Raw genomic sequence first — 253,705 nt, forward strand, 5'->3', positions numbered from 1 at the left:
TATATATATATATATATATATATATATATATATATATATATATATATATATATATATATATAAAAGACAATTGTGTCTGACAAGGGCATGTTTATAGGATTTTATAAGTATAACAATATCACAATTTATTTTTAAGCTTAGTATCACAATTCTTTATGCCAGTGCTAAGACAGAAGTAACAGTGAGATACTTTCTTTTTTTGTATCAAATATCATTAACAAAATACTTTCAGCTAGATATTTACTTTAGCCTACAGATGTATGTGTGATATGCTGTACTGTGAGAGAGTGCTTACACTGAACATGAACCAAGGTTTTTTTCTTGTATGGACCACAAAATTGATCAGAAATAGCACCAAGTCATAATGTGGTCAATGGTATAGCTAAGTGAGTAGGCGCCACACTTATGTTTTTAGAAAGGGTTACCGTGAGTGTAAGAGTATACAATAAAAGCAGTTTGTAACATCTGCTGTGTTGCTAGTAACCTCAGTTTTGCTACTGTTGCAGCAGAAACAAAACATAAACGAAAGTCAAACAAAACTATACATCTTCATAAATAAGACATCCAAATTAGAACACATTTTCTTGACTTTTACCTTAATAAAAAGTAAAATTTCCTTTTCCTTTAATATTTAGCTATAAATATCTGTTATTTATACATACAATACACTGTCAAATATCTCTACTTGTACAGTCTGCTTACTAGAAGAATACATATTACACATATCTTGCACTGTGCTGCTATACATATTGCATGTGCCCCAACTCACACATCCCAAAAATCAAATGCCATTAAAGCCAAAGAGATAAGACACCAGTAATCTTGTGTAGACTTAAACAGCATTACAGGTCAATATATTGTGGCCAATGTTTGTGATAAAGAAAACAAGCCTGCAGTACATAAAGTACATAACCTATATAGTATCTATAGACTAAACTATAATGGTATAGTATAGTGTGTGTGTGTGTGTGTGTGTGTGTGTGTGTGTGCGCGCACACACACACACACACAGCAGGATAAACATTTAAAAGCCTGATATGTCTTGGTGGTGTATTGGTCTTAAAATAATATCCAGCTCATATCAGTGACCTCAGAAACAGCCCCATCCTTCATCTTTACACACGTAAAACCAATGTCTGTTGACAACATTGTCAGTTGCAAGCACAAAGTTACACTTTCAGACATTATATTTGTATTTGTGCACAATCATAATGGCATCATGGCAACTGATATTTTTACTGTGAACATAGTGCATCAATATTTTTAATATGTTATATTGCTAGAAGCAGAACTGCTACACACTAGAGGCAAACAATTTTTCCTCCAATAGTAGATAACACCATCCACTTTGGCTTAATTCATATATATATATTCTAAATATTTCATAATGTTGGCTGGCTACATGGTTCACCATACAGACCATAAAATTACTCGTTTAATTCATCAATCAGTATCCACAGTGCAACAATTTCTCATATACAAAATATATGTATTGCAATATATGTTTTCTTTATTTACACCTTTTGACAAAAGTTCTCTTGGTATGTGTATGCATGAGTGCCTGCTCAGGGCTGAGGTCCTGATAATTTGTTTACCTTTTCTGCAAGCAAACAGGGTGCCAGATAAGAACAGGCCATCCCATACTTCCCGATTCTCTATATTGTGCTGATACTGTGCCCCTACCCCCACCATCTGACAATGTACATAAAATATAAACCTAAACATAAAAAAACAGGATGACACTCCCTTAAATCCCTGATGTTCTGATGTTGTGAGAAGTCAGCTGTTATGCAGGCCATTTGCAAATATTTTTTAAACATAAATGGCTAGCATTTTACAGATAAAAGTACAGACAGATTGATCTAATATGATACTAAAATTTTGAGAATTTTGGATTTTTTTATGACATGTTAGCATAGCTAACATGTTAGCATAGCTCATGAACTTAAACATTGTTTTTCTACTCACTCACAAAACAATAACAAAAAATAAACAATAACAACAAAATGCATAAAAGCCATGAAATAGAATGGATTTGGACAAAATTATTTTGTCTCATCTTTGCTTTTGATTATAAAAGTCAGATTTAAGTCACCATTTAATAACATAAAATAAACCAAAACTTGAATCAAAATGTCTTATGGCCATATGTTTTCATTCTAAAGCTATTAGTATATGTTCCTAAAAACACGTGCTAACAACATTTGTTTAAAATTAAGATGTCTTGATCTGATATTATTTAATATATTTCAATAAATTTGTTTTTTATGTTAAATTTATGGTGGCAGACAAACACTATGTTGGCAGGCTTTTTTTCCTCATCACATTATCTCTAGCATCACTACAAGTGGAATGAATTAATAAATAAATACATTAACAAAATATTTCTGCTTTGTTCACACAAATAGCACACCAATAGCAGACAATCCCCTGCACCCATGCTAAAACACACCTATAATAGATAATAACATTTGACAAAATTGCAAAACCATGCAAATTTGTCTGTTCCTTATTATGATACAAGTGTTGTTCTGTGAAAACAATGACACATGTTAACTAAGCTTCAATCAATATAATGATAATTAGAAAAACATCACTGCTAAACATTTCAGGGCCCTGCTCAGAAATCAATGGTACATTTAATGTATGTGTGTACTTTAGATGTCATTGACATATATTGAAGATAATATAACTTAGCTGGTAGAAGCATTCATTATTGTTAGTGTGTCATTCATAAGCATATGCAAGCCTTAGAAAGTCATTGTCTTAAAGGAAGGATTCCCATTTGTGGGCCATAATGAATCACAACACTGATCCATGTTAATATACATATAGCACCAATGACAATACAAATCTGATTCTGAAGCATCCTCTGAGATGAAACAGTCAAATAAGCAGAAGATTTGTCTAGATGTTCTCTGGGCAGAGTGATATTCATGATATATATATATATATATATCAATCAATACAAAGACTCAATCTTTACTAAGATGGTTGTTTTATTCAAAGTTATGTAAACTCAATGGCTAGAAATGGAAAATAGTTTCTTAAAATAAATGATGAAAAAGCAATATGCTTGTCCTTTATATAGATAGAAATGCCATATAAAATAAATACAGTACATTCAAAAAAGGTCTATTTAACTGCCACTGCCACTGTATGACAGTTTCAGTGCTACTGAATGAGCCTAAAAATCATATTCTTAAAAATCCTTTTATTGCAGGTTTTATTCTACTGTTAATAAGCCAATATTTAGTCAGCATTAAATCTGTCCCTCAAGAATCTCCAAACAGTACCTTTTATTACTCTTCCCTTATAGCCTAAATGTGTACCAGATGGACAAACTACTAGATGATGCTACAGAGGGATTTTTCATAGGTTTTCATGGATCATGATGGATTATAATGGATTTAATAGTTTTTATGGATTAAATAATTAAATGCCTATTCCCCACTTACATGAATGCTTAAACTCAATTAGATGGCTAAAGACAAATGATCTCAAACATGAAACTGAGCATTTTTTTAAGAGACAGGGTCAACTGAAATGTTTTTCTTTTGTGTGTTTTCTGAATCTTCTGAATGTTTTCAGGCATCCCTCATGAAAAAGTAATATACAAGCACATTGTTAGAAACTGAATCCAAAATATGGGAATATGTTTTATGAATATATTTAGTTGCATGCATATATTGTCCAATTTATTCAAAATTACTAAAATTTTTATCATACATTGTGCAATATATGCTATTATATACAGTCATCTGACATATTACAGTACATTCCTAGCATTTGGAATAATCCTCTTGATATTACTCTTTTGAAAAAGAAACATAAAAGAACAATATTTAGGTAATTAAATAATTCTATATCTTTTACAAAGCACCATAGTAGACAAAAGTTTTGCCCATTTAAATGTATATAAATACTTGATGAGCACATCTTCAAATTGTACTACTCGACCTATTAGTAACATCTATCTAAAGGTGTGGTGCCACTTGCCACATAGTAAAGTAGCATACCTAGCTTCATGAATAATTGTTATCTAATCAGACAGGTTTTTTGAATTATAAGTGAAACAGCAATTACAGACATTTAAAAATAAATCCTTTGCAGACTTCCAACTATTCACACAACATAAGAAATGGTATGAGCCATACCAATCTCATACTTTTGTGCCAACAAAAATGGTCAGCCTCAGCACAGTATGTGTTAAAATGGTGCATGTTTTGCCCATGACCAAGGCAAAATAAAAATTCCAGAAGATTTTCCTTTAGGACCACAATGCCTACACAGGGACACTTGTAATGCGCTGGCTATTTTTTTATAAGCAGAGAATACATCAAAGGACTTCCTGTTTTAAACAAAGTGCAGTCACAACAAAATTAAACCACATCCTCATTCCATCCCAGCAGGCAGTTTATTTTTCTTACTTAAACTCTGCCACCCAGCTTCTTAGCATCTGAGCTGTTCTCACTGTTGTTAAAAACATAAATGCAAATTGGTGATAATTCTCAGCACCCACATGTAAGTCAAGTATGAATGAGGAACTCCTTAGGTCTAAAAATGCATTCTGATGGACATTAAGTATTGATCCTCAAGATGTCCACAGCAGACAATGGAAGGTTAATCCATAATAGCTGGATGATGCAGGATGATGTTGAAATCCTAAACATCAAATACTATGGTGTTAAAGTGACAGGCAGCAGCCATATCTGCTGGAAGATCAACGTAGTCAAATTAAGCAACATCAAGTGATTACAGTCTGAAGACCCCAAGGTCGATAGCACCTGAAGTAGGCTGTTGAAAATGCCTGTATTGTACTGGCCATTGGGAGGGGCATGACCACAAACCAGCAAAATCAATTTGCAAACCCAGTAAATCTTCATTCTAGCTTAATTTTGGAGTTCCATTAAGATGGTCGAAGTAGCAGTAAACCATTAAGCCAAGCTATGTCCTGGTGAGCTTTTTAGTAGGGTAATTTGAAAAACCCATGTGAGGTACACCACTCATGACCACCACTACCACCAACATTCCCCTTCTTACACTGGCCACCAAAGTAAATGCACATAAGCCCAGATATATCCATCCTGATAGTGAGAATACATATTAACCAGTAGAAAAGAAGCACCCTTGGATGATAGATACACAATAAAAAAAAACTTTGGCCACATGGGAAAGCCTTGTCACCTAACAGGCATTTTCCCTAAGGTCTGTCAAGAGGAAAAAGACAGGCGCTCAGGAGCTGCTTCTGCTTGAAGCCTGGTTCAACCACTAAACGAAAGGCTACACAAATGGCCCACAAAGGCAGTTGGTTTAGTTTGTTTAATAAACTAAACAAAAAGAGAGATAAACAAAATCTAGGCAAGCATTCATGAGCCCTACTAAAGGCCTAAGTATGCTTTTTTTTTTGGGATGTACGGGGAATATTTCATATCGGTGAAAAAATACTACATTATAATATGGCACGAAATCCTATCCTCCTCACAGTACAGTACGCGTTGTAGTTTTATTGATTAAAGAAGCTATGTTATTTTGGCATAAATGTAGTACTTTTTGAATAGGAGCTCACAAAATCAAGAGAAATGAAGTCAAAGCATCACATCACAGTGATTACCAAGATTTTGCTCCAGTGCAGAAACTTATTGACAGACAACAGAACCCAGAATAATGTACACAGTGGGTCAGAGCAGCTTCTCGTTATAGTGGAAATAATTTGTGTGCATCTGGATGACTTTTTCCATTTTCAGTGTTCTTATTTCAATGACAGCAATAAAGTTTATTCTGCCAGATGTATACAAAGAAAACGCATAAATTGTTGTGCTTTAAAAGTGAGATCCTTGTACAAAATGGAAATACTGATTATTCCCGGAGGAGCAAATGATCTACACTGTAAGTAAATGGAAAAGACTAACAGCACTGCACACAAACAGTGCTTATTATGTATTTTTAATACATAATACCATCATGGGCATAACAGCACAAGTGCCTTAAAAGACAAGGAACATTTCCGTTCCCTTACTGTAACTATTCAACCTAATCCATTTAAACTATGAATGACATTTCTCAGTATGTTAGGAGGTTATTGAATGGTTGTCTGTACAGCAGTGGTGAGCGGATGAGTCTGGCGACTCTGAGGTATATTTGGTCTACGTGTGAGAACCCTGTGTTCTATTGAGACAGAGTGAAAACAGTGGCAGGATAGAGGAGATACAGGAATGTGAGGAGTCATGAGAGTTGTAAACTACATGCATGAGCCTAAAAGTGGACATAGCCTCTGCTATAAAAGAAATTAGAAAGAAAAACGTCAAAAGAAAAAAAGTTCTTTATTTGAGGTGTTTTTGCACTGGAGCAAAACCATGGAACACTACCAACCATCATTATCTTGTGACAGAGAAACTAAAAAAAAATTAAAAATGGAGGGCGATATGAGGTGCAGATACAAAGCGTGGCTGGCTGAGCCACGGTGGCGGGAAACTCAGTGCAGGATCAGTGGGCTTTGGGAAGAGTGCAGCCTGGTCTCAGGGCCCTCACAGGAGAGTAGCATGGTCTGGGTCCACTGTGTCCATACTGGCCAAAATGGCTTTCTGGTCCTCTCGCGGCGGGCGGCGGTAGAGCAGAGCAGAGAAGCGGGCGTACGGGTCCTGTCTGGTCAACTTCCTCTTCTTCTTCCGGAGGTAGAGCGCTTCTTCTGGAGGGAGGACCTGAGAGGTGAGGGGCAGCGGGGCCTGAGAGGCGGTAACACCTGTGTCCAGAGAAGGGTTATGAGTTTACAGATGTACCATGTGGACTAAGAAATGTCTGCACCCATGCACAGAGTATAACATAGAAAGCAAAAACACAATCTAACAGGAATAAAACAGAAAAGTGTTTTAATAACCATATTTTTCATGTAGCCTTGTTCACTCAAGTAGAAACTTCAGAGTCCACTAGGGGTTAATCTGAATCATCTGGCAGTAGTAATCTATTAACAAATTATTGTTTGAGCATTACTACGCCTACTTCTCCACAAGCCTTTGCAATTAAGTATATTTAATATGACAAATGGTGTTTGAGTACAACTGACATACCACATATTTCCCCCATCTTAAAGAACCTTTCATACAGCATGCAAATTAGAATCCCTGAATGTGCAGTAAAATGAGTGAGGGTGCTTTATTACATGTCTGAAGGTCATGTCTGAACTGAAATGATGCAGACCATAATTAGGATTATTATCAGTAGTTCTGTTCCAATGGTGGAGAGTTTTTAGGATGCAGAGTAGGAACTGCAATGATAGGATGGTTATAGCAGGGCTACCATTCAGCAACTCAACACTGCTACTCACACCTTAGTTCTGTATTACTGTTGCTTGGGTGTAGTCATATGCTGAATATAGACTATGTGACCAAGGCCTGCAAAACAGTAAGTGCCTTGTGAAATATACTGAGCAATACAATTCTAAAAAAAGGTCCCTGGAAAGAGCACCTCCCAAAGCAGATCGTGCGGCTGTTCAGGTTTTTCCAGCATTTAGAGAACAATGCACCAGATAAAGTGCTGAAACGTATGGTGTACAAGTTAAACCTCACCCATTTTCCTTCTGCTCTTAGAGTTGTTATTGTTGACAGCAACCTTCTTTGCTTTCTTCACACGTTGGTATCTCAGTGCTTCTATCCTCTCAGACCCTGCAGGGCCACTCGGCATACCTCGACGTTTTCTGTGCAGAGGACAAACAGAGGCAGAACTATCACATGAAGGCAGAGCGGTCCTGTGGCCTAAGACTGGTAAGACACTGGACACATATGGCTTGGCCCAATCCTTCTCAAGTGCTGCTGTTAGTGCCAAGCTATAGGCGCACCAGACTACCTATAGATCAGTCCAAGACTTCCACATTGTCGGAATCGGGCAGTTTGTTCAGCATGACAGTTATGGAGCAAAGTTATTTGAGTGGAAAGAGAGGTATACTCAGAGCTATAGAGGCATACAGATACTTTCTCACAGTCTACAATATCTTTACAATGTCTTTCTACATCTTCACAACAGTGAAGTAAATCAGTAAATCAAAATTGTTGAAAATTTTGAAAACTCAGCTCCATATCAATATGGATAAATAAATGTACAGTTTATTAACTTTAAACAGGCATACCTTGTTACTGCAACATAATATATAAGAGACTTATAATAATAATAATAATAATAATAATAATAATAAATTATTCAATGAAAATCTAATGTTACTAAAAAATAGGAATAGTGATATTAAATAATACTAAAGTAGTACCATAGTTATAAGACTGATGCACTTTTAATGGAAAAAAAAAGGATTTTCAAACATTTTGGTTGTATTCACAGTCTTCCCATCCAAATACAGTATGGAGGCACTTAAAATGGCAGCCCACATACTCTGCCACTTACACACACACACACGCGCGCGGCTCTGACTAGGCACGGTAAAACAAGGAAAAGAGCATTTTAAAAGGGCTGTCCTTCTGCTGGGGCTGCCAAGAGAAATTAAAAGCCATTAGTAGAGGGGGGAAATCACAGCTCAGCGACAAAGCATCATCAAAAATGTGTTCATAGACATGAAAACTGTCTACAATGGGCTTCACCATGCTGACAGGGGGAGAGATGGCGGGAGGGGAAAATGGCTACTTGGGAACAGTCACATAATGAAAAATAAAACAAAGCACTCACAACAAATGTAACAAGAATTTAATCAGATATTTGTTTGTTTTTCAACTGAGGAGCAATATTTAGCAATGGCATGCATGGAATTTTGCACATGGAACAACTTTAAAGGGGAATACTCTGAAAAACACTTCACTGGGCAAAAACCACAAATAAAAAATTTATGTTATTTGCTGCCCAGAGCCAGTAGTATTTTCCCCATTACTTTAAGTGCATAAGTTGTTTTGGAAGCATACTTTCTTCATATCACTGGAAGAATGTTCTGCAGTCCAAACTTATAAGTGCAGTTTAATACAAACTTGTGCATTTAGAATTATAATAAGTATCACTGAGAGTTCTTAACAAAAGCCAGTATTTTAGTTCATCTTTATTATATTAATCATTTAGTCTTTTCTGGACATGAAAGCACTTACCCAAATTGAATTACAATTTGCAACTCAGTCTCATGCTTGAAAAGTCCAGAAAGTAAAACTTCTGTTCTCCTATTGTGACAGTGTGACAATCGCTATATGTTGAATGGTTCTTATAGTGTAATCAGCAACAGAGCTAGATTACAGGGCACATTTTTCATTGTAAACACAGATACTCCACATGGAACATGATATTGTTTTGTTCAAAAAGGATCAATCAGTTTAATAGACTTAATTCAAAATGTCATTAGTATCCTTTAGTAGATCTTCGCACTTACCCCCCCCCCCCCCCCAAAAAAAAGACAAAAACGCAGGCTTTAAAGCATGAGGTTGTGTTGACCGTATGATAGATATGCTGGATTTCAAAAACTAATTAGTATCTAGAAAATTCACATATGCATACCAAAGTGAGAATGCATATAGGATTCAAGACTGCAGAACTTAAATGCATGGCTACCTATAAACATAAAAAATTGTAAAAAATTGCAGGTTGGTGTAACAAACAAAAGAAATCAAGACCCACAGACTCGTATTCCCCTTTAAAGAACGAGGTGAATAAAAGCCCCACCTGCTGCCCCCCCCCTTTCAGACATGGATCCAACCCTTACCTATTGCGGTGTAGAGGACCTGGTCACAACAACGCTGCCCAGATAGCTGAGATCAATCAAAAACAAAGCAGGTAAGACTCCAGGAGTCATCAAAAATGACCAATTGCCCCTAATTGAGATGATGACGACATTACAACACATGAAAGCGGATAGTCCCTGCAACACGATTCGCCCAACAAGCCTCCCCCTGGCAGTCAGAGCTGGGGTGACCTGGGTGATGAGGTGGGAGAAAGGGGGGTATGGGAAAGGCAATCATGCGGTCAGATTACTAAGGAACAGGAGAGAAGCCCTGTGCCTGCTGAGCTGGACACGTCTAAGTCAACCTCCACTTCAAACATACTGTAAGTCATCCTAAAAAGCCTGGAGTTAGTCAAAACAGGGCTTCATTTTTACTGAGAATGGTCAATTGGGATGCACTTGTGGGGTTCCTCCTGTTGGGTGAAAGGCAGGGTAAAGCATGACATAGAATGGAAAGGCTGGAGTCCAGTGGTGGTGTTCCTCTGATTCCAAGCTTTTAAGGGGCTTTGTTACTGCATTTAAATGGACTTAAGATGGCACTTCTCCAGAGACTTAGCCCCAAAAGGTCTGTCACCATATCTGTGAAGCAAATAAACCATCTTGCCTTGGGTTGGTCTATTTGATTTTAATATTAAAACAGACCTTTGTTAGACTAAGACAAGGTGTTTTTAAGTGCTTCACAGACCTTATGAATGAAATTTGATGTCTGACATGAAAAGCAGCATTAGTGAGACTGAGAGCTGCAGTGTTGTAAAAAATAGCTCATCTATGTAGAAAATGATTTTGAATGGTTTGAAAAATGTAAGGAATATAGGGCAGTTTAGCAAAGAAGACATGAGGTTCAATGCATATATCTTCTTTTAAATTAGCATCAAACAATGCAAAATCTATTTTACCTCCAGGGAAATTACACTTTTTCTTGCACGTGTGAGCAAATTATCCCTTTTAATTTGCTCATTGAGTTTAGCCAAGTTTTGTATGTCAAAATATGTATGCGTATGTATATACTACTGCACTGAGGCCTCAAGAAATTCTTATGCATTAGACTCTGATTTATTTCCTGTAAGTCCATAGCACCTACCCTGAAGCTGATAACTGGGGCGGAGAAGGTTCTGATGGAAGGATCTCCTCCTCAGTCCTCCTCTGGGTTGGCATCTGCCCAAAGACGTTGCTTTCCATGGGGGGTGATGGGGACTGAGATGGATAGCTTGTTGCTGAGGTGGCAAACGCCATGTGGGAGCGGTAGCTAGGACTTGCCCTTCGGCTGCTCTGGCCTTGAGCAGGAGAAGAAGAGGGTGAGGACCTCCTGGAGAAGCTGGCTGAAGAGGGGGGCTGCAAGGTGATTTCAGACATCTCAGGAGGAATGGGTGGCTGGACAATGCTCGGACGGGGCCTGGGTCGCACTACAATTTCTGGTGAACCATCATGGGAGCTAATGGGACTTTGGGTGAGAGGTGAGAGGCGAGACGGCTGGAGAACCACCATGCTGGGTTCCATCCTGCGAGGCTGCCTGGGGCTAAGCCTGGGAGTTAGCTCATACCAGCGGGTATCCAGGCTTCCAAAGGAGCTAGGGCCAACCATGTGAGACGCTGGGTCAGGGTAAGGCAATACCGGCACACCCATACCGTGGCTTGTGTGTCTTAGCTGCCCTAGACTCTGTGCCTCTTGCATAGGTAAACGCTTGGCTGGAAGGCCCTGAGGCCTGACTTTGCTGGGAGACTTGCCTGGCTGACTCTTTGGGGCCTCCAGCTGCAGGATACCAGGATAGGAGGGTATGTGAATGGAAGAGGTTGGGAGAGCACTAGGAGGGAGGACAAGAGGAGGAGGAAGAAGAGGTTCCCGATGAAACTGCAAAGGGTGGTGTGGTGGGAATATAAAATGAGGACCTTCAAGCGTGGCAAAGGAGAATTCAGGCCGTTGCCAGATGTCTGGGGAACGGGAGGAGGTGTGTGTCAAGGGAAGAGAGCAGCTTGAGACTGCATAGTGTTGAATATCTCCTTCACCAATCTCCTCCGGTATAGTGGGATGACCAAAAGGCCCCTCAAGTTGGTAAGGGGGTGAAGACATGACCGAGCTTAGTGGGCTGGTATCTGGCATGTAGAAAGGAGGTGGAGGCTCAGGTTCTCCAGGACTGCCCAAATAGCTGTAGAACTGGCCATGGGAAAAGGCCCGGAAATGAGGAGCACCACGGATCTGCCCTGTGGCCTGAAGCCGACTGCTTTCCATGATGGTCATACCTTCTATGGGCCTCTGGAAGCGAGGGCTGTAGGCTGGTGGCTGTAAGTAAGACTCCTGGCTGGAAGAGATAGGAGAGATCTGATGGGGTCTGAGAGTGGCCATCATAGGAGGCATGGGGCCTGGATCATCATTCTCCTCATCAGACTGTCGAAATTCGGGATAGAGGTCCGATTCTTCCACAAAGGGGAAGCCCTCAATACGCCTGGGTTTGACAGGTGTTTCAGTGTCAGTAGGTTCCATGACAAAGCGACCATCTGGCCCACGGCTGATCAACTCAATAGGTGTAGTAGCCTCAGCCTCATGCTTAGACACACTGTATTTCTTGCTAATTATTGCTCTTTTGGTCTTCTTGTATAAGGACATCTCCTTCTCCTTGGCAGGACTTTGAGGGAACTTTTTAGGTCCTAAGCCATCCTCAGAGGACTCAGATGGGACTCCCACCGAGCGGACACTTTCTGGACTCATCTTTCCAGAAGATGACCTAAAGAAAAAAAGACATGGAAACCGTTTGTCAAAATTACTTAAAGGTTAACATCAGCATCGCCCAAAGTCTGTCAGTTTCTTAATGTGTGACTGTAGCAAATCATTCTCTGCTTTTATCAGATCTTTAAAAAGAAAATAAAAATGGGAGCCAGCTGATTGTCAAGATAGTTTGTTCCTGCTGTGTGAAATATCAAATGGTCTCATGAAGTCATAATGTAACCTCCAAGCATATATCCCATATAACACTACAACTAAGGCAACTTAAGCATTTACCTAGGATCTTTCAGACAGATCATAAAGAGATAAAGGATTATGAAATCACCTTGCGTATTGATCAAGGTAGAAAATTGAAGGAACACAGTAAGTTCGTATTAAACACTCTGGCTTTGAATTAATTTATTAGCTATTATTGTTATAAATGTCTGAGTGAACAGTAGCTTACATCCAATACGTGTTGTACACTAACACTTTTTCCATTTTATACACTTTCAGTATTTTTAACCTAATGTTACCTTCAGTACCTTCACCTGTACCATTAACACTGCATAAAAGTGACAGTAGGATTTATTTTGCACGTTCATTTTGGTCCTGTCATGTGCCTGGTGATTCTAACATGGGTTATTCTATCATGTTTGTTTTGTTTAGAACCGAAGTAAAGATGTATTAACTTGAAGGAATTCAATAAAGTTTTCTCCCCTTTCTGGAAATGTCTTATCATACCTTCCCTGCCAAGCTCACAAGGACTGTTTGACCTTCTATAGTGCCTTGTCCTTCATTAGTCCAGAATGCAAAAATCTAAATTTGAACTTGAGACTATGCTCAAAATTGTATCTGCCACTGATGCACCTAGGTGAAGAACTAACTGTCTTATTCCTTATTGACTAATAATCAGTGGTCACCATTTTAAGTAGAATTTTTAAGAAGAAACAAATCAGATTCTGGACTAAGAGAGTATTTATTTGACCAAATAAGACATAACAAGCATAATCCAGAAAACATGAGATAAAATGTGGAGCTTTTCAGAGCCATCAGTTCTTTATTAGTAGTAAAAAAATTACACATGGTGGCTGAAGCTCTATTTCTGCTGAATCACTACAGCTTGTACTTGCACTTGTAATGGCTGCAGTGATAGAGCTGTGTTTCCACGGCAACTGCCAATCGGTGACCAACATTGGAGGCAATGAGGTCATCACCACGTGTAGAGACAATATAATGCACCGAAGAGTAGAATTTCCCACTCATCAACAGTCTGAGATATATTCAGACATAAAATTGGGCCAATGTAAACATCTAATTTATTACAACAGGTCAATACCTATCAATAATTTACAACTTGTATACCTAGACTTAATTTCAATAAGCAGCTTTTGCTTTCATGTTGCTTGAAAATACATTTTGAGGTAAAACACAGATGCATTGTTTTACATCTAACTGCTCTTATCAATCTGAAAATGTATGCAGTTCACTTGACTATCACAAGCTTATCACCTGCTAGACAGATGTATGCACAGAAGCCAGCAACTACAGATGTAATTTGCATACATGAGAAAATACAATACAAGCACCCCTATCACTTTCTATACATCTGAGACGATGATGTATATGAAGATATACCCCAAAGGATATGAATGAATCAAAGCTATTTTTAATTTGAGAATGACAATGAACAGATTTTAATACTATAAAGTGAATCCCTCATGATACGTAAACTCACTTATCTATGGAAAGAAAAGAACCATAGAAGAATAATAACAGAAATGCAAATTTCTTTGCATTCAGATGTAACTCATAAATGTGACCCAGCCTCCAGACCCAACTTTCTGCTACCATTGTATGGTCGGAAAGGCCTGACAAGGTCAATTTGGCTTGTTCATTTAAGTATAGGCAAACTCACTTGATACTAAAACTCTGAATAATCTTAAAGCTACTACCATGTCACACAGAAGCAGTTTCAAAGGATGATGTACAAATGTACAGAGCCGGCACATTTGTGTTGTCCACCATAATGCGCACTGTAAGCTAAAGAGACATGTAAAATGGTACACTTTACATCACCAAAACCTAAGAGAGGAAGCATGACTGGGTTTGATGCAGGAAGATTTGCTGCTGCGTGGTTACACTCGGGTGTGCCAGGCGCGGCTGCTCACAAACAGGCAAGGCTCAGAGGATGCTTAGCAGACAAACCTGAACATCTGAAATGAACATCATGGAGTGGTCATTAAAACACTGCACATAGAAAATCCAACAATCTGACATTAACACCATCGACTCCTGAATTAAACTCCCACTTGCATTATGTCCACCTATTCTACACATAAAATGCTACAAAAATCTATTAAATCAAAGAATCGAGAATTCAGGATTATATCGCAGGCTTTACATGCAAACATACTATTGATTAGCTTTTAGAAAAAGAAGTAAAGTTCACACCGATTTTTAGCATTTGGGATACCCTATCATATGTACTTAATACCTTTTATTAACTTCTGAAGGTCATCTATATTATTTTAACACATGCACAAGCACACATCTTTAGGTAAGTGTAGTGTCATTTTTGTGTTCATGAGCAAAGTTAACTTAGTTACCTAAGCTGTGTGTCCCCTGAAATGTGGATTTACTTTTGCTGAAACTAATCTGATGTCATATACAACTTGAACATTTCTGCTTAGCTTGCTCAGAGACATCCACTCTGTGGTGGTGTAAGCTTGCAGAGATAAAGTTCCTAAGGTGCAGGAGGATGCAGAGAAGCAGCGGGTTGGCCAGGGAGAGCCAGAGAGGAGAACAAACTTTTGGGTCAACAGGGTAAGTGCAGAATGAGCCCTTCAGAAGCTCAGTCAGGCCGAGCCAGACCTGCTTCACATGAGAGGAAAAAAATTCACCTCCACACCCTCAAGCTCAAGACTAACTGAGCCATCTCTCAAGGTTCAATGTCAATTCGAGCTGAATTGACAACATAACCTGCAAAAAGTTAATGTTTATGTGCTGTCAATGTATTGTATGTTTGCCAGCCACAATACAACTACAATGTATAATGCGTACAGTTGTTGCATAAAATGTGAAGTACTCTAGCCAGTGCCCTGTTTTCATTACATAACAGCATCAGTCAAAGGCGTTCCCTCTCTTTAGATCAAGCCAGAGTGGGGATTCCATAAACCTCTGTAATCTGCATTGCCCTCTGCTGGACACATAGGACTCAACAGCTGCAGCTGTGAAGGATGGTAGGCTGCTTAGAGCTGGGTAGGCACAAATTTGTGAAACAGGCAGGGATGGAAAGAGGTTGAGGCATTTTGGGTTCTCCTGTGAGCACAGTGGGGGTGGGGGGGAAGGGGTGTCCAGCAAAAGAACCACCATGCCCCTGCCCAGTAGTGCACATGGGAGCATGAGGCCAGGCCAGCACACACTGGTGCACAAGGTGCAGGCACTCACGGAGGACTTGCAGTTGGGGGCGGATGGCTGCTCCCATCTGTCCCCTCCCAGAAGGGCTCTATGCCAGGCAAGGGGGTTAGAGGAGTCCTGCGGTGGGAAACAACAGGAGGAGGGGCCTGGGATTGGTGAGGAACAGTTTCCACAAAACCAACAGAGCAAGAGGTAAGTGTGGACAAGGGGAGGGGGGGAAGCGGAGACAGAAAATAAGCTAAAAGGAACAGGAAATTACATGAATTAAGGCATTTCAGGTAGTTCTGCATTTATTATGCAACACCAGGAATTATACACCACACATCAGTAGGCCTGGGCTGGTTTTGCTTGTCACAGTACATGCAGGTTAGATTGAGGTATACTGTTTTGTGGTATACTAACACACTTAACACTGACCATCTTGTTAAACATCCTCACACTTTAGGAGGATTATGGAAAGATAATCAAGTAGTGTAAGTGCTAAACACATTAAATAATGGATTGCTATTTATCTCCCAAAGGTATTCTATTCTTACATGCCATTTAATAATTTAGGTTCTTAGGAAAGACTGAGGTAAGAGAATGCTTCAGGAAATCTCTCTGTGAATCCAAGGGAAGTTATATTAGCTCCTAATAGCCTTGTCATTGCAATGTAATATTATTCTACATCCTCAAAATGTAAAAAACAATGGAGGAAGGTACTTGATACATACATGCTGAGCAAAAGCACATATGTAATAGGCAGATGATTCCAGCAGAATCCTATGTTGCAGTTAGTATTAACAGGGGAAGAAAACAGAGTTCAGAAAACTGGCTGTAGAGAGAAGGAATGAATGCTGTCATCCATTTTATGTTGTGCTTCAGTAGCAACTATTTGATCTGTATAAAGTCTGAAAACATTGTTTAGTGGTATGTTAGCATATGGTATAAGAAGCTAAAATATAAGCTATTAGAGGCTGTCAGGTGTGAACAGTTACAGCCATGCTTAAAACCAAAACAGAACAGAGCAGTCACATGGCAAACATTCAGCAAATGTTATTGTTATTCTGACAGTTTTGTTGTTGTAATCAGGATCATGGCAGTTTTTTTCCCTTCAAGCTCAGGTCCTCTACCAGAGGCCTAGGACCTTGAGGGTCCTGTGTAGAATCTTAGCTGTTCCCAGTAGTGCACTCTTTTGAATGCAGATCTTGGATGTTGTTCCAGGGATCTGCTCTCCCAGTTTGGGGGTCATAGCCTCTAGTGCTCCGTTTATCACAAGAACCACTGTTGCCTGTATCTTCTACATCTTTTCCAGCTCTTCTCTCAGCCCTTGGTATCCTGATGTTGCAGTCACTTGGGATTGCTATATCTATCACTATGTATCTCTTCTGCTCTTTGTCCATCTCTACAAGATCTGGTTGGGTATCCATTACCATTTTTCCAGTCTGCATATGGAAGTCCCATAGGTCCTTAGCTTGGTCATTCTCCACCATCTTCAAGGGTGTTTCCCACTTTGACCTCTGAAATTCCAGCCCATACTCAGCACAGATGTTTCTGTATACTATGCCCGTCACTTGGTTTTGGCATTCCATGTACGCTCTACCTGCTAGCATCTTGCATCTCGCTGTTATGTGCTGGAATGTCTCAGGGAGATCTTTGCGTAGCCTGCACCTGGGGTCATGCCTGGTGTGGTAGATCCCAGCCTCTACTGATCTTGTGTTTAGAGCTTTTGCTGTCTTTCAATCCAGCCTTTTCCAGCCATTGGTAAAACCTCAGCCACTTCCACTATTTGCCGGTGGTACATATCATGCAGGTGTTTATCTTTCTATGATGTATCCCATGATATATAACACCTACAGTAGCTTTTATGATATCCCGTTCTAAATCCATAGGCATTAATATGGCGTTGGTCATCACTTTATAGTTATAACAGCTTCCACTCTTCTGGGAAGGCTTTCTACAAGATTTCGGAGTGTGTCTGTGGGAATTTTTGACTATTAATCCAGAAGAGCATTTGTGAGGTCAGACGGTGATGTTGGATGAGAGGATTTGGCTCTAATCTCCTAATCTCCATTTTAGTTCATCTCATAGATATTCGGTGGGGTTGAGGTCAGGGCTCTGTGTGAGCCAGTCAAGGTCTTCCAAGGCATCACCCAACTATGCTTTTATGAACCTTGCTTTGTGAACAGGGGAGCAGTCATGCTGGAACAGATAAGGGCTTTTCACAAACTGTTCCCACAAAGATGGAAACATACAATTGTCTAATGTGTCTTGGTATGCTGAAGCATTAAGGAGTCACTGGAATTGAGGGGCATAAGCGAACCCCTGAAAAACAACCCCAAAGTATTATCTCTTCCCCACCATACTTGTACAATGCAGTCAGGCAGGTAACATTCTCCTGTCATTCACCAAAACCAGACTCTTCCATCAGACTGCCAGATAGAGAAGTGTGATTTGTCACTCCACAGAACACATTTCCACTGCTCCAGAGTCCAGTGGCAACATGCTTTACACTACTCCATCTGATTATTTGCTTTGTGCTTGGTGATATAAGGGTTACATGCCTCTGCTTAGCTATGAAAGCCCATGCCATAAAGCTCCCAGCACACAGTCTTTGAGATGATGTTAATGCCAGAGGAGGTTTGGTTTAACTCTGCATTTACTGCATCAGTAGAGCGTTGGTGACTTTTATGCATTATGCACCTCAGCACTCAGCAACGCCACTCTGGATCTTAATGTGGTGTGCCACTTCATGGCTGAGTTACTGTGGTTCCTAAACACTTCCACTTTTGAATAACTCCACTCACAGTTGACTGTGGAATATCTAGCAGGGAAGGAAGTTTTACAAGCTGACTTGTTGCAAAGGTGGCATCCTATTACATTACCACACTTGAATGATTCATAAATATTTGTAAAAGTAGATTGCATGGTTAGGTGTTTGATTTTATATACCTGAGGCAATGGGACTGTGTACTGCAGTTAAAGATGTAGAGGCATTCAAAATTGCAGTGAAGCTACATATATACATACATATATATACATACATATATATATATATACATACATACATATATACATACATACATATACATACATACATACATACATACATATATATATATATATATATATATATATATATATATATATATATATATATATACACACATACATACATACATACATACATACATACATACATATGTATATATATATATACATATATATATATATATATATATATATATATAGAGAGAGAGAGAGAGAGAGAGAGAGAGAGAGAGAGAGAGAGCGCAAGAGAGAGAGAGAGAGAGAGAGAGAGCAAGAGAGAGAGAGAGAGAGAGAGAGAGAGAGAGAGATTCTAAATTGTAGTGAAGTACACACAGAATTTTCAGAGAAACAGGACATTTCAGACAGAGGTCTTTCATCAGCTATGCAATTCTATTTGAAGTACTCTGTGTTCACTACAGTATTGAATATCTCTACATCTCTTACTTACGTACACTACAGTTACTCACCTCAGATTTTCACATCCATTTTCTTTTGGTGCACATGAATACATACAGTAGCACATAATCCTAGGATAGCCTGTGCATCAGGATCAGTGCATCAAGAAAATAGCACATCTGTCTCTTACATCATTTTGCACAGCACTAAAAATGCCACAGCCCTGATTTCCCCCCCCCCCCCCCTTTAACCCCTGCCTATGTACATTAGATGGAACAAGATATAAAAGGATTTTGAGATATATCATAAGGATGCATATTCTAGAGCTTTTAGAAATTATAACCATCCACTGCCATAAAGTATCATAACTATGATTATCAAGGACTTTACTCCATGACACTGCTGAATTGTCTGGCATGCATTTTGTTCATGTCTGCTGAACAAATACAGTTACTTAATAATCTAAAAATACCAACATCTCACCTTGCACTACTCCGTTTATATGGAACTGCAGTGCACTGTGCTAACCCTCACAGCCCTTGCAGTTTAAACAGAGTAGGGCACCTAATTCCACATGTTCCATGGTCAAGTTTCCAGATGCCAATAAGGTGCAGTGCTGCCTGTAACAATCTTTACACACAGAGCAGGTAGGGCCAAATATCTTCTTTCAGATGACTTCGTCATTATGAGAACTGTAATCATGTGTGAACTATAATCAGACAGAAGGCCTCTTTGGAAGTGTCTTGATCAAGTGGCAGGTGTGCCATCCACAGCAGACCTTTATATACAAAGACTTTTACAGGAGTCTTTAGAGGAGTTTTTTTTCACCCACTGAGTCTGGTGTAACAATACTTGATCCAATAACGAAATGGTCCAATAACTGGAATGATTCACTCTTTAAAAAAGGACATGAGTTGATTCGCATTTTTAAAAAACAACAGGAACATAAAAAAGCAGAAGTTTACTTTTTTCTTGTTAGATTAATTACATTTACTTGCAGAGCATTTAATTAAAATTAAAACAAATGCTTCACAATATTCTGGACATAGCGCATCAGGAAAAATGTTTTTAGACCTTTCGTGTAAATCATACAGCAGTAATAAAAGAAAATGCAGCACTGTGGATTGCATTTACTTGAACGACAGCATTATGCCACTAAAGCCCTGTGCAGTGCAAGATTTATGCTATTTCTCTGCCTTTCATTCTGCTGTGCAACTGCAAATACTGCACCTGGACTTTAAACTCTTCTAAAAGAGCACTCCTGAATGAGTACCATGTTCACTCCACAAAGCCCATTTAACAATAAACGACCTTGGCTCTGTATTACATATGAGCAATAAAAGGTCCACCGAATATTTTAATGAACAAAATTCCAGTTCCAATTCCAGTGTGAGAGGAATATTTCTTATAAGTTACTCTGTTCGAAAGCAGTTCTGCAATTAGAAAAAAAATCATACAAATAGTGCATTGAAGATTACCCACTAGCTTGAGATCAACATTTCCTTCTTGAACCTTAAGTAAGATGTTAAACATAAGACATTACCTGAGCACATACAGCATTAGGCTGAGTTTCTCACATTTGGTTCGGGTAGGTCAATAACTCAAAATATGTTAGTGTACAGATTTCCTGATGCCTTAATATTCTTACTCCCTGAGCAATTGTTATTACTCCTCATACAATTACAGCTACTTAGGGTATGTGACTAGTGTAGATTAACACAGTAACTAAGGCAAACATATGCAATAAATATTAAGCACACCAGCAAATAATGAGAAAATGTGGAACCTGATAATGGGCTTTGATGAAGTGAACTTGTGCTGTCTGCTCTGATACTATTTTATGTCCATGAATTACTGGCCTATATTTGATAAGTAATAAAAGAAGGTGGCCAACATAGGCTTGAAATGAGTAGGTATGTGTGTGTGTGTGTGTGTGTGTGTGTGTGTGTGTGTGTGTGTGTGTGTGTGTGTGTGTGTGTGTGTGCGCGTGTGTGTGTGTGAAGTTTGTGGAGCATCATCGAACCACTCATTGCATCAACAGGAAAATAGGAGCTGGGTATGCACTTGTTATAGAGGTTACTCACGGAGTCTCCACGCTTTTTCTGCAGTGTGTTATCGAAAGCGGCGGATCTATGGGAAAAGGCAGGAGTAAATACAAAAAATAAAACAAAAACAAAACAACAACAACAACGACAGATTTAAGAGATAAGAATGCAAATCTGGAATTCAATTTCAGATAAAAAGTTCCTCGATATGTGGTTCCTGCTCTACATCTTTGTAAAGTTATCCATACACGAAACCAAGTCTGGCTCAGCTGCATGCTCATGTCCATATCATAAGGGAAACTAATGTTCTACATGGTTGTTAGTGGGAAATCAATTACTAAACACAGCTAGAAATGTTACAGCACTTAACTATTTGCATATATTTGCATCCATATGTTTCACTAAGCGTTCTACATCATAGCCCAGATCGTTTCTGAACAGCGGGCATGTGGTGGTGGTGGAGGGCTGCTAGCAGCGTGACAGTGAGCAGCAGTGGGCTACCGCACACAATCCCAGCTGGGGGACGAGACTGGAGCAGACGTGCGGGCGGCCGGTCATCACTGACCTCGTCTCCTCTTCAGTTTGCGTCGCCTCTGCTTGTTGACGAAGCAGGCCGCCAGCGTACTGAAGAGGATGGCTGCTGCCAGGAAGCAGATGGTGGCCACGATGCCCGCCACCACCGGCCGCGCCAGCCCCTCGTCTGCCATGTCCGGCGGCGGGAAGAAGTCTGACAGACACAAAGTGTCGACTTAGGGCAAGCACAGTGGCATGGCGCCCAGAAAAGCACTTTAGCACAAACACGTGCCCTGTTGCTAATGTATTCATAAGAAACAGTGAGGTTATCAACATGAAACTCCAGGAGCATAAAGTCACACAAATGCTGTAAGTGGACATTCAGAGAATATATAAGATAAAAGAAAACTGTATGATATAGGCCTTTTAATTGCCTTTTAAGGTTTTTACCTTAGAAAAATTACTTTTAAGGTTAGGGTTAGAATGTATTAGATTATATAACAGAGTCTAATAATTAGAATATAAATCACTAATTTTCACAAATTGTATAAATCAATCAATCATTTTAAACATTTGTATACTTTTGTAAAATACCGCTAGAATGAAAGGGAAGAGAATCATCATAATTATAGTTCATGTGTTTATCCTGAATTGCATTGAGAATCACTATAATTATAGTTCATGTGTTTATCCTGAATTGCATTGAGAATCACTATAATTATAGTTCATGTGTTTATTCTGAATTGCACTGAAAATCACTATAATTATAGTTCATGTGTTTATTCTGAATTGCACTGAAAATCACTATAATTATAGTTCATGTAAGATGACTGGAACCTTGGTGATGAACTCATTTTAAAGCTTAGTAAGCAGCACGCAGAATGTGACCCAGGCTCTAAAGGTACTTATTTTGGTATTAAATGTTCAGTTAATCCTGACTCTACAAGATGTCATGAATGAATTTATATTACTCTTCTGTGTCTGTGGAATTGAGGGGAAATTAATCTGGAATTCGCAACCTTTACTGGAAATTTGGAAGGACTAACTGCAGTGAACCTGGACATACATCAATGGTTATTTGATTGGCTTTAGGAAAATAAATGACTGACCTACTATATGAAATGCCTTCCTGAAAATAAAGTGCTGTTTCCAGTTTAGCGGTGCAACTGTCTCATCCACAAACTCAAATTAAAAGTTAATTTGGTATACAAACTTTAATATTAAGAATTTCAGAACAATTAATTGTCAACTGTTTGCAATAACAGAAAGAATGGATATAAATTCTTAAAAATATTTTATATCTCATATCTTTGTAACTAATAAAGCAGATAAAATCAAGAAAATTAGAATTTTTAAAAGATGAGATTTATTTCAACACTCTCCAGCAGATGGCAGCAAATGCCACCAAATATGCCATGCGCTCATTAAATTACTTATTTTGTGACCTCCAAGATGCCATTATTTTTCTATGGTATATAGTAGGTAATACAAGCAAAAGAATGAAGAAAATGTACTGTATGGAGAAGCATTTCTGTAGTCACATTTTTGTATCCACCACTGACCTGTACTAGAGACCCCAACAACATTGCTGGGCTCACTGATGAGATCCTCCATGACTGCCATAACCCTGAACTCATACCAGGCCTCCTGGAGAACAGTATATGCACACACACAAAGGCTCTGATCACAGATTAATTCATGCAAGTATACATGCCATGCATGTCTTGGCAAAGACAGTAATTAAAGGTCATTGATTAAGGCTTCCCAGTATGTATGAGTCCTTTATAAGAGGAGGTCTTTACCCAATCCTCAGGGGTCTATAGTCAGTCTACATTTGTGTTGTTTCAGCTCCTAATGATGAATGTATCTGAGCTAGGGAGTTCATCAGAGCTGCACAGTGTGCTGGCAGCAGGAACACAACACAAACACACTTTGGTCAAACTCTGTCCAGTTCTGGCACTGCTCTCCGGGCGCCTCCTTGCCGCTTCACGTTTATGAGGCAAATAGCGAAGGCACTCTGTCATCAGCTGCTTTGAGTAAATGTTTCCAGAAAGATCCATAAAGCCATATTTAACTTTTAATCCCTAAGGGCTATCACCTATGGTTAAATGCAAGTTCTGGAAATGGGTTACTGTCTGGGAGACTAATGGACAAAAGCAACAAGCACAGAATAAAGCTTAGGGCCTTTGAAGAATGACCACCTCTCCTCATCCTCACAGTGAAGAATATATAACAAGTAAGCATTATGTAAATATGCACAGTGATAGAGCACTGGGCTGCTTAAAGATAGCAGAGCCTCCAAAAACAGATGAATCGGCGCATTCTTCATTCATAGCTGTAGAATGGCAGGGATGCATCACTAACTCCAGACCCATTGGACGGGGTCACACATCCTTAAGGGTTGCTAGGACACTGGTCACAGGTTTACCTGGATTAGATCTCTGGCCAGCAGCTCTGTCTCTCCTGCAGGGATTGCATCATCCAGGACATCCCACCTCTCACCGAGGCGGAACTCCATGACATAGTGATCGATTGGCGACGTGTGATTGGCTGGGGGGATCCACATTAGTAGGACTCCCTGTTGTGTCCGGTTGGCTGTGAGGCACCGTGGTGGGGTAAGCAGCACCAGTGGTTCAGGGGTACTTATAGGAAATACTGCAGGAGGGAAACAGAAAGTGCATGCTGATCAGTCGCTCAGTGCCCACGAGGCAATTCCTAGTAGGCACGTAGGTGACCTAGGATGAAAGCTTGGACTCACCTAGAGTGTTCACAGTGACGACCTCGCTGAATGGGCCTGTCCCCAGTTTGTTCTGGGCCAGGACGCTGAACTGGTAGGCCGTCTCAGGCTCCAGGCCCTGCACCAGCAGCCAGTGCTGCCCGCCAGGCACGGCTGTGGAGAGCCAGTCATGAGGGCCCAGCTGCTCCCTCTTCACCCTGCAGGGGGAGCCACATGCACAGAAAGAGAGCTCAGCTCTGAATTCCACTATACAGACACACACCTACACCCATACACGCATACACACCCCACCTTCAGATAATAATCGCCATGTCACTCACACTATTGATGAAAGTGCTGCCTGCAGCTAGACACATTCTCCAAAGAAGACGAGGCCTATTTAGATTGTGGGAAGTGCTTGGTGATATCCAATCACACAGAAGAATCTGCCAGCTTCCCAAAGGAACAAGAACAACATGCAACTGCCAGTTGACTTTACTACAGACCAAACAACAAAAACAGGTCTTCATACTGTACATGCCACTCCTACAACCTGCCCTCTCTGTCTATGGAATGGATCTGGGCATAGTATTTAAAACTTCTGCCCTGTGTGGCTCATGGCAATAATAATAATAATAATAATAATAATAATAATAATAATAATAATAATACTGTGATGCAGAATAAATTCAACAGCATAAATTAGGATATGAATCAGAAGACCTTGAGAAGTGCATGTGAACAAAAACATATTTCCAAATGGTGGGCATATGTGGATGACAGTGATTGTGTGTAGGATGGGGCAGAGGCCTGAGAGGGACATAAATCAAATTGGCAGCAACCTGCCAAGTGTCGGTGTGAATGGGCCTGACGTGGGCTGCTGTGGAGATGTGTGCAGGAGCATCTTTAAAGGTTAGAGAGGAATGCTGATTCAGTATGAGTCTTCTGCTGACATCTTTACTCCACTCTTGGCAATAGGCTGTGCTCAGGAGAGCACCTGCTGCATTCAAATCAGGTGTGAGCATGTAGGGCAGGTGATCTGTGCACGTGTGTAAGGGTAAGTTCCCTGGCTTCCCCGAGGGGGCTCCTCTGGCCTAGAGATGGGGTTCTGAGGGCATGGCCGCCTGGGAGTACGCCTTCGTGTACTGCCTGGACAGCGGTGTTTGTGAATGCGTGTATGTATGTTTGTGCATGTGTGTGTATCTTAAGAATTATCTGAAGGATGTGGAGATTAGTACTGATCTTAATCTGGGGGGGGGGGGAATCAATGACATGAATACTGTTGCTCTCTTCCATCAGCACCTGCACATGATGCTCAGAGTCACAACGAAACAAACCTGCTACCTCTCTCGCACACACACCCAGTCACCTCCACCTGTCAAGCACAAAGCCTTCTATGCCTGTCCTCACCTCCATGCTACCTCTGTCTCCTCCCTTCTGCACTCTACAGTTTCAAAATATCCAAAGCTATGGCTACTCCCACTCCCCGTTCAGAGCTAAGTAAAGTCCATAATCACTCCAACAGCCCAAGTGTGACTTCTGTCTGCTTTTCTAATGTTGGGATTTAAAACACGATAAAACATTTCCAGCATGTAGCCACAGTAGCCACAATAAAATACATCTTCGTGGCATTATGTGTTCACATTCATTCTAGCCTTAGTGATGGCTTTGCATCGATTAACGACCTGCTCATACCTGCTCACAAAGACAAAAGCAAAGGCATGAAGCATGAGTCCATTCTATAGGAGAAACATTGCAAGGAGCTATAGAATGCTGATATTCATGCAGAATATCACCAGGGACTGTGCTTGTGCGGTAGCAGGGCTGGGGTAAACACAGGCAGCAGAGAGAGAGAGCGCGAGAGAGAGAGATGTAAGCTAGAACAGAAACAAATCACACATGAAATGTGCTGCTAGTGAAATAAGCTGAGGCAAGAGCTTGGCGTGATGGGCCTGGTAATTCCTGTGACGAGAACACACCCCAAGCTCCCACTTACCCTTTTTCGACATTCGATATACTTTTTGACCACAACTAGCATAAGAGAGAGGTACGGCGTTGACTTTCTTACCAACATGTTCAGCATGAAAGGTCATTCTTTGGTGCATTCTTTGGTGTTATACTTACAATATTGACAATTATGGACTTTGTATACGATTCACCTACTGTAGCACAACTTGTGTGCTTCACTGCACTGTGAGAGGACATAACACAGAATCTACACATTAAAATGGCACAGCAGATCTATAAACACCTAGCATATCTACCCTCTGTACAGTGCTTTGTCAAAGTACTGCAAAGGGATGGGTCACCTTCGCCTGGGTCGTTCAACCATGATCAGACTGAATCTCTCAAGTAACCACAGGTATCAGAGCACATTACTGTTCTAGAGCTGATCTACTGTAGCAGAATAAGCACATGGTCTATAAGGCCCTGTAGGATTTTAAATTTGTAACATCACCTCTGGGCCAGCAAATAGATTTTACACAAGCATGTGTTTTCATTGAACGTTCCAACTGGCTGGCTACATGGCACAGGAGTGTTCCACTGCTTTAAAATCAGATAAATTTACTTTTCACTGGACTATAGTGTTTATAAAGGGCAGACTAATTGCACACTATGCTGTAATTGTCTTTTTGTCCTAATAAAATGTTTTGTAGGCAGCACGTTTGAGAATCAAGTGGCTGTTTCATGCTGATTGTGCCAACACAGATTTACTATTATGTGTTGTCATTACAGGTGAGCCAGTTGGCTAAATGGGAACAGATCATTGCTAGCAAATGACTGAAATTACCCAGTAGGTCATTGTTGTCCCAGGTCAAAAATTCTGTTTGAGGAAAAAAATGCAATCAGACTAGTAACAACTACATAGATGAGCGAGTACAACTGTTAAAATGGCTAATGAATTGGGAAAATCCTTTTGCAATTATTTAGCTGAGCTAAAAATCATAGCTTATCTTACCTACAGAGGACCCGTAGTCTTCAAACCACCCCTGCCCCCTTATCCACCCACCAACCCCCTACTTGGACACAGTAGCTTTCAGCAGCAGCCCAGCTCATAGCCCATATGTGTCAAACATCAAGGCAAGATCACTCATCCAGCATGAGCTCTGACCTGGTCAGTTAAAAATTACTGCAGGATCAGCCATCCCACCTACCGATGTGAGATACATATGCAACCCAAGGAAGAGTTAGGAGAGGAAGCAGGAAGCAAAGCATGCTGGGATGACTCACACATGGCCATACCATACTGAGAATGTCTGCTCGAAACCACCGTCGTAGCCAGGCACCCACGAGACGTTGGCCGAGGTCGTCGAGACCGAAATGCGGACGTTGTTTGGGGCGTGAGGGCTTGTACCTGCAGGACATGGACAACTTCTGTCAAAACAAACTCTCCAAAACAGACTCGTGTGCCAGCACTGATAATAGTTTATGTATTTTACTCTCAGCTTGTCCTGATGCGCTGTCTGCAGACAAAGATGCCTTAGACAGACTGACTAGCTCAGTTACTCATCCATATACACCCACAAGCACACACGTGCACACAGAGAAGCCCAGAAAAATACAAAGACAAAGACCGAGAGCAAATCAATTAGGTTATATCTTAACCAGCGCCAGCAGGCCTGTTAACATCAAGTGGGTTTTAAGTCACTTACGACATACAATGTGGCTTTAAAACCAATTAAACGTGCTCTTTTGTAGACAGGGATTCTTGCACCAGAGGGATTCTAAGGAGACCTCACCAGATAAGAGGCAAAGACTCAGGCAAGCTGGTCTGGCTGCTAATCAGAAGGACCCCAACGATTTCATTTCACAGAGTCCTCTCTGTGAGCGCATGCATAGAGTCAGACACGGAGAGCAAGACCACTAACTTGCAGTATGAAGACTAACCTGGCTTAGTCCCCCTGCAGCTGTGCTGCTAAAGCACACGCCTCCAGAAACAAATGAAACAACCACAACCACTTCATCTGAGCTCATTCCAACCAGCAAAACCTAGCCTTAATACATTTAGACCGCACGAGTCCCCATAGCTAGCCAAAGTATACCTTTGCTTGTCTGGCATATTTAAACAGCAGCTGGTCCACTCTCTACCACACGGGCCAATGGAGACTAGCTCCTAGCATGTCTCATACAGTGCACCAGTTAGGGCTTTGAGAGGCATGGGATGCAATAACCCATTTGCCTCTAGGAGAAAAAGAAGCTTCAGTCAACTCTGCCTTCAATGCATCAAATGCAAATATGTGGACTCTAGTCTGAGCTCTACAGTCTAATCACAACAGACCCCCAGGAAGAAAGGTACTATGAGTTGGCATCAGTGCGTCACGCACGTGTGTCACTGCTGCTGCCTACCGATTACTAGGAGGTGCGTGCTGGCAGTGATGCTCGTGGCGACGTTGGTGGCGACACACTCCCACTCCCCGTGGTCCTCCTTGCTGAGAGATTTGAACTGTAAGCTGCCTCTCGGTAGGACGTTGTGCTTGCCCCTGCTGGGCTTCCCTACCTTCGCCAGAGAGAGAGAGGGAGAGAACGAGAGAGGGGAAATATAGATGAAAAAAGAGGGACAGCAGTTACAAGACTGAACAACAATGCAAAGTGTCCATACTGAACGATAAACATGAAGTCACGGAAGCACTTTGGCAACACTGTAGAACACTGTTTTCTACTGGTGATGTCTATAGACTTCGACCTGATGAGATGATTTTGTTCCTAATGTTACCTTTCTCCAGGTAATGTTGGGGAATGGGTCTCCTTCTGCCTCACAGGGGATGACTAGCTCTCTTCCTGCTTCCTGCCTGTACTCTCCTCCTGGAACCACCAGGAACTTAGGGGGATCCTACACAGTACAGAACACATCACTGAAAAGTCTTGTAAATGTAATGGAATCATGGCAGTCATGATGCTAACAAAAATAACTAAATGACTGAAATACCCACATCAATGGCACAACATATGGTGAATTAGCACCTGAATCACATTTCTCTAAAAAAGATTTTTTTATTTGCCAATCATAAACATGGCAAAGGCAGCCTAAACCAAAATGATTCCATCAGTAAGGGATATGATAGAAGGCTAAACAATAAACCTGAGCAAGTTTGGTAGGGCTTTGCTGAAGTGATACAAAATCTGCAGGACCAAACGTTTTACGGGCATTTACCCCACATACTCTGGCTTTGACTTTCCTTCCACAAAAGAAAAAAAGGCATTGCCAGGTCTAAGGGTGGAGTCACGGGAGGACGAGTGTGTGTGCGCGCTTTATGCATGAATGGTCACAGGTGAGTATGTGAACACCTTTAGCACCAGAGGGGCAGGGGGGGACTGTCCCATGGTTCCCAGGGCATTGTAAGGCACGCAGGTGTAGGTGCCGAGAAAGTCCTCTGTCATCTCAGCCACTCGAATGCTCCCATCCTCCATTTGGCTCCAGCCAGGGTACTGCAACAGAGAGAGCAGCACCATCACTCCAGACACACAAATACACAATGCCCTTACTCTACCCAGCTCCACCATTCAGCATATATGGAACACTCTCAGACAAGTCTTCTCTGCAAAGAACTCCTGAGAAAAAATCTAAGCACTCATTTCAAAGACATTCTTGTTCTCTGCATCAGTGGTGAGTCACTTATCCTTCTGAGATCAAGATCAGAGATCAGTTCAAAACTTGGAATCAGTCCAACCTCACACAATTTTTATTTTTTTCTGAATTAGGCTGTCACCACTTTCCATTCACTGTCTGAATCTCTGCTTTTGTAGCAGCTAAGTGGTGGGAGAGAGTGCTGACTGCCCAGTTTTGTGTCAGCGTGGGCAGGCAGATGGCCAGCAGTGGCCAGTACTTCTGGAGATGAACAGGAGAGGGAAACTAGACCATACGTGTCAGCCAGAAGGTAGGGCCAGTGGCACACTCTGAGACTCCTGGCCATAAATGACTACTGTGGCGTGATTCAGACATGATTCAGTCCCAGAGATGCCATGCAACCCTCGTAGCCCATTATGTCACATCTCATCCTTCACATATTCTTAACAAAAAAATCCTAGCTCCAAGCTGAGAGAACATAAGCAGAAAATGCCCCCTTATTGACTCCTGCCCAATCCTGCAGTGTTAGTCATCCACTGAGAGCAGGAAGCAGCTTGACTGACCTTCTCTATCCGGAGAGGCAGGCCATCTTTTCTCCACTTCACTGAAGTGACAGGTGGATTGGCATCCACCGGGCAGCGGATGAAGCCCGGCAGTCCAAGTGCCCCATAAATGAAGGGTGGCATGTTCACCACGCGGGCAGGGTCTACACGGCAGAGAGAGAGAAGGAGAGAGAGGGAGAGGGAGAAGGAGAGTAGCAATCAGGCATGCAACCTCTGGTGTGCTTTCAACCATTAGCTTACAGCGAGGTGGGCAGAGACAGGCCCCAGACTCCAGCAACAAGTGCACATCTGTCTGAAGGACTGGGCTGGAATGCCATGGTATAGATCCTATAATGATGGTGGAGTCCCATAACATGTGCGCAGATGGGTGAGATAGACTTTGTTGGACATGCAAATTGTAGAAATGTACTGACGTTGCCAGGTTTAATTTAGATTTTATAGCTTAAAACATGAACTAGGCCTTTAATGAAGCACTCTAAAGACGAAGAAAGTGTGAAAGTTTTTTTTTAACATAACACTTTTTTTAACATAATTTTTTTTAACATCACGGGTTTGGAATCAGTCATGCATAAGTAAGGTGGTACATCTCTGTCGCTCATTAGGGTTCACACCTCCTGAGCGCAGTCTACTGTAACCAGCAGGAATATGCACAGCTCTCAGAAACGAGCAGTTTGAAGAAATCCACTGCTCCATCTTTACACTTGGCAGAGTGCCAAGCTCTATTTTTAGTAAGGAGATGGGGGGGGTTGGGGATAGACGAGAACGGAGAAAGGTGAGATGAGAGAACTGCAGACCCAAGAAAAATGGAGAGGAGAGAAGAGGAGAGGAGCAGAGAGCAGAGAAGTGAGGAAAGGGCAGGAGCAGTAGGAAAGGAGCGCAGACTTGTAGAGAGAGGGACAGAGGTGTAGAGAAGCGGACTTGGCTATGTGTAGAAACAGAACTGCAGTGCTGCCAGTCATCAAGTGGGGGCACCAGTGCCCACGCCACCATCCCGCCAAGTGTCTGCAGATGATGTCACTGCAGAGGAGAGGGTTTCCACACAAGATGATGTCACCTTCTTACATCTACCCCTCCTCTTTCACCTTCTCTCTGTCTGTCTATCTCTACTTCCTTCCCCCTCTCTCTCCCTCTTCCCACACGTGCAGGACTAAGTGCTGGTGGATGTGACCAGTTTGGGGCCATTGCCCTAGGCTGGCACCGAGCAGGGGGTTGGGGAGGGAGAACCGGAGGAGCTGGAGACAGAGAGTAGCCCGGGCTGTTTGCCACCAACGCAGCGCACTGCAGCACAGATCCCCCTCTCATCCAAACCACAGGGGCTTCTCCCGAAAGCCTCCACAAAAAAAGCAGCTGCCGCCACCAGCTGTCTAACCTTTCAGCAAGACGGCCGGGGGGAGAGATTGCATAACGCCGCCAAACAAATCGATGCCACGGTTTTGAATTGGAGAGCTGATTGGGTTTTCAGGCATGCATGTGTCAGGGAACATGAGTCCCCTACACCCTATATCCTCTCTCTAAACCTCAGCTCCGCTAAATTATGATGTAATGCCTCTCTCTTCACTCTCTCTCCACCGCACACTTCCAGGCCAATCTCGTGCCTGAGACTGAGGGAATTCAAAATGTCTGTTGCCTTGGATACCGCAATCACCACCAATGGCACGTCTCCTCTGGACATTTATAGCACCAGTCCGCCCCAACATTCCGTGCACACACGTCCAGTTTGGTTCTCTCCCCAAAGCTCCAGGCAAAAGTCTCAGAGTGAATCTCTTGTACATGTGTCCATCAATGCAGAAGCCGTGCGCCCTCACTGACTGCTCTTCCAAGTTACAAACTCAAGGTCACTGTTTCCATTCAAGTCCTCACTCTAGGGACAAAGACCCATTCCAATTGCCAGGCTGCAAACAGAAAGTGCACCAACAAGCCAACATGGCCTGAGGGCAGTAGAATTGGCTTGGAGACTGGAGTACCCTCTGAACAATTACAACCCAGAACCCTAACAGAAACAAAATCGCAGCTCAGTGCTATTGTTCTGCGTACAGACTACATGAATAGAGTGGAAACTGAATATGTTCCAACCTATCACAAGGATCAAATAGCAGTGGGAATTAAGGATTTCAATTAAAGTCCTTAAAATTATTCCATGCATTAAAAATATGCATTACATAAAGGTGCATTCAAAAGAAGGCTCAATGAAGCACTACTAAAGACTAAATGCATGTAAGAGCGGAGGAGTGTGAGCAGGAGGTGTGGCCATACTCACATTGCACTGACAGGTATGCTGATGCAGTGGGGGGCCGGCCAAGGCTGTTGCTAGGACTGCAGGTGTACTTCCCAGCATCCTCAGGTTTCACCTGGGCAATGATGAGGGAGCCATCGATCAGAATTCTCACTCTGCGCTTCAGATCACTAGAGAGAGAGAGAGAGAGTGAGAAAGACACATTCAGTGAAAATGACCCTTACTGTATTGATATTTGTGTAGTTAACAGAATTTTTTTAAGTGCTATATGTCAGGAACTCAAAATTCTAACCAGCCAGTTATACCCAAACCTCAACCCTGAAAGCTCTCACAAATCAAAAAGCTCTCCAAAGGCACCCATGAGCTCTTTGGAGCAGTTCCAGCCGACAGCATTTCCTAGTCAGCACTATTCATGCCTGAGCCTACCATTGTAAAATAAAAAAAACCAAACAAACAAAAAAACCAAAAGAAGAACATAACAAACAAAACAAAACAAAACAAAAAACAAAACATAAGAACGTCTTTTCTGTAGTGTTTACAGGCCACGCATGCTGGGGTCAAGGTTAGCTCCCAGCTACGTTACTCATAATCTGTGCTAGGGGAGAGCACAATTGCATGAGCACCATGCCACTTGCTGTCAGGGTAGTGGGAAGAGCACATAGCATTAGACCCTGAGTGCACTAAGCTCCCACTCAGATGTGGATTAGTATATAGCTACCTAAGAATTCAGACACGGCACCTGAGTGGGCTCAGACTGACATCAGCTCTGGATCTTATCACTGATCTATATGCGTGTTTTAATGAAAGCAGGATCATGGATTAAAAAATCACAAACATCTGTTGTTGTTTTTTTCCTGAAGTACTGGGTCAACTTGTATACAGTAGGTATGTATGATGATGATAATTATTATTTGCTTAGAAAAATTTCAGGTGATGTATCTTTTCTATCCCATAACTCAAGGCTGTTGTGCAACACTGAGAAATATATTTTTAATAACACTAACAACCTGCTGCAAAATGGGCAATACTGAAATGTTATTTCACCAAGATGTCAAATAAAAAAAATGACACAGCTGCAGACACATGGAGGTAAGTGTGTGAGGAAGCTTAAAGTGGCATATGAACTTGAAGCGACAAGCACGATGACACACTGATGTGAGGGAGCTCCAGGAATATGATGGAAGTGGTAAGAAATCAATGATGATTGACCAAATAAAACACCATTCACCTTGCATAATCCGTGATACAGTATTTAGAGTATAATACTACTCCTTACAAGAGTCTAAACAGAATTCATTAAAAACATAGTACAGACAGATTGTACCTTTTACTGTGAGGACTATGCATATTTAAAACAAAGTAAATCTGAAACAAAACATCTTCATGTAGGCAGTAATCCCAAAGCTTGTGTGCTGTCTAAATGGTAATGACCATATTGTATGGACAGCAAGCTATCCCCCAGTGCTGTAGCACAGGACACTCTGACAGTGAGGTATGGTACAGTAATGAACCCGATCATAACTTTACTTCTTGAAGAAGACATTATCTTCATCCCAGAACCAGGTATATGTCAGGTTGCCAGGATACGCCTCGGCCTGGCAGGTGAAGAATGCATCTTGGGATATGTTTACGGTGATGTTCTCTGGAGGGGAAACGATAAATGGAGGTCCTACAAGCCAAAATGAAACAGACAATAAACCAAAAGCTCTTGTCTTATCACAAATATTTAGCCCTGAGGTTAAAGCATAAAGACAGTAATGGCTTATTATACTACTTCATCACATTGGCAAGATATGAGCTCCATAATAGTTCAACAGTAAATTGTCCATTTCTCAATACAGCTGTTATATAGCATGAATTGTTCAAACAGTAAAATCTGTTGAGGTTCAACACACGAGTCTGATACCACACGTGAGTCAGTAACACACACACACACACGAGTCTGTATCACACATGAGTCTGATACCACGCATTAGTCAATATCACACATGAGTCTGTACCATGCATGAGTCTGTTAACAAGCATGAGTCTGTACAGTGTTCCCATGCTGGAGGACCACTATGTACCATTGGAGATGGTGAAGCACCATGGGTAATAAACCTCATTGGCCATGTATTGGAACCAGATGCTGGATCTGAATTTCAATAATTGATGTGATTATTAAAATCATGTCCATAAGTGTGTGTGAGGAGTGTTGGGGGGTTTCTGAATGTATGTTTGTCAGTGTGTGTGTGAGAGAGTGCTCACTCGCACGTGCGTGTGTGCGTGCATGCGTATGTAGGCATGCGTCTGTGCTGGCATCCCCACAGGTTTCTTTCTGCCACTTGTGGTGCTCCCTTCAACTGGTATTGGCAGTACAGAGCGCAGGGTTAGCAGGTCCAGAGGATGCCACCCATGCAGAGACATCACTGCAGACTCAGGCAAAGATGCTCCATGTCCCCCTCCACAACACTCCCACACACAAATTAACATGCTAGAACTGTGGCCAAAATGGTTTCAAACACCCACACCATCTTGCGTGGGCACAAACATATGCACCCGTGCCACAGGCATTCACAGAGCGTGTGCATTTTAGCCACAATTCCATTTACTCAATGGCAATGCAAGCAGTCTCTTCCCCTCTAAGAGAGATGGAGTCAACTTGAGTCAAATGTCCCTGTGTCTTTTCATTGCCCCCAATGGCACACATGGCTGTGCGTCTGGAGATTGCGCTTTGAGCCCACCTCCTGAATGTGGGTTAATATGCAGGATTGGACAGAGCATGTTACGGTAGTCACAGGTGACAGCCCAACTCAGCTCTTCCTCAGTCCAGGAGTCTAATGTGCTCAGCCATCAAGCCCACAGAAAAGCTGACAGCTACAATTAACATTTTGTCATAACTAGTGGTGGTACCTCCTTATGACATCTCACAGCCAGTATTCTGGAAGCACCGTCTTAGTGATGGGGACTTCCCTTGTGTTTTAAACAGGTATACCTAAATCAAGCATTAAACCTCCTTGATCAAGTGGACTGTATATGAGGCTACCTTTGTAACTTGGAAGAGCATATGATGGAGGTCTGGTTTGTGTAAGGCTGTGTGTTAGCATGATCCTGGCCTCTTGCACTGCTAGGCCCTCAGGTGCAGCAGAGAAGGTGAGCAGGCCATTAGAGGAAATTTGACTAATGAGCGTAGAGGTGGCAGGGGCTGCATGGGGAGACCTCCCATCAGCTGCATTCACCCACTAAGACGAGCTCCAGAGGAAGCCCTCTGCACTCAGCCACAATGCAATCCAGCAACATCTCCTAGTATAGATTTAATAAGCTCTGCTCATGCCCACCAACATCTGCTTGTCTAGCAACTGCATATAGTCCTATTACATCCATATCCAGTGAGCATCTCTGATCTGTAATAGATACACTGTGCATTACTGTCATAGAATGAGCGAGTAGAGAGCATGACGCCAGTGAGAGAGATGACCAGGGCTGTGGACTGATCCTGGGTCAGCCAATCCCTCCTTGACCTTGCTTCACATAAACATAAAAAAGGCTCGATTAGCTATCGCTCTACACTTTATAGAGTGTAGCCGCTCTACACACATCATAATGACAGAGAATATACACAAAAACAGGTAAAACAAACACACACACACACACACACACACACACACACACACACACACACACACACACAAAGAGCAGTTGAGGGCGAGGTGGGGGGAAGGGGGGCTACCTTGGACGAGAAGGCGTGTGGTATGGATGGCCTCTCCCTGCACACTGTATGCCCTGCACGTGTATGCTCCTCTGTCTTCTCGGCTGATGGACAACACCGTCAGACTTCCATCGCTTACCTGTGAACAAACAACATGTTCTCATCATCAGTATGGACATGGTCACTTGTTAGTGTACACACAACCCCCCACACCAAATATGTTCCTCAATGCTACATCCTGTGCAATGGGCTAATGTTCTGTATCCACGTATTCTCTGGGTGCCTATAAATCTCAACATCTAAGATGGTTTTTGATGCTTTATATGTAGCTATCCCCAAAGGGTAAGAGAATGGCTTAAAATTCATAATAAATGTCAAAAGGATCTCTGTTATACTGCAAATTTCAAGTACTTTCTGGGTGTGTGGACATCTTTATCAAGACACAAAATTATTACATACTTCATATGCAAAAAAAAAAGGCACATTAGTCAAAATCATAGGTCTATTATTATATTACAGCCAAATAAAAAAGGACAGACTGCCAGTAGAAATGGAGATGGTATGGAAGAGACCATAAAAACCAGGCCATGCCATCAGAGACTTAAAGATCAATGTGCTCCTGTTCTCTCTTTTCACACTCACACACACACTCACACACACACACACACACACACACAGACACAGACCAGTTCCATTTTTTAACTGCTACAGCGCAGCTCTGAGACTGGGGAAAGACCACTCCTCACACCCCCTCGCCCCAAGAATCAAACCTGCTCCAGTGTCCCATGCTGTGGCAGATGGCTTTGGCCCCCTCCGAGTAGAGGTCCCAGTACATTTCTCTCAGTGCTTATTTCTGTGATCTTTCAACTCATAAATGAAATTAGAGTTGCATGTCAATTAAGACATATGGGATTAATACATAACTGTTTCTGGGGACTCATGTTAACCTTTTATCACAAAAAGACACAATCATTAGTTTTCATTAAATGTTTCACATGTGCTCTTTTAAGTAGCATTCATAGCCAACAAATTTCTAGGTCGTCTATCTGTAAGATTGCAAGGATGATTTTATGCAAATAAAACCTCTAAAGATTCAGAAATGGAAGGATAGTGTGTATTTCTTAGAGTGGTTTACATTTTCAGGGCTATAGCCTCCTGAGACAAGATAAAGCCTGTTTTGGAGGGGCTTGCCATGTGGAAGCAGGAAGAAGAGATAGACTGCTTAGACTCCATGTTTATAAAACTCTGTGTTGAAGACATGAGAAGATCTCTCATAAATCATTCACCTCTCTGCCAGACAAGATGGGAAGAGCAAGAAACCCTCATGTAGTGTGGCACATGAAGACCAAGCCCGGAATATGGACAGTGCCGGTCTAGGACTAGCTCCGTGTTCATATTGCTTAGAGATATCAACAACAGAAACGTACCCTATATCACTGTTCTCAGTTTGAAACATATAAGCAAGTATGAGAGATGATATATGTGTGTATGTGGTAGAAATTCCTCCACAAGCGATAAATATACTCTCCACAGCTCTGGGGGAATATGGTCTTGTTTTTAACAGTTCAGCTTCATTGCTGAATGTAGAAGCTGACTAAGATAGACAGACAAGCACTCCAAAGGGTGGTGCGTTCAGCAGAGCGCATCACTCGCATGGAACTTCCTGACCTGCAGACCATCTACTACAAGCGGTGCCAGACCAAGGCCAGGAGGATTGTGAAGGTCCCCACCCATCCCAACAATAGGCTCTTCTCTCTGTTGAGGTCAGGGAAGCGCTTTCGCTCCCTAAAGACCAAGACAGAGAGACTGAAGAGGAGCTTCTTCCCACAGGCCATTCGGGCCCTGAATCAGGGAAACTGATAAACTGTGGGGACCACCACCACCATGTAACATAACTGTAAATATGTTCAATTACCACCATGTAATATATAACTGTAAATATGTCAATTACAAGATGGGACTGTACATTCTGTACATTGTGTACATACATATATACATATCATATATACATTGTACATTGTGTATATAAACATAATATACATATATTGTACATACATTGTTAATATATTTTTGTATATATATAGAATATATATTTCTCTATGCACCCCTGTTTTTCTTTTTCCTCAGTTTGGACAGAGCACTCAACCATTTCACTGCGAGTTATACTGTGTATGACTATGTATGTGACAAATAAACCAAACTTGAAACTTGAAAAGATGTGATGTTAGGTAATGCTAAGATCACTGCAATTCATGATGGCAATGGCCAGTTCAAGAGAGTGAGGCCCTGCACAACAGCTACTGCCATACAGAGCTTTACAGTGGACAATGGTTCCCTGAAAGTATATTCTCAAACACACACACACCCACACCCACACACACACACCCACACCCACACACACCAAAATACACAGAAATACACTCAAAGGCTCTGAAAGGCAAGAATGCAGATAAGTGTAGTCCATTTACTCCACAAACAGCAGCAGTCTGAATCACAGTAATTACTCTAATTACACAGATGGAGACACATGGTCAGACTACATCAGACCCAACAATGCACAACCACACATGTGCATAAGGGCGCATGAGCGTACTACAGCAGAGTGAATCACAACACATGCTTACAAACAACTAATCAGGCTAGTCACAATAGCCACAATGCTCATCAAACACATCAAGTCCGAAGTTATTTCACTGAACTTTAATCAAAACCTAGAGAATACACATCTACAGTCAGAACTACTACTCTGAAATGGTGTTCATAAACACATTCCTAGTATATGCCAGGGAGCCTGGTCTAGATCAGTCATTTCCACCAACCCCAGACAAGTGCAGTTTATAATTAACGAATCTTCTTCAAAGGAGATCACTTCTGTAAGTGCATCCATGCATTGTTATTCATGCCAGGCAGAGGTGAGGGGGTAAAAGGGGGTTTAAGAATAGATCTCTTATGTAATTGATCGCAATGTTCCCTGTGGTGCAGTGAGAGAGAGGGAGTGTATGGAAGGTAAATGTGTAATTGAGCTGTCATTTGCCAACCTCGACATCCATCTTAGGAATAACCATACTATGTGTAACCTCCACCCTGCAGTGACTCTCTCCGAACTGAACTCATCTCACAAATACACACAGCCACCTGACAGCTACCTTGCACATGTTTCTGCGTGGTACATAAAATCGACCAGTTTTGGGCTGAGGCTGATTCTATCTTTATCTGAATGTATTTCTAGAAATCCTTCCATTAGAACCAGCTCATTTGCTGAAACCCCTAAGCCATAAGGTAGCAGTGAGTGGCCGGGTTTGGAAGCCTCTGTCCACTCCTCATCAGGGATGGGTTTAGGAATGGCAGGGATGCACTAGACACACGCAGCATACACACACACCAGGCAAGCTACAGAGTTGTCTTTGGTTAAGGTTTTTCAAAGTCTAGCTAGTTCAGCTTAGTAGCCCACTTAATAAACTTCTGCGTGGTATTCTAAGACAGCACATCTTACGCTATGAATACAGCTTTCTGTGAAATTTTAAGACAGTACTTTCCAATCCAAGTCACAGAGCACCCCAGCAGCCTGTGTACATCTAAGACTTTTTCCATGAAAATCCATCAGGTTTAGCTAAAACTGGGCTTGGTAATAGTTGATGATGTTGGAAACACTAATCTGGAAGAACAGTTTTCTATATATAAAACGTCAGTATAACAGAAATGGTCACATTACAGGGAAATGTGTCAACTCTCAGCTGTCATAAGTAAAACCATATTGCTTCTCTCAAGCTAAGGTCTAATTAGATTCTGGCAGATCATCTATGTACATAAAGTACAGCAGTCACATGCCAGTAGACTTCTTTTAAGTTTAATTAAGATGCATCTTTTAAAACATATACACACAAATATCCCACATAATTTCATAAGCAGGAAATGCTCCCTCAGCATGCTGACTTCTTCAGAGACTACAAGTTTGAAGCATTTTCATTTTTGAATCTTTGCTAAGCACTAGAATTTGATCATTATGCTTTAACTTAGAAAACCCTCCAACATTATATCTTTCTCTGTATGAAGCAATTGCCACCGAGGTATGTAATATCTCATATTACGGAAAACACATGGCAAAGCAGTACATGATCCAACCAAAGCCTGTTGTGTGTGGCCAGTGGGAACCGCGTGGCTGAGGCAACTATAATTGAAATGATAAGGCACCCCTCGGCCTACCCTCTCTATAAATACCATCCAGGGCCCCACTCCTCAGCCTCTGCGATGTCCCACAATGTTCATTGTGGCTTAAAATTAACAAGCTGTGCATGCCAAAGCATCTTCTAACAATAGCACTTGTGCACCTCAATCGTACCGACGCAGCTTGTCACCACCAAGCTGCCATTTTTCATCTCTTACTCAGCATTGTGTATGGAAATGGCACCAATCTATGTCCTGCTGCAAGCCAAAGTCCCTGTCATAAGAGTGACTGAAAATGCATTGAGTCCAGGCTGCTCTCTGTCGTGTTTTTAACAACACATGCTTCATATCACCAAAGGTCTGGTGCTTCCACTGTGTTGTATCTGAGGTCACGAGGCTCAGAGGTCCACCAATGCCAACCCCTCTGCAGAAACCAAGCAGCCAATTTTCACAGAATGAATTCCTTCCAAAAATCTGCTGCATCCCTCAACGCTCCTCTTGACCAAAATAAAGAGCTTATCACTCTGCTCCAGATATCCTGAACTAGAATCTGTGATTATTGTTTTGGTCCAGGGATTTTGCATAATCAGCTCGGAACAGCACCGCAACAGCTGGCAGAGGATGGATTTCTGACCTGCAACTGAATCTAGCACAGCAATTAGCTAAGGGGGCAGTGGCCAGAGGAAGTGGAGGAGAATGGATCAGGGTTTCATGTATGAGGAGCACAGGGAGGAGCCACTGTAGCTGTGGGATTAGTAGCTGCGGGATTAGCCCCTCTGGATGCTCCATGCTTTGTAGCCTGCTCTACCAGCTCACGCTGGAGACAGGACCGAGAAAGAGGGCTGGTCACATGTGTGAGTTGTACAGAGAGATAGAGGGAAAGGGATTGAAAAGAGAGTGAGACAGAGGGAATAAAGACAGAAAGAGAGTGTAATGAACACATTGCTCAAAATCTAAGAGTGGTGCTCGGCACTATACACCTGTCAATCACATGGCCACACCCCTTAATGCCCCAGCATGACCAGACTGGAGTGGCTGTGCGATGAACACTACAGCCTCCGCTTGCACACACAAGCTCAGCTCAAAGGGCTGATCTGATCAATATGGCGGCAACCTCTGAAGGAGAGATGACACAGAGCAGAGAGGGAGCACGAGAGATTAGTAACGGCTCACAGGCTCTACGGTCCCTCAGGTGCCAGAGCAGCAGGCAAGAGCGCTCAAGTCATCAGTGGAGCCACACACACGCGCACACACACACAGACACGCACACACACACACGCGCACACACACACAGACACGCGCACACACACACAGACACGCGCACACGCGCACACACAGACACGCGCACACACACACAGACACGCGCACATACACACAGACACACACACACTAGTTTTCCCTGTCTCTCTCTCTTACTCTCGTCATGGGAGCAGGCAAAGCGGATAAGGTCTGGTGAAAACACATGTGTGCACTGTGTTCTCTCCTCCTAGAATCAATGCTGCAATCACGAAGTGTTTCCCATCTGACAGGTGAGTGGAGCGTAAAGATGTAGATTGTGATGGATACTGAGTACGTGTCCATGTGTGAGAGGCGTAAAGAAAGACCAGGGTTTGCCTTTCATTCCTAACCCTGCTACCCATTCCATACCCACTCCTCCATGCTAGAGCAGGCGCCACTCAATCAGCCAGCATGTCAGTGCAGCATGGCTTGGGATTCTGAGGATCTCATTAGCTCAGGGTGATCGTTTCTCTGGGAGCCAGGAACAATTTCCATGTCAAATTAAATTGGGACCATAAAAAATTGCTTAAAATATGGGATGAAAGCTAGCAGGCTTTATACAGGACCCTCCCATACTGCTCTAATGAGAGCCTGTGGATGTTACCACAGAGATTAGCACCTTTATTAAGCAAAACAATCCCGGTAGAATGAGGCCGCACCACATCCTTTCATTTTATTTGGCTAATACAATACCTGTGTCAACCAATGAATGAAACTATATCGTGACTTTCATTTCTGGACTAACAAACTGAGACTTTATTGTACTATCCATTTAAAACCACTTAAATCGCATGCATGAGAAATCACAGAGGTGTAGGAAGTGCAATCCCGATCTGCCCTAGGCTAGCGATCATTTGGGTGCTCACCTTGTATTTGGCGCTGTCCTGCAGGGGCTCGCCCTCCCGTAGCCAGCTGACAGAGGGCTTGGGGTTGCCGAACGCCGTGCAGCTCAGGGTGATGCTGCCGCCCTCCTTGGCCTCCACGTACTGCGCCGGCGTTTCTGTGAAGGTGGGCGGAGCTGTGACACACAGGGAAAAAGGCTTTCAGACACTTCGGCTTGCCCTGCGCTGACCGAACTCCTGCCTCAGATGGAGCCATTCAGTGGGGACATGGCAGGTACATGAAGAGTGCACACTGCAGCACTGGTTGTCAATAAAAGCGTGAGTTATCCCGCCATGGCAATTGGCACCACAGGGAGTTTGCGAGGCCATCTGTACTGTTAGCTCACACCGGCATGGCGCGCAGCCTCATGGCAATGAATCCTCTCCACGCACATATGCAGGCATTTATGAGCACTTAGTATATATGAGCTGCCACTGCTCTCTGCCTCAGTCTGGCCCTGCGTGTGTTCCCCCTAACTCTCTCTCTCTCTCTCTCTCTCTCTCTCTCTCTCTCTCTCTCTCTCTCTCTCTCTCTCTCTCTCTTTGTTTGAACAATTTCAGAGTGCTCCTCTCTTGTCCTTCTTGCCAGCTCCTGATTTAGTAGCTACAGTTTGACCGAGCTGCTTCCCCCCCCCTCCATAACTCAAGGAGACAAGAGGGCAAGAACAAAGATGGCCACTAAGGCACAGGAGTCAATCTGGACCCTCGCTGTGACAAGCTCAGTTACGGAGCTGACCCAAGCACATCGCTGAACAAAGAGCAGGTACGCAGGGCTGACATCTGTTATGTGCGCTGTCACCTCACGTAACAGTCATGCACACAAGCCTCATTATGAGAGACAGTAGAGATCAGAAGGGCAGGCTGCTGGAAAGAGTTTAGGACATAGCCATCTACAGAGAGGGAATGACGTAAGAGGATCTTAGTGTGCAGCGGCCTTGGTTGTAACTCACATGACGTTTCTGGGTTTTAAGCTTGAGGACTCTCAGTGGCCAAGCGTGTTCTGCTTTCTAATAAACAAAAATTGTAACTTCCTCAAAGATGTACCATTGCTATCCGTTGCTACACTACAAGCCTTTTTGACCATAAAAAAAACAAACAAAAAAAAAACACCAGCTGCAATAAACCAAGGTAGAGTAAGAGAAGGTGCACAAGGACAGAGCATTGTGGGGAAATCCATCAGGATCAAGAGTGTGCAAAAATATTTACAGCCTGGTGGTACCATGCCACTTTGGAGACCCTTGAGTGTAGAAGGGCCGGTGTCTTCACTATGCAGCCATAACATTTAAAAGACTCAGAGCTCAGGGATCTGCAGGGTGAGTGAGGAGACAGATGAAAAAGCAGCAGAGTGGGGAATGCCCCTCGAACCTGGACGCTGATCCAATTATACACACAAGCTATCTCTGACTAGGCACCATTGCTCCTCTTGGAGCCATGCAGGGTCATGCAGGAGCCACTGACCTCAGTAAGGCAGCACGGTCACAGACAGCTTCCGAGCCTTCTCCTGACCTGACTCCTCCGCATTTACTGCCATCTCCTTGATGGAACTCTGTCCTCAAGCCTTCTCATGGGCTTTTCTACTTTTGAAACATAACACATGAATGACTCATGAAGTCCCTCTGGAGGCTGACCATTACGCAACCCAGAGACTGTCTGTTTGAATGACGGCTCGGGCCAGAGTGGTGTGCTGTGAGGAATCTTTAAAGATGCCTTTTCCACTGAACAAGACATTTGAGTGGCTAACTTAGAAACAGGCACATCCTTGGGTACCAAGGAAGAGAAATGCAGAGACACCTGTCCATGTGGGGAGCTCCATCTGCTCAGCACTCACCAGTACACACACTCCTGCAGCAGCAACTCACGATGTTGGCTAAATACCTACTCTGCACACACAGATTACACTGCACACATAGACACACACTCATTTACGCTCTCAACCTCCCTCTTACAAACATCCACACACTCTCCCTCTCTCTCTCTCTCTTTCTCTCTTTCTCTCTGAAGCATCTGAAAGAAGGTCTCACGAGGCCGAAGGGCACGAGAATGCATTAGGTAAAACATTTGCCCTCGGATGCTGTTGCAGCCGCAGATTCATATCGATCTTATGGTCGGCCTCAACCTCCTGGATTAAAGCTCACCAGCCTCTTATCGAACCCACTTGACACCAGCCCCAAATTTTTGTTGATTCAGACAAGCATGGTTTTACACTTGCAATGGGTAGAAATCGAAGAGCCAGTGCAAAGGCATTCACGCAAAGTCAGACTGGGACTTTCCATAATCCTGTTTTCTTTGATTGCAGGAATGATGCTAGGCTCTGGCCAGCTGGAGTGGTCAGACAGCACCTGCAGTGAGGCTACAGAGAGCTTTCTGCTAGAGCTATACAGAGCAAGTGCCCATTACTGCATTTTCTCTATGGCTCTAACCATGTGCTTCACACATTCAAAATGACTGCAAGGGAGACCAGGAGACCTCCTATGAATAGAGCTGTTACATTCAGTTTGTCCTGATCATCTGTGCATTCCATACAGACGCGCACACACATGCGCACACACACACACACGCACACACACACACACGCACACACACACGCACGCACGCACGCACGCACACACGCACACACGCACACACGCACACACGCACACACGCACACACGCACACACGCACTTAACAAAACGAATGAGAGAGCATGCACACACATTCTCTTGTCACCACTATATGACAAGTCTGTCGAATATTTTAGCTTTCCCTGGGAAAAATGACATCATTCCCACTGCAGAAAGTGTGCAAGTGTATGTGTGTGTGTGTGCGTATGTGTGTGCCACCAGTCACAGATAAAATCAGAAGCTTGTATCACAGGCACAGATTGTGAGAGGAGGGAGGCTATAATAAGGCTTTGTGGTGACACACAAGCAGATGTTCCCACAAGCAAACAAACAAAGATATGCACACACACAGACACACGCTGTCCCTGGACTCCAGTTCATCAGATCACACAGCCCATTTATGCACTCTGAGCAGGCTAAACACAGGCTAGCAGAGTGGCCTTAGCAGAGGCTGCCCTCTGAGATTAACACCACTCTCTCAGCCTCATCAGATCATTCCACCTGCCCCATCCTGAGGAAAAGCTGATGCATTTATTAGAATGCTCATGTCTATCATGTCTTTCACTTTCCTGTGAAAATGGAATAAAACTGCCACTATTGCTGCTTAGGAAGAGTAAGACATGGTCCACAGTCCATCTCTTAAACCTTTTTGATTCCCCTGGCATTTATGTCTGATTTCTTTCTTAAAGCAAGGCTTGAGATGTTGTTTTGCTGTGACGCCTCCTTTAGGCTGAGGAGTAAGAGCTCCCAGGACACAGACAGAATGTAGCCCATATTCTCCAGAGCCTTTATTTCTCAAAGACCCAGCTCTCAAACTCGGCTCATGCAATCACAGAACGGATTTGATCTCTCCAACAGTGCTGATCTGGGACCCGATTTCACAATGACTGTAATTATATAATTAGAGGGCACTGAGCGGAGCCTGGCACTCTTGAAATGTCTGCTGCAGAACTTATGCACAGAGGCCTGAGGGAACTAGTGGTGTTCAGCCTTAGGAACATTCGCTGTGGGCTTTCAATCTGCTCCTTTCTCATGACTTTCAAAAATTTCCAGCCATAAAGAAGTCAATTTAACCAGTTTATATCATTCTTAATCATGCATGGGTAGATGTTTAAAAATGCACATTTGTGAACAAGACTGACCATGGCATGACCTTCGGATCCCTCTTCCAGGAGAAGTGCCACAAGAGGACATTATTGGAACACTTTGCAGATACACAAAGGTCATGATTTTGCTACATCATCAGAATAGAGTCTCCCAGAACACAGAGCATGGACATGGCTCTCCTCAAGATCATATTCACTGTGGTGCTGCAGTCACAATTATATGATACAGCCTTGTGCTGGGGAATCAGTGAAGACCCTGGATACACTATTTCAATATATTTTCACCTATAATGATGGCACTGGAGTGCAGCACCTCCAATGCATTCTGAATGAGGAATGCTTATAATATCATATTTAGCTTATGTCCTGTTTGATACTGAGAAGGTTTACTTAAGTCTAGTCAACTCTGAGGAGCCTATCAACCACCTAGAACCACTCCCTTATCAGCAAGCACCTTTTGGGTGTGTGCAGACTGAATGTGAGCCTGGGTATGCTGACAAGCAGGCAGTGCCACTTCAGAGCCATGCACTTCATTTTCCCTTCATAGGGAAGCAGTGTGGCTGCTTGGAATACTAAGAGAAAGGAACAGGTGAGGAGAACAACTCTGCCCCTTTAACTCGATAAAAATCAGCACCTACCAGTCTTGCTGCTGCCACAACTACTGATGCAATTATCCCAGTCAGAGATATCTTTCTATGTCTCACTGGCTTCCATCCCCCTCTCTCTGTCTGTCTCTTTCTCTCTCTCCCTATCGGTGCAAATGCAAATAAAGTGGATGATAATGAGGTGACTTTGAAAACAAGAATCTTATTGAAACACAAGTGATAAACAATCTGAACACACAAGTGATAATCTAAAATCTATAGTGGTAAAGGGAAAGGCTTTAACACTTTAAAAATCTGCTTTGTTAATGGTCAGTATAGAGACATGAGATGGACCGATACCTGGAGCTTAGTACAGACAAACCCAAATACCATAACTATCATTTTAGAGACAATTTTCTCATAATGAGAAAATCCTCTTTGGACTAATCAAGATCATCCATACAGACTAGTTCATTCTGCCTATGAGGCCAAATTCCTGTTGCACACACACCCACCCACACCAACACACATAAATACATGCTCACATATATTTTATAAATTAAATACATAAATACATGCATAAATATATGCCATATATAATGACATAATCAGCAACCCTGCTGGCATATTTACATATTTACATAGCTCATTTTAAACACACAGACATGTGTACATTTGAAGGCAACAATTTCAGTATAACTTCATCACATAACTGAAACTGAAAACATTTAAATTTAGTTGGTGGTACAGAGCAATAGCTTCACTATACGAAAAAGGCAACAAACACAAAAAGAATATGACATATTCGATGACAAAATATGACATTATTGCACATACAACCACCTATAGAGGCACTGAAGCATATGGCTTGCTTTTCTCTGATGAATGCACCTACAGAAATTTGCAACGCCATCAGCACCATGGACAGCATCCAGAATGAACAGCATCAGGACCATGGACAGGTGCTGATTCAGTGTATTTGCCTGTTGCTGCACAATGACCAGTTGATCACAGATCTGCATAGTGCAGTTCATCCAGAATAGCAATTTGGAAACTGCTATTCCATCAGAGTGATAGGTCTTATTAAGATTGATAGTCAAGATAGGATTGGTCATGGCTGTGGAAAAGCATTATAGATCAAATGCTGAGCTAAACTTGTGAACTTGCTCATTACTGTCCATCATGCTCAGTGCCATAAGCCCAAGCTCATCAGATACACTGACTGCTATTTAAACACACATCTGTCTAGTGGCTATTTAGTATCCTGGTATCCTGATGTGACAATGAATTAATAATTCAAAATGGCTTATAGATATGAAAAAAGCAAAAGAAGGCAAAAATCACAGCACTGATTATACTGCGTGGTTACTCAATGAACCTTCAGGAACTTTAACAATATCTAGACATCCAACCGAGACATTTAGCTACAAGGCCTGAAGGTCTCGCCTCATTCTCTGAACTCTATTTGATCATATCATGGATGTTTTTCTTCCACTATGTCCATCAAGTCTCTCTGTTATGTTCCTAACTGCCTTCGACCTCTCTGGGGTATAATATTTTTGTGGAAATTCTTCTGCCCAAACTTCACCATATGCTTGCACAACAGTAATCTGCAGAAAGCAAACTTGATGGCACGGCATGAGGAGAACATGGCTTTGCCATCCAAGCCTATCTAGAGAAGGATATGGTAGAGCTGCAGTGTGAGAATCAGCAGCTCTAACCCTATGGGAGCACTTCACTCAATCCTGCAGGATTAGCCCTGTCTCACTGCCATGCACCAGTGCATTTAACCGCTTTGCTCTCCTCTCTGACCCTGCTACTAGCAATTGAGTTTTTAGACCAATATCCCTGTTCCTATGACAACAGCATCCCTCACCTTCGCTACAAGACATGGCATGGTGGTTATTCGCCACCATATTGACTGTCACCGCAAGGTCATTTATCTAAATGTTGATCTATATGTGGGCACCTTTTATTTGCAGTTCAATTGTGAGCGATTACTCTGTTGAGCAGTCGCCAAAGGCCTGGGAGGTAATGTGCATGGACAATACACAGAGGCTGTCCTGGAAGCAGCCTGACACTTAAACAGGTAGCTGGAGCCTGCGCTAATGACATACAGGCTAGATGCATATAAGTGAGAGAAACAGAGGGGAAAGAAGTTGCTCATCACACCAACCAGCCTTAACATATCAACTTGCCTCAACACACCAGCCAGCCTCAGCATATCAACCTGCCTCAACACACCAGCCAGCCTAAGCATATCAACCTGCCTCAACACACCAGCCAGCCTCAGCATATCAACCTGCCTCAACACACCAGCCAGCCTCAGCATATCAACCTGCCTCAACACACCAGCCAGCCTGAGCATATCAACCTGCCTCAACACACCAGCCAGCCTGAGCATATCAACTTACCTCAACACACCAGCCAGCCTCAGCATATCAACCTGCCTCAACACACCAACCAGCCTTAACATATCAACTTGCCTCAACACACCAACCAGCCTTAACATTTTTTCTTAACATATCAACCTGCCTCAACACAGTAACCAGAATTCAAAGTGGGATTACAAGCCAGTTGAACTGCAAATTAAAAAGCTAGCCCTGTCAGACAGACAGGTATTTATTCAAATGAATTTGTATACAACATATAAGATGTGCCTGTGGTAAATTATATGTGCAACTAAAGAGTTTAAAATATATGTACACTTTATATACTTTAAATACTGAAAGGATTTTCCAGAAAAGCAGCTGGATAGACTGACGTTCTCCAAATACTCATGTCCAGCAAATATCAAAATGACCCATTACAACTGAAGCTTGAATAATGTCAGAATAATATGGACACACAGTGATGGCAGTGATGGCAAACAAACCATCAAGCTGTTTACATTCATAAATTAGAAACACAGAAAGCAAGGGAGAGAGAGAGAGATATTAATCATGCATGATATGTTTAGCTGAACTGCCTCAATGACTGAGACTTATTACAATAAACACTATATGTGCAAGTAGGAACAGATATGCAGTGAATGTCCTACATGAGCAGCCAATGCCTTTCCCTTCTGTTCTCGCGTCCTCTCTTCTTGTCTCTGTGAGATAGCACCAAGCAGTAACCTTGACAGGTTTGTCTGCAGGTCAAATAGACTAGAGGATAAAAGATTCTCTACTCATGCTACATAAATGGATATGAAAAAATATGCTGTCTCTCCGATATACTGGTATGCATGGTAAGTCTTTTGTTTTTTTTAGCCCTTTGGTATTGACCATCTTAAGTCTCTCTACTATACATGCTTTACAAAATGTTTTTGGCTTAAGTAGGCTGAACTCTTGTGCATAGATAATTCAGTAATGCCAATAAATCTTTTTATTTCTAAAAGCAGCCATTAGGAGGCAAATTTTCCTTCTAACCTAGACAGCCAAACTTCATCTTGAGTACACTGAGAGGCAGCTCTGTTTCACCAGACTGAGGGGCAGTTCTGTTCCACCACACTGAGAGGCAGTTGTTCCACCAGACTGAGAGGCAGTTCTGTTCCACTAGACTGAGAGGCAGTTCTGTTCCACCAGACAGAGGCGCAGTTCTGTTTCATCAGACTGAGAGGTAGCTCTATTTCACCAAACTGAGGAGCAAACTGGTGCACAGCGGGGCAGATGAGATCCAGCAGCCTGAGGGACACAGATGTTTCAAAAGACTGAGAAGCACATCAGAGCACTTCAGTTTCAGCACTCCAGTGGTAGCAGTTTAGGAGAGTGAGAGTGACCCAGTGAGCACAGAATAAGATAATCTAACATGAGCATACTTTGAAAATGCTCATACAACCATAGGCCTGCATCCATACATGCAGCCCTAGACATATATGGACACACCTTCACACACACCTAACTTCTGCTGCAGCACTGGTGGCATATTCCATCACTCTCTTCCCTTTCCCTGGTTTTGTGTGACATGCGCCGCATGGCCGAGCTGCTCCAGAGCGTGTGTGAGGGTGAGAAAATCACAGGAAAGGCGCTGCTAATGCAGGAGGTGACTGAAACCAAACCCTCAGCATGACATGTTCACTCAGCATCACTCTGCCGAGTGCCAACTTCTCCTCGATTAGCCCGCCACACACAGGAGCAGCACCACGGCGTGGTGCACCAGCAGCCCACCACTCAGTGCTAGGAGTGCTCTTCACTGCTGAGGGGATTCACCAACAGTCCACATGCATACATATATTCATGGAGGTCTGTAAAAGCGTCGTGCTATGGAGACACGGCAGAGCGCAAGAATTCACACGGAGGGAAAAAGAACTCTGCATGTCCTGGCAAGCACATTCGAATGACAGTAATAAATGGCATCTTCTAATGTCTGGACGACGCAACTATCTGGGATTTTCCACGCAGCAGATTAAATATGAATGAGGAGGATTTGAGGGTTCTGTGGTATGAATGAGAGTGCCCCGTGTAGCTCAGCCTTTGCTAGCTCCGTATAGGCCTGGTGGGGCAGCAGTGTGAAAGTGGATGTTGATCGATGAGAAACATGCTCTCAAACACAAACTGTAGTATTATTAGTGGCACACGCTGCTGCAGGGGTCTTATTATCTTGTACTCCTCTGCTGCATGTGGCAATCCAACATGGCAAATCAGTATTTCAGTATTTTCCAGTCTGGCCTCATGCAGACAGCGAGCGCTGCTCTAGCCTGCCAACCTCCCAGTGTCCTGCTATTGTACACAGCGGAAGAGACAGTGAGATGGGCCATCCCAATTTAGAAATGTGATCCAGCAACGTCAATACTTGGCTACAATAAGTCAAACGCGCCTGCTTCCCTGGAAAACTACAGAATGTAAACGGCCATTTGATTTTCCAGCAGATGTTGCGGTAAGGGAGGGGAAAGTAGTTAACCGCATTGAATATTCATGATAGCAGTGAGGCAGCTGGCATGCAGCTGTAGGAGAAGGCAGCCCTCCAGGAAACAGCACGTGCTGCAACACAGGTGCAATGGGATGGAGGCTTCTACCTCTGGGTAGAGCCATGCTGTCACGCTGACCGGGGACTGGCTGCGTGACTCTAATCCGAGCCAGATCAGCATGAGAGATGAACCAAAACTTCTCTCAGTTCAGAATGAGGAGAAGTGGGTGGAGGCTCACCGTTCACCGTGAGGTGCACCCAGCTGCCATTGTGGAAGGTGTCGTACTGCTGCTCCAGCATCAGGACCTTGCACTCATACCAGCCCTGGTCATCCGAGCGCACTCGCTCAATCCGTAGGGACGACTTTCCATGCAGGGTAGCTCGACCTGCGGAGGGAACACACATGCATGTCATCAGCCCTGTCACACCTAGCAGGTATGGAAACAAAATAAACTTGACATGAGTAAAACAGGTCACTCTAATAAAAAAAAAATTTAAAAACTGCCCAAAATGTTTAACAAGATGCCTGTGGGTGGCAATGAAACATTTGTGCACATATGTGCGTAATTGTTACTGCAACAGAAACAGCATGCAACACATGTAGACACTTAGACAAAGTGACAGTTCTTGACAGTAACTGCACTATGCCATGCAAAATTAACGTTGTAGTATTTATTATTTATTTAATTCCTATTCATCAAGTTACTATGGCAATAATTAGTGCTCCAGTGTCAACTTACCACTGTAGTACATTCACCTGTAGCCAGGGTGACAGTCAGTCAAAACTGACATGCGCATGAGACCATACATATTAAAGACCTATGCCAAGAGACAGATGACTGACTAACTTCCATCATGAGGCTAGTGGTTCGCTGGAAATTGCCAGTTACTTAAAAATGTAATGCACTTGTAAATTTCGCCAAGATGGCACCAATTTTAATGACTTCTAGTGGCAGAGCAGCACAACTGTATCTCTCTTTAGTTTATATCTATATGTGTAGTTTCTTCCTCTGTAAGAGGTAAATTTGCATTTCTGAGATCCTTTGCCATCATGTTCACTCCAAACAGACCAAAATCATGTCTTTTAAAAAAACTGTCAATCAGCTAAATGAGTGTGTGTGCAGAATGTTGTTGATGACTTGCATGTGTGACCAAACATTGTCATAGAAAACATCACACCAGTGTCCGACCAGGACATTTACCATCGGGCAGGTTCAGATGGTATTTTTTGCATAGCAGTGTTATTTTATGAATTACTAACATCATATGTAAATGAGCACACAATGTGGTAGCACCATATATAATGTGAACAGTATGATGCACTAGCAATCCACATTTATGATGAAAGTTGTTATTGCAGCATTATTTGCTGTGGTGAAGGGCACAGGTGATGGGAGAATAGTTGTGGTGAAGGGCACAGGTGATTGGAGAATAGTTGTGGTGAAGGGCACAGGTGATGAGAGAATAGTTGTGGGGGAGGGCACAGGGGATGAGAGAACAGCTGTGGCTCTTGGTCATTTCTTACACTTTCCTCTGAGCTCCATGGAGGAAAAATGCAACTGTAACCACAGCAGACACAGGCAGTATTCATGGATCAAGCAGTGGAGGGGATTTATGCCTTTCATTGAATTCTGGCAACTGTTCAGAGCAGATGGTAGGCAACAATATCAAGCTTAGGCAAAGAAAGTTTACACAACAGAAGACAGGGATATTATATGGCCTTCTGTGTCCACTTTATCCTTTGGAATAACTTTCTTAATTCTAAAAGTAGCAGAATTCTGCAGGCTGCCTGTCAAGTCCCATAACTAAAAATAGGAAACACTGCTTTAATGTTTGCACGAATTTATGAACAGTGTATGCACATATATGGGGCTAATATATGCTTGCCTATACAGCAAAGGTATGTGCCCACAGGGTGCATGTCTGTGTTTCTGCTGGCTTTGGGTTCCCATCCATACTGTAATGTCATGGGTCAGCAGCAGCACTCAGCTCCTGAGTCTCTGGAGGATTAACAATGGCTATGCTCCAGATGTGCCCCCCTGCTCCTCTTGCTTTGTGCTGATGCAGAACTCTCATGCGGTCATCACCGCTTGCCTGCTAAGCACCATTCCTCACTATGGAGTCTGGGAGCAAATCCCCACAGCTGAGAACCCTACACAGCAAAGATGTTTTCATTTCTCAGAAAGGATGAATATGTTTCAAACAACATCTCAGGACTGTTGCTGTGAGGTCAGATGATGCCCATTCATTGTTCCATTAAGGGAAGGTCTCCTTCAAATCCTGAACTGACCTTAGATTTGCATAGAAGCGTGCGCCTGCTACCAGTTCAGTACGCTCAGTCCCAGATGAGAATGTGAGCCATCACTTTTTCCGAGTTCTGCTAGACACCAATACAGCTTCACTGAAAATGGTCTAGAGCAGCAAGGCAGCGAAAGGAGAGCACTGGGAAGTCTTGTGATGCGTTTAGAGCAGTGATAAAGCAGTGACAACACTGAGACATGCTGCTGGTAAAAATAAAGCACTCAGATGGAGACATTCTGGAGATGCTATAGAGGTTAATACAGCAAACCCGCATCAAGCATCTCTGTCACTTTCCCAATATCTCTCTTTCTCTCCACTATCTCTTTCTCTCCTTTTTGTGTCTTGTTCCATCTTCGTCTCTCTCTCTCTCTCTCTCTCTCTCTCTCTCTGTCTGATGTGCTTATATAACTTTAATGCTCCCTTTAAAAAAGGAGGACTAGAGAAAGTGACGTTTCTTTTTTGTATGTATAGAAAGTGAACCAATCACTTGCAGATTTCTTTATATGGCTGTTCTTACTATATTTGTTGAGCACAAATGTTCAGACAGACACCATCCCCCCCTTCCCATTAATGAGCTCCACTCAGCTCATAGTTACATGCTATCTTTCCCCATTCCAGTCATAACCGTAAGCCCCATCACGAGTCCATTTAGCTCAAACAGAGGCATGTCAAGCAGCTTTCTGTAGATTCATTCAGCGAACTGCTGAAGACAAAAGGGCCCATTGTGGGACATGAAAGAGTAAGCCTGTCTGGGCCACAGTGGTCAGCCTGTTTAGAGATGACTCTCTTCACTGCACTATGAACTGTGCCCGCTGATGACTCCGCCATAACACGAGCCTCTCGGGCCTCAACAAAGCAGCACAGTGGCGTGATAAAGTGGAGACATTAGTGCAGCGCGGCCAGCGCCTGCTTCACATCACAGGAAATATGGCATCATACAGTCAAGCTCCTATGTCCACAGGGTGAGGGATCACCAAAGCTAAACCCTACTTTATTCGGCCTCTGTTCCGAATCATGCTACGAGCCTTGCTTTGTGGAGCAGTAACAAGAGTGGAAAGTTTTGAAAATGCTTTGTAAATAGAATAGAAGCACAAACAGCAGTGTAGCCATGTGCCTGACTGTAACGAGCGCCGAAGAAGTTGCGCTGCTCACTCAGGTAACGGAGTGGCAGGGAGCACTGTAGAGTGGCTGGCTGCGGGAGCAGCCGGCTGTGCCAGCACATTTATGGAATGCACATTTGCCTGAGATGCACTGCATCTGAAGCTAGGAATGCTGCACACCACCAAACTGCTCGAGGTTGTGAAGATTCTTTCACCTGCTTTTCGAAATTCCTGCCCAGCACCAAGAAATATGTTAAACCTGCTGTCAGAAATTCAGCAGCAATTTCAGAACTAAGAGCGGGGGGTGGGGGGGGTTCCTCTCCATCTCATTACCATTCTGCAGGAGCACAAGCCATTAAAATTGCATATTATGCCCCTAGTGACATCTGATATACTAGCAGAGTTTCTTTGCTTTCATAAATCTCTTACATTATGCCCTTTGTGTCTCTAAATATCAATAGGTGTAATTCCGAATCTCGGTTTTAGAGGAAAACATTGATTTGATCTGCCTCGCCCTCTCTAATCATCTGGTTCTCTAAAGCTCTGGCTTGGTTCATGCGACCTGCACCTCAACTACCTGACTGGAGGACTGCACTGGAATATACAGTATTTATTACTACAGATTAAAGGGTTCTTTAAATGGATGGATATAAAATATATTGGAACAGGCTCCCCCAGCATTTAGGTAAACCTTTGTAATGTTTATAACAGCCTATAAAGCAGGAAGAGAAATTTTATTTCAACAAGTTACACTTAGAGGAAAGTAGTCAACAGTTTATGCAATAAGGAGCAAACTAGGACACAAATATTTTTTATGCAGAGCAATAAAAAAGCCCATGTGTTCTGTGATTTCTGCACACTGTAGAATAAACTGTGTAATGCTGAGTAAATTATGTGAAAGCAGAGTGATTTTCTGATGCTATAAAGGGCCTTCATGCACTGTGAAGAAGGCTTCTGAATAGGTTCCTCATAAGGGAATGTCAGTTAATGAACCAAAACAGTCCCTTTATTGTTCAGATGTTTGAATGGAAACCCTGTTTTATCTGATGTAGACTGAAACTAATATACTACAAATGTTGAATCCCAACACAGATAACCCTTTATTCATTTACATGAAGTACTAGAGTAACAGTGAAAACATTCTATCTGGAATGAAGATGTACCTGGTAAATCCGGCAAACTGTGTTTCAATACACTTTAATATGAACATATGAAGGACATCTCTAGAAAAAAAAAAGGCTACAATTCACTCTTTACATGCAGGCTGTACCAATGTGAAAGACCATATTAACATGCACTGTAAAATATCACATATATAGCACTCTTTCAAATGGAGAGCACTAAATCATTAAACACTAGAAATGTTAAAAGTGGAGGAAATGAAATACACCAAGGTTTTGGTAAAGTGAAGTACACGGTAAGATTATAATAAATTGAAGTACACTCCAAGATTTTGGTACAGGGAAGTATACACTATGATGCAGTGATGTACACTCTAAGATTTTGGTAAGGTGAAATTTTATTTTACTTTATCAAAATCTTATTTTTTGATATTGGTAGCATTGAGTTTTTGATACAATGAAGTACACTCTAAAATTATGACACAATGAAGTACTTTCTAAGATTATGGTACAGTGAAATACAGTCTAAGTGGCACTGCTGTGATCATAGCACATACTTTCCAGTAACAGGCTTCTAACAGCTCCAGGTCATTCATGTGAAGCCTTGCATGTTCCACCCACATATGCTACGTGTGTGCATGTGTGTGCGTGCGTGCGTGCGCGCATGTGTGTGGTGTGTATACGCCCAACACTGGAGCGATGCTGAGGGCTCACCGGCGTACTCTGGGTCCACATGTGGCGGGTAGAAGCGGAAGTTGATGAAGAAGGGGATGGGTACGCCGAACTTGAACCACTCCACCACGTAGGGCTGGCCGTCGAGCGGGTGGGCCACGTCACACCCCAGAACCACGGTCTCCCCGGCACGGGCTGTCACAAACTGAGGCTCCTCTCTGACTCCGTGGGCACCTGCAGTAAAACATATAATCAGTGAGCAATCTAAACACACATACACACCCACACACACCCACTACAATGACTTTACTATAGCAACCACTCTGGGAGACACAGTCACATGGTGAAAGTGGAGGCCTTGGCTTCAATATCTCTAATGCTGAGACTCAGAGACACAAAGAGTAGAGTCTGATGAAGAATGTGGCCTGCTTGTTTTTGTATTACATCATTAACAAGCCTCCAGGCTATGCGCTCTACCATGGCATTGATTTTCAGGTAATTCTTGCATGAGTAAACGTTACAACAGGATACAATGTAGCTATTTTACAAATCAATGTGCACACTCATTCACGTCACTGATAAACACCGGGACAGCTCAAGTATTTATGATGTGTTTTGTGCTTTGCAATTAACATGAAGCTGAACAAGACAGGGACAATGCCGTTACACAATGACAAAGAAAAAAAAAATTAAAAGGAAATAAATCACACAATTCTCCTCCAGTCAAGTCAAATGCAGTTTCATTTGTGTGCTTTACAATCAGAGATATCAATCACTGAAACACACACAAATACACAGAGTGTGTCCTAGGCTCACTCCTTTTCCTCACTCCTCACAGAAGCAGTCACCTTGGCTGGAGGTCACCACCAAATAAAAGACATATCCTGTATGTCCTGTATCAACAGGACATGGGATTATGATCATGTAGATGGTCAAGCAGTAGAAACATGACAATATATGGCACAGGAATATTGTGGTTTAATGCTGTTTCATTATTTAATCTCACATATAAAAGCTGTGGATCATGCTTGCAATTAGATATTCTCAGTTTCTTTTGCTTTTTCTGTGTGCCTCGCAGTCTCTCTCCCTCTCTCCGTCTCGCAGTGAATCTGTCTCTCTCTCCCTCTCTATGTGTCTTTCTCTCTCCTCCATCCAGCGCTCGTAATGATGTGCTGATGAGAGACGCTGTGTTGCTAGCACGTCCCCATGCATATACCCCAGACTCCCCCTGCATCCACTGCCTACTGCAGCACCTCCTGCTGATTGGCTACTGATGACATCACCAGTGAGCAAAACAAGACATGGAATATATGACTTCACTGTATGCACGGATGAGAGCAACAAGCGGTTAACAAGCTCCTCTCCGCTGTCCTCCAGGATTACTGCCGTTTACAATGAAAGACACAAGGGAGCAGGGCAGTCCAACCACTTGATCTCTGAGAGAGAGGAAGAGAAGAAAGAGGAGGAGAGGCAGATAGAGAGAGCGAGAGAGAGAGAGAGAGAGAGAGAGAGAGAGAGAGAGAGAGAGAGCGCAAGAACGCACTGTTCTTATATGCACACAGACATCCTACAGAGGGGGCTCAAACTCCCAGTCTGGCTAAAGACTACATGCATTCATTTTATAAATGAACACTGTGAAAAAGGTACTGCAAAAAGATTTAGTATATATACAGTTTAATTGGTCAGATGCCATTGTGTCTTTTAAACAAAACATTAAAGCAGAGCAAGCAAGTTCTCTCAGCTGCTGTCATGATAATGGATTCAAACCTGCTCAAACCAACCTGTGGCTGTTAAGTATGTCTGACATAATGCAAAGGATGGCAGAATATTTTTGGCAGAATCAACTATGATCACAGAATGATAGTTTCAGCAAATGGACAAAAATGTATGATTCATTAAAAAACAATTCTTTCTACAAGCATGATTTCATCCATTTAAAGGTTTTTAATCATTATTTTGGCAAGGATTCATTACATTGACAGTCATACATGCAAAAGCATGGTTACAGCCTGGATAACCATCCAGTTCATCTTAAATACACATCCATCTCCATTACCAAACAGACAGACAATAGACAATGGAGTGCTCCTCACTACTGGCTTGTCACCAATGTGATAGGACCTAATACAAGAGATCATGCTTGTGTCTGATGTGTCTGTGGTTAAAACTGTCCATACCAGCATGTAAAAGTGGAAGTTAATGAGGCAATAACTGCAAAAAAAGGGGGAGTTTCATAGGGCAAATAAATTGATATGGTTTCCCCTCCATGACCATAACTGCTCTGCTCATATGCTTTTGCCTGCTATAAAATGGCCGACGGTGATTAAACCACCTTGGTGTCAGGTACGAATCAAGCTCTGGTGAGGAGGCAAAGCTTGACCTACTTCAGCAGATCCTCCTGCCACAGGTCACATGCCACATTCACAGCAAACCCTTAGACAGGAACAGCTTCACCCTGAAATTTAACCCCTGCTTTCCAAGAGTCAGAGATGACCTCTGCCCTCCCCTGACTCCACCCTTGGCCCCCATGTCCACCCCAACCCTCTTTCACAGCAATAGTCAGATTTGAAAAAGTGTATGATTAAAACCAGTGCTACCAATAGAAATGATGACTGAGTGGAAACCTGTTACTGTTAAAAAATACATTTATTCAAAAAGCTTATTTCTACTTGTTGAATGAAGGCTCACTGAAGTTCACCCTGCTCTTTCAAACTGATCCTTTCTGACACTCAGCTCGATCCACCAAATATCGTTTGGTGGTCTGAATGAAACATGGCCACACCTGGCAGAGAGAATGGCAGATACCAATATGACCCACAAACATGGAACATCCATTTTGAAAATGCCTGCCCCGCCAATGGATTTCCCATTTGTACTGCAGGCCTGTAGAATCATTCTATTGAGGTTATTGATGAACATCCCTGCTCTAATGACTATACCCAACACATGCACATACACATACACACAGACGCACACTTCTGAAAGGTTGGCTTGGAAGCATTACCTCCCCTTTGCTTCTATAAATAACCATAAATTAGTCTTCAGTAATAACTACAAAACAAAATGTTAAGGGTTGACGGGCCTCTAATTGCAAAGGAGGAGCATCTTATAATTCATCCACAAGGCACCTATCAGCAGCCAGTAGCACCTGAACAGGTTCACAGCCATGGAACCTGCACACACCTCCAACACAGAGCTACAGAGGAAAGTTTAGTTCTGGCATTGTGCACAGGTGTATTATTGGAGCCTTTTTGTTTCAAAAGCTCAACTTATACAGTCTATGCAATTGTTTATCACTGGGCATCATAATGATAATACCACCAACCAGATTCTGTTGTACATAAAGGTTCTCATTTGCATAATGTAAAATAACTGTAATAAAAGATATTTGCACCTATAGTGTATAGCATTATGGTTTGTATTTGAATCTATTAGATTTAGCCAACATTTCAAAGGAATTCCTATGAAGAAGACCATTAAGAAGTCACTCCAAAACCTGCATAACGTTCTATTCAAAGCAATGTGCATTACGGTAATGTGGTAGACTACCATATAATGTCAGCAAGCACCAATAAAATCTTTTACTAATTCAAAACAAACACCCTTTTAAAGGACATAACTTGGAACTTCTGTGATTTAAATACTAGAGCTGCCTTCCTCTGTTCTATAAAGAAAGTGGGAGAAGGGAATTTATGCAGCCCTTCTTACGGCCTGGTACATGGTGCTAAGAAGAATAGATGGGCCATTATTCCTCTGGTCTACTAAGAGCAGTATGTGCAAGCCCCCACATACTCCACTGCTACCTTGCACTGGTCTTGACTCAGAGATCATCCATGAGTGTTCTAGGCTGTACCAAGTAATCAAGACTATAACCCTCTAATATAATTACAGTCTCATCACATTATCTCGGTACCTAAAGACAAAGTTATGGGCCTGACCTTTAAAAAGCTATGCTTTCATAGACTGTAGATATATTAAAGTTTCATTACACTAACATGGGCTTAGCTTCCACATTACATTTATACTGGTTAATTATGGTTATTCAAATCCTAAGCATCTGTGAAAATACTTCTGGAGACATACATAACCTAAAGATGTACATTTTTAAAACAGGCTTTAAAAACATCTCTGTGTGAACGCAGTACTAATTATCATGATACTGCAGAATTTTTTTGCTGGTTTGTTATCTGTTTCAGTGTCTTATTATTTTTTTCAATTCTTTAAGATGTTTCCTTTCAGAGGATCTATGCATGCTCTGGGTATTTCTACAGCCAGTCTTGCATGAAAGGTCAAGCGCACCTAGGAAACCTGTGGTCTAATTGTTCCGGGATTATTTTTTTCTCCTTGACCCGTAGAACATGAGTGCCATTTTTGTTCTCAGAAACTAGAGAGGATTTAGAATTTATTGCTATACAATGGCACCTCTGATGATGTGTGTTAGTGTAAAATGATCTCCATTAATGTAAAGTGATTTCGTCTTTCAGTCAGAGAATAGGGAAATGCCTGTTTTGTCTTCCTATTCCCAGCTAACAACAAATGATGACGACCCAACAGGCAGAAAATAATGAGAGAAAATCATTTTATTGTGCCCTTCATTCAGGTCCCTGCGACAGGGCAATGGCAAAGATGGTGGGTTTAATTAATCCTGTGTGTTTACAGTATGTCATGCAGGGGAGGAGAGCTAAGTCCTCTAAGCAGGCCCAGAGGCCTGTTCTTTATGACCCTAAGTAAAGAGAACACCCAGCGGGGACACACAGCACTAGGTTTGGTGGTCATGTGGGCAACAATGAGACAGAGACACACACACACATGCACAACAAGGGCAATAGAAGAACTAGACCTCACTTATTTGCTTTAATGTAATGGTTATTAGGTCTTGACTTTGACCTCCACAGCCACATTTCATGGTTTGAGGTCATTTAGGGGGGTGGGGGGTGGTGAGCTGCTACCAATAAGGCTGTGTAAGCTGACCCTATTACACTCAGTGCATCCTACTGAGACCACTTTAATTTCAGCTCTCTCATCTGAAACCACCCTCAGCATATAGCAAGACTGGCCTCCAGACACCCTGCATACTGATAATGTGCCCTACAGTATTGTTCCGCAAAATAAACACTGCCTGAAGTCCCATAATTCCCTAGCAATTCTCTCCTCAACATCAGCAGCTGTGTACCAGTATTGTCATGGCTAGTGAAGTTCATCCATCCTCCAGATGGGAGACGTATGATTAAGATTCAGTCCCTGAAGTCTATGGAGGACATTGTCTGATTTGCTCCCCAATGTTTCATGGGGAGCTACTGGTGTGATTCCTCATGGTAATGATGTTAGGGGCTGACTCAGTCAGGCAAAGAAAGAAACAAAATACTGGATTTCACTAACGGGGTTTTAAAGCCTCTGTGACAATTACTTTTTTAATTGCTGGCAAGTAATGAAAGGACTGACAGAGAGAGAGAAATATGCTCCCTCACCACTGAGCCTTTCACCACAGATGGCTTACAGTAGACGTTTCCCTGAATGTTAATGACGCGAACCTAGGGTCATACAAACAAATCATTTCTCTGATACTATGGGGAAATAAAGGCAAAATCTTGAACAAAATAGGTTGGAAAAATTCCATTCTGTATTTATATGCAAACACCTTTGGTTAATGATGTACTAAACCTGTTGGAAACGTGCAACCATTAAGCTACCTATTTTGGCTGTATGTTGTATCTAGGTAGAAATTCAGGTATTTCTAACAAACCTCTCCCTACAGCTCCATGCCATAATATAGATGTAATGTGAGGTGGCCCGAGTGCTGCAGGGTGAGGGGCAGGACTCCAACCTCTGGGACGTACATTTATTCAAACACAAAGACAACCACACTCACATGTGTTACAAACAAAGGACACGAACATGAAACGATTAACATTAAACGAACACGATAAATACATCTAACAATGACGAGTATGACATTTAACATTATCACTAACAACAACACACCACATTAACACGTTACGTCAACAATGACCAAAGACGCTGCACACGCTGATGTGGGTTTAAATACACATGGACAAATGAGGCACAGGTGTTTGCAAGCGTGGCCACAAACGAAGGTCCTCCCACTACACATAGCTGGCCAAACCACGTGCCTCGTGGGAGGCGAGCGTTCCGTGACAATGGATACAATGGAACGGATTAATCAGATTTCTAATGAATAAAATTATTCTACACAGAGCTTACATATAATAAATATTTATATTATTTAATGCAAAATTTATTTTTTAACCAATTACATCAGTAGACAAACACTGGTCAGCACTGAAAAGTGTACAATGATTACGGGATTCTTCATTACAACATTACATAAGGGGTGGTGGAACTCTGATTTGCCTATTGGGCACTGATTCCATTGGCCATGCCAAAGGGTACAATACAATCAATACAACTTACTGCCTGCCCAACATCTAGTAGCAGTAAAGAAAATACAAATCAGTGGGTTTTCAAAGAATGACCATTTTAACATCATTCTCAAAACTGTGGGTATTGTTTGCGAACAGCATCTATTTATGTCATGTCCTGTTAAAATGCCCCTTGGGGATGTACAGTGATCAATGACCCCTCTGCCTGTCCCATGCACCACGCCACCAGTCAGTGCAACAGCAGACGTTCGGGATATGCCAACATGAGCTAGGCCAGTAACAGAGCTGCAGAAACCACTCTGCACCAAGGGCCACGGCTGAGACGGCCAAACCCTCCTCACATAATTCCACTGCCCTGGGTGAAATTTGCTGTGGCAGAGTTAGTATTTTAGCCAGCCTATTTTAGCCACTAGGCTCATCTCCAATAAAGTAGAGAGTGCTTCATCAGCAGTGTCCAGCAACGACAATGGAGAATCTACTCTGATAAATGAGACAGTGATGGAAGGGGTCTATGCCAAAAATCCTATACTGTTGAATTGGAAATGTTGAAACTGTATCCAAACATTGACTGTATCCAGTCCTCTTATTCTACAACTTTTCCTGAGTGAGTGCATCTCTCCCTCTATATCCCTGTCTCTCCTGTAGCAGTAACTTCCCCCATCTTCAAACAGGCAGAGAGGGGATCTGACTGGAGTATAGCACAGCTCCTGAGACCCCCCCCCCCCCACACACACACACACCAATGCATAGCTGACAGGTCAAAAGTCTGAAATCTCAAAACAGGATGCTCACCCTCTAGGGAATGAACAACCCAACCATACAATGATGATCCCTCAGTGGTCTGACGCTGTGCTAGTGACGTTACGATGATCTTTGTTTGTTTTTTGCATATTGTCTGGTAGGAGTTTCATGTAATTATGTGGCACACTGAGAATATTCAGACCTACAACATGATCAATGCAATGTGAAATGTAATCAATGCAATGTGAAAGATCATCTTTGATAATCCAGCATACTGGTGCAGTATATTAGTGTATTACTAAAGTGGAATCTCATGCAAAGGAGGAAGACATAATAAACTTGAGTGATCTCCAGTACACACCACAACATTTGATTACCAAAGCAAGACTATTATGGAACACACTGCTATATCTTTTGGCCTATGCAACAAAGCACAGGGAAACAAAGCAGCCCAGCGTATGTCACCTCCACACTCTCTCCATCAGCTCACTTTTGCTGGTAATACATCTCTCTGTTTATATCTGATACTCATTCCTTGCCTATCTCCTTTTCACGGTGTGCAAGTCGTGTTCATGTTCTACATGTCATTGTTGCGTGTTCTCTGAAAGGGGTGAACTCAGTGCACAAGCTAGCCAGTTATACAGCCTGATCTTCAGGCATGAATGGCTGAATGTAGATTAGCATGAAGGGTTTTTCCTGAAATCTTTTTATTATTTTATTAAGACCAGTGGCTACTGCTGGGAGCTGGAGAATGTCCAGCAGCACTTAATGGAGTATGGTTTGGCCTAGCCAAAAAACACTATAGTCCTCTAGTGTGCTTTTTCACACAATGTAACTGATCTAAATGCTTCTTCAGTTGCACTGAAAAAAAAACAATGGCATTCTTTTCTGCGGCTTTGAATTTAGATTTTTGTCAGGGAGGAATTCCATCAGTGCTGTGCTACACAGGATGATTACTGATGTTACACTTATCAAGTTTACTTGTTGCTAGTAAAATCAATATTTGCTACTTCTAAGCCAGTTCAATCACTCCCAACTGATGCACAAACAAACAGAAGTGAGGGGTGTGCACACTTTCCTGCATCCCATTGTAACACTGTGATTGATGTGGACAGACAACCCCCCCCCCCCACACACACACACACAAAGCATGACCTATTCTTCTCCTCTAAATGTATACTTAAACATGACTGGGTTTCTAAAGAGACATCATTATGAAATCACTTCGTGTTGCTGCACTGTACACTTCAACAAAGCAAAGGTGAATCTAGCCTTAGCCTTAGCTCACAATCTGATGTACTGATGGACATAAATGTGTCAACCTTATGGGTGTCTCCTTCATATCCTTCCACTTTCTGCTATGCTCCTGCTATAATGAAAGCAGATAATTACAGGACCAGGCAGGCTTTAATGGCACAAGTTAAATGGTGGCCTTAATTACACTTCTATAAGCAAGTGATGGCAGGCCTGAGAATGATTTTACAGTGTGAAGGGTAGCCACCATCTGCTAAATGTGCTCTCAGGCATGAGGCCCAGACGAGGCCCAGACGAGGCTGATTCAACAGTCGTGCCCAACCATGCCTGTCCCAGCTCAGAGGAGGTTAGCAGCAGGATGGGGATTACTGAGCTGGGTAGAGGACAGAGGTGTGCTATTAAAGGACATTTCAACTGGGTCCAGAGGGCAAGGAGGGAACTCTTGCAGGAGGATACAGCTGAGCATGGCACCAAGCCTGTGCCAGGTGGGAGCCAGTGTGAGATCGTACCAGAGAGACAGGGCGAGCCAGTGTGAGATCACCTAGGAGAGACAAGGCGAGCTAGTGTGAGATCTCCCAGGAGAAACAGGGCGAGCTAGTGTGAGATTGCCCAGGAGAGACAGGGCGAGCCAGTGTGAGATTGCCCTAGAGAGACAGGGCGAGCCAGTGTGAGAACACCCAGGAGAGACAGGGCGAGCCAGTGTGAGAACACCCAGGAGAGACAGGGTGAGCTAGTGTGAGAACACCCAGGAGAGACAGGGCGAGCCAGTGTGAGATTGCCCCCGAGAGACAGGGCGAGCTAGTGTGAGAACACCCAGGAGAGACAGGGCGAGCCAGTGTGAGATCACCCTTTGAGCATGCACTCAAAGTGATCACTATATGAAGTCTAGTAAGGACATCAAGACCAGGGGACTCAGCAAGTGCAGCGAGGGACAGAGGGAGCATTTCCTGGACAGGGGCCTGAAGTACAGTGTGGGAACGTCTTATGGTCATGGAATGAATGTTTAATGGGCGCAGGAGAGTCGAGCAAGAGGAAGCAGAGAACAACGCATCAATAGCCACCTGAAAGATGAGCCAGCGAGGAAGCAGGCAAGCCTAGGAGAGAGGCAGTCAGCACACTGCCTGACGCCCTGCTGAGACCCAGCACCACAGTGAGGTCACAAACTCTCACGCACACTCACTCATGTCTCTCCATCACACACCCTGTACAAAGTAGGGCTCTGTGCTGTTCCAGTGCCCCTGTGCTACCATGCACTCATGAATCTTTGACTCCCTTTATGCACCATTTAGTTAGTAAATGAACCATTCCTATAATTTAGGAATATTTCCCTAATAGGTAATAAATAAATGACAACCATCTACTGAATTTATTAATTTAAAGATCTCACTAGTAACATGGAGCAAGACCTTTATCCTGTTCTCTAGGCCCTGTTTTGGATGATATACTCAGGAGCATATCTGCTTAATAATCTCAACATGAACAGCTCCCATTTACCTGGATCCCACTTACCTACCCATATATCCAAACCTTTACCCCAACAAGGTCTTTAAAAAGTTACCTCACTCCTTCCTGCTCTCCATAAAAAATATCCAATTACATATATAATGCATATTTTCCATTGCTTTAATGCTACATGTTTGTCTGATTGTACTCTCGCACTGGGCACTAAAGTGATGCTTGCTGTGCATTCAACACATGCCCTCAGATACATTAGCATCAGCTGATGCTTTCTGATTGTGCAGTGTGGGAGACAGCGCTGCCTGAAAGACCTTACTAACAGTCTGCTGATAAGTGAGCTCACATGACCCAACTTCACTCATTCACAAATACAGACCGACTGAAAGAGCTTTCGCACAGTATAGGCCCAGAGTGAGTTCCAACAGACAACCTGAACACAGCAGCATGAACTGAGAGGGACAGATCATGAGTTAATTTAGCAGCATGAACTTCCATAAAAGAGCCCATTTTCAAGGAGACAATTCTAACAAAAGTAAGCTCAACACTACAAGTAAATCTAAAAAGCCCTCTATTCAATATCTTGTTAATAATAAACAATAGATATAACAACTATAATTAAAAAGATTTTTAAACTGCGTATATTAGTTTTTATATTACATACACTTTAACTACTGGACTTTACCAAAACTTTCACTTATTATGTTCAATCTTATCTATGTAAAATGATAAAAATATATAAGGCAAACTTGACTGTCCCCACCAGATTTGTGTAACTATACAACAGGCATCCAAGTTTTATGTAATTTGCAGCAGGTCAATGCAATAATGCAACATTATAACACTATTCTGACATCTCCTTAAAAGACTTGCATATAGCATGCTTGGTAATATCTTCCAGTACATTTTTAATGGCCTCTTCTCATATGACATGTTACATTTCCTTTTCTCATTGAAAATGATTTGGCTTTCAGCAACTGTTAAAATAAATGATAAATGAACTTCTTAACCAAAGGTAAAGGTAGAGCTTGAAATTCAGTGAATGGTACCTGTTACTTACTAAAGAATAACTGGATTAATTACTCATACTGACGAATAATTAATGAGAGACTATGTAATATACACAGCTTAAACACATACCAATTTTTTTTAACAGTGGTCAGCCATTACACACACAAATTGATTCTCATACAAATATGACTGCTACATATTGCAGCTTCCCCTTTAGGCTCATCTTCAAAAACAGCTGGGGAAAACAGTCACATGGGCCAAAAAAAGGCAATTAATTTTATGAAATGTTCAGCCTTGTACTACAAACTTGAGAAATTGTCTCCATGTCCATGGGTCATGGGAAGTTGGCAAAGAGAACAGAGCTTCAAAATACAAATGCTTGAGTAAAGCTAAGTTTTCAAAGCAATAAAGGTAATCACAAAGCAAACATCTTGAATTAGAACTACCTGAAGTTTCCCTCTATGAGTCATAATGAGCACCTCTACAGACATACACATACACATGCACACACATGCACACACAGACCCACGTGGTCCACTCTACCAGCAGCTTCCTAACCACACTCACCTCCAACATAACTGTTCAAATACCTTTACTTTGTTACTTTGGATAAAAGGATCCATCAAATGAATACATGTAAATGGGGACATTAGCATTTTTCTTTTTGCTCACTCTATTTTATCCCACATTTAACAGTAAAGTCTAATTTACAGACTTTTTATATAAATTAAATATATTAGATTTTTTTTCTATGAATATAGTAAATCTACTACAAATTTTGAAGAAGTCATTCAAAAAAAAAAAGGGAAAAATTATATTATTTTTAAAATATGAGCTAATCCATGTAATTTTGGTCTCCGTCATTTGAAACCTTACAAATGTCCCTTTGCATACAGATGTCAGCTCTAACACTGTATTATTCCTGCCATGTACATGTAGAGGAAATTGAAGGAAAACTTCATCTGAAAGAACCCTTAAATTTTGCACCTGACAGTAAGCTATTTCTAATGGCTCTGGCTAGTTCTATTTAGAGAATGTTTTCGTTAACGTGCTAAATATGTCATTTGTGTGCAGGAGGGTTTCAACGCCAGTGTTAGCAATGATCAGCATGTGCTTTGGACAACAGTTCTGTGACCTCATAGCTCGGATGAGCCAAGACCTCACTGCGACACAGAGAGGATGGCAATCAGGCAGCAAGCACCATCAAAGGGGCTATCCACAAATTGAACAGGCTTTCATAGTAAAATGCACGCAACTAAACTGACCTAATGAGCACTGTATTTGGGAGATCCTTGCCTATCAGTAGAGAGAGAAATTAGCATTGCCTACATGCTGTTTGTACTTAATCAAAAACTAATTACATAATGATGGCATGCTCTTTCCTTAAGCATGAAACACTCCTCTATTATATAATACAACTGACTGTCTGTTTAGCATGCTGCAGACATCAGGATACGTCAATCGTAAGAGTACTGATTAATAACAAGCTCTTAATTCATTACATATAACAATGTTAAATTAGAGGTAAAGATGCTTATTCCACATAGACAATGAGAACAAGACTTTTACTTTACAGTACCTAAACTCTTAGCACATTAGAAAATTCTATCCCCACTACTTGCTGCTTAACAGATATACAGGTATAAGCCATAGAAGGAGATGGGTTACAAGGAGATGGGTTCTTTTCTCTAGAAAGACTAATGATTAGTGGGACAGAAACATGTCACACCTACAATCTACAAATGCATATTATATATATATATATATATATATAAAAAGAATGAAGGTGTTTCTTTTTGTTGATGAGACAAAAATAGTAACAGACTGACCTACACCAACTACTACACCAGCACAAAGTCATGAATAATTAACCAAGTTCCAAAGAGCCCTTTTGAATGTGTCTATATATAGAACTTATTCCTCTAGAGGTGTCTTACTCATGCTGGCTCCTCCTGTCACTATCAGCCAGAATAAGAAAGCAGGTGCTGCAGTAGGAGGAGAAGAACCCTGACTCAGTGTTGGCCCACATAACAGCTCACTGACACTGGTGGCTTTTGTAGAAGTACCTGTTAGATTTGAGGCAGAAGAGGCCTACTGCCATCCCTCAGTATCAGTCAGAAAGGATCCTAGTTGCTCCAAATACAGTTTAGTAATAATGGCTTGGTAAACTAAAATGTGAGCTAAGAGCTAAAGAAGGCTACCAGCCAAAACTGCATTTGTGCCTGTATAAGCAGTCTAAAACCATGGCAAAGATGACAGGCCCACCAAAGGTCTTGTTGGGCCTGATTTAATCCATGGTCTGAACCCATTCATTGAAAATGAAACTTTTGAAACAGCACGTTTGCAAAGGTTCTAGTGACCCAAGCCATGAGCCAACTTTTGTGTTATTGTCAACTGTGGTGTTATTGAAAAATGTGCTATTGCCAACTTTATAAGAACTATTTTAATCATTTTCAGAAACATTAAAATATCTACTTTAAGTCTCAAGTGATCAGATGTACATGAGAGTAGATAAACTATCCAATTATTCATGAAATCCTCTGGTTAAATTATTTAACTTGGACAAACAATAGCAGGAAACCTTGGTAAATTCAGCAAATATCAAATAAATGAAACAAACTTTCTTTAACAAAGAAAAACACAGTCAAACTCAACTGAGGACTCAGGAAGTGACCTACCCCATCTGATTTCAGAGACATGGGAACAACCCTAGAACAAAGACTGAGACGGCAGGTAGAGCTGTAGGGGTTTAAATGTTCAAATTTGAAATAATTTAGACCTTTCATAGTCCCTCTGGGAGACTCTTTGGCACACATGCCTCTCTCCTGGGCTGTGGCAGCAGACTACAGGCAGACTGCTCAGGGGAAAGTGTATCAGAGACAGGAAATGGCCTTTGAAGTGCTGAGGGAGGGGAAATGGAATCCAGGCACAGAGACAGATAAGATACTTACTCCACCTTCTACAGAGCTCAGGGCCTAAAGCCTCTACACAACTATTTGCCATTCATATTAAACAAGACTATCAAAAGCAGTTAATGTTTACAACAGAACAAAGCATTAATAAGAAGTCATAAATTATTCCAAAAGACAGAATATATTTTAAATGTGAAATCTCCTTACCCTCAACCTAAAATCTAATCCAGGAATCAGCTCTTGATGTCTGCATGATGGCAGAATTTAGCATATTTCAGCAGATACTTATGCATATGAATCAGTTGGGTTATACCAGGGAAGGGCTGTGCAGTGCTGTGGTCCTCAATGGTTTAAACCTAAGAACCCTGGGCTAGACTGTGCTTGCTAACTTCAAGTTACAGGATTAATACATTTTAACATTATTTCTCCTTCCCAATAGGTGCCCTGAACTTCCCCCTACTGTTGAATCACTATAGCCATCAAAATACATTTAGAAACTGGCTGCAAGAGCTATCCCCAATATGGTTAATGTTAGGCAGCCCTCCATGTGATCAACTGCACGCCACTGCCTGACTGGAACACTCCCTGTGAGTGATTTAACCAGACTAAAGCTAACATTATAAATTGTAATTACTAGACATTAAAACTATTGTTAAATCAAGCCAACAAGGCAGATTACACCAAGTTCAAGTAATTATAGCTCTGACCTTTCCACCTTGAACAGAAATAGCTACAGGATTACAACCATAATACTTGTAGTGAATTAATATTGGACACTTGACCATGCTTGAAGAAAAGTCTTTAAATGCCTTTAATTACTTTTACGGGGGTGGAGGGACCTACACCAAAAATGTGCCAGAGAGAAACTTCCGAAAGCAAGCAGATTACATTAAGTTAAAATATGTAAAAATGTTACCAGCATAGTCCAACAGCAGCTTAGCGAACATTGTGCTAGATCTCTCCTTCATTTAATCGAATCACTGCACGAGGCCCTAGTCCTGAATCTCCTCTCAGGGTTTTACCACAAGCTGATGACAATGAGAAGGTTTCTCAGCAAGAAGAAACCAGTGGTCTCTAGTCTGTACTTACTTTCCACTGTCATAGTACTCTCTGCCTACTTCCATCCATATGCAGGCTAGAGCCTGGGTCCTGGAGCTCCACCAGAATCTGCATTCACTCAGGCACTGCAGATTAGTGATAAACTGTGCAATGGAAACAGACGTTACTAGGCATATGCTCATATCATGGTTAAAGTTGCTCTGTTTCCCTCAGGGAGCCTGCGAGAAGCTCCAACAAGTGCAAGCACAGTCTGCTGCCATCCATCCAGCCGGCGGGCCCCAGTTAGCAGACTTGACCCTGACTAGTTCATCAGCTCATGGCATTCTGAAGAGAGAGGCTCGCTTCATTGTGTTTCTGTTGAAGCAGAAAGAAGCAAGGCAGAGAGCCGAGCCTGGCACCTGGCCAGGAAAATAAAAGTAGATGCCTGTGCCAGATGACAGCTTGAGACAGTAGCATCCGAGCAGCAGCGGGGAGCTTCAGTAGTGCTGACTGAGAGTCACATGTGAGGGAGATGTGGAGCATATGTAACACAGGTGAGACACATCTCTTAGGCACTTAGACAGATGAGGTAGCTGTAAACGCCACCTCTGCCTAGACAATTAACTTATTTATGAGTAGACAACTAGTATATACCCTTTGAAATATCTGCACATAATGTTGTTTCCTTGCACATGGCTGATTTATTGATGCAAGAAAACCTACAAATATGAACATGTTTACCTCTATATTCAGATGTGAATGTTACTGACCTGGTTGCAAATTGCAAAATGAAATATGAGAACATTTTTCACAGATTATCTGAATCATTTGAACAGCTATTACTTGCCTGCAACATTTAGCCCCCTAGTGGATCATTTGAAACTGCAGGGCTATATGAGTCCACTGACAATAAAATAAACCGCACCATTTTTCCAGTGCTTTCATCAACAAAACAGCATGTACTTATATATCTCTTGGTCAAACAATCTTACTGGGCAAATACATTTTAAATTATATTAACTTTTTAAATTCATGTTTTAACTAACCAAGCTAAGGGAGAAGGTACAAAAGAACAGCACAAAGAGGGTCTTTAGCACCTAGTAATAAGAAGCAGGTGAGAAAATGCTCGATTGGCATTTTTTATGTTTAATCGCATCTGCCTTAGAATCTGTTCTCAGTCACTAAGTTGAAGCAAACTTAAATCCTCTTTAGATACAATACAGTCAAAGTCATACTTACACAAACCTCAAGTTACATCATGATGTTAAAACAGGTGCACCATGCTCAGGTGCATACTGCAGAAATAGTTTACAGTGCAGAACACAACAGAACTACATACCACAGCCTGACATATTCTTTTCAGTTTCCCCTTCTGAATTTATATAAATAAAAATGCACAAATGTCACCTGTCCAAATGTCATCTAATGTATCTGTAGTCTGCAGAAAAGACATGCATGCATAAATAAAACCAATATTCACACAGAACTTCAGTAAACATAGTCTTACCTGGTACGACGCATTTAAAAGAAAGCTTTAAAAAGGTCAAACTGATTGTGTCTGTTAAACACTGTAATGACACTAAACCAAAGTTACGGTGCGGCAAGGGAAAAAAAATACAACTTGAGTATCGAACGGTATCAAACATCGTACTTCAACTCACCCTGAGCAGCCGTTCCTCGGGTGCTGAATACACTTGCTATCAAAGTGGCCACATACCAAATCATAGTACTATTGCCAGCCAGCAAGAAACCTCATCATATCTCAAAGTGCCCCTTTCAAGAAACCATTCATAGCCGAGCCCCAAGCACGTTAGACACACTATCGGCTGCTGAAATCCTTTTATTCATGCCCTGCACACTTTCTCCCGCTTCCCTTCATTCTTTCCCTCCCCTTCTCTCCTTTCGCATCCTCTCTCGAAGAGATAGAGCACCTGCACCAGCGCAAGGAAGGCAGACGCGGCTTGATAGCAATGCCAACGTGAAACCAAGCGTGAGAATTTAGTTATTGGAACCGCCCCCGCTTGAATTTCATTGGTAAGTGTGGGAGGACTTGCTGCGTGGATTGGTCACTTCTGCGTCGCTCTTGAGGTAAAAGCCGCTGGTCCATATTTCAAGGTGAGTTGGAGCGTGAAGTGGTACCGGAGCCGCAGTATCATGCGCAATAGCAAAAAAAAAAATAAAAAAAAAAAAAAATTAAACGAGCTTGTGTTGGCGTCTCGCCGCCAGGGCTTCATCGCCGTCATGTTGTTAGACAACACATTAGTCCTGCCTTCTCGAGAAGCATGATGGAGAGGCGTAGAAAGGCTGCCGGGGTTGGAAGAGTCCTCTGACTGCGTGCTCAACCTGCATGCGTCATTCACAGATCACGCAGTTACACATTTTACCTAGAGGAGCAGCCTCTGCATCGCTGATAAGAAAACACAGTGTATTTACGCTGAGACGTTACATGAGACCGTGGAGTCATATCACATGTATATAGCCGTTTGATGATCATCACCGCAAGCGCTTTGACTGCAGTATCAAAGCCCAACAATTTTGAACGGCCCGCATATGAGACGTGATTAGGTGAACATCCTGGCGTTTGCCAAATATGACTGCCTCATAACAGAACACAGAATCATAAACTAATAGAATTCATTTCACAAACCGCTGGAAAAAACATTAGAGTTGGTCATTTTTCCTCACTGAACTAATGATGGTGCAGTCTTGTGCTTGAATACATAATTAGCATTCCTTAATTAAAATTAGTGAACGCTCACGACACAACTATGGATCATCTGAATGAACATGTGGCAATTTATTTCCATTTTAGATGGTGAAATTTGCGCTACAGTCCATTTGAGGCAATAAATGTAATGGAATCCCTGGTGTTCCGCCAGCGCTTACTTACTCTAAAATGCCATCGTCTTAGCAGTTTATGTCAAGGGGATCTCAAGCTGACATGTAGCTATTGGGCCCATCCTGCAACTGTATTTTTGTATTCTCCACTCACAAATTTCTATAACAATCACGTCAATTTTTCTATTATCATTCGATGCATAACATATAAAATATTGTATTGTGTTCTGTTGTCCTTTAAATACCCACACAGAAAACCTTGTAGGTAAACATTGTCTTTTTTTCTCTCCATCTTTGTCATGGTAAAGCGACCTTGAGTCTGTGAAAGGCGCTTTATAAATAAAATGTATTATTATTATCTACGATTTAACTAGAATAGCCCCACTGTCCCCAAGTAACTCAACTTCAAACATTTAGTACAGTTCAGCATAAGCCAACATGGATGTAATAATCAAAACTAGGCCCAGACATCAGCTAAAATCAGTTGTGTGGGATAAGGACACATTAGTTTCTGTTCACATTAAAATAAATCATGTATAGTGTTCAGAGAATAATGCAATGATGTTTATAAACTATCCCAAGTATCCCATAACTAAGTTTGTATTTACTTATGAGCACGTTACCATTGTACTCAATCTAGTTTACCTAATGTGATAGGTAAACTAGTGAATGTGTTATTTGAAAGTTAATTAATTTCTCAATGCATGCATTTGAATGGGGTTTCACATTTTATGTCATACATTACGGTAGTCATCTAATATACTATTATAAAATGTATAAAGATAATTTATAGTACATTGTTCACAAATCTGTGCTGTGATCTTGTCTACAAACGTCAGCTCAGTATGATGTCACTGTGGGATGAGTCTAAACTTTGGTTCCCCACACTACTCACATAGTCTTCAGCAGTGTTCCAAGAGAAATGTTCACGTAGAAGAACCCACTCAAATGCTGTCCTTTTCGACCCACACTCAATGACACACACTTTGCTCAGAGGCCTTGAAATAAAAACACCTCCATCAAGGATGTTCAGTGAAACCACATGAGCACAGAAGGCTTACCCACCCCATTATTTGTCTTGTACCTTTGTCATCCACACAGAACATGGGACAGCACTTACATCAGTGATGCTTTTTTTTTAAACATAAATTTTAGTATGCCTACATGCTGAAAATGTATGACTGATAAACAACCGGTGGGAATAATGAATCACATGTTCTTTGCTGTAAGCACTATAATATTTCAAAGACTGATGCTCAAATACAGCACATTATTCTTTGCTGACTCTACAAGCAGCTTTAGAGTCCTTTGCTATTTGCTGCAGTGAAAATAACAGACAAACATCAGAAAAAACTTTTCTCCGTCTACTCAGAGCAAACAAATTGATCAAAGTATTCTTCTGAGTCCCTCAAACAATTTGTCAGCTGCTCTGAGCAATTGTTTTAGAAAGGGCTGCTAGACGAGTTCCTTAGAGAAATATCACTCACATCTCTTCATAATCTAAAATTTGGTTTTGCAAGAGAAAAGCAAGGATTAAGTATTGGGATGAATGGAACCGTTATACTGGTACTGGACATACATCATTAAAAATTTATAACTAGATATGAGCTGTGTCCAGTGAGATAGCCCAAATGTTAAGTTAAAGAGTGAAACTTTTTATTTGGGACATTTGGTACATGAGTGCAATTATTCTGGACATACCACAGAGCACTCCCCTGAATCCCCTGAATACATTATTAAATACATAACTACTGTAATATCCAGTTCCAAATGAATGTTGATGTGACTTATATTCTCATGCTATATTGGAAAAGGGATTATATGGTGCCTCTGAAATCTTATCTATAAACCATAAACATAAACTAACATGTATTACATAAACAAACTTAAAAATGTATGTCTCTCAGTGGACCACTAAGGCAGTCATATGAAAAACTATGATAATAATGAGATGTTTTACATATTAATTGGTTTATGGTACTTTTGAACTTGGCTAACACATATATGTCAGCATCTTGTGTAGCATAATTTGTGTAAAACCTAAAGATGTTTGTTCACTTTTTCATTTAACTGTGCATGTGTGACAAGTTGTCACAATAATGACATAACCTGATAGAGCGTGGGCCTTCAAAATATATGTGTGTGTGTGTGTGTGTGTGTGTGTGTGTGTGTGTGTGTGTGTGTGTGTGTGTGTGTGTGTGTGTGTGAGGGACGAAAAAAGAGAGAGCATGATTAAAATGTAGAGTGTGCAAGTGTCATGCATCTGAGAACTGTTAGCTGATCTGATCAGAGGTTTATGATCTGCTAGCTAAACCTTATCATACTCACTCTCACTCACTCAATCTCTCTCTCTCTCTCTCTCTCTCTCTCTCTCTCTCTCTCTCTCTCCTCTCCTCTCCTTCTCTTGCTCTGTTGTACAGTTAGAGATAGGTGGGTTAGGAAGGTAAGCTAAATTAAAGTCTTCTTCATGTACTCCAGAACACCATGAGTACCACTGGCACAGTGGGCTTGTCTTTGGTTTTCCCAAAGATTTTGGGTCATCCAAAAGACCAACAAACAGTTAAAACTAAATAACAAAGCTAAACTAAAAAGATATATTCAATATATATTCAATGTAGTTGAAAGACTGGGCAGGTCCATATAAGGAACACCAATTATATGTTCATGCATCACAAATTAGATTGCATACAATTTACCAAAGACAAGAGGCAATATTAGCTATGGACTGGGGAAATTGTTCTCATGTGACCACTGTAAACAATAAATAGGACTTCTGTGTTTTTCCAATCGGTTTCCAAACAGTGAATGCTTCTTGTGGTCATTTATCCTTGTACCGGGTACATCTTGCATAGCCTGAGTTTCATGAAATGTTGAAAATGTAAAAAAATGCAAAGCAATGCAACTATGTACAGGTTCTCGGGCATTTAAGTAACATAGAGACAAAAGACAGATTGGCAGCACATTGGTTAATACCTGGAGCAGTCCTCAGGGTGGCAGAGAGAAGCTGCTCAACATACAGATAGCTAATAGTACTGCTCACAGCTGCTAAAGCTGCTAAAGCTCAGTTATGCTATTGGCTCATACATCACCTAATAAAGTCCTCAGCATGCTGGGTGTTCTTCATTCCAGTTCTTCCAACTCGCATTTACCTTCTGTTTCTAATTATTTTTTAGGGCCCAGCTGTATTCAGTAAAATAAATTGTAATTGATCAACCTCTACACATTTAGTCAATGGCATTGATTCCTTAATCAAAAAGACAAATTGTGTTTCCCCATATGGCATTTTTGCTAAACTGCTGTGTGTTGCACTGGTACTCCCTGCAGTAAAAGATCTAACTCTGACTTTTTTTTATACAAGAGACATTATTTAGACACAGTGGCAATGTTTTGTTGATTTGCTTAGGTACTTCAGGACATTACATCTGAAATGAAACAATGACCCTAACATGCAGGACAGCCGATTTAATATGAGAGTATTTCACTGATACTGGGTGAGAAATATAGAGAAATAACACCAAGCTCAGGGGACCATAAAAACCATGGGCAAATGAATATAATCTTAAATAAGATTGTTATGTCTGGTATTAGGTTGCAAATCCTTTGTCACAGCCAGAAATCTGTGACCCACAGACACCATGGCTTCCATTTTGTCATACATGACAGACATGGACATTAAATGCACATTAAATGCACTCACTGACCTCTTTAGTAGGTACACCTGTTCAACAGCTTGCTAACACAAATATGTATTCATCACTTGGCATGAAGTCAATGCATTTAGCCATGTAGACATGGTCAAGACGTCCTGCTGAAGCTCATCGGAATGGGGAAGAAAGGTGATTTATATAACTTTCAATGTAGCATGGTTGTTGGTGCTGGATGGGCTGGTCTGAGTATTTCAGAAACTGCTGAGCTACTGGGATTTTCATGCACAACCATCTCTAGGGTTTACAGTTCTCTGGGTGAAAATGCTTTGTTGATGCCAGAGATCAGAGGAGAATTGCCAGACTGGCTCACGCTGATAGAAAGGCAACAGTAACTCAAATAACCAATTGTTACAATCAAGGTATGCAGAAGAACATCCAAGAAACACACAACACATCAAACCTTGAAACAGATAGGCCACAACAGCAATAAACCATACTGGATGTCACTACTGTCATCTACGAACAGGCATCTGAAGGTATAATTCACACAGGTTCACCAATAGATTGGAAAAATGTTGCCTGATGAGTCTCAATTTCTGCTGTGACATTCAGATGGTATCTAGTCAGAATTTGGTGTAAACAACATGAAAGCATAGGTCCATCCTGACTTGTATCAACGGTATAGGCTGGTGGTGGTGATGTAATGGTGTGGGCTATATTTTCTCCAATTGAGCATCGTTTAAATGCCACAGCCTACCAGAGTATTGTTGCTGACCATGTCCATCCCTTTATGACAATCTTCTGGTGGCAACGTCCAGCAGAACAACGCGCCATGTCACAAAGTGTAAATGACCTCAAACTGGTTTCTAGAACATGACAATGAGTTCACTGTACTCAAATGGCCTCCACAGTCACCAGACCTCAATATAATAGAGTACCTTTGGAAGATAGTGGAACAGGAAATTCACATCATGGATGTGCAGCTGACAAATCAGCAGCAACTGTGTGATTCTATAATGTCAATGTGAACCAAGATCTCTTAGAATCACTTTGTAGAATCTAAATGCTAAATGCCATAAAATGTAAATGTAATGTAAATATAGAATCTATGCCATGAAGAATTAAGGCAAAATGGGTCTAACCTAGTACTAGCAAGGTGTACCTAATAAGTGGCCAGAGAGTGTATGTTTGCTCGATAATCAACATGTAATCAGCAGCACCAACAACAAGAATATAAAAGATATTAAAAAGCACTAAGCTGCATCCCCTCTTGACAGCTTATATTGTCCTGCATTACTCCATTCCCCAGGTCCTAATAAAAAGGCAGACTCCTGAATATGTCTGTTGCCTGTGGCATAACTAGCTGTGGTCGCTTGTAGTCTCAGCACATTTGGCTGGCTGCATTGGTCTGTTTTTCTGGGTGTATGGACACACTGCGTACCACACGGAATAGCTGCGGGAGGCTGATGCATGTGCCTCCAGCAGCTTGAGTTATGAGCTGGAAAAGAGCTCTCTGGACATCATAGCCTTTTGAGTGGGCAGCCTGCCTACATTCACTAGCCACTAGGTGCCACATTAGATGCACCCACCATTTTATTAGGTACACCTACATTATAGATTTCTTTTCCTTTGCTGTACAATTACAGCTTGTGACCCACTTACTGTCATGTACAATATGTCAGTCCTGCCTCTACTCCGTTCATTACCCGTGATCACAAGACCATTGCTGATTGACATTATTCAGATGGTGAACAATTCTCTACACAGCAGTGACGCAAAAATAGCAGGGGTAACGTAGTGAGTGTTGTGCAGATAGTGTGCTAGAGTTTTTAAATGTGAGTGTCACTGCTGCATTGAGAGAGGGCTGACACTCAAAAATGTTTTGAAACCTTAAAAAATAGTTGGAGGATGGAGAACACAAACTCTTCAAGACTACATGGTGTAGAATCTAATTGTACACCAACAAGATGTTTCTAATGAAGTGGATGGTAAGTGTATGGTTCAGAGTGTATTATTTAAAGCTGAACTACACACACTCGTGCACTATTCTTGACCACATTCACTCTGACAGTTTTACTTTTAGAGGTGCCCACGCTTTCATCTCATCCTTATATTCATCATGTTGCACTATATTTCTGTTCACTTTAACATTTTACCATAACATGCCTTCACAGACACTGTCTTTCTAATGCACTGTATATTAATTTTTCTGCACTATGATCTGCTGTTTTGTTTTTTTTCAATGTCATTCTTAGAGTAAAGGGCACCTTACAGCAGATTTTTTTTCAAATGAGCCAGTCAAGCCAATGTAATCCCTCTTCATTCTCTCCGTGGCTAAACAAATAATTGCATAGCTGTTGGCTGGCAATGCTCCACCCAGTCACCCAGGGGGAGCCTGGAATGGGAGGTTGGCTCTAGTGCTTTGGGTTTGAGAGAATGGGGAGGGGCAGAAAGTAGGTCATATGTAGAGTGGACCCACCACTCTCACTCTCCGGGCCCTGCCTGTTGCTATCTGCCTGTAGCTGTTGTCTGTACTACAACACCACCAAGCCCAGCACCAACACCAGCTCCCACCCCCTCCCCTCCGAATTACAAAGCAACTCTGTTTGATAGAGCACTGTGGAGTGGAAACTTTGCGCTCTATGGAAATTCCAGTGAAAAAGGCTCAGATGCCAGTCATTGGGCAGCAGCGTGATTCCACGGTTTCCCAGCCACTTGCTATCTCCATTAATGTGATGTCACTCCAGCATAAGACTGTTTTTTCAAACAAGTGTACCATTCAAAAATACGAAAATTATGTGGTTCCTCCACTTTACATTTAGATGTTACTTTGCCAATGGAAACATGTCTTCAAACACCAGGGCACCACCGTGTAATCTCTGTCTAGCCATGAGTGATTTTTAAAGGCCATCGTGAATATGGAGTTGAGCAGAATTTCCCAAATATTCACAGTCAGATGTCTTGCTGTTTCAAATATAAAATGCAAGCTATAATACAATCATACACAGCCTGACTCTAATAGAGAGTGGAGTGGATTCAATGTTATACACACCTATTGGATTTTCATCTACCTGCTAAAATTCACTGCACACTAATTAGTTATAGTATTAAGAACTAAATTGTTATAATAATATGTTATAATAATATATAGAATTGCTATATATTCACAAATGATGATGAGAAAATAATTATTATTGTTGAATAGTATGCTTATGGATATATTTTTTTTAGATTGTCATGGTGTAAAATCATCATGTCAGATTCTGGGATTTAGCCCTTGGTGACAACAAAGAAAGGAAATAAATACATTTTTACTTGGCCCGTCTACCCTTCTAAAACCTCGGAGTTGAAGAGATATATATCTTCCCGTGACCTGAAGCAGTCTAGGCTCTCCAGGTAGAGAGCCAATAATTGTGCTCTGTTCACCATGCACTGTGTAGCATCCTGCATGTGCTTTAATGCATGTGAGTGTGCCCCCTAGGGGATGGGGCACATGTGCATATGTGCTGCTATTCCCACTGGAGCCATCAGCTGCCATGTCGTGTTTGCCTTATATTCAGATCTGTGTGGCTGTGCAGGATGGATACAATGCAGGATGGGGACAATGCAGGATGGAGTGTGCGGGGAAGGCTGAGAGTGTCACTTATTGTGAATGTGAAGCACTCTGAAAGGAAGTGCAGTTACGTTCAAAATCTTGAGTGTGATCTGATCTTTCTGAGCATCTGGCCATAGACAATATGTCCTTATAAGTTAATATAGAGTATCATACTGAGAGTAAATCAAGTTGACATTTTTGCACTTAGAGAAAAAGGCTTGTTCCAGGACTGTGTTCAAATTGTCTAATAAAATAGGGAAGATTCTTTAATGTGGCACCTGGTAAATTTTGGGTGCCTACCACTGCAAGTGCTGTTCTTTCCTGCCTTCTTCAGCTAAGAGTTAATAGGCTTACCTTTGTTCACATGTTCACCTTTGTTGAAGGTCATTCATTGCTCTTTTAATATCTATAAATGTAATATTCAAATCTATGTTCAATCAAATTCATATAGGGTAGCCAAACTGAAAAGCCAGAGAGGTCATACACCACAATAACCTTTTTGGTTAATGAAACTAAGTATAGACATGCAAGAATCATCATTTTAAATGAATGAACATCTGAAAAGGTGACATGATAAAAATGAATTTGCTAAAAATTTAACTTGCTTTAAATCTTTGACTGATATCGCTGCTGTGCAACATATGTTTATATTCCTATCAACAATATGTTAAACTTTTTTCATAGAAAAATGTATGCTTTATCATTAGACTTCTGAAAGCTCTTGCACTAAACTACACTAGTAAAAGGCTACTCCGACCCCCCAGCAGACAAATCCTCCCTTTGTTTCATGATGCTTGAATACAGGCAGGCAAAAAGTATCTAGGGATTTCCCCAACTCTGCATCCCTGTACTTAATGACACTCTCTCTAAGTGCCTGCTTTGGCAGCCCACTTCACTTTCCTTTACCCCTGTTACATGCAGAGAGAACTGTCAACCCTTTTAAGATGAATGGGGCTTCCCGCTTCTGTGGTTCATATTTATTGTACGGGCCAGTACTAATTATTTGATCGGGGGGGACACTCTTTGAAAAGAGAAAGTGCTGAGGCACAGAAAGGTGAGACACGGGAGTAAGAGAGTGGAGGGGCAAACGTGAGTGAGATTACCTAAAGAAAACAGAGAATCTGAGGCAAATGAAACAGCATGTCCCCACTGACTACAGAACATGATGTGTTAAAACATTCAGAACTTTTCAAACTCAAGTGAAAGCCTCATTAGCAATCAAGTTTACTTGATGAAGTGTTATAGTGCAGTTTCTGTTGTGAAAATTCAGTGCAGCTCTGTACCTCCCACATGAAATCGTTAGTCTGAATCAGCCATTTTACATTCACACATGATTGAAGGAAATTCACAGCGGGCCAATCGGCTGAGCTGCTCTAAATGGAGGTTAGCTAATAGCTGTTCATGATTGATATAAAGATGCTGAAATAAGATGAAGATGGGCATGTTATAAGACTAGGGCAAAATATATCACTTGGTATTGTGCAGTGCATTATAATAGCTGATGAGACATTATATTCCTATCTCTCAGAGTGAAATCCACTTGATTTAGGAACTCCCTGCCAAATTAGTCAATATGCTAATCAAGATAATGTGGATTTGCAAAGGATAAATTGGTTTAAATCAGTGAGGTGTCATATTGCAATTTGCATGCATCTGAGATGTTATTTTCATATACTGATCATAACTTCAGTCACACAGCTTTTGGCAGTGCATTCACTATCTGCTGCTGGATCTTTCACATTTTGTGAAATGATCAGGTACCTTCTGAGACCCTGTTCATATGGCATGCCTGTCTTAGGTGATGAGGCACCTCTATCCCAGAAGCAAGTATTTCCACTATAACTTCTCACTGAGGCATCACTGAATACTTTGTCAATTCATAAGGAAATACCCTCAGACCTCACCTCTGCATCGTTCACCTACTTACCATCTCCTCATGACTGAGGTACCTCCACAGCAACATAAATTTCTCTCTGCTCATCTCTAATAATGCTGACACAAGAGCCATGCTTTATGGATCCATCCACTGTGTTATGGCCTCAGGCCAGTATTTTGGGCTTATTATTCTCATCAACAAGCTACAAGTAGGAGTGTGAATCATTCTGCTTGAGGGCAAAGATGGGAAAAGCAACACTTTCAGATAGCCTTTGCTTAAGTGCCCTGATCCTGGAGCATCATGAAGAAAACATAGCTGCTGCTATATTATATGTCAAGATAACTCCACAGAACACTGCATAATGTTGCCATACATGAAAAGCAAAGCCCAATGGTCATACAAAGAATTCGGCTCTCCAAGCTGCAAATTCCACATACGCAAAAAAATAAAATAAAATAAATAAATAAATCCAAGGCACAAATCATATTAACAAATCCAAGGCACAAAACAAAACACAGTGAAAAAACAGTTCAGGATCAAAAAGCAGAAGACAAGTGAAGAAGGCAGACAAATCCAAACAGAGCTGGCTAGCACAAGAGAAGGGTAAACAAACCAGGTCAGTAACTAGCAGTAATACAAACAACAGGGAACCACTCAGTATGCTTAATAGAATAGATGCAATACTTCACAGTGAATGCACATAACAGTGAAGAATATATAGGTATGCAGGTAATGAGAAACAGCTGACTGTAATAGTCCGGTGATGAGGATCTGGTGAGGTTGTGCTGGGGAATCTGGGAGCTGTAGTTAGTTGTGCTGTGAACAGAGAGTGACTGCATGATGCTTCAATTTACAGTTCCTCAAATAGATGTTTTTAATTAGTGTGTTAAAAGTGATATTCTGTTCTGTGACTCAAACAGACACTGAGCTCTAAGAACTGAATGGAGAGTGAATTTACTTGTTGGTGCTTCTAAAGAACAGCAAACAGTTATACAGACCTACACTTCATCATAAGATAATCTAAAGTTATTCATATTCTATGTTTATAGTATTGATGCAGAATACTTCCCACACGCTGATGATTCACTGGAAAAAAAATACAGTGAATCTACACGCATCAGACTTGAAAATCATATGCATGGATCGGATCTGTTTAAAAGGAATCATTTCCTGCATATCTTCATTTCAACCCACAGCTAGCTATGCAAGAAGTTGGTTTGTTTAATAATACATATTTGCAAATCTGTGCTGTGCACTGCATACAAGTACTCTCTTTTCTGACTGGATTACACAACCACAAGGAAAGCAAGACCCTTGTTGGGGTGAGAAAGGAAAGTAGCACAGGTATGCCTACAAAATTACTCTGCTTTAGAATTCAGGTCACTCCCACAGTGAACATTCATTTCAGAATGAGGTTTGAGAATCCTCAAATATTCATAAGTCAGAGGGCTTGCTCTAGCTTATCCAAATGCATTATTAAGTAAATGAAAAATGCATAGAGATTTAGTCATTTTCCCTTCAAAAATTGCAATTAAATAGGTCCAGGCTGTAACTACAACCAGCATGTTTGGAAAATTTAAATGAACAATGAATTCATGAATCAGTCAAGATGTAATGTATGACCTAGCATTGTTTTAACAAACTGTGGGTACAGTGTGAGCTGTGAGGTTTGATGTTGTTCCTCTAAGGTCTGAGGTGCCTGAAAGGATAGCAGGGTGTTGAGCAGCATGTGTGTTGGATGTGATGAATTTATTGCTTACATGCTGTTGTGAATGTCACACTCACAGAAACCTGATGCTCCCTGGTGCTCCCTGCCAAAGAGGGTGGTGACCTCTGAAGAAAGCCTATGTTGGCTCAGTTCTGTTATATACTGATATGTGCCAAAGTTCATGCACTTCACAGTTACAGATGATGCCATTCTGTAACATGCTTAGGTAAGATAGTGTTAGTTGATAGATGGTTACTCTGTGGTTCAAACACCAGTTTCATTGTCAGTATTTTGGTAAATTAATTAACATTCATATGTAGAAAGTCACTGAATCTTTGAACATGTTTAGTCAGAATGTAAATATATTTTATGTTTATTTTTATGTACATTTTACTTAATTTTCTTATTATATTTATTTCTCTGAGTAGTATCTCAAAATGGCATTGGATGAGACTAACATACCTCTGTCAGACACTCACAGAGAGATATCTACTCACACATACCTGGGTCAGACACTCACAGAGAGATATCTACTCACACATACCTGGGTCAGACACTCACAGAGAGAGATATCTACTCACACATACCTGGGTCAGACACTCACAGAGAGAGATATCTACTCACACATACCTGGGTCAGACACTCATAGAGAGAGATATCTACTCACACATACCTGGGTCAGACATTCATAGAGAGAGATATCTACTCACACATACCTGGGTCAGACACTCATAGAGAGAGATATCTACTCACACATACCTGGTCAGGCACTCATATCTACTCACGCAGGCCTGGGTCAGGAATCCTTTTGAGCGGAGCGTGAGCACTGTGAACTGACAACAGTGTGACAGCCAGGTGAGGCATAACCAACCTGGCACTCAGCTCTAAAAGAGACATCAAGAGTAAAGCTCTGATGGGCAGAAAAGTACATTTCTCTTGACTACATCTCCCTTTGACATGGCATGGCCCCTGATCTCCAGGAAGAACTCTGCCAATTGTTGTCACTCATGTAGTAATTACATACACAAGAGAGATCAACTGAAGATGTCTAGAAATCTCACTTGAAGCCACTGAGCAATAAGCTATGTGCACGGAAAACTAAGATATTTGTTCTTACATAAACAACATACTTCAGGTCAGTCACAGAAAATCATTCATTTATTTGTTCTGGCCCAATGAACTGTGCAACTGAAATGACTTATACACTCCACAGGCTTTGACACAATTTTTAAAACAGGCGAAGAACGTGCAGAAAGGAAAGAAGCAAATGCAAGTCTCCAACTGAAGAGTTTAATGAAACTAATGAAATGAAACTGAACATAAATGTGCACTAACAAGAACTGAAGAAAGCCAACGTAACTTCAATGACCGACAATCACTCATGCAAACAATGTAACAACATAACAACACACAGGTGACAGGGCAAATGAGGCTCAACACACACCACCTGTGTGAGGCATGGCATACAACCAAAACAAATAGCTAATACAACAGAAGCAACAGGAAAAGCACAACATAAACAAAAGGTCATGTGGATGCCACCGTCACCAGATGCAGGCTGCTGGCAGGGAGGCTCCATCACAAAAACATTATACAAAAACTGAAAATGCTCATGAAACAGATCAAATATGTCTCATTACCTATGTGATTTGTCATCATCTGCTTTAAAACATATGCCTTCCTCCTGCATTGCTCTACAACAAATCCATTTAAATGACAAAAATACAATTTATTTTTCTATTTGTAAAAGGGGTAACAGTAATTTAAATAAACATGTTTTGTTCAGTTAAACGCATGGTCTCACATTTCAGCTTTGCACCAAAAGATTTCAAAAAGAATGAATGTGGACAAAAGCATTTTTATACATTTCACTTCATGTTTTCCATGAATGTACACTAAATGTTAATTGTACATTAATTATAGTAACTATCCTAAATGACTACAAAAATATTCTGATGCACCAATTCTAGGAACACTTTGTCCCTTTGTAATATGTCCCTTTGTAATGTGTATATTAAAACAGTATATAACTTTGTAAGGCTTTTGTTTTTTTGTTTTGTTTGTTTTTTTTAAACGCATCCGAAGCCCAGATGTCCTATTCAGTATTAGTCATCTGACAGCTGAGCCTGCATTAGTCACACTGAGACTTCTGTCACATTACTCTTATATGGTAGCCTGAAGCTTTCTCTCTTTCTTTCTTTCTTTCTTTCTTTCTTTCTTTCTTTCTTTCTTTCTTTCTCTCTCTCTCTCTCTCTCTCTCTCTCACACACACACACAGAGAGAGAGAGAGAGAGAGAGAGAGTACTTATCTTTTTCATCCTGCTAAAAGTTTTTCTTGAGGCAAGCCCCACTGCAAAAAAAAAAAAAAAAAAAAGTAAAAAGATCTAAGCTTGAGAAGTAGGTTTCACCTTATGTGCTTTATTTCACTGAAACATCTAGCCTTTCAGAGCCATTGTGACACTGGTGGTGTTATCAGCGTCACTGACAGGCACTGATAAGATGTTCATTAACGAAAGTGCCTGAAAATAACGCCGCCCTGCTTATTTTGCCCATTACTCATCCTAGTAAACAATGAGCATGGAATGCGAATTGCATCAAATGCCCACCTCCACAGCAGCTGTTTCTATATTCACGTTTCCTAAGTAAGTTAAGGCCCTATTCCTCTACAGTCACATCACTAGTGAACATAGCCAAGGCAATGGTGACAGCAGTATACTGTGTGCACTAGAATGTTAAGGCAGCTTTTCTGTGGGGATCTTTATGTGTTTATAATTGCTGCACCACAGACTGGGGTAAATCCATGGTCTGGTGCATCCTCTAAATGACTGCGCTGCATACTGATCTGTGCTCGAGTCGTGAATACTGACTCTGCGAGCAGCACAGCTACGCTGCAGGCCAAGAGCATGGAAGCAAGTAGCAAGTCTGCAGACTGAGAATGGCTGGAGTTTACCACACAACAGCATCACAATTCAGAACATACTATAAATGTATGTCAGAAGTCATTAGACAGGAACAGTGAGGTATACAATGGAAAATCAAACATCTACAAAGAAAATATACATTAGTTCATCACATTTCCTATATTTACCATCTAATAGCAAACATCACACTTAATGTATTTTTTTGAGAAAGAGAAGTGTGACTGGACGTTTCACAGCATGTCCACTGTCATCTGTTATTTGAGTCAACCGTAAAAGTAACTGGATGGTGAGTGGCCTGTAATTCAGTTAATGTTCCATTAAAATCTTGCCTTCAAAGTTGATTAAATAGAAACCAACATATTAATGTCACAATGAGATATGCTTCACTTTTCTTTTTTTCTTTTTTTTAATGAAGATGACAATATTTAAAGTCATAGACAAGAATGTCCCATCTTTCTTCACTCTGTGAACATTCAGTAAAGAGGAAATGAGTGCAGTGCACTTTTATTTAAAGTGAATCGGAAAATGATGCTTATACATTGCATTCAAGTGTAAGCGTTATAGTGGTCAGTCTAAAATCAGTTTGAGCACTGCAAATATGTTTATCAAAAAGATGAATATTTTCAATGTCTAGTTTCTAGGGTTTACAAACTCACAAATCAACCTCATTTAAGACAAATATTTTTAAAAAGCCGTCTCTGGCTCTGATGTGCTTTCTGCAGTGTCGTACAGTTTAATCTGCATCAGCATTTTGGGTGTGACATTGCTTATACTGCTTACAAATACGTATCATGTCCACAGACAGAACATTTGCAAAAATATACATCAGTGCAAGGAGATTGATTGTGAATAAAATATTTCTGCAAGGCATCTTTCATTGAGTTTCACTGAACTGTCTAAAAATATAGAGACTAAGTACAATTTTTCTTCTCATAAATCATGGATTAAAAGATAAAGATGCCAAAAAACAGCTACTAAAGTAAAGCATGGATTATCTAAAAAGCTTTCTGACTACAAAAATAAAGCAAATGGACTACGCTGCATCCCACCACTACACAGAAGCCTCAATGCCATGTGCACTGCAGCTCTTCATATGAGCACTAGTGGCTGGGGATTACCATTTGTTTCTTACAGCATCAGCCATCTAGCTGTCATGCACATGAGGATGAATGAGATTAGCCTTCAGCATGGCTGGAGAGGATCCACAAGGAGCATGGCACTCACAGCAACATCCACCATAGGTCCATTCTCATTTTCTCAATGGACACTGACTGATAAATTAGAGTGCATCATGCTTGGCCGCCACTGCCGATGCCTTACAATGGTGGACAAGCTTAATTACCATGGTGGGCAGAGCCGTTTGCCGATTTGCTTGCTGAAGGTCTCTGCTGCAGATAATCAACTGGTGAGTGCATTTAAAGGTTTGAAGTTACAACCTTCAAATAATCTGTGTCCAGTTTATTCTGAATCATGCAAAAAGGAGAAATTTTCTTCCCATTCTATAAACTGTGTATAGTATACTGAGGATATTACAGAGGGCAGCTACACACAAAGCATGGAACACTGAATTGTTTTATAAAAATGCTTCAGATTTTGTAACAGATGGTTTTAACTGTTAATTTTTTAGATCCCTCATGCTGTAGTAAAAAAATAAGGGATGAAGAGAGAGGGAAGACCTATTTAGATTATTTAAAACCTCTCAGATATATCAAACAGCTCTAAGAGGCAAACTGTTCTCATATAAACACATTGAAATTCTATAAAGTCCTGCCCAAATCAAATTGCTATAAGGTAAAATCCTAGTTCTCAAAACTACCTTTAGTATTGTAAAACTAGGTGTGTGCTTAGTGCTTCCTGTAATGCACTCCAGTTTCACATGTGAAACCCCTTTTATTGTCCATATATATATATATATATATATATATATATATATATATATATATATATATATATATATATATATATATATATATATGTATATATATATATATATATATATATATATATATATATATATATATATATATGTCTTTAAAAATCAAATTACAGAGTAACCTTGTATATATTCTTCTTTATGTGGGCGTTATGGCATTATATATGAGGGCCATGGGAGTCAGATATCCGTATGCTGAATTCAAGAGCCAAGCTCTGGAGCCCCTTCCTGCAGAGTGGCTGTGAGAGGCTTTACAATGGCATGAAAGACTGAGAACAGGGCATACCTGCTTGTGGATGCCCCTGAATGCAAGAGTGAGGCAGACTGGCAGAGTCACAGATGCCAAGATGCACAGCAGCACAGAGGCAGGGAGGCAGCTCCTTGAGAGAGGACCGAAAGGCCCATGGTGAGTCAGAACTCCTGTACCATCTCTGCTTAATTACACAGAACACAAACAGTGCTTAAAGGATTATCCTAAGACACAGCAGGCTTCCGTGAAGATGTCGGCCTGCCCACCGGCCTCTTCCTTATGTTCAGTTGCAGCCGTTGGCGCCTGTCCAGTGAAAACAAGTCATTACTACTACATTTCCCATACAAGCCAGACACTTTTAAAAATGCACAGTCATCAGTCTGAGAATTTGACTAACGCACAGCAGTTGTATCATGCAGGCTGGACACAATCCTTTCTGATTGTACATAAGGGCAATACTGGCGACATGGCATTCTTAGAATGCATTGAACTGGTATGTGTGTAACACACAATTCACTACATACATACAATTCACTACTTCCAGCACAAGTGGCAACCCTCCTTGTTCATTCAGAGGCTTGTTTAAGCTGCTCAGTTGATAAGCAGTGAATGGAGCAGTCATGAAGTCCTTCACATACACTCAGAAGGAAGATGACTGCCAACGGTGGAGAACGGAGAGAAGCAAGGTCTGCTGGTAGTGCTGAGTGTTCCAGCTGGGCTCAAACACACATCCCACATAAACATGACAAACACGCAGCCACACACAGTCCCATGCACTCCTAAGTACATGCAGAAACAAACACCAGTCTGTAAACCAATTACTCCAATGGCCACAATTTCCACACAGAGGAAAAATGATAAGACTAGTTGGGGTGTGTTGCCGCTGAACTGCTCTTGAAGGGAAGACAGGGGAGTATCTTTGTGTACGTTCATGAATGTTTGTGATAGAAAAACAGAGGAGAGACAAAAATCGAAGCAAACAACTTTGTTACCTTCTCTAGCGCCCCCTAACCACATTACTCAGAATGCAGCTCATGCTGCTGCCGCATAAACAATTTTCAGGCAGGCAACACCTGAAACCACCCCAGTATCGCTCACAGTGTCTGCAGCTGCACACATCACTAGGGAATGTTCCCAGCAAAAGACTCTGCATGTCCTGGAGAACGCAGATCCAGTCTGTGGGTCCCATTTTGGGGCATTCCCCAACTCACTGTCTGCTCAGCTCCCAAGTGTTAGCAGCATGTAGTAACATACTGAACCACATCTAAACTCAGTCAACAGATGGGCCCAAACAGAATGGCTACGCTACTTTCTCAGCTAGTGTGGGGAAGGGGCTATTAGAGAGAGACCGCACTTGTCCTTTTGCTCAGAATGATGGTTGGCCTTGTGTTACTTGTCTTGTTTGTCTCCTGTCATCACGTGCAATATAAATTCTATCCAGCAAGCATTCTGTTCAACACTGCCAGGTCCCACTTCCCGAATGGCCATTGCCAACAGCAATGCATGCATTACGTTGACCATGCTGTGGGATGATTAAAAAGGCCTGATCCTAAATCCATCTAGTAGTTTGTAGTTGATATGGAATCTATGGATTTTGTTTGACCTTCTCTAGGCATAGATTCATATATATGGCTTCACACCAGTCAATACAAGGAGGGCAAGGAAATGCAATGGTCCATGTGTAAGTCATTTAACACACTTCACATTTCTCTTGTAGCCTGATTGGGGACACTGGTTGAATACATCTGTCCTTTTCTTGTTCATTAAATAAAACATCTGAATCATTGCCTTACAAATGGTCATAGGGTGTGCTCAAGACACAATCAGAACTTAAAATCATCATAAATTTATTCAGCATGAACTGAGGGAAAATAATATTTTCTTGCACATCTGAACCATGGGATAATAACTGTTTTGGAAGCTCTGCCCCAACCCTCTTCACAAACAGCCTTTGCTCCATTTTGATAATGCACCATAATTGCCCTCATATGCATGCCTAATTGCCTGTGTTTGTTCAGGCATGAGCTCTGCATGTTTCTTAATGGCCCTTTTTATGCATGATAATTACACATGATTGCTCAAGCAATGGACTGATGGAGTTAAGAAGCCTTTAAGAGGAGCCTAATGAAAAGGAATCACTTATATTGGCAACTTCATCATTCCTATGAGATTGCTGTTCTATACACAGTCAATGTCTATTTAAGGAAGGGGTAAGTATAATGACCACTCCACACTGAACAATATACAGAGGATAAGGGGGAACACTACCCACAGCTGGCTTCAGCAACCTTATTTGTGTCGCTTGCTGACTTATTTTTCAAAGACAAAGCGCTCTGTGCTATGCAGTACTTTAAAAAACACAGGTCAAATAACCTGATTTAAACCAAATTTAAATTGTTCTGTCATAGGCCATGTAAACAACATCATCATCTCAGTGTGATCTCTCTGCCTTTTTATTTATTTATTTATTGCCAGGCTGTTATTTGTTGGGATTTTTTGTGGCAAATATGTAGTGACATTGGTCTTGTTTACATAGATTTCATATGTCTGAAGTATATTAGTATTATATAAGGATATGAGTTAATCACGTATTTACACTAGGAGGTAAAATGCATCTCCAGTTTTCAAAGACAACAGGCAGACTGGACACAATTGTAAACAGTTCTTTAAATGAAAAGGGGGCAGACATATGCAGACAGGGTAGAGTAATGAGTTGGGTGATTGGCAAACACGGATACAAGGGAGAATCCAGAAGAGAGGTCAAAAAACAGTCATACATCAAAATGACTACATCGTTTGATGCAATGTATCAGGACAAATATCAATTGAAGAAATGAACATATTTACACTTGGCTATTTACAACTGGCTAAAAGACATTTCAAAAACACCTTCCGAAGTGATGTGGCGTGGTCTTTAATGTGCTTTGGATGCATTTGAATCAGCATTCATTGATTCATTTATTGGATAATCCATATAATCCTGATAATCCTGAAATGGGGCCTTTGATCTGAACATAGACCTTGGAGAGGTGATACTCTCCTATGTCTTGAGGGGCTGAGACATCATGTTTGAAAAGCACATCCAAGTCATTCATGTGATACCTTGAAAGTTCTACAAGATCTTACATTTCACAGGACATTGGACTGTTTCTTGTCCCTTGTGATTACTCATAAAATTGATTCAGATTTGTCACCCATGAATGAGCTCTGGTGTCTAGCATCAAAACATCTATGCACACATTGACATAAATGTCACAGATTACTGACTCCTTTCGGCAAATTAATGTGGATGAGATGAAAGTCTGCTTTTCAGGAGAAATAAAAGGGGAGCATGCATAGTAAAGGGAAGCAGTCATCTTCATTTCCCCTTAAATGATGGTGTGTTTTTTCCTACTGCGTGTGATGTCTCTGACCTCCCTGACACTCTTATCTCTGTACTAGCCAGTTTGGTGCAGGCTTGTTCAAACTCAGCAGCCTTCTGATAATCTGATTCTGATCACAGGTAGTTAGTTAGCAGCTGTCTATATACAAACATAGGTAAATGGGTACCTAGCTAGATAGATTATTTTATTAATTCCAGAGGGAAAAGGTTTTGTTATAGCAGCACAAAAGGCACATCATGTACATAGTTGGCACAGAATGGGCGCCATGGGAACCATGACGGGTAGACAGGAGATGATTCCATCATTCTCACCAACATGTTGTTGACAGGAATATAACCACCAGGAATATAACACCGGGTCTGAAGGGGGATAAGACCAGCCGCTCCAGAGTCTTTGTTAGATGGTAGTGCCACTGATATATAGTCATGAAGGGCTGTTGGGCACCCTTTCTTGGGTAATGGCACCAGGCAGGATGTCTACCAGAGTGCGAGAACCTTACTTTTCCTCAACCTGAGGTTGAACAGTAGTACTCCACAGAGCTGGTTAACACAGGCCTTAAGGACCCTCAAGGTAATGCAGTCCAGTTGAGCACCCTTGCTCTGGCAGAGTCTTAACAACTCTTTCTTCACCTGCAAAAGTCATGATGCGTTCATCATGCATTTTGGGGTTTTTTTGTGAAGCCTTGCCTTTGCCAGTCTTAGCCACACTTGTATTTTGTATGGCATTTCCAGATTACAATGTAGGTTGTTTTTCTGACTGTGACTCTGTCTCACCTGTACATACCTGTATGCAGTGTCTCAACCCCTGCCTGTCTAAGTCCGCCCATGTCTGCCCCTTAACCGGAAAGAATAATTTCCTGCACTTATGAACAACCTTCTCACATGGTCATTACACCATGGCCTTCTACATTTCCCATGATCTTCCCACAGATCCCAACAGCATCTCTGAATATTAACCAGGCCTGATGCCTCCCCAGGGGCTCTACCCGCTTCGGGAGGCGAGGTACAGATATTAGTCTGTCACGCCTGCAAATGGAGCCATTGAGTTCTTGGGTCACATTTACTTAAGGATCAGAGAATGGATTATGTGCCCTGAGTGCAAAGTTAGTCCACAGCAGGAAATAGAATATGTGCTAGGCCTCTGGTTAGTGCTAAAAATGTAATCATAAATGTGCCCACATGCATTATGGTCTCAGGGAGCAAGCAAATGTGAAAAAGCATGTAAAGAGGAGAAACTGTTACTTTCTGGGAAAGTAGATATAAAACTGAGACTGAATTTGTTACACAGCCTACAGATGACATTACTGTCCAAACATTAAAACTTCCAACTATGTATGCAACTATCATTATTCTGATCTTTTGCCCCTTTAATACTTGTGTCTACATTAATAATAAACAATCTGCCTTGGTTGATCTGCTATGCCAGCCTATACAGGTTGAGCCTTTTGCCACTCTGATTCAGTTTTATTTAAGATTGGTATTTGTGATGGTGGTGAAATGGGCTAGGTTGTATACAAGGGAAGTTTTTGGGGTGATATGGATGCTGAAGGGGGTCTTGGTGACTCACTGAATGATGGTATTGGTTATGTACATATGTGCCCTCTGTTATGACCCCACACAGTGATCACCATGGGGGGAGGCACACACATACACTGGTGCCTGCAGGGCCATTTACATTTATGGCATTTAGCTGACGCTTTTATCCAAAGCGATTTACAATTATGATTGAGTACAACTTGAGCAATTGAGGGTTAAGGGCCTTGCTCAGGGGCCCAACAGAGACAGTGGTGGGGCTTGAACCAGAAACCTTCCAATTACAAGTCAAATACCTTAACCAATGGGTCAGTCCCTGCATTGTAAAATACATTATATATTTATATACACAGAACAATTGTCAATGTTTATGTGAGTTATAGGCCAATAACTGTTTTAATTGTGTTAAATGATAAGTCACAATGCCCTCTAATGTTATGACATATATGCAACATATATACACCACCTTGACCATTTTTGCTTCCCTACTGGAAATGAAGAATGGTTAGACAAACTCTTTGAAGGTGGTAAAATAATTATTAAAGATGTTTTGAGTTTTTCAATATTGTAGAAATAAAAGATTTGAATGTAAATATTTGGGGAAATTTTTAACCTACAGGAAGTCAGGAGATGTGAAGGCAGACTACTATATAAGAATACAGCAATGCAGTGCAGGGTGATCAGGTTGACATCACCTATGACCTTTAAAGCTAATAAATCCTAATAAGACAAACACTGGACTCTTCACAGCTGTCAGAACATGACACACTCCTCTCAGCTCGTGCTCAGGGCCCAGTCCACACCTGATCCACATGCTGAACAAGCCTGCTGCTCCACTGTGTCAAACTGAACATGCAGCCTAGGGAACAGTACATACTGTGCCCCATGTAGTGGTTCTCTGAGTCACCAACTGTCACTCTTAGAGGGGTTCTTTTGTGATGTGGAGGGCGTGCGATGGAGTTGAGAAGGCTGCACTCTCATATCCTGGTCTCCTGGTCGGCGTGAGTCACTGAGCACCACCCCTACCCACCACGGACCTCGTTCGTGTCACGAGGAGGCGCTGAAAATGAAGCATTTGCTGGACCTGCGCATATGAATCACAGCACTGAATCAATCCGCCAACCTTCTTCCACCACAGCACTGGTCAGCGTCACCGTCACTCTGCACGCACAGTAGAAGAATGGCAGCCCGCTTGCTCCCTGTTGTTGCCATGGTTCTCAGTTCATTCATCACAGGCGGCGTGTAAGACTCCCAGCAAGCTAAAGAGCATGAGAGAGGGAAATCACAACTTCAGACCACCAGCCCTTGGTGGACCCTAATGGTCCTACTTATAAACATCATAGTCTTCATTTACCTAGTAACTAATATCATAAAGTGTTTATATGGAAGAAGAAAAAAAAGAATTGTATTTGATGAAAAGATGAAAATAGCATGCTTTAATGACCTCTAACCAAGATAGCCTTTTCATTGCTACCCTCTGATTCCCCATTTTCCCTAGTTACATTATTGAAGGTCATAACACCACTTACATGTCAAGGAAAAAATCTAGCAATAATGTTCATGTATTCTTTTTTTTTTTTTTTTTTAATCTACCTGTCTTGTTTAATGCATTTACAGTATTGAAAAAAAGTCTCCTCAAAACATTCAAACAAAGACAAATCCAGGATATAATCATATTTGGATGAGCCTAGATTAGAGAATAAACTTAAATCAGTATTACAAAAGATACAAAGCAGAAATACACAGAAAAAAAAACTTCTTCAAAGGGTCATTTAAAAGGCAAATACTTAGCCAAAGGACTTTTTGCTGAAGGTGGCATTAGTTATTTATTTGCATAGTATGGAAATAAAAACAGGCAGATGATTTTCTTTTAACTAGCACTTAAACTTCATAACTTTGCTTAAGGCATTATAACATAAGTATTACAGCCGACCTGAGGAGGCTGATGACAAAAGCATAAGTTAATCAAAAGTTATTAACAGCTAATGATCAGGAGGCTTAGTGGCTCCACAGCAGAATTTCTGACCACTAAATTTAAGATGTCAGTACATTATTGAACATACTCAGCAGGAAAGTTGTGACCACATAATGCTGAAGAGCAAATGCATATACAGGCATGTGTTTGCATGTGTAACAAAAATCATCATGGCAAAAAATTTTTTAATTTTATATATATATATATATATATATATATATATATATATATATATATATATATACACACACACACACACACACACACACACACACACACACACACACAGGATAGTGAAGATGGTGCATGTGCTTTCTCTAAGATGTGAAGCCATTTAATCTTTCTGAACTGCTGCTCACAGCGTGTCATGTGGCACTGTAAACATTTGGGAGGGCCCTGAATGCACAAGATTGGCCAGCACTACTATAGATTGATAGGACAGAGGACTTAAGCCCTCCCTCCCAGCCAGAGAGCATAGCCAGCTAGACTTTCATGCACTCCTGGCCATAGATGGCTATGGCTTTGTCAGAGACATCTTCTAGCTGTCTATTTTTGAAAGTTGTAATTACAGCATGTTAACAAAAATATTTTCCTCCCTCACTAGAGATGTTAGTCCCTGCATTAATTAAAGTTTTCTATAACACCTTTGAGACCACTGCATCACTGTGCAAACAGCAGATGACCTGAACACAATATCACAAATCACAATTTTAGAAAAAGGTTTCCAAAGATTCCATTGTACATTAATAGTATTAGACACTGCATATATGAATTTGAAGGTGGCAGGACACAATGGGCCATGTGCCTCTGTTACAGTGGAGAGCCAATCCTCTGTAAAGCATCACTGGGGGAGGGGGGACACATTCTTAACCTGTCACTAGTAACCCTGGGCATATTCTAGCCTGTAAGATCTCCTTAGGGAGATCCTTCCATGTTCATCCGGATAATAGCAGCTCCTGGGGGGAGTCGATCACCTAGCAACATATGATAGTTATGGTAACCCTTAGTTTTGGACTGGCACTATGGTATCTGCTGGACCAATCTATTCCAGCAGATCACTGGATCATTAAAAAAAAATAAAAATAAAATAAAAAGACCTTTAGCCATTCTGCTGGAGTCAGATGCCCAACATAAATTTTCACTGCTGAAAGGTTAAACATCCTGGAATTCAAATGTTAAAAGGTTACTACGAATTGTGATGTATTAGACAGATATTTACAGTCAGTCAATGTTGCCATGTTTAAAACTGGGAATTTTATAACAGTGCAGACAGTGAAGGAAAACTATCATATAGCCAAATATGACGTGCGATTCAACATTCTAAAAAAAAAAAACAGGTTCGAATCATTAGAATATTTATTTTTTTGCATTTTATCCTAGGCGGGCGAACCAATAGCATATAGCAAGAGATATAACAACTTATATAGGAAACATTTCATTATACACATAGCTTTTAACTTTTCCTGGACATGAAACCGAAAAAGAAAACAAACAAACCAGGGACTTGCAATGCATGAAGCTTCTGTCTTTACAATTCAATATCTAGCTATTTAGTCAATACAGTAGCTAGCCACATTTGTAATTTTGCCTAAATTATTATTTTTTTTATAATTGTTTGCATTTAAATGAATTGTTTTTAATTTCGACAAAAGTGTCAAAGTCGCTTTAACATAAGGAGCAATTTACAATAAAGTGATATTTAAAAAGTTGGCTATTTACATTCTTGACGCTAGAACACCCAGTTAGAAAGCATTACACGCTGGTGGACATCAGGCCATAGTCACCTGGGTGCATATTTTCCAAATGTGCCCATGTACTGCTAGTGCGGGAATGTTAGTGTAACTGTCGCTTACATAGCTTGCATGCAATTTTAGCACAATGTTCCAGTTTTGCCGTGTACTGACCAAAATTGCACGGAGCGCAACTCACGCTCACTGCGGACGAGTTGTAAACTCTGTCAATGTTGCTGAGATATTCGTTGTTTCCGCTTGACTAACAATTCATTTTCAATAAACTGAAAGTGACGTTATGTGATTCCTGTCCGTCATGCAGTGTGTTCAGTGAGGGGCCAACGCGAGAACTCGTACAATATAGAATTGTAGCGAGGCAGCAATAGCTATTGTGAGAATGAGCACTGGAGCTCGATGCACGTGTTTTCAAAGACAGGAAAGTTACTTGTTCTTTTTTTGTTTTTTTCTTTTAAATATATCTTATTACACCTCTCGTAACACCATGGGAAAACGTGATATGCTTACACTCATATCAATCTGCAGTATTCCCACACGTCAAACCTATTCTAAGCAGCTGCCCACTGAAATTCGATGCGCCTGCACCGGCTTCCTTAACGCTGATTATGTTCAAACGCTCCTATAGTCGCAGAGTATGGTGATGTAATTTCGTCTATAGGCTGAGTGCTGCCACATCCCAAATTTAAAGACTTTCCCCCCCCTTTGTTTCTGCTGCTTTCACACTCTTATCACAAATCAGTTCTCCAGACTCTCAAACATACTTGTGTTTCTCACCTCTGTCTAAAACGATCATTTTTAACACAGGGCTAAAAGGAGTTAAATACAATCTCTCTAATTGGCCTTGGGATTCTGGTCATTTATCTGAATATGACTTAAAGACTTCTTTTCCCTCTGGGACAGAGTCTTTTAAAAATTTGCTCTCACTAAAGGTGCTTGCTTTTAAGAATTTTCTTTTAGTGTTTTGCATTGTACTGTTGAACATAGTCTGATAAATACCACGTGAAACCCGTGGGAAAGAATTAATGCACCCTGCGTTGTGTATTTCTGAACATCAAACAGTAAAACAGTGCCACACAGAGTACTCTAGCAGTAATTGCACTCCCCCTTTTCCCCCTTTAAAGATAGCACTTTATCTCCAAAATCTCGAGCTACCCTGAAGACAGACATATGTCATGGCATTAAAACTGTAGTGGATGGTGTTTTTGCGAAATGCATAAATGGACAGCTGAACTGGAATTGTTTGCAATTCTCTGCAGCTTCTTACATCAGTTCAGGGAAACGTATACCATTCTACCCCTAGATGGCAGTAATTAGCCAGGTTAGAGTGGTCCTCCATGCAGCAGTTAAAATCTCTCATGTATCCAAGTCTCATCTACCCTGTGGAGTTCCGCATTTTGATTTTCGTTCACAAATCATAATACGTGTGTTTCTATCTGAATAAACTCTTTCCCGGTAATTAATTTCCTTATGCAGTGAGGTCATTAAATTGTCTTTGAGGCAGTTCACTATTAAACACTGAAAATTACACACATAAAAGACTCACGTAGACTCACATGGGGTGCCCAAGGCAAGAGGTTGATGGAAAGCGCAATTTGGTGTTTTCCCATATTCCACTACTGTCAGAGCAATTTGTTCTGAGTTTGCCTGCTGGCACGACAGAGGCAGCCCTGTGGTTGTGGAGTGACTTTAAATGACTTTGCTCTGGGCAGGTGTTCCTGCTAACAGGTAAGTCTTGACTTTCCCCAGACTTGACAGGGTGGTTAAAGGCACTCATAGTGGTGTTCTGCCAAAGGTAGGCCTGTTGCTTAAGTGTTTGGTGCGGATGGCCTGGCAGACATCTAGCCTAGTTTCAATACGGGAACACAACATTCCAAAGAGGCGCTCCATAGGATGCCAGGTACAAACCAGGCCACGACTCCGCTGCGGCTCAGTTTAGTTCAACTTGCTATGTTGCTGGTTGTTTAAAGCCTTTTTATGACTGGTTTTCTGCTCATAAGCAAGAAACGGTGTGATTTTGTATGCACTCTCAAATACACCACCACCGCACACACTTAAGATATACACCAACCATATGGTTAAGATCACAAGCACCCTTTCAATAACTGTGCTAATTAGCGGTATGGCAATCAGTTTAATCAAACTGACTGAGCCTGACACCTTTTAAGAGGATTTTTGTTTATATGGCATTTAACACACCCCCACACATCACTTCCCATGTGGCTTTATAAAGTTCACTTTGCTGTTTTTAAAGTGCCATAATTGATTTCGTCCTCCCATTCTAGTTTAAGTCTAAGCAAGGCTTTTTAAACTGGCCTGCTTATCGGTCCCTCTCCAATGTGAACACCAGCTGATGCTAACTCTAGCTGATGTCAACAGCACACACTGATGGCATTCCTTACATTTGAAAGATTTGGCACTCCATGAAATGCCAACAACTGACAGGCTGGGGTCTTTCTGTTTCAAGGCTTTCACAAAGTTTCAAGGTTGATTTTACTAGGTATCCATTTTAAATGTGCAGGAATATTAATTTTCTTACTTGTTTGTTTATTTATGCATATTAGCCTGCTGACAGTGTAGTGGCTGCTTTTCAGGGTGCTGATCACTTTATTGTACTCATTAACATCTTGTGTAGTTGAGCTGCTGGGTATCAATCCCATGTCACTTTTGCATGTAACTTGCTCTAATGTGCGCTTCCCTGTTATGTGATAGGAAATGCGTAATATGACTTGTCCTATCTGTAGGCAACCTGTAAAAGCAATGAAAAAATGCTATTAGTAAAAATGTAGCTTTGCAAGGTCACATTACTTACTGTGCTTGTTAAAACGTAGAAGTTCAAGACTGAGGGTTATTTACAGTAGATGTTCCTAATGCCTTCCTGTGTATGGAGTGTGAACACTAGCAGTGAGAGATTAGTATGAGTATTAGTATTATAGAGATTAGAGGGTCCTTTGTGGTAAACTGACTGAAGTTGAATTTTGAGTCAATCTGAGAACACACAGTTGAGTTAATGACTTTGCATACATAGTTTGAAATTGAGATTGAAATTGGGCATTTATTCTAAATTTAGAACATTCTAAACTGTAAATATTTGTTTACTGTTGTAAATATTTTGTTTCGTAACTGAGGATGTTTTGTCACAATAACACCACAAGAGAAATAAAACAACAAAACTTTAAAAACCTTGTACTTTTTTGTGCACCCCTGCGCACACACACAGCTTCTCTACCAGCCATAAATTAAACTAAAATCCTTATTATCCCATTTATACTGGCTCCAGAGACTGCCAGTTGATTGCATGCTCTCTAGCATGGTTTGTTTTTCTGTTCAAACACATTGCTCTGTCTGTCACACTCCCACATTTAAATTGAGCTAGATTTTACAGGGAGAAAAACCAAAACTGTTGGAAGGGCACATTGTACTGCATGAACTAACATGTTTCATGACCAAGGAGACGAAATTCAGTATGATTAAAAAATTTAGGAATACAAACTCTATCTCTTGGAAGATCAGAAGAGGTGCACTGCATTGACCGCCATACAAATAATATTTAAATATTATTCTTGCTAAGCCGTCAATTTATTTTTGGAATTTTGTGTGCATGACTGCGACACACAGGCTACTTTTCATAAACTTCCCATAAGTCTCAGAGTATGCTTATACATTCCAGTAATAGATGATGATCAGTAATTCAAAGCTTAGTTCATGAAACATTCACTTTTACATTGGTGTCCCATCTTTACACTTAAGCACATTATGAGAACAACATTCCTCACAACACAAAATGCAGTATTGCATGATCTCTCTTCACCAGCAAGAGCCCTCTTATTTAAATGTAAATGAGCTTTGCCTCTTGAACTCAGAGCTAAAAAATAATTGAAAAGATATTAAAATGGTAGAGGATCATTAATAATAGTAGCGGATATATGTAGATATTATAAATGCATAGCACATGGACCAAAGGTGTACCAATTTCCCAAAGATTCTTGGTTTTCCTAAAGTGTACTTGCTGGTTTAATATGGCAATAGTTGGTAATAAGTATGATTAAATGATTTTTAACATGGCTGCTATGCTAGCATTCATTCAGAATAGAACCTTTTTATAGCTGAGTTTAATTGTCCAAGTTTGAAACCATGTGGAGAGTTTTTTTCCAACCGTATGAGTACTCCCTTATACATGCACATAAATGTGATTTGAAGGTTAGTCATTTGGGCTTTGTCTAAAATACAGATATTAAATCCTCTACCATCTGGAGACAAGGTCTGAATGGCTATTCTGGGAATTTCATTTTGCTGAAGGAACGTGGTCTGGATGCTAGCTGGGGTTGCTGGCAGGAACTTAAAGGCCAAAATGCCTGGACAACCTATCTGGAATGTTACCAGAAGCTCGGGAACAGGCATGAAGCATTTGACCCGATTCATCTCAAACATAGATGTAAATTGCTGTGACCGGGCAGTGTGCTAGATGTCATAATGCATATCCTTTCCATTTCTGCTGGTGCACGTTATTCACAAGAGTATCCACTGGATGAAAACAAAACCCTAAATAAACAAAGCACATTTTAAGACTGTCAGTTGGATGTTATCAACACAGTACTTTAAGATGAGTCTTTAATGTATAGTAAGCAAGCAAAGCTATCTACAGAAAAGCCTTCTTTATATGCTAGCCAACAGGCATTCTTGCTTAGAGTGGTTGCCATGCAACATAGTTGTATAAATTCTCCCTATAATGTAAATGAGCTCAGAAAAACAATGAGCAATAAATATGATCTAGGATGATTAGCATTACTTCAGGAGGGTTACATCAATGTAAGAATGTAAGCATGCACGTGGCTTAGCTGTGGTTAAAACGTGAGTTTAGCCATGCAAAAGGCCCAGGTTCTAGCACATGGTGCATCTGAATGTTTAGCTGGCGTCCAGATGCCCCACCATTAACCTGCCTGTTCCCTACAGATGTTGGCCTGTGTGCTTTAGGAACAGGAGCTTGGTTCGGGCTGTGTGCCAGAGATGCCACAGCAGACCCTGTTTCCCCTTTTCCACCAGCCCTGCCCTGCTCTGTTCCAAATGAGCCGGCAAATGCATGGCATGCCAGGGGCCTTGGGCAGCTGCGGCTGCGTGGGCGCAGTCCCTGCCTGGATCTTGGCAGGCTGAGGAGAACAGGTGAGTGAGGCTTGGCTGAGCAGAGCAGCCAGCAAGGGGTGGTGTGGGGTAGCCCAGACCACATGGCCGAGGGCACACCTTTATATCACATGCCAGAAATTCCAGGCATTTGTACCCCAGTTACTTGATCCATCTGTGACTAATACCTGAAAGCAAGTAAACAAAGAGCCTGGGAAAAGCCATTTATTCATCATGCTAAGGAAGCTGTCCTTTTGACCTTACACTGCATGAGACTGTATACACATGTCCATATGTGCACCTCCATATTCACTGTGATCATAATGTCAAAACAAAGACTGGGGGATTCAAAGCAATGAGCCAGAGGATCTTCAACAATGCAGATGGATAACGGCACTTTCTTTCTCTGATCTGTTTTACTAAGACAAAGAAAAGGTTTGCATGGATTATGTCTTTTTTTCATTCGTTTTATTTTCAGAGGACTTCTCATTATGATCATTATGAAGAAAAGTATAACAGCTTTGGGGATTTAATACCCCCTGGAAAGCAGAGGTAGTGCTACCTAAGAGCTTTTGTGGATCTGTTAGAATATAAAGTTTTTTTTTATAGTGATTCATTCAGCCACTTTATCCCCCTTAATATATATATATATCTCACACACACACACACACACACACACACCATCTAGAACTGGTAATTGACTCCCTTTCATGTGTGTATGCTTTACTCATATGGTGTGCTGCCCCTTGACTGGCCCATGAATGTTGGATGGAAGTCCCCACTGAAAACTCCCACTCTCCCCTTATTCACTTTTGGATTCTGTCAGGGCCTGCCTGTGTCCTCTGTCCTGATCAGGCCACAGAGGCATGGGATGCAGTGTTAGAGCTGCTGCCTTGCTTGCTCCACTCACATTGGGGCTCTGAGCATTGACCCTGTCAGCTCCCATTACAGTATTGGAATTGAGACTGGCCTGGACTGGTAACTGGCCTGCATTTCTGCCCACGTGGCACTCCAATCCAAGGCCTCAGCTAGCTGCCCAAGCACAACGTGGTTTCTGCAGGAGCTTGGTGAGCTGTGTGTGATGACAGTGAGATAATGTCAGGCAACCTTAACCTTGATTTTCAAGCAGTGTTAGTCAGCAATATTCTTTGTGTAGACACCAAGCAAATTTACACATATCTCTTAAAATCCAACTTCCACAGCACTTCAAGAATAAAAAGGCATGGATGAAACATCCAGTTGACAATGTACCTTAGTCCATCTGTCGTTGAGAGGGAGTTAAATCATTGTCACCCTGGCATCTCACAGGGGGGCAGGGGTTGTGTAGTTTGTGCTGTCATTTTGTGTACTGATGATAGACTTGTTAGGAGACTTACAATGCAAGGTCTGAAAATGCCATATGCCTCTTCAGGGAGAAAAAAGCAAGCAAGGATGACACTGACGTTACCAAACCTTTGAGCTCTCGGCATAAGCACAGTGAAGGAGCTCAAGATGCAGAGTCTTGAAATCTTTTTTATTACTATTATTTCTATTTTGAGATTTTCTACCATGTGTAATAACTTCTTTTATTACAATTTTAAATTGCATCTCATATCTTATTAGCTGACAGCACAGAGCAGGCCAGGGCAACAGTCTGATTGCGTTTTTAAATATCTGATTCTGATTTTGGTGTGCACTCTCCATGTCTGTGTGCTGAATTTTCCTTCATATTTTCAGCACACAGGGTACACAAGCTAAAAGATAGATATTTTGTCTCAACGACTTTCATATCTACAATGTAGAGATACATGTAGCATTCCAGCAGCAAAATCACTGGTTTAAATTTAGCCTTTTTAGCATTGTTCATGGACAAGTTAAATGAGTAATTTTATTTGGTTTTTATATTCCTCAAAATTGATGTATAGCTCATTATTCTGAGAAATTCAGTGTTGTTGAAACGGCTGTTTGAGAACTGCAACTCTATGCAGTTTTGAGGTATTGATACAGTGTAATTGTAATGTGATATTTCATGTTTTAAATAAATTACAAACACCAATATCAAATCACTTAATTATCCAGACATTGAACAAATGCTTTAAGGACAGTCAGCCTGTTTCCTTTTAAGCCCATCATGACAACGCCTAATCTGTGCTGGTGCCCTATTTATCTCAGTCTTAATTTAACTAGTATTATGTTTCTACATCTGAATGATCTCTAACACTTATGAACACATCTTTCCTAAACATGGGGGGGGGGGGGTATAAGTTACTTTCCATTTACAGGGAATGACCTCTATACATTTTGGTCATTAGGGGAAGTGGTTGTGCTTCCTCGAGAGACTTGGTACCTTCTATGAATGGCAGGATCAGTGTAAAACAGAGGGAGCACATAGATTTCTGCCTGACAGGATAAAGAAGGGCCTTAAGAGGCCAGTAGTCAGAAAATGAAATGAATTACAGAGCTGATTACATTCAAGCAAGCAACTTGCGGAAATAAATAATTATATTTGTATTTACAAGACATCTGCTGCAGCAATGCAACTGATCTATTTATTAAACAATTAAGAGATAATTATACAGAAGAACAGAGCATGCAAACATTTCTGTAAAGAATGTCAGTACCTCTACATATTAGTGCTGGTACCCAGGGGGCTAAAAACCCTCTCAGATGCTTATCTCATGATAGCAGAACAACTATATTTAGCTTTAATTCTGACTGATAGTGGGTGTGTCATTTGGCGCCCAGAGATATTTTCCTCTTGAATACAAATAATAAATGGCCTCAAATACATCAAAGTGAATTAGGTTTATGTGCATTCACTTTATGTAAAGTTGCATTAGGTCATAGGACAACCTAGCCTAGTCCAATCTTGGCTTTTAAAATAGTATAAAAAAGAGTTTATTGCTGGAGTTGGTCCTGGATGTAATTATCTAGAGTTGACAAATATTATTGTTTTCTCTATGGTTTCTTGGGCTTCTTAATATCTGATAGACCATGTCTTGCAATATCTTAAAATGAATGTGTTCTGATTTATTTTAAAGACCAGTTGTTCAAGACAAACTGAGTCGTCATAAAAAGACATCACTGGTTCAAAATGTGTAATCTTTACTGTAGCTACTAACCTTTTTATCTGTGGCATGCCAGTGCCCCTGCTTTAATTTCTGAGGATGCTAAACAACGTTTTGCTGCATTATATTCAACAATACCTGCTGTTATCTCATGGAACCATGGTTGTGTTAAACCTTAAATAGCTGTAAGATGAAGTACATATACAAAGCTAAACCTCTGAATTTTAGCATGCACTAATGGGTGAAATAGTTTCCTTGCACTTAGAGCATCTTCTCAACTAGAACTAAAGCATCATTTTGACTTGTTCACTTATGATAACCACATCCGGGAAAGGCCTATGGCAGATTTGAGAAGCAGCAGAATGGATTACTGTTGCCTTAAAGGGAAAAATCTGTTCAATCTCTTTTTCACTCCTTTTACTTAGGGTCACATTAATTGAGAGATTAATATAATTTCATGAAAGTGACAAAAAACAAACAAACAAACAAAAACTTAAAAGTGTTTGATTCTGGCCAGTGTCCTTTTTTTGTCTTAAGGTTGTGTATAAGATGAGATGAGAATGACACTCTTAATATAAAAGATGAAATATTGGAGATATAAATACACAGACTTGATCCTTCATTTCACCTCTTTGCCAATCAACTCTCTCATTGCGCATCTGTTTCCACCACATCAACTCTGCTCAGAGGGGAAGGAGCTCTGCTTCGCGCTAGGCCGATACGGCCTCATGCTACGTCGTATTTGTTGGAAGAACCTGTCTAAGTGGTGTGTCCTTGCTGCTGATAATGCCCAGAAATATGTTCATAAGCAAGACATAGCATGAGATACGCTGAGATAGTCTCTAACATTCTCTGATATTTTGATACTGGCTACATTCACATTGCCAAATAATAATCATAATAATAATAATAATAATAATAATAATAATAATAATAATCTTTCGCTGTTTTCGCAACTACTTTTACCACTGCAATTTCACTCATGTATTTTTGTTGAGGACCACAGCGTTCAGCGCATGCGTATAAACAGAAAGCCGCATGAACTCGGATCTGACCGTTCTCACTCAAGTCGCATGTATACGAATTTGATGTAGAATCACACACGAAAGTAACTCAAATCTAATACGAAAAGATTTGTGTGGGAGCGCAGTGCACGCGCGTTGCCTGGACGTGAAGTCAAGACAACCCAGCGCAAAAGCATAGTAATTCACAGACAACTTCCATGTTTAGCCACACACTGATCAGAGAACAAAATATGAACGCGACACAGTAAGAATTCGCTACGTAGTATGAAATAAAGGCAGGATCATATATTAAATTATCACAGTTCACTCGGAATGTTTTGCACATTATTTTACACACACACACACACACACACACACACACACACACACACACACACACACACACACACACACTATCTATCTATCTATCTATCTATCTATCTATCTATCTATCTATCTATCTATCTATCTATCTATATATATAATATATATATTATATCTATCTATCTATCTATCTATCTATCTATCTATCTATCTATCTATCTATCTATCTATCTATCTATCTATATATATATATATATATATATATATATATATATATATATATATATATATATATATATATATATAATGTGTGTGTGTGTGTGTGTGTGTGAGAGAGAGAGAGAGAGAGAGAGAGAGAGAGAGAGAGAGAGAGAGAGAGAGAGAGAGAGAGAGAGAGAGATTAGAATTGTGAAGGTTTCCAGAGAAACGGGATGTTTTGGACGTTTTCAACTGGTGCGTGCAACCAAAGCTTTTGAATTTGTAAGAGCAGGGACCAAATTTCGGCTGCATGACCTATGTATAGCACATTGTAGTTAGCAGACAGTATGATTTTACATATAAATAAATAAAGAGACGCTGGCTAAGACATCCCTGGCAGGATCATCTAAATATTCAGGTAGGTGATGCTTACTGTAGCCATGGGAACTCTAGCTACACAATAGCTGTGTTCGCCTCTCACACTCGCCTCAGTGCGCCCTCTCCAACCTCCCAAAGCTCTTTATTTTGCGCATGTACGGCTAAAGTGAACATTACATCGACTCCAAGATGGCGTTAACAAGGCTGACTTGCGTGCTGGTTCTCCTCAACATATATTGTAAGTAAATAATCTCTGTGGGGGAAAAAAAAAAAACATGCTTTACAAGCTGAAAATACTGGAAGTATTTTTAGTCTCTCAACCATGCTTTTTATACATGTTATAGATATAATCCGTCACATAAAATATACCAAAATGCTTAAAGGAAGTGGCTACCCATTTAAGACAACTAAACTATTAACCTAGCCAGCTAGCTCGCTGTTGATGTGCGCTTTTAAATTGGAGTGTTTAAAAGTACAATAACTGTCACTGATCCTAAATTGTACTCAGTGTTTTGTGCGCGCTGCTTTCTGTATTTCACCGTTTATTCGCGCTGAATGTTTCACAGCGTTGATCGAACTCACATCCCATGTCTAAGTACCTTGATAGAAATAATCCTACGAGCCTCTTTTGTCCAGGGATCTAGCTATTTACAGGTTTTTGGGACGATGTGTGGCTTTACAACTCTGGTTATCAGAAATATAGAGTAGTTTTAGTTAAGCACGTTGTTTGGTGTAGACTACACGTCCTTCTGAGAATTTTTCATCGTTCGAGATTTCGTCAGTCTCATCTATTGTCTGTACATTAAAACTTTCTTTAAAATAGCCAAACCTGGCATACAAATTTCGTGTTGTGGTCTTCATAAAGACCACGTTGTTTAAATACACTACATTCATGTCCAAAATATTGACAGAATGTTGAAAAGTTCTTAGTCGGTTTGCAGTTGCGAAATAACGGATTTCACCCGATGGTGTGGTGTCTGAGGACAGTCAGCGGGAGGAGCCGAATAAGGCCAGGCAGAGCCCATTAAGAGTGAAGCTCAGACTTAAGAGTTTTATCATTATCTAGCTTTGAAAATCAGTTTACCTTCAGCTGAGGGAGTTGTTGTTGTTTTTGTTTTTGTTACCTTATCTTTGGTAATTTGCACCGTTGCCGATTTTACCATATAAGGAGATTAAGAGCGCTACGGATTTCTTTCCTAATTAAATTCATACAATCAAATCTGTCCGATTCGATCCACTTTATCAGAACAAAGTTGGCAACATATTCTCCGTTCTGGTTTGAATATCTACTTACAACGTTCTGTGGCGTTTCTGAAATAAGTAGCAAGATTCGTTAAACTTGTAACCTATCCCTGTTTGATTGGAACAGAACACTGTCATGTGTTCATGTTTTTAACGTCATGTAGGCCTGCTCAATATGAATTATGTAATATATCGTGAGCTGTTTCTTTATTTCATTTACCGTGTATTGTATAGGTAGTAAATCTGTTACGAGGGGAAAGAAGCATTGCACTGAGATCAGTCGAGTGTAGGGACCGATTTAAACCACTCGATTGCAAGATAATTTCTTTAAAAATCTGCATCTGGTTATACCTGATTTAATATAAGGTCCCTTTCATTTCCATCTGTTTGCTATTTATTAGTATTAATAAATAATAATCTAGTATATATTAATAAAGAATAATATATTATTATTATTATTATAATTCTGGGGAAAAAACGTCTGTTTTACAGAACAAGATGGCAATTCATGTTTTGTGTCAAAAAGGTAACTACGGGACGTTATAATAACGGTGCTAAATTGTACTGGTTGGTAAGCCGTCAGAAAAATGCTAACAAAGCATTTCACAAATAGCAAAGTTCTGTGACAACTCCTATCGGATTTGGCGCACCATTGCTATGGCTTAGCTGTTTAAAAGCCATGCCTCTAGGAAGAACAGAGCTGGAAAATGCCGGAGCTGAACACCGCTCACCATTGAACAGTTTCAGCATAATGTAAACAGTGAAATTACTTTCTAGACATTTAGAAAAAAACACTTGTTCAAGTGAAAACCTTATATTTTAAAGCTGCTACAATATATGACTTTTGCCAGCAATATTTCGCCAATATGGCCTTGTGTTTTGTTACCTCAGTTATGGTGAGATCGGTAGGCTGGAAAAACGACATTATGGAAGAAAAAATCAGTGGCATGTAAGAAGACATTCAACAAGGTGCAGCTTTTAGCAAAGTGGGCGTTGGTTTCAAAAAGGATAAATTAATGACAGCATTTCCTCAAGAGGTATAAGGTGTTAGCTGCTTTCCCTCCCACTCGTAGATCCAGGGCAAATGTTCCTGTGGGTTTTGTAAAAAGCATTCTGGTCCTTCTGGAATACTCCATCGACTAGATACTCACATTTCAGTGAGTGCCAAAGATAAATGAGTGGCATGCATGAGAACACCATCCTCACATTTATTAAGGCAATGTTATGATAAGACCGTAGAGAAACACCTCTTCAGGTACTCAGGTATCCACAGAGTATTTTGTTTGTGTTTGTTTGTGTTGTTTGTGCTATGCTACAGCCATAGCACTCTCACTAGGTTGACCTCAGGTACACAGATTCTACAAAAGACAGGTATGAGTAAACTCTTGTGCCACCAGCTCTTTAGTCTAGAATCGTACCCCAGACACGGGGCACCACAGTAATCCCACGGGCACCACAGCAGTCAGTGTGATGAAACGCACCGAGTCTTCAAGAATAGCACGTCTGGTGGCCCATACAAAGAGTAATGTCCAGAAACAGCTGAACGTCTGTGGGCAGAAGTGGCTGGAGGAGGCCACTCACTCGGGGGTTGGAGAAATATCCGAGGCAGATCACCACGCCGCCGACGCTCGGCATAGGGAACAAATGTGGCATGCTCTGCCATAGTAGATCACAGTCTTCAAATATGCACTGGATCAGGAACTTTGGATTATATGTATTATCCCTTCTTTAACCAGTTAGGATAAGTACCAGGTGTACATTAAACTAAGAAAATGTGTCCGGAAAATGTCCAGCACGGTAGATATTTCTAAAGTAGAAAGTCATGTTAACTCATTACTAAATGAGCCATAAAAGGTGCTTTTTATCTCTTCTGTTTTGACTCCCCTTTTCCACTCGTGGTGAGCGGTGACACATGCTGGAGGGAAATGTTAGAACTTACACATTCATGGCCAGGAATGTCAAACATGCACATTCCCTGCATGTCAACAAAATTTCCATGTGTAAAGTTGGGCATTGATCAAAATAGTGCCTGACTGCTGCAGTGAGAATATGAATGCCTTGTCAATGCAAGATCAGCTCAAGCCTAACAAAAACAGACTTTTCTTTAATTTTCTCTCTCTCTGTCTTTCTCAGTGTATCTCCCCCATAACTTATCCTTTTCTCTCTCTCTTTGTCTCTCTCTCTCTCTCTCTCTCTCTCTCTCTCTCTTTCCCATATGCTTGCTTTTTCCCATTTGAAATGCTGGTTATTATAATAATTTTTAACATTACATTGTATATCTTTTAGCATAGCACAATCAAACTGCACCCACAACATTTGCTGCTTGTCAGTGATACTGCCTTATCAACAACTGGGTTTGTTAAGTTGTTTATTTAGATAACATATGATTGTTACACATTTACTCTAAATTCTAGATGATAGGTTTTTAAAGTCCCACTTAAGGAGAGTGTTTGAGTAACTTCCTGCTGGTGATCTTTATCTGGTCACATTCTCCCACTGGGAGAAAGTGCCAGTCCAGCATTCTCCCCGGTGTCTGCATGGTTTGACCAGCTGCTGGTGACCCCGCTCAGCGCATCAGGACCCCTATGGCCAAACCGTGGGATACTGCCACTCCCATGCAGTATTCTTTTAATTAAAGTTCAGCCTATGATACAGTGGATCAGTCTTAGGTTCATGCCATGTATTTTTAATTAGAGATAGGAGTTATGCTGTTTTCCTTTGTACTTGTTATATGCACCACATCACTGTCAGATAATTGCACTGGATTGAATCCCTATTTACAATGTAGTCACAAAGGCAATTATTGTTTCTAAAAATAGAATTGTGTGTCAGATCATGTAACTGCCCCTGCAATCAGACTGTTGCCCTGGCCTGCTCTGTGCTGTCAGCTAATAAGATATGAGATGCAATTTAAAATTGTAATAAAAGAAGTTATTACACATGGTAGAAAATCTCAAAATAGAAATAATAGTAATAAAAAAGATTTCAAGACTCTGCATCTTGAGCTCCTTCACTGTGCTTATGCCGAGAGCTCAAAGGTTTGGTAACGTCAGTGTCATCCTTGCTTGCTTTTTTCTCCCTGAAGAGGCATATGGCATTTTCAGACCTTGCATTGTAAGTCTCCTAACAAGTCTATCATCAGTACACAAAATGACAGCACAAACTACACAACCCCTGCCCCCCTGTGAGATGCCAGGGTGACAATGATTTAACTCCCTCTCAACGACAGATAACAAGTTCTAAAGTGACTTCTCAGAGGGGCAGATGACACCAGGCTAATGATAAAAAAAGATCAACGTAATTTTGTTGACTATCGCAGCAGTTTGAAAACATTGGGCAATGACAGCATGATTCACCTCTGACCCTCAAGAGGCAGACTAAAAACTGGTTCTATTTGCCAGAGGTATTTGCATACATTGAGGTAGAATGGTGGAGATTTATAAATTGTTGAGCAATCAGCTTTGTGACTAAAAGTAATTATGTGAGGAGCTGTCAAAAATGTTCAAACAGAAATTTCATCAGAACAATGAAATCAGTCCCCTGCATCACTTCTTACCCTGAAACATTCCATCAAATTATGTTTCATTCTTTTTATGACACTTGAGAGTTTCAAAAAGTCAAACATACCAGCGTTCATGTGCTGTGTTTACTTTCTGTGTGTGATATTGAGGTCGGATTAGCATCACATTCTACTGAATTCTATGAACCCTGTAGTTTCCTGAGGCCTGTGATTTATTATCAGTGCTTAGTTTAAAGTGCCTTGCTTAAGAATAATGCCTTCCTGTTCTCTGGTCTAAGCAATTTGGAACAGACCTCATTGCCTATGACATTCATAGTTGATATGTCAACAGAAACAGGACAAACAGAGAAACCTTGCTTTCCTCCTTATTGCAATCAGTAAATTCTCCTGGTATTCAGATCCTTCATTAGCACCAGATTTGCTTTGAGTATTCAGTTGACTGGTTGGATTGCACTGACAGATTAAAACCTGACCATTCAGCAAGTCTGGATAAAAGCTGACACTTAATGGCTTTGATGCTTACTTGAGGGAAATTAAGAAGAAACTGGCAAAAAAGCATACCTGAATTCTGCATGTTACAGTCAGTCAGAATTCAACAGCTTTTTGAAAAAGTCACATTTCAGACATTATTACTGATTTTGGGGTGATATAAGAGATCTTCTGAAACTTCTTATCAAATGATTTGGTTGCAAAAAAAGGTTGGGTTTTTTATGTAACTTGTTAAAGAATGCACCCAGAGTTCACTCAGTGAATGTTTCAAACACGACTCATCTTAGGACCTGCGTGTGGTGAGTACTGCTGTAGATCATGTGAGTGCATGACTTTATAAGTTAACAGCTACAGGTATTTTTTTCTGAGTTCACTTACCAGGCACTGGAGAAAAGCTGGATACTCAGAGGTCTACTTGCTACCTAATGGCAAAGAGGCTCCTACACTTAAGAAATTCCAGTAATGTGCATTGATTTCATATATGTGCCAAGCTTGTAACATGCCCATATAGCTATTGCAACCTTTACTAAACAGTTTAAACAGATAATGCAGGAGATAAATTGGGAGAGGCATATATGATGAACCAAGACTTACTCCAGGAAATAATGCTAAAACAGCGAGCAAACATAATAGCACAAAGGTTTAATAGAAAACAGCTTTGATTACCCTGGACTCAATGAAACATCAAGAATGCATGAGGAAATTAGGATTACAGGTATAGAGACAGATGTGTTTCTTTCTCATTTACTTGCATTTTTGTTTATGTATTTCCCTTGGAGAAGTTTAATGTTGCTTTGGCTAATCAAGATTCCTAAACATAGTAATGTAGTTGGTATATTAGCAAATATGTATGTATATTTATATATAACCAGGGTTTATGATTTACTATAAGTCTTGCAAATGTTTGCTTGTAGCTCATCTGGTAGTGAAGGTAACACAAGGTACTTGCAACATCTAAGTCTTGGGTTTGATTCCCAGGAAGTGCATACAGACACTGTCATCCTGGTAAATATATACAAGTTGCTCTGAATAAGAGTTGCAAAATGTAAATCATAGTGACATTTGTTTGAAAGCATCTACTCATTAAGTTTACTTTATGAATATGCTGCCAAATTAGTGTACTATACACTGCATACTTTAGCCCATATTAGTTAAGTCTGTTTATTTCTGTATCACTGAGTACATTCTGCTACAAGATGTTTTAATGCCTTTTTAAATATAGGAAGAAGAATCAGTTTAGATATACAAGTGAAGTATCTGTGAACCTGACCAACAAACTTTAAAATATTCTGGAAGTGTCAGGTCATGTGGCACAAATGGAGAGTTCATGTTCGTGACATTAAGAGTCCCAGCACTGTATGGCTTTGCCCTCTGCACAGGGCTTAACTGCGCAAGGCCTTGGACACCATGCATATGAGATTTACAGTCTCTGGGTTTGTTGCTCTGTGGATGTTTCAATGACAAGAACATAGATGTGTGTTTCTTGCAATATTAACAGCATAAAACATCTGAGAGAATAGAACAGACAAATAATTTATGGAGAAAATAAAGAGGTACATGACGCTTCATGCAAACAATGAGAGGATTGAGATCACTCAGGCATTGATGTGTCCATGTGACACGGGGGGGGGGGGGGGGGTTGCCTACAGTGGACTTTTCTGAGCTCTGGTTTGCTCTTGTGCTTTTCACATATTCATAACATCTTCACTCAGAATTTATGTTTTAGGGTAGATGTGCCCTTCCAAACCACCCTGGACAGTCTGCAATGCAGGGTCATTGGTGCAGAAAGGGCCAAGCATGTGGCTTCATTTCAGAACACCAACACCCAGGATCATCCCCATATGTGTGTGGGCAATAGCTTGTGGTTGGAAGTGAAAGATTTTTGCTAGTCAGAGGCTCTTGGTACACTGGGACTTGCAAGCCTGCCATTCCTAGATTGTGTCAACCCAGGCACCAGATGTGTGGAGAAGAGTGTGCCACTCTGTCTAAATCAGTTAAATCAGTGGCTCTCATCTAATTGAACTCTGCTTACTGGATGCTTGAGCTGGATACATTTTGGGAGTTCATGTAAACCAAAAGACACTTATCATGGGTGGAATTAATTGGCCTGTGCAGCTGCAAAGATTCTATCCAAAATTGGACTGACATTGCGGTAATGGGCTTGCCAATGACAAATATTCTTAGTAGTCAAGGGGATACAATTCCCCTATGAAGAACCTACTTACTCTTTAGTTTACATTATGTTTTCTAGGGCAGGAAAGACTTAGAGTTGACTAGATATGCTATCATAAAATGTTATAAAATCCTGCAAGGTTTTGAACATTGCATAACATAGCTCCACAATTTTATGATGCACAGAGGTCAGATGGGAAAAGTCATTGCACTGCCTCTATTATGGTTAAATATTCAGGATTATAGCATTAAGCCTCAGTCAAGCAAATAAAATGGTTTAAAGTGGTTCATTAATGTTTCTTTTGTTTAAGCTACAGATGTGAATATGACTTTTTTCTATGATCAAATCTGTACATGTAAATATAAAATGTGTCTATAATCTGCAGCATATATCAGAGCACAGTCCTGGGCTTCAGGCACATAAATAGATGTGCATAGAACCATGAAATGTAACAGTACATCACTTAGAAATTTCTAATCTTTTTCAGTGCATTTGATGTCACTTTTATTGTCCGTGTCATGTTTCATGGTGGCACAATTCGAAAGGTCATGGTGGATATTTCAGGAGTGGGAAAATAGTTAAAGCCACATTTGATGATCCCTGAACAACAGTATGCTTTCATAAGTGCCCCATGATTTGAAAACACACTCAAACTAAGCCAGATATAAAGAGGAAGATATAAAGAGGAAGTTGTAATGATGAATAGTTGCAGAATAACATTTGTACTCATGAAGTCTGTCTGTCAGGCACCATAGAGATCATAGAGCTTCCTTCTGACGGTGCGTCATAGTTCCAGTTTTCTCCGTCCCCCGGTCCAGTGGAATGTTCACATTTGTTTTAGATGCCCGTAGAATGGATGGCATGAAGCTCCTGGTGTTTTAGCTGAGCGTGGGAGTGCAAAGCATTTCCCATATGCTGGGGGTATCCTTCCGAGCAGGTGATGGATCCGTTCCTGTGGGTAGGTCAGTTGCAAGCATGGGGCTTAGATGGTTCCTCCTCCCCTCACCATCCACGTCCCTCCCACCTGTTTCACAGCAACATTCCCTCGTAGGCCTTTCAGACAGCTTATGCTAACTGTTTAAGTCTGGACAGTCTGGAGTCTGCCTCTGATCACACACCCCCTTACTCACACCTTTCATGCCTGGAGTTCTTCAAGTAAAGTAAGCAAATTTAGTGAAGCAAACTTTCATAATTTTAATATGTGAAGCTTGAGGCAAATATCTCAAATGAATATGTTAGGACATGCCTTGTTTTTTTAATTCCATTTATTTGGTAATGGCAAAGGAAATTTATCCCAGTTGCTCACACCAAAAACCAGTAAACAGAAAAGTTGCAATAGTTCTCATAATTAATAGCTCGCCCTGGTAAAGCTAGCCACTGTGTTTGGGTAATGACCTTTCAACACTGCAGCACAGAGGACAATGCATGCTCAAGGATTTGTGCTGTGGCTGCTGTTTTAGGGCTGATACTATCTCAGTGAGCAAAGCGAATGCTAGCCCTTAGCGCTTTGTACAGAGGCTCCTTCTGCTGCCTCAGATATTGGTCTGGGAAGATCACTATGCTGGTCTAGAGTTTCTTTTCATAGGTTGTTTTCAGTGCTTTTCCATGAAAGTAAAAATTATGTGACCCGGTCAAAGAAATAGCCTTTCTTGGCACCAAACATGAAAAATTACTATTACAGATCTTTGACAAGCAGTGTTCCTGATGTTTTCTAAAAGCATTCCAGTGGTAATATCACTGATGATGGGCTATCCTCACAGAGCTTTTAAGCAGGAAGTGGAGGAGATTATGAGTACACACCCACTAGATTAACTAGTCTGCACCAACATGTGCTGCTATTATCCACCTGTCAGATGAGCCTGCTACATATAACATACTATTATATATAGATACTTTCTGTTAGTGCTGGAATTTCTGTCAGTGAACATTAGTGTTCTATCACTGAACACTAAAATTGTCTACCCCTTGCACTTGCAGATTCATTATTTTCCCTGATATGACATACTATATACATCTTATTGAGAATTTTAACAGATATCTTGTGCTGGATCAGTGGTATTAAATCAGGCAAAATAGAAAATTGTTCAGTACAGTACGGTACAGAAGGCTCATGGTAGCTTTTTAAACTTCAGCTTATTCCCTTAACCATACTTAAGGGTTTGACCTGAGCAACATTTGTCCCAGAACTATGCAGTGATGGTGTCGGTGTGTTAACCCCTCGTATGAATTTCTATACAGTTTAATCCATCATTAGAATGAGGTCATCACAAAATGTCTTTAACTATTGAATGATGCAATCAGTAAACAAATAAAAGCTGGGCTATTTAATTCGAAAAGCACAGACACTCCTTTTTCACAGCACTTGGTAAAGGATCTGGTGCAAATTGCATTCCTAATTAGGATTAAGGAAGAGGTCAGTCTGCTTGGATGAGAATGTAAGGCATTTGCAGGAGCAGGGCTCATTCCATCTGTGCTGAGAGGAAGGAGCAGCTAATTCTGGCAGCGGCAGCACGGCGATTTGCAGATTTCTGTGGCGGCAGCTTCATGGTAAATACGGGATTCAATGAGCTGAATTAGGCCTATTGTCACTAATAAATAAGACCAAGTTTATTTCCAAAGATTAAACATCGCAGTGCCTTAAAACAAACAGTTTCGTCAGTTGTTTTTTTTTTTTTTTTTTACTATAAGTGGCTCTGTTGGTGTCTTCCCCAAGCCAGGAGGGTGAAAAACAAGTCTTGACTTGATCCTTGATTTCGTCCATGCTCACATCTGATTGCAAATAGCATGGTAGATATCTGGTGCTTTTACCTACCTGCAAATGTAACCAATTAGTAGGCTGTGCAATCTCTTCCTGGCATTGACAGCTGCTATAAATAGCAGAAGCTTCCCAAATGCTAACCTGTCCTCACCGCTACTAAAGAGTAACTCAGAGGCCTTCTGTTTCCAATTGTCCATGAGCATTGCTAACCCACTTTGACATGAAATATAATTATCATATTGTCTCCAAAAGTGCTTTAACATCCTCATAGTTAGTCTTTTTTTTAATTAGAATGTTTTCTCATTGCATTTACAGCATTAATATCTTTCCAACTGAAATGTGTTATGGTTAGTCTTTACAGTCATAGACAGTGAACAAAGAATGACTATGATTAGACCTATCTGTAGTAAATCTGTACTGAAAAACTACTTTGCCAGTGTAGATAAATTCAGTTTTTCCTTTTTCTTTACACTCTTTCTTTTCTAGTAAAATGGGCATACCACTGCAGTTCTGGAATGGTTTCATTCATTCACAATTGTCATCAAACACTTGATTAATTTACTATTCATATGCTCCTATTATCTAAAACTGTGTCACAATACAAAGGTTCTGTATTCATGAGGAGAAATGTGACAACAATGGGACAACAAACAAAAGGCCTATTTTTTTACAGGAAAACAGAGCAGTCTTATCTACCCAGAGTCATTTCAATTGCCTCGGAAATAGCCTCCTCTCTTCCCTGCGCTTCAAACTACTTCATTTCCTGTTTTATAGTTTTGTGTGTCAGTCAAGCGAAGCTATTCTTAAATATCCTGCAAGAGTTTATCTTAAATTTTGTATGTAAAATCACAGATGACTGGCCAGTGGTTGACCTGAACTGCAAGCCCGTTGCTGTGTCAGCTAAGGTGTAAGGGAATGTGAGATACATTTTGAGACTCACTCATTATCTTTGCCATCCTAAGAGCTCAAGTTAACTGGGGGACAAGATGAGCAGGACCTGGCGCAAATGCTTACGCTGACACAAAATGAAACGTTCCCAGGCATTTTGTGACACCATAGCCACCCTCATCCCTTTTCTTTGGCTCAGGCTGAGCCCAGGCTTTGACCTGGGTAGCTCAAAGATGCTCGGCCTCCAGCTGAAGGCCCCAGTCCTAGGGCTCACATTAGAGAGCCCATTGCAAGCATTTGCAAAATGCAGACAACATGAATGTAGCAGGAGAGCCTCCAGCTAATGGCGAACTACATGACAAAACAACCGATTTAGACGCAGTGCAAATGAGTCTTGCAGTACGTGATCCACTTCACCAAGAGATTAACAATAGTCTAATTCAGCCAGTGAGGTCAAGCTTATGTGCACGTTGATGTTCATCGTAATACTCTCATTGCTGTGCTTCTTAAAGGGGGGTGTTTTTTAGGAAAGCATGCCACCTTGTTCCCCACTACCCACTTTGAAGTGAAGCTTAGTGCCATTTGCTCAGCAGCTGAAGGAATATCTGAGCTATTGCCTTATCTTTATGGAGAGCTGCTATTTATAGTCCATCTGGAATGAGAAAGGGGTACAAAAGCCACCACATCCACTTCCAAACTCGGTTTTGTGGTTTCTGTCCATATGGATGAAATGAGTATTCCCTTCTATTCCTTTTGTTTCATTACTGTAATTATTAGTAGTGTAGTGGGAATATTTTTGTCCACTGGAGGTGCAATTTTTCTCATCAAGCTAATAAAAACCAGTCATCATATAAAAGGATTACCACCAATGCTACTAGAATGCTTCGATCACAGAGGTGTCTTATTCTGAACCAGGATTCCATTATCACATGCCTTCTCCAGAGATCCATCTAGGCCATTGCACCAAGTGTGGGGCTGAGCAGATGGTATGAATTTGAGGTGTAAATAGCAGGTCATTACTGTCATCGAATGAAATGGGGGCTACCCAGTTTATTTTATTTGAATATTTTACCTCTTATAGTGCTGGATATGTGCAATAAGCATATTGGTGAGTCAGGGCCACACTCTGGGCCCAGAATAAGTGACAGTATGTATGTTCACAGCTGTGAAAAGATCACTCATGCATAAAGCCAGTGAGTGAAAGCTAAAACAAGACTTTCTTATTGTCAGCAATTTTTACAAGGGGACTTGGGAGTTGCTCAGCTTCTCTTCCCCATTCACACACAACAGGTGGCTCCACTGGGCTGTAGATTATTTGTTTAGGGGCTAGCTAGAATTCCTGTGCTACTGTGTCAATTACTGGAGAAGCTAGCTCTAAAGTGAGTCATGTAAAAAAAAAATGTGCAAGAGAAATTCCATCTGTACATGGAATTCCTCTTTTCTCCCATTACTTCATGCTTATTTGGGCTTTGACAGTAAACTATGTATAGGTAGAGCATGATAAAGCAAGTACACACTAAGATAAAGCAAGTTGTTTACAGTTCCAGATATGGAAAATGGTAGTAACAATTCTCTATTGAAAATGTTTCATATGCAATCATATGGCTTAATCTGTCTGGAGAACCTGCTCCTCCAATTGATAAATCATTAGAATTCCCTAAGTCTTTGGTGTGATATGGCTGATATTTAGACACTTATTTGCAATGTGCACATGTTGTAGTTCTTGCTGTAGTATAAAATTAAAACCAATGGCCCAGATATTTCCTAATCTTGGAGAGATTCAACACTTTAGTTTCTTCTGAGGGAATACATGCCTCTCTGAATGTTGTAACATACTGTGAAAGCTGAGTGCAATAAACCAGTATCCCAGCAGAGGCACAGTGGGAGTTCCAAAAGTGACAACCGCGGAGGATTTGTGACCTCTTCCAGATCATGAACTGTTGGAAGCAGCAGCCGCACGGCTCTCTGTAGCGTGTTTGGGGTAGGCTAGAGTTAGAGAGCAGCTCCCCTGTGAAATGGGGCCTGGACACACTCCAGGGTTATATGGACAGCCTCCAAGCTCATACTGCCCAGTGTGAGTGACACTGACGCAGACACTGACTTGGGTATGTAATGAATGGCTCGAGGAGCACTTTGTCTTCAGCCCTGCCCTGAAGCACTGAATCAGTGCAGCATGTTTTTAAGAATAACCCTGAAACATCCACTTCATGGGTTGGGCTTCATGAACTAGATGTCTGTATGATTCCTGACAAACTGTACAGAGGCAGCCAAGGTTCTTCACTTGCCTGGTCGCTCTCTCATACATACATACATACATACATACATACATATATACATACATATATATATATATATATATATATATATATATCCATATATCCACCCCCCCCCCCCCGCGCTCTCTACTGATTACAGCTAGCACGTTGCCGTTTGGGTGTGGTACTTTTTAATCCCAGGACTGTGCAGGCTGCCAAACAACGTCATGAGCGTAGATTTAAGTTGTTGTTCTGCAGAGTTATCAGGCCATTTGCTATGGTTCATCATTATGAGCAAAGAGTTTTGCTGCTATGATATGAGGTCTGGATTGTATGGAGCATTACACTGATTTGTCTTGGCATTTTTTGTTGCCCTATTGTCCTATAAGTCACACAATGTTTTTTTGTGTTTGTCTTGTTTTAATGTGTTTTTTAACATGTATGTGAAAAAATGCAGAGATCTAAGTCAGGAGAAGCTTTATGTTCTGTGCATTATTTGTCAATTTCTCTCTTGCCTGTTGCAGTATTCCATGCCTGGGTTTTGTGAGCATTGCACTAAAATTACTAAAGAGCATCACTCATTCGTACAAAGGAAGGTTAAACTGTAAAGAAGGTTACATCCAACTCTACTCCCTAGAATACACAGAAAAGAGACTAAGTAGGTCACAGGCACCTGCCTACATTGAGGGCTCATTTATCCCTTGACTGGCGTCAGAGCTCAGAGATTCTCTAACATGACAAAGTGCGTGCTTAGATATCCTGATGGCTGGTGTGAGGTCCTGGAGATGGGGATGCAGTGTGGCAGTGTAGAGCTACTGATCACCCCAGTGCTTCTGCATGGGGCGGGGGAGGGACCCTGACAGGGATGTTAGAATTCAGGATGTGGCAAACAGAGAGAGGAGAGCAGAGGACATTCGCATGCCCCTCCCCATACAGTCACACAGTCTTCACATCCCCCGACGTGCAGTCAAACCCCAGCCAGGACTTGCCACACTAATGTCTGCTTGAGCCTCCATCTGCTGACCTGCAAACACTGGACAGGATGTCACTGTTAAGAGGATGTGTGTGCGCATGTGTGTGCGCGCGCGCGCGTGTGTGTGTGTGTGTGTGTTAAATGCTCAGCATCCTTCCTCATTAAGTTCCTGCAGTTATAGAATTCAGGCAGAAGTTTTTCCTGGTTAGCGTTTGTATAATGTGAATGTTGAAAAAGGCATTTTTGGTCTCGCTTCTCTTAAGGTACAATGTTCTCCTGTAATACACGTTCAAAGATGTGATGTGCTTTGACTTTTCACACTATCACTGCATTTCTAAGACGATCCTCTCAACCTTTTAAATGGGTGTCAACTTAATTTAAGAACTCAAGATTTGCTGAAGTGAACAAAGTTTTATTTTTTAACATTATTTTCAATATGATAAGACAGTTTTTGCCTCTCTTGTTGTCACAAAGTTTTATTATGAGACTTGTAAAAATTGTACATAATAAAGAACTTTTGTAAAAATTGTACATAATAAAGAACACAGCAAATACTGTGATATCTATCCTTGTTTAAATGTTTTGCTTTTTGAAATCCCACCAGTGACCCTGATGTTTCTGGTATGTCTTGACATTTGTGATACAGCTCTACTCTGATTTTGTTTGTTAGATATTCCATCCTGGTAGCTGCTCTTCATTTGTGCCAGCTCTGGGTGAAATGGGGGAAATCTCAAGAGTCTTATCCCAAAATACAACCATCAATGATTCACAGAAATGATTCTTAGCAATCAGTGTTATTAATGTTTCAGTGTCCTGATTAGATGCCCTTTTCTGAAACAAAGCACTGCATCTTGAACTGAGTTCCTGTCATTAGGTTGAGAGGATTGCGGGGAGAGAAATGGCCTTGTACTTGGCCAGCAGCCTCCTGGCAGCCATGCGGGTTGCGTATGCTCCAGGAGGCTAGAAAGCCTAAGAAGCTGCCTGTCATCCTTCAGCAATACACAACATCTGTGATGTGGCTAGTGTGTGTCTTAAAGGTTACAGAGAGCAGATGTTGGTAAAAGCAAGCATAAAGATGCTTGAAATGGCTGCCCCTGCCAGTCTGAAGTGCTATTAATGCACCCATCTCTTTTTATGGGCATAACACTTAAGATTTTTATCATGGGTTGGAGAGTTAGGGTGAAATGAGATGTTGTAACTTGTCTGTGTAGCTGGCTCCCATGACATAGTTAAGAGGAAATGTGAGGGTTTGGTGCTGTTCAACTCCTTTCCGTGACTCAGGGTATGCAGGCTGGTTTTAGATGAATGCAGGTCAGCATTTCATTCATTGTTTTCGTTTTCCTGGACAGTGATTCAGTTGGGTAACGTATGTCCATCTTAGGAAACCATCCTGTAATTATAGTAACACAATCATAATCTTGTGATTACTGGTGCGGTTCACAGGAAAGCGAAAGGTGACATAAGCGTCAAAGCGTTTGGACAATCAGCAGCCTGTTGAGGCTCTTTTTATAATCAACAGGAGTGGTCGTCAAAACTAAAAATGGATGGTAATGGATCTGCTAGCAGGACACAGGAGCGTAAAGTGTGTGGGTGGGGTACAGGCTCGGGATGCTGGGGGCAGAGTGTTAACTGAGTCCCATGGTATACATGTTCAGTGATACCAACAGTCTCAATGACTTCGCTTCTCATGAACATATAATCTCATGTCACTGTGCAGTGGAAAAAATGCCATAACACCAATGTTAATTCTCTTTATCTTCTTCATTACAGGCTATATCAGCATCTTGGCAGTGATGCTCACAACTTTAAATCAATCCCCATGGGCCAATGAATTTGAATGTAAGCACAAAAGAGATTTTTTTGTCTGTTAAAAACACTGAGGAACATCAAAAAACAATGGAGCATTTAGATTGTCTTGTCAAATAATGCGACCTTTCTGTACAAACCTTCTCTTTTTTTCTTGTATAGCAATTGAGCTGTCTTGCTTGATAAAATCAATCTCCACAGTCAGTCCCAGGATAGAATGGAAGAAGATTAAGGATGGGAAACCAAGTTATGTCTATTTTGAGAAACAAATAGCAGGTAATCTCAACAAACCATTCAACTGGACATGCATTACTGTATTGCAGTGGCAATACCATAGATGTGCATGCACACACAGAGCTTAATATACAAAAATAGTCCAGACCGACCCAAAGCCAAAAACAGAAGGGCATCCAGAATCAATGGACAAACAGAAAAAAATGGACAAATAAATCCCAAACCCAGAAAGGTAATACAGGTAAACAGATGACTCAGAATTCATCAGGGTAGAATGAAAGCGGAAGTCTGTGGTTGACTGTGTTGAAATCATGCCTGTGATTAGAAGTCCAGGCAATCTGGACAGGTCTTTCCACAGGGCGGTGTGGTATACTGCCTATCTGTATTTACATAGTTTTAGATTTTATATAATTGATGAAATATTACCACCTTTCATGTTTTGTCTCATTTTACAGTTACTGCACATAATTTTTAAATGACTTATTTCCTTTAGGTGACTTGGAGAACAGAGCAAAGATTCGAGAGCCTGCGACTTTAGTCATTCTTAATGCAACAAGATCAGACACTGCACAGTACCGCTGTGAAGTTACTGCCCCCGACGACCAGAAGAACTTTGATGAGATTCTGATAGATCTTGTCATTAGAGGTGAGGGAGATAAGAGCACTATAGTACTCAGCAGGAACATAATCCGACCAGGCATCCTAATTGGAATAAGCAATAACTGAGGCATGTCATGTAAAACTTTCAGTAATGTTGGAGTACAGTGTGATGATAAAACCTACAATTATAATAAGCATATTCTGACTAGAACCGATAATTCTTTTTCAAAATGTTATATGATAATGATATGCAAACATCAAGTTCAGAATAAAAGTATCATCAGTATATCTAATGCTGATATCAAAGTATTGGTATATCTAATTCTGATAATGTATATCTAATTTGCTAAGACAAAGAGAAGTCCAAGTGCTGGGTGATATAATTTTCAGACATATTGACAAACACACTCAACAACTTGATGTGCGTCTAATCTTTCTTGCGTATGTCTGACTTGTGTTTTCCTCAGTAATACTTCTTAAACATTTGTTTATATTGCTTACACTGGGTTTAATATTGGCACACTGTACTTGAACAAGAATATTTAAAATCATAATATTGTTCATCTTACTGGTGACTCCATCTGCGCTCTCTCCATTAGCTAAACGCTATTGGTCAAATACGTTAATGATTATATAAGTTTGTAGATCATGCAACAGTTCAACTGAAAAGAAAATACAGAGGCGCCACACGGTGGTTATTATTGAAACTTCATATACTTGTCTTTTATGCAATGTGCTTTACCATTACAAATACGCACTCTGTATTATTATAAGGCCATGATTATTAAAACTGCCCTAAGCTCAGCCCAAGCAGTCAACAGGATGGGGTTTGTTTTCTCTGAAATGGTGTTGTTGGTGTTCCCTGAGCTGCTTTGCTGTAAGCTGAGCTGGAGCACACTGTCCTGCCCGCCCTTGGCGTACGTTGGAGGATGCTTGCCTTGCCCTCCGCACCAGGCGTGTCCGCAGCTATATGCGGACATCTCCGAAACGGCATCCAAGTTTAATCAAGCAGCTAAAATGGGAAAGGACAGCGCAAGCATGGCCGGGATGCACCACACGCTGGCCCAGATGCTCCGGCATGGCCTATACTACCCTCACCTGCCGCCTTGTGTCCTGTGCCACAGTGAAGCCTGTGGTGCCCACATGCTACGTGCCCAAGTCTGTGCCAGTGGGGCAGTCAGCCGAGCTGTCGTGCATGGAGAACGAAGGCTTCCCCAAGTCCCAGTACCAGTGGTTCCGCAACCATGAGGAGATCCCTGAAGACCCCAAGAGCAGTCCCAAGTTCCTCAACTCATCCTACGTGCTGAACAGCGCAATGGGCACGCTGGTGAGTGCCGGAGGCTGGGGGCCAGTGTGGGATGTGCCTGAGGAGCCAGAAGGAATTGGGCATGGGGAGTTGGTAGGGAGATTATTGGGGGTGGCAGGGGCTGGGGGGTTGGGGTAATGGGGAGGGGTAGTGCTGGCGCCGGGCTAGGAGGAGGGGATATTTTAGGGAGCCAGTTGATGTGTGACGACCCCAGCCACGAGGGGAATCTGCTGTCCACACTTGCGCATTCCATAGCGCCATGCTTTGCCCTCTGTACTCAGTGGCCCACCCCAGCCAATCAACCTTCATACTGCCCTCCAAAGCCTGGCGGCGGCTGCCGCTGACTCCCACGGCTCTCTCCTCCACAAGAGACTGCCGTCTGCAGTGGTGGCGGCTTTACCACAGGTGCCGGCACTAGCCGCCGTCCCGGATCCGTATTCACTCAACCCTGCATCGACATATAGCCTAAACAGCATTTAACCTGCATGACTAGCTCTTTTTAGTGAATGGGATGTGTTTGCACAGTGGGAATCAATGCTTTCCAGATATTTTACGCCACTGCCTGAGAAACAACAGCATGTGCACAGTGGCAGGAGCTGAGAGTGGTGTTTTTTTTAATTACCCCTGCAGAAATTCAGTGATGTGAGAAAGGAGGATGACGCCCAGTATTACTGCAGAGCTAAGAATGAGGCAGGCTTGGCTCAGTGTGCCCCACAGAGGATGGAAGTGTGTAAGTCTCTCAAAACACACACACACACAAACAAACGGCCACCACTGTGCCCTTATGCTTCCCTCTCTTTCTAGACGACATTAACATCACCAGCATTGTTCTGGGAGTGCTGGTGGTACTGGTGGTCCTCTTGTGTATAACTGTGGGCATCTGCTGTGCATACAGAAGAGGTTACTTCACCACCCAGAAGCAGACAGGAAGCAAGTAAGTGACAATAGAAAAGAGCCTTTCCTGCTGATTCACATGTACACACATATCCCAGAGCTGGTTACTGCTCTGACCAGCTCAGTTTTTATCATTTCTTCTTTGGTCCTTTTTGCAGTTCAGTATATTTGCAGTTCAAATTATGCCGCCTTTACAACGTGGGCGATGATGTGGCAGCCCACATAATGTTACCAAAGGAACAAAGGGAAACTATAAAGCTGTTAATGCTAAGAAACCAACTAAATCTGCTGTCTTTGTTAGGCACATTTTCTAGGATGGTAATAGTATTGAACAGGAAAATGTAACTTTATGACAATTTGTATGTATAAACAATAATAAAAATACATGGTATTTATATAGCACTTTCAAAGGACCTAAAGATGATTAAAATGTAATAATACTCGTATTTTTTGCTTTAGTTACAAAGCTCCAGGAAAGAATGACGGAGTGGATTATGTCAGAACAGAAGATGAGGTAGGAAACAATGGTTCTATGTAGGCCTGGATCTTGTTGGCAGGAATCTTCTCCACACTGCTCTGAAGGTGTGGAATCCCCCGTCCATAATCTCACTCTAACCTCCTCTCTTTCAGGGGGATTTCCGACACAAATCCTCGTTCGTCATCTGAGGCAGGGTGAGGCGCAGACAAAGAAAGACAAGCATGTTGGTGTTGTGTGCAGTATCTCGGGCACACAACACGAGCCCAACACTCACACCCAGGAAAGACTCTTAGCAGCGCAGCTTTACAGCGCGCATGCAAAAACACAATTCAAGTTTGCCAAAGGTGACAATTCATCATTCACCAGTTAGACACATTCATCTCTATAGAAGACCCGTGAAATTTCCTCTTTTTAACCTTTTATCACTGAATGAAAAAGTGTTGCTTTCTTTTCAATAACAGCTTACTAGAAATCCAACAAGAACTAGAAAAGTGGACAAGTAATGAAAGTAATATAGTGTTATTGTATACATTTTGCTTTAAAAATTGCTTGTTGTTTATATAACTTTTGTTTTGTACCAGCTAAATGTGTCAGAATATTTTTTGATGGAATATATTTTAAAATGCCTATAGAAAAAATGTTTACTTTTTTAAATATTTGTAAATTACTAACACAGAAGCCAGTACATGTTTAATGTAATGGAAATAAATAACCATTTAACCTCTCTGTAGTTATCCTTAAACAGTCAGCCATACAAATTCTGTAGTTTAATAAATGACACTCAGCCATTTGATGCTTAGTTCCCAACCTTTCCATGTTTAGCTCTATTTTTCTTTACTCCAAATGACCTTCTGTAACATATTCAGTTTTACAGTTTTCTAATTTCGTATATATTCTTACGTTACTGCTGGGATCTAAATAGTACTAGTGTAAGGTTCCATGTTAATGTTTGTAGATAGTCTTAGCATTTTAAAAATGCCAGCAAAAAGCTGGAAATCACTGTAAACAGCCAATATGGCATGTCCTTCACTTTAAGTGTCCTTCTTTGCTCATTGTTCTTCTTGTACATAATGAATATAATGTCCAGGTTGTGCTCTTTCTTAAAAGTGAAGAATATTTTCAGTATTACTTTTTAATAAAACAGGTTTCTTGTGTTAGCTAACAAAATGTTGTGCTAGTTGTAAATAGACTGTTACCCAACCTGGTTATAAACAGTGTTCTGTTCGGTTTGAATGTAAAACCTCCAGAAAGAGGCAATCATGATGCTCTTTCCATGGTTTAGGGTGGATGAACTTACAGCCTGAGCATGAGAAAGAGAGGAGCTGCCTTGTAGGCTGCTATCTTTTACAGCAGCAAAATGGCACATTTATCAAATAAGTCAAACATGAAATATACATTTAAGAATATCTGAAGTACAATCAAAGCTGATACAAGCAATGGTGGTTCATATGTAATAAGTCAGGCATTTTTAATGAAGTTTGATCATGCACAAGTAGTTAGTAAAATAAGTAAGATAAAGAAAAAATTCCTCTTAAGTGCCTTCCAGTGTGGTTGAACAAGGATAAAAAAGCATCTTTAAATTATTGTATGCTGTTACATTTAATAAAAGATATGTCACTGTTTAATCCAACTACTTTCCAAATCAATTTATAATCCTTTTAAGTCATAGATATTTGTGAAACAATGGGTGTTTGAGAGGATTGATATGATGCTGTTTTCAAGTTTCAAGTTTGGTTTATTTGTCACATACATAGTTATACACAGTATAACTCGCAGTGAAATGGTTGAGAGTGCTCTGTCCAAACTGAGGAAAAAGAAAACAGGGGTGCATAGAGAAATATTCACCAACTCCTAAATAGAATTTAGGTTACTCTGATATCCAGGACACTAATCAGATTATTATTTTTTTTGTTCTTTGTAAATAGTTTTTAAAAATCAGTTCTGTTGCATTGATGTGCATCGATTTGAAAAATACTTTTGTGATTGAAATAGAAATAGAGATTTTATTATGCACTAGTGCCTAAATATAGCATGAAGAACTGTTCAATTTAGACAAAAGCACTATTATTGATGCAACAAATACACACTCAGAGACAAATGTACAGTTTACACACCTAGGTACTTGAATAGCAGAGTGGGGCATATGCATAAACTGATTACATAACGGCAGTTAAGACATTTAAACTGCATTATACAAGTTCCAATTTACTATTGTCACCTGAGTGTTCAGCTGGTAAAAGTAAATTGGACTGACTGGTTATGTGGAACATTGAACATATTCAAATATTGACTGGTCTTGGGAATAAGTGTATCTGGAGGTTAAATTCACATATTGTCTCCTTTCTAATTTCTGGGGGTTTGTTGTTGCTTTAAGGACTTTACTGAAACAAATTTCATTCACTGAATGTTACATCTCTTTGGTTTGACACTAGTACTGACCCTGTGTGAATTCTTGAGCAGTATCTTATGTTTGTGATTAATAAAACTCACTTTGTAAGACTTGTCTTTACTATTCATTTCTAACAACATCATATTACAAACACTCTGTAAAGTACAAGGTATAAAGTTAAAAAACAAAGTTTTAAAAAATAGCTACCAAAGTTTTGTAAAAAAACTAAAGTTAGGTTAACATAAGAAGAGTCTTTAGGGAGAGAGAAATAAAGTAACTCCCCACCTACTTCTATTAACAGAGGTGAAGTACAGGAACCTCTGAATCCCTTCAAAACTGAATGACATGGCAACCTACCCTACAAAGTGTCGAAGGAGAGAGCAGGGAGCGAGAATTTAAGCATATGTTCACAAAAAAAAATTATCCATTTACTAGTTACTATACATCACTATATCCCTCATCTAAGAAAGATGCCAGCGGAGTCAACATATGGAATCAAAACACATGGTGGTTTGGGGGGGGGGGGGGGTTTGCTTACTAATTGTGTCCTGGCAGCTGCCTCAGCCTGTTCCTCTAGCCACTGCATGCTCTCACACTTATGGGTCACCCTGCTAGTTGCCTGCTCTTCCCTTCTGCCCTGCAGCCCCTAGCGGTGACATGCCAGACAGCCCTGCTGCCAGCATCCAGTCGCGACTGTAAATTGGGTTTACTCTGTCTAGGTAATTTCATTAGCCAGCTAACTCCAAAACAGCAGCATGTGCAAAAAGTTCGTGGTAGGCGCTGCTCAACCTTCACTGACCTCTCACATCTATGGTGGCCACTTTTAATGACACCTAAGAGGACAACCTACCCCCCAGAAAGAGGACACACACAGGGGACAGGGATATAACATTACAACACACAAAAACCATAACCTATACTGCTAGCTAACAGAGCTGACCAATTTGATCTAGAAATCTGTAATATAAATGAATGGTTACTCACCAAACTCGCAGTGTTTAAGTCCAGCATAGTATGCAGAAGGCATGAAGGCTCCTTCAAAGGAAAGATGTACTGACCATTGAGACCTTAATTTCTTTTTGGTGTTTTCACACCATTGCAAACATCTCGAGCAGCATTTAGAGTGCAGACTTTCTGCTGTTAGCTAGTACGTGAGGTATGAGGCGATCTGTTAAACCAACGAAATACAAGGCATTTGCTTTGACATGTGACTCAGACATGCTAAAATAACAACCAATAACAAATACAAGCAACTACCAGTTCAACTCAGAAGAATGACAAATGGGTGTTATGTTGACCGTTAAATGACAATTTTATATAAAGGCTGGCTGCATGTATATGTGTAGATCTGAGAAAGTGTACAGTTGCATGTGCTGTAACAAATCCTCTAGCACTGATCACATTTTAAATGACCTTTCTTAGTAGAGAATTATGTGGTAAACAGCACACCCTGGTGGTGCTATAAATATAGGCGCATGTCACTCTGTTGCATCTCTGGTATTTTGTTAAGGCTAGGGATGCGTCCTTGGAGTGCGTTTGACATCTGAACTATTGCTGCAGGGACAGCATGTGGGCTTAACATGTTTGTATGCAAATTCTAGGTGGTTGCTGTAGCCTTGATAAGCGGTATTAATGCACTTCAGATTAGTCTGTATAAATTGAATACAAAGCTAGCGGGTTTTTAAAAACAAAATTGTCAAATAAAATCACTGAAAAGACAACTCAAGAAGTGTGTTGAATTGAAATATCAATTTTTCTTTGTGAATTAGCTAAATGTAGTTGAGTGATCTTTATACTTCTATGTATGATCATAATGTGCATATTATCACGAGCTACTGGTCCTTGGGTTGATCTGTAGTTTATTTTGTTCAGAGGTCAAAGGCATTACAATGTACTTCAAACCGTAGGCATAGAACCTAGCAAGGAAACAATCTTAACCTACTGTGTCCCGTCTATAACTGATTTGGAGCTTATCAAAACGTCAAACAGCACGGATATATATTTGGGGGAGCTATGCGAAGGTGCTTATACTGTATCGTCGTGATCCCAGGTGACGGTATGGCCAGTCTGTGGACCCAAATATCACGGCAAAGCCTGAAGTAAACACGATGCGTTTCGCAAACCGTCGCAACCAAGACGCTGTAGACTTAGCAAAATACTTAATGACACAGGACGAGCTCTTCAAAGGCAGTGAAAACTTAAAACGCTACCGAAAGTTGCTAATCTAACTAGCTAGCCTGGATATAGGTTTTGCGGTATCGGCTGTGTTCGTGTACTGTATTCACTCCCTCAAAAGGGCTGTTTTTGTACTTTATTTTAATGAAAATATTAGTTGGGGAAATCTATAAAGGTTAGAATTCGTCCGGTTTTGTTTTGTGTAAATTTTATTTTTATGCGCGCTGTCTAGTGCAAGTAAATTGGAACGCGAAATGAAGGGGATAATATTGCCTCTAACTTTTATCAGCAGCATTAAGAAACTTGAGCTGTTTGAATTGATTACTGTTTTATTTTATTTTTTTGAAGACAGCATTGCCTGTCGCAAGCTAGAGAGAATTTGACCAATAAAAACAGCGCCACCAGCTGATGCACCACAATCCTGCGTTCCCTGGTCTCCTTCTTTCCAACAGAAAGAGAGACGGAGAGTTACAGTAACACCAGCTAGCTAGCTTAGTTTGCTCCTGTCTGAGCTGTATATTCAGTGTAGGACATATTAGGTAACGTAGCCCATTATCATTCTAGAGTCTTATTTAACCATCGTGTATTCCTCTGTCGGTATATGTATTAACTTACATTTGAAAAGTGCTGGGGATAAGAATTCCTTTTTCCAAGCCTATCGCCACTGAATACAAAAAGTATCTGCACTATCATTTAAAATACACAAAAAATGCAAATGGCGCGAGGCACAATGAAGACCAGCTATTTCTTCCTTGTTGCTAGCTAGTTTAGCTAACTATACAGCCAACTCGATTTAAGCATATTCTATTAATCACTAAGGTAGATGCTAAAGAAATAATACTTCTAAAAACGTTACATCGTGTAACAATTCCGCCCAGCTTACAAAATATACGTCTAATACACGTGAATATAAATCACTCGGTCGTCGGCATCGTCACTTCTCATTCGGCTAAACTCGACTCTGCTCGTTTGCGCAAAGCATCATGAGTGTGTATGGCCAGCGGACGCTTGTTCGCCCCAGACCAAGCAACGTTTTCTGTCGCGTGAGTATGACTGGATGTCCGAGGGCTCGTACCTAGCTACCTTTATTAGACCTCTCGTTAGTTAGTGCAGTCGGACGTTCATGTGCGATTCATGTGGGCCTGCTTATAGGATTTCGAGATGGCTATCACTAAGGGGACCTGCTCGTGGTGTTTTGGGTAAGCTCGCCGATGCATTCCGTTAGTACAGCTGGCTAATTGTGTTGCAACCTGTACAAGCTAGCCGGGAAGCAGCTTGTCTTGCTACGTTAGCTGTCAGTGGGAAATTCGTAGCGTGTCATTCGTTATCCTCCCTGAAGAAAGCACAACGCGCTAGATGTAGAGTCATGTGTTCTCTGTATCTAGCATATTATACTTATATGGTTTTTAAAGGCTGCTAAATATAATGCATGCAAGAATATCGGCTGACGTCGGTGGTTGACTAGCACAGCCGGAACGTTAGACTGTCCAGATGTGCGTTATAACGTTACCTGTCAGATGTAGTACTTTAACAGATCTTTTAGTAACTATTTTCTCGATATGTCAACAGAGGAAACAATAAGAAACACAATTACACAAAAGCTCTATTTATAAAGTGATGGATTATAAACCAGTCATTATACATGATATTATATGTATCATCAGTTATCCTCCTTTCTATCATGTACATCAGAGATACTTGAGTGATAATAGTCCCAACTTATGTTGAATCCTCAGACTTTCTAAAGGAGTGTGTGACTTAATTACAAGCCAGATCCAAGAGGTGTTCTGCATTTAAAAAAGACTGCTCTTTCCTTAATATACCTAAAAATCTATCTTGCAGTTAAACAAAAATGTTGAAGTAGAAGGGTTTTTTGTTTGTTTGTTTGAATTGCTAGAAAGGGGCATGAGAGCCTCCCATTATAGCTGTCTCTGTGTGGACACGACCGCCACCGTGGAAGAAAACAGCAGTTCATGGCGCCAGGCCTACACAAACTCGGGCTACAACCCCTCTCCAACATCACCCGAACAGTTGTGCAAGGCCTGTGGTGGCCAATTTGACACATCAAGAAGGGTAAGCAACACACTGTCCTAAATCAGCCAGTAAGGATAGCATTCATGCCAATGTCACACCAAACTTCAATATAAAAAAGGAAAGGAATCTGTTGTATTGCAGATAGTTTTAGAGCAGTCCCAGATATTGACCAGTCAGATCATAGCTACCCAACTGCCCCATTGGCACGCCAGAGCCGACCACCTGACTCCACTCCCCACCCCCTGTTCCCCTCCCTCCAGAATGCGTGTGTGGACTGCAGAAACCTCTTTTGCAGCCGCTGTTGGGAGCAGCCAGAGCTGCTCAGGCCCCAGCTGTGCCCCACGTGCCAGCGATTCCACAGCACAGGGTTCGAGCGTGCCGAGCTCATGCGGCTGAAGGTGAAGGAGCTGCGTGACTACCTGCACCTGCACGAGGTCTCCACGCAGATGTGCCGTGAAAAAGAGGAGCTAGTGGAGCTGGTGCTAGACCAACATGCCCCAACCACAAGTAGCTGTAGCACCGGCAGCAGCAATTCCGTCTCTCAGGCTGGTGCTGCTGCAGACCCTTGCCTGCCAGCCGAGGAGCTTGAGCCTCTCACTGAGGAGGAGGAGGAGGAGGAGGAAGAAGAAGGTGAAGGTGAAGATGATGAAGACGACGACGACGATGAGGAGGTGCGTACAGTTTGCTGAAATATGTACATTTACATGTTAGAAAAACACAGTGCATTGCAAATGTATTAAACTTCCTTAAAAGTCAGAACTGTTTGGATTACACACAGATTGTTTCAACCAAAATTAAATATTTGTCAGCATTAAAATTTTTTTTACAAACTTAAAAATGCTGCTTGCATAAATATTCAATATTTTCGTTTTCGTTCACTCTTGTTGTTTTTTGCCTTGTGCATGGGGCATTTGTCTTGCTGAAATTTGGAGTTTCTTTCAAGATTTTGCTTTGTAGACTAAACACTTGCATATCTCCCTGTATTTTGCACCATCCATCTGTCCTTCAGATATATCAAGATACCCAGTCCCTGCTGAGGAAAAATATCTTCCCACATACTTGTACTGCCACTCCATACTTCTTTGCTGAGAGAGAATTTGTTGTGACATTTTAAATTATGGCCAAAAACCTCCATCGTTGAATCATCTTACCATAAAACTTTATCCTACATTTTAGCTGGGTCACTGATGCTTTCTGGCCAACCCAACATGTGCTTTGATGTGTTTTTCAATAATGTCTTCTTTTTAGCCACCCTCCTGTACAGGCTGGTTGTATGCAGAGGTCTTGATCTCGTTGACTAATGCACCTTCACCCTAATCTCAGCCATTGAATTCTGTTGTTCCTTCAAAGTGATTGTTGGCCTCTCAGTGGCTTCCCTCACAAGAAGCACTCTGGCTCTGAGACAGAGTTTTGAGGGTTGGCCTCGTCTAGACTGATTCACAGTCTGACCAATCATACTTGAATAACAGGGGTCTTTTACCCAGAAGAGGTGAACTTTATGATTCACAGATAGAAGCCAATATTAAATCAATTGCATGCACATTATGGCAATATGTTTCATCTGTTGAAGGTTCCCCAGCAGGGAATTTGAATACATAAAACAGTATCACTTAAAATGTATTTATTTTGCGGGTCAGTCTTTTAAAATAAAATATGACAGTGCAAAATATTTGTAGTTATTGTTTATATATTACTTTACATCCCTTTAAGTTAATTCTGTCTTTTTTAATAGTAATACATTTGCAAAGCACATTTTAAAAGTGAGTTTACAAGGTATTTTACAGGGTCAATAAAACAGCTAAATGGAGAGTAAGTTGTGAAATAGAAATTTGTAAAATATAATTTTTTGATAGTTCAAAAATCAAAAGACAACTTTAAAAATTCCTGTTAGAGTCCACTTCATGTGACTTTGCTACAGATGTATTATGATTGTTGATGTCATGAGGTTGTGATGTGAGTTTTCTGTATGTGTTCCTTAGTCCACAGACAGTGAAGAGACCCTGGTGCACAGCCGCAGGGCCTCTCTGTCAGATCTGAGCAGCGTGGAAGACATTGAGGGCCTCAGTGTGCGGCAGCTAAAAGAAATCCTGGCACGCAATTTCGTCAACTACAAGGGCTGCTGTGAGAAGTGGGAGCTAATGGAGAGGGTCACACGGCTCTTTAATGACCAGAGAGACCTCCACAACCTGGGTGAGCCATGCTCCACATAAATACTCACAACCGCGATCAGTTCCTCTAACTGTGCAGTAAAATATACCAAGGCTTTATTCTTGTTTTTCAGAGTGATTTATTTTTATTTATTATATTTTTTTTGTGGCATCTACAAGTTAGTTGTTGTTTAGAGATTCAACTAGACTGACTCATTTAGAAGTTATGTTTATTATGTGAAAATAAGTGTGATGAACTAATGCATACTAGTCTGTGCCGAGGTTCCCCAAAGTATTGTAACTCAGAGATCATTGTTAAATGATACAGCATCTATGAAACTGAATAGTCTCTCTCATTTAAGATGATCTTAACACGACAATGCTTTTGGAAAATGGGGCCTTGATCTATGGAGATTCGATAAAGTATTACCATATTTTTGCTCTTTTATTTTCAGTTTCAAATACCAAAAAGGAAACCAGCACAGGTATGTTTCCTAGCCCTTATAAGAACCTGCGTATGTAATGTTGTGTGCAGTGTGATAAACCGTGTGTCACTGTGGCTGCAGCGGAGCTGGCTGAGCCCGTGGGCCAGGAGGAGAACCTGTGTAAGATCTGCATGGACTCGCCCATTGACTGCGTGCTGCTGGAGTGCGGCCACATGGTCACCTGCAGCAAGTGCGGCAAACGCATGAGTGAGTGCCCCATCTGCAGGCAATACGTGGTACGCGCCGTCCACGTGTTCAGGGCCTGACGCCAGGGCAGCAAGGAACCCAGGAGCCTGCATGCACAGAGCTCCTATAGAGGAGGTGTGCACCCCACCTTCTGCTGCTCTTGGGAACTCACGGGAGTCTTGGGGATTTGCCCTCCCTTTGGTTTGATTTCCTATATTTCCATTCTTGCTGAGAGTTTTTGTTGTTGATGTTTTGATTGGTTTTGTTTAGTCCAGGGGTTTAGCTCCTGCTCCAGCCTAGCAGATTGTATGTGTTGATCATTTGATTTCCAAGATTGTTTGCTTTCCCATTGCTGTCCGCTTTGCCTTGTCTATCTGTACTTGCGCATTGACACAGGGCTGATTAACAGGGTTCATGTTGCGTTTTGATAACTACATTTACTCTCTTGCCATCTCTGCAATACTGTATTTTACACACTGTGTTTTATCAGATGTTCAGCAATTTATCAGTGCTTTGAAGTCCATGCAAAGATATGGCTACAGCTACGCAAGCCAACTTTTCAGCTTCAGAGAAACAGCTAGTGTGTGGTCTTCGTGCACACTTCTGTGCAACTTTCAGGCTTCTGGATCTCGAGCCTTACCTCTTCTGTTCCAGCTTTTTCTTGCCCACTGTCTCTCTGTGGTGCGTTTGCACACAGAGACGCATGGTGCTCAGGTGGGGCCACATCACTGCAAAACCGCAACAGCCAAACTGTTAGTCTTTGGCATGATTAGACGAGCTGTCGTCTCCATTGCTTCTTATGCACAGTTCTGCTAACCTAATGGTTTCCGGATGGTTCCGTGGTCTTCCCTCAAATCCACTCAGCTGTAACACTAGCCTTGTCTGTGATAGGTATAAGGTGCTCTTATTACTGCCCACGCATCCATGTAGTGCTCTGCAGTGGAGTGCTTTTTAACAGACTTGGTAGGCAATTTGGATATGTTAACCCAATGCAAAATGTTCTGAGGTTTGCCAAGCGTGAAACATGTTTATACATATAACTGTAAATACTCCGTTTGGGCTGATTAAAAACCTTTTGTGTCATAGGAGACTCACGAACAGTGCAGCCACTTCAATAAGTGATCACTAGGATTTGATTTTTGAGTATGCTTTTTCTAGATTCTGAATGTAAGAGATGGATGGGAATGCTTTGCTTCTGGCCCAAATACTGTTTGCCCCTGAGCCATGGCCTGCCAGAAACTAATGTAGTTTATGTTTGTAATGACACTACTCCCCTGTAGGATTAGGCACATGTACTTCGCATGGAGTCATCTTTTAACACACACTCAATTTTGGTCCATTTAGCGGGGAGATGCATAATCATCAGCTTGTAAGTATTGAGTGTACATGGGATAAGGTTTTTTTGGCAAGTGTTTTGTATATTTATTTTTAGTTATTCTCTTAGATAGTTACCCAGGCCTGTTTTAATGCCATGCTGTGCATTATTTGAGGAGAGTAAGATGTGAAATCTTCAGTTACATTTTTGTTCATCTGACTATAAAGAGACATTGATTAATATTCTTTAATTGGTTAATGGGTGCATATGAGAGTACATGGCAGTGTTTTTTAACAACTTTACTAGTACCCACTGATGAGCCTGTATTTGAAAGTTAACTTCTGTGCAGTAATAGTGAAATTAACTGATGATGATAAATTTAAAAATAAGACTAAGTGGCTTATGATGCATTTTTACCTAAGTGAAACAGATGCCCAAAAAAGTGTGTGTGCTGAGCTGTTCTCTCAGTCTTCGGCAGTTTGTGTTCCTGTCTGAAGACCTAAATGTAACTGAATAAATGTGAATCTGAATATAAACCAAATCAAATAATATGAAAAACAAAACATTTGTTTATGCAAAGTAAAATATTATACTATATGAGAAATCAAAGTACTGTGATACTGTACTTAATTAGTTGTTTTCAGAGTCTTAGAAAACACTATATGTGGAATGCAGCGATGACAAAAAAAAAGTATTAGAAAACACTATATCTATGTGGAATGCAATGATGACTAATCCTTAGACAAAAATTAGCTGTTTTAGTTAGGTTATTATATTGGATGTGTATCCTGACTAAGATAATAATCCTGAACATATTAAAGTATAATTAAGAGCTATGTATGCATTTGCCGAAAAAGGTTATGTGAATGTGTGAAAAGCACTTGAAACTCCTCAAAATGTTTGTTGAAATTTGATTTTGTGTGTTCTTTGTGCTTTTGTCAAAAAATCTCATAGTATTGACAGTATTTCCAAATCAGGAGTCTACTGACATTGATTCAGCTGATTGTCTTAGATGTTTTGTTGTACATTTATCATATAATTCGCATGTAAAATCGACATTTTGTCTTGAATTGACAAAGCAGTGAGCCGACTGTGCTAAATGCTGAATTTATTATTATGGAGAAAAATATATTTTTAAAATTTTGTTACTATACAGTGTGTTATTGTGGAAATATTTGGTTTGACAGTTTTGTATCGATAAACAAACATGTAATATTAAGTTTCCGAAAATGCCGACGATTAAATCTTGCCTTGTCCTCTTTAAAAGAACTCAGAAATTGTCCTTAAAAGCAACCAACAGGGGGAAACCGTAACACAGTCATCAATAATCTAGGGTAAACCTATCAATCTACAGGTAATCACTATAACTGCACGTGGTTTATGATTGCATTTGTGTTTGTTAAAACTTAGCATAACTGTTTTGTGTAATGATCTGTACTAACACATTAGGTTAACTAATTTACCGTCCCAAACTGCACAACTCACGTGGTAGTGTTTCTGGTATCCATAGAAACGGAAGAACGGATTGGGCTGGCTGGAAGGCACCGAGATTTGTTTTAGGGAAAATGCATTTTCTATCAAGCCTGCGTACATGAAAATAAATGTTAATCAGTGCTGTTATCATCCAGAGTAAAATAACAGGCGGTGAGTTATCTAATATAATTACAGATAAGTAATACTAAAATGCTGCATTGATATCAACTAGCTAGATAACTAGGTTAGGTTTAATTGACTAGCTAGTTAGCTAGCTCACTGACCTAACCGGTTAATTTTTTAAGATATTGCTAGCTCGCTAACCCTAGCTACTTAAATTAGCCATTCTAAAGAACTGTAACTATTAGCTAGCTATCCTAGTTAACTAGTAGGGATGGCTAATCTGGATTATAGTCGTTATCTTGACTAGCTGTTTTTGTCGCCGGTTTTAGCACCATATATTAAATTGTAGCTAATTAAGATAGCTAACAATTTAATCTTAAATAAAGTTTAGATAAGCCATAAAGAAATAAACTCATAAATTTTCCTCCTGCTCCAGCTAGCTAGCTAGGTCATCTAGCGTTAGGTAGGATATCTGACAGCCCGGTGGTGTTTCTCGATTTAAACAACTAGGTTAGCCAACTAGAACGGCTATATAGCTAACTAACTTGCGTAAATGATGTGGCTAGCTAGCGTTAGCTAACTAACGGAAGAACAAGACTCATGCACAAATAGCTAGCGTTAACGTTATATTCCTTATTTACCTGTCATTTACTTTGCAGGCCATTAAGATGCATCGTTCCTCGACTGCGGAGGGATCTGTAAGTCAAAATGAGATCTTTAGCTAAGTATGAGTTTATTCGAAAATCTAGATTCTAGTAACCGGTGTATTACCCCTGCTTCCCTTGCACAGAGGTCAATTTCAGCATCTTTTTCTATATCACCACATTCTTTGAGTTACAGGTATTCAGTTATATAGCGTTATGTGATTGAGTAAATTCACAATATTATGATACACACTCTATCCCTTCATATAACTTCATGCTTAACAGAGTTATACACTTCTTTGATAATGTGAACATGTTATTGTTTATGATATGGAGCTACAGGTGTTTGATCTTATCTGCTTCAGGTTGGGTTCAAGGATTTACAAAGCACCTATATGATTTTTTAAAAATGTTTTTGGTAAAAATGCATGATATGGTGTAGTCTTGTCTCCTGGCTGAATCAGGAAGTCTGAAGCTGACAGGAAGGATGTGGTCTGTTAGAGCTGTACTCAACACAGTCACTCTGAGTACTCTGCTAGTAATCTTTGTCATGAACTGTTAACAGGACACACTTGGAATAAGTTGTTTTAGAATTATATTGCCTTTCACACTGATAAAATCCCATTTCCTGTAATACTGTAAAAGGGTATAATTATCAAAATTATCTTTCAAAAAATCTTAAGGTGACAACACAGATACACGACTTTAACAATGGACCTAAAGTCCAATGACACTTCTATTAACTTTTTTCCCCCTAATAACTTACTGTACTAAGAGTATAATTGCTAGATAGCTATTGCACACTTGTAAAAAGTTACCCACAACTCTTTTTATTCATTTTTATTTTATTTTATTTTTTTTTGCTTCATTGTAGGCAAGTTCATTTGGTTAGGGTAATCGTTGCTCAGTGATGCTGCATAGATTTAATATTAACATTTTGTACAGCTTTTTTCAAATGGTTTCTGAATAAATCCTGATTATTGTTTACCTTTAGGAGAAAATATAAGCATATGACGAGGAACAACAATTGCTGTAAACTTACCTAAACGTACATCTTGATTAATACAATTTCTGAAAGCTGGGGCGTCGCCATAACGACGGTGGAGCGGCAGCATTCAGAGCATTCAGAGCATGCGTGTTACATACTCGCTAACCCAGTCAGTCTCGTATCCTGTTACTCGAAGCGAGCTAACAGTGGTTGCACATATGGCCGTCGCACCAGCTGAGGTGTTTTGTTTAGTTTCTTTGTTTCCCCATTTTGTAACGATGCGCTCTTAAATTACTGCAGTGAAAAACGAAATTTAAATTTTCTCCGTTCGCCTCCACTCACCTCCACTCATCTTCATGAGAAGGCAGAAGAATGATTGCATCTTTATCCAAAGGAAATCTGCTTGATGTACTTCAGGAAGGTTTCAATGAGGTAGCTAGACAGTTATTGGAATCCCAAACAACTTTTATGTTGTCTTTGAGCTGTTGTGTTAGGACTGCGTTTCTGATTTTCCTCTCGCTTAAACTGTGACCGATGCCTGTTGTGTAATATTCAACAGATAAATAAAGGTTGTATTTTTTGATAGCTTTTTATTCATACAGAAACTATTGCAAGTTGCCAAGCGAGTGAAATATGCATTTATTTTTCCATCTACTACAACTGAGACGTTGCGGACGATTGGGTTCGACAGCTGCCAGTATATTAATGAAGTGTCCAGTTATTTAAAGCATTCGTTCTTGTATCTTTATGGGTACGTAGTGAAATACCTCCTCCCCTCAAATAACTAAGAACTATCTCGTTAACTTTATGTATGTTGTGTAACTAACTGTCCTGTCGGCATTACGTGGTACAGTCATTCGTAATGATTCGTAATGTTGACAGCGCTGAAAAATCAACTGCCGGCTATATACGCTAAAGTACTTGTTATATTTAGCCATTTACAGTGACAACGTTATTACTTTACATCGAGTTAGCTTTATAAGTTATCCTACCTCGAAGTGAACGTATTATCAGTAATACTGAATGAAATCTATACAGAGACACCTGAAACAGTACTCAACCGAATTTGTTGGAACAGTCTGTCGACATTTAAGGGGTGATGTGTTTATATGTACCATAGAGCTGATTTAATTTGCATTTGCAGGAAGAGCATTGTTTAGGTTAGGAATAGAGTAAGTGTTATAATAAGGAATACATTGCAGACCTGTTATAGAAAAACACTGATGGGGGTATAGAGATGTTCTGTAAGCATGAAAAAAAAAAAAAAAGGTTATCCACAGTCATTTACAATCTCTTACCACAACACGTATTAGACTGGCTTACTTCTAGCAGCTGTCACTGTATTTGACCTTAGCAGTCCATTGTTGTTCTCTCTGCTGTGCATCATTTGTCGTGATCCTAGTGGCTGTGCTACCTACATGCAATGGAGGTGTGTCAGCTGATTAGGAAGCAGTGACCTGGACAGCACTGTCCAGTACAGTACCGCTCACTTGGCTGATTTGACCTATTACCAAGTACTTAGCCTGGTTGTACTGAGTTAGGGCCATATTCTGAACAGCAGGATCAGCAGTTAAGAAGGCCTCCCTCCTGAGTGTTCTCTGTGTTGGGTATTCCCTCTTGGGATGGCATTCTGGATCACTTGGAACACTCCTAGCAAGATATTTACTGGACAGGTCTGAAAAAAATTAACACCCTTCTTAAAGGGTTATTGAGGTTGCTGAATGGGCAGAAAATCTTTTCTTGTTTACATGTAAAACCCCAAGGAAGGAAAAGAATGTGGCATACTAGCGTTTTTCAGCTTGAAGTGGGTTTTATTTCAACAGTTTGCAACAGGTGCTGAACATACTTCACTTTCAGTTATGGCCATTTGTTTTAAGGATGTTTAGTATTTAGATGATTGCATAACAAAACAAACATGCATCCAATGTGTAGTCTTTTTTCTTCTGTGTGTCTGGTCTCTGGGTGTATGAAAAATACATTTATAATTGCTATGCAGCCTAAAAATAGATTATTCTTAACATATAAGCTTTTATCTATCCAAACCTAATATAGTACAAAATGTGTTAAATATATTGCAGTCCTGTTTAGAATATTTGCCTGTTTGTATTGTTTCCAGGCACCACACCAAAAGTACCTACTAATAGAAAGGCTGATCATGATGTACATTTTATAGTTTTCAGACCATGTCAGCTTTATAATAATTAACATTTAACATTAGCAAACTACCAGACTGAATACAGAAAATTGCTGTGTGGAAGCTCTGAAATTCATTCATTTTACAGCTCAGTTTTATCATTTTAGTTCATTTCTCTTTTTCTCAAAAATAACATTTGGCACATTTCCTGTTGTGTGTGTTTGGTGGATTTTGTAACACAGCAAATAAAATTTTCTGGTGTTAATTAAATTGGAATGTAGAAGGGTTGTTGGAGTTATTTTTAAACAAGGCGTTTATTTTAATTAAACCTGAATTTTGCTACTCACTGAACATTCTTTTAGTAGCACGATTGAAAATGTACCTGTAGTTCACTATTATCATTTTGCCAGGAGTCATAGCACAGCAGTCCATGTTGGGGCACCCCATTGCTGGATGTGCACAGCTGCATTCTCAGTGCATCCCTACATGTGCTCACTGGAAAGGACATGCAGGATAAGCCTTAGTGTTGTGATGGTGCAGAGAAAGTGCCAGTCTAATCCAGGCTGTTCAATACGGCAAAATGAAACCGGGATAATGTGGAGGGATTTGACCTGTCACAGGCTGTGAGTCCAAAACCCTAAGCAGAGCTTCTTTGAAAATTCATATTCCTGCAGGCATCATGACAGGGATACCCTCTCTTTTGTCAGCTTGGTAGAATAGTCTGCTCTTTCATAACTGAAATACATTTAACTTGCTCGATGTGTCAGTAGTTGGCTTACATGTGTTTACCCCTGCAGGTGAGGCCAGACTTTCATTCTATGCTCTTGTATCTACATTGTATCTCTTGTATCATACAGCTACAAAATCACAACAGATGCTAAATAATATGCCATGAGAATCATAAAAAAAAAAAATAAGCCCCAAGTTTGATTAAAAAAAAACACAAACAACTTTTCCTGATATTGTAATACAATATATAGATGCATAGTACAAGGAAATAAGTAGATCTATATCCTATGCTCTCAGCTAATTGTCTTGTGCATTGTCTTTTACTCTGAGATTTAGAGCTACGAGCTGCAAGTCACAGTGCATTTTTGGGGGTTGTGCAAGTATATAGTGTCGCTATAGAATAGATGGTACAGACTATATATAAAGTATAGAACAAATATATAGAATAAAATGTAGGTTTTTCTTTTGAATTGTTTGTTGGTACTAACTCTGATGTAATGTGACTGCCCACTGTGCTGTGATGGGATTGGTGTTGTCTACATGTTGGTATATCATTAAATGTTATGTTTTTCAGCAACAGCTAGCAGCGTATGTGTCCTGGGTGAACGCCCAGCTGAGGAAGAAGCCAGGTGTGACGCCTGTCAGTGACCTGCGGCAGGATCTCCGCGATGGTGTCGTGCTGGCCCATCTCATCGAGATAGTGGGTAAGCCAGCGCAGGCAGGGCCTGTATCCAGCTTGTCTCTTAACATGATCATTTGAGTACAGTCACATTTAATTAAAGTTCTTAATGTAAATAATTAATATCTTAGTTATATCTAGTACCTTAATCATTTACATTTATGATAGTGTTGTTATTGTGGAATACATAAAAGAGCATTAGTCATTTTTATTAACAGGGACTGATGTATTACATTAGGTATTTTAACTCCAGGAGATCCATACTCCTACAAATACAAACTTCACACACCTTTCGTTAATATTCAGTCACCAGTAAAGGTCTTGATTAAGTGGGTAAGTCATATCAAGTTAGGGTTGCAGCTAAACTAAAGGAGGTCACCTTTTCAAGATCAGCATTGGAGAAGTATGTTTCTGGGCTTTGCAGTGGATTAATTAGTATACAGCCACATAAAAGTGAGCTGTGATTGGTGTTCAGTGAGTGTTGCAGTGAATCTACTCTCAAACTGCATTGTCCACAGATGCTGTTCTTATTGTCCTAAAATCAATGCTAAAATGCTACTGCATGAACCTAGTGGTACTAGAGGCCATAATCCATGCTTTTATTTTGTTGTTTGGTAGCTGGTGAGCTGCTTGAGGGCATTCACTACTCACCAAGGGACAACCAAGAAAAGAGGGAGAATGTGGAAAGAGTTCTGCAATTTGTATCATCCAAGCGGATACGCATGCCCCAGACCTCTGCCAGAGGTGTGTTACTCAGCATCTTCCAATTAAATGAGCTCAAACAGACTTAACTTAAACTGACTTAAGGTCTTTGCTGAATGTCTTCATCTTTTTCTTTTCTTTTTCTTTGGTTCTTTGTCTTTCGTTCTCTCCTCTCTCTTCTCCCAGATATTGTGGAAGGGAACCTCAAACCTGCCATGAGGCTCATCTTGGCCCTGGCAGCACATTTTAAGCCATCTGCCTCAGCCAGTTACAGATCAGGCACAGCTGTTGGTAGGAACTCAGTGGGGTCTTCAGCCAATCACAGACCTCATTCTGCTATGGCAATGGCACAGAGTGCAGCAGCAGCCTTGGCAGCAGCTCGGCATGATGCCGCCCACTCAGGCCGCAGTGTCCTCCACCTCAGACAAGAACGGCACAGGTCAGCTCCAGTTCATCCCTATCTGGCTCATCTCCTTCTCACTCGCTCACTTTTTAACACAACAGACAAATGGTCTAAAACAACAGTTAGTAATTTGTTGTGTGTGGGTAATACAGATTTGGTTTGGTGTTCCTGTTGTCATTTGAACGGTTATCCGTAAAGTGTAGTGTGTCACATTCACAGGCCTGCAACACTGATGAAAAGAGTGAATACATACGCTAACAACATTTTTCTACCTTAATCATGAAATTGAAGGGTATTTTTCTACACAAGCCTTTGTGACAACTGGAGCTCTGTTTAAACCTTGACCAGTATGCATTAAATTTAGCAGGATTAAAGGACAGGGGCTCAGTTTCCCTCAGACTAGAACAGGATCCATTTGTTTTGCTTGCTCTGTAGAATGTTGCCCCCTTGTTGTTGTATGCATGTACTGCAGCTCGTTGTTCAAACGTTAAAGAATTCAGGCCCAGATCTACAGATTTCATACAAACTGTAATTTGCATTTGTCAACTATGTAAACAAACTGGGGTGCACAGTGCCACATATTTGATGTCTTGAAGACAGTGATTGGCATAGATAAGTATTTAAGATGACACCCTTAAAAGCACATTTTAAACTAAATTTATCACTTTTCTGTAGGTTCAGTTGTCATAGTACAAGTAAAACGGCTTTTTTGTTATGCAGCTTTTGTCTTCCAATTCAGTGAAAACTGACACAGTTGTGCAAAATAAACTGTAACGGTTGCAGAATACATGCAGAATACAGCGATGTATTGCACATCGAGTGTTACCCTTATCACCTTGATAACAATGCTGCACATAACAATAGAAACAATAGTGCTGGGTTTAAACACAAATATGGCATTTAACTGCTTTTCACAGTATTGATTGTATATACTGCCAGTAAGAAAGGAAAATGTTATGTGTACTGAATGAAGTAATAAAAGTCTGTAGCAAGTACATATAATAGTTAAACAAGTAGAACAGTGGTTTGTTTGAATATGCTTTTTAGTCTAAGGAGACAGTGTCTTATTTAAATCTCCTGCTGCAAGTTGAACTTTAAACTTGACTGACCTGAAGGAAACAATGTACTCCCCCTCCCCTTGCCCACCCCACAGCCGATGCTCCAGTGCTGACGAGGAGATTGAGAGCCCATGCTGGAGTGTGCGTGCCCTTGTTCAGCAGTACGAAGGCCAGAGAGGGTCATGTGAAGAGGACCCAGAGACAGCATCCTGCAGGTGAGGCCCAGGCACCCCGGCGGGGCAAACCATGTGCGCTAGGCCTGCTCATAGCGAACAGCATGCTTCTGGGGAAACGGGCTGTACTAAAGCTCCATGAGTTGTCTCACGCAGTCTCATCTTGGACTGTGTCTAATAAACACAGGTTATTTCTTCAGGCAAGAGCCAAGTGTGGTTTTTAGCAAAAGCAACAACCGCTAGCAGCAGGAGGCAGACCTGTGGTACACAGGAGGCCCTGTGAAGAACATAAACATGAAAAGTAAATGAGGGGAATGAAAACGTTGGACCTGTTGGCCTTATTCTCTGTGTGCCATTTACGTGTGGGATGAACTGGTTCTGTGAGTGGCATGCTTCTTCCCGTCCAGTTTGGAGCTGCAGATGCTCAGGGGCTCCTTGCCCAGACATGAGCTGGGCAGCTGGGGTCAGGACTGGAGGAGCGGCTGCTGTGGTTTGGCACACTGGCACTGCCGGCCCCCTGTCAGGAACCGGGAACAATAGCACCATTCTGTCCACTCAGCTGGACCCGTCCAGCCTCACGGTGTGCAGTGTCAGCACAGCTCACAGCCTAAGCTGTTTAGGCCTGAGGCTCGAGTTCCGACACGTGGCCCACAAGGCCCTCGTTCCCCTCCCTGCTGTCAGGAGCTGCAGCTGGGATGGATGACAGGCACGAGTCCATCTCCCAAGGGCTTACTGGTGTTTGTTTTGTAAATGTGGGATGTTGCTGGAATGTTTTGGACAGTAACACCTTCAGAGGCTGCAGCATGCCTTGTCATGCTTTATTCCTCACTGTAGATAACAGCAAACATGTGACGTGCACACTGACCTACTGCAGCTTGGGCCTGCAGTTGTTAACCTCAGTTTGAATAATATAGACCTAACCTGCTGCTGTTGTCCCATAGTAATCTTTCTGATGCTCTGGAATTAGTTTTGACGCTCTTTGACATGCATAGGTATTTGGAGGAAGTGCTGTATACCTTTAAATACAGAGGAAAGCACATTGGACTGCATTACCTTCACATGCAACACCTTGTATGGTTGGAGGGAGAGAAGTGCAATAGCTATATACCTGTACATTTCATTTAGAGGTTTGGTTGTATTTCAAAATGGCACAAAAACACATTTCACTAAGGAGATGCAATGTTGCTATAATGTTACTTCAGTGTATACAAAAATACAAAGCAAAAGAATAATGTCTGTGTTTTGCTGTGACTTGATAAAGAGAGAGACATCCACTAATGCTGGTCATTTTTTATAAGAATAGTGACCTTTTTTGACCAATAACCAATAATAGTTCATTTTGAACAGCATTGCCTTCAACTTACTGTAGTGTGAGATGCAAAAAACCCAAACAATTAAGCTGTTCAAAATAATCATTTGATGCTAATGATGTTGATTTTTTATTATTATTATTATTATTATTATTATTATTATTATGTGGCGAAATAAACATTTGATTATTATTACGAAATAACAATCAAATGAGACATGTACCAGCTAAGACCCATGTGTTTGATATATTATAGGTTTAATTACCACCAAGGGCTGTTACACCTAAGATCAATAATGTATCGTAGGTCTAATTATAGTTTACCCTAAATTACATCCAGTTTTCTTATCCAATTGACTCTTAGTTTAATACAGTGATTGTTACTGTGCTTAAGGAGGAAAGGTGTTTGCTAGCATCCTAAGATAGATTTTATTTGGAGTAAGCCATTCAGAGCACAGCTGCCCAAACATTTTTCTTTTCTGTTCTTCATTCCCACATTCTTCTGTTCTTTTAACCAGCCTTAATTTTGACAGTTCCCACTGCTTTGAACCTCACGCCCCAAAGTCTCTAATCCCCAAGAGAGACCAGGAGGGTAGAAAGGGAGGGAGGCAGAGAGAGGGAAGGAGGGTGGGGGGGAGCGGAAACAGAGGAGGGCTGAGCTGCGTCTGACATTTCAGCAGGCGAAAGATCAACAGGAGGAACGTGGCAGTGTTCTCTGAGAGCTTTGTGGGGGAAGGGGAAGAGAGAACTCGCACAACTTCCAGAGGGAGCGAGGGAGAACGAGGCAGGATGCAGCTGCCCTGGCGACGGAGCAGTGTCCCTCTGTCACTGAGGCAGTGCGGGTGAAAACAGGACTTCCATATGTGCCACGTCGGGAGCAGCTGAAGAGCACGTCACGCGGTGAAAGGCTTCCAACTGGCCCCATAGCTGGCAGACACAATGCCGGCTCTGGGATATACATTTTTCGAGGGGCTCCTCGGAGTACACAGGTCTCCTCTCTCTGATGATGTTTGCGTCCTAATGTTGTGCCACTGCACACCTCAGTGAGCGTCTGCTGCTGTCTGGTTTGCTGCTTACTGTGACACTCTGTGGATGTGTCAGTAGTTGCGGAATAGACCATAGAGGGGTGTGTGTTTGTTGTGTGTTTGTGTGGGAAAGATGCCGGTGACTGGTTTTCTAGCCATTACTGCATGGATGAGCAGGAGCAGTGCAGTGGGGTAGCAACCTAAACCAAAATGGGAGCTAAACAAATTAAGTGGTAAGTTTTCATTCTCAAGCTGTGTCCTAATGTTGTGAATTGACCTTTACAACTTATTAGTACTCTTGAAAAATCATATAACCTCAGCTTCTGATAACTCCCTCATTTATTTTGCTCTAATGAGATCCATCTTAATTGTTCAGTATGGAATGCTGGATTGTCAGGGTGAAAGGTCCTGTGCTGTGCCTACTGATCGTGAGCATAATGAGTGGGGAAGAATTCTCTGGATGTCCCTGGCTGCATGTGGATCAGTGGACCAGGGCCATGCTTCAGAAAGATTTAATCAATTTAACAGCACTCAGCGTTGTCACCGAACTCTATACAGTGTCAACTGTCAGTTGTCCTCCGACTGAAGTGCTGAGTTTGTCTGCTCAGTTTGTTGTCATAGTCACTCAAGGTGATAAGTTTTACTTGGTGTCTGATGCAGGTGGAGACAGTAGTTCAGTATTTCCTGTGGGTTTTGATGTATCCTGCTGGTTACAACTGTATTAATTGGTGTCTGATGAGACAAATTAAATGTAGTTCCTCATCTTGTTTGATGTCTTTTGAACAGCTTAGAATGGAGGAGGTCCATCTACCTTGGTAAATGTCTAACATGCAAAGAAATGAAATTTAAATGCATAGAATAGCAACAAGTCTTTATATCCCTTGACTTTCCTTGACATGCACAGATTTTTTGTTGTTCCAGCTTTTCACTGCAGTGGCTGTATTGTTCCAAAGAACTTGAATTTCTGGGAGAATTAGCAACGTAGATGTGTAAATACACTGTTCTAATGGTTTTCCTGTGATTAGACATAATCACAGCTGGTTTAATGTGGGATGACTAATGGGCCTTCACAAGTAATGTCTGATGCAGAGAGAGAGAGAGAGAGGGGGAGGGAGGGAGGAATGGATAGTCCTGCTGGGACCTCCATGTTGTCCTAGACTTCCTGTTTTATGTACAATCACACAGGACACAAAGATCTCCCAGTTAGCAATAGCAGTTTATCGCACACAGTATCTGCCACATTTAAGACCTCGCATACAAGAGCTCAGGCTTTAAAGCCAGTCACAAGTGGTTTCCTCATCACTGCAGCATGATCAATATGCGTGTATAAGAAGACCTTTGTAGGCTAGTTTAGTGGGCTTTGATTTGTTCTAAGAGCAAAAATAAAGCTGATCTTTATTTTAAATCAGAGGATGGAGATGTGCTTTCACATGCTGTGGGTTTTCTGGACACAGGCAACAATTATTTATTTATCCTCAAGCTGTCCTTGTGCAATGGGTTTGTCTTAACAAAACAGACACTGTTTCACAACAGTGTACACTGACGTTCTGCAGTCCAACACTGGACTTTTGTAAAGCTTGCACAACGTTCTTTCATGCAGACTTATCAGTATTTAAACTTTCTGAGCAGAGATTTGCTGATGTTAGCCTGTATGTCATCTGTTACTTACCAGCTTTTATTCTAGGGCTACGAAGTAGGTTCATGAAAATAATCATATGCACCCGAGGGCATTAGATGTTAATGAAATTATTAGTTATGCTCTTTTCTCACTACTGACTGCTGTGATTAAGAATTAGTGGCTTGAAACCTTGGTGCAAATAAAGCAAAACTACATCAGTTCAGGAATTCCAAATAAAGAACCGAGACATATTCTGAAATTGATGGTTCCTTACAGTCTTTTTTGGACAGTGCAGTATTATCGCAGTGCCCCATGTTCTGTGCCCTACCCTAGTCCAAAGCCAGGGTAATCAGGGGGAGTTGGGTGTTGATGGGGATAGGGGTCTCCAAAAGAGGCCACTCCCCCTCTCCTCTGTCCACAGCATAAGAAATACAAAACAAAAGGTGGAACTGCAGAGAGCAGCAAGCCATCTCTTTCAGTGTCTGTCTTTTGTACCCCACTGCCCAGCTAAGGACAATGAGTGCCTCCAGAAACACACATGCGCACACATACACACAAAAAAAGAAACAGCAACAGCAGTACAAACAATCCTGTTTCTTTTTAGAAGTACCATTGTTGTACTGAAAAGTAAGATCGATTCTCTCATGTATCTGTTGTTCTTCTATATCTATATCCGACACACATCCATCTAAAACATTTAACATTTAGAAAGCCTACAGGGTTTTATTATCTGTAAAGAGTGTCATGTTTTATATCTCTACAGTGGTTAATCTTTGCCAGGTTTTCTGAAAATTTCTATCATTACACCAATGTTTTAATGGAAATGTGTGTGCTGGTTTTATGAGCATATAAAGAAACTCTAGAGGTGATTTGGTTCGCTTGCCCTCAGAAAGACTATTATCAGAAATGTCAGTTTGGGTTACTGAAGGTGTATGTAGAGGCAGTAGGATGTAGTCAATGCCTTCATGGACACAGGAGGACGGTATTGATTGAGGGAGTTCCTTTGTCCTGGCAATTTAGGGGGATGGGTTAGGTCGGAATGTAGCTACTGTTGCTACTGTTCTCCTGAAATGTGGGAGTGAGTGAGAGGAAAAAAATGGAGATATGTATGTTCCTGAAAGGGGTCTCTGGCCTGGCTGTGGTAGACTGCCCCCTGCTGAGCTGCCTCTGAACTATTGGGACTGAGTCACAATTCACTCGCCAGTGTAAATCATTTGGAACATTTCCCTGCTGGGCAACAGTTGGATAAAGTGCAGGCGACATGCATCAACACAAATGAACGCATGAAAAGTAGTAACGCTAGTTTATTTAAAACATTTGTTCATCAAATTGGGATTTCTTTATCCCAAGGTTTTGAATTAGATTAGAGGTTCATTACTGATATGCTTTCAGATCAAACAAAACTACCCTACAGCCTATGTACAACTGACAATGTTTCAAATGTGTTCATAATATGTAGATTGTTAAAGGTATTATAATGCAATTGAATTGCCCTGAATCCTTTTATTGTGCAGACTCTGGATGTGTCTATGATGACATGTTTTTGATTATTGTCCTTATCTGTCACTTGACTTGTCACTTTTTGTTTTTGTTTTTTTTAAAGCTGAGTGTCATGTGACTGACCAGCTTTAAATAAACATCATCTGGCACTAAGGGAACTGAACTAATCAGAGTTTGTTGTGAATAAGTAGTAGGAGAAGAAGGACAGTGAGTGTATAGTGGGATTATGTTGTTGTTGAGTAGTTCAATTTAATTTAAACATTCATTTTTCTTTGTCCTCTCAGCTTGGCTTCCCCAAGCCCCACCCATACTCCTGTCAACCTATCAGAGGAAAGAGGACAACTTTTGGACATCCAATCAGGAGAGCCCAAAGCTGAAATGGGTACTTGTACTACCTGTTCTCTTGTGTTAAATGATCAGGTCGATCCTGTCTCCAGTGTACTGTTGGACAAAGCTGGTCATGTAAGCACCAGTTTTGCCTGGCCTAGTGCCTGATCTCTCTTCTCCATGCTGGCTCTCAGATGACGTGTTCAAACTGGTATTATGGGGTGATGCCTCAGAGCATGATGGGAGGTTTGTGGGGAGCAGTTCCTGGGAGGAGCAGCTATGGGAGCAGCAGGAACAGCTGCAGAGAGAGATGGTGGAGGCCAGGAGCATGGTGTTCAGCCTACAGGTCACTCAAAACTCACACACATCTATACAACTTCAAAGCCCATGCCAAATTAGACTCATTCTCAACATTTTTTTTTCATTCTTGCTAAATTGTATACTTGCTAAATTGTATATATGTCTGTAGTATGAAAACAAATCGGCTATGTAGCACTCAGCTATGGTATCTGCTTTCTGGACTGAAAGTATTCATTTTGAAGGTTAGCACTGTTCGTGTTATATATCTTGGGCATATCAAAGACCGCTTGGGTGATCAAAGAAGTTTTTTCAGATGCTGCAGAAGTGCAGATGACACTTAAGAAGTAAAATGAAAGTCACGTGATGCTCATCAGTTCATGACAGAATATTTATATATGCTTTCAGTTCTTGGGCTACAACCAAGTGTGTGTGTGTGTGTGTGTTTATTTTGTATGTGTGTCTGTTCTGTGTTACAGGCTTTGCTTCTCCAAGGCTCATTACCTGAAGATGAGCACGAGGTTTCAGTCAGCCTGGGAGGAGTCGAAAATGCCGAACAACAACTGGTATGTTTCTTTCCCGCCAATCTCTTCACACAGTGTTTACATCTCTAAATCTTGTCTCATGTTGCCAACTTGTTTCAGCGTCTTCTCTCTGTGCGACCAGCATATGAATACCCCCTCTCCCCACTGACCTCCCGCTCACTAGCTGTCTCTCACTCAGTCGTAGCAGGTTGGGTCAGGTTACTCCATGACAAGCTTTTCTTTGTCTCTAGCCATGGTGTAGGTATCTGTTTCCCACCCTCCCTGTTCACCTGCTCCTCTCGCAAACTCATCTGCAACATTTGGCCATTTTTCTCCCTCTCTGACTCCCTCCCTCCTTTACTCTTGCAGCTGTCTCCATCTAATACTCTTTGTTTGAATTTGTCTGGTGGAGTGCAGTGTGTTGAATCAGGCAGTGAAGAAATCTGTGGTTTTCCGCAGGTTATAGTCCGCAGTCGTCTTGACCAGAGTATGGAGGAGAGTCAGGAACTGAAGGTAGCTTCTTTTATTGTCATCTGATAGTGTTCTGTTCTAGTTCAGTACGTTTCAGAACAAAAGTACATGTGCCATTTTGTATACAAATATTTTGTATTTGCATGATTACTGATGTGATTGTACCTTTCAGCAGATGCATTTTAAGCAATATCTCTTATTTTCATACTTTAAGTAACTGAAATGAAAATGTAGTGTTACATTGCCAAATTATTGTTCTATTTGTATGTAGTCGCAGACCTTTTAGTTGATGGATTATAATAACCTCAGTCTACTTTCATGCTCATCTCTGTTAATAATCTGTTGCATGTGTAATTGTTCTTTACCCTACTTTTCTATTGTCTTGTTTTGGTTTTTGTTCTGATCTCTGGTTGATATCTTGCTGTAGAGAGAACTATTGAAGTACAAGCAGGAAGCACGCAACCTGCAAGGAGTTAAAGTGAGTCTTTGAGGCTTTTTTTCTAGACAAAAAAAAACAAACCTGTAGCCCTTTTCTTACAAGCTCTTTGCATGACAGAGCACAGTGCAGCAGACACACAAAACCATTAGCAGCTAATGGTGTGCAGTGTGTGAAGAAGGTCAGTTAGCACTTAACAGTGTGCTATGTGCAGTGTGTGCAGAGTATGATTGGAGCAGATTAACAGATAACAGTGTGATGTATGCTGATGAGCAGGTAACTGTGCTGTGTGATGAGGGCTGATGAACAGGTAACTGTGTGTTGTGTGTGTTGAGGGACAGTGATCAGGTTATCATGTGCTGTGTGTACAGGATGCTCTCCAGCAGCGCTTGGCGGTGCAGGAGGCCTCGGTGCTGCAGCTCAAACAGGAGCTCTTGCGTACTAGCATGAACCGAGATGAACTAGCAGCACAGAACGTGAGTTGGGGGGGGTGTATGTGTGTGTACATGTAGGTGTACAGGATGTATATACTTGTGTTTGTGTGGGTTATAGATATCTGTGGCCACATGATAATTGGTGTGTGGGTGTTTGGTTCCTTAGGCAGAGCTCCAGCGGAAACTAGAGGACAGAAGCCGGCTTCTCAGCGAATATAAGGTACAGCAGTGCCTTCCCACTTAAAGAGTAAAATATATAGACTCTTAAGTGTAAGATCATAGCAGTATTAGAGTCATTGGTGCTCTTGCTGTGCAGAAAGAGATGGGGCACAAGGAGCACCTTCTGCAACAACAGCAGCTTAGGCTGGATGAAGCACTGCGAATGATGACAACCAGCAGCAACCAGCAGGTACTCTACTAATCCAAATCCACCATAGCAGAATCCATAGGTGCTTTCCACCATCTTTGCCTCTCATTACCCCTGCCTTCTGTTAATCCCCAGGTTGACCTGCAGAGGGAGCTGGAGCACAAGCAAAAGATTCTGGAGGAGCTGATGAATCAGGAGCAGGATGAGGTAAGACCCAAGCAACTCGCACACATTCTTAGCATACAGATATTTGTAGTGAGGAGCTTTGAGCTTTGTCCTGTGTTTCAGCATCCTGGTTCTCAAAGCAATGGCTACCCACATCCTGCAGCCTGTGCAGCGCAGTCACACAAAAGAGTGAGTGGGCATTCCCTCCCCCCCCCTTTACATGTCATACGAATACTCTAAGATCTGAATAAATTTGTAATTAAATAAGAGTTATTAACCAGGAGCCACTCGTGGATTACATTTATAGCTCATTTGCAGTGGGCTCATGGGTATTGGTTGTGTTCTGGCAGACGGAGGAACTACAGCTGGTACGTGATGCCCTACGCAGTCTGAGGAACAGCTTTGGAGGCCACGACCCTCAGCACCATACACTTGACACACTGGAGCAGGGTGTGGCCAGCCTCATGGACCGCCTCTACATACTAGATTCTCAACACAGGCAGGAGTGCAAGGTGGTTAAGCAGAAATGTATTCTCACATACATACATACACACACACACACACACACACACACACACACACACACTCACATATACTCACATGCACATCTGCATGGTCGTCACACATCCCAGTATTGTAATTAAAAATATTTTCTGAAATAAAACCTTTATTACCCCTAAGAGAATTTGTCTTACATGGCATGATGTAAAGAACATAATGCATAATACATGAAAGAAATACTGAAGAATGGATCAAAAGGGGCACTGTAAGAGTAGTTGATAGAATTTTTAATTTTTTTTCTATCAATCAATCCATTCTTCAGTACATGTGCCATAGTGCCAGCAATAACATTCAGCAACACATGGGTTAGGCCCACTGCCCATCATCCACTAAGACAAAAGAACCTGTGGAGAAGACGACACGCTCCCCTTACCATCTAACGTCACACCTGTTAGGGATAGGATTACTAACTCATGTAACGAGTCATCCTCCGTCTCTCCAGCCTCCTTTATCAAGAAAACCAACTGGTTTAATGTGTTGGGGATGACACATTAACTCTGCCTTTTTATGCCCAATCACATTTGAATTTTAGTGCCTTGTGTTATGTTGTGTAGCTAGGTAGGAAACTATCAGGTATAAGAAATCGTATGTCAGCAAGTGAAAACTTAAATCTTGAATGTAGAGAGTTAAGCATTTCTCATTATCAGGTTATTATTATTATTATTACTAGATTAGTCTTTCTTCTGTGTAGAAATTATTACCAGATTAACCTATTTCTTATGTGTTGAAACAATAAAATAAGGCTTAATAAGAACATAAGGCTTAATATTAGTTGTTTTATAATAATTCCATTTGATTTGATCAAATTGGCAATCCAATTCAATTGTGATTGTTTGATTCATGCTAACGTGATTCCACATACCCTTTTTTTCTGTGAATATATTAATAGTTTCTCAATTCTCAAACATGTTTGTCTTTATTTTTCTTTTGGAATGAACCAAATGTTTATAACAACCTGCCCTGAGACCTTTGGTAAAGATTAATATACTACATGTGCTGTAAATTTTTCCTTTGTGCTACCTCCTAAAAAAAAGGTGAAACCTACAACCCTGACCAATCCTGATGAGGTGTTTGTGACTCTTTTTAACCATTTTCAGGTGAAGGGGAAATCTCCCACACTCAAGGCTACTCACACAGATCGAGACTCCTGGTCTCCCAGCACCAGTAAGGGGTGGGGGTGTTGTGCACAACACTAACAATAGCTGGCATTGACCATTATTCTTGGCATGAATTCTTTTTTCATGTCAAAAATGAGATTTGTGTAGGAGTGTGGTGTAAGTGTTTCTGTGAGTCATGTTTGTTGTGCATGTGTGTTTGGCTGCAGAAACTGCCCACTCTCACAGCAGCCCTGTACTCCCCTCCACAGCCTGCACCAAGGTCCTCTACTTCACAGAACGCTCTCTCACACCCTTTATGATCAGCATCCCAAAGAGGTCCATTGCACACTTAGTATTTGTTATAGATATCCTATAATGTCTATAAGCATGTTTTGAGTGTATATAAAGATTTTATATTTATTATTTCATCTGCAGTATATGTTGTTTTAGCATGTCCATTGCATATAGTGATGGTGTGTTATTTGCATTTATGTGTTTGATGTGTTAGATTGGGAGAGATTACCCTTCGAGACTTTAAGGCAGCTATAGACCGAGAGGGCAGTTACAGGTACCATTTTAAAGCCCTGGACCCTGAGTTTGGTACTGTGAAAGAGGAGGTAGGCTACTTTCACTTCTTTAAACCTACAAAAATCAATCACATAAAAGATTTTATGTTGTCTTTATTAAAGATGATTACTACATCAAGATGGTTTGAACTGTTGAAGACCTGATTGCTTTACTGTGTTACTGCAATATTGCACCAAACACTGTAAAAGCAGTAATGGCACTGCAAAGGCAAGTTGCTGATCAGTGGAAGAATGTGCCAAAGTGCTGAATGACCCATGAGGACTGATTTGTCTTGCAGGTGTTCCAGGATGAGGCAGTGGTGCCGGGCTGGGAGGGCAAGATTGTAGCCTGGGTGGAAGTGGATCTTGGGGAGGGAAGGTAAAGCACAGGAGGAAATCAACACAAATAGAATTTACCATAGCCATTTTACAGTATGCTGCAGGTCCTGAGTCTTTGACAAACCACATGCTGTTATCGACAAGGCAGTGTACTGTTAGTGACATGCTGATGTACTATACAGCTTAGGTTGCTTCACACTCTTACACTCTTTCTTTTCCCCCCACATAGGATCTAACAGGAGGCCTGAGTAGACCCACACCAGGATTTGTTGGAGATGTGAAGAGATGCAGGGAACTGTGCCAAACTGCCAAAATGTGTGTTGGCTGTAGACGTTGAGCTGCCACTCTCAGCACTTTGAATTTGTGCCCAGTGCCCCTTTTCTCTTTCCCATGTGAGTTAAACAGAAACTGCGCCAGAGGATAGCCAGCAGGAGGTTCAGGAGATGAGCAGGAAGTACTCATCTCAGTACTGTGGTCTCCATATCAGCAGCAGAGCCTCCCCTCAACGGGTTGCCAAGGTACAGACATCCTTTCTCAGCACAGTCTTTTGGAACAACGTGTCAAAGTGCTCCACTGTGACTACAGCAACCGTTTGTTTCGCATTTCAAAGAGCTCAGTGTCTAAAGTCTCCCAATTTTATAAATAGGAGCCGCCAGAGGGTTTTTAGTTTTTTTTGATAGTTTATGAACAGATGTGTATGCCATCATGGTGCATAGAATAAGTGAACAGAATGTTGTGTACATTTGAAGATTCTTAGAGAAATGGTGGAATGTGCGTGCTAGCTAGCTATGGGGATCTTTTTCATTTAGAACCATTTGACATATCAGGTAGTTATTCAATGATTTCTGACATGGTAGAAGTACTATAAATGATCTGATGCACCCAGAAGCCTCCAGCACAAAAGCACTGAAGGATTACTAAATGTGATGTCAGCTAAACCTGCAATCAAAGCAAGATGATGCATGTAAGGTTGAGCGTTCATGCTGCCTTCAGTGAAGGCCAGGCCCAAAAGAGCAGTTTTCCTTTCTCAACTTCTCTCTTTATGATCCACTTTCAGTTAACTCTCTCAAGGTCAAATTTTTTATAAATGTATATTTAGATCTGCATAGGTGGTCAACGTTCATTGTTTGTTTCTAACCCTCCAAAACAATGATTAACTTTATTTTCTTAAAATACATACTCTAGACACTGATAGTTTACAGGACCAAAATGACTATGATAATGCATTTTATGCATTTAGTGCTTTTAATAAGATTTATTCATAGTAAGCTCCAGATGGTGACTTCCAGTAGTTATTTATTTATTTAAAAAAAAAAATCTAGTTCTTTTTTAATAGATATTGCTCCATAAACACCAAATACATTTGAAAGCTCAGTTTGTCTTCTGCCTTGTTAAGCAATGAGGAGAAAAACAGATTTGTAGCACCATCCGTTATGAGCGTAGTACATTTAACATAATTAGGTTTTTTATTTATTTGTCTGCTTGTTTTATGTGTATGTAACTGTCAAGAACTGTAGCATTGCTGCATTGAAAACCACAGTAAAAGGAGTGTTTGGGCTGTACTGTACCTGAACTGGAGAAAGATAATTGAAATGAGGTTTACTACCAGTGTTGCTGTTGAATTTGTTTAAAATGTATATGTAAATGTGTTTATACTTTAACGAGAAACTTGCTGCTTTTATATTATCAGTGTTAATTCAGTACTATGTCTTAAATGATGCTTGCTTTCATATAAGTGGCAGTTTGCTTACTGTAAGCACCTGATCTTTTTGTAGTGTGCTCTGATTTACTGTTCAGTGTTGTGCTTCAGACCTCACAAGATATCACTTTTCCTACTAGCAACTTCAAAGTTGGATTGTTAGAACAGTTGGATTGTGGATGGTTACTGTTACAACAGTTTTTTGGTTTGCAAATAAACAATTTGAATATCAGCATGTATCCAAATGTTTTTGACTCATAAATTAAAATTGTACACTGAGTAGTCTATGGAAAATGTCATTAATTAAAATTATATATTGAGTGTTTTGACAAAAATAGCACAGGTTTGAACATATATTTGTTAATGCATTCCCTGATACTATTTTCAAGATGTTTAAAAGGTTAAACATACCCTGATTTGTATACCTGAATTGAGAGATTCATAACTGGTTAAAACTTTTTTATTAACTTTCAAGTTCATCTTTGTGGATATGCCAGAGGGATTTTCAACTACTGTTCAAGTTCCTGTGTTTTTGTATGGTTTATTTTTTACTCATAACTACGCAGCTTACGGGGGTGGAATTTTACTCCACTCCGAGAGGGGCGGTAATGAGTTTTCATTCCTAACCGTACTGCTGAGAGCTCTGGAGAGAGAGGACTACGTTTGGTCCACATGTACTACGTTGTAAACTATTGCGGTCGGTTAGATTTAAACATTTGCATCGGAAATGAGGATAAAAAAGGCGAAAGCAAACAAAAATGTGAACAGTGACCCAGTTAAGAACTTTGAGAAATGGAAAAAGAGATATGACAAATCCAGGAAACAAACAAAAAGACCGAATAAGAAACGTGATTGGGAGATAGAAAGAGAAAACATACAGAAGCTGGTCGATAAATACGCGGAGGCAAGTAGTCTACTAACGTTAGCTAGCTCGCTAGCAAATTGTTAAAATTACTTTGTACTATGTACTACTGCTCACGTACTGTAGGCTTTGTTGGCAAGTTTGTCTTGCTTTATTAGCCATTTTCTTAAACCTACCTTGAAGGTACAACCATTAGGTATAGCAGTGTACAATTTGTTATCCATCCGTCAGCCGTTTACTAGTGTCACTGACACGTGTAGAAAAACGAGCAACATTGGTATGCGTGATCAGTTTACCTTAGCAGCTCAACACCTGCAGTCACGCCATTTTCATGTCAGGGTAAATGCTGTGCAGGGAATTGTCGCCCAAATAATATACAGTTAGCAGCTGTTGTGTGGACAGAAATTGACCGGTGATGAACAGTACAGAAGGTAGCTGATGAGCTGAAACGGGTTTACAGTGTGTGCAGCTATAAAGGTAGATTATAAAGATACCATCCATAGATGTTTATTATAAAGTGGTGTGTGTATACAATTATACTAATCGCTATCTGAGTAATTCAACATCTAAAATGTCTCATGAGTTAATCCCTTCCTTTGTGCAACAAACATTTGACAAGAACAGCTCAACAGCACATTAGTTTGCAGTAACAGAGTTTTGTTTTAGTTGTTATCTGATTGTTTGTCTGGTGATGTGACATGTTTGTCCTCCTCTCATTCAGGGAAAACTAGCTGATGATGCTTATTATTTTGTTACAGATAAATCCAAAGGAAGCTGTTAAATTTTCTGATTTTCCACTCTCAAAGAAAACTGTAAAAGGTATGTTGGGCGCGGATGTCAGTGTTATGCTTGGAATAAAAATAAGGCATAGTAATGGACTTTATGAAGACTAAAGTAAGCAAGCAGTTTTTAATCATTTCATCAGGCCTTCTTGAGGCTCAGTATCGACAACCGACAGAGATCCAAAGACAGACCATTGGCTTTGCGTTGCAAGAAAAGGATGTTCTGGGTGCTGCAAAAACTGGCTCAGGAAAAACTCTGGCCTTCCTTATTCCTGTAAGTAATCCTCACTAAAGAAGTAATAAAGACAACAGGGTGAGTTACATCCACTGCAAAAGTTCAGTATTAGTAAGACTTGGAGAATTGATTCAGACCACGCTGAAGTGGAGCCAGCTATGGTGTTGATGTAGTACTACAGTACCTCATGGCCTCTGTTGGTCCTGCTAGGTCTTGGAGTGTTTGTACCGTCACCAGTGGACTGCTATGGATGGCCTTGGTGCTCTTATTATCTCCCCCACTCGAGAGCTGGCTTATCAGACATTTGAAGTGCTGAGGAAAGTGGGAAAAAATCACGAGTTTTCAGCTGGCCTCGTAATTGGCGGAAAGGTTGGGCTTCTCTATCTTTGTGTTCAGTATTCTCTGATTATTGGTGTCGATTCATATGCATTTCAGTCTTTAAAAAAGAACTAAGTAGATAACTGTTAGAAACAGCTGCTGGAGCAACTAGTTTTGTGCCTGACTGCAGGACCTCAAGGAAGAGTCACTGAAGATCCACCGTACCAACATCGTCATCTGCACGCCGGGGCGCCTGCTGCAGCATATGGACGAAAATTCCACCTTCCACGCCTCAGACCTGCGCATGCTCGGTAAGGTGTGGCAGGCACCTGCTTGGTGTCATCACAAGATCAGTGCGAGGTTGTCCTTTATGATTAACGTCGAAATCTGCAGATTTCTTTTGTTCCTTGACTCCATGGAAAGACCAAAGGGAGCAAATGGGAACTCTTGATATAAGTTCTATGCATAGGAAACGATAGTTTTGGAGTTTGTTTAGTATATACTCCTGTCCGATACTGAAAGGATGCATCTGGATATGAGAGAAAGCTGCTTGACGTTCATGATCCTGACTGATGTCTGTGTTTCGGATGGCAGTTCTGGATGAAGCAGACAGAATTTTGGACATGGGTTTTGCTGACACACTCAACGCCATCATTGAGAACCTTCCTAAGACCAGACAGACACTGCTATTCTCTGCTACACAAACCAAGTCTGTCAAAGACCTGGCCAGGCTCAGCCTAAAGGACCCTGAGTATGTGTGGGTGCACGAAAAGGCCAAGTTCAGGTAGGAGCACCACCCCTCTGTACTTGGCAGGACTTTCTGAGTTCACATATCACAGTTCTGAATTTCTAATGATTATGATGATGATTGTTGTTGTTGTTTATATAGCAGCTCTATACTTGGTGCTATGGATCTAAAATCAGACAGGATTTTTTTTTTAAATTAATTTCTATTTGAGTAAAAACTTACTTTTCTTGTGTTTTTTTTTAAAGTAAGTTTGAAATTGATTTTAGTTAAGAGATGGTCTTGAATGCCAGTATCAATTTTCTTTCTAAAATCATGCTGTGTTATGAAAAAGGGCAGCTCTTGCATTGCTAAAGCAGGAGTGCATGAATGTGCAGTTTTCTATAATCCCATCTTGGGTTTGCTCCTGAATTTATTTTAGGATTTTGGGGGTCCTGTAGAGTCAGTTTTATTTTTTCCCCAAATTATTTCATTCTAGCATCTTCGTAGTGGTAGTATAATTTGTTCTGGACTTATTTTGTATTTCAGCTATATATTTGTTAGGAAGAGGGCCGTAGGTGCTTGGAGGCAGATTTATTGTGGTGTTCAGTACTGTTGAAGTAAACTGTCCTGTCGATCCTCTCCTCAGCACTCCTGCAACTCTGGAGCAGAGCTACGTGGTGTGTGAACTGCATCAGAAGGTCGACATGCTCTTTTCTTTTTTGAGGAGTCACGTACAGAAGAAGATTATTGTGTTTTTTGCTTGCTGCAAGGAGGTAATAATTCATATCTCACCCATTTTTCCTGGCAGAATAAAAAAGCTTTTGACAAGTTGTTTGCTGGCAAGTGTGCCTCTTGAAGCACAAGTAATTTGACCAGAGTTCCTAAGTTTCAAATAATATAAAATAATTTTTCCTTTTTGACTAATAGCTTCACAGACTGCTCTGCAATATGGTGCATACCTACAGTTTTCCTGTATATTATGTGCAGATAAATCAAAGCAATAGTCAGTGTTAGCATGTGAGTGATATATAATGGCTGAAGAGAGAACATATGAATGCCTGAACACTGAGGGTTTGAATAGACCGTCTGTTCATATAATCAGCCTCATGTGTCCCTCGGGCTGCTGTGATCCAAGCATGAGTGTAATCAGTCTGTTGCAGCAGTCATGCTTAAGAATCCTGGGCTGCTAAACTTTGCTTTATTATTGGTATCTAGTACTCTTGGAGCCTGCTTGCTATTTTATAGAAAACCTCTGTTGTGGCCAGAGTGGGTAAATGGCCAGTTGGATTTGCAGTATGCCAGCAGTTTGGGCCGTCTCTAATATGTTACTTTTCTCAGACCTGATGGCTGCAAGGCCTTTTTTCCAGTCCCTAATCCTGAGCTGAATCTGCCTCAGGGCAGGTCAGGAGTGCTGTACCAGTTGCCATGGTGATGTAGCTCTCTAAGAAGTGAGCCGTCATGAGCTGCAAAATCCAGGGTTAGTTCAAGCCAAGTTTAGTTAGAGGCTAAACCATTAATCCCACTCCGTGAGCCATGCGGAAGGTGTGTCTAGAAGGGAGCCATGCACCGTGTTGAGAAATGTGTTGGGTGTGTTCAGTGGGCAGTGAGAGTATGGGCTGTGTCGATGGCGTCAGGCATGTGTTTAGTGGGTAGTGAGTGTGCTCACGTGTGCTGTGTTGATAGTGTCAGGAGTGAGCGTGCCCGTGTGTTCTGTGCCCAGGTGCAGTACCTGTTCCGTGTGTTCTGTCGTCTGCGGCCCGGCATCTCTGTGCTGGCACTGCACGGCAAGCAGCCGCAGCTGAAAAGGGTTGACGTCTACAACGACTTCGTCCGCAAAAAGGCCGCTGTGCTCTTTGCCACGGACATTGCTGCGCGAGGACTCGGTAGCTACATTTCACTTATCGCTGATACATTTCCCTTTTGTGAAGGCTTCATGGGTAAAATTATTTCAGAAATTACATAATTCACCTGCCTGTAATCCCTCGCCTGCGTAAGATTTGTGAAATGTTTTTGATGGCAGTTTGTACAGTAGTACTATGTCAACTTTTAAAATAATTGGAGCGGTGGTTTTGTAAACCCTTAATTAGTGTTTAATGCTTCTGTTTGTAGACTTCCCTGCTGTGAACTGGGTGCTGCAGTTTGACTGCCCAGAAGATGCCAACACGTACATCCACAGAGTCGGGAGGACTGCCAGGTGTGTAGACAGGTGTTAACGGGCATAGAGGTTATTCCAGCAGATGGCAGTATTATCCAGTTTTTTTTTATAATTGCAGTTCAGTGGTTTGTCCTCAATGGTAGTATTTATCCTTCTGGTTGTACTGTGGTACAGTAAATAATTCAGTTGAGCAGATGCTATTTGGGCTTTACTTTTAATTGCAATGCAGAAAGCCATTCCTGTGTAAACCGTCATGTAGACCCAGTTTTGCCCATGTGTTGTCACAGCACAAGCATTGCCTCATAGCTGCCTCTCCCGTTTGTAGCAGTAAGTGACAGAAACGGTGTGTGTTGCCACTGGCCACAGCCCTGGGAGTGTTCATGCCGAGCACCTGCTCCTGCTCAAGCCCGGCACGTGGAGGCTTGTGCAGGAACCCCAGGGTGAAGGCGCACTTGTGCGCAATCTTACCCTCGGCCCCACCGGCATTGCTCCTCCAGTCAGCATCTGCTCGCGCTGTCTCCTCGGCGACAGATCAGCCCCTCCCCTACAACACCCAACTGCTTTAAGAAAGGGCTTCCCAAAACAAAACCTGCCTGGTGGGTGATGGCCCAACTGTTTGTCTATGGCCCATTTTTGCAGTATAAGGAGACTCTGCATGCAAAAGTGGGTTTTTTTGGGGGGGTTTTTTAAACAGTAAAATGAAAGTCACATTATAAATGAGTAAGCATGTCAGTTGTTAGAAACGTGACTTGTGGTATGACGGGAGAATTGAATTAGGCAGTATGATTTCTGATGCTGGGTTTTTTGTCTTCCTGTGTCAAGGTATAAGGAAGGAGGGGAGGCTCTGCTCATCCTATTGCCCTCTGAGGAGCAAGGCATGATCTCCCAGCTTCAGGAGAAAAAAGTCCCCATCAACAAAATCCAGTGAGTGACTTTGATCTTTGTGCACAAGATGCCCACTGCAAAGGAATGAACATCCACTGCAGACTTTATCATGAATATAAATGTGTAAATAAATTTGGGTTGTGGGTGCTTGTGTGCCTCTCCGCCGGTGTGTGTGAGATGAGTGCATGTTTATATTGTGTGGATGTTTGTGTGTTTGTGTGTGTGATTGTGCATCTGTGCACACACGCGTGAGTGCATGTGTGAGTGTATGCGTGAGTGCACGAGTGGGGGTATGTGTTTGTGTGTGTGCGCATGCCCCACTGCCTGCTGCTGTATCTGGGTGCTGGTTTATCAGCAGGCAGCAGTGTTGGCAGCTGCTGTGTGTGGAATAGAGATGGCCCCATGCAGCCGTGCAGGCCCAGAATAGAGCTTTAGTCCTGCGCCACAACACATCTGGCTCCCCCCGCTGTATGCATAGTGATGGTAAATGAATACTGCCTGCCATGATTATTCACCTAGAAAATGCAAACGGAATTAGCAGGCAAAGTATAACATGTAAAGTAGCTTTGTCTTCATAAATAAGGTGCACAATCTTTGATGGTAAAATCTGGAGAAGGAGCTGTCGTTGTGCGGCTCTGTGCGCTCATTACATTGTAATGGGTTGTAAGGGAAAAGTGACGCGTGAGTTTTGGCAGCTAATGCTCCTGGCTGTTTGTGCTTCTGTATCATGTAGGGTGAACCCAGACAAGCTGGTATCTGTGCAGCAGAAGCTAGAGGCCTTCCTGGCCCAGGAGAAGGAGCAGAAGGAGCGGGCTCAGAGGGTGAGTGCCAGTCTTCCACAGTCCCACACAGCTTCTGGGCTAAGCACATTCGATTTAGCTCATTATGTTAGTTGTCGCACCATCTTTTAGAAGACCATTTGTTTCGGGTCTGGCTCAAGCTGGAATGATCTGCTAATGCTCTTGATTTTTTTGGAGGACCCTGCTGGCTGAAGTGCATTGAAATGAAATGTCTGTCTATGCCGGACGTGGCTCAAGGCTTCAGTGTGTGCCTTTTCTCATCTTGCATCTGCAGTGTTTTGTGTCCTACCTTCGCTCAATCTACCTGATGAAGAACAAAGACGTCTTTGATGTGTTTCAGCTCCAGCTGCCAGAATACGCCACGTGGGTAGATTCTTTAAATACATCTGAAGAGGTCTTGCTCTCTGTATGTGCGTTCCAGCTCTTGAGACGTTCCATCACCACTGTTCCCTAAAGACTGAAAATAGCTGATGTATCTAAACTTCTTGGAACCTTTTATGAAGTCTGATCAGTGTCTAAAGGTCTGCTGTGCCGTTGGTGCACGCTTAGTCACTGATGTGACTGGCTGTTAGCTGAATATAATACATGAAATGTATTCATAAATGTTTAGTTCTCAACTGAGTTATGGCATAGCACTTTATCTGCTCTTCACATGCGTGTTCTGTGCATATTGGCTCGCCTCTGTTGCGTGTGTGCAAGTATGTATGTATGTATGTAAATGTGTGGTGCTGTGGCAGGTCTCTGGGGCTGGCCGTGGCCCCACGCGTGCGCTTCCTGGATAAGGCTCAACAGCAGAGGCTGGGCGAGGCACCAGAGAGTAGCACTGCACCAGACCGGGAGGCCGATCAAGAGCTCGAGAGCTTCAAGGCCCAGCTCCGAGGAGACCGTACCAGCATGCAATTAGAGGAGGAGGAGGAAGATGTAGATGAAGAGGAAGAAGAGAATGGGGAGCTACCTCGAAGTCTGCTCCATAGTGCTGAGGAGCAGGAGGACGAAGACCTGGATCTGGACCTACTGACGGTCAAACGGAGAGATGTGTTTAATATCGATGATGGGCAGGATGAAAAGGTGTTCTCACATACTCTTTGCTTTCAGAGTATGGTTTACAACCACCTATCCCTTATTCTCAGGTCTTGTAGTTTTTATATTAAGGTTGAATATTTTTTATAAGCAGTCAGAGATTCCGATATAGTGCACAAATACACAGTGTAATCCACACATTTTAAGTGACTAAGCATTGTGCAAAGAGTCTGGATGTACCTGTTGCGCTACTAAAAGAGATTTTAATAGAAGCTTCTGAAAGCCTCGACTAGGGTGTGTGGGTGAGAAGTGTGCCTGAGAGTCTGATGGGCTCCATTCTGTTGTCTAACAATTCTCCTGGGACCTTATGCACACAGGAAAAAAACAAATAAACCTCTGTACGCCTGCAGCACAGGAAAAATAACTTCTTCTTAGCAAGCTTCTCAAGACCAGAGATGAGTCAAAGCTATGACTCATAAGTTGTGCTGTGTAGTAGGGAGCAAGGCAAACACAAAGCAGTGCTCTCCTTTGATTAGAGGTTGTTGCAGTCAATAGCACCTACACTGTGGCCTTCTTTGCTTAAACTGTATCTTGGATGTGGGATTGTTGCATTACAAGAATGTTAGTAGTGCTGTGTCTCTTCCAAGCATTCAGTGGAAGGTTTCCTGAAGGTAGTAAGAAGCCATAGCTGCTGAAGGGGCCGAGAGCTGCAGCAGAACTAATTACTAGGGACTTCAATTTGTGTTATAGTACTAAACCATCTTAAGATTTCTTTTTTGCTAATTATATACATCACAGTAAAGATGTGCAGTATGTACTGAAAGCACATGTTAACTCCAGTACATAATTATTGTGGTCCAGAATTTTGCATACTGTGAGCTTTAGTTATCCATGCTGGAATTAAATGTATCTAGTGAAAAATGTTGTGCAGCCAAGTTAGCATATTCCATCTAATTCCACCTAATTTGTGTGCTGACAGCATTTTGTCAGTTTACCGTGACATTGATTCCAGTACATTTAACCCTGCCAATGTTCTGTGCTGTTCAACTAGCTCGTATCACATGCTGTCAGCCTGTTCTGTCATTAATTGTGTTTTTATTGTAATTTTCCCGCCAAAGCCGGATGCCAAACAACGGAACAAGAAAGCGTCCAAATTCAAGGAGGTGAAGAAAGTACTGAAGAGAAACTTCAAAGTGAACACCAAGAAGGTCTTCACAGAGGATGGAGAGGTCTGTGCGATTGGTTTCTCTGAGCTAGTGTAGCTGGGGCATGTTGTTTGCTAGGGGGAAGGTGTCTTTTAAATGGAAAGTGCCATCCTGTGCTGTAAATGGCTCTGGATGGCTTATGTAGGACGTCAGCTCGTTTTCCAGTAATGGAGCTGCATAGCCAGAGGTGTTCATCTCTTTCTGATGATAATGGCTCACAGTAAATGCTCTTGCCTGCGGGGATGCTGTGTACAGACGGTGCAAGAGTGGCCTCAGCTGCAGAGGACGGTCATGCCCGAGGACGAGGACGAGGGTGATGGTGAGACGTCGGGCATTAACGTGGAGGCGGCCAAAGAGCGCCTCTGCAGGGAAGACCGGGAGTTTGACAAGAAAGAATACAGCAGGAAGATCAAGGAGAAACACAGGGTGAGATCCGACACAAGCGACGCGACCTCGACCACTAGCCACCATGCCTTTTGCTTGGCAATTTAAGGGATGGGTGAGATCCCATTACATTTCTTATAGGAACTGAGGTTCAGTTGTTATGCTGGAGAGGATCCATAAAGCCTAACGTCATCGTCACCGGTGGGGGTGGGACACAAACTGCGTTGTTTGGCATGGAATGCTTCAACTGCAACCTAATAATGCTGTTTTGCGAAACTTCATGAGCTTAAATTCATAAATTGTGAAACAGCCACCTCACTACTGCTGAGTCTGGAGATGAACTAGCCTGCAGTTCCCTTGGACTTGGACTTATTAAGCTGGGCCGTAGTTCTCCAGGCAGAAACAGTTTTGATTTGGCCACTGGGCAATGTGAGAGGGGCCCTCCAGAGCATAGCCATCGCAGGTCCGGGCAGATGTGGGAATAGCTGGGATGCCTGCACAGGGGAGGGTGCATGCACCTCAGCCCCAGGCCCTGGAACAGAGAACAGCAAGCTCCTGAGGTATTACCAGCTGGCCAACCTTGTGATGAGCTCCTGAATGATTGCTCTCCTGCAAGTTCATACAGTTTTCACCATACATGGGGAGGGGGAGGTGGGAAAGCATTTTTCAACATCAGCAGTTCGGCACAAGTATTGAGAAGAATACTTAATTTACGTAGAGCAGGGATTTCACATTTTGTTATTGATCCGAGTGAGAGCTGTGCACTGAAGAGGCATGAAACAGTGGCTTCTCTAATTCTAATAAATAGTAGATGAGCATTATACTCAGTGGTGCAATTTGTCACAGTCTTCCCCCATGTCCTTGAAGAATCAGCAAAGGCCTCTGTCTGATAAGCCGGTCTCACTGTTTGAGATGAGATCACATGAAGCAGATGTGAATAACACATTTGAAAATGGCCCCCTTCTCCTGGTCAGTTAAATCTCTGTCTCGCCCCAATGCTCGCCTTGAGAGTAGACGGGGGCTCTCGCTTCAACCTCCCAAGCAGAGCCTCCCAGCTTTTGTGCCGATACTCAGAGACGTCAGAGTAGTGTTCAGCATTAGCTGACTGTCGTTGCGAAAGGCCCTGATGAAATTCTGTCCAAATCTTGTTTAACTTCTACTTTCGTGCTGCCAATGATGTTGTGAAACAGTAGCCCCAGTAATCAATCAGCAAGGAGCTCGTGTGCACATTCATCATTCCTGGGCCGTCTCGCACACGCTCAGCTCAGAGTCGTGCGCCGTGCCTCTCCCCCCTGTGGCAGCAGGCTTCAGCACTTCGTGATGAAGTACAGAACTTCAGTGAGCTTCTAGCCTGGATTTTTTTTTCTTTCAGACCAAGAGATGCAAATATCCTCAAGAATTTCAGCAAATCCATGCCACTTACCATGAAAATGAGTTTTAAGTCCGTTATACACCAAGAGCATTGCCTGTCCACCTCAGTGGGAGCACATCAGTTATTTTTGGCCAGTAGGTTCTGTCAGCATGGACAGTTTTGCATCATCTACTTATTGCATATGCAAATGTATATATCAATATCCACTAGAACAAAAAGGCCTGAGGATTTACCCACCTTGGCTTCCACCTGGATATCGCTATAGTTATATTGCATTACCTGATCAGACCCACATACAAAATCAATTTATGTCATTGTATATTGAGAGAGGACGTGACCGAGAGAGAGAGTGAAAGAGAGAGGTTTACTCCTCTCTCTGTGTTCAGAATAGGTGGGTAACAAACCAAATCAGGTCTTATTTGTCTTATTTTAGACATTAGCACAGCACACTGGGCATCACCCAACACCATCTCCACCCTGTGTCTCTGTCTTTCTTGCTTGCTTGCTCTCTCTCTCTCTCTGTCCATCTCTAGCCAGCCTCAGGTCCCAATACCTCCATTTGCCTCGTGGTCCACTGAATTAGAGGAGGCAGATAAGTTTCATTTACTCTGACCCCTCAGTTTCTCGAGAATATTAGGTTTGCTTTTGTTCATTTCCTCCTCTGTGAAGGGCCTGTCCACTCCTCATCTGTCCGACTGTTCCCTGGACACCCTTTTCTCAGACACTTCCTCTCTCATCCCCTTGTTTGCTGCAGATGCATGGCACTTTGCTCTTTCGTCTCTGTTGATATGATTCCATGGGGATGGCGGGATGCAGTTGTATCAGTTGTCTCTGGTGCAGCTGTTTATCATTCTATGTTGTTCTTCCCAACCAGGAGAAAAGGCTGAAGGAGAAGGCTGCACGGCGAGAAGCCAGCAAGCGGGCGAAAGAGGTGAGTATGTGCGCCACAATTCATCACCCAAATCGCCACTCCACCAGATGGAAACTTAGTAGTTCCCTCATACTGATGCTCTAAATTGCGAAATTGGTTGCATTAGCTGGATCAGTCATCACCGAATGAATACGACCTAGGAAGTAGGAATGGAACACTAACTCAAGGTGCAAAAAAAAAAAGTTCTGAATCACCTCTACTGAAAGCAGACTGTTCCAAAACCATGTTGTCTCCCAGTCAAAGGTCTAAATCTATGTTTTCTGGTGGGCCAAGTTAAAAGTGAGCTGTGCCACTTCTGCCTAAAATTCACCGGAGTGATGGTGAGTGAGTGCGACAAGCGGGTGGAGGGGCACCCTTGCTCCGCGCCCTCCCTGACGGGCTGTCAGTTTCCACCCGCAGCTGTCTCACCTCTCGTGCCGGCCACCTGGGGACAGCTCCGTCCACATCCATATGGAAATGCAGCTGGTCAGGCTTTTGTCTTCTGATCAATGCCGCGGCCTGTCCGAGAACAGAACCCTTTTCATCAGCGGTGAACACTGGGCTGGGCTGTCCCTGGCATGGTAACGACCCCCGCGCTGCTTCACCACCCGGCTGGCTCCCACTGCCTGCCTGCCTACCACTGTGCCTAGAGATTATGCCTGGAAAAGAAGCTACTAAAGTCAGCACAAGCCCGAGCGCTGCCCATCCAGGCTCTTTATGCTGCCCTCAGCAGTAAGACGAGTCGTGCACTTGCTGCATTACTATAGAAATGTTACTAGAAGGACATTTGGTGCAAGGCTGTGTAAATTACCTAAAAAATATTTTTTTAGGTAATGTGAAAGTTATGGTGCTCAGTGGAGATGAACCACCATAACTGCAGAAAGCTGATTCACCCTTCCATTTTTCAAGTGATGCACAACACTGATGATGATGTAAAATATAAATTGGTTACAGTGCTTGTTCAATTACTCACTCAGATTGCGTAGAGCACTTGCTTTTGTGCTTGTTCTTGAGAGTGCGACAGCATTTATGTACCCAGGAACTGAAGCGGCACGATTCCGGGCTTTTCCAGAATAAATCGGATGAATTTCAAATAGTTGCGAGCTTTGATAGCCCCCTTGCAGATTGACTGGAGTGGGCCTGAGGATTTAGAGAGTGTGTGATTGATGGGTTATTTAAAGCAAAGAGGGATACAGTGAATGGGTGAATGACAGTGTTGTTGAAGGTTTTGACATTGCTTAAAGACACACTTAGACCTAGTGTGGGCCAAGAAAAAAATCGCCATTGCATCCAACCAGATGCATTATAATCTTGCATGACTTATAAGTATACACGCTGTTCTGTCCGGTGAATATTTTAAAGTTTAATATTGAAAGGGGTGTGTTCATGTCCTTGCTCTTGGCAGAGTGTCCTTTGTCTTTTCTCTCCGCCCCATGATGCTCTCTTACCCACCTTCTCTCTCACTCTTACCCATCCTCTTTCTCTCTCTCTCTCTCCATCTCTCATTCTTCTCCACTCTTTCTTTCTTTCTCTCCGTCCCCCCCCCCCCCCATTCCCTCTTGCTGCGAATCATTGAAGGCGCGAGCGGGAGTCGGCTTTATTCCATACACGTGGATGTGAGTGTTCAAACCGCTAGTCTGTCAGCAGAATTTCAAATGCCTCTCAGAAAACAAGGTTAGGATATAATGCAGGGCTGGAGTCTTACCCCCCCTGCTTGCTGTCCCACTGTGCACGCTGTCATCCAGCAGAACCCACAGCAGCCTCCCGACCCATTCCCCCAGCTCGCAAAAGGGGGTTTATTTTGTCTTTCTGGCACCTTTCCTTGCTCTCCAGGTCTGGGTCGTAAATATAAACCCAAGTACTCGTTTCCTCCCCCACAAGTGCTTTATGTTATTTGGCCAAGAGGCAAGGAGGACAGTTGCTTGCTGCATAGAGGTGGAACGAGTCCATGACCAGGGCAGACATCAGCCCGCAGCTCACACTGGCAACACCCATCTCGGGGGGGTGAATTACTCGATGACTTCCAGAACGTCTGCGGCAGAGTGCCAGCTCCTAAGCAGCTCTTCCCAACCCCACTGCTCCTGCATGGATTAAGAGCCAAGGGAAGGGTTGGGGTTGGTTTGCACAGTGTGAAAGTCCAGCAACTGTGGAGAAGCTGGTCCAGGTTTTCTGCTGCACATTTGAAACAGGGAAGATCTGGCTAGTTCCCAAAACACTGTTGCCCACTGTGTAGTAGCTAGTAAGTATATTATTTAAGCATGATATCTGTAAATATGAGCAGAAAATGAGAGCTCTTGTGTAAAGGGGAAAGTGGTAGGCACAGAACATTTTAGCTCTCACTGATTTGCATAGGAGAAGAAGCAGGAAGCTTCTGGTGGTGGTGATGAAGATGAGGATGAGGAAGTAGTGGCATACTTGTCTGGCGTTGACGAAGAGTTTGACCCCAGCACCTTGCCTGACCCGGACAAAGTACGAGATTCGGAGGACATGAAAAGGTAAGAAAGGCTTGAGGGAAGAGCATCGATATTGCTTATGGATGCTTTTCTTCTATTAAAAAAATAGCACTTCAATATAGCTTTAATTTTTATATGCTGCATGAGGTAATCTAGCAGTTATTCATCACAGTTAAATGTACAGTGTTTTTCTGTCGTGTGTGTCTTACCAAGTCCTTGTTTCTTGTGTGTGATGGACATACAATAAATCTAGGGCATTTAAAAAACTCTTGCAGTAATCCATGCCAGAACACCAAATCATAATCTCCTAATTATCCCTAAATGAGAAATTGATTCTCTCAGCACTTAATTACCGTACAGTCGCTCCTGATTCACTCACCCATATTGGGTGTCCAGACTTTCATTAGGCTTGCAGCTCCCTGGTCCTGTGCGTAACAGTCCTGGAGTCTACTGCATAATTGCATCTCAGAACGAGTTATTCCTTACAGAAGAACAAGATCCATTTATTAGCAAGCACTGTAAAGCATTGATCTCTGCGCTGATGGAAGTTAGTCCATAAAATCTGTAATTACATTCAGATTTAAAGTGGGAGATGTAAGGGCAGAGGTAACATGGCCTTGTCTGAAGAGTACTATACAGAAGGTATATGCTGGGTTTTTTTGTGTGTAACCCTTCTACTCTCTGTCCTGTAGGATGTGGTCCTTTCCACATACCAATTTACTTACACATTAGTTTTCTCTCAGGCTCGCTCGCTCTCTCCATCTCTCTTTCTCCTCTCCCCCACACTCAGCCGTAGTCTCCTCGGGTGTGTGTTTTGAACGGGGCAGGTGATCACGGCTGCTCCCTGCAGCTCCGACAGCCGAGCCAGCCATGATTAATGGCTGTAGGCTGGCCGTTTGCTGCATGGCTACACTCGCCGAATGCAGGAGAAGCTCACGGCACCGTAAATCTGCACAAGTGGCGCCCGCGTCCTCCCTCCCTGGCCCACGGTGCAGCCCGGGGGGGGCCCTCTGCCCAGCTGGGCCCGAAGCCAGGGGCTGTGCTCAAAGCACCCACTCATTTGTGCATGCTACCTAAGCTCCCTCTGCGCTTGGCCGCTCTCGTGGACGCCACCTGTCACAGGCTGCATCCGCCTGGTTTCACCCCACAGCACCTGCCAGGAACACACCTCCCCCTGGCTGGCTTTATCCCCCTGTCCACCTGCATTAGACCCATCCTGAGGTGTACTACTTCTGGCTCCCACACATCCTTTATGGGCAGCACTATCAATTCCCCTTGTTCGCTCCAGAGCCTCAGCAGTACCTCCCGTCCAGAGCGATTTTCAGCCACACGTCACGCTGCCGTTAGGAACTGGCTGATGCTGATTTATGGCCGCAAGTGGAAGTCAACTGACTTTAAAAGGCTAATGATGTGTGCTCGCTACAAGTCTAACTGTTAGAGTAAATGACATTTAATGCCCTTTCATGCACAATCTCTCATTGACGGCGAGGTTCTCAATGTATTGGCTGTTGCTGATGCAATGAGTGCACCACAGTCGTTTACAGTTTTATACAGTGGCGCGTTGTTTAAGAAGCTCATCTGTGATTTAAGTGCAGCATTTAGCTACACCATTATTTTCCCTAGCTTCTTGCTGATACTTTGCTGTAAAAAGCAAGGAAAATTTAAATGCTTTAAATAAATGATTTAGCAGCAAGCCTAGTTAGGCTCATTTAGTGACATAATGTGAGCAGAAATGCGATGCTGTGCTCATGCGTAGACGTCCCAGAGGATTCCAACTCTTTAGAGCTGTCAGGAGCCAGGAGAAAATGCTTCCCAGAGGTCTGCTCATACATGCTTCTCACGAAGCCCTGGCCTTGTTGGCCTGGGCCTCCGCATATTACCTGATTTCAACTTTAAAATCTATATGGGCACTCCTAGAACAGAACTTATGGGACACTGTGAGGATGTCACATTAGCTGCTTTATTTTTACATAAAGATAGCGTGGTACTAAAGACATAATATCGGCTCTTCAGACTACTGCAGTATTAATCCAAGACACTGTGCAGGACACTAAACCTTTCTGGAGGAACTACATCGTCATGTCAGTACCTTGTTAACCTTCTGTTAACCTTTACCCTCTCTTAAGCAGTGATTGTCCTGAGCTGGCTAGGAGGAAGAGGGCTCGCGGCAGCAACAACGACGGCGGCAGTGAAGATGAGCATGAGGGACGCTGGGGCACGGGGAGGAAGAAAGCCAAGCAGCAAGCCTTGCAGGCTGAGCCCCTGGACACTGGCCTCTCTCTGGCTGAGGATGAAGAGCTGGTGCTGCATTTGCTGGGCAGCCAGAGCTAGTTGCACAAGTGACTGCAGGCCCCACCTCACACACACACACACACACACTTAATTTCCCTCCCCTGGACTCTGATTACTCTGTCTTCTGCATTTAGATATTGTGTATTTACATTTTGTCAAATAAAACTTGATATACTGTGTGTAAAAGAAATGGGGTTTTTTTTTCGGTCTTATCAGATTGTGCTAGTGTGTCTTACTCTGACTGTTATCAATGTTCATACTCTGAAGATGAAGTCAGGAATTGAATTGTCATCTGGGCCTGTAACTGGTGATTTAAATGTCCCTGTTTTTTCAGTAACACAAAAAAAACCCTGCACTGCTGATGCCGGTCTTAACAGCTAAAAACATGTTCAGCTCTCAGGCACCATCTGCATCTCATTTCAACTACCCTCTTTTATAGCTTGAGCGCACATCTGTTCGATCGTCATCCTCTTCCCATTAGCATGCATGCATTCCCTTGGCCCCCCTCTCCCTGTTTTGCTTATTGAGACTGAAGTAGAAAAGTCTTCGAAGGTAGAGGCTGTGTGAATGGCCTCTATTGTTCCCCAGACAAAGCGTAAAAGCTGTCGACCAGAGTATTAGGATATGTGCGCTCATCCAGCTCAGCTCTGGAGTGGGCCTGCCTTGGCAGTACATGAGAAGAGTTGACATGACGCATGTAACACTTTGAAGCACTCTTGGTGCTAGCCCCGGCAGCTAAGGCTTCAGCCGCCCATTTTCGCACACTGATCCTGTCTATCCATGCTAAGGTGCTAATTTCATCTGTTATTTGTCCAGAACGTTCTTTAGGCTGCTGATTATCACTCTTCTCACTCTCACTCATGCATACGGGACCTTTTTTGAAACGGTGCCATGAAATGATGGGCTTGTGAAATCATGTCACCTTTGATAATCAGTGCAACACAGGTGCAAAAATAATTTCAGCTCAGTGTGAACTAAATTGTTTCACATCCAGCATGTCTGGGTGATGTATATTTATCCACATACTGCTCATACCATGTACGCAGCTGTTGACAGGGTTGGCAAACGCTTAGATGAATTGTGTTTGTGTACAAGAGGGGCTGGAGCAGCTCTCTTTGTACGTTGGCTTGGTGGGTGCATAGTCATCCATCATGGACGTGAGTTTATTAGAAGCCCTACATCCTGCCTGCAGAGTCGTTTCCCTTCACTGCTATTTCTCGGCTCTAATAACTATTTCAGCACAGAAGGGCGTGGAACGGTTGAGTTCTGTGCCCAGCCTATTTCTGAATAACAATGTGCTCCAAATACGGTGGGAAGACACAATCATTAGTGCTCATGCTCAGATTCCTGTGTGTTTCTCAGATGGAAAACAAAATGCTCTCTGCATGTAAACTGCCAGCCTTCAGAGTAGCAGAGCATTTTGTCATTGTTGTTTTTTTTGTTTGTTTTTTTTGTTTTTGTTTTTTTATTGAAGACATTCCAGTAACCATTTTGAGGATCTGAATCCTTTGTAAGCTTTCATTGGTTTCAATGCTGTACATAGGATTGGATTTGTGCTTTGGCATGGGATACATCCTTTATAAATAAGTACATTGACATGGGTAATTACAGGCTATGGATCCGGCAGTGCCCTCTGGGAGAGGAGATGGGGTGAGTCCTCACAACCCAGTAAACTACACAGAGATGCTGAGATTTGTTTGCATGTGATTCTGCAGCAAATCACTGGTAAGGTTTGAGAACAGCTCCAGTATATTGTGTGCTTTATGAATGAGAAGATGAGTTGGTGAGAGGGAGAGTTTTTTTGGTTTTTTGTTTCTGTCTTGCATCAGGGAATTGCACAATCTGGTTATTTTTCTTTTTTCTGTGTCTGTAGAGTTCCTGTGTTTATGGTTAAATTAGCTAACACGAACCGCTGTTCTCTCAGAATAGTAATTGGTGCTTGTTATTGCTCTTACAGTGTCCATGGTGTACTTGTTTACCTACCCAGTGTTGTTAAAGTGAATTGTTTCATAATCATTCATTTCTGTTCCCTGGAGTTTTATGGGGGGTTATGGTGACAGTTCGTATATGCATGGAGTAGAAAGCTGTTCACATACCTGAATGACCAGGAGTAGAAAGTACTGTAGTTCAGTGTCCTGTCTAAGATGTTGGATTAAAATATATGATTGAACACAGCTGGCACAAGGCTAGTTGGTGAAATATTGGAGGAAAGGGTATGTGTTATGAGAACGTGCCACCACACGACAAGGAATTTATGTCCAGTCATGGTAGCCCTATGGTTTTATCAGCTGGGGAGATCTCAGAGGGTCTTCGTCTTTTAACCTACCATGGTTTAGATTAACAACATGAAGCTCAATAAATTTTGCAAAAGTTGGGTCTAAAGTCGTTTTTCATTTTGCAAGGAATGTTTACAATACTATTTATTCATGTTTTTTTAAATTAATAAACGCATAAATAAATAAAATAAACCTTGTATGAAATAAACAAGAAACCGCATTTCCTCCGCCTGTATCTCATTCTCTTAAAATGGTAGGAAACGGTTATGGGGTTGTTGTGCCCTGAACATTTTCATGAACTCCGTTGTTCAAGATCTCTTCCAAGTTGTGAATAGGGTTTATAGACTCTACATATACAGTTTACATCTGCATAATGGTTTCAGCACTGGACAGCGACATTAACCTCTCCATTTGCGCATAATCTATTTCAATGCAGACTCCCACGATTGAAGAATACAGGATTAAGCACCCAGTGTACTTGTGTGCCCAATTTACTAATAACTATTTATTTTTGGTTTACTGACAATTCAATACAGACAGTGCGGGCGACCAAATAAACACTTTGAGATAAGAAATTCATAATTTAATACATAATTGCTAAGATAAAGGTCCATTTGACCCAAAATAATTGGGAGACGTTCGACTGAAGCGTCTTGAAATTATATCGCTTACGTCAGCGGTCCCGTGGCAAGTGGTTGAATTCTGTGAGCTTTTCAAACCACCTTCTGTGTCGATGTCAAGTCGGGCACTGCTGGGTCCAGACAATTTTAGCAGGTACGAACAACAACAATGCAACGTTCTCGGGTGCTGAAATCTGGGTGAGATCTATTTGCTTTCCGCTCAAAAGCTGCTGTATTTCAGCATTAAATGCATCTTACAATAACCGAATAGTTTCTTCATTTCCTCAGTTCAGTATACCATATTTGACTATCAGTTGGTGGTTTATTGCATTCTTCAGTTGCCGAGCATTCATTCTATCATGTTTGATTAATTTCTAAAGCTGTTCGAAGAGGAAATCTAGGATTTCCTGTGAAAGCCTCCACGACAGCCTTTGAGCGGTATTTCCCGGAACGCACTGGGAGTCGTCAGGAATTAAAACACATTTCGGAATTTGAAGAGTGATAGACCACAGCTACCCGGTATTGAGTAATGCCGTTCAGTTCTCAAGAAATGAGTTCTAGTGCAACCCAGAGTTCGGCGTCGATCTTACCACGCTGCGTTTTCCACGGGGCACTCGAGACTAACGCGACGTGCTTTGAGAAAGTTAATCCGTTCCTACCGCGGTTCTCTTCCACCGTGGCTCTTACTTTGCTGGGTATCGTAATTATTGGGATAATAGTGCTTTCTCTGACAACATACCACTACCACAAAAGCAAGATGAAGAAGCGGAAAATTCAGAGAGCTCAAGAGGAATACGAACGGGATAACTGCAGCCCGGTCCCGAACAGAGCAAAGCCGGATTTAAGGCGTTGCATGATTGTTCGTCCTACAGCGAGAGACACTGAACAACAGTCATTTTCTTTATACGAGCAAAGTGCACTGCCCGACGATCATACTACCATTTTACCTACAAAGACTGGTGCTATGGAACGCGGGGAGGCCGGAATCCTTGAGACTGTTGCTGTGTCATGATACAGTGGAAATATAAAACTATTTATGTGGAACTTGTAAATATGCAAGGTGCATTGTGCAATACGTCAACGCATAAGATAATAAACCCATACCATTGCGTATTAATGTTAGCATCCTTGGGAATATAATCCACTTTTTTCGTGTTTTCTCCATAGTAGTAAAATAAATGTACAAGTTGACGTATAAAGTATCCTGTATAGGCTATGCGAATATTTTCTCCTGTTTTCTTATTCGATAGCTTTCTGTATATACTGGACATAAGCTCTCTGAGTGGACAAAAAGGAGCACTCAAGAATCTGAACGGGGACTCTATGGGATATGATTAGACATTTCACACTGGACCTGGAGGTTTCCGGAGTACTGTCCGAGGTGCTGATTATGTGGAACTCCGAATATAACTTCTGTTGTAGAGCGCCTTATACAGGGATAGTATGGGGCATATGCTTTTTTGTAACATGAAATTACCTAAGGCTTAAGGCTTGTATACTGTGAGAAGCATCTTTAATACTATTTTTGGATTCAGATTTGAGGAAGCTCCAAACGAGTGTTAAAATTATACTATTTGTTTTGTCATTGCTTATGCACTTGGAAATTTGTCATATGTCATTCCACATGTAATTGTAGTCAGACTGTCCACTGCAATTTTATTAAACAAACATAAGACATTGATGGTCATTAATGCTTTCTCTGCATTTGAGAGTCAAATTAACAAGTGTTAAGATTTGAAAGAAATGGTGAAAAAGCTTTTTGTTGAATGAAATTAAATGTTATACTGTTTTCCTAAATAGCTCCAGGAAATTTTATTAGAGTGTCCAATTAAGTTTTGAAAGCTTTTGTTGAATGAAATGAAATGTTATACTGTTTTCCTAAATAGCTCTTTATTTCATACTAATTGAAACAAGACATACTGTCGGTGCATAATATCCATGCTAAATAAAGATTATTAATTATCAATGCTAAATAAATGTCATTAAATTATGTTTTGTTTCAGTAACTTTCTATTCTGGTCATTTTTTTGACTAAACACTCTTCATATCTAATTCTGTCCTGACCTTGATCTAACCCAGATTGCCTGTACTTATGCTTTACAGAGTCTGTGATGTCATGGGCAGTTAGAACTTTGGTTAGGGACCTGACATTGCACATCACGTTCGTCATCTCCTCTTAAAGAGACACTCCAAATTCATAGTATTGCCTGTCTGCTTTTATACACTGCAAGAAAAATCCATGTCTGTCTAAATGTTTAAGAAGTGTAAATGCTTAAATACAACGGTTCCCTGTAAATGTATTCAATCACATATACCCTTGGAAACTAAAATCGTGGAATTGAAATTCTGTAATGCTTCCACTGAAATTGCATAGAAGGGCTGATGGACATATGTGACTCTCTTTAGATATGGATGAGCATGGTGTCCACTTTCAGAGGCAGAAACCGGCAGCTCTCAGGCTTCTGCTGCATCTGAGCAAAAGCTTTTAAATGTCTACTAAAACCAATACCCTAGGATCTCGGCTAACATCACTAGCCTTTTTTTAGATTAAGATAAACTAGCAAGCAATCCCCTGGTACTCAAAATATTTCCTCTTTGAGACTATACACAAAGTGAGAATTTATTCTGAGGTCCAGCTTGTAAGCCACCATGGAGTCTGGAATTACCCCAAAAGGATTATCATTAGTTACATAATTTAAAAAAATAGATACATGATCTAGTCTTTCCAACAGAGTCTCTGTTACAGCATGTTACATACCAGTGAGGGCTGTTGCTGCTACTGCTGCTCTTTCCTTTGGGGCAAAAACCATATGGTAAGAGTGTATTCACCTGCTGCTCCCTGTCAAAGTTGATTTATGGAGTGGAAATCCCATAAAATCTTTGTTTTGCATTATAAGATCTATAGTTGCTATGTCAAGTGCATATAGATAAAATTTTTCAGACTCCACTGTTTCAAATTCTACTTAAAAAATGTTACTTTTTTAACAAAAACAGGTTGCCCCAGAGCTCCTACAGTTCAGCTGTACTTATGCCAGGCATGTACTTAGGCAGATCAGTGCCTGTAGGGGTGACGCTGGTCTGCCAGTCAGACTGAAGTTATGACTTAGACTTTTACCAGTTACAGCAAATCAGCAGCAGCCAAGGTAGACAACCCCTACAATTCCCTGTATATTTAAAGCCCAGAAAGGGCATGGGACAGTCCGACTGAGTGCCAGGACTCCTCTGCAAAGATCTGGACCCCAGCTCTACTAATCAACATGGCAGACACAAGCATGCGAATCACTGGGGGAGCAGTCAGATTTGGAGCCACCTATGGAGGCAACCGTCTGTTCTCAGGGGCCAGAAGTATTGGAGGTTCTAGCGTCACTCTGTCCCGCTCGCTTGGCTTGGCAAGGGGAGCCGGAGCCGGGCTTGGCTTGGGGTTAGGGATGGGCGGAGGCCTGGGCCTAGGTCTGGGTACTGGCATGGGTGCTGGAGCAGGTCTCGGCCTGGGAGCAGGCTTGGGCCTTGGTGCTGCAGGTGCCAGAGCTGCAGGCTTCAGGGGAGGCATGGCCCCACCGAGAGCTCGCCTGGGTGGCCGTGTCTTCAAGATTGGAGGTTATGGGTTCAATCCCTCCTTCCTTAGCACCAGCACCACAGTAGATGCTGGTGTCAGTTCAGTGCCCAGTATTGACCCATCTCTCCCATCCCCGGACACAGTACAGGTCACACGCCTAAAGGAGAAAGAAGAGCTGCAAGCCCTTAATGACAAATTTGCTTCCTTTATTGATAAGGTAAGTTAAAGCCCTTGATTTCTTTACTTGAGTTTTAAGAGTAATGCATTTCTGCGACAGGAGGTAAGAGCTCTAGGAGCAGTCAATGAAATTCTTGAAAATCTGTGCCATGCACATAAATCTGTACCCCAGGAAGAGCATTATAATCATTGATATCATTACTCAGTGACAGTAATTTTTACTGCCCCCCTTCCCTTGAGCGCTAACCCAAGGGCTCTGTGTGAATGATGTTATTCAGGCACGCTCACTGGAGCAGCACAATGCTGTGCTGAAAGCCAAGATCTCCATGTTCACCAACCCGGAGCAAGGCGGCCCTGCCAGCACCTCCATCCTGCTCACCTCGGCCATCGGGACCTACAAGTCCCAGATCGATAGCCTCACATCCACTAAAGAGGCAATCATTGCCGAGATTGAGCACTACAAAAGCATCATCGATGACGTACAAACTAGGTCAGGTTTGCTTATTTAATTTGGTGGTGTGGAATGATGTGTTTAAACTACAGAACAATGGGGCCTATGGGTTTGAAAGAGTGCAGCTCTGCCACCAAAACAATGTAATAAAACATTCTGAAGTTTAGATTATTAAAAAATTATCTGTCTTGTTATTTAATCTAAGATATGAAGAGGAAGCAGCTCAGACCAAATCTCTAGAGATGGACTGGACCACATTAAAAGAGGTATTTAAAAAAATAACTTATATATATATATATATATATATATATATATATATATATATATATATATGAGAGATAGATAGATAGATAGATAGATAGATAGATAGATAGATAGATAGATAGATAGATAGATAGATAGATAGATAGATTTGTGCTATGATATATATATATATATATATATATATATATATATATATATATGAGAGATAGATAGATAGATAGATAGATAGATAGATAGATAGATAGATAGATAGATAGATAGATAGATAGATAGATAGATAGATAGATTTGTGCTATGATATATATATATATATATATATATATATATATATATATATATATATGAGAGATAGATAGATAGATAGATAGATAGATAGATAGATAGATAGATAGATAGATAGATAGATAGATAGATAGATTTGTGCTATGATATATATATATATATATATATATATATATATATATATATATATATATAGATATAGATAGATAGATATATCAATATATATATTTGTCCTGTTCACTTTCAACAGGAAGTGGATAACCTGTTTCTTACCATTTTTGAGCTACAAACAAGCATTAGTGGCCTGGAAGACCAGATTGCTCTGTCTAAGCAAGTGTATGATGCTGTGAGTGCCCAAATAACTATACCTCCTACTGATACTTATACCTCTGACATCAGTATTTTATACTTGTGTCACCGTTAACAGTGTGTGTGTGTGTGTGTGTGTGTGTGTGTGTGTGTGTGTGTGTGTGTGTGTGTGTGTGTGTGTGTGTGTGTGTGTGTGTGTGTGTGTCTGTCTGTGTGTGTATGTGTGTGTTTTGCAGAAAGTGAAAGAGGTGAGGAACATTGTAACAGGCAGTGTGAAATCAGCGGTCTCCATCTCTGTGGACAACACAGCCCAAGCCCAGGACTTGACCTCTGCTCTGTCTGAAGTTAAAGCCCACTATGAAACTCTGGCTCAACGCAGCAAACAGGATGCTCTTCTGTCTGTGCAGGACAGTGTACGGGACCTCCAGCATCTCATTAAACTGCACAAATGCTCAAAGTATTTTCTCAGAATGAATTTTCACAGAACTTTAGCGTAGATGGTGTCTCCCTCTAGTGGACACCTAGCGCATCATAGATTAATCGTAATACTCGTAATTTGAAAGCTGTTCGCTGACAAACACGTGACTCTAGACTGCCGTCTTTTGTCCTGGTCATATGTTTATGCAGATCTCCATGATGACCGTGTCGTCCCAACCCAGCATTCAGTCCCTCACTGCTGTCAAGGAAGATCTGCGTGTTTACAAATTGCAGATTGACTCGGTGCAGAGAGAAATCGACCGTCTTAAATCACTTGTGTGTAACAAAATCGTGTCTTTACAACAATATCCTTGAACAAAAAGGGTCACTGTATGCGTCTTGGTGTGTGAAGTGTGGATTTGTTAGTTGGGTGATGTGCTCATTTTTTTCAGAACATCCAGCTAGAATCTCAGGTGGACGAGGCTGAAACCCACTCAAGCTCCCACACTGACACCTACCAGGAACAAGTACTTGCCCTCAAGTCCCAGCTGGATGACCTCAGAAAAGTACATTTCCTCTTTCAGTTAAATCCAAATACAGAACGGCCATGGTTAATTATCATGCATAACTCATTTATTTATTTATTTTAAGCAAATTGCGCAATATGGACAAGAATACCAGGAACTTCTGGCCAGCAAAATGTCTCTGGATGTTGAAATCACAGCATACAAGAAACTCCTGGACAGTGAGGAGAACAGGTAAAGAGGCACTATGGCTGACCTTCTCTCCTCCCACTGAGCTGTTTCTCTATGTCAGTGTGGTTATGCAGAAAAGAATTGCGTGAGTCTTGTCTGTCTGCTTGCTGGAACAGGCTGAAGTCTGGGGGAGGTATCACGGTGCACATGTCGAAGACAGCAGTAGGTGGAGGAGCAGGAGGAGGAGCCGGAGCTGCTCTGGCCCTGGCTGGAGGAGTGGGGGTGTTGGGAGGAGGTCCCGGTCTGGGAGGCGGGTTAGGCTTCGGTCTGGGCCTGGGTGGAGGCCTGGGTGGAGGTCTGGGAGCAGGATTGGGAGGAGGATTTGGGCTTGGAGCAGGTGGGAGCAGTTACATGTCCTCCAGCCTGAGCAGCAGTGCACGTAAGGATATGCCTGCTCACACAAGCACAAAGTACACATCATAACCAGCTTTGCTAATAAAATCATGCACCCTTTTTTCTTTGCATGACCATTATATTATTTATGAAATTGTGGGATATTATTTGAGACAAAGATAACTAAGGTGTACAAGATATTTAAAAAGCATTGGTTGTTTTCAGAAGTTATTAATGACATGTTCTTTTTTTCCCAGTATCATCCACTGTATACTGAAGAAATACCGCCACCCAGCCTCTTCCATCCTCTTGAGTGGTACCGTATTCCCATACCTGGGGCACTGAGTGAATAAGGCACACATCCATCCAGTTCTTGCCCCTCAGATTGTGTGTGTGTGCATGTGTGTGTATGTGCAGTTGTCTTGTGTATTCCAAAACATTTCCTCACATGGGTTTAGATTTCAAAGCTTCTATAATATAATGATAATACTGTGAGATTCTAAAGTCGTATATTCAGACTGAGGTTCTGCTGAAATTATTACTGCAATTAAAATCCCAATAAAATGTTTCATCCATTCAGGTGGTCCTGATCTAAAATAACTTTTTGAAATGTGTTCAGTTGTGAATTAATTTTGAAGAGAACATAAAGGAAACGCTGTATTTGTTTCATGAGTGGAAAAAATAAACACATAACCCTTTAACACCTACAGATTCTCCCACATTTACCAGATACATGTTGTAGTAGCATACACCTACGTCTTTCCATCTTCAGAAAGAATATTTTCTCTGTCACATGGCAGTATATCAAACCAGAAATGTTCACCACTAGAGTTAGCGTCTAAAATAGATGTGTCATGAGTGTGAATTCATCAACCAAACTGTTAATGACAGATAGATTTATGAGCTCATGTTTCACTTGTTTGCCACCCCTTTTATAAGCATTTGTCCCTCATTTCTATGGGATCCAAAGAAATCAAACATACTGAAGCATGGCTAAAAATCATACCTGAACCTTTACTATATTAGAAATATGGCATTCCATGATCCATTTTAATCCTTATCATGCTCATAACACTTTGTATGGAGAGTGATATGGAAATTTAGCAATATAATATAAGCAATATAAGAATATAGCAATATGGGGGATATGATTAAAAATTGGTTGTTGAGTTGAAAGTTAGGGTTAGGGTTGACAGTATATCACCATTACATTTACAGTAAAATGTTGCATTCATGTGCTAAAAGTATTTTTCCTCTTCATAAGGTGACAAAATCAGTACATTACAATTTAATATAACTGGGGGAATATCTCATTAGCACAAAAAATAACAAAATAAAGAAGAGCAGTACTGAAGAAACGTGTGGTGGTCCCCTGTCCAGCCTGCTGCACGGATGCGGTTGAGTTCAGTTGAAACAGGAAACAGCAGCACTTACCCTGTACTTTCACCAACCTCCTAGTGGCTTGAAGCTAGTATATGAGAATGGCTACACCCTAAAACATTATTTAAGGTAACATTCTTTTCTTCAACCTATGGTCGTTATATTATTTTCTTCATAAGACTGCAAAAATGAGAGATTGTGGCTAGTAGCAAAAAGACAATGAAGTCTCGGGTCCGTCAACAATTTTAAAAAATGCTTCCTTGAGAAGTATGGTATCTACGCAAAATGGTGTCAAAAGTAAAAAAAGCCTTACATAGTGTCTGTAATTTATTCATAATTACAACAATTCCTGTAGCACGTCAGCATGCTGAAATCTGCACTGTCAAATTAAATAATCAAATGTTATCAGTTGTATCAAATGCAGCACCAATTTATGTAAAAGGTGTACGGCTATAAAGGTTAACCACAAAATACAACTAAAGTTTATGTAACTACATAAAAGGGCACTTAGTCATTGAGCCTTTTCAGAATTTAACAACATGGGTGTTAATATTACATGTAAATCTTCATGACAGAAGTCAGGACTCAGTAAATTGGACCAAACAGTAAATTGCTACAAAGTTCAGCATTAGGTGTAATCATTTCTTTATTATTTAATTAATTGGATAGATAATTCTTCACACTTTTTCAGATGTTTATTCTGACATTATTAATTGTGGCTACATTTAAACTTGATGCATTTCCTGAATCAAAAGTGTGTGGTGGCTTTTCTCGTGAGATGGCACATTTGAATGTGTTATTTGCAAAATCTTATTCCCTAAGATATGATTGCAATCACAAGTCAGCAAGGATCTGTCCTGACACTCCTGTGTCTAGCCATCCTAGGGTTCGTTTCTGCTTTCTGCCTATGGTGTGGAAAGAGATCTAGTGAGTGCTCTTCCAAACATATTGCTTTTTATCCCACATACTTACAGCACACAAGTGTGTATTGATACCATCTGTTATTAAAATGTAGAAAACCTATTTCTCTTGCAGAGATAGTTCAAGAGGATAACCAGATTTACAACCAGGAAATACTGTAAGTTATTGTGAGGTGAAGTTGCTGATACTTAGAGAGTTTTGTCTTTCTAACAGTAACATTTCTAAATTATGGAGTAGACATATATACTATTTTTTTAATTGTTTTGGTCTCATTTAGTCAACGGGATGGGAGCAAATTTGCTGTGACACGAACAAAAACAGGTGAAGAACTTATCTTTGCCTTTTTGTTCTTAATTTAGCCTTGCAATTAATTAGTTATCGGTGATGACAATGTTTCATGTTCCGGCACTCTTAAGTCTAGATTTACAAAAGTGTTAATACAAGCAATTTTTGACAAAGACAAATGTCTCACTGTCTGGTTGACAGTATATCACCATTACATTTACAGTAAAATTTTGGATTCATGTTGTGCTAAAAGTATTTTTCATCTTCATAAGGTAACAAAATCAGTACACTGATTGTCTTTTTTTTCCACACACAATTTGGTATGTAGTTAACAATTTTAGATATAGTCCTTAATCACATTTTCTTCAAAAGATCCCTGAGAGTGAATGACATTTCATAATTAAATCTAAGTAACTTTGAACCACATTTAATATAGGTGATCTCAAAATGTGAAGAAGGAGCTGTATGCTATTTCAACACGTGCTGTTTAAATATTTATAGTGTTTCTTTTTCAGTGACAAGACCCAACCAGAAGAGCCCTGAGCAGCCTCTGTGTAACAAGACAGGGTAGTGTACTGATGAGTGTGCCCATAAACTTCATTGCTACCAACTTTACCCTTTTCTAATACTTCAAAAAATAACCTGTCATGAAATGTTAGATATAGAAGTCTGAATAATTATTTAAATTATAATTATTCTCTTTGAACCATATCTGTACAATTCTTTAAACTCTTTTTTATTTTCTAAGGCAATTTGCACATGCATCTAAAGTCCACTTAGATGGTAAGCATTGTCAGTTGTCCATAATAATTTTAGTAATATTATAAAATTGATAACATCAATGACAGCATATATTTCTTGGCTTTTTCCCAACAGCTGTTGAAGACACTCAAGGCAGTTACCAGAATGTTCCCAGTCCAAGTTAATATTTTACCTATAAGCTATTTAAACATATTTTTATAAAAATTGCACTGCCATCCTATCCCCTCACACCTTACCCATTTTTTTTTTTACAGAAAATTGCAATACAGAACAAATATATGTGTAAGCAGCCTTAATCACCATTCATTATAAAAGCAAAATGCTTACTTTTAAAAATTAGATGCCCAGTTAGTAAATTGCAACTCATTCGTGTATGCCTGCTTTCTATACTTGCTCTGATTTGATTTTAGAGATCCAATTCCAACCCCACCATTCAGAACTCCACCTGATGAGCTCATGGATAATGGTAGGAGCCACAGCTGAACAGCTGCTTGTCACAGGCCTATTGCTACATGTCCTATTAGCCCCTATTGTTGAATCTCTCACTTGTATTCAAATGTGTGAGGAAATGACCTCGATCTAAGCCCCTGTGTTGCCTCTGGAAAGGTCATGAAAAACCACAGCATCTGAAAAAGATAAAGACTAGAGAATGCACATTCAGGTGGAACTGTGGCTGAATAAAGCAAAAGGTCACGTTCACAACTTCACTCTTGCCAAGATGCTTTATGAGTGAGCGCTCCTGACTACTAAATGAGGTACATGCCACCGTATGTACGGTTAAACTTTTTTTTCCTTCCCCAGATACAGATACCTACATCAATATTTTACCAACACAAGATATTGACCATGACTCTGGTGAGTACTATGAAATTATTTTTGTCTTTTTCTATGGGTATAGACAACCATTCAATGTTATTGCAGACAATTACAAATTCAACCCTGTTAAAAATGTTTCTATTCAACCAGTGTTCTACTGTATAGCATTTGTAAGCATTTTGTAAAGCACTGAGACATGTTCTAGAAAAGTGATATATAAATATTTACTTACTTACTACCAGACAGCAATGACTATGAAAATGCACAATTTCTGCATAACGCTGATGAAGGTAATTTATTTTTTTGTATTTAAAGACTTTTCTGTTGTTAAAAGAGAAAAAAACAAACTCACTTTGATCTTTATCTTTGAAACAGATGAACCAGATTATGTGAACGCTAAAGAGGATTAACAACTTTATCAGCATAAAAAAAAGACAAGAATAAAATGTGTTTAAGGTACTTGGAATGAGTAAGAAAACAGAAGTTTTTTGCAGTGTCATTAGTTACTTGAGAATTGTGTGAAACTATATCAATGCACCAACCCCCGTTTTTACAATAAGATTAAGCAATTTATCTTTATTAGTAATCTATTGTATTGCAATGTCACTACACTAAAATGATCCTGAGCTTTTAGTAGTAATAACAGCTTCTTAGACCAAAGCAAAGTGTAATGCCTGCTGACATACAGCATGATGTATAGTATATATGCTTTTCCCCCCTCATAACATAGTAGTCAAACTACTGGCTATTTTTGGGAAATGGTCAATTTTTGTAATAAATCTGAAACTGGCTAAAACAATTGTGAAAGCACTCAGTGGATAATTTTGCATACACCAGGGGACAAGTAACTGAAAAAACAACCAATTTATTACTGAGCATTTTTTAAGTATTTACATTTTCACCAGCAGACCAATAAAGCCAAGGAGAGTATGAAGCAGCATGGCTTAGTTTGCATTAGGTGCAGCAGTCTTGCTGCAGAGTCGCCCTAAGAGTCCAGCCATTTGTAGAAGAGAGTTAACTCCTTCTGCTATCTTCATGTGTGTGTAGCCAATCTCCTAGAGAGAGAGAGAGAGAGAGAGAGAGAGAGAGAGAGAGAGAGAGAGAGAGAGAGAGAGAGAGAGAGAGAGAGAGAGAGAGAGAGAGAGAGAGAGAGAGAGAGAGAGAGAGAGAGAGACACACACACACACAGAAACAGAGAGACAGACAGAGAGAGACAATGCACATTAAAAAAATTCACATCATTGTATTTGTAGGATATGATATGAATGTTGGCCAGAACGGCAGCAAAAACATAGTTGGGTGTGGTTTTTTTGTGGTATCAGATACTAAAAAATTACTTGCATGAAAGAGCGAATGAGAGTAAAAAGCTCCTTACCTTGATATACTCCAGCTTCAAGTATTCTGGCATTTGGAAAGTCTTACACACCCTGAAAATGTTTCCGATTATGTCTTCTGGAGAGTAGCCAAGTAACCAAAGCTGTTCAATTATCTATCGAAAGAGAATACATAACTAATTAGTACTGTATGATGTGGTTTGCATTTTTAGCTACATCCTGAGTTATTTATGTTAACAGAAACATGCACTGACATTACCTTGTAAGCTTCATCAATATTAGCATTGACACAGTGTTCAAGCATGCTTTTAACCAGCAGAGGGTGTGGTTCATCACATACCTGAACAGAGACAAAAGCTAAATCACTTCCACCAGATACCTTACACATATTTATATTGATCCTTCAGTCCAGATATAAATCAATGTATTGTAAGTGGAAAACATTCAACTGATATCTACCTTGAATACATTTTCACTGTTGATAAAACCAAATCCAGAATTTGTAGACTGCAAATTGTTTAGGGCCTGGAGACATAAATTAAGCACTGCAATATGAACATTACACTAAATACTGTTAAGATTGGCATCAAAACCAAAATACCCTGCACTGACCTGTCTCATGTCTCCTTGGGCAGTAAAGATAATGGCCTCCAAGCCATCATTGGTAGTGTGCAGATTCTCTTTCTCCACCACTTCCATCAGCCGCATCATGATCTGTTCATCCCTCAGTTTGCTGTAACGCAGGACAGCACAGCGGGACTGGATGGGCTCTATGGGAAAAGATCAGTATCAGGTTTCTGGACCAAAAAATATTTAAATACAAATAACAAAAATATTGTTCTGTCTTATACACCAACAGTTTTAATAATACCAGAAAGGAACTCACCAATAATTTTGTCTGAGGCATTGCAGGCTAAGGCAAATCGTGTGGTCTTAGAGTAGATCTCCATAGTTCTTCTCAGAGCCTGCTGAGCTCCGTCAGTCATACTTCAATTGAACACACACACACACACACACACACACACACACACACACACACACACACACACACACACACACACACACACACACCATTAGGACAGGTAAGTGCCTTCTAAACAGTCAGATACATCTGCCCGTTTCCTAATCTTTCGAACTCATTACCTGTCAGCTTCATCCAGAATGATGATTTTGTGACGTCCTTTGGGGAGTGTAACTTTTTGCTGCGCAAACATTTTGATTTTGTTTCTGACAACATCAATACCTCTGAAATAAATAAAACCACAGTACGAAAAAGTTTGCTGCTTTTGATTACATTTACATGCAAGGAAATGCTGTGGTCTGGAAGTGAGCTTGCTTGGAGAAATTACAAGCACAACTTCCTCTCATCATCATTTCCAGCAAACTGTGTGAGCTGAACCCAGGGAGTGAGAGAACTGAAACCTGTGATCAGTTTGTTTTTAAATGTTCAAATGTTTGGGAAGTCCTCTTTGCCAATTCTTGTTGAGTTACCTATGCAGAGATCACACTGATGATGGCAATACATGAGCAACATGAGCAAATGTGAGCATTTCACAGGTTGGCTTATATTGCATCTTATTAAATCCATCCAAAAATTGAGTTATGCCTTAGTATATAATATTTCTAGTGGATGATGTTTTAGTGAACTGCAACATGCACAACAGTCAAATTCTGAACATTAAAAACATTTCACTTTAAATCTAGTCGACTAGATTTAGGCCTAGTCGACTTATTCTTACTTACAACACCCTGTTTATCCACATGCTGTGTCCAGAATATTCTATATGAACTGAAGAATAAAATTATGCCCCAAATCTCTTATCTGCCCACTGATGCCATGTATTTAGGAAACAACTATGTATAAACAACGGTTGGATAGCCTGAGTTAGAGCAGGGTTATCTTGACTGCATGCAGTGTCATGGTCCTGATCTATTACAAACAACATTAGCCACAATACAACCAAACAAAGTCCTAATGCAGTTTGTCATATGTATGGTAACTCATACTATTCAATCATGTCTATACTGTACTGTACTTTGTTATCTGAAGTGTATATCATAGTAAATACTTACCGATCATTTGAGGCATTCAGCTCAAGCACAGCATCCTTCATTGCTGGGCCAAGAAGTGCCCTTGCCAAACATAAAATGCTTGTTGTCTTCCCAGTACCTGGAGGACCCTTTAAACATAGCATTTTCTGATTACCTAAGCAGACTGCTAGCAAGACATTATTGTAATGGCACAGTTGGACAGTTGCTGTTCATTGAAGAGTTTGTTTCAAATTATAGGTTTAGTAAAGAGACAATAAAATTTGTACTTACTGCAATAATTATGTTGGGTACATTTCCCTCTCTGGAAAACACCTATTTCACCAATGGTAGAAAGAAACAGCTGTTTTATATATATATATATATATATATATATATATATATACTCTAACATACTATACTTGCACAAGTTTCAGATGAAGTGGCAACTGACCTCCAGTCTGCTGACTGTTTCCTCATTTCCAACGATTTCACTCAGCTTCAGGGGTCTATATTTTTCAACCCTAGGAAAATAACCACAGTAAAATGTAACACAATTACACAGTAAGGTGAAAACACTGCACAAAGCAATGTTCGGCACATATCTACCTCGCTGGCCAACTATCTTGCATCGATGCGATTAGCTGTTTACAAAACAGGCAGCCAGTTAGCTGGCTGGATACTCTAGCTAGCCATTTTAATTCTATGGTTTTAAATTATTCACCTTTAAACAATACTGAAAGGCTGGTTTATGCAGCCCAAAGCTCGCTAGTACAAAAATGAGCATATCATGTTATTTAGCTAGCTTAGGTTACAAAAATGCGTCAATACTTCGAAGCTACTCGCAGGCTAAAGCTTTTCAGCTTCGTTTCTTGCCCTTGATTTCTGGAACGTTGACAAACTATAGATGTCCCTACCATGGAAGCTCGTAAGTACTTGTCGATATCCTCGGAGCATCTTCCTTGTCATGCTGCGTGTCTACTTCGATTTGTTTACCATCAACGTCTTTCATCTCAGCATCCATATTTCCCGCAGTGTCGGATGTTCCCGCGCCCAAGAAGGAGAGCGGCCACTCAATGGCGTAATTTCCTAGACCTCCCGGAAGTCATTCTACACTGTTCTGGGGTCAGATGTTGTGTCTTTTAATGGTAAGGGTTGGATTTTAGTAGAGCTCTGTCGTAAGCGGCTGGATGTGGGCTCAAACAAACGCTGAAGTCTTGCCGTTTGATAAATAAATTTAACCTTTATCATCTCTGGCTTGTCGGTTCACATTACACAGCGTCCTGTCATGACAATCTAAGACCATTTTGAATTTCTTTTACTATATTGGACTTAATACCCTGTATTTTTTAAAAGTAAAAAACTTTTAAACCAGTATTTAACAAAGCATAAACTATGACACAGTACTACAAATCAGCCTATTTGAGGAAAGCGCTAAAAGGAGAGCTGGAACCAAAAGACACAGTGCACAACATTTTGTAGATTTTTCATAACCCCCACACCTTTTTTTTTTTTTTTTTTTTTAATTCACCGGAGTTCCCACTCTAAACTTTCCAGGTGGTTTGGAAAGACGCAGGGGTTCCTTTCCCTTTAAAACAGTAAGCAGTCAAATTAATCATCTCGTGTGTTTCATGATATTTGTGCTGATTTACTGAAATTGGAGGAAGGATTCATTTGGTTATAGGTTTCTATAATTCCGGTTTTTTTTTTGTGATTCTGTCTGTTAAACATACATACAAGTATTATGTAATGTAGTATACAAGTAAATTAGTATACAATACAAATGGGACATTCACTAGAATCAGATGCAATGCTTTTGTTTCAGTTTGAAAAACATAAAAAGATGGATTTTTAATGGGTGAAAAAATTAATATGTGAAAATTGTTTGAAAAATGTTTGTTATTAATTTAGTTTAAATGATTTCCCTTAACTGTCTGATGCAGTTAAGAGCCTCGTGAGAGATCAATATTATGGTTGAAAAAATTTAGTAATAATGTTCAAATAATTTTGGTAGACCCTCTTATTCAGCGTGAGTTACATATTTATAACTAAGACAATATGTGTGTTCGCTGGCAATCGGGTCCATGACCTCAGTTTTTTAGCACCTTTTTTTTAACCTGTGATACCAGGTACACCACAGGACTCAAAAATTATTTATTCATCAGAGTACAAAACTGTTTTTTTATTTTATCATCTGATAAATAAAGTATACCAGATTATTTGAAATATTTTGTCTACTTTGTTTCAAAAGTAAACATTGTGTTGAAACTCCCATAAGTAACCTTCATCCCATCTGTTTGCTTCCACTGACATTCACACACACTGACCATTGGCAAGCAGTGGCTCGGTGTATATAAGGCTGGATCAAGACTCCTGCAGCCTTGTTCATTCAACCCGCTGAAATCATGAAAGTAGCTGTTGCTCTTCTCCTTTGCGCTATGTGTCTTCTGGGCCTGGATGCCCAGTGCCCTGATCCGAGCACCCTGAAAGATTCAGAGGGCAACAAACTCTGTGCTCGCATGTTTGAGGACAGCAACTACTACTATGAGCAAAGCTGTGGAGGACAGTACCTTGATGTTAATCCCAATGACGATGTTCCGATAATCCCAACGCACTGGAACAACCGCGCATCCTCTCTGGTGGTGAGCAAGTTCTGCAGCCTGACTGTGTGGTCTCGCATCAAGAAGAATGGAACCAAGAGGAAGTTTTCTGCTGGCATTGTGTACCGCCTCAAAGATGTGAAGAAGGGCTTGTTTGGAAACTGGGACAATTCCATCTCTGCATACTACTGCACATGCTAAAGGCTACTGAAGCAAGCCAGGCAAGAGAGACTGAAATCAATCATTGTGAACCCATGTGTCATTGGAGGAATCAAATAAAATAATTCTGCAATTTGTCAAATTAAAATGCCCTGGTGTCATTAATTCCATTTAATAACCTACTGATTAAATATTTTAATCTACAGCAGGGTTGTCAAACTCAGGTCATGAAGGGCTGTAGAACTGCAGAGGTTAGTAGTTATTTATCCTGCTCTAAGGCACGCAGATCAACTCATTTATATCACTTTTTAAAAGGTAATGTCCATTAACATATAGGTAGAAGGTGGCATGAGGAACCATTGAGGGGCTTGGTAGTTACCTGAGGACTTGAATTAGATATGTGAATGAAAGAGAACACTAGCCTTTGCTATGTCATGACCCTCCTGGATTGGAGGTGGACACCTGATCTAAAGTTTTATTGTGGCAAACAATTTGTTCCTAAATAGAATAAAACGGTATGTTTCTAATGTCAACTTCTCAACATTGCCTCTGCACAGTAAAATGTTGCCTGGATGCTGAAACAGCAGGTAGGCTCTTTCAAAATAAAAAACACTAATGAAAAAAGCTGTTACATTATGAAGTATGCATACTCTAGAAACCCTTATGAGAAAGTCTGTTACATTATCGACATAAGGCAAAATGACTGGAATACTGAGTTATCAAAATTATTTAAGGGATAAAACTGAGCTGTGTGCTTCTCCTGTAGCGCTCTTCCACTCCTTGCTGTGATGTAGACCAATAAATGAATAAAAGCAGCAGCTAATGAGGCATTTGACATTAAAGCCCGGAGGTGGAATTCAAACCTCCTGCAGTGAAATCCACAACTGACACATCCCAAGACACTGCTGCTTGTCTATGAGAAATGAACAGAGATTTTACCTCTATAACTACAGTATGTGTCCTTCTGTGTTGGATGGATGAATGTATTCTGAGAAGGTAAGTGTGTGAATGAGATAGAGCCTTCTGAATACATAGCAACAGGTTTTATTTAAGTCCTGCAGTGAATGGGCCTTAGTCATAATGGCAGATATTTTTTTAAAGAGCAACAAAAGCTTCACAACTCCATTATTTCTTTTACAACAAAGTTATGTCTAATGCACAGATGAGAGAGGCTGGAATAAGGTCACCAACTGAATCGTTGGTCACAGGTAAATATTTGTAGGTAGAGAGAAGAAAAACAGTACTGGCTATATCTCTAGTGACTCCTAGAAGCCCCAGGCTCTTAGTAATATGCACTGAAGACAGAAAAAACGTTTCATCAAGCTATATTTGTTAAAAGAAACTCCCAAAATATATACATATTTTTATGAAGTCATATTTAAAGGATATTAGAGAACAGACTGATAAGAGTACATTGTACATTGTTAATCAGCTTTTAATTATGAGGATATTGCCAAATCTTTTGGCCAAATTATTGCCTGGACGACAATTTTTAAATCCATATTGTTTAAAATGATAGCATATATGTAAGGTGATAAATCGCAATACTGCATTTTCTTTTTTGCCACATATCTGTCACAGTTCGCTATGCATGGCACATTCAATAGAAGGTCACACTGCATGAAGTCTGGGACTTACCTATGCAGCCCGATATGGGGGAGGACTGAAAGCTAATTATGAGGGGAGGCAACCTTTCCTATACCTCCTCCCCACTTAACTCCTCAGTGTCTCCTCGTTTGTCCTGCAAGGTCAGTAATGTTTTCTTCATATGACCAAAAATAAAGCTTCATTTCCACTGATAGCATCCTGAAAGTACAGCACCATTTCAACAGTGGTAAGTCTCATATTAATTTTTTTTTTCTTATAGAATATGAAGCAAGTAAGCGTAAGGATGTAGTTTATATATATATATATATATATATATATATATATATATATATATATATATATATATATATATATATATATAATGAAGAATATAAGTATATTTTAATGACGAAAACTACTACTAATGAAGGTACTATATTGAGTGTCAAATGCAAATTAATAAAAGGTAGTATTAAAGAATTGCAAATGTAGTATTGCAAATGTACTTCATTCAAATATTTGCCCACTGCAAAAACAAGATGTTAAAATGGGGTGGACAAAGGGTAAGGTTACACAGATAAAATGTGTACTTGTAACAAAGCTAGTGAAAGAAATGTTTAGTTTTAACTTGGGCAACAACATCCATAACATAAAATTAAAATATGATCCCTTTTCAGGAGAAACTTTAGACAGTAAAGTATAATTTATTAATTGAGCTACAGCTATAGTTCAAATAAAAGGTTACAGAAGGTAAGTGTTGGAGGCATGGGATGATGTGCAGGTTAGTGCAGCCTCATGAGGATACCTGCACTTGGGCTGTCTTCTCCCACTGAGCCTCATGCCATGCCCAACCAGCTGAGACCCACAGAGCCAAAACAATTCCAGCTGCTCCACCAGACACCAGTGTCTGATGAAAATCAGCTTGAAAAAAACACAAGATGAAATAACAAAGCTAATCAGGTACTTATTTCATAGCTATTTTATTTTGATGCATGAGCAGAAATTAAATTCACTTTACAGTCTACACAGCCTATTCTGATTGCAATAGAACATGATAATGACATAAAAAATGAGTAGTTTGACAGCACTGTGGCAATATATAAAGAGTTGTTTTAAATAGTATAAAACATTTAAAATAAAACAATACACTTACAAAACAATTTATTATTATTGGAATCTCTGATTGTAGGATTAAGCTGAATCACCTGCTTGGAAGTGTGTCTGGTGACATTGCCTCTGAGAGTTCAAAATGTCCAACAACATGGCCAAGATTGCAGATGCTCGAAAAACAGTGGAACAGCTAAAACTGGAAGTTAACATTGACAGGATGATGGTAAACACTTTGCTTGCAAGGCTAATGAAGGACTATATATATCTGAGTTACTCTGGAAACTTCACTACAATTCTGAATATTTCTACAGAACACTGACACTGCAATTACTCATATGGAATCATATATATAAATATAGAAATTACCCACTCATTCTCCTCATCTTTTTCCTTCAAGCTCAGGGCCTGGGAGCTTAATGGTCTTATGTATGATCTTAGCTTAGTCCAGGACTGCACTTTTCTGGACAGAGATCTCAGATGTTGTTCCTGGGATTTGCTGGAGCCATTCTCCCAGTTTGGGTGTCACAGCCTCTAGTGCTCCAATTACTAGTGGAATATATATATATATATATATATATATATATATATATATATATATATATATATATATATATATATATAAGAAGTAGTGATAGTAAAGCATTCAGGTATTAAATGATGGAATACCTGGACTGAATCTCACAACATCTGTATTTTCTTTACACAGGTGTCGAAAGCAGCTGCAGATCTTATGTCATACTGTGAAACTCATGCCAAAGAGGATCCCCTTGTTACCCCTGTTCCCTCTTCAGAAAACCCCTTTAGAGAGAAAAAGATTTTCTGTGCAATTTTGTAGCTGCTCACATTTAAAAGATCTTGAAAGTTTTGAAATTAATTTTACAATTGTTTATATGGGAGTACAGTTTTAAATTAAATATGTTAATTTTCAGAGGCTAAATCAAATGTATGAAATGCTAAATTAATGTCACAACCTTTCCTTAACTGTTTAAACTAACGTGAAACCTATTGTAACAATTTCCAATAACCGAAATCAACGATAAATGTCATATGATTGTTTTCAGGAGGATTATTGATTGTATATATTTCCTGCTATATAGGATATGTTACACAAGAACAACGATACATGTTTAATCATAGTAGGTCCACATATAAGCTGCCCGTACTGTACTGTAAAACATGCGAACATCATAATATATACTTTATTTTTCAGAAGGTGTACTGTTCTATGCTCAGTGTTGACATTGCCCTTCCTAGTGTTTACATGCAAGGAATGTTATACTTGTTCTGTAGCCTACTCAAAGATGTTTGATATATATGAGCCACTGAGAGCTTATCAAAGCAAAGTCACCAGATGAGACTATAATAAAACAACATATTGTGATAGGGAGCAAAGTTCCCTCGCTTTCTACTCATTATGGCATACTGTCTCTGTTCACTTCCGTGAGAATAGGTTACACATTAACCTAAACACACCTAACTCACCCATTCACTAGCAAACGTCATGAAAGTTATAAGGTTTTATATATCTGCCCTTGTCCAGATACTTTTTTCATCTCAAACCCACCTCATTAAAATATTTCAGTAGTATTATTTATTGTTTTATAGATAATCAATATGAATCACACGTGTGATCTAAATAAATATTCTATCGATAAGTCAAATTAATTGTAATTGATGGAATGTAAATTTAATCGCAAGAATTCTGATGTGCGCAGCCACAGTGCGCGTGCACGAATTTGACCATTTGTGTAGCGCAGTCTTTAGTCCGACAAGGAGGAGTCGACGAACAGGTAGGCCTACGCCTTATTTAGACAGGTAGCTTGGTTATTTCCATTACAAACACACAAAACAAAAGGAGCTACTCTATTTCCTCCACGGTGTCCACACAGACAGCAATACAGGTATGGATGAATATCAACATTATTTTTAAATTAGATGGCTTTTATTGTTTCACTAATGTATTGGTTTGCAAATTACATATATACATATCAGAAATATCAAGTTCATCCATCTATAGTATGTGTGAAAATTTATCTATCTATCTATCTATCTATCTATCTATCTATCTATCTATCTATCTATCTATCTATCTATCTATCTATCTATCTATCTATCTATCTATCTATCTATCTATCTATCTATCTATCTATCTATCCTTTGACAAGTCTATGCAAACACAAAAGCCGTTTTTCAATAATTTCACAAACGGCCAGATCGGCTTTGTAAACTTAAAAAACAAACAAACATTTGTTGATTTGCTGTTAAAACTCCGTGAAGTCTTATGAAAATAAGTAGTAGGCCTATCGGCCTCGCCTTTACCCTCCACGTGTCTGGTCAAACCAAGAACGACTTGATTTGCAAGAATCTATGATGCTACACCTCCTGACATGCATCCAAAAAATAAAAAGACAGCAAAAAATCGCATACCCTTGGCAGTCTTTGTTTTAAATATAAAGGTTTCGATAAAAAAAAATACATATTATCTTTTTGCTCATAACCTTACTGTCTAAAGAAATCAGAGTTGTGCATATATACCTCAAATGTTCCACGTACGAGACAAATTAAAATATGCCTTTACAGACACAGGCTTCAGACACTGTCACAGGCTTCAGAGTTGTAATGAATATTTAATCCTTAAATGAATTAAGATAGATAAATCATACCAAATGAGCCTAGAAGATGGCATATATTCTTATCATATATTCATATATTCTTATCCTTCTGAGAAGTTTATCAGAAGTGCTGTATCAGCAAGCACACACCGAAATATGAGCTTTGCGCTGTGATAAAATTTAATGAGCACTGGTCAGGCTAGGGACACACTGAGCGGACAGTCAGCCGTCGGAAGGCGTAGGTGACAGAGAGGTCGCCCGTACTCAGCGCTCGCTACCATTGGCTCTAGTTGGCCCTGTCAGGGCTGTTTGGCCGATTGTGCGTGTCGACAGTGAGAGTTTTCTGTCCGGCTGTTCAGCCTAAACTTGATTTGAAACGTTATAACAAAAACATAAACTGCATATGCAGTTTTGTCGCATTATAGCTTGATCTGGGCTAACAGGGCTAGGCTATTTTGCATCATGGAAAGTAGTTTTGTTGTGCTAACTATGTAGAGATCAGGTGGAGTATTTATCTTTACCATAACGCAATTTTACTGAATACAAATGTGTGCTGTGGTTGCTTATTTTAATTTCCTTTTTTTTTTTTTTGGGGGGGGGGGGGGGGGCACTCTTTCATTCTCCAGCAGGCTCATTTCACTCTTGATTTATTGTGTTAAAATAAGTACCTCACTGCAAGTCCTAAAAGATGGCCATCTGTCTGTCAGTCTGTCTATCGATCTATGTGTATCCTTTGACAAGCGTGTGCAAACACAAAAGCCGTTTTTCAAAAATTTAAGAAACGTCTTTGGAAACAGAAAAAAAACCCCGATTTGTTGATTTGCTGTTAAAACTCCGTGAAGTCTTATGAAAATACGTAGTAGGCCTATCGGCATCGCCTTTACCCTCTACGTGTCTGGTCAAACCAAGAAAAACTTGATTTGCAAGAATCTATGATGCTACACCTCCTGACATGCATCCAAAAAAATAAATAAATAAATAAAAAACAACTGAGCAGGAGAGCAGAGCAGCTTTCAGAGGTCCGACCGGTGTGACGTTTACCATCTGTAAAAGACTATTTAGTTGCATTATAGCTTGATCTAGGCTAACAGGGCTAGGCTATTTTGCATCATGGAAAGTAGTTTTGTTGTGTTGACTATGTAGAGGTCAGATGGAGTATTTATCTTTACCTTAACGTTACCATATGCAATTTTACTGAAGGAAAGTGCTCAAGAGGTTAGAATAACTGATTACTCAGTATACTCGCTATAAGAAGTGGGTGGGATTCAGGCTTTGCTTGCATCCCACAGTACATGTCCAGTACATGTCCTGTGTGCTCTTCTCCTACACTCAGCCATGTAATAACGAGGTGGGTAGATAACTAGGTTGTAATACAGATGTGTGCTGTGGTTACTTATTTTGCTTTTTTTGTCTACTCTCTCATTCTCCAGCAGGTTTTCCCTTCTCATTTCACTCTTGATTTAATGTGTAAAAGTAAGTGCTGCACGGCAAGTCCTAAAAGATGGCCAACTTCAAAGGACATGCTTTGCCTGGTTCTTTCTTCTTACTGTTTGGCTTGTGGTGGTCTGTGAAATACCCACTGCAACACATCTGGAAGAAGAGGCAACATGGCAGGAGGCAAGACCTTCCTTTACTATCTAACAAGATTGACCTCATCGAGGGGATTATCAAGGTCTTTTTTGCTTTTGTGGGTAAGTGATGATCTTCCACGAGACATTTGCTTGCTTGTCTGTGCCCCCCCGCTGCATTTTCTTCTTCTGGATTGATACAACTTACCTCCAGAGATAATTTAAGCATCATCATCATCATCATCATCTTTCCAGGTATCATGGCAGAACAGTTTGTACCTGATGGGCCTCATGCTCACCTTTATAATGGTGACTGGGTGAAGCTAATGAACTGGCAACACAGCACCATGTACCTCTTCTATGGCATCTCTGGCATCGCAGATGTCCTCAGCATGTCCCCGCTGCCTGTCCCAGCAGGGCTTGACCGGTTTGCCCTGTCTCTAGCACTCTTTATTGAAGGTGCAAACTAGTCTCTGCACTGAAGACAGGCTTATGCATCATTATTTTGTAAAGTCTCTGCATGCATAGAAGCTGGTGTCACTGTATGGTAGTGTTAGAAAGATCATTGCATAATATAAAAAGGTAATATACATTTATTGAAATTTATTAATTAAATATGTGATTTAGAACATTCAACTCGAATGCTCTGAACCAAAATGGTTCATTAATATATATATGGACACTGCTAGTGTCCACCTGAAATTCCCATTACACCTAGACTATGAAAATATTGGCCAGATATGTTCCAGTATAAGTTCAAACCAAAATTATTGCTTTCCCTTTTACTCTTTTCACCTGCTCTTCTTCAGGGTTCCTCTTTTATTTTCACGTCCACAATCGGCCAGCCCTGGACCAGCACATTCACTCATTGCTGCTGGTGGCTGTGTTCAGTGGGTCAGCCAGCACAATGCTTGAGGTGTTCATGCGGGACAACTCTCTGCTAGAGCTGATCAGAAGCAGCCTGGCCATTGTACAAGGCACCTGGTTCTATCAAGTAAGCCCCAGTGTCATAATCATTTTGTTCCTCATTCTTTTCTGGGTTCCGAAGAATCCTGAGGAATTGTTTAGATAACAATTCATCAACTTATACACTCCAATTGAATTGCTATTTAAGGCCCACACTACAAGATTCTATAATAAGCGATTGCTTCATATACCAGATAGGATTTGTGCTGTTTCCTCTGAATGGAGAAGATTGGGACTTAGAGAGCCATGGCAACATCATGTTTGTTACTATGTGCTTCTGCTGGCATATTGCAGTAGCTTTTCTGATTGTGGGGATTAACTATACCGTGGTGTGGTGGTGAGTGGACCCTTATTTTTTATCATATAGCAGCATACAAATCTCAAGATATTATTTCACATAGGTGAACTCTACTGCATGTTTTGAATATTATAAAACAGCTCCTCTGTAGTCATATTGAATAAATACCCTTTCTCATTCTCTAGGACCACAAAAAAGTTTGGAGAAAGGCACAAGGCAAACACAGAAATTAGCCTCAGGAAAACCACTTATACAGACTCCAGTTCCCAGAAGGCTTTACTCCAGGAATCAGATGAAGAATCCTGAACAGTCATGTGAAGACTTCTGAATATTAAAGCAAGCTAATCAAGCTATATACCTGCAGAGAGGTATATATGTATATATAAGTACATATGTCGTTTGGTATTACCTTCACCTAGGCTTTTAGAGAAAATAATAGGACAAATGGATAAGTCATCAAAAACTCGCCAAATTTCAATTTAAAAGGGAAAAACCAGTCCTACTTTCTCAAAGCCTTGTAAAAAAAAAGCACTGTAAATGTTTCACACTGCACAGCCTCCCACCCCCAAAGAAACATGTTAAGAATATTACTCAACACTGAGCACTGAATAAAACTGAGCACAGAACATTGAATAAAACTTTTTTTTTTAAAGAGGGGAAGAAATGCTTTGCATCTAAGCAACAGGAGTATAAGGCTAATTTCAAGTATGCCTGTCAAGCCTCTTAAAATCAACTGTTACAAACCGGACAGACCTGCTTCTCCCTACGATGTGCATGTGAGCACCTAAGTAGACATACATACAAGCCTTCAAGTTTTATTGTGTTTACCTGTGACTATCACTTTTGTGAGAATGAGTAAGATAGCCACTAATTAAAGGCACTGCGTTTCTATTAATGTGTATATAGAAATGATCCTTGTGGTTACAATTATTGAATAGTATTATCTGATTAATAATATGTTAAGGTCAAATATAGATTGTTGTATCAAGAACTTCATCTGCGAACAGAGCTTCAATGCCAAAGTTGGTCAAGACAAACTTCCCACTTTCTATTATAAATGCACATTGGCAATATGTAAGTGGCCCTCAAAAATAAAGTGGATTTCAAAATTAAGCCCTCAAAAATATCTAGCTACCATTTTCCATACTGTATCTGAGGTTATATTTACTGTTAGCATTATTTATTTATGAGTTATTTATTTATGATGAAACATCACATATAAGCAATATTAATCATTTTAGAATTAAACTAGGATTTTCTTTTTTTTTTTTTTAGAAAAAAAAAAAGTACACAAGTATCAACCATCTCCCTATATCACACAACATACAAAATGGAGGTCATTCAGATCACAAGAATCTGCTTACTACTGTAAAGGTCATGGTCTGACAGTTTTAAAGTAGTCTGTTTGTGGTAGTCTTAAACCTTTTCATATGTGATAGAGCTCTCAAAAGGCCCCTACCACTGGAAATGAACCTAAATTCTACTTTGCACACTGTCCTTGAAAAGTCTGATAGAAGTTGACTTACACAGCCTTGTCAGTTAGAAAGCAAAACACCAAGCATTTCTCACTTGTCTAATTTCACATAGTTCTGGCAAGCACTGGCTTTCCACAGCATGATAAGGTGCTGGTACTCTGGTTTAATATTCACCATAGTCTGCTGTGTAGACTACTGCTGTGCAGCCTAATGCCTGTACATCTCACTCCCCCAGCAGTAGTGGAGTTTCAACTCCTGGCAGTCTCAGGCAGCATCACTGTGGGTCAGGAGCTGTTTTAGGGGAGGGGGCAGTAGAAACCACCACTGTAGACACTGTGGATTTGGGTGAGCTGGCTGCTGAGTGCTGCTGTAGTTGTTGGGCTGGGACGGTCTGGATACGCACCTGTGTGGGAGGGGTGGCAGAAAAAAGCAAAACGCATGCACGCACGCACAGACACACACGCGTACTTCATTACACTAGTACTGTGTAAGGAGCGGATGTGGAGTTGGTGGGTTAACCACAGGCTGACCTGCGTGGCTTGGCCTTGCTGCTGTAGCTGTTGCAACTGCTGAGCTGTGACGAAGCTGACAGGCTTGTTTCCAGCGATGAGCTTGGTGCCTGCTGGCATGGTCGTCAGGATGATGTTCCTGCCTAGATTACCGATACTACACGCAGAACGCAAAGTCACATCACACCAGGTGGACAGGCTGTTATGAGGACATTGTGACTACAGAACTGTACAGGAGAAAATACACTTTGTATATAAAGATCAGAATGTAATTTGAAAAAATTGGCCTTTAGGTCAACCTCTAGTCTACAGTATTACATTCTGAAAAAAATTAGGTAGAAGTGATAGAACATTCAGAAGAGGCTTACTTAGTACTGATGTTGCCTTTCAGTATAGGTGTAGGGACCACATTCTTGTTCTTCAGAGGCTGGCTAAGGACAGACAGTGGAACTGTGATCCTTGCAGGCAATTTCCCCTAAGGAGAAAAAAAGGAAGTCAAAAGGTATGGTTTTGCACCATTAAGTCCACTATGTAATATTGTGCTCATCTGCTGCGTGGTTGCTACCACGGTCGTACTCACAGGCACTTGTCTGACAGCGGCTGCAGCCGTGCCTAGGGAGAGAGGAGAGCCTGTGACACTGGGGCCCAGTGCCACACCTTTAGCTCCCGCCACGCTACTGGTGGCGATAGTGACCGTCGCCGTGCCCGAGGAAGCTGTGGCGGGCCTGGTGCTCGTGGTAGTGGTGTTCACTGTAACAGTCTGGCCCTGCTTCTGAGGGATCACTCCCAGGTTGGGCACTATGCGGATGGTGGTGCCGCCAGCTTTGGACTCGGAGGTGGTGAGAGTGGAGAAAGTGGGTGCTTTGGTGACAGCCAAGGCAGGCATGAGGCGGATGGCAGCGTCACATGTGGCCTTCAGCTCAGGGTGCACCTTGACGAGGGTGGTTGCCCCTGGAGGCCCCAGGGAGGAGGGGGCTTTGGCAGCCAGGGTGTCAGCAGTGGTGGCAGGTACAGGGTTGGAGGTGGCAGGGGGAGATGCCTGGGGTGGAGTCACATGCAGGGTGGCAGAGATGCCCTTGGCAGTGGCACTGGTGGCACTAGCCAGCATATCTGGGGTGAGTTTGAGCGTGGCCATCATGTCCGGGGTGATGCGGAGCACCGTCTGTCCTTTAGCATCTGTGGTGATGGAGGAGGGCGGCAGACGCAGGACGTCTTTGCCCTGAATGCGCAGGTTGGTGGCGGTCAGGGGAATGCCTGCCGCATTCTGGGTCTTCACGCCCAGCTGACCAGTGATGGCAACCTGGAGGGTTCATGCAGCCACAAAGAGATTTGTTTGTCCTCCCCCTTTACTGGATAGTTTTGTATTATACCAGTTTTATGCTGAAGGTCAGATGGTATTTTAAGCTTTTAGTTTGAGAATGAATTAAAAAAAAGGTCTAAGCATAAAAACACCAGAAAACATGCTATAACATGCTATAATGAGCTTGTTTCATATGAAACAGAAACAGACCTAACCATCACTTTTATAAAAGTGTGATTGCACCTGTTTAATGATGTTCTGGCTGGTGACTGCCTGGAGTATGGCGGGTGAAGCGGTGTTGGGAGCGGGGCTTCCTGGGGAGCTGGTCTGGGCTTTACTGACCGCCACAGCTGAGGCCAGGCCGGGGACTGAGAGGCCTGCCTGAGGTCGTGAGGCCTGCACCTGGATAGGACTGCCAGTGGATTGGCTCCTCAAAGGCAGAGTCACCACAGTCTGCATACACAGCCAAAAGCCACCATCACATACAAGAATCAGCTGCAGGTGGGACCAAAAGCAGCTTCTTAGTTTCCTTTCATCAAATACAACATCTGAGCTGTATGTGGTAATGTTTATATTCAATGAAACAATGACTTATCTCCACATTTTGAACAAATGTGTTTTTATAACACCTACAATTTAGTAGCAAATTTCAATATTAAAAAAACCTTTGTACAATGCACTCTTCTACTGCCCTGCTGGTGTGGGGGTATTGAGCTAACCTGTGCAATGCCCTTGTTGTGGGTCATGGTGACAGGTAGTCTGATGTGGTGGGGGGTCTGGTGAATGAGCGCAGTCGTCTGGCTGGCGGAGGCAGCGGGTAGACCCGGCTGAGCCGTGACCACGCGCACCTGAGGCAGAGAGCCCGCAGCAGCAGAGTGAGCAACTACTCGAGCTGCAGGCTGCACAGAGGCCTGCTGAGAAGCCTGGGGGGCTGCCTGACCAGCAGACAGCAGGGTGCCCAGCTGAGGCATGGATGGAGGAGATACCAGCAGAACACTGCAAGGGCCAGGTGAAAGCAAAAGCAAATTGTCTTTACAATTATTCTTAAGCCATTCAATTAGATGTATAAAATAATCAAAGCTTATTCAATGTCTGCCTACCTGGGGCTGGTTTTGACAGAATCGGGAATGCCTGCTTTGGTTGGTGTTGACACAACCGGGGGAAGTGGGGACTTGGGGGTGCCTGGTGTGCTTGGTGTCGGGGTGCTGGGAGGTTGAGGGAAGCTGGTCACAGGTGTAGAAGCTCCCTCGGGCCCAGAGCTCTGGCCCTCTGTAAGGCCACTCTTAGTTCCTGTTTCTTTGCTGCTCGACTTCTACCAGACAAACACGCACATGCAAATCGCAAGCCATATATGCTTTCCATTTCAAATGAGCAAAGCAATAACTTTATATCAATAAAGTGGTTAATTGCAACATTAACATTAACATAGCAAAGACTATATCAAGGAGCAGGAGTATATTTGGCTGGGCTGGTGTGTGGTAACACTTACTGGCTTGGGGGTGGGTTTGGGCTTCTGCTGCAGGGCTTTTCGTGCTTTGGCAGCAGCTGCCTGGGCCTGGTGGATTCTCTCTACACACAAAGATCACCCGGCAACAGGCATTATTCTACCAAACTATTAAGAAATCAGACTATTACCATAAAGATAATCATGGAATCATGAGACAAATGTGTCACAAGTGATTAAAACTGAATTAAATGACATTTGCATTTGCTCTGTACAAGGATATTAATGATCTATGTACTCTGTGCAGTCACTGCAGGATGACGCAACATGATACTTCACCTTTCCTTGCTAAACCTGCTCCCACTGTAGCTGTCATGCACCACATGGATTGCCATGGGTCTTGTGGTTATGAAACCTGTCTGCATGCCTTTGAATTCTACAAGTGTTTCTGGAGGGCTTTACCAAACTCCTCCTGACTCCGGTCTCTATGCAGGTAGATCCACAGCTTGCGGCCAATGTCGTACTTCACACACGGGTCCTTCTCGTAGTGGAGGCGGTCAAGAGCCCCGCTCACAACTGTATTAACCTTCAAGGAGCACAGCAGTGTGTGTTTGTGTGAGCGCGAGTGTGTGAGACAGAGAGTGAAAGAAAAGCAGTATGGATCATGTTTGTGTGGAACCTGTGCGCTAGTGACGTCAGGGGCCAGGAACTGGGAATCCTTTAGCAGCTCACAGATCTCAGCTCGTGTACCTTCACCGTTGGGCAGCCGGGCAGCAGCATCCCGCACTGAGGATATAGCAAGTTCAACAAGTTGGTTTTTACACGTCAAATCCTAATGGTAATGCCCATATAAGCAGATAGAAATTGTTTCAAGACCAGCTATCAGACATTTGTGTGTGTTCAGAAGCCATCCGTGCAATAACATATTACATATACATATGTTACATATTACATATAACAGATTGCATATGACAGATTATGTTACTGCTTCAAAGCAGATATGACAAATTTGTGACTGTGAAGGATGTGTGTGTGACCTCTATGCATGTCTTCAAGCCACATTACCCAGAGAGAGGATGGTGACGTAGGCTGGGCGGTCAGAGCGCAGCAGAGAGTGCTCACGAGCTTTGTTGAGAGATGTCTCCTTGTCGAAAACTCCTTTGACAGGCCCCACTACGGACTCAAAGCCGTGCATGCGGAAGGTGAAGGCTTTGTGAGGCTGGTCATAGCGGCGCTGTTCCTAATAGCCCCAAGACACTGAGTTTAATGACAGAAACCCGAGAGGCACGTTCCACACACAGGAGCACTAGATTGTCTTTGCTGCATCCCTCCTAGACAAATAGAGAAATTAGTGGTCGAGTATCCCACCCGGGCGAGGCTGCTGAACTCACCTGCTCTTGAAAGACATGCCGCTCCTCTCCTGTACTGGGCCGCACCACATAATCGGTCCACCTGTCACACAAAAGGAGCTCCTATTAAAACACGCACAAAACTGTGTGAACTGTATGTTCCAAGGCAAGAAAGTCAAAAGGCAGTTATAAGGATGTGCGACATTTAAGGCAATTGTCGCCAATGACTCACACTCTAGGTGCTGGTGGAGTCAGCTCAGCTGGTTCTTCTCCTTCCTGCTGTAGAAACAAGCAAACACACAAAGTCAGACTCACAGTTGTGAAAAAGGGTGAGGCCAGTGTTTATACTAAAAGGTACCTTGACTACTACATGGTCTTTTGACTCAAGCCAAAGAAGGCAAAGTGCACTGAGATCTTTCTCTGTGTCCTGGCTTGGTCCTGAAAGGAAGCATATGGAAGAGATGAAAGTATAAGGAGTTTAAACCTTTCACCAGATACAGAAAAACAGTTAATGTACTACTTGTGAACGATCAGTCACTATTACTCCCTTTAAAAATAAAACTGAAAAACAGAGTTATAAGGATACAAGTAACAAAATGTTACCAGTCCATTTCCACTGCTGAGAGAGCTCCCTGAATTCCACGTAAGGAGTGAAGCCACTGGGCATAGAGACAGCTACATAGGAAGCAGAGACAACCAACAATATATTCACCTCTAAATAATACTCTCTTGCAGAAATTCGATAAATGACTACTATGTGACTGGTGAGACTGAGGAAAAAATGAACAACACAAAACAAAAAGTGTTATTTACACTTATTCTCCCCAGCTAAAAACTGCAAGCCAGGCACTACCAGATCTGACCAACAAGGGGCTATGGAGAACCAGGGGTTGAGTGCACTAGCAGGAGATGCCTGCCACTGCTGCACCTTCTCCTCTAGCTATGGAGCAAAGAAGAATCATCAGAGCCATTTTACATTATACAAAATATATTATTAGTAAAGACTGCAATGCTGCACAGACTCAAGACATATATTGTACAGTTTCTGTCACAGAGGTGAGTGTACCAGGGAAGAGGAGGCCAGGCACTCCTGCCTAAGCATGTCTTCCAGCAGATGAAAGAAGCTAACAGCTATTTCTTCCACCATGTCAGGGCTGTTTTGGGACTCCTCCAGAGGTCTGTAGCATACAGAAAGCACGCAAGTCATGAGATTGATCTCTACATTCAGGAGTGCGCTAGTGTTATGTAATGTTACATGTTAGGATAAAGTGAGTGATACTCACTCTTCCTTAACGCTCTGTAGAGGAGTGGCCATGTTGTCAGAGAGAGCGGCAGCTACCATGGAGGCTGCTGGTGTTTGACCATCACAGCCATCGTCAGATTCCATTTTAATGGGCCTCATCTTCCGCCGCCTCTTCTCTTCCCTCATCTTCTTTTTGGGCAAAGCCAGGTCAAATAAGGCTATGGGACCACCAAAATAGCACACATTTAACAATTACAGACAGAAACCCTTTTGCCATTCTGTAATGTGTAGCAAAAAATAAGCAAATAAATAAGTATATATAGGTGGATGCAACGAAGAGGTGGGAAACATTTTATAAAGAGCTGAGGTCATAAATCTTACCCATAATGGATCCTTTTTTTCCTATATTTACACGTGTCATGATATCACCAAGGTGCAGGTCAGATGTCATTAAGTCAGGATGATCCTATATTATTCAACAGTTAGTTCCGACCTCACAATCTGATTGATTAAGAAGTGCTCTAACAAGTAAATTAGTTTTCTTAGAAAGTCTATTTTAGACATAAAAATTCTGTAAAGCTGGTCTTGCAGAAAGGAAGAGGACTTCCACTTCTTACACTCCCACATTTGTTTTTATCTTTTTACCATCCTCATCTGTGCCATGTTAGTATTCCCAAGAATATTCCCTGCTGTTATTGTATTGGTGACTTTGCTTAAATTCTCACCACTTAGGGACTATATGTCTATACAATTTAATTTTACTAAACTAAAAAACAGCACATTTCAGAAAAAAAATTATAGCCAAAGGTTGGAATAAACGAACTGGTTGTCGTTTCCTCTTCTCTCTGTGTCTTCTGAGCATGGCTCTCAAGTCCTTCTCTTCCAACTCTGTCCTGTCTGCGTTAATAAAAATACCAATCAATCTCTCAACACAAACTAGGTGGAAGATGCAGTGGATGACTGCTATGGAACTGACCTATGGTCTTCATGTCCTGTGTGGAGAGGCTAGGCAGAACCCGGAGAGAGATTGTTGGAATTGGAGTTGGGGAAGAGGGTGACTGAGGGACTGGCAACCAAGATGCAGTGTCTGCAAGCACAAACAGAAGTCTAATGCATGATAGTTCTTTGTTGTCAACATGAGTTTTCTTTGTCATTCCTCACAAAATCCTTATTTAGTGACACCCGAGAGACTCACCATCTTCATCAGAGGACACGTTGCTGTCCCCACACTCAGCCTTTACCTCCCGCAGTATCCGGCTCACTCTGCACCTGACACGCTGTTCTTGTGCCTCCTTGTGGGAAGGAATAGGGTAACGTTGTTTCACAGATAGCTCAGGACCACTGCGAATCGCCAGATCCAGCAACTCCTACACAATAACGAAAATATCACATGGATGACATCAAATATTGTCATTCAAATCACTCTGTTTAGAGAGGTCAGTCTGTTTACCTTTCTTGAGACAAGAATTTGCTTAAGTAGTTTGTGGTAGTACTGCTGGAGGGAGTAGATGTGCCTTTTTCTCTGGGACTTTGCACAGAGTTGCCTGTACTTGACCACCTCTGGGTTAAAGTAGCCATCTAAGGAAACATTTTCAAAAGAAAACTGACCCTTTATCTTCATGAGAAGATAAGACAGTGGAACACTGTATTAAACAAAAAAATGAATGGAGCAATCTGCTAGGCTAACTGAAACAGTGAAAGAGAGCTACCTCTGAAGAGTTTCTGAGCAAGGTGCAGGGGGTTGCCAAAGCAGAAATTCTGGCTGTTGAAGAAGTCCCTGATGACACGGTCTTGTTCCGAAATGTTATTCTCTGGAAAGTGAGGTAGAAGCTGGCGGAGATGTTGTCTCTGTGCATCTGTTAGAACCTCAGACCATGTACTTTCACTCATCACAGAGAAGAAAATCTCTGGCTGTTCACATATGCACATGTCCGCGCGCGCGCGCACACACACACACACACACACACACACACACACACACACACACACACACACACACACACATTAAAGACAAGAACAAACGCTAAAAGCACAGTACTTCCTTTTCAGTGAAAAGAATGCTGTTGCTCACGTCCTCTAGAATATCTTCTGGAATACGAACTCTGCAGTTTCCCAACATGCATTCCTCCATTACACAAGCATCGTTGTCCATTCCTGAGTCCAAGGGGTCCGTAAGCATTTGATCCAAAGAATCCATTTTTATCAACCTCAAAAGTAGGCTTTAACACGCAACCGTGAAATGGGTGAGATTTAGCTAACAATCCGCTTAGTTAACTTGGCTAGTTAACTATGCAGTATAGCTAGCTAAAGCTAGCTAACCCTAGCTAATTTACTTCCCACATGGGATACAGCACTCAAATGCAACCATATTTACATAGCAAACCTCTCACATGCATCTAATATAACAAAAGCAAAACAAGCTATTTTCACTATGTGAAACAAGCCTGTTTGCTTCCGTAACAGCTAACACAGCTATCCTAGCTAATATGACTAGTTAGCTCACTTACTCAGCGAGTTAGCAAGCTAGCTAGCAAGAGGACAGGTATGTTTTCCATGTAGTTCCTCAAATAGCTTAGGTGACTATTGCACATTTATACCTACTAAGCAAAGTTTGTTTTGGTTTCATACATAAATAAAACACCCTACCATACGTGACGAGAAAATCGAAGAATAACAATAGCTAGCTAGCTAAGCTAGCTATATCCCGAGCTAGCCATATAAAGGACCGGTAGGAATTATAACATCGACGGACAGTATTGTTTTCCGTTCCGTCTTCCAAATTGTGCCACATCCGCAACCAATCCCTCCACCAGCGCAGAAATGTTTTAAATTAGTAAATAAATAATTGTTAGTAGATTATTATTACATATAAACAATAGAAACAAGCATGAATTGAAACAAACAGAAACAATAAAAACATAAGAATATTTTATATTTTTCTTAGCCACTATTAGAGGTAGAAAATAAATAATTTATGATAAATAGAATAATTTAAAAAGTAATTAATTGAGAAAACAGTTAAATGTCAGTCCCATAAGTGATTTGAAAGGGTGAATGTAGGCTGCCTTAAAATAATTAAAATAACTATAGATTAAGGTTGTAAAAAAGTTAGCTCAGATAAAGAATGAAAAAATAGATAAGACCAACATTTAAAAGTAATTCCTTAGATAACAATTTATTAAACTCAAACAACAAAAGCAAAAGTAAAACATTTATGCCTAATTTACAATACACTTGTACATATTAATATTAATAGCTAGCTACATTTCTACAGATTTTGATTACCAAGTGTCACTGACTTTATGTAAAGTGAAACTGATGTGAAACTGTGACCTGTCATTTTAGACCACAAGAACAGAACTATTATATACAACAAGCATAAATCAAGCTTTAGGAACATATGTGTGCACAGTTTTACAGTGTAAAATTAAACACTCTTCACACTTCATTGTTTTTTGTTTATTGAACATACAAAAAACAAACCAAAAAACAACTAACATACAGATAAAAGCTGAAAATACCACAGCACCCTTCATGAAAAATAAAGGGTGATTAAAATATTTACATGTCTCACCTTAGGGAAATCATTCACAAAAATAATAAAATACACAAAATAATTCATTGACATGATTGAGGAATCATTACTGCACACTCTGGCCTGAAACTTTAAACAACTGACTATGCAATGAATAAATAACACCTCCCCAGTTGTTTCCAGTTATCATTCCAGCATGCCACTCATCCCTCTGTCTAAACCTTCCTCCCTTGCCTGACTTCCTCCGTTGCATGATTATACCCCAGTCTTTGCACGAATCCATCTACGAAATTTGGTGACGCGGCTGTAGATACCAGGCTTGCTCTTTCGGCCACAACCATCCCCCCAACTCACCACGCCGGCGAGAAACCAGCGCCCACTGGCCATGTCTATGTAGGAGAGTGGTCCACCTGAGTCTCCCTGAGGGTGGACAAAGGACGGGAGTTTAGGAATGGGGACATAAAAAAAGTGCAGTAAGGTAAAAGGGACGTAGATTTTTGGACCTGACAGGCGTCCACGCCACCATTCAGAACTCCGGCACAGATCATGCGTGGTGTGACCTTGTTCCCCATCAGCTGACTGCACACTGTGTCATTGATGACCCGAACCTGTGCTTTCTGCAGCACTTTCGCTAACACTGAGTCAGGAACATAAAGACAATACAGTATTTATTTTCAGCACAATTCTCACTACTGCCTACAGTAAATGCATTTCAATATTGTAGTGCAACATAAAGAGAATCTGATAGCACCTTTGAGTGATTGCTTCTGCCAAGTAATTTGAAAGAATGCAATCAGATGAATCTCTTTCCCCTTATAAAATTGTTTATACTTACTTCCATTTTCGCTGATTCTTCCCCAACCTGTAATCCACACAGACTGGCCTGCAAGGAACTGATCTGTGGCTGCAGGCATACAGATAGGCCAAACTCTCTGGCTGAGTTTTATAGGGCTGTCCAGCTCAATCAGAGCAATATCATTATCAAATTCCGTAGGGTCATAGTCAGGGTGAGAGATGATCTGTTTCACATTCTTATGTATTGTCCACCGATTGTAGTGTCCCTGAGTATGCAGACCCAGGTGGACCATCCACACATCAGGTTGAGAATACCTGCTTAGATATACACAAGTATATGATCAGTATTACCCTGCATAATTGCTTTTGTGCTTAGATGACAAGCAGGTGTGAAAGCACAGTTCTTTTAAGTTCTTTTTTTTTTTTTATAACTGGATGATTTCTCAAGTTAAGAGAGACTATGCAGTCTGATGCTTATGCTTAAATCAAGTTAAATAAAGTTCACTATTTAATAACCTCTATCCAAAACAAAAATAAAAAACAAACAAAAAAACCCTAAAAATACTTTGAATATGCCCCCTAACAAGTTATTTTCATTTTGAACTTTAATCTAACTTTAGTCACATAAGCTATCATGAGCCACTTCTTTGAATTAGTTAAAATACAAGATTGTTTTAAATCTTGTTTAGGTAACTGCATAATGATATATGTATTATTTCAACATTTAAATTTCTTTCACTATTAATCGATAATGTGGATAAATATTAAATGAAAAAATTAAATTCTTTAAAAGTTAAGAAAGCATAGGTGTATAGATGTGTCTAAAATGTTTACTTGTAGTGTATATGTGGAATAAAATCAAATGCGGGAAAAAGTGAGTGCAAGTACAAAGGGTGACGGTATGCGTACATAATTTGGCCAGAGTCATGTACACAGTGTGCAGCGGTAATCATCCAGCGGTTGCTAATTAAGGAGGCTCCACATGCATGGCCATGGCCCTTTACATGGAGGCTGGCCTGCCAGGGCCACTCGCCTTCAGTGGATGTCTGACCACCCACAATCCGAGAACGTTTGTAGGGTTTGGAACCACAGTCTATATGGAATCATTGGACACATACATCATCAACAAACATCACTGAACATGATGGAATACCTATTGTTGCAACGGTTCTGTAGTATGTTTGAGCAATCATTGAAGCAGTAATAGTCACAAATTGTATCCGCAGTTTAAGCTTACCACAGTCGATTTCATCGGAACCATCTTCACAGTCTTTGTCCCCATCACACTGAGGATTATGCTTGCTGATACACTTGTTATCCCTACACTTGTAGGTGTACTCAGAGCAGCTGACAACTATGGCTAAATATACAAGACAAGAAGCAAAACCTCATATTGATTGTCTGGTTGATTTTCTGCTACATTTCTGGAGGTAATTATTTAAAAGCTAAAAGAGAAACAAGCTGTTTATGGACATGTGTTTGTGTAAGCAAGCTTACGTTTTGGGCACTCTGATTCATCTGTGCCATCACCACAGTCATCATGGCCATCACACTTCCTGTGTTCAGAGACACAGCGGTTGTTTCGACATGTAATTTCCCCAGCTCTACATATACCTGCACACAGGGAGCAGCCAACTTCTGTAAATATTTACTCAGGTTTAATCAGTGGCCTTAAAAAAAGGGCCTTAGACTACAACTTGTATTTCATTTGCATACTTACCACAGTTTTCCTCGTCTGTGTTGTCACCACAGTCGTTAACACCATCACAGCGCCAGTATTTGGGTTTGCAGAAGCCATTCTTACATTTGATGTCAGACTCCTTACAGACTACATGTATAAACAAGATGTCATATGGCACCCTTCACTCCACACCCTTATTAAACATGTTCCCCCCCCCCCCCTCCCTAAGTGTTATGAGTAATTATAAAGTATGATTCATAAGTACTGCATGCACAGGTGTGCTGAGACTTGAAATGTGCATTCTTACTAATTTGGGTAATATGATGACTCTGTGCTTACCACAGTTTTTTTCGTCGCTCAAGTCACCACAGTCATCTATGCCATCACATCTCAAGACAGAGTGAATGCATTCATCATTTTCACACTGGAATTTTCCAGAACATTCTATGGATCATAGACAACAGTATTTATAAACATCTGAGTATATTATAGGCCTACTATTAGTTTATTATTATGAGCATTCTGCCAAAAAACACTTTTTTTCCCTTTTTTTTTTAATGGTGGAGGGTATGATTTTGAATATCAGGAAAAAAAAACTAACATACTTTCACTAGGCTCCACAGCTTCAAACTCTGCAGAGAAGCCCTTGTCTACATAAGACATGTCAGAATAGAATATGACTGAAATTCGGTTTGTCTTGCTAAAGTGGACTTTATTTGCAGGCAGTTCTCCACACATCCTGAAAGATATAAAACAAACCCATATTAACCCGCAGAAATGTGTGGCCAAAAGTGTGAAAATCCTTTAAAAAAGCAATAAGTAATTTTTCTAAAGATTCTTATTCACGTTGTGAAACAGCCGTTATACTGACACCTAGTGGTCTGGATGTTGCAATTATTATTTTCTAAATCTACTTTAAACATGGCTGTTTCCATGGAGCTTGCTCTATGGGGCATAAACTGGTTCATCTGAAGACTACAAATTAATTTGATCTTCATCTCATGTACTTGAGCTGCACTTGATAGAAAAAAATTGAAATAACAAATGTTTAATAATAATAATAATTTAATGGTACCTTTTGGTTGGAGAAATGGCCTATTGCTCATTTAATGTGAAACTATTACCAGGCTCTGTGTCACTAGCTATGAAATGTTTTCATGAAATGAAAAATATAACACAAAAAATATAACATAAAAAACACACAGTGCCTTTGATTCATGAAATAAAAACCTGTATAAAATGATGATCTTCACACTGGTTTTTTTAAAGGTCTAACCTGTATTTGTTGACCTCCAGGTAGTCTTTGTAACAGTCACGGGGGCTCTGTCCTGGCTCACGTATAGAAAGCTTACTGAACTTCACTTTAATATACTTTCCTTCTGGAACCTGAGAGACAACACAAAGATTAACTGACATATAACCCTTCAGTTGTAATATAAGACTGGAAATATCTCTTATGGCTTAGTGAATTAACTTTTTTTTTCGTTTTCTTTTTTTTTTTTACCTCAATTTCCCAAACACACTGGGTTTGAGGAGGATAGTGGGAAGGAAAGCCAGGAGACTTGAAAGTGCCATAAAACCCCATTAGCTTGCCACCACACTCTGAAAGGTAATGGAACCAAATGAGTGTAGGTTTTTAACGGTTATTGCTGTGCAACTCCTAAGTGCATCTCCCCTGAATCTCCTAAAGTTCTCCTCTGCCATCACTTTATAAAATGTACCTTGACTTTCAACAGGGACTTGGGAGTATTCTGCCTTGAACCCTGGGAAGTTATTTTCTCCATTTGTGACCATTGTAAGTAACATGACATTTCCAGAAGACAGGAAAATCATCTGATCACTGAGGCTGTTATATCCACATTTCCTGAAAGAATAAATATCTTAAGTGATGAATCAAGATAGTATAGTGTGACAATGGTAGGGAGTCTGTCTAAACCCAGAATTATTACAGTTACTACAGTTTGTACATATATTCCATAAATAAAATGTTTTGGAAAATTTAAAGCAAAGTGCACTCACTCTGTAAGGACCTGCTTCTCAGTAGGGACTAGAGAGTCATAGACTTTGATGAAGTTGTTATGGCAATCTTTTTCCATGTTCAGTATTATAAACTTGAGTCGAATTCTGTAGCCAGGGTCGGCACGGAGCTGCCACTCAGTGTAGATGTTGCGAGGGTAGAAGATATAAGAGAAGCCTATAGACTGGATAGTGCCTGTTTTACCCCTATGACAGCGGTGGGTGTGTCTGTAGTGACCTGACAGGGAGGGCAAGCTTAGTAAGTCCCTAATATCAGATTGCATTTTTCCAATGTCCATGTAAAGCAAAGTTCACTCACCTCTCAGAGTGGCATTAACCAGACGGAGGTCCATAGCTGTGAGGATGGATTAAAATAGCATATCAAAATCCTCATACTTTGAGTCACAGTGTAATCATGTTTATGTACTTAACAACACAACAAGCAAAATGTAACTATGCATAAAAGACTAACTGAAAATACAGGGTAATATATCTTAAGTACCTCCAGATACCAAATTGTAGATATGCAGGGCTTTGTCAGATTCAGGGCCCAAGAACTTCCGTGTGTGTCTGAACATTCCAGTGAGATCATTGGAATTGATGACTTCATCCACAGTAGACACATAAATCAAAGGCACATGGAACTCAGACATGTAGTAAACTATGACACTGCCATCATGGAACTCACTGAAAGAGACAACATTATGTTACTATTATTAGACTTAAACTACATAACTGAGGAGAATTTGAAAGTAGCTAGATCCAGGTGAATACCACAGTGAGAAAAGCTTGACTAAATTTATTTTATCTTACCTGAAGGCTTGAACACTGGAACCAATATAATATCTGGACAATAATGGCACATTACCATATATATTCTTAATCTGAAAAACATGAAAATAGCTTGAATGTTAGAAGTATTCTAAAAGGTATGCTAAAAGATGAAGTAAAAAAGATAAAATTAATAAATTACTCACTTGTTTCACAACCTTGGAGGCCAGCTCTTTGAACTGAATACTTTTTGCATCCTCATAAGACCTTGAGAATCTCTGATTAGATATGGCCATAGAACCACAGAATACCCTCATTATGTTACCTGTCCCTGCTGCATGAGACAATAAAGGAGCCCCTTTAGAAAAATCATTCTGAAAGAGTCAGCATGGAGAGAATCTGAATGAAGAGTGTCAGGTGAAAGTACTCACACAAGTGGAGCCACACTTGCAGTATTACTGTCAGTGTAGTGACTGCTCCAAATATGACTAGCACAGTCAGGAAGATGCTTCTGCATGGTAAAGTCTTCTTCCTTAGCTTCTCATTATTAGACACTGGGATAAACTGCACTGAAGGATCATCACCCTACAGGATAGGTAAAAAATAAAAGTATTTTTATTCTGAAACAATTATATATATATATACTTCAATAGAAATATCAATATATCAATCACCTTATCACCTTATGATAAGACTCATGCTATTGTGCTACTGAAAAAAAGACAGCATAAACAATTCCAAAACAATGCAGTAATTAAAGTTTCAAATAGAATGTTCTGAATCCACACCCTGAATGTCACTAAGCCCTTTAAAGATGGTATTTGAGACACTTGTTAGTGGGTCATGTCATTCAATATCCGTCATTCTTGTGGTGTCAATGAAAAGCAAGTTGTTCTGCTGCATTATATTGTGTCTAGTGACGGTTAATAACTCCTTGAGTCAGTGCACTCGAAGTCTTGGCACTAATAATTAATGTCTAGGTCTTAGCATTAATAATTCTAATCGTTGATCTTATCTAATCAATTCAGAAAGTTTATACAGCTTACAATGCTATAATTGTCCAAAAATAAAAAATAACTACACCACTTAAAGATATATTTTCTAGCCTCTTTATAGTATCTTACAAATTAATGTATTTGCATCAATATACAACAAAGAACTAGCAAAGTTAAATTTACAGGCCTAAGAAGTATCTATTATATTACAACGTATCTATAATATTATAGAGTGTAATATATATGTATGGGCAATACATGAGACATACAATGACAAAATAAAACTCTCCCCCTCTCTTAGAACACCCAGGACTAGCAGAATGAGATATAGACAGTAAATCCTAATTCAACTAAATGTACCCAATCAGAGTATCCAGTGTCACATTTGCACTGAATTTGTGAACCTATGTTAAAATTTAAGACAATGACATGCCCCCTTGTCTCCCTTCTCCAACTAACAGTAAATACTACATCAACGTTAACCCCTATAATATCATTCACAGAAAACACATGGAATAACGTGATTGGAATCATGTTAATCATACCAGAGATTTTGAGTTGTTTTTATTTCCTTTCTCCAGGAGATCCATATCATCCACTGGATGCGAAAAGTTTTGATCTATGTAATTTATTGCCCCAAAGTACTACTTGATGGTGTAGGCTATTCTCAATCTCACTCTCACGTCCAAGTCAAGTTGCAGCAAGTCTGTTGTCTCCACTTTCTGCAAAATTGTCTGATAATTCACTTCTCCTGTGTAGTGAAATCAAATCTCGATGATAATTTACTAAAATCTATGACAAGTGCTAAAACATTAGTTTGAAAAGATGATATCAGTCATATTATATATGAGTGAACAAAAACAAATTAAAGTGGCTTAAATATGTTTCCACCTAGTGCAGGCGGGTCCTTTTTCAAAATTCAATGGTATAACCTGTACAGCAGGCAACGTTAAGTACCTTCAGGTGAAATTACAAGAAAAGACAGAGGGAAAAAAGAATTACAGTTTTGAGGATATAATTACAGGTTTAAAGGATAGTTTTCAAAATGAGGGTTTGACTTACTGCGCCTTCTGCATATATGGCTATCAATCTGAATAATTTCATGGACCACAAATGAAATCAAGAGACTTACTAATAATCTTTCTTGGGTAGGGGGTATTTATTTTTAATTTTTCTTAAAAAGAAGAGTAAATAACAGAACACACACACACACACACACACACACACACACACACACACACACACACACACACACACGCACACACACACAGAGAAGCTTAGGATCATAGACCTTTACTGACTACAAACACTCTAATTCTTAAACTAACACTTCAAAGCATTTAGATGTATTAGATGTAGCATTAATTATAGCTTATAGCTGTTAATGGTGCCTATCATTAAAAAAAATGAACAAATGTCCCCTGGGAAAACACTAGGGCTGAACATTGGACTAGGGTTACGATTTGCTTTTTTGAGTTAATTATAATTAAACTTTAACCGTAGGTTGACTGACGCCACCAAGTGGTGCTGATTGGCTTCTGTCCAGCAACACTCGCTTCTCAGTTGCATAAAGTTGAGAAAAGATAAACTTTTCAATGGTCTCTTTGTATGGCTCCCATAATCCTCTGCGCACAACTGCCGCTGGTCTCCTTAGAAAACAATGAGAGAAAATCGTAATATACCATAGCAAATGCGCTTTCAGCTTCAAGCACCCCTCGCGAACGTCCGAAAAATGAAGGCGTATAATCGTCAGAACATCAGAACATCAGCAGCACAAACGTTACTAGTATTTAATTGATGTTGCGGCTCAAATTACTGAATACAAGGAGCGAGCATGTCAAATTATGAAGAGTAATTATATTTAATTTAGGCTAAACAATTTGATGTGTCTTCACTCACTAACTCGATAACTCTAAACCTGTCCTTTTTGTGGTCGTGTATAAAAAAGGGGGGTGGGGGGGGGGGGTGGACGCCATTTATCTTATCAAACCACATATATATATATATATATATATATATATATATATATATATATATATATATATATATATATATATATATATATATGTGTGTGTGTGTGTGTGTGTGTGTGTGTGTGTAAATATAACAATACAGAAACTCCCACAGCTGCTGCTTACGTTTTTTCCCGACCTGCGGCCACAATTCATGTCCAGTGTCATACAAATCTCTTTATTCTCTGCTGCTGTCCTTCATGCTTTCTGACACTGATATTGAATTAAACAGTTTTGTTTTTGTTTTTTTTTTACATTAAATTATCATTTGCATCCATGTTAAATCCCATATCCCATAAGTTAACCATGAAGGTTCTTCAGTTACATTCAGTCTACTCAGAGCTGACTGACTTTGATGGCTGAAACTCTTAACTGGATGCTCTGGAATGGATAAATCTGGGTATGCTGGCTCGAGTGAAGTCAACTCACAGTTCAAGGTTAAGTACAAGGTTTGATAAACCTTTCTGGAATACCACCTACATCTCTGTTCATGTTGTGTACACAATCAATTATATATTTCGAAATATGTGTTATTATTCTCTACTGCAAGAATATCTATAAGTAAACTCCAGATATCAGCAACAAGAGTGAGTGATCCTACCAACAGTGATCCAATAAGAGTGAAAGAGTGAGCCTACCAACAGTGATCCAATAAGAGTGAAAGAGAGAGCCTACCAACAGTGATACAATAAGAGTGAAACAGTGAGCCTACCAACAAGTTGGTATGTCCTCAAGAGGTCAAAGGAAGTGAGGCATTCAGTATTTTAGCTGATGAAACTAAAAACATAAAACAAAAGAAGTACATGAGAGTTTTTAGATTTTAAAAAAGCTAATATCTTAGACACTGAAGGATTAGCAGAGAAGACCATCAACTGTCTAGAGAGATAAGATAAAGAGATAAAGCAGTCTTGTAGGCCAGGGATATGATGAGGCATCCATAATAAGTGGAAAATATGCAGATGTTTTTGCATTCATAAAGGCAGTGGCAAAACATGTAGTCTATGTGCACTGCAGTGCACATTGCCTGGTCTTAATTCTAGTTGATACTGTCAAGTCAGTACCTGAGGTGATTCTTTTATTTACTAATGAACCTACTCATTCTACCTGTCTCCGAAATCCTTTCTTCTCGTCTAGATCATATTTCTGAACAGGATGGGTAGAATTAGGAGATTGGCAGTCTGTGCTATAGGTCTTCATGTCAGGCTCATACATTCATCACAAATGACTTGAAGTTCAGCGAAAAATGTATGGAGGTTAGCCTATGGAGTTTCAGAAGCTTAGCAACATAAGATGGGCATGACACACTTTTGCCTGCCTGTAATATGATGGAGAGACTACAGTGCTTTGTGTCCTTAAAATTATTGCTGATAGTGAGAGCAGTTGATCTTATTGAAGCATTTTAGGACACATCAGAATTACACAGAAGAATGCTTGTTTGATGAGCTATGGGGACACAGCTCAGAAATTCAATATCAGTAATGAAATGGTGAAAAAATGTCAGTGGTACACCAGTTCTAGACTAGAGCGATATGTAGTGACATTCACATTTGGCAAGTGTAGGCGTGAACAAGATGAAAGGATGGATGTGAAAAGAGCATCTTCTATCTAATCATTGACTCTTTAATTGGGGTGTTACAGAAATGCAAGTCCTACTGAAACATAATGAGAGGCATCTAAGCACTCCATCTGATAGTAACATTCTCTTGTAAGAGTGACCTCTATTTTAATTTGCAGGGATCTGCAAGTCAGATTTAGATGATCTGAGGCATGAGTTGCACCAAGCTTAAATGATTTTGGAGAGGAAAAGAAAAAGAGGAATGCAAAGCCTGACCAGGATATTGAAGTTCACTGTGTTTCTTGAGCATTTCATATAGGTTTTCTTTTTCTAATAGTGCAAATTTGCTATTGCAAAACCAATAAGCAATGCTGCTTGTGAAATTAGTTTTTCCACACTGAAATGGATCTCCTATAAACAACCATGACTGATGTGCAACTGAGTGACCTGGAAGTGTTCAGCATAGAGTCATGGAGAAACAAGTCCCTGGATATGGATGAGTTTATTCAACTATTAGTACCCAGCACAAAAACGGAAGAAAACAGCTGTTCTGAGGCAGAGCAAAGCCTACATGAATAATACTGCACTTAACCAACACAAAGAGACATATATTACAATCTCAGAACATACAGTGCAGAGAACACTCACACTGCAATGTTTGCTTTGAAAATAAACCAATTTAAATGAATAATTAATGCATATGTGATGCTTTTTATTTAGTAAAACAAAACTGTTATTCAATACATAACTATTTTCAGCTTCTTGTGGAGTGCCAGTATTGATGTACCTGTATTAGGGTACAGGGCATGGCACAAGAGTCTGCAAATCATACCCAGTGTTTTCTAAGATAATTTTCAAAGCCCACAATCCCCCTCCCCACCATTTTGTTCTTGCTGCCCCCATGCCACCACATTAAAAAAAAATACTGCAATCACCTGTTTACAAGAACATACAGTTTTATGCTTTCTGTTTCCTTTAATGTTTAGCTGATTGTAAATTATCTCAGTTTGTCCAATACAATTTGAGTTCTTGTCCACAGAGTCTGAATGCACAATAGTGTATGTCCCAAAAGAGACATTGTTTGCACAGCCATGACAGAAATAAAACACATGATAGACATATGAGGCATAAATTATTCATAGACATAATAATGAGGACACCAGGGGCAGGTTTGCAGAGGTTGTTGCGTATACCTGTACCCATGAGTGTTTGCCTATCCAACAATAGGCATTTGAGGCCTTTAAAGTTAGACCCCAGTTTATATCTCTGTAGTTTGTATGTCTGTATCTTCATTGTAAAAATCAAATGATTAAAGAAATTGTGATTGTATGTAACTGAATAAAAATCCTTTGTTCCTTTCAACATAAAATAAACATTCATGTTTAATAAGGAAAGCCATTGCTTTCTGAACATCCTGAATTTTGTGATTTCCTGTTCAGTAAGGAAAACTATTTGCTTCCTGAACTTTCTGAATCTTAAGAGCTCATCTGAAATTGGAGCTCTTTGGATTCGTAAAGAATTATGGAAAGATAACACAAAATGTTTGGATGTATTGGAGCATTGATATAACAGTGATGTGTCTCCTAAAATCTCAGTTTCAAATTACAGCATAAAACCAAATGTCAAAGAGATTAAGGTTCAAATACCCTTTACTCTTTACATAACATCATTGAAAAGATACAGATAAATGGGGGGGGGGGGAGTGTGGTGGTTATGCTTCAGATGACACTCAGCCACTCACAAATCACAAATCACAAACCCTGATGACTTCATTGCTCTCAATCATCAGATTATTTATCATTACACACACCTGTTGCTGTCATTATCGGCACCCTATTCAAACCCCACGTTATTCCTTACTCCTGCTTGCAATGCCACACTTTGCTTCTGTGATGAATGGAAGATAAGTTATCTTCTACAAAATATGACTTGCTACATAAACAAGTAATGATCTATATGCTTATATTTCAGCCCTTAGTTTCCTGTTGTAGCCTATTCCTTAGTTCACGTTTTTTTTTGTTTTTTTTTGTGGTAAATTCTCTCTCTTGTATCTGGGTCTGCAATAAGAAAAAGTAAAAGGTCAGATGTCCATTAGGCTGTGAAAACATTTGAATATGACTTAAATATCATGAATATGAAGTTTCTTAATTAGTAACTTGTAGCTAAAGGCTGAAATCAATGTTACTGAGAATGGTGACAAAACACTTGACTCAGTGGCACACACTCATACACAAGACACGTATATGTTTGTTGTTTCCACCAGGGACAACAACTGGCCCTGAAGAGGCTGCATAAGTCCAGGAGTGTGAGGCTCACATCTGTTTGGTGGAGGATCAGTTGGCACAGCACATGGAACGGTAACAGTCTGTGGTATTGGTTCAGCCTCAAGAGCAGGTTGGTGTCTAAAGTCTTTTATTTCCCTATATCCAGTCAAATTAATATGAGAATCCCTTAAAAGTAAAATATAGCAGAACTCATTTTTGAGAAATTCAGCACATGACCTAAGCCCATGTATGAATATCTGCAGCACATGGCGGAGATCAACAGCACAAATGTCCAGTTGGCGTTCATCTACGAGCAGATCTACAGGGTGGACTTTGGTGCAGTCACTGGAATCAAGATTGCAGTGGTGGTCCTAATGACTCTGTTTTTTGTCTGTATAAACTGCATCATGCTTTTTGCTCTAAGGAGCAAGACTGCCTTTTATGAGACACCCCGCTACATTCTTTTTGCTCACATGCTTCTCAGTGACTCCATCCTCCTGTTAACCACTACTGCAATGTATGCCATGTCTCTTGCTCTTGTCAGTATAGCCAAAGGCATCTGTTCACTGTTAGTCCTCATCTCCAATTGCACGTTCCAGAACGCCCCTCTCACCCTGGCTGTGATGTCACTGGAGCGCTACGTGGCTATCTGCTTCCCACTGAGGCACAGCAGTATTGCCACACAGAGAAACACAGGCATTGCCCTAGGAGTCATTTGGTTCTTCAGCTCCCTGAATGTAATGTCAGACTTGCTATATGAGCTCATCACTGATCCCAACCATTTATTTAAGATCACTTTTTGCACAAGACAGAAACTTTTTGTGACCAAATGGCAGGCGGATAAGGCTCAAGTATTTGATGTCCTTTATTTTGTTTCAGTAGCACTGATCATTATTTTCACTTACATCAGAATTATGATCACAGCCATGTCTGTTTCCTCCAACAAAGACTCTGCTAAGAAAGCCCGCCGGACTGTGCTGCTACATCTCGTTCAGCTGGGCCTGTGCCTCACCTCTTTTCTGTATGGCATCATAGAGAAATTGCTTTATTTGTTGACTGGAAGTGATGGCTCTCTTTTTATACAATTACGTTATCTGAACTTCCTCATCATCTTGATCCTACCACGCTGCCTGAGCCCACTCATTTATGGGCTGAGAGATGAAGCTGTACGACCCCTATTCCAATATTATTTCTGCTATGGTGCAAATAAAGTAAAGACTGCGATCAGTGTACATTGAGTAGTGTGCAAGTGCAACAGACTGTTAGATTGTATAAGAATTGGGAAGACTTGAACAGATTTACAATACTTTCTCAAATATGACCTTGTTCATTTTGCATGCTCACTAATACTGCTGCAAGGATCCTACAGAAAGAAATGTTAGTTTTTATATATACAAATATTTCATATTACACTAAGTGTATTTATTTCAGTCATTTTGGACATGGCACTCGGTTTAGTGGACCTCACTGTTATTTTGAGAATAAAAATTAAACTGATGTTTCTTATAATGTTGTAAGATGAATGGCTGTTGTCTTTACTAGAAAATATGTGATATCAAACTCTTAATCAATTAATAAATTAACCTTTCAAACATCAAATGTTAAAAAATGGATGATGAAAACAGGCTCAGCAATGACATTCAGGTTCCAACAAAGATGGCTAATTTTCCATCACCAGACAAAATTCTTTGCAGATGGACACAAATACCACATTTCCAGCTTAGGACATTCTCAGATATTTATTTTTAAACAATGAAGAATAAGTGCTGTTTTTCTGTTAAAAGCTCAAGTGGTTGAATCTTTCTCAAAACATTCTGCCCTGTCATCACATTTAATAATAAGTGGGGGTCAGGTTGTTATTAAACCAGTTAAGGACCAGGCCAGGATTGTTAAAACACTGTGAAGTCTTCAGCTATTGCATAATTATGTATTATTTGTCTTTCTGTTTATCAGATTTTTGTCAACCTACATATATTTTAATAATCAGAACACATTTTCAGTCTTTGACTAGTAAACACAACCTCATTTTCTAATCAGATGTTTTTTTCTGCTAAGAATGTAAACTTGTTAGACTGAGGAATAAGATAAGGTTTATGATGTTTGCATGATGACTGATACTTGATACATAATGGCATTGAAAGTTTCTGGTCTAATCTGGCATATGAACGTCAATAAACAAACTTGAAATATCTGTTTTGTTTTGCCTGTTTAGTTCTAGGCAACATGATTAAACTATGACTAATGCACACCCAACCACTTAGAAACACTTGTTTTACATGTGCATTTTCAAGTTATACAATTACAGACTGTAGTCCATCTGTCATCCTCTGTTCAGTCCTTATTAATGTCTACCTACAGGATTACTAGTGACCAGATCTTATTGTTGAAATATTCTCCACACAGCATTACCATACTATTGTCATGGTGAGCGTTGAGCTGGTACAAGTTTATCAAATACAGCAGTTGCTGATGTTTTTTTACATTGATGCAGAGCTGGGTAGAAAAGGAATACACCTACATGTAATATCTAATATATCATCAGAGTAACAAAATCATCATCAACATCAGACAAGGAAATCATACCTTTAATAGTCCAGAACTATAGTAACATGCACATTATTTTGGCCAGTTGCTTGTAGAACGTTTACCAAAATGACTATTACAAAAGTAATTAATGATGTTATAATGTTATCTTATGGAGATATACTGACTACACATTACAAAAAAATCTGTGCCCTAATTGTTAGTTTTGAGTTCATAATATAACATGACAGTGAGTTGACATGAGAATAAGAGCAATACGATGCTTACACCTTTCTACTAGCTTAGCACTAACAGCACATGGAATAGAGTAGCAAGTATTAGGCTGGTCACAAATGAATGGTATCTGTGCAATAGTACCTGCTAGAATATCCTTAACGTGTAATATATAAATTACAAGTGACCAGACAAGATAAAGGATTATACTTGATTTGCTTTATTACTCAGCAAATTGATAACAAAAATTAAATACTTGTTAGGTGAGAATGATGCCTATGTAGAATTTATGAAGGCAACTGCTTTTGCTTTTTAGAATGCAGCTTCATGATAGGATAAGCAAGACAGATTTTGTATAACTAAAAAGCAACTTTGTTCATTAAAATGTATAAATTATCTTGTCCACATGATACAAATATACTTTTTGGCATAACATTGGGGAGGAATTGTCTGATCTGACAAGCAAAGTATTTACATTTTTTGATTCAGTGGCTCAAAGTTCCTAATGTACTAAATATAGTTGCCATTTTTCAGTGTGCATGTGTCAGTCATGGCTCAGTTGACAGTGCTCTTATCCACAGAGTCTGAATGCACCAGAGAGTGTCCCAGAAGGGCCAGTGTTTTCACAACTATGACATAAGTGAACACATAATAGACAGATGAGGCATATATTATTTATCAAGATAGTAATGAGGGCACCAGGGAACAGGTTTGGACAGGTTGTTGATCTACCTGCACCTGTGCTTTTGCCTAACCCTCACAACTGTCTATTAGGAATTTTCCTGAGGTCTAAAAAAGCTAGTCGCTTATTTGTGCCTCTATAATTCATGTGTATGTCTCGGTTAATACACAAAGCAACAAATGAAGTAAAGTAACTGTAATTCTTATTAACCTAATAAGAATATTAAGTAGGAAAGTATTCAGCAGAAACTTGTTGCTGTTATATTAAACTTTAACAATAAATTGCAGTGTAACCAACTTTTTTATTCAGCTGATTGACTGCAAGTTCTGTGCCCTTAGACTAGAAAGCAAATAGTTGTTAGGGACAGCATCAGGTCATTTAAAACAAAATATTCCAAACTAGTTATTATTTTATGCACACAAAACATGCAAGAAAGAAGAAAAAATTAAATGCTCCACCACGCCCTCTCTTGATATGGGGACAGATTCCCTAAGGTATGTAACAATCTGTCTGCTAAAAGGTGAGGTTGGAAAGAAACATGACAGCACCAGCATTTCACCATTCCACACACCAGCATTAAGAAATGAGTGATTACACATAACAGTATTCTAACAATTATTCCTTATAAAATGATTCCAGAACATTTTAAGATTCAAGAACCTTATGCTTTCAATGATTTGGTGTTGTGGGATTCCTAAAAAGCATGTGTCAGAGAATCCAGGACATGGCAGGCAACAGGTGTGTGAGGCCTGTGGAGAGAGATGGACAGGAATAAGGAAACCTGAAAACCAGTGTGAGACTGTTGTAGTGACTTGGCTAGAGGGTAAGGCTACCATAGCTAGACTTAAGATTCAAACCAGGGGAGGCTCTACTACGGAGGGCAGAGGTCCAAGGGGCTGGAACCACAGAGGCCAACAGAGAAAACCAAAATATCTGAAATAGAGTGAAGTAGCAGCATAAAGATCTGATAGCTGGGAGGAAATTATATGTTTCTTAATTAGCCATATTTATATATTTTGCATTCTTTGACAGCTTTGTCAGCTTTAGGCTCAGGAATATCACTGTCAAACCTGTCAAGCCTGTGCATATCCTAGAAATCATTTGCAGTCAGGTCTGCATATGTCCTGGAACTCACTTATCAAGGTCAGGAGGTGAAGACACTCTCACAACCTCACCCACTACCCCATTCCCTTACTTGCTACTTTTGCATCTCTGCTTTACTAGTCAAAGACTGATTGGTGACTAGCTACTGTCCACAGTTCTCTGTGCTTGCAAAGTAAACACCAACTAGAATATGAAGATCCAATGTAGTGAATTTTTCAAATGTCTAACAAGCTTGGTGCTGAAAACGCAGATAGCACACAAAAATGTCTTTGGCTCCATCAGAAACAAGGCATACCAAAAATGCTGGCTGTGTTCCTTTTTATATCTGTAGGTTCCTGCCATCATGCCTGTACTTTGCAACACCTTGTAATTTATCATACAGTTGTTTGCATGCAGTGCACGTTCCCTATCTTCCTGTGTATTTGTATCAAGAACCTCGGAACAAATTGTTCTCTGTCACCTCTTCAACAGCACCTCTCTCTAACACTAGAACAGAGTGCAACAAACAGGCATTCCCTCCATTTATGGTGAAGAATTTCCAGAGATTTACAGGAAATGGTTTAGTCATTTAGTCATAATGGTTTTTCTGCCTTAGCACTGAAGGCAGAAAGCTAGCCATGTCTGAATAACTGCTTCCTTACATGACTACTCAAATTCTTTCACTAGTTCACAAGAAGTGTATAAAATGGTTAATCAGTTTTCACCCTCCCATTGGCAGTGTTGCAGTGCTCACATCCAGGTCATGGTTGGTTTCTTTATTACTTGTGATTTGACTCAGATGTTAGTGGTTTATTAAATCTGAAATAGGCCCTAATAATCTGGACATTTCTAATTGTAAACATTAGGTCATTTAGTGCCATCTGGTGTCTTTCTTGGAAAAACAGCTGACAGAACACATTATACTGCAGAATTGTCCAAAGGGATGTTGTGGTGGTTGATGGGAAATTTGTCACTGGACACACTGCCACTCCCATTGCCAGAAAGCTAAAATACCAAGGTGTGGACTCCCTAAACAAAATAAGTCACATCAAAGTACAGGTCTTGCAAAGCAAGACGTTGTCAACTCTTAAAAGTAATTTGGAAACAGCCCCTACATTTCAAAATCAGAACAGTTGGACCACTGCATTATAAACAAGTAGTTAACCAAACTCCACAATGACTGGTTTGCACAAATTCCACAATGGTTTGCAATTCATGGGTCATTATTCAAGGTAAATTGGCTATGCTGAAGAATCAGGATAAACAAGCTTTGGAAGTTAAATAGCAAAGAAACATGTTGATCACTGATACAGGACATGCCCTAGGGCTATCAGTGAACATCAATGGTTCATGGGATTTATCAACTTCTCTTGCTGTTACATACAAGTTTTCAGCTCCATCGCAGCCACATTGAACTCACTTCTCAAAGGCATCCTACGCAGAACCTCCTGGTCCCCATCTGCAGAATGGGCATTCATCTTCCTAAAATGCTGTTTCAACATAGCTCACATCGTGGTCCAGCTTGAGCTTAAGAAATTCTTTGTGATGGAGGAAACTTCTGATATGGGAGTGGGGTTAAGGTTAGAAACCTGTGCTTTCACAGAGATTGGTCAACACTGAGAAACTGTATTCAGTTGCATTCTTCTTGAAGTGTTTGACTATGACATGGGGAATCAGGAACTCCTTGCTATAAAGCTGGCCCTCAAGGTGTGGAGTCACTGTGCAATTCATCTATTTGTGTTCTACACTGACCACCGCAACCTAGAGTACATCCACTGCACCCCCGCCCCACTCCTTCCAGGCCCTCTTCACCACCTGATTCTAGTTTACCATCTCCTGCCAGCCTGTATTCAAAAACATTAACCTGTACCACATCCACGATCCAGAGACCCAGGAAGAACAGTCCACAAACATCTTGCTTCCAACCTGCCTGGTAGCTCTTTTCAACTGACACAGAGAAAGAGATATCAGAGATTGCATAAAGGGATCCCGATCCACCTGATTGTGAGTCAGAGCGAACCAATGATCTGGAACCTTTTAGAAGAAGTTTGGCCATCTGGGTACCTTCTTAGGGAAAGGCCATCCTTTTGTGACCTCTTGTATGGCGTGTGCCCAGAGCCCAGCTCCTAGCTAGGACACAGGAACTCCTGTATTTTCCCCATCATCCCTGATCCCACATCTCAGTGGACTTTGTCACAGATCTCCCAGTCAATGAGGGATATACTGCCATCTTACTTGTAGCTGACTGTTTTTCTAAGGCATGTTGTCTTATCGCTCTGCCAGGTCTCCCCACAGCCCAGCAGATGGCGAAGGCACACTTCCATGTGGTCTGCTGTTTCAGACTGCTAAAGCACATTGTGTCTAGCTGAGGTAACCAGTTTACTCCCCAGTTCTGAAGGAAGTCATATGCCTCTCTTATATTTGTTTAATTTGTGACTAATTCTGAATCTATTTATATTACTTTCATACTTCTATAATTTTTCTGAATATCTATGTGGCTGTGTACTGCACCTTGTGCCACAGTGAAAGCAGTGGTCAGGAGGTGATAATATGTTCTGAGCTGAGGCCCTCCAGACATCATCCAGCCCTCTCCCTATTTATGCCCCTTCCTTCTCTCTTCCTGTCTTTCTCCTGCTTCTTAAATTTTGTCACATTCTGGTGTTGTTGGACTTACTATCTGATGTTAAACTAGTACATTTGTGGATAAAAAAAACTGATATGTAGTTTCTCCATGTGTGCAAATAAACAGAGAATCTGAGGAACATAGTATCCTGACTCTTCAATGCCAACTTTCTAACAAGACAGCGATTTGCGCATCACTCAGTATTGTACCAGCAAGAGACTACTATCCTTACTAATTTTCAGGTCTCACCATGTGTCTGTTGCAGGACACTGAACTTGGATGCACCACTTTCTTCCCTCATGGTGGACCCGCATATATTCCAGGAGAGCAATCCTGGACTCCTGTAGGAGTAGGCTCCAGTACCATTGACAGGGAGGCTTGTGTGTTCCCATCCATTTACAGCATTTGGCTGATGCTTTTATCCAAAGCAACTTACAATTCTGACTGAACACAACTTGAGCAATTGAGGGTTAAGGGCCTTGCTCAGGGGCCCAACAGTGGCAACTTGGCAGTGGTAGGGCTTGAACTAGCAAACCTCTGATTTATAGCTGACCTGGAAATGGATTTACAAAATGTACTTGGCTGGTTCTGAGGCCATCAAGCATCAAGTAGTACAGGGGTGGGTAGCTGCATGCTGGTAGGAACAGGAAGGACATGGGCATAACTCCAGTTAAGTTGGAGCATATTCTCCCAGGGACAGGTTCTGTGGCCATCAAACATCACCCTATTTCCTACACTTAGTAGTCTCACTCTGCTTTTTGTTGTGTGTGAACCTTGTTAAGACATCAAGCTTTGTAATAAAGAATGATTTTCTCAAGCAGAAATGTCTGCCGATTCTTCTGTGCTGATGATATACTGGTGTCAGAAGTGGGATACAGCTGCCGCACTTGAAGAGACGCATCAACAATCTGGAAGGCAGGTGGCAAAGAAGCGGCCTGGAAGAAGGGGGCACTAGAGCTACTCCTGCCCACTGCCTGATGAGTCCAGCCAACCAAGAGCAAGGTGGTTGGCTGGGGAAGATGGCGAGGAATCTAAGCAGAAAGGCTTAGCAGTGGCTTGCTCGCTTTCTCTTGGCAAGAGCATTTGACAGCAATGGCAAAGACAGCATGCATCCACCTACCATGCTACAGTGGTGAGTGCACTTGGGAGCCATACTCTGCAGAGCTGCTGGGTATCATGGCTGGACAGTGGCTGTTACCATGTTGTAACTGTGTCTGGCACTGGAGGGCAAAGCTTTACACTTTGAATCTGCCACCAGAGCAACACGATGACATCTCAGCATTGACCATGGCTCTCCAACAACTTTTTGCACAATTGGCGTTGTTGATATTAGTTAAATTGCCACTTACATAATAGAAGAGGTTGCAGGAAGAGCAGACAAGCATGCTGGTAGTGGAACTGAGCATGATGGGTCAGGAGGTATACACAGAATTTGAGAAGACTTCACAAGAAAAATGATGCAAGATTACTTCCTGAGTATGCTTCTGCCAGAGGTGCTGAGGCAGCAAGTGCAGCTCAATGCAACAGCCAGCCTCCAAGCAGCTGTTGATGAAGCAGAGAGAAATCTGAAACCTTCAGTGTTGGGACATCATGGTAACAACACAGTGCTACACAGTGGAGAAGCTCCATTCTTCAGGATGACCTGGAATGTGTAAAGCATGGACAGTAGCAGAGATGGGTGAGAGGAGCATTGCTGTTGCTGTTGTTGATCTGTACCAATGCCGTACATTGCACAGAGAGAGGACTGGGGGAACCTACTGCCAAGGAGCAGGTATGGAACTGCATGAGCAGTGTGTGTCCAGCTACTTTGTGAGGGCTGTCTTGTTTGCCAGGATGGCTGACCGTGGGGGTGGGGAGGATGCTGTGGTGAGAGTGAGGATAGCAGGGAGGGCAGGAATGATGTGTGCCTCCCCACACCTGTAAATTAGTTAAAATTAAACATTAATGCGTCCCAAATGAGTACTATACACTAATACTAGTTAGTATTAGTAAATAGTATGCAATTGGGATGCACCTTAAATGTGGTTGTACTGTGGTGTGTTTTGTTGTGTACTCTTTTTTAGCCAAAGAAGCGATTAGGAATGTTTTAATGTTTCATGTTTTCAGTTAACCCTATCCCATTTCCCCCCCTTAGTGCTCCCAGGTGGCTTGTTGTTGCTATTTGTGAGCCTTGTAAAGGCATTGAGCTTTGTAATAAAGAATGTTTTCCCAAGCAGAAATATCTTCTTTTGTACCAATGCTACAAAATGACTTAGAAAATAAATCAGAGGCAGAGACTGAGACAGATTCTCTAATAGTCCTGAACTTAGAATTATTGTTCTCCTTGATTAAAGCAAAAATCTCTTTTTACTTCTTTACATCTCACTTGTATTCTTGTTAAGAATAATGAGCTTAGTGGAAGTCCAGACACACACACGCACGCATGCATGCTCATGCGCACACACACACACACACACACACACACATACGCGCGCAATTAAGCAAACAAAAATACCACTATATATACATATATATATATATATATATATATATATATATATATATATATATATATATATATATATATATATATATATATAAGCACACAAACACAGTTGTTATTCCCATTAGGGACAATAGGTGGACCTGTCATGGCTATTTAAGAACAGATGTGTGAGGCTGTTTTTTCTGTCTTGTGGAGGACATGAGATATTTATACACAGAACATAACAGTCTGTGACATTTCCACTGCCTAAAGCTCCAGATTGCATGTTAAATATATTATTCCCCACTAATATTTTAGAAAGGTTCTCAAATGATTTCAAATTAATGGGAACCTTACGTTAATAAAAATAAGAATGACATAGGTAAAATATTTTAGTGGAGTGACTAGAAAGATTCAACAAGTGAATTTTTATTCTGTTACTTATTTGCACTCTATGGCAGAGACCAACAGTACAAATAACCAACTGCTATTCATCTACAATCAAGCCTACAGGGTGGACTTTGACGCTGTCACTGGAATTAAAATTGCAGTTGTGATGCTACTTTGTTCATTTTTCATTTATATAAACTGCATCATGCTTTTTGCTCTAAAGAGCAAGACTGCCTTTTATGAGACACCCCGCTACATTCTGTTTGCTCACATGCTTCTCAGCGACTCCATCCTCCTGTTAACCACTACTGCAATGTATGCCATGTCTCTTGCTCTTGTCAGTGTAGCCAAAGGCATCTGTTCACTGTTAGTCCTCATCTCCAATTGCACAAATGGGATCACCCCTCTCACCCTGGCTGTGATGTCACTGGAGCGCTACATGGCTATCTGCTTCCCACTGAGGCACAGCAGTATTGCCACACAGAGAAACACAGGCATTGCCCTAGGAGTCATTTGGTTCCTCAGCTCAGTGAACATAATGTCAGACTTGCTATATGAGCTCATCACTGATCCCAACCATTTATTTAAGATCACTTTTTGCACAAGACAGAAACTTTTTGTGAACAACTGGCAAGTCGATAAGGCTCAAGTATTTGATGTCCTTTATTTTGTCTCAGTGGCACTGATCATTATTTTCACTTACATCAGCATTATAATCACAGCCAGGTCTGTTTCTAACAATAAAGGATCTGCTAAGAAAGCTTACAAGACTGTCCTTCTGCATTTCGTTCAGCTGGGTCTGTGCGTCACCTCTTTTCTCTTTGCTACCATAGAGAAAATGCTTTATTTGATGACTGGAAGTGGTAACTCTTTGTTTATACATTTACGTTACCTGAACTTCCTTATCGTCCTGATCCTACCACGCTGCTTGAGCCCTCTCATATATGGGCTGAGAGATGAAGCTGTACGACCCCTATTCCAATATTATTTCTGCTATATTTCAAAGAAAGTTAAACCTGCAGTTGAGGTACATTGATGAATGGGGCCAAAGTGTCCAAACAGGCAGCCAGTAACAAATGGGGAAGGGGGGACATTTTTCCATTAGAAAAGAACATTATAAATGGTTTTAATATGCTGTTTTAAATGTGACTGTGTTCTTTATGCATATTTATAAATATTGATATTGTGACAATTAATTTTAAATTTCACAAAACAAACTTACATTTTATTTATTTATAACAATTTAAAAACAATTCTTTTCATATTACACTTCATGAAAAATGTCCACATTTATCTGTTATTACAATTCTGTTGAGTAGAGAGCACAGCTATGTCCATGTTGTTTTCAAAATACAAATTCATTAAAACTGATGTATGTTAATGTTTATTTAAGAAAGGCTGTTTTGGATACCTGTAAATTTGTGAAATTCTGTAAATTTACCACAAATTTACTAACATCAAATTCATATGAGAGAAAAATAATGTGTAAGATCATGTGTAAGACTTGGGGCTCAGAGTGATTAAATGGATCCATGTGCAGTTTAGGTTTTAATAAGAGCAAAAAAGGGCAAGGCAAAATAAGGAGGCAAAGTCAAAACATCAGCAGAGCCAAATAACAAGACTAGCTGCCAATACTTTGCACAGACTACATAGACTGGAGGCTTTAAATAGAGAGATTGGTGATTTAGAACAGATGAGTAGTAATTTGTCACCACCTGAGAAAATTAATGAAAGACTGTAGAGATTAAATCCACATGTCCAGTTTTGGAAATTAATTTTTAACCCTTGAAAGTTAGGTGAATTGTTTACCAGGTAAAAATTAATAAAGGCTTACCTCTGTTAGAAATTTTGCATTATTAATAATATTCTCTGCAACACTGCCACAAGCACAATACAGAGAATATTATGGACCTATATGAGGACCATAATTTATACACGCAAATAGTATATCTTCACTAACATTCACACATGTAAACTGAACAAGTTCTTTACAGTAATAATCTAACACAATAATTGTTTAGTACGGGGGCTAAAAACTAAAATCTTAAAGCAGTTTAGGCCCAGGCTAGGATACTATTAAAATATTAGGTTGCCTATGAAATTCCAGTTCTCCAATAACAGAATTGATGCCTCTCAGTTATGGGTGACTAACTGAAGGAATAAAATGTCTGATAAATCTGTCACTACTGTCACTACCACATTACTCCTGTCCTCCCCCTGGACACTTCTAAAGCACTTTGCTTGCACAACTGATCAAGGACCTCTGTCCAAAACATCCTGTTTCTGTGACAGCAGCAGAGAGGGAGAAAGACATGAGTGCAGACAAACTGGATAAAAAACACAAATGAAAATAAAATGCTGGCAGTGAGACTCAAGGTGCAGAGATGCTGTAAGAGCAGTAGCACACACACACACACACACACACACACACACACACACACAAAGCATCATCTCTTCATAGTACAGACAAGCAATGCTCAGCACTGGAGTAGAGTACCTGTGGGCTAATATAGGGGATAGAACAAAGGAGGTGAATGAGGCACAGGTACCTGTGTTCAATAATCAGGTGATTGGGAGTGAAGCATATGTGTGTGTGTGTGGCAATGCACATGTCCTTTGGTTGGAGTACCTGACACACTGAGTTTCTCTTTGTGTACTTCAGTACAAATTTGTGTACTTCAGTACAGTTTTAGTTGTGTGGTGTGTTTCTCTGGAAACATTGTGTACTTCAGTACAATTTTGAATATCTCTACATCTCTTACTTCAGATAGTACACTTCTGATGGTCTTCAGTGAGCCACACCACTGCCTCAAAAATTCAATTTATCATGCCTTTAACATGCAGATACATCAATGTCTGCCTGGATGGTGGCAACTGTTTCGAAAGGGAGGGCAGAAATATCTAAATTCGGTTTGTCATGGGTCAATCCTAGAAGGTGAAGCAGTAAGGTAAGGAGAGGTGGTCATTTATAAATCAGAGAATCCACACTTCAGATGTTTCACTGTCCATGAGAGAAAAATGCAAGCTCTCTTCCAGATCAGGCTTGCTACCTGAAATTGAAGTTTCCCCTCTTCACAGAGTGCTTCCCCTGGAGAGGTGTACTCTCACATTTATGGCACATCCTGAGGGGGCCAGAAAGAACAAACATGCATGCTGACCTGAAGAATCAAAGTGCATATGACGAAGGAAAGCATGCCACCTGACAATTTATTTATGCCACCATGGGACTATTGTTTACTATTGTCAGTATACAGTGGGAATTCAACAGAGAATGCTCTGAACACACAGAACACAAAGAATGACAAGACTTCACAATGAACACAGAAATCTATGAAGAATTTACAGACAAAGGTACAGGGAAAAAATCATTCATGGCTTGTTGGTATTTGTGAGAGGCCAAACCCAGCAGCTGAGTAAGGTGTTGCAAGGAATCAGTATGATTTAGGTGCAATTTAGGTGTGCACAGGAGTTTGAATGGGTACTTGCAATTGACTGCTCTGCCTTCGTAACCACCCCCAGCTTGTGATAGACATCTGATGTTAGTCCCATCCTGAAGGTGATAGCTTGGCACATTGGTAAGGGTGTAAGTGGTACCGGTACCGGTACCACTCAGCCAAGGGTGTGAGTGCTTAAGCACAGCATGAGGCCTCAACCATCAGACTGTCACCTGTCAACCATCAGACTGTCACCTGTTTTCTCATATAAGCACCAAAAGATAATTCATATGCAAGAACTCTGAGAACAGACCATTCACACTTCTATCTTGCATTTATTAATTATAGAGGTAAATGTATAGAGGAAAATGTGCTTGAGGCTGATTGCAAGGAACAGTCCAGAGGACAACGTGATCAAGACAGTGTTTTGTGTGTATGCATCAATAATGAGACAAGTGAAAATCTTGGGGAAAGATGGGACCAGTGAAAATCTTAGGGTGGCACACTAAATGGTTATGCAACACAGGAATTTTGGAGTATGCAATACAAATGTAGAGACACTATATTGCATCAGATTAATATTCACACATCAATCAAGGAATCATTAATTAGCCTATCAGATCCCAATTTCAGTGCATCACCAATAAATCAACCGTGTGAGTTGCTTTAACATAATAATAAACATAATAACTGCAAAGAAGACATATGGCAACAGCAGCAGTTGTCTTACTCATATTAGCATATATTTAGAGGGTTTGATTAAACATCACCACTAGCTTGTCGGTCTGAGGATGATAAACAGAGCCGTGAATTTGTTTTACCTGCAGGAGTCTGCACAACTTGGTCATGAGGCAGCAGACGAATGGAGTACCCTGGTAGGATCTCCTTTAGTATTCCTACCTGGCTACACAATCTGAACACTTCCTGGGCCACAGCTTTTTGAAGTGACTTCCTGCTGGGTGAGGTTAGCTGGCACCTCGGATAGTGTTGACAGTCATTTTTCACCTCTGAGCAGACTGACGGCCAGAAGAACCTGTCTTTTATTATGAGCAAAAGAATTTTCATATGCCAAGCACCCTTCTAAAGGGTGTGGTGAGCTAAATGCATAATTGAGTCAATCTTTGTTCCAGGGAAAACTCGTGTGGCTTTATCAGTGAGAAACTCATGTGGCTCACTTGCCTGAGTGTTACCCATTATAGCCTGAGCTCACAAATTGCTGGAGTGGACTGGAGAGTCTGCATGTTTTCCCAGGTGTGCTTGAGCTTGTCACTTCATGCTGTTCACAAATGAAATTCAACTTTTTTTGGGCCTGCTGAAGTAAACATTTTAAAACATTCTGTGCCATCAATCCAACATGAGGCTGGAGCTGGCAGTGGCAATGATGTTCTGTCTTCCACAGGGATCAGTTACGTATCTTATGTCAGTTAGGGCAGCTTTTGGGTGAATTAAAAAGGAGATCATTTTTGATCGTACTTCTTGTTTTAGAATCTTAGTGTGGATATTTTGAACTGTGGGAGTATCTATGTATGTTGACATTTTCTTTTGTTTTAGTAGTGAGTTCAATCTTTTTTTCAATGTAAAATTTTATATTCCATGTGCTGCTCAAACTACCTGGCCCCAGAAAACTTCAATGGAAGTGCAATGGAACTGCAATGGAAACAATGACAATTGTATCGAACTCTAGTCTTATCATTGGGGCATCATATTTCAATTATATGATGGTCGGAGAACAAACCACTTGATGTGTCCTAAACTCAAAGTAGAATTCGGATTTCTCTGCCAAATGCATCATGCGGATTGAAATGTGGAACATGCAGAAATTATACCAGAGTGGATGCCTTGTGCAATTATATCAGAAATTTGCCAAGTATTGACTAGATGTCTTGGATATCAGTGAAGGTTAATGGGCAGAGAGCATAAAGAAAAGAAAATGGCCACAAAGTAATCATCTATTCAGGTCATAATCAATGGCATGAATGTGATGTCATTTTCCACTCATTGATCATATCGTCGCAGCCTGTTTTGTTACCAACCATGCCAAGATGACAGGTTTGTTCAGGTTTAAATGCTAAAGACAGTGAAAAACATTTTTATAGCCAATACCAAGACAGTTTTGACAAGATACAAAGACACAAGCTTCAGATCATTCTGAGCAATTGGAATGCCAAATTGGAGAATGCTCATGAAAGTTTTGAAGTAGTTAGACTGTTCACTTTGGTGGATTAAATGAATAGAAATGGTGAATGGATAGTGGTTTTCTGTGCATAATAACTTGTGTGTTAGCAACACCCATTTCCTAAATTGAAGGATTCACAAGATGACATGGCATTCACCAGATAGTTAATTTTCAGCAAGATTTATCATAGCTGTATCAGCCACCAAAGGAGGTTATCTTCAGGACTTTCAAGCTGCAGATATTGATACAAGTTCAAATTTGATGTGCAGGTTTAAACACCAAAATAAGATACAGCCAATCTGACCATTCACCACTGACCAGCTGAAAGACCCCACCATCTCTAATGCCTTAAACTTGACATGTCAAAATCACTTCCAGGTCCTCAGGAATCTGACTAATATCAAAATCCAATGGATGATAATCAAGGATACTATCCAGAGTTGTTTGCCCAGGATGTCATCAGCAGACAAAGGAAAACTGAACTGGTACTGGATTAAAGATTGGTCCTGGAAACTCATCCATGAGAGAAAAATACAGAAGTAAAGAAGAGATCTGCTCTCCTCATCAGTTGCAGGAAGTGAAGGCACTGCTGTGTCCTCTTGAAAAGGGAGGTAGTGTGTACAGTCCTTGTCAGGTTATTTGTGAATTTGGCTGTGGTAGCTCAGTGGTTAAGGTACTTGACTTTGTAATCAGAAGATTGCTGGTTCAAGCCCCAAAACTGTTGGGTCCCTGAGGAAGGCCCTTAACCCTCAATTGCTCAAGTTGTACTCTGTCATAATTGTAAGTTGCTTTGGATAAAAGCGTCAGATAAATGTAAATTGTGTTTCTCACTGACTCCACAGCATTGGTATGGATTGTAAGTAGAGTATGTGCTTCCTCCTGAAGTTGAGGAGGAAATCCAGAGATGTCTAGCCTCTGCTTAGCATTGGCCTTTATGCTGGAATTAGCATCACAGATGGAATATTGCACATATGGAATAATGCTGTGACCAAAAATTGTTAAACAAAGCAAAACTATTTTAAAATTTTAGGCTCTTCTAACTAGTCATCATTTGCATTGATGACACACTTTTGGCACTCTCTCAGCTTTATAACTTGGGATGTTTTTCCAATATGTCACAATGTTGTCATGATGTCACAATGCGTGGGGGGGGGGCACAGACATGTATGACACAAAGGAGAGTTGAAGTTGTTTAATAAAAGAAAATGTAAATACAAATGTACCAATAATTGTGTAGGTGACATCCAAAAATGACCAATTTATCTGACACTTTTATGCAAAGCACCTTACAATTATGAGCAAGTACAATTTGAGCATTAAGGGTCTTCCACTAGGGACCAACAATGGCAACTTATCAGCAGTGGAGCTTGAACTGGTAACCTTCTTATTACTAGACAAGTACCTGAGCTACCACTGCCCTACAGGTTACAAATGAATGACTTTACAGGGAGGAAATGAAAGGTGACTAAGTGATGGAAAGTGAGACACCTGTGTAGGGCATGAAAATTAAAGCAAAACACAAAACACATGAAAGGGTGAGAACAAAAACAAACAAAGGACCATGTGGTTGAGCCCCACCAAGTATGAAGTTCCCACATATGCTGAGCACTTGCTGACTGAAGGACTAAAGAGCAAAATTTGGGGGAGGGGGGGTCACAGGTTTTAAAAATATATTTCTTTATATTCTTTTAGAATTGGTGATATGGAAAACAACACAACTTGTATTTATAGCTACTTAGAAAATAGCTAAAATCAAAATGTCTTTAAGATGCAAAACACATTTATTCAGGTTTTACTGGTATCTTGTATAGTTAGACAGTTATATAGAAAAAATATCAATTAAAGTTTTTCAATACAATCTAATCATCTGAAAAATCAAATCACTTAAAACTGTAGCAATCATTTGTAGAACTATCAGGCACATCATTGCAGCACTATCAATAAATAACCAGAAAATTATGTAAAATGTAATTATGTAATTATTTTAGAATTAAAGCTTATTTCATTGTGGGAAAAACAATGCTTAATTATTTAAATATTGCAACAAACAGCTGTAATATTTAATGAAAGATGAGAGAGACAGTGAGAGAGAGAGAGAGAGAGAGAGAGAGAGAGAGAGAGAGAGAGAGAGAGAGAGAGAGAGGCAAAGGAAGAGACAGGGAATTAGGGAGGGAGAGAGAAGGGGGGAAAGAGAATGAACAGGTAATCACTCAGGTCATTATCTCACTATGTTACTGATGCTGTGATATCACTGCCCTATATAAAGTAACAGGCACCAGTGTTACTGCACAGACCTGGAAGGATCCTTAACCCATGACTTCTACAACTTTCAGGGATGAAGCAATGGAACAATTTCACTTGGATTTACAAAAAATCATTACTGATTTTACAAATATAGGGTGCTTTGACATGTATTTAGCACTTTTCTGATGATTACCTTAGTTTTCCTTGTTAGTTGACTTTAAAATATTTCTTCAGACATTGTGTTATATTTTTCTCTTTTTGTTGTTATAACATGTCTATGGCAGGAAATAATGAAAGCATAACAAATGACTTAATGTATAACCAATTACTCAAAGTGAATTTAAATATAGGAAACACATCAAAATTAGTAGTGGCCATGCTAATGCCTATGATTTCTGTATATGTTAATTGCATCATGTTCTATTGTCTTATGGGCAAACGCATATTTAAAGAGACTCCACGTTATATTCTTTTTGCCCACATGCTTTTCAATGACTCTGTCCACCTCCTTCTCACCACTTTGTTGTATATTTTTACTCTGGCCTTCTTTAAGCTGGCTAAAACTGTTTGTTCCCTCCTAATCATTCTAGCCACTACAACATTTCGTAATACACCTTTAAACCTGGCTTTGATGTCACTGGAGCGTTATGTAGCCATTTGCTTTCCTCTCAGACACGTTGAAATAGCCACTCAGAAAAGGACTTTCATTGCTGTTGTTTTTATTTGGTTCCTGGGCAGTGTGAACATTTTGTGTGATGTCCTTTATGCCGCAGTAATGGACCCTAACTTCTACTCTGTACAGATGTATTGCAGTCGGGAACAAATATTCATAAAACCATGGCAACTCCAAGTATACAATGGACTCAATGTGTTTTATTTTGTGTCAGTGACAATTATTATCATGTTTACTTACATCAGCATTATTATCACAGCCAGGTCTGTTTTCTCCAACAAAGACTCTGCTAAGAAGGCCCACCAGACTGTGCTGCTACATCTCATTCAGCTGGGCCTGTGCCTCACCTCCTTTCTGTATGGAACCATTGAGACAGCACTTTATATGTTAGTTGGAATTGATGGTTTGTTATTTAGCCACCTACGCTTTCTGAACTATCTGTTCATCCTGGTCATGCCCCGCAGCCTGAGTCCACTCATCTATGGGCTCAGAGATGATGCTGTAAAACCCTTGTTCAAATATTACTTCTGCTACCACTCAAGAAGGTTCCAGACCAGTGTAAATGCATATTGAAAATATTTGACTTCTGTAAAGGAATCATGTATTGTAAGCTTGTAGTGGATTTCATGCTAAATATCAGTTAACAGTTCAACTTTCTCTCCTTTACTATTTTTTCCACTCCTCTCTGAGTTCTTTGTGAAGCAATGTTTTATACAATAAAGATGCTATATTAAGGTAACAAACACACAAATAAATAGACTTAAAACATTTATTCATTCTAGATGAAAAAGCAGCATGGCATAGAAATATTGTTTTTTATTCTTGCAATAATATAATCCTGAAGACAGTAAAAGCTTAGCCTTGAACTACTATTACAATGGAAGATTATTTTAGGATAGTGGTTTTCAATTCCAGCCCTAATCACTGCACTGAGAAACCTGTCAGAAGCTGACAATGAAAACAAAAAGATGCAATACAGGTCTGCCCAGTATTTGTGTAGTACATAGGTTAACCTTAATCTAAGAAGTGTCTTTAAATCCACTAAATGAACTGTCTAAAAAGCGACCATTTGCTTATTTCAACTTTAATATTTGTGCCATACATTAACATGTAATCATTCAGATTTATATGCACATTAAATTTAAAGCTTATATGTGGTTTTGTTTGCCATATGCTGTTGTGTTTATCCTAGTTATTTAAAGTTCTTTGCAAGAAAATATGCAGTCACATTTCTTTCTTGAGAGACACCTTAGGCAACATCAGTTTCATTCCAAAAGCACAAAACTTTGTATACTAACGAACACTGCTTCAGAAGACAATATTGTTTAACAATTATACAAAAATAAATTCTTATATTTCTTCATGAAATACACAACAGGAATAAAAAGCAAGCAGTGGGTTCAAACATCTTTTTAATTTTTTTTATCCTGAAAATCAACAACAAGCAACACATAGATCACAACAGAATGCAATCACCCTAACTTCAACAACAAGCAAGGCATTAGAGGAGATGCAAAAGAAAAAACACTAAGATGGGGGTGGGGAATAAATAAAATACCTGCTAGTTTTAGAACGATTAAGAGGCAAGTTCATGGGTGGCAGTAGATCTACATGTCCCGCTAAAGAACTTATTATCGTTGCAACAATATAAATCATACCTAAAGTCATACAAAAAAAATATATATATTTACGATTCTTTAAGAATGAAATGCTAAGAAGAGACTGCAGCAGAGACACTGGCATGTTAATGGTAGTTTTGTAATCCCCAGTGAGACGCAGGAGGGTGAAGTGGATGGTTTCCATGAGTCTTGCAGTATTAAGTTGCTGGATGAAGTCTAATAGAGACTACACATTGTCTGTACCAGAGACAAAGCAGAAAGAGGCAAACAAACCCATTGCACATCAGTAAAAAGAGAATGCAGCACTTTATTTTAGAAACTTAATTTTAGAAAGCTGCTTAGCTGGTCTTCATAAACCTACCAGGGAAAACCTTCCTTAAATTGCGTGAACTTATGCCGGACCATGAAGGTGGCTAAAGCATCAGCTACCTGAGAGATAGTAAGGGCAGTTAGTCAAATATACAACTACACCAGAAAAAAAGTGTTGTAATAGTTGTTTTATAAAGAATGCAAAGAACATCTTTTTAGTGCAGACATACATAGAAGGGAAGAAGCAGCTAAGTCCTAAAACAAAACCACAGCAACCACATGAATAGGAAACATATACTTTTTCAGGAGCATCCTCGTGAACAGCATGGCCACATTGTGGGAGAACCTGCATCTGGAACTTTCCTGCAGAAAACACCACAAGAATATGAGAGGGCTTTCTGCTTAACAACTACAACAATATCCTAGAAGTGATGTGCATATCCTGTATATGCGGTTATGACATATTAAAGCCTTACCCTGCATCTGTCCTATGGTAAGGTCTTTATCCAGTCTGTCAATACCTAAGAAAAAACACACATATGTACATACTAAGAGGCCTTCTTCATTTCAACACTATCAGAGCTTTTAAAAGTGTAAGTGGTGGGCCTATAGCTCCTCACCAGCCAACAGCAACAGCTTTGGCACAGGGCAACTGAGAAAGAGAGAGGACAGGCCCCTGAACCAGCCGTCCCAATACTTCTCTGTCTTTGACAGCTCAATGCGCCAGGTGTACACACTCTCCTTCTTTGCCTGAGGGCCAAATCCCCATTCATTCGCACACACATCATACAGAGGCACTGCTGTTTAAAAAAAAAAAAAATTTAAAAATTAAAACACTAAATGCCTGAATGCACCCAACAAATGTACAATAAACTATCATCAAGAAATAAAAGCTGTAAACAGCATGCCATAAACAATCCCAGGTGTTTGTATTTGTATTTATTGCTATTAGTAGGCATAATGGTTGTATGTATAGTTGCATTTTAAAATAATGCAATGTAATCTTGAAGAATCCATCATACGTTTTTGTACACAAAAATTATATTACACATACAACATATATACCAAACAACTAATTTCAATTCATTTTAAATTTACATCAAAATGAACCCAATGAACCCATATAAGGGTACTATATATGGACAGCATCAACAGCCTCTACCTCCTGGTCATCTTCTTTCTTCCGTTTGTGGTTAGACTCGCTTCCTTCCTCATCTTCCTCCTCTTCCTCAATAATCCCTTCACTGATGCTCTTTGAAATACCAGGACTAACCATGGGCTCCTCACATCTTAAAACAAAATTAACACAGCTTACCTCAGCACCCAGACACTTCACTAGAAGTGATCAAGGTGGAAAACCTTTCCCCCAAATGAAATAATATTGAAAAGATCTTACTTTTTCACTTGTCCAACCATAGACACACGTGCAGACTCTATGTTCCTGATCTGTCCACTTTTCACACTGAAATTAAAATACAGAACAATTAGGAGGAACTCTAAATAGCTACATGATGAAGAGAGTCGCAGGATAATGAGAGCTACCCACATACTGTAAACCTGCCAACAAGCTTCATATGTAATTTAAGTGAATTTGTATCAGTCTTGTATGACAGTAAATAATTATCTCTATTTAAACATTAATAGATGCTAAGATTAGAAGGACATTTACATTGATGGAATTTAGCAGATGCAGAGATGCAGAGATCCAGAATGACTTACAAAAGTGCTTTGTCATTTACTCATAGAATACATTCTAGCCATTACAGCAGGTAAAATGTTAATAGCTTGTTCTTTTCTTAAAACCACATGGATAAAATAGTGTACCTCCATTCAATAGCATTCTCCACTGATTTGAAAGTTTTTGGTCGACTTCTCAAAAAATTCTGCATACTGTTCAAGGCATCCATTGCTGTACCTAAACAATAACAGAGACCACAGACATATACAAATTATCAGGGACACACTGCACTGCACATTTTATGAACAATCATTATAAATGTACTGAATATTAGTCTTTGCTGAGACAAGTCATATAATTCAATAAAAGTGACTTAGTTAAGATTTGAAAAATGTATTCTCCCCAAACTTGTAAGGCAGATGCCAGTGTAGGTGTGCAAAATATTACCCCTTTCCAATATTTTGTTATATAACTCATTATGAGCTTTGGACTTCCATTTTGGAACCTAAAGGTTTTATTTTACTCTAAGCAACTTACTTTTTCTCCAATTTGAAATGTTTAATATTAGAATTTGGATTGTGGGAAAAAAATGTTTTTTAAATACCTTCCACAACATCAATCACACAAAGCCCAAGCAATGATGGAATGTGATTTGCTGCAGCAGTGTGAACCGCTATGGCTCCACCCATGCTGTGCCCTATCATCATGATTGGGGGTGGGTTTTCACCATACAGGGCTTCCACAACTTTTCCAACATCCCTGTGTGATAATACAGTTCAAATATTATATGTCAAGAATATATGATTTTTCTAAGATATTGTGAGAAACTGTCTACAACTTACTTTGCCATTGTTTCAGCAGACAGGTCTTCTGAGTTTTTTACTTTTGTGTCTCCTATATATTATCAAACAAAAACTCATTTACTACATTAAAAATTATTTACTACATATAAAGTGCATTGCAAATAAAGACAAAACACAAATGCATAAAAGTTCAGTGTGTCAGTATAACTTCTGCTACTACACCCTACTTCAAGGAAACAGTGTCACTTACCATGTGCCCTGAGGTCCATAGCTACAACCCTGCAGTTAATTCTGCTACATATCACTCCCTGAAAAAGCCATATAACCAGGACTTAATTGATATGAGGTCTAACCTCTCACTGAAATAGAAACAGAAACTAACTACATAGAAATCAATTTGAATGATAACAGAAACTGAGGAAACCATTCTTGTATAGTAAACCAGACATCTACACAGTACATCTCTTCTACTGCACAGAGAATTTTCATGTGAGGTGCTGATGCCACTTACCGTGAACACGGCCCAGGAGAGGGCGGAGTGGCCTCCTCCATGGAGCAGAAGCAGGACAGGTCCGTGAGCACCACTGCCGTAGAGTCTGAATGTGTGCAATGGAGTCAAGGGTTGAACAGGAGAAATTGGACAAGGCAGCGCAATACTACTTTGTATAACCAGGAAGTGCGCTTGCATTAATCTCCAGTACTGTCTGAAGTAATGTGCAGTTCCTTAAGTAATGCAGCTGGAATAAATCAAAACTACATCATAGTGAAGTAATGGATATGTCTTTGCTGTTTTCATTTTCCACTTCTACATCCTCCATTGTTTCAAAATACTGGCTCCAGGGTAAGGGAGAGAAGTCTCGTTTTCTTCCAGGTCTGGGTGCCCAAAGAGAAAACAGAAGTACAGATGGAACATTGGATTACACAGTCCTCATTGGTATGGGCCATTTAGTCTGCACTAGCGTTATGGCATAAGGTCTGAAAGTGCTAAATAACTAGCATTTTATATGCGCCGATATCAATTGGTGTATATACCCCGTGTTATCAATTGATCCGACACTATGCAAGGGAACTGGCGAGTAATTCGTGCAGAAGCCAATGTGAGTCGTGATCTTGGAAAGGCGGCGGATGAATCAGTGCTGGAAGAGGGAGTCTTTTACGTCTGATTAAATGGTATCATCTTTTATAGATACACTATTGGCTAGCTAACTAGCAAGCTATATCAGCCATTGTAACAAATTTCCAACTTGATCTAGATAGCTAGCTATTTAGCTACAGTTTACAACTTGAATTAGAATAGACTGCAAATATAATGTTAGCATGCACTAAGAATAAATGTCTTAGCTAGGTTAGCTAGCTAGCTAGCTATATTGCAAATATTTGCATTCCAGTACAAGCGTCAACTTTGATCGATCAACTAACATTATCTGGGTAGTTAGCTAACGTTAGCTAAGCTACTTAGCTAGCTAGCAATATAGTGCAGAATGTCGCTGTTCAGATTTTGCGGGCACAACACATAAAGTCGTAAAATCAGGGTCTTGATACAACTAAAAAATACAAGGTTGAAAAAAGCGGATTTGTTAATTTAGACGTTCGAATAGCTGCTTTCACACTCAAGATTGTAAACTCACCCCATTCTCATTTTAGCCCCAGACTGCAAACCTCCTGCCATTGGGGGTCTTGAAGCTAACAAATTCAAATGCAACTGTTTCTCCATTCTGTTAGGAATACAAAGACGTTTCCTTTAAAACGTAAAGTATCTTCTTTTTGTTGCACCAACTGAACTGTATGCCAGTAGTTGAAACTAAAGCTAGGTATGAGCTAACTAGC

The 253,705-nt window shown here is 40.7% G+C and overlaps 17 protein-coding genes and 2 long non-coding RNA genes across 32 annotated transcripts; 12 read left to right on the forward strand and 7 right to left on the reverse strand.

Moving 5' to 3' along the window:
- Positions 1-954: 954 nt before the first annotated feature.
- On the reverse strand, positions 955-73,990 carry igsf9bb (immunoglobulin superfamily, member 9Bb). 2 transcript variants are annotated; one of them, XM_027003590.3, is made up of 20 exons: positions 73,735-73,989; positions 57,304-57,495; positions 52,307-52,453; positions 42,876-43,027; positions 36,589-36,706; positions 34,407-34,548; positions 32,904-33,049; positions 30,647-30,789; positions 29,804-29,944; positions 29,232-29,348; positions 28,865-29,015; positions 27,761-27,872; positions 24,560-24,735; positions 24,230-24,456; positions 23,364-23,448; positions 21,854-22,015; positions 21,328-21,373; positions 10,782-12,419; positions 7,566-7,693; positions 955-6,742 (listed from the first exon to the last, which is right to left on the reverse strand). In XM_027003590.3, the coding sequence occupies exons 1-20, from the start codon at positions 73,796-73,798 to the stop codon at positions 6,528-6,530; spliced, it is 4,302 nt and encodes a 1,433-aa protein (XP_026859391.1). In that variant the 5' UTR covers positions 73,799-73,989; the 3' UTR covers positions 955-6,527. The 2 variants fall into 2 exon arrangements, with proteins under 2 accessions (XP_026859391.1, XP_081575876.1); XM_081719750.1 differs by lacking the exon at positions 955-6,742 and adding an exon at positions 9,683-9,728 and having other exon boundaries at positions 7,576-7,693; positions 73,735-73,990.
- A 35,654-nt stretch (positions 73,991-109,644) lies between these two features.
- Positions 109,645-130,791, forward strand: jam3b (junctional adhesion molecule 3b). 2 transcript variants are annotated; one of them, XM_027005698.3, is made up of 9 exons: positions 109,645-109,783; positions 125,614-125,682; positions 125,812-125,925; positions 126,377-126,529; positions 127,608-127,810; positions 128,420-128,519; positions 128,594-128,723; positions 129,143-129,197; positions 129,314-130,791. In XM_027005698.3, the coding sequence occupies exons 1-9, from the start codon at positions 109,735-109,737 to the stop codon at positions 129,347-129,349; spliced, it is 909 nt and encodes a 302-aa protein (XP_026861499.2). In that variant the 5' UTR covers positions 109,645-109,734; the 3' UTR covers positions 129,350-130,791. The 2 variants fall into 2 exon arrangements, with proteins under 2 accessions (XP_026861499.2, XP_026861489.2); XM_027005688.3 differs by lacking the exon at positions 109,645-109,783 and having other exon boundaries at positions 125,532-125,682.
- A 978-nt stretch (positions 130,792-131,769) lies between these two features.
- On the reverse strand, positions 131,770-134,575 carry LOC113574642 (uncharacterized). Its single transcript, XR_014124750.1, has 3 exons — positions 134,341-134,575; positions 132,535-132,718; positions 131,770-131,908 (listed from the first exon to the last, which is right to left on the reverse strand). It is a non-coding gene; the product is annotated as an uncharacterized LOC113574642 (long non-coding RNA).
- A 157-nt stretch (positions 134,576-134,732) lies between these two features.
- On the forward strand, positions 134,733-139,506 carry zgc:171740 (E3 ubiquitin-protein ligase rififylin). Its single transcript, XM_027005674.3, has 6 exons — positions 134,733-134,924; positions 135,623-135,798; positions 136,020-136,430; positions 137,739-137,949; positions 138,362-138,391; positions 138,473-139,506. The coding sequence occupies exons 1-6, from the start codon at positions 134,849-134,851 to the stop codon at positions 138,655-138,657; spliced, it is 1,089 nt and encodes a 362-aa protein (XP_026861475.1). The 5' UTR covers positions 134,733-134,848; the 3' UTR covers positions 138,658-139,506.
- A 1,554-nt stretch (positions 139,507-141,060) lies between these two features.
- LOC145658905 (uncharacterized) lies at positions 141,061-143,307 on the reverse strand. Its single transcript, XR_014124751.1, has 4 exons — positions 143,175-143,307; positions 142,130-142,184; positions 141,378-141,475; positions 141,061-141,174 (listed from the first exon to the last, which is right to left on the reverse strand). It is a non-coding gene; the product is annotated as an uncharacterized LOC145658905 (long non-coding RNA).
- Positions 141,393-161,965, forward strand: dixdc1b (DIX domain containing 1b). 5 transcript variants are annotated; one of them, XM_027005651.3, is made up of 22 exons: positions 141,393-141,536; positions 142,148-142,186; positions 146,558-146,687; positions 147,281-147,406; positions 147,551-147,803; positions 148,921-149,040; positions 154,735-154,832; positions 154,972-155,123; positions 155,554-155,640; positions 156,058-156,111; positions 156,497-156,547; positions 156,877-156,981; positions 157,106-157,159; positions 157,256-157,348; positions 157,442-157,513; positions 157,595-157,660; positions 157,822-157,983; positions 159,130-159,196; positions 159,357-159,465; positions 159,638-159,746; positions 159,995-160,074; positions 160,264-161,965. In XM_027005651.3, the coding sequence occupies exons 2-22, from the start codon at positions 142,157-142,159 to the stop codon at positions 160,268-160,270; spliced, it is 2,025 nt and encodes a 674-aa protein (XP_026861452.2). In that variant the 5' UTR covers positions 141,393-141,536; positions 142,148-142,156; the 3' UTR covers positions 160,271-161,965. The 5 variants fall into 5 exon arrangements, 4 of the variants coding, with proteins under 4 accessions (XP_026861452.2, XP_026861445.2, XP_026861460.2 ...); XM_027005644.3 differs by lacking the exons at positions 141,393-141,536; positions 142,148-142,186 and adding an exon at positions 143,339-143,552; XM_027005659.3 differs by lacking the exons at positions 141,393-141,536; positions 142,148-142,186 and adding an exon at positions 143,339-143,552 and having other exon boundaries at positions 159,399-159,465.
- Positions 161,966-162,374: 409 nt separating this feature from the next.
- Positions 162,375-178,312, forward strand: ddx10 (DEAD (Asp-Glu-Ala-Asp) box polypeptide 10). Of its 3 annotated transcripts, none has more exons than XM_027005898.2 (18): positions 162,375-162,637; positions 163,354-163,414; positions 163,521-163,651; positions 163,823-163,981; positions 164,121-164,241; positions 164,525-164,714; positions 165,304-165,430; positions 166,378-166,540; positions 166,767-166,851; positions 167,635-167,736; positions 168,431-168,518; positions 168,772-168,860; positions 169,235-169,565; positions 170,636-170,746; positions 170,978-171,148; positions 173,353-173,409; positions 175,741-175,883; positions 177,968-178,312. In XM_027005898.2, the coding sequence occupies exons 1-18, from the start codon at positions 162,461-162,463 to the stop codon at positions 178,170-178,172; spliced, it is 2,511 nt and encodes an 836-aa protein (XP_026861699.1). In that variant the 5' UTR covers positions 162,375-162,460; the 3' UTR covers positions 178,173-178,312. The 3 variants fall into 3 exon arrangements, with proteins under 3 accessions (XP_026861699.1, XP_026861706.1, XP_081576062.1); XM_027005905.2 differs by having other exon boundaries at positions 177,971-178,312; XM_081719936.1 differs by lacking the exon at positions 162,375-162,637 and adding an exon at positions 162,680-163,072.
- A 5,974-nt stretch (positions 178,313-184,286) lies between these two features.
- si:dkey-183i3.5 (thread biopolymer filament subunit alpha) lies at positions 184,287-188,148 on the forward strand. Its single transcript, XM_027006192.3, has 10 exons — positions 184,287-184,802; positions 185,041-185,252; positions 185,419-185,479; positions 186,010-186,105; positions 186,305-186,481; positions 186,696-186,821; positions 186,938-187,051; positions 187,137-187,243; positions 187,357-187,619; positions 187,831-188,148. Exons 1-10 carry the CDS (start codon positions 184,287-184,289, stop codon positions 187,848-187,850), a joined length of 1,692 nt encoding a protein of 563 aa, XP_026861993.3. The 3' UTR covers positions 187,851-188,148.
- Positions 188,149-188,944: 796 nt separating this feature from the next.
- Positions 188,945-192,536, forward strand: LOC145659075 (linker for activation of T-cells family member 2). Its single transcript, XM_081719984.1, has 12 exons — positions 188,945-189,082; positions 189,776-189,880; positions 189,989-190,031; positions 190,152-190,195; positions 190,675-190,726; positions 190,908-190,942; positions 191,036-191,080; positions 191,176-191,203; positions 191,332-191,387; positions 191,723-191,776; positions 191,980-192,027; positions 192,113-192,536. The coding sequence occupies exons 2-12, from the start codon at positions 189,778-189,780 to the stop codon at positions 192,145-192,147; spliced, it is 543 nt and encodes a 180-aa protein (XP_081576110.1). The 5' UTR covers positions 188,945-189,082; positions 189,776-189,777; the 3' UTR covers positions 192,148-192,536.
- Positions 192,537-192,586: 50 nt separating this feature from the next.
- rfc2 (replication factor C (activator 1) 2) lies at positions 192,587-196,183 on the reverse strand. Of its 2 annotated transcripts, XM_081719982.1 has the most exons (11): positions 196,017-196,183; positions 195,554-195,623; positions 195,394-195,435; positions 195,145-195,251; positions 194,215-194,316; positions 193,958-194,058; positions 193,684-193,841; positions 193,531-193,596; positions 193,331-193,411; positions 193,113-193,226; positions 192,587-192,792 (listed from the first exon to the last, which is right to left on the reverse strand). In XM_081719982.1, exons 1-11 carry the CDS (start codon positions 196,121-196,123, stop codon positions 192,682-192,684), a joined length of 1,059 nt encoding a protein of 352 aa, XP_081576108.1. In that variant the 5' UTR covers positions 196,124-196,183; the 3' UTR covers positions 192,587-192,681. The 2 variants fall into 2 exon arrangements, with proteins under 2 accessions (XP_081576108.1, XP_081576109.1); XM_081719983.1 differs by lacking the exon at positions 194,215-194,316.
- Positions 196,184-197,485: 1,302 nt separating this feature from the next.
- Positions 197,486-198,000, forward strand: LOC145659105 (syncollin-like). Its single transcript, XM_081720105.1, has one exon. It carries the CDS (start codon positions 197,505-197,507, stop codon positions 197,898-197,900), a length of 396 nt encoding a protein of 131 aa, XP_081576231.1. The 5' UTR covers positions 197,486-197,504; the 3' UTR covers positions 197,901-198,000.
- Positions 198,001-199,594: 1,594 nt separating this feature from the next.
- gng8 (guanine nucleotide binding protein (G protein), gamma 8) lies at positions 199,595-201,969 on the forward strand. Its single transcript, XM_081719386.1, has 3 exons — positions 199,595-199,692; positions 200,635-200,778; positions 201,262-201,969. The coding sequence occupies exons 2-3, from the start codon at positions 200,695-200,697 to the stop codon at positions 201,388-201,390; spliced, it is 213 nt and encodes a 70-aa protein (XP_081575512.1). The 5' UTR covers positions 199,595-199,692; positions 200,635-200,694; the 3' UTR covers positions 201,391-201,969.
- A 358-nt stretch (positions 201,970-202,327) lies between these two features.
- tmem45b (transmembrane protein 45B) lies at positions 202,328-206,322 on the forward strand. Of its 2 annotated transcripts, none has more exons than XM_081719384.1 (6): positions 202,328-202,456; positions 204,598-204,858; positions 204,991-205,194; positions 205,545-205,729; positions 205,896-206,038; positions 206,185-206,322. In XM_081719384.1, the coding sequence occupies exons 2-6, from the start codon at positions 204,669-204,671 to the stop codon at positions 206,303-206,305; spliced, it is 843 nt and encodes a 280-aa protein (XP_081575510.1). In that variant the 5' UTR covers positions 202,328-202,456; positions 204,598-204,668; the 3' UTR covers positions 206,306-206,322. The 2 variants fall into 2 exon arrangements, with proteins under 2 accessions (XP_081575510.1, XP_081575511.1); XM_081719385.1 differs by having other exon boundaries at positions 202,340-202,456; positions 204,601-204,858.
- On the reverse strand, positions 206,258-216,065 carry nfrkb (nuclear factor related to kappaB binding protein). Its single transcript, XM_081719383.1, has 24 exons — positions 215,391-216,065; positions 215,029-215,230; positions 214,770-214,897; positions 214,515-214,686; positions 214,296-214,406; positions 214,143-214,216; positions 213,701-213,785; positions 213,360-213,537; positions 213,143-213,254; positions 212,890-213,016; positions 212,680-212,751; positions 212,435-212,514; positions 212,309-212,355; positions 212,119-212,179; positions 211,793-211,967; positions 211,190-211,513; positions 210,773-210,852; positions 210,384-210,595; positions 210,003-210,279; positions 209,527-209,736; positions 208,564-209,283; positions 208,352-208,458; positions 208,005-208,140; positions 206,258-207,877 (listed from the first exon to the last, which is right to left on the reverse strand). The coding sequence occupies exons 1-24, from the start codon at positions 215,514-215,516 to the stop codon at positions 207,749-207,751; spliced, it is 3,945 nt and encodes a 1,314-aa protein (XP_081575509.1). The 5' UTR covers positions 215,517-216,065; the 3' UTR covers positions 206,258-207,748.
- A 429-nt stretch (positions 216,066-216,494) lies between these two features.
- Positions 216,495-223,954, reverse strand: st14b (ST14 transmembrane serine protease matriptase b). Its single transcript, XM_035527125.2, has 19 exons — positions 223,658-223,954; positions 222,549-222,702; positions 222,324-222,451; positions 222,160-222,230; positions 221,849-222,033; positions 221,666-221,701; positions 221,350-221,584; positions 221,052-221,194; positions 220,835-220,932; positions 220,607-220,716; positions 219,936-220,069; positions 219,670-219,774; positions 219,370-219,477; positions 219,147-219,263; positions 218,887-219,009; positions 218,559-218,742; positions 217,690-217,964; positions 217,358-217,491; positions 216,495-217,274 (listed from the first exon to the last, which is right to left on the reverse strand). Exons 1-19 carry the CDS (start codon positions 223,700-223,702, stop codon positions 217,110-217,112), a joined length of 2,550 nt encoding a protein of 849 aa, XP_035383018.1. The 5' UTR covers positions 223,703-223,954; the 3' UTR covers positions 216,495-217,109.
- A 5,234-nt stretch (positions 223,955-229,188) lies between these two features.
- LOC113575142 (odorant receptor 131-2-like) lies at positions 229,189-230,181 on the forward strand. Its single transcript, XM_027006478.3, has one exon. The coding sequence runs from the start codon at positions 229,189-229,191 to the stop codon at positions 230,179-230,181; it is 993 nt and encodes a 330-aa protein (XP_026862279.3).
- Positions 230,182-238,864: 8,683 nt separating this feature from the next.
- Positions 238,865-240,468, forward strand: LOC113575245 (odorant receptor 131-2-like). Its single transcript, XM_027006648.3, has one exon. It carries the CDS (start codon positions 239,007-239,009, stop codon positions 239,976-239,978), a length of 972 nt encoding a protein of 323 aa, XP_026862449.2. The 5' UTR covers positions 238,865-239,006; the 3' UTR covers positions 239,979-240,468.
- Positions 240,469-246,858: 6,390 nt separating this feature from the next.
- LOC113575227 (odorant receptor 131-2-like) lies at positions 246,859-248,606 on the forward strand. The gene has a single exon (XM_027006628.3). It carries the CDS (start codon positions 247,068-247,070, stop codon positions 248,040-248,042), a length of 975 nt encoding a protein of 324 aa, XP_026862429.3. The 5' UTR covers positions 246,859-247,067; the 3' UTR covers positions 248,043-248,606.
- Positions 248,607-248,864: 258 nt separating this feature from the next.
- On the reverse strand, positions 248,865-253,651 carry ppme1 (protein phosphatase methylesterase 1). Of its 4 annotated transcripts, XM_081720040.1 has the most exons (14): positions 253,507-253,651; positions 252,657-252,751; positions 252,390-252,481; positions 252,129-252,186; positions 251,918-251,969; positions 251,680-251,834; positions 251,222-251,312; positions 250,794-250,859; positions 250,560-250,686; positions 250,018-250,147; positions 249,874-249,918; positions 249,696-249,760; positions 249,450-249,517; positions 248,865-249,325 (listed from the first exon to the last, which is right to left on the reverse strand). In XM_081720040.1, coding segments are annotated over exons 1-14 (1,131 nt in total). In that variant the 5' UTR covers positions 253,593-253,651; the 3' UTR covers positions 248,865-249,324. The 4 variants fall into 4 exon arrangements, 3 of the variants coding, with proteins under 3 accessions (XP_081576166.1, XP_081576168.1, XP_081576167.1); XM_081720042.1 differs by lacking the exon at positions 252,129-252,186 and having other exon boundaries at positions 252,390-252,474; positions 252,636-252,751; XM_081720041.1 differs by lacking the exon at positions 253,507-253,651 and having other exon boundaries at positions 252,390-252,474; positions 252,636-252,751.
- Between the last annotated feature and the right edge of the window lie 54 nt (positions 253,652-253,705).

This window comes from Electrophorus electricus, chromosome 8, assembly GCF_041902795.1.
Source record: "Electrophorus electricus isolate QZ-2024a chromosome 8, ASM4190279v1, whole genome shotgun sequence".
Taxonomy (NCBI): domain Eukaryota; kingdom Metazoa; phylum Chordata; class Actinopteri; order Gymnotiformes; family Gymnotidae; genus Electrophorus; species Electrophorus electricus.

Coding starts and splice junctions, on each gene's coding strand:
- si:dkey-183i3.5 (XM_027006192.3), top strand. CDS start 184,287: ATGGCAGACACAAGCATGCGAATCACTGGGGGAGCAGTCAGATTTGGA. Junction 185,253..185,418: donor ATCGATGACGTACAAACTAG/GTCAGGTTTGCT, acceptor ATTTAATCTAAG/ATATGAAGAGGAAGCAGCTC. Junction 187,052..187,136: donor AGCTGGATGACCTCAGAAAA/GTACATTTCCTC, acceptor ATTTATTTTAAG/CAAATTGCGCAATATGGACA.
- ppme1 (XM_081720040.1), bottom strand. CDS start 253,592: ATGGAGAAACAGTTGCATTTGAATTTGTTAGCTTCAAGACCCCCAATG. Junction 251,313..251,679: donor TGTGATTGATGTTGTGGAAG/GTATTTAAAAAA, acceptor GTTATTGTTTAG/GTACAGCAATGGATGCCTTG. Junction 250,148..250,559: donor AGAAAGAAGATGACCAGGAG/GTAGAGGCTGTT, acceptor TTTGGCCCTCAG/GCAAAGAAGGAGAGTGTGTA.
- LOC145659075 (XM_081719984.1), top strand. CDS start 189,778: ATGATTGCAATCACAAGTCAGCAAGGATCTGTCCTGACACTCCTGTGT. Junction 190,943..191,035: donor ATCTAAAGTCCACTTAGATG/GTAAGCATTGTC, acceptor TTTTCCCAACAG/CTGTTGAAGACACTCAAGGC. Junction 192,028..192,112: donor TCTGCATAACGCTGATGAAG/GTAATTTATTTT, acceptor TCTTTGAAACAG/ATGAACCAGATTATGTGAAC.
- dixdc1b (XM_027005644.3), top strand. CDS start 143,493: ATGATTGCATCTTTATCCAAAGGAAATCTGCTTGATGTACTTCAGGAA. Junction 147,407..147,550: donor GCCCCAGACCTCTGCCAGAG/GTGTGTTACTCA, acceptor CTCTTCTCCCAG/ATATTGTGGAAGGGAACCTC. Junction 155,124..155,553: donor GCATGGTGTTCAGCCTACAG/GTCACTCAAAAC, acceptor TCTGTGTTACAG/GCTTTGCTTCTCCAAGGCTC.
- igsf9bb (XM_027003590.3), bottom strand. CDS start 73,798: ATGATTTGGTATGTGGCCACTTTGATAGCAAGTGTATTCAGCACCCGA. Junction 34,549..36,588: donor CACACGCCTTCTCGTCCAAG/GTAGCCCCCCTT, acceptor TTTGGCTTGTAG/GACCTCCATTTATCGTTTCC. Junction 33,050..34,406: donor GATAATGTCTTCTTCAAGAA/GTAAAGTTATGA, acceptor CTCTCTCTCTAG/TGATCTGAAGCGCAGAGTGA.
- nfrkb (XM_081719383.1), bottom strand. CDS start 215,516: ATGGATTCTTTGGATCAAATGCTTACGGACCCCTTGGACTCAGGAATG. Junction 213,255..213,359: donor CTACAGAGCGTTAAGGAAGA/GTGAGTATCACT, acceptor TGTATGCTACAG/ACCTCTGGAGGAGTCCCAAA. Junction 210,596..210,772: donor CCAAACCCACCCCCAAGCCA/GTAAGTGTTACC, acceptor TTTGTCTGGTAG/AAGTCGAGCAGCAAAGAAAC.
- gng8 (XM_081719386.1), top strand. CDS start 200,695: ATGTCCAACAACATGGCCAAGATTGCAGATGCTCGAAAAACAGTGGAA. Junction 200,779..201,261: donor TTAACATTGACAGGATGATG/GTAAACACTTTG, acceptor TTCTTTACACAG/GTGTCGAAAGCAGCTGCAGA.
- st14b (XM_035527125.2), bottom strand. CDS start 223,702: ATGGATCTCCTGGAGAAAGGAAATAAAAACAACTCAAAATCTCTG. Junction 222,452..222,548: donor GCAAGTGTGGCTCCACTTGT/GTGAGTACTTTC, acceptor TGTCTCATGCAG/CAGGGACAGGTAACATAATG. Junction 220,933..221,051: donor AGTCCCTGTTGAAAGTCAAG/GTACATTTTATA, acceptor ATTACCTTTCAG/AGTGTGGTGGCAAGCTAATG.
- zgc:171740 (XM_027005674.3), top strand. CDS start 134,849: ATGTGCGATTCATGTGGGCCTGCTTATAGGATTTCGAGATGGCTATCA. Junction 134,925..135,622: donor ACCTGCTCGTGGTGTTTTGG/GTAAGCTCGCCG, acceptor TTGAATTGCTAG/AAAGGGGCATGAGAGCCTCC. Junction 137,950..138,361: donor GAGAGACCTCCACAACCTGG/GTGAGCCATGCT, acceptor TTTTATTTTCAG/TTTCAAATACCAAAAAGGAA.
- LOC145659105 (XM_081720105.1), top strand. CDS start 197,505: ATGAAAGTAGCTGTTGCTCTTCTCCTTTGCGCTATGTGTCTTCTGGGC.
- jam3b (XM_027005688.3), top strand. CDS start 125,547: ATGTCACTGTGCAGTGGAAAAAATGCCATAACACCAATGTTAATTCTC. Junction 126,530..127,607: donor GATAGATCTTGTCATTAGAG/GTGAGGGAGATA, acceptor CCTGTGCCACAG/TGAAGCCTGTGGTGCCCACA. Junction 127,811..128,419: donor ACAGCGCAATGGGCACGCTG/GTGAGTGCCGGA, acceptor TTACCCCTGCAG/AAATTCAGTGATGTGAGAAA.
- LOC113575245 (XM_027006648.3), top strand. CDS start 239,007: ATGGCAGAGACCAACAGTACAAATAACCAACTGCTATTCATCTACAAT.
- tmem45b (XM_081719384.1), top strand. CDS start 204,669: ATGGCCAACTTCAAAGGACATGCTTTGCCTGGTTCTTTCTTCTTACTG. Junction 205,195..205,544: donor TCTAGCACTCTTTATTGAAG/GTGCAAACTAGT, acceptor GCTCTTCTTCAG/GGTTCCTCTTTTATTTTCAC. Junction 205,730..205,895: donor AAGGCACCTGGTTCTATCAA/GTAAGCCCCAGT, acceptor TTCATATACCAG/ATAGGATTTGTGCTGTTTCC.
- LOC113575142 (XM_027006478.3), top strand. CDS start 229,189: ATGTATGAATATCTGCAGCACATGGCGGAGATCAACAGCACAAATGTC.
- rfc2 (XM_081719982.1), bottom strand. CDS start 196,123: ATGGATGCTGAGATGAAAGACGTTGATGGTAAACAAATCGAAGTAGAC. Junction 195,252..195,393: donor TACCCAACATAATTATTGCA/GTAAGTACAAAT, acceptor CTATGTTTAAAG/GGTCCTCCAGGTACTGGGAA. Junction 194,317..195,144: donor CTGAATGCCTCAAATGATCG/GTAAGTATTTAC, acceptor TATTTATTTCAG/AGGTATTGATGTTGTCAGAA.
- LOC113575227 (XM_027006628.3), top strand. CDS start 247,068: ATGTCTATGGCAGGAAATAATGAAAGCATAACAAATGACTTAATGTAT.
- ddx10 (XM_027005898.2), top strand. CDS start 162,461: ATGAGGATAAAAAAGGCGAAAGCAAACAAAAATGTGAACAGTGACCCA. Junction 162,638..163,353: donor TGGTCGATAAATACGCGGAG/GCAAGTAGTCTA, acceptor ATTTTGTTACAG/ATAAATCCAAAGGAAGCTGT. Junction 169,566..170,635: donor ATGATGGGCAGGATGAAAAG/GTGTTCTCACAT, acceptor TTCCCGCCAAAG/CCGGATGCCAAACAACGGAA.